General features: G+C 40.7%; 12 protein-coding genes and 1 long non-coding RNA gene across 29 annotated transcripts in view; 6 read left to right on the top strand and 7 right to left on the bottom strand.

The window, feature by feature from the left end:
- The first annotated feature begins 617 nt into the window (after nucleotides 1-617).
- Nucleotides 618-119964, top strand: LOC131976317 (nuclear factor 1 X-type-like). Of its 11 annotated transcripts, XM_059339293.1 has the most exons (14): nucleotides 621-2906; nucleotides 10014-10097; nucleotides 40816-41347; nucleotides 95388-95450; nucleotides 95790-95864; nucleotides 96487-96610; nucleotides 97110-97145; nucleotides 97549-97676; nucleotides 100034-100108; nucleotides 104469-104597; nucleotides 108097-108266; nucleotides 109829-109976; nucleotides 112230-112318; nucleotides 116399-119964. In XM_059339293.1, exons 1-14 carry the CDS (start codon nucleotides 2904-2906, stop codon nucleotides 116411-116413), a joined length of 1671 nt encoding a protein of 556 aa, XP_059195276.1. In that variant the 5' UTR covers nucleotides 621-2903; the 3' UTR covers nucleotides 116414-119964. The 11 variants fall into 11 exon arrangements, with proteins under 11 accessions (XP_059195344.1, XP_059195302.1, XP_059195276.1 ...); XM_059339319.1 differs by lacking the exon at nucleotides 100034-100108 and having other exon boundaries at nucleotides 620-2906; XM_059339343.1 differs by lacking the exon at nucleotides 104469-104597 and having other exon boundaries at nucleotides 622-2906.
- LOC131976373 (uncharacterized) lies at nucleotides 20092-22874 on the bottom strand. Its single transcript, XR_009394789.1, has 2 exons — nucleotides 22368-22874; nucleotides 20092-20428 (listed from the first exon to the last, which is right to left on the bottom strand). It is a non-coding gene; the product is annotated as an uncharacterized LOC131976373 (long non-coding RNA).
- Nucleotides 119965-123703: 3739 nt separating the features above from the next.
- On the bottom strand, nucleotides 123704-125011 carry LOC131976305 (uncharacterized proline-rich protein-like). Of its 2 annotated transcripts, XR_009394786.1 has the most exons (4): nucleotides 124795-125011; nucleotides 124131-124310; nucleotides 123934-124048; nucleotides 123704-123859 (listed from the first exon to the last, which is right to left on the bottom strand). XR_009394786.1 is itself a non-coding variant. In XM_059339277.1 (3 exons), the coding sequence occupies exons 1-3, from the start codon at nucleotides 124795-124797 to the stop codon at nucleotides 123971-123973; spliced, it is 297 nt and encodes a 98-aa protein (XP_059195260.1). In that variant the 5' UTR covers nucleotides 124798-125011; the 3' UTR covers nucleotides 123704-123970. The 2 variants fall into 2 exon arrangements, 1 of the variants encoding a protein (XP_059195260.1); XM_059339277.1 differs by having other exon boundaries at nucleotides 123704-124048; nucleotides 124759-125011.
- A 901-nt stretch (nucleotides 125012-125912) lies between these two features.
- rnf11a (ring finger protein 11a) lies at nucleotides 125913-129462 on the top strand. Of its 2 annotated transcripts, XM_059339255.1 has the most exons (4): nucleotides 125913-126469; nucleotides 126937-127060; nucleotides 128156-128328; nucleotides 129244-129462. In XM_059339255.1, exons 1-4 carry the CDS (start codon nucleotides 126420-126422, stop codon nucleotides 129413-129415), a joined length of 519 nt encoding a protein of 172 aa, XP_059195238.1. In that variant the 5' UTR covers nucleotides 125913-126419; the 3' UTR covers nucleotides 129416-129462. The 2 variants fall into 2 exon arrangements, with proteins under 2 accessions (XP_059195238.1, XP_059195247.1); XM_059339264.1 differs by lacking the exon at nucleotides 126937-127060 and having other exon boundaries at nucleotides 125974-126469.
- A 2459-nt stretch (nucleotides 129463-131921) lies between these two features.
- On the bottom strand, nucleotides 131922-134975 carry LOC131992035 (heme oxygenase-like). The gene is made up of 6 exons (XM_059357419.1): nucleotides 134885-134975; nucleotides 134679-134735; nucleotides 133842-133953; nucleotides 133519-133734; nucleotides 133148-133420; nucleotides 131922-132370 (listed from the first exon to the last, which is right to left on the bottom strand). The coding sequence occupies exons 2-6, from the start codon at nucleotides 134726-134728 to the stop codon at nucleotides 132179-132181; spliced, it is 843 nt and encodes a 280-aa protein (XP_059213402.1). The 5' UTR covers nucleotides 134729-134735; nucleotides 134885-134975; the 3' UTR covers nucleotides 131922-132178.
- A 3522-nt stretch (nucleotides 134976-138497) lies between these two features.
- Nucleotides 138498-141119, top strand: LOC131971128 (HMG box-containing protein 4-like). Of its 2 annotated transcripts, none has more exons than XM_059332446.1 (6): nucleotides 138498-139026; nucleotides 139670-139713; nucleotides 139839-139895; nucleotides 139977-140327; nucleotides 140779-140901; nucleotides 141006-141119. In XM_059332446.1, the coding sequence occupies exons 1-6, from the start codon at nucleotides 139014-139016 to the stop codon at nucleotides 141048-141050; spliced, it is 633 nt and encodes a 210-aa protein (XP_059188429.1). In that variant the 5' UTR covers nucleotides 138498-139013; the 3' UTR covers nucleotides 141051-141119. The 2 variants fall into 2 exon arrangements, with proteins under 2 accessions (XP_059188429.1, XP_059188423.1); XM_059332440.1 differs by having other exon boundaries at nucleotides 139604-139713.
- A 1127-nt stretch (nucleotides 141120-142246) lies between these two features.
- On the top strand, nucleotides 142247-152565 carry LOC131968323 (uncharacterized). Of its 3 annotated transcripts, none has more exons than XM_059329159.1 (8): nucleotides 142247-143573; nucleotides 145120-145454; nucleotides 146108-146218; nucleotides 147011-147133; nucleotides 147966-148326; nucleotides 148445-148504; nucleotides 148668-149113; nucleotides 150263-152565. In XM_059329159.1, the coding sequence occupies exons 2-8, from the start codon at nucleotides 145122-145124 to the stop codon at nucleotides 151856-151858; spliced, it is 3030 nt and encodes a 1009-aa protein (XP_059185142.1). In that variant the 5' UTR covers nucleotides 142247-143573; nucleotides 145120-145121; the 3' UTR covers nucleotides 151859-152565. The 3 variants fall into 3 exon arrangements, with proteins under 3 accessions (XP_059185142.1, XP_059185150.1, XP_059185132.1); XM_059329167.1 differs by lacking the exon at nucleotides 142247-143573 and having other exon boundaries at nucleotides 144571-145454; nucleotides 150263-151087; nucleotides 151502-152565; XM_059329149.1 differs by lacking the exon at nucleotides 142247-143573 and having other exon boundaries at nucleotides 144571-145454.
- A 5212-nt stretch (nucleotides 152566-157777) lies between these two features.
- On the bottom strand, nucleotides 157778-166916 carry lyl1 (LYL1 basic helix-loop-helix family member). 2 transcript variants are annotated; one of them, XM_059338947.1, is made up of 4 exons: nucleotides 166464-166916; nucleotides 163548-165039; nucleotides 160908-161005; nucleotides 157778-160346 (listed from the first exon to the last, which is right to left on the bottom strand). In XM_059338947.1, exons 2-4 carry the CDS (start codon nucleotides 164315-164317, stop codon nucleotides 159775-159777), a joined length of 1440 nt encoding a protein of 479 aa, XP_059194930.1. In that variant the 5' UTR covers nucleotides 164318-165039; nucleotides 166464-166916; the 3' UTR covers nucleotides 157778-159774. The 2 variants fall into 2 exon arrangements, with proteins under 2 accessions (XP_059194930.1, XP_059195009.1); XM_059339026.1 differs by having other exon boundaries at nucleotides 157778-160307.
- Nucleotides 166917-186615: 19699 nt separating this feature from the next.
- Nucleotides 186616-187680, top strand: LOC131971756 (sialidase-3-like). Its single transcript, XM_059333346.1, has 2 exons — nucleotides 186616-186741; nucleotides 186817-187680. The coding sequence occupies exons 1-2, from the start codon at nucleotides 186616-186618 to the stop codon at nucleotides 187678-187680; spliced, it is 990 nt and encodes a 329-aa protein (XP_059189329.1).
- A 5633-nt stretch (nucleotides 187681-193313) lies between these two features.
- LOC131982421 (forkhead box protein D1-like) lies at nucleotides 193314-194503 on the bottom strand. Its single transcript, XM_059347347.1, has one exon. The coding sequence runs from the start codon at nucleotides 194461-194463 to the stop codon at nucleotides 193555-193557; it is 909 nt and encodes a 302-aa protein (XP_059203330.1). The 5' UTR covers nucleotides 194464-194503; the 3' UTR covers nucleotides 193314-193554.
- Nucleotides 194504-196098: 1595 nt separating this feature from the next.
- On the bottom strand, nucleotides 196099-202776 carry zglp1 (zinc finger GATA like protein 1). The gene is made up of 5 exons (XM_059346317.1): nucleotides 202640-202776; nucleotides 199627-201036; nucleotides 199409-199530; nucleotides 198331-198424; nucleotides 196099-197074 (listed from the first exon to the last, which is right to left on the bottom strand). The coding sequence occupies exons 2-5, from the start codon at nucleotides 201021-201023 to the stop codon at nucleotides 196942-196944; spliced, it is 1746 nt and encodes a 581-aa protein (XP_059202300.1). The 5' UTR covers nucleotides 201024-201036; nucleotides 202640-202776; the 3' UTR covers nucleotides 196099-196941.
- A 265-nt stretch (nucleotides 202777-203041) lies between these two features.
- On the bottom strand, nucleotides 203042-206696 carry fdx2 (ferredoxin 2). Its single transcript, XM_059349830.1, has 5 exons — nucleotides 206510-206696; nucleotides 206108-206159; nucleotides 204519-204625; nucleotides 204349-204436; nucleotides 203042-204250 (listed from the first exon to the last, which is right to left on the bottom strand). Exons 1-5 carry the CDS (start codon nucleotides 206694-206696, stop codon nucleotides 204094-204096), a joined length of 591 nt encoding a protein of 196 aa, XP_059205813.1. The 3' UTR covers nucleotides 203042-204093.
- Nucleotides 206697-241808: 35112 nt separating this feature from the next.
- The window catches only part of s1pr5b (sphingosine-1-phosphate receptor 5b), a 4342-nt gene continuing 2357 nt past the window's right edge, over nucleotides 241809-243793 (top strand). Inside the window, exons 1-2 of the mRNA XM_059328866.1 lie at nucleotides 241809-241887; nucleotides 243301-243793. The exon at nucleotides 243301-243793 is cut by the window's right edge and continues 2357 nt beyond it. Of these exons, the coding sequence (XP_059184849.1) occupies nucleotides 243530-243793 (264 nt within the window). The 5' untranslated portion in view covers nucleotides 241809-241887; nucleotides 243301-243529. The remainder of the gene's footprint in view (nucleotides 241888-243300) is intronic.

Here is a 243793-nt window from a genome sequence, read left to right as displayed (position 1 = left end):
CGGCCATATGTGTCACAAAAAGACACATGAGACTCACCTTTGAGCTCATTCACATTTATATTGTCTCGTTTTTTTCATTCATGAAATTAATGTATCAGGAAAGCATTTTATTTTGAAAATAAGATCGAAATGTGGAACAAAATATTTCACTTTATTGCTAGAAAATGGCCTTTGACTTAGAATGAATGTGCAGGTGACAGTCTACAATATTTGTCTTTACATTATAATTACCAGAATCAGCTTCTGATTAAAGGCTCTCTTTTGATCTCCAAACATTAAAACTATAGCTCCAACAAAACCGACAAATGTGATCTGTGCTGTGGAGTAAATGGACCATCAGGGCCTCCGTAAGCTCAAAATCTTACAAAAAGAAAAAAAAGGAAAAACTCAAAAAATCCTCACGTCACCCCACCGCAGATTCACTGTCGTGTTAAATAGAATAATCCAAATTAGGCTGAAACAAAAATTTAAATCCAAATTTCAACGACGAGATGAATAATTGATGTGGCCAAATGTGAGGGGAGGTCAACATTTAATTTTTAATAAGTCGACATGTTGGAGGAATGTCATTCGACGTCTGAGTTTAACAACAGGCGGATAACGACACACGCACGACTGAAAATAAATAAATTTTACACGCACATTCAGCAGGTTCAATACTGTGAGGCCAAGATTATTTATAGTAAGATTTAAAATGTTCATTTAGTTGTCTTGATTTAACCCAATAGTTTATATTTATTTTTTAAAAGCCTGAAATTTAAAATATGAAACAAAAAGAGATGGGTATAAAATGATCTGCCTGCATGTGCAGAGCCAATGCTTTCAACTTGTCTTTATTTTAATTTGGTTTTTATTAACATATTTTCAAAAATTTGTTGTAATGTTTTCTTGGGTTTGGTGCAATCACTTTCATCTGCAGCTAAACATTTTCTGAAAGGCTATTTTCTGTGTGACACTCCCTTTTTGGACACCATGATGTCCTCACAAGTCCTGCTGGCCAAATTCATTTATACCAAAACTAGCTGCGGCTCATTCCAGGACATGAACAGGTCACATAAATAACTTAACTCTCTTAATTTGAAAGTCCACTTTGAACTTCCCTTTGGCTCTTTCCCTAAATAATCAGAGATCATGTCCACGTGTCTTGTCTTTCTGCTGTCTTGGACGGGTCTCTGTCTCCTGGCTGCTGCTGCTGCTGCTGGTGCAGACCTTTATAGTCTGCAACAACTACTTTCATAAGAAAAAGCTAATTTTGAGTTATTTCCCTAAAGTCAGATCTTTTTTGGCTCCCAGTTGGTCTGTAACATCTCAGTCACATTTAATCCTGTTGCTTCACTGCGTTTTTCTGCTGTAAGACGCTAAATCTGTTAGTAAAGTGTTTTATAAAAGCTTTAAAGTTTGCTAAATTCCACCATTGCCATTACACTTACCAGCATTGTGAATATTAAAAGACTACATTTAACATAATCCAGAAATATGGGCGAAAACCTGCCGTCAAAACCGTCCTGAAGCTGAACTTTTGCACTGACAAAGGCTTTTTATATTTGAATGATCAGCTGCATGGAGACAGATCACTGGCACTCTTTCCTTAAATGAACCCACTGAACCCACGTGAACCTTTTTATTGCTTTATCTTCGCTCCAGACTGAAACATTAAAAAAGAAAAAACTACGGAAAGCGAGCAGGGATCAGCTCGGGGTCGTGCCCATGCTGCACAGTGCCACTCTTGAACCCAACAGTACATGCAGGGCGGTAGGTAGGAGCCAGTGCAACCCTTAATCCCCGCCGTTCGTGATTTAGCCCCTGGTCCTCCTAATTCTCCTAAAGCCCCAGCTGCTCCCCTGGCCGCTCCGCTCTCTCCGCGACAGCCTGCACACCGCTCGCTTTATTAATAATTCACCTAATAATTCACCAGCGCGACGCTGCCGGCTGAAGCCCCCACCTCCACTGTAAACAACTGCCCTAATTCCCCGGCTATTATTTGTGTGTGTCTGTAAACAGGCTGCGGAGGTGAGCTATTTAGCGGCTGATATTTTTTGCTCGGGAGGGAAGTGTTGGACTGCCTGTCGTCGCTGCCGGAGCGCACGGAGAGCTTCCATTTTACGCACCGGAGCCGCGCAGCCGAAGCACCGGACCGAACTACGTGTCGCTGTGCAGGCATTCTGCAGCGATCTGAAGAAGCACAAAACGCAAGCTGCTCTTTCATCTCGTCAGCTTTTTGAGGAGGAGGCGGCGAGGGACCAGGGGTGTCCCCCCGTTTGTGTGTGTAACTCCGCGTGTATGCCTGTGTGTGTGTGTTTGTGTGTGTTTGGAACAAGAGAGAGAGGAGAGAGAGAGAGAGATACGAGGGTAAAACAGATCGGACGCGCGGCGCGGGAGACAGCCGCTTTTAGACACGTTTTGGAGACAGAAGCTGAAGGCTGCAACACGGAAAAATAATAGAAAAGAAAACTTACTTTGCATCCTCTCTCCCGTCCATTCTTTTTTTTTTTTTTACCGTGTTACTCGTGTTATTTCGGGTTTGTGTTTTTTTTTAGCGGCTCCCCAATCTGCTGGACAAGTTTGGCCGCTGAAGGACGCACCACCTCGGGACTTTGACGCAGACGCCTCTCTGACTTCTAGCTGCTTGGACATGGGGCGCATCTGAGACGGAGGGCTCGGAGCTGCTGTCCTCTTTTCCTCCTATCTCTTGCAGAGTGGACCCACTTTTGAAAGAGCGTGTTTTTTTCTCTATCTGGGCCTAAGGCCGACTTGTTTAAAGGTCCTTTTTTTGCTTCCGGCAACAGCGAAAGGAGACCAAGTCTTCCTCCCTCAGCCCTCACTCCCTCTCTCACTTTTTTGGAAGCTGAACTTTTAAAGGAAAATGGGGCATTGAGAGGGTTGGCAGATCTCCCCACGCTATAATGGTACGTGCTGTGTAACTCAATAGTTCCCCTCTGTTGGGTCTATAGGGGTAAAGTCTATAGGACTGAACAGAAACCAAACATTTGCTCGTGTTTAACTCAATCCCTGCAGTTTAGTTTCAGCTTTTTAATTTCTTTGTACGAGATCAGCCGAGTGAGATTTGGCTGTGGGAGTGGGGAGGCCATGGATGACGATCCAACGCACCTGTGTGTGTGTGTGTGTGTGTGTGTGTGTCTGTGAGTGTGTGTGTGTGTGTGTGTGTGTGTGTGTGTGTGTGTGTGAGAGAGAGAGAGAGAGAGAGCGCAAATATGTGTGTGTCATATCACCTTGCTTTCCTGCCAATTTTGATAATTATGAAGCATGTAAACTGATTGATTAACCACGTTTAAAAAATATAATAATATGCTGATTATCCCATATTACTTTCACAACCACTACTATGTATTTTAATGCAGTTTTATATATTATACTATACAAATATCTCGTATATTTTGGGGACTTAACTTTCTTGCTCGTTATTTCCCCGAACCTTCCTCAAAGACATAACGACGCTGTAATATTTATCCGTCTTCTGTAATATAAAGCATCTTTTTCCTAATTGGAGCTGATTTCGCCTCTCTGCTGGGTTAACATTGTGCAGGCTGAGTTGTTTGCAGAGGCGTTTGAGTGGCCCAGTAAATACAGATTGACAAAGTGGAGGCTGATCTTCCTGCGAGGCTCAGATCAAACAGAATAAAACACACATGCGACCGCAGACTGCGGAGATCTGAGAGCCCAGCATAGTATGTGAGCGCTATTCATCATTATTATCATTATGATGATGATGATGAAATTGTGGAAGCATCCTATAGATCCATGTGGCGCAGTCTTCCTCCACCTTGCACCCGGGCTGTGTCTTTTCTGTCTGAGGCGCCTGCTGTTTTTGTTTTTGTTTAGTTTTTTTTATCAATGGGCAGCTCATTTGCGTAGTTGATGACACTTTCTAGCGACTACAAGGGGCTGGGGAGGTGAGGGGACACAGACGGTCTTTGTGCGGTAGCTGTATGAATAGGAGCTCCTCCGTGTTTAATGTTGCTCAGAAAATCAAAAGGAACAATCTCTGATCTGATGATCTCACTATATTTTTTAAACCATGCAGCATTTAGACAGATAAATATTATATTTCACAATATGCATTTTTGTTTTGTTCTCTTCATCAGATAATTATTATCCAGCAAAATATTCCTTGACATTAAACAGTCTCTGTCATGTTGCAGTTCAAAGCTTTTGAATTATAATTACCCCAAATTATAATTATAATTGTGACCCACATTATGACTGATCTTCATTACCAACCCAGGAGATTACTGTTATATAATACAACATAGCTTACAGAGTTAAACTGGTGAGCTTTTGGTTTTAACAAAGACATGTTAAAATGTTGAGGGAAGTTTGTGGAAACGCAGATACTTTAGAGAGGAAATCATGTATGCACATTTCAGAATTTAGTCAGATTTTTTCTTAGAAACACAATATTTCTATTATAGCAAAAAATGTGGCTTCTTAAACACACCTAAGAAGCAGTTTAACTGTAATAATTAGTAATACTCTTCCAGCAAATCAGTAGTCCTCCAGCAGGTTTGAGGTTCAATATATTATATATATATATTTTATATATATATAAGAGTATTATAATGTAATGGTTTATGACTGAAACAATATTTAGATAACATTTTTGAAATGGCAATGTCTTTGTCTCGCCAATAAAGACAATACATTTAAAAATAATAAATGCATGCAACAAATTGTCAGCAATTCAGCAAAATATGTTCAAAAGTTGATAAAGATTATACAGATGAATATTTGAAGTTTTTTTAATTAATTGTATTGATTGCACATGGTATAATGACTAACTCGTATATGTTTCTGTTTGTTCAGAAAGTATTATCTAATATTCAGACTGCAGTGGATGTTCAGTTTCATCAACAAAAAGCTAAAGTGACAACCAACTTCACAGGAGAAACTTGAATTGCACATTGTCTGCACACATATCTCCGCATGTTTTAAATATCAGTTACGCAACTTTCTTTTATGGGGTCACCTGCCAAAAATATTTGCAATGATGCAACACCTGTCCATACCTCTACAATAACAGGAGCGGCCCAGAGTGTCACATCATAAAGTCACGTTATGATTTTGTGATGCCAGCTGACTATTATCTGTCTTTATTTCTTAAGGTGCACCAAACATTAGACAATGTCTCATAACTGGCAGTGATATAACAATACTCACTTTGTTTTGATTGTGGGCCTTTAATTTCACAGTTGGTTGCACTGCGGTTGTTGCAGAGAAAAAACCTGCCAACCACAGAACCTGTCAGTCAAATCAAAGCCAAGACTGTTATTGGTGCCAAGCTGGGAGGTGGGCGTGAACCGTACCATGTTATTAAATAAATTTTTAGAGTACCATTTCAGTTGAGTTGGAAGTGGGTGAGACATTTGAAAGGAGCTCAACACGCTGCTTTATTGAGTCATACTGAGTGTGTGTGTGTGTGTGTGTGTGTGTGTGTGTGTGTGTCTGTGTGTGTTTTGTAATGTAACTCTATGCTTCCAGGTCTTTGTGGTAAACTCTGCTGTATTAGAACCATAACCACAAGAAAATCTCCCCACGGATCAGTCCTTGTGTGACACAAAGGGCTGATTGTACCATCCCAAACCTCATTGTTAAATGCACATAGCCGGTGCGGCGAGGCCTAAACTGAGTGTGGTTCGGCCATTAAAGAAGCATGAATAAGGATCCATGTAGGAAAGCGGTTGCCAGTAGCGTTGGGTTACCTTAGTGTACGGCGGTGGCTTATAATGCAAGCGGCGAAATGTTGCAGCCTTGGAAGTTCAGTGTTACAATTGGCATGGTGTTTATCAAAAGGCCAGCCTGTCGAGCAAGATCAGTAGTTGACAGGCGAGGTGCCAGCCCAGGCGAATCAGTGGGTGTGTCACAATGTGCACTCTGTTCAAACTTGTTTCGCCGTAACAGTTTTGGTGAAAGGATATGTTTATTTTACACGGAGTTGAGACAGTTATTGTTAAGGCTGGCATAGTTTCTGTCTATTACTTAGGCATGCAAAAGTTTCGCGTCACCAAGCTGATTTGCATATAAGCAGCTTTGTTTCAAATCACAGGCAGATACATTTAAAGGTGAAATTTCTGGTACAAGTCTTAAGCTGCACCTTCTTAGTCGACTAATCTTTCATTTGGGTCTTAGTCGACTAAGATTATATCAGTCAATAATGAGCAAATCTCTGAAACACAAGCTTTAAGTCTTACATGAATCTTTAACCGATCGATAAGTGTTAGTCGACAGCTCTCCATATGTCGAATGTTTTTATGTTGAGTCTCATGAAATAATTTTATACTGCTGCCTCCTGCAGTCAGGCCTCCTTAACAGAAACTGTTCCCACCGTGCGCCTCACACTTCATCCAGAAACCCGGCGTTTACTATTGTGTAAAACACAACTGCACAATTAAGCCAAATGCAATCTTCAGCACTGCATCTTGGCTGTACTTCTGACCCAGCAAAACCTTCAGGACCCACAAGTGGAGTGAAATAATTAGCCCCACTCTGCTCAGCCATCCATCTATCCTTCTTTTTTTAATGCAGCCCCTCAGTTTCTCATCTTCTTTCTTATTCTCCCCCGTTTTCCCTACCACCCCCCCTGAGATGGCTGTGTGAAAAATCGTATTTTTCCAACATTTCTCCCCGAGGTAGCTTTGGCAGGGACTCACACGGCGGCCATTTCTGCCTTTCATACACCCCTCACACACCGTGGAACAGATCGCCGGTGCGGCCTGGCGTCTTTGAAGTGGTTGCCATCTCACGCAGGTTGGCTGGACTCTCTCCTTCTCTCTCCCCATCCCCTCCCCCCATTTTCATCCTGTGCCTTAAACTTGGCAGTGTTATTTTCAGCCACCAAAATCATGATGATAAGACACAATGGTGGTGATAATAATTATGGTTTTTAAAAGATGCACTGACAGCAGCGATAGTGCTTATGTGGTTGATGATTGTGCAGCAGCCAGAATAAATGCGTTCTGGAAACGAAGAGAGGGCTGCACCAGGTGTGTGAGCAATGTAAGTTTTTTGTGTGTGTAGGTGGTGATTTTGTGTGTAAGCGTGTGTGTGTGTGTGTGTGTGTGTGTGTGTGTGTGTGTGTGTGACTGCAAACGTGAGATGCAGAGAGACAGAAAGACAGAGAGGAGGATCATTGATATGTTGCCATTCATGTGCTTTAAAATGGAGCCATCTGAGAACAAATTCCACCATCAGGGCCTTTCATACACAAAGCTCTGTGGAGGTGTGTGTGTGTGTGTGTGTGTGTGTGTGTGAGTACACGTGTGAGCGTGCGCATGAGTGTGTGAGCAGGTTTCGGAGATCTCACCTCCAAAGAATTTGGCCATATGGTCGTCAACACATATACCCAGAGAGAGAGAGAGAGACAGATAGAGAGCGAGCCAAGGAAATACTGTGTGAGATGGAGAGGGAGAAAGTGAAAGAGAAGTGTCTTCTTTTGTCAGCGCAGGCAGCAAGAAAGGCAGTTTAAAAAAGATCCTATACCCCTACCTTAGATCAGATGGCTCAGACACAAAAAAAAAAATCCTCCATCGCATCCCCTACTCCACATATTTGTGGAGTTGGAAAATCTGTCTCAATTAACACATTTGCATTGGGCGATGATGGACTCCAAATAGGTCACTGACTCAATCTCCCGCCTCCGAATCTTCCCTCTAAAATGTTAATTAAGGAGGGCTTTGAGATTTTTTCGCTCAGGGCTGGCCATATGGGCCGGGCATATGCTCTATATATATAGTACAATATATAATTCATACACTGCTGCAGGAGAGAGTGTTTGGGGGCCTGGAGTTTTTTTGGGGTTTACTACAAAGGGAGTCAGTATGTTCTGGCCTCCCCAGTGGCAGGTACAGAGCTTAGCCTATTCATTAGCTTCATGTTATTCACTGTTGCACAATGGGATTGAGGTTCATCAACACCTGTTTCTTTGGCTGACGACATAAAGAGGGCATTTAAATTCCTCTTTGACGGTTGGTTAATATGAAATGAGAGCAAATTATCTATTGTTGGAGTGCGGCTTGTTTTTTTTTGTGTGTTTTACATTGTTTCAAAGAGCTCCTTGGGTCACGGTAAAAGATGATTCTCTGTATATGAAGGGCGACATCACGTACAAAGATTTTCTGATATAGTCAGTTTGTGTCCTCACATACTCCTAGTTACCAGTTCTCCCAGTGCAATCCTGCCAGACCATTCACCAGCAGAATGAGGCAGTGGCAGCCAATGAAAACCCTTTTTTCCCACCCGCAGCTTTTTGGGTCCGACTCAGCCAATCAGAAGAGGCCTGCTCGTGCACCTGACCTTGTTTCTGGCCAGGCGCAGCCAATCATAGAGGCTCCAGCACACCTGATGCATTGTGGTCTGCCTTGCTGGTGGGCAGGCTTCGCGCTGGTGCGGACCCCACACAGGTGCCGTGGATACGGGCCATTATTCTGAGCGCCGGCCAATCAGATGCATCCTCTCATTATCAGACACATGTGGCCTGGCAGACTTTGAGTGATTGCATTTTATCTTGTGTGTGTGTGTGTGTGTGTGTTGTATGTATATCAGCATGCATGTGTATGTGTGCATTGGAGGAACTCTGCTACCCCATTCCCATAATGCTTTGCAGTCTTATCAGCAGGCCTCTCTCTCACTCCGTTCCTGGCTTCATCCCCTTCTTGAGACTTAACAATGGGCACTGTGTTGCCCCCTTAAGGAGCTGGAGGCCTCGGCTATAAAAAGAGACTAAAAATAAAAAAAACATGTTTATGGACTAATAAAGATGATTAGAAATCGCACAATTGCAGAAAAATGGAAGGTTTGCGAGTGCAGATTATCTGTAATAAAAAGCTGAGGGGAAAGACGGGGGAGAGAGGGAGAAAGAGAGTTAGCTGTACAGACCTCTCATTGCAAAGGATATGAATAGCCTTTGTTTTCACCACAACTCAGGGCTGTGTGGTCTGCCAATGTCTGGCTCTTATTATGGGGTTTGTGTCTGTGTGTCTGCGTAAGTGGCATGCACGTGTGCGTTGGTGTGTGTGCTGCTGTGTGCAAGGCCGAGAGACATGGGCGTAGAAAAAAATGCATACATACTGTACGTGCAGGTGATTATATTTTCAGAAGGGTGAGACTACATGTGTGTGCATTTAAATGCTTCCACACACACATACCAGATACACTGTTTTCTCTCCGCTCCTGTTCAGCTAAATAAATGTGGCATGGGGTCTCGGGCTGGCACAAGCGTGCGTGCACGCTTTTTTATCCGTTAAAGTTGTGAAATGAAATAGGATTTCACAGAACGGCACATCGGCTGTGGGATTTGGGCTCCCTTCGGCTAAGTAGAGTGGGATAGGTTGATCCAATCAACGGCAGAACTGCAAGGAGAGCCCATTTCACAGCTCCGGGCCCTGCCAGAACCCTGCCTGCTTGACTTAGAATACAAATGAAGCTCCCTGAATGCACACTTACACACACATGCATGCATGCACGCTGGTACTTAGAGACAGTCTGGCTGCAGATGTATAGTGCAGGAGTTGTTAGCTCCTTTCTGTGGCGAAATGACACCAACACTGGTTATAAGGCTGTCATTTAATAGTACAGGTACATTTTCAGTTTGTTTCACAAACGGGAAGCACAAAATTCATGTTTGATCCTGGTGATTTCAGGACACGATTGGTCACAAATGTCCTTCTAGATTTGAACGTATTATCGGAATTTTATTTAAATTGCATTTGAGTGTAGCTTAACATGTGTTAAAGAACAACAAATGTCAGATATACAGTCAAATGATTTAAATGTTTTACTATATTGTATCAGAAGTTTTATCCTCTTACTGGAAAAGCATACAAAGCAACAGGTTTCAGCAGCCACTGAATTAGCAAATGCAAGAATTTCTGGTGCCTTAGTGCCAGAAACGCTTGAGATCTGCTTCCTAAGAGAGTTGTGAATATTATGACTAGATCACTGTGCTACTAAAATGATAAAAGTTTAACTAAATAACCATTTGTTTTGTTTTGTTGTTTTAGGCTACTGACACCTACCTGGTAAACGACGATCCTGCTAGAGGCCCAGGGATGCCTGAATGTTTCCTTGTGTCTGATACATATAGGGTAAATAAACACACTCATACACACACACACACACACACATACACACACACACACATGCACGCACACATATACATTCCTATGTTACCAACAGTGGACTATCATTCTACACTGACAAATTGGGGACCTCTGTTTCTGGTCTTTAAAGAAAAAATTCAAAAATAGAAAAGAAGACTCTTACACTTTTTCACACACGCTCACACATGACAAACTCTCTTCATCTGTCCTTGTCATGTTGACGTCCCAAGATTTATTTCCTGGACACACCAACAAGCCCAATCCATTAAAAACAATCTCTCCCTTTCCTTTATAAAGATTTACTGCAGCTGAGAGAAGGAGGGCGTTCATAGTACAAAAGGCTCATCAGAGCAATGTTGTAGAATAACTCTTCGTCAGATGTCAGCATGTGGATGTTAACCATTATATCATCCTCATTCTTTAGATCTTGAATTGAAACTTCGAGAGTTAATGTGTCCAGGAAATATACACACATTTTTGAATGTTGACATTCTGCCCATAGCATGCTCATATAACCACTTCCTGTAAAATCTCCCACATGTCATCGTGGATGTCCTGAACTCATCTGTGCACCGTGCTGACGTGTGGCTGCAGTGCCCTGCAAAAACACTGTGTTTCCTCAAAATGTCAACTTTTCTGTCACATGTATTTTTACAAAGTGTAATTTATGCTTTGCAGTTGTTTGGCTTTGTTGCAGAGTGCAGACACATGTTCCTCGCGAAGAGGACAAAGCCAGTGGCAGAAAACAAAATAAGAAATTTTTGTTTTTTATTGCAGGATACTTTCTGTGTGTGTGACACGTCCTCCATGTGGTCTTTCTCATATATTAGTAAAAGCAGCACACAGCGTTCTTCAGGTTGAGTTTTCAGATATTTGACTGCCTGGAAAACTGCCCCTTTGGCCTGCGTGCTGTAATCTGACATGTTAAATTAACCGCTTAGGTTAAGAAATGATGACATCAGACTGGAAAAATAAATCTGTACGTTTTCTTCCTGTTGAATACAAACGCGGTAGAGATGCAGTAATCCAAACCGGTTGGAGTTAAATGTATATGCAGCACAGTAAACACACAAAAAGCAGCAGGCGTAACACATTGCTCCGCGCGCGCACACACACACACACACACACACACAAACACTCAGATTGCAAACAGATCCAAAGAGTCTCCGGGATCCACACTGTGTATGATATGCTTGTTAGCCATAACGGCCAGTCAGCCATTTCTTTCTGACTGCATATGCCTGTATGCATTTGACTGGCGTGCTCCCTCCCAGAGCACACATAAACAGCTTACTCAAACAATATTTACACTGTACGGCGTAGTAAACGGTACAGTTACACACATTTTCCGTTCACATATTTCCTGCCTTTTGAAAAGCACCCTCAACCACCTGTCTCACACATTTAGCATGCTAATGGCAGTATCAGTATGCTACATCACTTTCAATATTTAATGGCCTAGCCACAGGCGATGGTAAACAGCAAGTATATGGGTAGTGCTGTGTGTCAATGGGAGACCACAACATGCTAACTTTAGACGCGCCATATGGTTTTCTCGTGAGCTTTTTTAATGGTAAACGTAGTCCCAGAAACCACCAGAGACTATATGCGCTCGAGGGGCTTTCGTAGGTGACGGCCGGAGAGGACTGTTTGAAGAAAAAAGAGAGATCGTTTGGAAAGAAAACCTGAGCGTCAGTGTTTTGTAACTCCTGTGGTTGTTTGTTACAGCCAAGTTGCTTGTGTTGAATACTGAGATGGATGTCTCGGCCCTAGACTGCAGCCAGAGACAAAGACGGCCAGTAAAGTCAGACAGACGAAAAGGGGACAGTCTGTGTGATTAAGACGGCAGAAAAGAGAGAGAGGGAACAGCAAAAGATTATAAGATAGAAAAAGAATAAGAAAAAAAAGGTCACTAAAAAGAACCGCTGAGAAATAGAAAAGGGGGTGGACTGAAAGAAAAAGAGGGAAAGCGAGGGAGCACACAAAGGCTTTGGGGTTTGGGCCTGTGCCGTGGTGGGGTGTGGTTTGGAAAGAGGAGAGACTATGGGAAAGGAATAGACTACACCTCAATATGCTTCACTTTCCTCCACTTTTATTTTGTATTTGCTTCTTTTTTCTCAATCTAATTCTCCTTCTAGTTGCTCGTGCCAGCGTATCTCTGACCGCAAGACATTTGCGGCCGTGTGCGTATAAAAGTGTGTATGTGTACATGTGTACATACTGTACATTATATGCATGTGTGTCTGTGGTGTGAGTGTCTAAGTATCCTACATAGGCTGAGGTCTCGTAAAGCTGCACAGCTTCATATCCCCCTGAAAAACTTGGCATTCAGGCACGGGGGTGACTTCAACCCCCCGAAACCGCACCCTTGCACACACACACGTTGTGTAAGACTCGTACAAACACACATACAGAATTGTATTCACACACACACAAACACTCTCACTCGCACACATGCACAAGGCAGGGGCTTATGTATAATTGCAGGCACTCTGCCTGCATATATGAGTTTGATTAGGCTGAGGAGCAGGGAGCGGGCAAGGATAAAGCCAAGCCTGATTAGAAACAGAGTGTATCGCTTCCATACAATGGGAGTCACAATGAAACTGGTTTAAACCACTTTGTCCAAGTTCAGGTATCTTTTGTCTCCATGTGCACTAGAATATGACTTGGACCGGGTTAAAAAGGAGAAAAACAGGAATCCGAGGGTATCACAGCTGAATGGATCGCAATGTTCAGACTATGGACTCATTTAGTTCCTTGAGAATAATCAGTAATGTCTCTCAAATTATTAAGAATATTAGAATTCTTCGTTAATTGTAATTAATGTTGTGTCGTAATACATTTTAGACGAGGAGTCTTACACCCCAAACTGCACAGCGATGACCGTACACAGCCTCGAATCCAGCCGTCACACCTTGTAAAAAAAATGAATTAAACACAAATAATTGTGGCCCACATTTTCAGACACTTTTTTAGTTCATTGCACACTTTTAATTTACAGTAACAAACACTCAACTTAAGAATACAAGGGCCTCTTCCACTTGAAGACACTTGAATTAGTTTACTGTGTGCGAGGAGCTTTGTGTGACCCTCCACAGCTGACAGAATACCACAGCAGAATCTCAGTTGTAAATTTTTTTCCAACTCTTGCTTCTATTTTGGTCACGCTCGGGTTTGCTTCTGCATTTTGTGCAACAGCAAAGGATATGAAAGCTGAAAATGGATAATTTTGAGGAAATCTGCCTCCTCAATCATTCGCGCTTGCTCTGTACTCTGCACTTTTCAAAGACTTGTGTGTGATTTATAATGCAAATTCAAAAAGATGCTTGAGCAGAACAATGTAACAAGACCTGATAAATAGTTAGATAATTAATTATGAATAAAGACAAAGAAATATATTTAAATGTATTTAAGCAATAAGACAAGTTCTTGTTAAGTAAGTAATTTGTCAAAACTTCAGTTTTGATCTATCTATCTATCTATCTATCTATCTATCTATCTATCTATCTGTATGTCTATCTATCTGTATGTCTGTCTGTCTGTCTGTCTATCTCTATAGCTCTTTTCCTAAACATAGATAGATGGATAGATAGATAGATAGATAGATAGATAGATAGATAGATAGATAGATAGATAGATAAATGTAAATAAATTAGATTTTTTAATGAATGATTTGTCATATTAAGAGGAGATAAATTAAAAACACGGCAAAATTCTGATTAAATGTTGATATACAACATGTTGATATGCACATATCAATCATTCCCTCACGAAACAAATGTAAATCCTGTATCAGATACATATATTGCTGCAGACCTGTGCGTCCAGTAGGAAATCTAACCGAAATATTACAGATATTCCATAGGAATTTAATAAAATCCCATAAAACACGCTGAGGTGAGTGAGCTGAGCTCTGAGCAGTACATGTGCGCACTGTGAGCCCTGCACACAGCCCTGTACGCAGGGACACCGTGTCTCATGCGAGTCCTCTCCGCGAAGCTCTGATTCTGTTTTTTTTTTTTTTTTTTTTTTAAACTATCAAATGTCGATGATAATTTTTTAAAATACAGTTTGGGTTTCGCGTCGATCCTAAAGAGACGCGGGGAGAGGGAGAGAGAGAGCGAGAGTGAGAGAGGCAGAGGGAGGGAGAGGGAGGGAGAGAGAGCGAGCAGCAGAAACTTTCCCCTAAAGTTAGTGCGGAGCTTTCACTGTGAGCGAGGCGGGGTTACAGCCTGGACTGAGCCACAGCGGCTTTGCAATGCGGCACCGCAGCGAACCTCCATCCAACTTTATTATCAACAACTCCAATTTTCATCTCTAGACACAACCATGTACTCCCCTTACTGCTTGACACAGGTATGAAAAAAATCGCCGTTTTTCCATGCTCTTCTTCTTCGCTGCTTTATTTTCCGGTATGATGCGCCTGCGGTTTGTTTCAGTGTTGTGTTGTGCTGCTGCTTGTCATTTGTTGCGTTTTAAGGACCTTTTTTCCAGCTCCTGCTCTCTTTTCCCCGATAGTGTTTAACCTCCCTCTCTCTCTCTCTCTCTCTCCCTCTCTCGCGCTCCCTCTCTCCCCCTTTCTTTCAATGGCACTTCTCCAGCGGGGTTTCTTGCGCGTCTCATTGCGCATGGTTTGGAGAGAAAATGGCGCTTCTCCCAAATCTATTTTATATAAAACGGAGGTTGGAAGAAAGGGGAAGAAGGGCTCGGTGCCCTGACAGTTGGCGACTAATTACAGCCACCCTGAGGCAATAATCGGGTCTATCGACAAATATAATAAAGCACGAGTCGACTTTTAATACGGCTCGTTGAGTTGTGGGACACTTTCTTTTTTAATATATACGGCGGAGGGTTTGTGACTTACGGCTGTGACGGAGGGTTGCCGGTCGGCGCTGGGGGCCTTTAGGGTCACCGTGTGCACATCGATAACAGCCCGTCATGTAGTTCAGTCCACTTTAGTAGCTACGGTTTAAAACAAAACTTAGTTTTTTAGGCTTTCTGAAGGCGTCCGGGTGGTGGGCGTGTGTTGTGTGGACAGTCCGAGCTGCTGGATTAACTACAAAATACAGCTGATCTTCCAAAAAAAAATAATAGAGCGACTATATGGCATTTACCGTAATTACGCGGGTATTTAATTAAAGAGAGCAGAGAATGGAGTTTCTCACTTTTCACTGAGAAGGAAATCTCGCTTGTGCGAAATTGTAAAGGCCGTTTGGGGTAATGGGTTACTCAGACGTTGCATGCAGAGAAACAAGTGCTACTTTTTCTTTTACATATCTAATAATATTATAAAATATTTTTTTTATATTTTTAACATCCTTTTTGAATATGCAGCTCGTGTTTTTGTATTTAAATACTAAATGATAGACTCCGTTTTGACCTTTCCGGCCTTATCATCTCCTGTGCGCACTGCTGGCTTTACAGAAATTACTCTAAACTTTTTTTTCTTTTCTTTTTTATCAGCCCAAAGACTGGGATCACCTTTCATATATATTTATCACCATAAATGTTTTTTTCACAGATGAATGCATAGGCTAATGAAAAGAGAGGGCCAGGTCATGCTTTAAGCACTTTTCATAAAAGTGAGATATACTCTGTGCATGTTGCTGATTTCTCACTTTATCACAGTGAGGATCTTTTTTCTTCACGTCTTGAATGCGTCTGTTTAACTCTGTAAATCGTTTTATCCGTCAATGAAACTAACAGCTCACAGCAGCAAAGGTCAAGTCATAAATGACCTTTTCCCTTTTTCTTGCAGCACAGAGCTTTTTGCGCTGTTCATGAGTACATATTTATATTATATTATTATTCAAAGCTTGAGTTGACAGATGCAGGCAGTGAGTGCAGTCAGTGCAGAGTTAACAGAGAGCTGCAGCCGCGCCGAACTGCAGCTTCAGGCCGCCGCTGGGCCATTTTTCACTCCGCCGCCAGGATTATCACATTAAACACCATCTTATAAATCCATTCTATGTTTCACAATTTTAACTTTAAAGTCATTTTAAAGATCAAGTTGAATATGAGCTTTCAATATCAGTGTTTACCAGAAGGCAGTGTGGCTTTTTAGTCTGAGGTCAACAGCTTCCGTCAGTCAGGACTCAAGAAACTTAATGATCAGTGTCATGCATTATAATTTTTACACATTAATTTGCACGGTGAGATGATTTTGCATTAATAGGTCGCAGCTGTTTAGCTCCAGGCCTGCAGGTTAAATGCTGCAGTGTTGCAGGAGGTCATGGCCTGCCGCAAGCCTCCACTTTTCAGACGCTGCTTTGCATCGCTGTGCTGTGGGATAATATAATATTCATATTTTTACTAAATCTATGTGAGATTATATTACACTTTAATGTGTCATGTGCAAAAAAAGAAAAATCTTTTCCGTTCCTTAAACAGATTTGACGAGCTCCGTGGAAAACATGCAGGATGTTATTTCAGGCCTTCCAACCAAACCTCACTATGTTTTTCTCTGATTATATAGAGTTGTTAGAAACAGCAGTGCTTAAATACAAAAATTGCATTTCATCACATCGTTTTTTTTGTAATTACTGCAGCAAAGTCAGAAGTCGGCTGCATCACTGAAAAATACTTGTCCTTTATTTTTCACTTCTGTTCCTTTTTATTTCCTCTTCTGGCGTCAGTGAGGGAGACATTTTCTAATCAATAGTCTATTTGATTTGCTCCGTAAAATAAGTCCAACAGCCCTACTGCATATTTAGTACAGATAATTTTCCAAGCCTGGTGATATGAGGCAGAGGTCCGCATCGAGTTTCCTCTTTCTTTCCATTAATTAAAATTAATTGGCAGCAGATCCTCTCGCACGAGCGCCGCATGGACGCGTGCTGCCCATATGCGCGATACATATTGATCTGCTTAGGCTGCTGTTAGTGCGCCTCCCGGTTCCTGCGGATGGATATCAAGCACTGCTGATTTGTTTGCATTCTCTCATATCTGCTTGCGTTTGTATTTAGAGGATATTAGTGTGAAATGAGTTGAAAAACGTCCTTTAGTAACACCTCTGTGATTCACACCTGTAATCTAAACTTGCTTGAACAGCCGCCTTTAATTTTCTTTAATAGTCTGTTTTAATGATCTGTGGTTTGTTGCTGCAGAAAGGAAAAGGCGGGATTGTTTGTTGTTCCTGTGTGTGTGTGTGTGTGTGTGTGTGGCACACACATGCATGAATTATACTGACGTGCATTTTGTAGTCCACTTGTACCCAAACTGCAAATGTCCATTAAGACTGTGTTCTTCAACCCTTGCCATGTAAATTATTCACAAATCACAAATCACAGAAAACATGCAAAACTGCTGTAAACAATCTACAATGTATTATTAATGCTGATAAAAGCTTTGCTGGAATGGCCTGGTAGGTGACAGACCCGATCAGCCAAAAAGTGGTGCACATGCACTTGCCAAACAGCACCGGGATTTTTTTTTTCCGGGCTAAGTGACATTGTTTCACGTCCATGTGCCGGAAACGTATTTGCATAAAGTTTTAATGCGGTTTGAAGGTCGCGGAGGCGTCGTTAATTAAAACTTTTATGTGCTGCGTTTTTTTTAATCAATTATTTCAGATTCCATTTAAGTCCCGCTTATCCAAATGAGATGTGGGCTGCTAATATACAGCGCGTCTCACAAACACTGCCAAAGAAAAAAAAAGAAGCTTTGCTGCAAACTCCAGAGATGTTTAACACTGTGCGGGAGATTGTTTAACTATTTCCCCGCATAGATCACACACACAGACAAAAAAAAGAAGTTTTATTTGCTTGCTCGATTCTTGCTCATACACGCTTCATGTACAATTATTTGCAGTTCTGAAGAGTTTTTTTTTCTTTTTTTAAAAGATTTGGAGATCAAATGAGTCCTTGAAATTCACTCAGCCGTGCAGATTGGCAAAGCACTTGAAAGCATGCAGTGAAAGCCATATACATACTGTAGCCATGCCATATAGCCATAGCAACAGAAAAAAATGTGGAGATTTTGTAGTCTTTGGTGATGGAGATAAAGGCACTTATCATCTCAACAAAACAGTGTTTGTGAATCAGTGCATATGGAAGAGCGTAAAGTCTGTGTGGCAATATGTGTGTAGCCCACGCAGTTTATGTATTGTCTGAAATATTTTCTTTCTTTAAGTCAAGTTTGGCTTTCACTTATGAGAGTCCATTCATTAAAACTCACCTTCAAGACCTGAGTCCACCTCAGGCTTGTAGCCATCCATGTGTGTGTGTGTGTGTGTGTGTGTGTGTGTACAGTAGGTGTGTGTTTCTTACTCCTGCCCCGTTCTGGGCCGATGGCTCTCCTGCGTCAGCCCTCGCTTCTGGTTTCACTGGGACCGGACGGGGACTGCCGCGGTGCTGGTGTAAGCCGAGGTGGGCCTGCATGATCTGGTAACATACCGAGCCTTGCCGGCATCACTTTGCACCACACACACGTACACACACACACAGACACACTAATCCTGCTCACACAGAGCTAGTTGGTAGGCACAGCACAGGCAGCGGAGAATAGGTTTGCTGTAGTGGACGGTAGGCAGAGTAGAAAGTGGCCTGCCAACTGTGCCAGGACGACAGGCAGGCGGGCAGGCCGGCAGTGGGTTGCAGGCAGAACCCAGGGGTACATTGTGTTCTTTTTACTTATTCATCCTTTTTGCTGGAGGCAGACCAGGTCCACCTTACACTGCTTGGCCCAGAGTGAGAGCTGGTAGGCAGGGACGGAGGGATGGGACGGAGGAAGCAGTGCAGGGAAGTGGGAAATGGCACAACATGTCCATGTCAGTTAAACAGCGTCTGAATTCATTTTGATTACATGGAGAGAAAAAAAATACGTTTGAGGGATGTGTTGATTCTTGAGGTTTCTAAAACACTTAAATCAAGTTCATCTCCAGTTCAGATATTTTTAATCACACATTGCGCTTCATGTTTGTCAAGTTTGCACAAATTAAAATCTTAGTTGGTAGCAATTAAAAAAACTGTTATGGAAGAGCCGGTTTAAGGCCCAGAGCGAAACCCTGAGGTAGCTTGCGGACAGTCCTCCTCTCCTCCTCTGTCTGTCTGTGTGCTTGTGTGTGTGTGTGTGTGTGTGTGTGTGTGTGTGTGTGCGCGCATGTGAATGTGTCTTGGAGGTGAGTTAAATCCAGCACTGTGGTGCTCTGCTCATCCCTTATCTGTGCAGTCTTCCTGACCGCCCAGAGAAAATGGATTTATCATGCTTAACCGAGGCAATTGGCACAATAGGGTAATAGGTGGTTGTCCCCTGGATGGATGGGCATGTGTGTGTGTCCGATATGCGTGTGTCCATGTCTACCCCCCCCTCTGCCTCCTAGTGTGGATTAGGTTTAGGCTGATCTGTGGCCAGTGGAAGCAGGCAGCGCCTATAGCGGTCTTATGTTGGTCTGTGATATAGTTGTGTTTACCGAGCCATACGGCACACACATGTCCACACACACACACACACACACACACACACACACACACACATCTGAAATCAGACTGAACACTCTTGTATGTTATAGGCAGATAGACGTGTGGTGGAGGAGAAGGAATCACTTCAGTGTGCTGATACTCAGAACATCTCTCAGTTTGGCCTTTGCCAACTTTTGTCATGAGAGTAGAAAGCACTCCAAAACTAAATATATGCAATTATCCCACAGAGCCTTTGTTGTTTCACTGTTCACTACGGCATATAATTTTAGTTTTGGCAGCGGGTAAAAATTAGGTGTGATTGACTGATAATTGCACATCATCCCTGTGCACGACTGCTATTCTTTTTTTGCCAGCAAGTGATGAAACGTCTTCTCATGAACGGAGCCATATAATTTCTTACGAAAATCTTGCAGTTTTCAACACATTGTAAACATGCAACGAATGCTGTTTTAAACATCATGATTGATCACACTGATGATGTTGTAAAACTGTTAGGTTTAGGCACCCAAACCACTTGGCTAAGGTTAGGAAAAACAGAACAGAAGGTTACACAAGTCTCCTGGTTTAAAGTCTTGGGTTTATTTATACGTCCCCTCCTGCCTGAGCCATAGTGAACTATGTGGGTTTTCACACTACATTGCTTCATCAGCAGATAAAATTTAGTGTAATAGCAACAATTTCCAGAGAATTACTTTTCGTAGGAATAACTACGAAGCGTTCATGAGTGTTGAGTGGATCAGACAGTGGAAACATGAGGAACCTACAAGGAATTGAGGGCTGAGAAGATACAAGAGCCAAAGCACTGTGTTCTCCGTGCAGCTGCTTGGGACAGACTCCCCTTCACCTTCATCCCGCTCCTCTTCCTCCACCCCCTCCACCTCCTCAATTAGCTCCCTTTAAAAGAGAAGTAACGGTTAGTGAGAGATCTGCATTGTTCGAGGATGAGCCTCAGTTGTTGTTGTTGTTGTTTGTCTCTCCCTCTCTCTCTGTCTTTCTCCGTCCCCCCTCCTCCGTCGCCCGTTGGTGTGTTTTTCGCTCTTTTTGATTTTCTCAGAGGCTTTTTTGTGGGGGTAACCCCACTGAATGGGACAATGCAGCCTAGCGTGAAATTAAAGCTCTTAGTTAGTTTGGAGTTGCTCAAAAGAGGATTTTACACATGCATGCATTCATACACCCTCCCATACGCTATAGATATAGCTAATTAGAGGAAGTACACCCTATGTCGAGCATCAAGGGCCCAATTAAAAGAGTAGGGAAACCTCGGTGTGCAAGATCTAGGCCAAATCAGCTCTGTGAATGCATTTCTTTTCCTTGCGTGTGAACAGTATGTCTGCCTTCTTAATCCACGCGGGAGAATATGGACAAGACTGATATGAGAAACCCAAGTTTCATTAACATATGCATGTCACGTACTCGGTAAGTAAATCAAGAAAACAGTCGGATTGATCATCCTGACAGGCGAGCGTCTGATTCAAAACAGATTGAGCTGCTCTTGCTGACTCTTCCAAGTCTCTTTTTGGAAGTAGTCTCCGATGAAATGTCTGTCATGCATGCACATTAGAGTTTTTGTTGTTCACGTCAAAGGCATTTATTTGTGCAATTTCACAGTAAAACATTGGAGTCTGACGACTGTTTTGCTTTATCAAATATGTTTCCATGCTGTTCGATATTCAGCTTTTCCGAAAAAAAATAGCCGAAGCTGTAACTTACTCCTCACATGTAAAGCTTAAAGGGTACCTCTTGTGCTCATTTCCAGGTTCATACGTGTATTTAGGGTGTCTAGTAGAACATGTTTGCATGCTTTAATGTAAAAAAAAACATATCAGTTTTTTTCATAAAGTCTGTGCGAACATATGTGTATTCACCCTCTCTCTGAAAAGCTCCATTTTATCGCCTGTCTTTTTTAACCCCCCTCCTGAAAAAGCCCGGTCTGCTCTGATTGGTCAGTGTTTACGGGTCTATAGTCCTTTGTACCGTGGAATGACTATAACGGATCCGCAGCACTTCCTGCTGTGAAAAATCTTCAATTAAAGCTTGAAAGGATTGTAACGAATGGGAGATATTAACAACATCTGCACCTAAGATTACAGGTTTCCCTGACGTTAGCATGTAGCTACATGTAGCCGTGTATGTAATGGCAATGCTGCAGTAACGTGACTGGAGCAGATGACCAAATATAGAAATCTGTCTCAAGCTGACGTCAGTTGGAGACGGGAGTAGAAAAAATTGTTGGAAACGGAGCGTTCAGAACGGTCGGAAACCATACATTTCTGCTCACAGGGATTACTTTTACATACATTTACCTCATTGATGACAGTTTGGCCACATTTAATATGAACATCCGACATGCTGACATTATATATATGACAGAGAATAGGGACAAGCATACTAGTTCTGCTTTAACTTATCTTGATATGTTTACGATATCGCTTAAGTATTTGATAATTAGACAGTAGTTGATGGAAATACACAGGGCATACTGTATAGCTCCGACACCCAACCGCATTGAATGATGACCTAAGGTCATTTATTTTTTGCCTGTGCTGTGTGTGTGTGTGTGTGTGTGTGTGTGTGTGTGTGTGTGTGTGTGTGTTTGTTTGTGTGTGTGTGTATGTGTGTGTGTGTGTGGCAGACCATTATAGAGCAACAGCAGTCCACATTGCCTGAATTGTACAAGTGATAGCTGAAATATCCACCAGGCCTAATAAATGTAGCTGATACCTGACACAAAGCACAACAACAAGCTTTACTTACACTCTCTCTCTCTCTCTCTCTCTCCTCTCTCTCTCTCTCTCTCTCTCACACACACATACACACACACACACAAACTTACATGCTTTTGTTTAGCCCTATTTCCTCAGTGTAACTACTGGTCATCGAGGCCTGCAGTCCCAGCAAAGCAGCCAGTGAATCCAGTTAGTCAGTCGGACTTTGTGGAACACAGTGTGCTGCTCTCTGATCCTTTCTCCCCTTTCTCTCTCTCTCTCTCTCTCTCTCTCTCTTTCTCTCTCTGTTGAGAGCACTGGCGGCCCGCCAGTGGTGGAAAAATCTATAAGCCATTGCGTAATATACCATATCTTTACCTTGGTTGAACCCTGTGCAAGATCCACAGCTGTGTGAGTGCACAAACACAGAAATGAGTGTGTTCATGCCTCTGTGGGTGTGTGTGTGCGCGCGTGCGTGGAAGACAGGACAGACAGACAGACGGAGGGACAGAGGGACACAGAGTGGCTTCTTTGTGGCTAGTTTTCAGTGTGCACCCTCATATAAACAGTATAAACAGTATCACACCACTTTGATCAAGTGCTGCTGACAAAATATTTTCCTAAGTAGACAGAGCATGGCGTTCTGATCACTTTGTGGAGTGTTGTGCCAAGAGGAAAGTAAGCTGAGGCCTTATAAAATTTATCTGTTTTCGAGGCGAGTGATGTTAAAAATGGAAATCAAATTAACTTTGTGTTTTGCTTTAATGACATATAAACTCCATGGCAACGCCATCAGGCTTCCAAAGCTGGTGGCGTGTTCACGACTGGAGTTACTTGTTCTCTATGCATATCTTTAGAATGGAAATGAATGTACAATGCCGCGGGCTGAGTCGCTACCAAGCCTTTCATGTTGGACACTCCTCTTCTTGTTCGCGTTTCCACGAGATCCGGTTTCGACATTTTCTGTGTTTGGTGCTGCGTTTGTGCAAGTTTGGGCCTCTCTTTTAGTGTCCGTCTGCACCTGAAACTTCTTCGGGAGCTGTGAGTGTTTAAGGTCCTGAGGGAGGGAGTGTAATGTTTTTTTTGGACGCCCTTAGAGCGGGCCTTAGTTACTGTCTTTAGGGTATTTTGATGCTGTAAATTCACGGGTGTCATCTCTGTCTTACCTCACACAGAGACACAGCGACACACACAAACACTATGTTGAACAGCACTTTGCCCCCCAAAAAGTAGAATACCAAGTTACTCGTAGTGTGTGGATCCCTGTGTGATAATTCAAATGAGATGAAATGCCAAACACTGTCTAATCAGCTCTCATCTTCACTAATATGATGCAGTCAGCCAGTCATATTGGCCTTACACATATCACATGCTTGGACAGATTCGTTTTTGATGCTGGTGATTATTATTAAATGGTCTGTAATGACTACTGATAATCCCCATATGCAGCCAGGCACCCTGGATTCGCTGGGAGGCAGTTGTTTGTTAATGCACCAGTGAAACCTAAAACACATACAGATGTGTGTGGGACAAAACCACAAACTTTGCCATTGTTTTAGTGCATGCTCGTGCTTAATTTTTACCGGCTTGCTGATGGAAATTTCTCAACAAACGTGCAGCTTTTCAGCTCAGAACCCCCCATATTTAATTCATTTAGTTTCCTCCCCCTCAGCTACACAGTGGTACGGGTCAAACTGTGTTACTGTGGTGGTGGTGGTTTGGGCCGTGTGTGTGTGTGTGTGTGTGTGTGTGTGACAGCTGTATGAGGGAGCTAGCTTCGGTAAAAAGTTGGGTGGCAGAGGATACAGCATCATTTTTCACCTCATCTACTGCATATGTATTTGTGTGTGTGCTGTGTGAACGTGTGTGAGGCTGACTGCTGATATGTTTGTGTTTATTGACTCAAAGAGACGGGCCGTGGCTGCGTACACAGCGGTGTACGGGTGGCAGGGGTCCAGGCTTGGGGGAAACGTGTGTGTTTAAAGTACACACAGGCCTAATTATGCTGATTTAAGCATTCTTGCGGTCCTCCCTCTGGCTTGTGGTGAGTTAACTGGCACAGGGGCGTCCAGCGGAGAGAGAGGGAGGAAGGGAGGGAGGGAGAGCGGGGGAAGATAAAGAAGACAGACAGAAAAGGGGGAGCTCAATAAAGAGATTGATTTAAAAAAAATAAGAGAGAAAGAAAAGATGGTAATGGGCTGCAGCGCAGTGAGAGTGACGACGCGGAGAAGCATGTTGTCCCAGACGCTGGTGAAATAGAGGAAAAACACACACCGCCGTCAAACTTCCCGGCAGGTTTTTTCCCTCCTCATTTTGGGGTTAAGCGCGCGCCCGCTCTTCGTATTTATTTTTATATTCAGATGTTATGGATTGCTCCGGGAAAAGGCCGTCCCTTTTCCCAGCAAGAGGAATTAATACTGTTTGAATGTTCTCTCTGGAGTCTAAAAGGAGGGATTTTGCAATGGAGTTTGGGAGGTTTATAAGTGAAAAACCTAACCACTGCTAAATAAACACACTAGGGATGATTAAAAACTGACCCTTGTTTGTTGACTCTCTGCTCCCTGGCCTGTGGGTGTGCACCTGTCCGCTGTCGCTTCATGCGCATGCATCTATGAGGCAGTTACCAGTGTGTGTGTGTGTGTGTGTGTGTGTGTGTGTGTGTGTGCAAAAAGTGGACAAAAGTCACATAAAAAAGCAAAATAGTGTAAACAAAGGCAGCTATACAGGTGAGTTTATCAAACGTCTAAATATGTATACACATGCATGTACTGTTGCTTCACACTGCATGATTTAGTGTGTTTCTGTATGTGCTGTCTGGTAAGAAAGAAAATGGAAAAATAAAAGTATTTACCACACCACGCCATCCTAAAATCACATATTTTTTTGTCTTACTAGTGCTGCTAATTATCTATAATTTATTGAGAAAACAGCATTACAGGACCTGTTCCAAAAGCCACTTTACCAAATAAGCCAGTTTTATGTGGGTTAGTCTAACTCGATTTCAGTTGTTTCTGTTTCTAAGAGTAAATTTAACATAATTCAAGCTCAGTGGCTATGAAATCTTGTGCTGGTAAAGTAGTTGCATTTGCTTTACGGAACCGAATCAACTGAAAATGAGTCACACTAGCATAAATAAGCCTGGATTATGTGGTTAATTTGTTTTATTGAACAGGCCCTGCAGGTAGTAGTGCTGTTTGAGTGAGTTGCTGAGTGTCTGAGACAATACCTCTTTCCAGAAATCCTGACCCTTTTACTCCAGATAATCCGCAGACCTGGTTGTGTGAGCAGGTAGGAACTATGGAAGAAAGAAAATATTTCCAACATGAAACTCAAAACAACAAAGTAGATCATTCAGTAACAAGGTCATGACTTCTGGAATGAGACATTGCTCTTGAGTTTGTATTTTTTTGTCGCTTTTGAGCACCACAAGTGAAATGTCACTTTATAGTTTAGTTTAGTGATAGTTTCATATATTTGATAGAAGGCATCTCTATGGCTCAGACAGTCTACAAGTGACACCAAAACAATCTAGACTGATAAATAGCAACTACAGGTAACAGAAAAAAACATATGTATTTTTTAAATTTTGTGTTGAACTGTCCCTTTAACACTAAAAGGCGCGCACAGGGCAGAGATTGATGAGGTTGGCTGGTGTGTATTCTTTCACGCAGGTGATAAAATCCTGCTGGAGAGGCAGGCGGAGCTGCTCAGTGTCTCTGGGTTCATTCGCTGAACTGTATGAGACGGGATCAACCAACACCAAAGCTCACATGTGCTCCCATCTGAAAATATGCTCTCACTTTCCTTACACCTCATTCCTATCTCTTCCCCCTCTCTGTCTCAAAAACCTCCTACTTTCTTTCTTTCTTTAAAAAAAATGTTTGCTTGTCTTTGCCTGCTTTTTTCTGTCTCACTCTCTCCCCATCGCTCAACTCTCTCTCCTCTCTCTCAATACGTTTTGTACTTCAACCGTCTCTTTCTCCATTTTACCTCATTCTTTCCAGCCCCCTCCGCTACTGCTCTCTTTCGTTCCCTCAGGAAGAGCCACAGTCTTATCTGGGATATGTTGGATTTGGTGAGCTTAAAAGCCACTTTACTAACTCCCTGTCTGCCTCTCCTGAGAACAGCGCACTATCTAAAACAGTTTCACCATTCGCTCGGCTTTGTCCGTTGGAATGCTGCTCATCGGGCAACTTTTGACTCCCTACGGCCTCTTAATGCTAATCCTTTACCTGACCCTCCATCTTCTAGACGTCCACCCTCCTCTCCCCTCTCTCTTTCTCCCTCTACTTCTTCTCTGACAAAAATGCTTGATACACACATATTGGGTTTCTTTGGTGATGTGAAGGAATGCTAATGTATCATAACCATATTACAGTACTTAGAGGAGGCAAATGGTGCCAAGTGCTATCTGGAGAATCAAATCTCTGCACTAGAGCCTTCTCTCCCTTCAGATTGGAAAACGGTGTTTTGATTTTCCTCTCTGGACACGTATAAGGCTGAAAGCCCCTCTAAAATTTGCTGAAACAATGGCGTTGTTGTATTCAATAATGCAATTTCTCCAGGAATTGGAAAGCGAGCCTAAATAAAGATGTGGCCAAATCCTATTTTGCATCAGATTTTTTTTTTTTTTTGGGCAGCCAAAGAGTTTGAATTTTGCTCATAACATTTCCCTATATGTGGCTCTCTGAAACAGGATCCAGAGGAAACTGTCTACTTTGGGCATGTGATTAAATTAATGTTTTGCATATAGTCAGGGTTGGGGAGTAACAGAAGACAAGTAATGGGGTTATAATACAAAATTCAACCGTGTCCTGTTAAAATACACTTTAAATTGATGGTATTCTGAATACATTCACTTTATTACTTTCACCAAGGAGGTTATGTTTCTGGTTCGGTTTGGTTGTTTGTTTGTCAGTAACATTACGAAAAAGCTACCGGCCAGATTTTTCGACTGAAGGTTGGTCCAAGGACGAACCAGATAGATTTTTTTGTGTGAATCTGAATCACGGGGTGGATACACACATTATTTTTTACTTATTGAGACATAGGGCATGGCTGCTTTCTGAGCAAATAAAACAAAAAGAGGGGCATCTTTTTGTTTTATTTGCTCTTACATTCATATGAAGCATTTCATTTCTCATAAACAGATTGGGTTTTTTTAAAGTGCAAAATTTTTTGCGGGCACAGTACGCCTACCACAAAACAATGGCAGTGGAGACTCACAGCCAGGACACTGTCAGGAATGTGTGTCTGGCGTTGAAATATAAGACCCAGACAAATTGAGCTCAACAAGACTCTTTTAAAGTATTCCAAAAGTAATCCAACATATTTAGAATATGTTACTTTATTTGAGTAATTAAGTAACATTTTAGGGCCTACAGATTATCCAGTCAGCTGTAGTGGAATATGTTTTCAAAGTAACCTTCCCAACACTGCATTTGGTGCTGTTACAATTTAACAGTTAAAAAATATATTTTAAGCACTCACATGCTGGAATGATATTTGAAAAATAAATAAATCTGAATTTAAAAGATTGAAGAGTGTGAGCAGCTGATAGATGTAAATCCAGTAGTGACTGTAACAGGAAGTGATCAAACCGGGGGTCAGGCCCTCTCTGTCGTGTGGCGGGCGAACTGGAGTGAGGGATTTGCTCGTTTTATTATTAGGGCCTGTGTGTGTTGTTGATGGAGCGGCTCCATCCATGTTGACTCACAGAGAGACAGCGGTGATGGCTTCACTGAGCAGGGGTGTCAGGCTTGGCTGATGACTCCAACTCCCTAAACAGCACTGCAAAGGCAAACCCTTTGTGTGTGTGTATGAGTCTGTGTTTGTGCATGTGCATTGGAGTGGATGTGTGCGTGCGCAGGCCATACTGCATTTGCATGTGCGTGTGTGTCTACACTGCGTGTGTGTTTCAGTCCTGACAGCCAAGAAGCCTCAGCAGCATCTGACGTGGCAGCTCTCGCTGCTTTCAGTCCAGCTCTCTCCTTCTGGCTCACTTTTCTGTGATACTATCTTTTCATACAATCACATGTTTATAAATGGAGACTGACTGGTATTTCATACCGGACCAGTTTCGCTGAGAGTTGATAAACACTGTACTGTTCGCTGCAAAATAACATGGCATGGGTAGAGTATTTATTGCAGTTGAGAAATGTATTTTTTTTCGGTCATCAGTGAGGCAACAGTAAAAGAAGAAAAAGAAAAAAGAAACCAAAAAAGGCACATTTGTTCACACATGTACAGTAATTCACTTACTTGTTATTCCATTTCTCAGCACAGTTGTGAGTGATTTCTAGGTAACCAAGAGCCAATATAAAATAGTAGTTATAAATACACTTAAAGCTAGTTGTAATTCATTACCATATACATGTGGGCGTATATATAAGCAGTGCAGGCAGTGCGGTTCCCCCGGGGCCCGCAGGGTGAAGGGGAGCTCTATAGAGATCAGGTCCATACGAGTGATGCAGATTGTACACCTGTGTAACTAAGATTACATTAAAAACTGTGCCACTTATAATATATGCCCCTGAAAAGGTGTGTTTTCCTTTTTTCCCCTTTAATTTACAACAAAATTATGCCTATTTAACATAAACTATTACAACTCATAAGACTATTCCGTTAAATGAATAATTTAATAATGTTTATGTACAATATTAAGTCTCTTTTTGATCATTTGATGAGACGAGATGCTATAACGTACCTAGTTTAGGCACAAATAGTTTGTTTGTTTGAATTTTAAAGTACCTGCTGTACTAAAGAAATAATAGTTTCCTCTTATCCGTTTTCTTATTTTCGATGAACGTTAAAAATGTTTTAATCTTTAAGCATCACAGTTATAAATCCAACACTAACCTAATTAGAAGCTTGGATGAGTGATGCAGCACTTTTCAGTCTCTCTCCCATGCCTGTTTGTGATTTGCCTTTTTATCGAGGTGGGTTCCCTCCATTTTATGTCCCCTCTGAGGACATGTACTTATGGCTGTCTGCCTGTGGTGCTGTGGTGCTCCTGAGGTCTGTGCGAGGTGGTAGTTTAGGCTGGGGAAGTCAGCGAGCGTGGTCACAGAGGAGATAACTGCACACACACTCTCCCAGAGGCGCCCGTCTGCACCGTGTGTCTGCCTGTCCTCCCCTCGCTTTGTCGGAGGATACATCTTTAAAAAAGGAAAGCACTGGTTTGAGAGGATAAAAGTTTCAAAATGATTTAGTTGCTGTGTGTGTGCGCACATGTCCTTGTGTGTTTATGTGTGTGCGTGTGTGGTTGTGAGGGCTCTTTGTTTCTCGCCTCGCATGTGTTTGTGTGTGCCCTCTGTTTCTTCCGGCCTGGCATGGCGCTTGCCCTACAGGGAATGCCACTCAAAATGGGCAGAGCGACCTTTAACCCTCACACTGCCAGCTCAGAGTCAGGCGCTGCCATATCAAGAGCCCTGTGTCGCTGTAACCCAAACTCTGTCAGGCATAGCGGAGATTAAGACCCGGCTCTCAGGAAGCCATTTGGAACAGACACCTTTTAACCCTAATGGGATCAGAGTCGCATAGGAAGCCACTTGGAGCAGCCACCCACTCTTAACCCCTAACACTACCAACTCAGCGCAGACAAGGCAGAGTGCACAGGCAAAGGCCCAGCTCATATCATGCCACAGGGAGCGGGCACCGTTTAACCCTCGCAGCGCCAGCTCAGCACAGGCCAAACTCCAGCTCACATGATAAGCAGAATTAAATCCGCAAGCTTCAGTGTTCCTGATAGGGAGCTCACTCATGCAGAAATACGATGCTAATGTAAAAGGGTTGGTTGCCCATCTACAACGTGGCACGCCACAAACATTTGCAGTGTTCTCATTGTGAATGATAAAGTGTGGTGAGCGGGTTAAGATTTTCTTAATTCTTATCAAGATCTCGCTTTTATTTATTTGCAGTTTTGACAAGCCACAGATAACAACTCAATACATTTTAACTTTCTATTTTTACATGGAGTATAAATTACTTTTGTGAAGATTTTACATGATTAAATGGACAGTTCACTCCAAAATCTTTATCTCTAGACTTTTTTTCTTTTTTACCTACAGTGCTATTTATCATTCTACATTAGGGCTGCAACTAACTAATCATTTAATTATTGATTTATTAATTAATCCATTTAGTCTAAAAATTATAAAACAAAATAGTGTAAAATGTCCATCCTAGTTTCTTGAAATCCAAGGAAAGATGTCTTTAAATGTCTTATTTTGTTAGTCCGAAACCAAAAGATCTTCAGTTAATATAATATAAAACAACAGAGAAAAGAAGAAGAAAAGAAAAGAAGAAAATCTTCTTTTCTGCCTTTTAAAAGTGCATAATTACAAAAACTCAACAGCCAAAAGTAATTTGTTAGATTCAACCGCTGTTAAAATTTCCCTACAAATGTCACCTCTATAGGAACTAAGAGGACATCCATGTTTGCAGCTTGACAGCCACAGAGGTATGAGTAGTAGCAGTGTAGGGTTTAAAAGGGTTTCATAAAGCCAAGTGTTGTCTAATCTCATCTCATGGTTATTGATTCTTCAATCAGCAAGATTGGAATCAGCAGCGCTTCACTCACTGCTCATGAATTAGCTTTGTGCTACGATGATAATTTGGAACAACAGATATCCTTCTTTACTTTTCAAAATAAAAAAAAAAATGTCTGCTGTTAAAACATATAAACGTGACTTACCACACATTTAATCTTCTGCAACTCTTCTATTTATTTAGTGTTCAAGCACTCCAGTTACGCCCTGCTTAACAATCAAGGAAGCAATCAATCACACAAAAATAGGCAGTAAATTCACATTGGAGGTATGGATTAACCTGCCAACTTGCTTCTTGAAAACTATACTTTAACACTAAACACTGACAGATGATATAATTGTTATACAAACTGCAGCAGGTACATAAAAAGTAAGATACTTTCCCTTTAAGGGAAGTACCATGGCATGAGTGTGTGAGAGAAGGAGTGAAATAGATAGAAGGAGAAGAAGAAGAAGAAGAAATGAGAGGGTGAAGGGAGTTTCTGCACTTGCCTGTCTGGCAGGGCCCGAGGAATGAGAGCACAAGTTTGAGTGTGGTTGTGTCAAGCTGTGTGTGTGTGTGTGTGTGTGTGTGAGAGAGAGAGAGAGAGAGAGAGGCAGCGAGAGAAGGAGGGGAGAGGGAGTTCCACCGTGAAAGGAGTGAGGGGGAGCGGAGTGAGAGAGATGCAAGGAGATGGATAGCAATCGAGATAGAGAGAGCCCGGGCATTTGGTAGAGGGAAGTGCAACAACAATATGGAGTACAGGAAAGGGAGAAAGTGTTAGAGAGAGAGAGAGAGAGAGAGAGAGAGAGAGAGAGAGAAGGACTGCAGAGTAAGAGGTGAAAGAAATAAAAGCAGGAATGGAGGAGTAGGTGATGGTGGTGGTGGTTGAGGGGGTACAGAATGAATGTGTGAGTTGGGCAAGTTGTGAAGCATTTGCATAAAGGGTGAGGGCACTCTGCCCGGCTTTGGGGAGCGGGTTGGCATCTCGCCTTGCCGACTGGCAGAACGAGGACCATGGAGGAATAAAAGAATGAGGGGAAGCGAAAGAGTGCGAGAGAAAGTCTCTCAATAGTGCATCTCTTGTGTGAGGAGAAGCAGGCCTTGGCTGCTGTCGGAGCAGGGCATGGAAGGGAGGGCATATCGGGTTTCATTATCTGCTTGATTCCTGCTGTATTTGCTAACCATGAGGTTCAAAGCCCTCTCTGCAGCTGTAGGCAGGGCATGGTAGCCAGTGTGTGCCGCTGGCATGTGCCGACTGGAACTGTGTAAGGTGTGTGCAGCGTGCGCTTCGGTGAGAAGTGAGACGGAAAGAGTGAGACAGAAAGTGTGAGACAGACGCTTTCCTTCCTCCCCCTGTATAATTGAAGCAGAAAGCTGCTGCACCCTTCACACACACTCACACACTCCAAGTATCACACTGCCTACTTGACCTTATCAGGAATGGCCGCCCTTGTCGAGGGGGAAACGCTGTACTCTCCGTTTTACGGCTAGGTCCTGTCGGAAAATGCCACACCACCACTGTGTGTGTGTGTGTGTGTGTGTGTGTGTGTGTGACTCCATTTATGTGTGCCATGATGACGCTACAGAATCCTTCTATAATGTAAACACACATATGGTACACACGCAGTAGTCTATATGTATTCACTTAGCATACATGTAATCCTATACGGCCCCATCGAGCTGCGGCCACATGCTGAAGTGGTTTTATTAAATCATTGTTTGCAACATGCCGTGCCAGAATCTCCTAATTTAGTTTGAAATCTATAATTTTGCCCAGTTTTATTTATACCACGATAACATCATGCCCCTAAGAGAAACATTCTTTCTAATTGACGGCACTGTTATCAAGATTAACATTCAGCATTAGAGCCAGTAAATGTATACTGTTTCACACAGCCCCCTTTGCCGTCCTCACAATGCATTTGTAACTTTTTAATTCCGTTCACCAAATCCAAGCCAAATATATTTAGTCGATGATAATTTTTTTAAGTCATCCAAATTGAATTCAGTTCTCCAAATATTTTCAGAATATAAAGTGGGAATATAAATCACTTGTGGGGTTAAAGCTATGTATATAATTAAGTGTGTAAGGTGAAATTTATGCATATGGGCCAGAGTCATCGAAAAAACCACACAAACCTCAAGAAAAATCCTGGCTGAATAAATTTTGGATAGTAAAAAAGGATCATAAAGAGCCCTTGATCTTATCTTCGATGTGCTTACATTTGAGGCTGAAACAGTCTGCCCAGACAAATCCATCGCACAAACGTGAAAGCATATTTGAGTATAATATTACCCAGGTCTGCAGTCATGTCAGAAGCCCCAGCTTGCTATCAGTCCTTGTGTCTCTGGAGCTGTTTAAAGCTCGCTCGCTCTGTCTTTCCCTCTCAGCCTCATGCCACAAATGGCTTCCAGACTTTCACACATAGTAATGCTTCAGTGTGTAAACAGGCGTAATTACAAACGATGCGCAGACACACTTTTAACATCAATCTGTGCCGATGGGAGAAAGAGAGCAGAAAGAGGGAAAGTTTTTTCCTCTTCCAGGGCGTAGATGAATGGATGAAAAGGTTTTGGAGCTGGATGGAAATAGAAGGATTGGCAGTGATGAGGAGTTAAGGAGGAAAATTTTAAAGAAGAATAATGTTGGTCTGTGTGTGAATGCATGTGTGTGGGCTAGGATAAGTGAATGAAAGGGGAAGAAAAAAAGGACACTTATTTTTTTCTGTCTCATGAGAGTTTCAGAGGAAATAGTAGTTTATGTCAACTTGTCCGTAATTATTTTATTTCCCTGAGGGTGTTACTCACCACTAGTCAGGCCTGCGCACCTTACGTTTCTTGCACTCCTGTAGCCTAATAAAATTATGGAAACTTTGCTCGACCCAAAGAAACCTTTTTTTCTCTTCTACTTAATTTTTCTTTTTTTTGACAGAATGGGCAGAAATGGAATTATAACTGTGCTGCATAAAAATAGTTTGACACTCTGTTTCATATAAAGTTCAGAATAATGAGGCAAGATTTGAAAGACAGTATACAAAGCACAAACCGTTCCATAAACTAACCCAAATTACTGAGCCCTCACACACACACACACACACACACACACACGCACGCACACGCTCACACACACACACACACACACACACACACACAAAGGGAAAATAGCTCGGATCTCTCGCAGTCTTTCCTTTACATCACTGCAGTACTTGTCAATATGTGATTTCACACAGCAGATGTCAAAGTTAAATTCCAGTCGTGACACGTTCTGACACGCTGTAACCTTCATCAGCTTTCTGTGTGTGTGTGTGTGTGTGTGTGTGTGTGTGTCTCCTATCCTTATCTCACAGGATCATCATGAACAGAGTTAACAAAAGACTTTATTGTGAAATATGAAATATAATTTCATCAGACAAATCTGTCCTTCAGTTAGTTACTTGTAGCATTTTTTAAATTAATTAAATTTAGCTTTCTCTTTCTAATTAGATTTTATGAAGAAATGTTGCTAAAATTAAATGCTGAAAGAGAAAAGGGCTAATATGTTCTCATGTTCTCTATTCTCCCAGCAAATGTATAAGCAAAAATTAATTCATTAGTAAAACATTATATAAATTGTATAAATGATATTGTAAATTATTACTATTTATTATATATTATATTCATAATCATAATAATATCATAGAAATTGTAATGTATCAATTAAATACAATTTTTGAACATTTATTTACAAGGAAACCACTATTTAAAGAGAATATGACTAAAATGACCTGAATTTACATATTAAAATGCAAAAATGAAATGTTTCAGAATTTGTTTAAAAATGCATTTTAAATTTATAGATTTTAAGGATATAAGTGTTCATTAATTTACTACTGTAATTGTTCATATGTTTTAAAATGTATTCTATAATTTTGTTGATTAAAAAAAAATGTTTTTAAACCAACAATGGAATTGAAATTATTTAGGTCACGTTGGCGGTAAAATTAAAATTATATAATATAGTAGAATATCAATAGGAAATATGAATTGGGTGCTTTTATTAATATAATTCAAAGCAGAAATGTTGTAAGGTCGCTTTATCTATTTATTTGATTTTTAAAAAAACCTATTCTTTTTAATTCTGTTTTCATTAATCACTTCTACTCTATAATTTAAATTGCACGTTGCCTTTTGTTGAAATCACAATTACATAGTAAAAAAAGAAGAAAACAAAATAAGTGACCTCTGTGTTGTTAATATAATACCAAATGCATGAAATCCCCTGTTTGCAGCCCAATGAGAACACATTTTCTGCCTGTTGACTGTCAGCCTGCAGGACGTGGCATCAAATAAACGTATCTCCTGATCTGTTCTATGCAGATGTCAGCCCTTTGGCATTTATTTCTGCATAACTTAGATTAATACGACAAATTAATCTCAGGTAAAAGCTATTAACAAGAGTGTGGGATACAAGCCCGAGTTACGGTTGTTAAAATTAATTGTATGCTAATATAGCCCACAGACAGGAACAGTGTTTTTTAATTTGCACAGATGTGTTAATATGTATCTAAAATGTAAAATCATTAAATAGGCTGCGTTAATACACCTACAGTAACTTGTGTGGTGAAAGCTGCTTAAAACTCTTTTGTGCACTATTTGTTTACTCTGGCGACTGTTTGCCTTCACTTAAGGGATGTACTTTACCCTGTTTTTATTTATTAGCTCTATTGCGACACATCCACCTGCTTTTATTTCTTTTTCGACTTTTTGTATTTATTTTGACCCTTTTTGTTTAACGTAGGCCGCACGAGACTGAGGCAGACTGAGGGCAGACCGGTAGTAACGCTCAAGTTAAGTTTTCTCTCCAAGGGGGAAAATGAACATTAAATATTAATATTTCTGATATTTAGAGCAGTTTTACTGCCTTGAACGGGACGTTTTGTCTTTTTTAACGAACGCAAAAATAGTTACTTACAGACAGCCGGACGGAGGTTAACGACACCGCCCGTTAGGGTTACCAGGCAGAGAAAGACAGCCGTTATTAGCCAAAACTGACGTTACACGATGATTGTTATTTTCCTGCGAACACTGTGGATGAAGCATGTTTCTTTCTTTCCAGGCCAAAATATTATTTATATATATTTTATACAGTTTTACAAATGCAGAGACGCAGGGTGCGGGCCGTTTGAAGCTAAAAGACAGGCCACACAGAGTGGGTTTGGTGTGCCCTCTGTTACACGGATAACTCCCTTTGCCAAAAAGTTAAGAATTTTTTTTTATTTGGGTTTAAATAGTAGCTAAATAAACAAAAGAGTCAGCTTCAACGATGGGGCCTGCTGTGTGATTGGATTTAGTGCCGTTTTACTTATTCACTTTTAGGCCTTTTCAGCCTCAGCAGTGTGTTTTAAACACCCTGGGGATATTCTAACAGCCAGCCTTGCATACATGACAAAATGGTGTAATGGGTTAATTTGCACCAAGCCTTGTTTTTTTAAATCTATGTTTTGTTGTTTAATACCTTCAAAATGAATACAACAATTTCAGTTTTTATGGGTTTCCTTTGTCTTGTGTTTTTGGCACTTGCTGCTGCCCCAAGCTTGGCCTTGTTAATAAAAACCTGAGGTGGTTTTCATTTCTCTCCTGCTCTCTGAGTTGTGCCCTGTCAGGGCAGAAGGGGGAGATTGTCTTGCCCAGCCTGGCGAACAAAGGTCGTCATTTTCTGAAAGACAGAGCATGGCATGCAGAGATAAGATGAGCTCTCGCTCAAATTATTGCAGAGCAGATACCTAAAGAGTCCAGTCGCCAAGGCCCCGAAAAACTGCCACATTTCGTTCTGCCCGGAAGAACTCTGGGCAAACAGGAGAAACCCTCTCTAATGAGCTAAAGGAAATGTGGGATTGAAAATGTCAAAAAAAAAATCAACACATTAAATAGTAAAGTGCCACACAGACTCATTTCTTGGCCAAAATCATAAAAGATCTTGCCTTAACTGCAATTTGTGCAAAGACCTCAATGCCTGTTATGCTGTTTTGTATAATTTTGAATTTGGTCCAGTTTATGATCATAATAGGCCTGGCAATGGATTTAACTTAGTGATTTAAAAGGGATTTTTTTGAAGGATTACATATTTTGTACAAATAGTATTTGCTTAATATTATGGATTAATTTGTAGTCTCATTATAGGTTTATGCCATTTTTTCATCCTCTTTTTGTTATATAAAGAGTTAAAAAGAGTTATGTTACTGAAAAAATGTTGCAGGACTGGAACTACAAAAGCAAACGTGTTGCTAGTTTGTGTGGACAAAGGAGGGGTTTGGATTTCTCTGATAGCAATCTTGGTTATTATCATTTCGCCTGTCAGTAAGGGCATGATGATATTTCAGGAAGTTACTGTAATATTTGGCACATATCACTTCTTTTCTTTGTCTGCAGCCCATTCATCAAAAAGTGTAGATCCCCTCAGTCTTTTCAAATAAGCGACAAACACACCTCCGTCATTATTCTTCAAAAACAAAAACAAACATCCTCTTTAATTCCATCTCATGCGCCTTTTGCCCAAAAAAATGTTCTTGCCTCCGCCATCTTCTCTCATTCCCACATTTTTCATGTGTTCAGTGCGGCTGTGTGAGGCAGGCGTATGTTAGCATGAACAATCGGCACTCGGCCCGGCTCGGCCTGGTCCAGATGGGGTCTGCACCCCCCCAGCAGTAGCGGTGACGAGCCAGCCAGGCAGCCAGCTAGCCAGCTAGCTACCCACCCAGTTAGCCAACCAGTCATTCACCCAGCCAGTCATGTAGCCTCTCAGCCAACCGAACAGCCAGCCTGCCAGCCAGTCAGTGGACCAGCCAGTCATCCAGGCTGCGGCTCCTCTGTCAGACACTGACAGAGGGAGCAGGCCAGGCTAAATCTGATGGTCCTGGGAGCCAACCAGAGGACTCTGGCCTTTGTAGGGCGTTCACACAGACAGCCTGTCCCGTTGCACAGCAGGGGGCTTCAACCCACAATCAAATGGCCGGGCCCTCAACTTTGCCACATGACAAGTTAGCTTTTTGTGGCTGCCCATTGCCGAGATTCCAGTTTTGACAATGTCTGTATAATTCTTACGAGCCCCGTGGATTAATTTGGACAGCGTGAATGAGCAAGTGTGTTCCTTTTTTGTAGTTTGAATGTATAGTATTTAAATAGATTTCTAATGAGAAGAGGGGTCCATACGTATTTCATACGTACATCAGATTATATTGGATTGATCCTTGGTGAAAGCCTTTTGTCTGTCAGATATTTCTCCCATGGTGCACTGGGCACAGCTTGTCCCTCTGAGGTCATGTAGGTCAGCCAATGAGGATGAGACAATGTGCTTGCCAGGGCAGCTATACAACTCCCTCACTTTCTGCTGCTGTTCAATCCCAATCATGTGTCATTGTGGACTTCATAATGCAACACGATGAAAATATGGCCAATTTACCGGCTGCAGCAGGAAACTATAATTTTTTTGGCTATTACAAAGACCAGCATATCTGAATCTGAAAGCATTAGACTAAGCTTTTTTGTGAATTACAGAGACGCAGTATAGCCTTTTTTAGACAGTTTTAATATCCGCTTGCCTTGCCTTGTTAAACAGCTTAACATGTATCGCTACTTACATGAAGCCGTCCACCACAGCATTTTCAGCCGTCATTGTCCACTGAATCCTGTCTCTCACCCACAAATGGGATTGCTCTCTAATTTGGTAACAGAAACTTTTAATGTGTTTCTGTGCCTGTGCTGTTGGGGCTTTAAAGTGGAGTAACAAAAAAAGAGAGGGAAAGAAGGGGCCAGTTTGGATATGAGAGTGCATTTTGAAACAGGAGAGCATGTTTTTGGATGGTATTTTTTGTTAGGGGGGGTAACGGGCATTTTCTTCCCCCTCCTCTCTTTGTTTGTGTGGTAAATCCAGGAGCAGCTGCTGGTCTCAGGGTCTAGTGGGATTTTGGGCCTGTGTTTTCTCATGCCATCCCATGCCAAGGTGGTGTAACGCGAGCAGAGAGAGGGAGAGAGAGGGGTGTTTCTGGGGGGTGGGGGTGAGGGGGTGCAGTTGGAGAGCGAGCTGGTTTGTTGGGATGGCTGTGACCATGCTGGTGACGAAGGCGATGAAGGGGGGTGGGAGGGCGTAGGGGGGCTTTAGAAGGCGGGTGCTGTCTGGATTGGATGCATGTAAAATTAATATCCTCTGGACTTTGCCTTTGCACTAGATTGGAACTTGTCTATTTGGCTAATGACGTGCCTTCTGCCTGCACCACACACAATCCCCGTCTCTCCCCCTCCCTCTCTCTCCCCCTCTCTCTCTCTCTCCATATCTCTCTCCCTCGCTCTCCACTACCAGCCACCAACCATCCACCCCCCCCCTGCCGCTTTGCTTCTCCCTCTGCCATCTCTCTCTTCCCTCCCTTTCAGCGCTGGGAGCGTGCGTATTGGCTGGGCTGTTTGAGACTCGGTGCCAAATAGGTGGGCCCTCTGCATGTTGGCACAGACTCAGTCAATGGTTAGAGAAGGAAAGTGGAGAGGAAGAGAGAGACAGAGTTGGAGAGAAAGAGGGGGAAAAAAGAAGCTGCACTCGGGTTTGCCAGCGGTCGTGCACACTCTTCCAACATTGATTCGGTCCTCTTGTTTTTTTTTTTTTTCTTCTTCTTCTCCTCCGTCCGCACCCCCCTTGTCCAGCTCTCTCTCTCCCTCTCCGTGAGTCTTATGCAGATCCCACAGAATTGAACCAATAGCACGCGCCGCTTTGCCAAGCATTTTTTTGTTGTTGTTTTTTCGTCAAGATAATTTTTTTTCTACATCTTTTTGCAAACAAACAAAGAGGCTTGTTTAAGTTTTTGACAATTTTATCCTTTTTGCTGCAATATCTGTTTTGTTTTGCTCGTGCATGTCCAGCTCTTTTTTTAAATCCTTTTAGACAGAGAGATTGCTGAACTTCTCTACACTCTACTTCTGTTGTGCTCTTGAATAGCACCTCTCCTGCAGCTCCTGCTACAGTACCTCCTGTGTTCCTGTGCTGGTATTACACTGCGCCCCCTTGGCCTGTCTCCTCTTTCTCAGCTTTTTTACCCCCCCGCTGCTTTTATTGGACAGTTTCTCGGCTTCTCTTTTTGCCTAATTTTTTACATCAGTCTTTTGTTTTCTAATATATGCAGCATTACTGCAGCGCCTTTTGATTCAACAATCCAGTTGTTGTCCTCGTGGTGCATTTTAAGTTTCTTTGCAATCGGCGGGTGAATTTATGATGAGAGAGCAAAATGGTAACTACCATGTTATTCTTGTTTTGTTACATATGTTTTATGATGCAGACTGTTGTGGGATAATTTTGAGTGTGGACACAGTTACGTACATATATTTTATTTTTAATTTTAATAATTGGTTGTGAGTTCTCTTAAATTATTTAAGTGTTGTATAGATTATATATTATAGTTTATGTAGTTAGCATTTTGTTTTTAATTTTTTACAGATGTAGATTTAATTTTGTTTTCTAGAGTTAATATTAAATGTTTTTGTTGTAGTTTTGTAATGGGTAAAAGTCTAGCAATATTTTTACTCATAACTTGCATGTTTGTTTTTATGTATTTAATTAAGCATTCATATAAACGTCGACACTAATATTATTTGAAGAAAACCCTCACATTTTCTCTCATCTTTTACCTCTCAGTCTTTCAGTATTGTGTTGTTCAGTGTTTTGTAAAGTGCGTCCTTCAATGTGATGTGTCTGTGTTAGGTGTTAGGTAGAGAGTGTTAAGCATCTTTCTCTCTCTCACTTTCTCTCTCTCTCTCTCTCTCTCTCTCTCACTCTCTCACTCTCTCTCTCTCTCGGCACCTCTCGCTCATTCTCTCCCTCCGCTCACACAGAGCAGGCGCCGCTCCTCCATGCTGCGTGCCGGTGCTAACTGCCTCTCTTCTCTCTTCCCTTCCTCACCCCCGCTCCCTCTCTCCCCATCCTTCTCTCCCCCATTCTCCCCCTCTCTCTCCACTGCCTCCTCCTGCTTCCCCCCCTCCTCCCTCTCCTCCTCCACCCTCCCCCCTTCCTCCTCACTCATTCAGGATGAATTCCACCCCTTCATCGAGGCCCTGCTGCCCCATGTCCGCGCCTTCGCCTACACCTGGTTCAACCTGCAGGCCCGCAAGCGCAAATACTTCAAGAAGCATGAGAAGCGCATGTCCAAGGAGGAAGAACGTGCAGTGAAGGATGAACTGCTGGGGGAGAAGCCAGAGATCAAGCAGAAGTGGGCCTCGCGCCTGCTGGCCAAGCTCCGCAAGGACATCCGGCCCGAGTTCCGTGAGGACTTTGTGCTCACCATCACGGGGAAAAAGCCCCCCTGCTGCGTGCTGTCGAACCCCGACCAGAAGGGCAAGATCCGTCGCATCGACTGCCTGCGCCAGGCTGACAAGGTGTGGCGGCTGGACCTGGTGATGGTCATCCTGTTCAAGGGCAGCCCCCTGGAGAGCACGGACGGGGAGCGGCTGGTCAAGTCACCACAGTGCACCAACCCTGGCCTGTGCGTCCAGCCACACCACATCGGAGTGTCCGTCAAGGAGCTGGACCTCTACCTGGCCTACTTCGTCCACACGCCAGGTATGTGGCCAACTGGATACTAGACACTAGTAATGAGGGATGCCAACACATACACACTCGTCATACGTGCCCGTGTGCATGTGTATATAGATGTACACACATTTGCATAATCACACACATGTACACATGGAGTAACACTTGCTTGTGCAGTACATAATTAAATAGAGAGGCAATGACAAATAAAAATACATAAAGATAAGTGTAAAGATAATTGTAATACATTTCAGAAACACACTAAAAAGGTGTTAAAAATTTAGGAAAACATTAAGATTATAATTAAACTATCCAATATTATAATGTGAAATAGACTCGGATAGTTTTATTTTACAATATTCTTTTAAATTAATAAAGCAAAAAATTTACCAATGAGAAAGAAACTAAATATCCTTTTCTGCTTTTGTTCTCTTAGCAAATGGCAAATAGTTTTGCTTTTTGTCTTTTTCCTTCTTTTTTTCTGTTTATTGGTGTTTGTTTACATGACAACATAGTATCAACAGTAATAAAAAGAATATGTGAGTGTGTGTCAAGGGCATTCAGCCAGCGTCCTCTGGCAAGTACAAGTTCATTTTTTCTGAGCGAGGCATTTGCGGCTTCATATGATCATGTATTTTGAGTTTTTTATAGGAAGGAATTTGCATGCCTGTGTGAGTGTGTGTGCGTGTGTGTGTGTGTGTGTGTTTTAATGAGATGATCACCACTGTCAAATTGTGTGTTTTTGTGCGATGAGTGAGAGTCGCTGTTTATAAGATTGTACTCAGTCTGTCGAAGTGTATGTGCCACGATAAGGCCATTGTAGCCAGGGATCGTCATTTGGCCACATACCAGATTGTGTGTGTGTGTGTGTGTGTGAGAGAGAGAGAGAGAGGGAGAGAGAGAGAGCAGAGCCGCGAGTCTCCTGCTCTCAGGCCGCAGGCTGCTGCCGCCTTCACCGTCTGCCTGAACGCTAGCACCACGCTGGACCTGGCTGCCAAACACACACTCACACACACAAAACGCCAGTGCTCACAGACAGCCAGTACTATTGCAGCCACCTTCACACCCATACACATACATACAAACACAGCTAAATAAAGATACACACATTTGATAAAAAAGAAAAAAGAAAAACAACTCTGTCATCTTTGTAGCGCACTTTCACACGTAGAGCCAAACACGGTTTTAGTCACGATTGCGTACACACACCCACACAGCACGCACACCAGGCCAAGGACTATCATAGATACAGTTTGATACAGCCAAACATTGTTGTATCTCAGCCACCATCATGGATACACACTCTCACACTCGGCCAAACATCGCTGTAGCCTCCAGTGCGCGTACTCTACACACACAGCCAAAAACACTGGCTGTGTTGTAGTTTTTTCCCCACATTGCAAAAAACACTGTCACAGCAACCACACACACACGCACCCATGAAACACTTTTCACAGCCAAATCCTCCGAATACACACTACTTCACCATTTGCTGGCCTCGTATACATACAAACACACGCTCATGACCTAATATTATCTCAGCTGGAATTTTCTGGAAATTTCAAACAGTGACTCAACCAGCTTCACACACACACAGACGCGCATATATATGTATACAGCATATCCCAGTCACTGCCCAAATACACACACTCACTCTCTGCTTAGGCAGAACTCTTATGGTGCCGCTAATGTGAGTGTAGCCAAATGCTATCACAGCCGCCCCTCAGTGTCTCTCTCTCTCTTTCTCCCGTCCCCCTCTCTCTCTCTGACACACACAAAATCTCAGTCCAGGCCAAACACCTCACACGGCCCGAGCCAAACCCTGGCAGCAGCTCCAGCTTGTTGGTCTGTCTGTGGCGGTGATAAACCGTAGGTAGCGGGCAGCCCTGACGTTGACTGAGTAAATCTTTCTACTACTGTTATAGGTTTTTTTTCTGATACATTTTCTTTCAAAATATTTTTAATTAATTAAATGTATTTGCATTTATATCACTTACTTTGTTATTGAACTATAACTGAGACATGCTGCAAATAGAAAATGTTTTTTATAATTACTTTATGTGGATTCAGTTATTCTTGGTCACTCAGTTGTGTTTTGGCATTTAGAACTTTTTTGTGCACAGTTTATTATGAAATGTATAGTACTCTATTTGTCTTGTAAATTATGCTCCCAGACTACACCAAATTATTATCTTTTTAAATTATGCACAGGAAAAAATGTCTGTTAATAAATTATAACCCCTAATCTAGAAATACATTGCTTTACCATTGCATTTTCAGGTTTGAAAGGGAAATTATCCTTAGTTTAATTCCAGATTTAGTGTAAATATAATTTCTGCAATATATATATGTCTCTGTTTTATTACACCTGCCACATTTTCAAACCGTATTGAGAGGGCAAAATATTTCCCCTTTTATGCTGGGTGCAAAAACAAAACACAGTCCACTTAGGAGCTGGAAATATTTTATTTATGGTATTATACTACATATTTACCATATTATGTGACAGGAAGACTTTTTCAAAAATAAAAACTATTGAGTTACGGTCGCTGTAATTGTCTGTGTATGATTAAGGGAGAACTGCATTGAAAAAATATTTAAATATTGTATTTTAATTTTTTATTTACTGTGAAGCTACTGTGATTATCTCATTACTAATTTTTTCTACCTCCTCTGACATCGTTGGCTTTCCACTTCTCAGTTTGTCGCTGTGTGCTTGTTGCTACTGTACTTTGGTTTACAGCAGTACAGTAAAACACATGGCTGCTTGGAGGGGCTGCCCAGTGTGCTGTCCATTCATAATATGGACGTACTGTGTGCTCTCTCTTATCTTATCTGGCCAACACAGTGTGCCTTGGTACTTTTATCTGCCTCCAAAGAGCCCATGCCCAGTTTAAGTCCTGGTTGGCGAGATACTTTGGAGTCTACAGACGGAGAGAGAGGAGCAGAGGGAGAGACAAAGGGCAAACCACTGTCTGCAACCCTGCCATAAGGTCGCTACCGTCAGCACACTTGGCCCTCATTCACCTTTAAGTTGTAAATGTGTATTTATGAGCAAACTGACACAAAGTCCTGCATTTATCAGTTATAGTGATGAGCAGTTACATTTTTTTTCCTCAGTCACACAATGAATGACAAGATGTGCTCATTGTTTGTTTTTGTTTGGTTTGCGTTTTGTCGGTCTTTAGCATCTCTGTCTTTCTCGCTCCTCTTTGATCCCGTGCACACTTTTGTTTTGTCTCCTTAAACATCGCCCTCATTGTGGCTCTCACAGAGGTAAAGCCTCTGCTGATCTCTTTTGTTTATATTGTAGGAGACAGAGAGAGAGAGAGAGGGAGAGAGAGCGCGTTGGAAAGAAGAAGAGGCTGCGATAGTGATTGTTCTGTTTGGCAGCGCCCGAGCCCCGTTGGTGTGGGAAGAAGAGAAAGACGTCTTGTGTTTTGTTTATGACAGAGTGGCAAAAGCTGCCACAGGGAATCTCTGGGCTTGCCGTCAGGCTTTCTCAGGCTGTTCTGCAGCCAGCCAGCCTTTGAGATCCTCTCTGTTACGGAGCATAACACACTGCAGCCGTAACAGAACAAATCGTGCTGCCACAATACACAACCATCTCCCCCTGTTTTTCAGGCACCACAGATAAAGGGCAACAAACCAGACAGAGCAACGTGTCTTTGAACATTGTCACTGAAATGCTGGCAGAGAATAGAGGAGAGGGGCAGAGCGGTTGTTGTGTAGTGCAGTGAGTAGTGCATTATTTTTAGTGTTTTATTAAGAGTGATTGACTGGTATCATAATGGCGATAGTGAGTGACTGGTATTATAATGAAGATAGTGGTGTGGAAGAGCCAAAGGTCTGCCAGAGCACCACATACTGGCAGAGTCCCTTTGATAACCCATGAATGGAGTGTGTGGGATAGGATTAGTTGATGGTTCTAGTTTATATGTAATTCTCACTTCTGTCAGTCTGACTACTGCTTAGGTCGGTCCACTTGTACACCATCTGTACAAGAGAAATCATTTAGCTGCTGAATGTGTTCAGCGGACTATTTTGATTTATAACCTTTGTGCTGTTTTAGCTTAAACTCAGCACATTTCTGATTTATTCAAGGTTGGAAAAATAGAAGATTAAAAAAAGAGAAAAAAACCCATTTGTGAGGTCCAAAGTTAGCTCAGTGCACTTAGTCATTTTTTGGACCTCATTCTTACTGCTTTCCTTTTTTATTTTTTTTTATTTTTTTTACTTTTCTTTCTTTTGTACGCGGTAAGTGTGATCATGAAAAGATGTTTCAAATGTGTTTCCAATCAAAAGTGCAGTACAGGAAATTTGCAGTCACTCCGAGGGAGGTGTGAAATGTGCTCGCCGTGCCATTTCTGCCATGACCGCTCCACACTCTACGCTCTACGGTGCCAGATCCCGCCTCCCTCTCGCTATAGCAATAGTCATGCCTTGGACGGTGCTGTGAGAAAGCCCAGAGAAACCCTAGCGCTGCAGTCAGCCCCCTGGCCAACTCACTGACCACAGGAAGGATTCACAAATAAAAACCCCACATTTGTTCATCACTGAGGAAAACTCCCGGAGTATTCTGGATTTATTGGAGGGGGAAAGAACAGAAATATGGGGGAAAGAAGGAGGGAAGAGTAGGAATAGGAGAGGGAGAATGAAAGAGAGAAAAAGAGAGGCATCCTGACAGTCATGGCTGACATGATGAATAGTTTGCAACGTGTTCAAAGTTGACAGGATACTCTGATGGATTCCACAGGTTCCCACTGCTCCGTGGCTCAGTATTTCTTTTCTTTTTTTCCTGTGAAAATAATCTGTTCTTAATTACTTCCTGGATCTCTTCTCCGGCTCCCATGACATCACAAGGGTTGAGTGGACTGTCCTTGTGTGTAAGTGTTTTTGTTTGTGTCTGTGTGTGTGCACATCTTAGGATGACCCTCAGCCAGCGGTGAAGTAAGCATTGAGTTTTGATTAAATGAAATCTCGACACCGAGGGAGTCAGTCAGGTCTGAGGCTTTTGTATTGTGTGTGGTGGGAACAGGGCCCACAACGGCTAAGAAAAGCTCTCCACATGCAGAGCGGCTTTGGCATCAGTAAATGTTCACTGATGGTGCTCGTTTAGCCGGGCCCGCGTCTCCTTTTGCGCTTCTCTGTCTCTCTGTCTGGCGTCAGGGCCACGTCGAGGTGGCTACATATCAAATCTGAAGGGTTAAGATAGAGGGAGAACCCCGTCACATTAGAGAGACAGAGTGAGAGGGAGTCTTCTCACACTATTCTTGGCTTCTGAAAAAAGTCTGTGTATTTGGATAGCTAATGGTACTGGGCTAGCCAAAGCCCTGTTGTGTGCTCACTCGCTCCAAAACATGCACACACACACAGACGCGAGGCTCTCATTGGGGTGTCACAGACATACATACATCAGTCCAAAACCGCAGGGTCTGCATTTATCTCATGAGACCATGATGACACAAGCAGACTCCAGGGATTTTTTTTTTTTTTTTTAAAACATGAGAAAGGCGAGTCAAAGACAATGTTGTTATGTTTGGTCTCCCATTAAATTGACCAGTAAAAACTGGCATGCTCTCCGATACGGTGCCTTTGTCCTCGGAACTCCTGCTCCCTGCTTTTTTGTTTTTTACATAACAATCATAAGCCTCAGTTTCTTTGGCTGTGTCTGACTCGGGAGAGAGTAAAACCCCTGAAAATTTCTGGTTTACCCGCATCTGTTTCCTTTTGTGTGTGGAGTTTTAGCGTTGGGAGATATGAGGTAAACAGATTATTCCAGTGAAATCGGGAGGCCATCATCGTGGTGGAACAGACAAATGAGGCACTTTGCTGTTTGGCTCTTTCATCGTTTTTTCTCTGATCCTCTCTTTCTTTTTGACTTATTTGAGTTGTCAGATTTTTCCCATTTTTCAGGTGAAGCTCTCCATCTGAAGGCAACACTGTTTTCTTTTTTTTTAAAGAGCAGTAAATAGATGTAGATATTCTCCACTTCGAATACAGTGGTTTTCCGGGATGAGAGACAAATCTTATATCAATGTCAAATTAATTACTGCACATGATATCTTAATTATTAACGCTGCAAACCTTTTTTCCTTTACAGCTACCTTGTATGAGTACTAATTCATATTTACACAGAATGAAGGTTACATTAATCGGTGTCAGATATAAACTTTGCAAATGCTTTTTTTAAATTTATAACTGGGCCCTAATATGATGTGATAAAATGATTTTGTCAAAATATACTATGGTAATCTAAATACATTCCTCTTTATTATTTAAAAAATATATTCATAATGTAATAAATTATTACGTGATCTGTGCAATGCTATTAATATAAATGCTTAGCAATTTCTAATTTTGTCTAAAGGGGAAAAAGGGCGTTTTCACACGCTGCTGAACCCAGTCTAATACCTACTGTTGAGATTTAATTACACATTAAAACACATTAACGATTGTCAAATAAAAATGGGTGTAGGCTAAGCTGAGCACGCAGTGATAAAAACTGCATTCTTTACTTGAGCTGAGTGGGCTTTTTTTACATTTTTTATTTGGAAAAAAAACCTAGAGAGCAAAAAAAAAATGTGGCGAAAGAAGGGGAGAGAAAGGAGAAGAAGAAAAGAAAAGAAAGAGGTTATTGAGAAAAGAGAGAGTCAGAAGCAGCGAGGGGGTGGTATTGTCTGTATTAATACTGTGTCTTCCCAGTGCCGGGTCTCTTTTCAGGCTTTTGTAGCGGCGCCAACCATGAAATGTGTCTGTCCCCAAAAACCATATACCCACTCAGGAGGGTTTCCCGACCTCAGAGAGACAGAGAGGAGGAGGAGGAGGAGAAGGAGCAGTAGAAAGAGTGCAGTGGCCAATGCTCACTGTCAGGCAGGCCAGCCAGAAAAGAGGGAGAGCCAGGGAACATGCCTTATTCACCGGGCTGCACTCACAGCGAGGCCCTGGCATCAGCTACTAAGTCTGGCTAACAACGCTATTCAGCGCCACACAGCCATAGTCATGCTCGAATGAGAGTCACAATACTGCGTTTTAAATCCAAAGCGCCATTACTTTTCTTTTTGTTGTTTTAATTTGGGTTTTTCCCATGGACTTATGTTTTTTTCCTGTAAGAAAATAACTCCTGAGTTTTTGAATAAAAAGTTAGGTCAATAGAAATTTATAAATAAAAGACAATGACCTCTATTTCATTTTATTTTGCACATGTGGGTTGAGGAATAAAAAAACGATTATGTGGGCGAGTTTAACGCTGATGTTCAGAAAGTGAGAGGAGTTGAGAGGAGTTGTGTCGTCGGCCGTTTTTGGCACGATGCTATCTCTGTATGGAAGACGCCAAATTTTCATACACAGTCCCTGCCAACCTCCTCCCTCTGATCCTCGCTTTCTTCTCTTTTCTTTTCTTTCTTTCACTTGTTCCCCTTTTCTTTTATTCCTCTTTAGGGTTCAAATGAATGCCCTCCCCTAGCCTCATTAGCACCCTGGACTCCTGTTTGCTGCAACAGAAAAATGTATAATAACTTGTAAGCACAAACATTTTAGTGCTCAATAGGACCATTATACTTGTTTTTCATGAAAGCAGGCCATCATGGGCTGTGAGCCTTGACTGTGAGATTTTTTTTTAATTCTCTGATGTTTCTTTAATTTCGTATGCAAAGATGTTTTGCCACCAGACATTTGGTTGATATGTCTTCACAAAGACTGACATCTTTAGACTCTACTACTGACTCTCTTTAGTGGTATATCTTTACATTTTACATGTGATCATAGGCAATGTTTTAATTTTTTGGGATAAAATATTTTCAGTAGAAACATTATCATGTGGGCTGTGAGGCTTTAGTGCAATTTAGTTTCTTTTTTGTTTTGCTTAAATATATTGTCTTCACTTTCAGAACAGTTTTTAGTTAAGTTTGGTTATTAAGTTAAGTTATGGCTTATTTTTTCCAGTTAAAACAGTTCACTTCATAGGTAGTTGTTTTTTAAAAACAGATTTTGTATGTTGTTTTTTAGCTGTTCCACAGCAGGCCACTCTTCTTAGAGACAACCTTCATGAGGGGCATCGTTTGGTGTTCGTTACACCGTGAGAAGGAGAGCAGTTTAGAGAAGACAGAAAGTGGGGTGGGGGGCGAATGAGCGAGATAGCTGAGAAGCACAACAGAATGCAGAGAATCAAATTTGGCATGCGTCTGTGTAAGCGAGTAAGCTTCAAATCAGTTTGGACACAGATCTAGGACACTAGACGGAAAGAAGAAAGCAGGATGAAACGGGATAGGGAACGACATGGGATTGAGAGTGGGGGGGGATAGTGTGTATATGTGTATGTGTGTTTAGGGGATGGGGGGTGTAGTTAAGTAGAGGATGAGATGGAGGGGGTTGGTGGGTGAGGTTGAGGGGGTGAGGAGCGTGGGGGGGTGTTTGGTAGAGTGTCCCTCAATGACGACTTGAAAAACAGGCCGGTAAATAAATGGAGTGGCAGTAAACAAGGCTCGGCGCTTCATCAAAAGACTCCATTCATCTGTGAACAGGAGAGTCTCTCTTTTCTCTGAGGAGACAGAGAAAGGAACCCACTGACGCTGACGAGAGGACGGCGCTTGTTTAGATAACAGGATGAGTTTGGAGTGGAATGGCGTTAGTGTGTGTGTGCGCGTCCGTTCATGTTTGTAGGAGTTTGGAGGGGGTGCAGAGCAGGTGGGAGGTGGACACAGTCTTAACGAGTGGGGTAAGGTGGGGGTAGAGATAGTGTGTTTTTGTTTATCACCAGCATGAATTCGGGGAAGGATTGTGTTTTGGGGGGTTAGAATTGTGGGATAGGCCGATGACAGTATGTGTTTGTGTGTGTAGTACAAAGCGGTGTAGGGGGTGGTGTGCTTTTGGCAAGGCTTATGTGCGTGTACGCACAGACGTGCATGTGTGTGAGAGAGTGCATATGTGCATATGTCTCCGTCTGCTCATTATACATGGTTATTTTTTCCAGACCGAGTGCTATGCTCTATTTTGCATGATTTACAGTCTTATGAGCCAAGCAGCAGGTCTTTTTTACGAGAGAGAGAGAGACAGAGAGAGAGAGTTTGGAAGGAGCAGAGTCTTGGGGTCTCAGGGACACCGCGGTGAACCGGCCACAGCAAGGTGCCGTGCATCACTCTCTGCTTCAGCTGTTCATAATTCAGCCTTTCAGCCAAGACAGCCAGGTGTACACTAAGTGCTATAAAGTCCTTTTGTGCATTTCCAACATGCAAACTTTTTAATTAAGACACGATGAATGAATGTAAAGATCAGGGTTAAGTCACCTCCAACTACTTAGTGAATTCTGAAATTACATCTGTAAATGCGGGGCAAAGAACCAAAGACAAAGTGGTGTCTTTCAAAAGCTTTAATACATCTTATGTTTAATTGTGCAACATTGTTAACAATTCTTACTCCTTTTTAACTTAGCCTTTTTTAAGAGCACATCTTGTTTATAGCAATGGCCTTGCGGAGGAAGATATGAGATGTGCATCTTGGAGCTGAGCTTTATACTTTTCAAATTCAACTTCAGAGTAGAAGACATATAAATTCATCTTGTCATTCACGTTGCCAAGAGACTCCTTTGAAAGCCCTTTGTGTAGGTTATCAGCAGCATCCAGTACACACACACTCTCAATTTCTCTGTTGCTGCCTGTCTTTTATGGGTTATCAATGATGTTATTTTAATGTCCTTCCATTGATATTTCCTAATTTAAACAGGCCTTTTTTTTATGTGACTCTTTAAAAACCACAGGGTGATTTTAAGGTTGCCATAGCACTCAGGAACCCCCCTTTTCCTTCCCTCTATCCTCTCTCTTGCCACCCCAAAGTCCCCCTCCTTTGCCCACCGCCTGTTCCCCTCACGTTTATTGGACCCAAATTTGGCTGGCACCATGGCAACCAAGGCTCCTAGGGAACCTTGCCTGGGTAGGATCCAAGGTGCCTCCAGGGTGGCACTGGCTGGCGTTGTCTGCGTCAACGGGCTGTCGTCGCGGCAGGTTTCTACGGCGAGGCCTGCCCTGGCCGCGTTGGGAGTGCTAGCTTGCTAACCTCCGTTAACTAACTACCAGCTAACATGACCTGCCATATCCGGTGACATTAGCCACCGCTTCCACTGCTGCAGGCCTCAGCGACTGCATCACGAGGGAAGCAGGGGAAGCGTTTCACCAGTACGCATATTGATGTGGCATGGCTGGGTGCCCAGTGCTGCCTCCCACATGAGAGAACACAGGAGAGAGAGAGAGAGTGACGAGAGAGGGAGAAAGACGGCATAGAGATGCGTTTTCAATGTATAATATATGAGTGTATATGTTTTTTTGAACAATGCCTTTCTCCTGTGGTGTGTAAATATTCAGCTGAGCACATTTGGCTCTGCATGTCTTGCCAAAACGCATATGATATTTAAATGCATGATTATGATGTGTACAGCACTGTGCATCTGTTGAGGCAATATGGTTTTATGACTGATGCTGAAAACCATCAGTAAAACCGACAATGTGAACGAAAAATGAAATTCATTCATGAGGGGTTATTGTTTTATCGTGTTTTTTCTGCACAATACTTTTTTCCTCCACAAAGTGTGTGTGTGTGTGTGTGTGTGTGTGTGTGTTTGTGTATAAAGCTTCCTGTGTACAAGGGAATGTATGGTCGTCTGCTACAACCTGTTTAATGCAAACAAAGCAAGCAGGTGACGCACTAATGATAATGTTCGTGTGATACAGAATGTATGTTAATGCATGTTTGCATTTAGTTGCACTTTCTCTGGATAACATAGTAATTCTGCAACAATTTGATCACATTATCTCATTGTGTTTACTGGCACTTGGAGGCTGTACATCCACCCTTACTTACACACACACACACACACACACACACACACAAAGCTAAAACCTGGTAGTCCCTAGGTAGGCTGGTTCGGTTGAAATCCATTGCGCTCATCTTTACCTCAGCTTTCTCCAGCTGGGCTTTCCTGCTGTGGCACAGTGAACATGGGAGACTGGAGCTGCAGGGTGCTGCTGACTTAGAGCATCTTCACACTGTGTCTTTCCAATTTACCCTGCCCTGGAAATTGACAATTTGCCAAAAATAGTACAAAAAATTGCCAAAATCAGCACAGGAAGCTGTGCATAGTGTCTATATTTAGGCAGAGCGGAGAGCTTTTGATGATTTTTTAGCGCACAGCTCTTATGCTTGAAACACCAATAGAGAGTTGGCATTACAGTTATAGATAGGTAGCAGACTGCCATGCTGCACCCAGCTTTATTTTCTAATGAAAAGTAAATACAGCCCTCCAAAATGCAGTCTTTCTCCAACCGACAGAGACTCTGATAAAAAGTCTGCTGCTTTCTGTACAATACATTCCAGATTTTAACTGCACAGAGGGTGGGTAGGGCAACACATTGACTCTGCAGGGAAGGAATGGATATCTCATCACCCTGCTTTCTTAAAGTATGAGTCAGTATCCGTAATTGGTCATGGGCCAATCACTGCTACAGTAGGTCCCCACTTGATGAAAGGAGCAGTGTGCAGTTTCCCTGAGCTTGGGTTCAGATTAAGAAGAAAGTTTGCAGAGGGATTTATGAAGCGTTTAGTCCCAACTTTGTATTGTGTCTCCATGATGGTTTGGTCTCATTCATTTTTAACCTCTCCTTTACCTTATTTACCCCTCTTTGTGAGGACAAAGTAAGTGTTTCTTCCTCACTCCTAAGTGAGTTCAGCCTGTGGCAGGGAGACAGTGGATTCGTCATGAGAGGTGTGTAAGGAGATATGGTGTGTGATCCATGACGGTGCTGGCGGCAGTGTGCACGCTCAGCGCTGCCAGCCAGAGTAAAGAGGCCAGAGGTAGAAAGTTGAACAGACTGAGAGAAAAGTTTGAGACTACATGATTTGAGACTACGTAAACAGGAGATGGAGTATTATTAAGTTGCTCCATCGTTGTTTGTTTCTTTCTTTTTTTTCTCTAGTCTCTCGCTGTGTTCCTCCTGACCTGAAATTGGGGGTTAGATTGAGGATAGTGACGGACTAATGAGCCCCCTTTCCTGCAATTACCCTCCTCTCCCATTCTCTCTGTCTCTCTGTTTCCCTCTCCCTCTCAAATTCTCTCTTTAGCTTTGTCTGTTCATCTCGTTCAATTTCTCTCTCTGTCTAATCATTCTGTTTCCCTCTATCCTTTTTTCTGTTTCGCCTTCTTTCACTGTCACCTTCTTAGAAAGTAGTGGTAAATCAAGGTGGCACTTCATCTTTAAAAGCAACATGATGGTCAATTAGAGAAATCTGGTCCTAATTTGTGGTAGATTGCTATCACAGTTCTTGGATGGAAACGCTGCTTGTTAATAAAGAAAAAATGCAGAGCTGTGCTCCTTTCTCTTTGTTCCCTCCTTTGTTTTCATTTGATTGGGGTTTTATTTTGGCCTTCCCTCCACTTGGGTTTAAAATAGTTTTCCTTTTCCCTCATTTCTTCTTTTTTCAATACAATCTGAACACACAGTTTCTCAGAATCAAGAGTACACTTTTTATTACATGTGATGAGGTTTGGAAAGTGTGTTTTCTTTATATTGTAGATGAGTCTATGGGTTTTTGGCAGGTTGGCAGTGAATCCTGGTATATAGGATAATTCTTACTTTCCACTCACTCATTTTGTGGTCTAAACTGCCTCTTAACCACAGGAGGACTTTTGTATATGTGTATTAGCGTTTTTAACTGGAGGTGTGCATGAAAAAGAACATGATTTCTTTTCCTTTCATGGTGCCTGGCTGCTGTTTGTGTTTAGTTTGGTTGCTAGCCTGCTGTGTCTTTCTCCCTACTGCGCGCTGGCAATGAAATGGAGCAGAATTGTCAAGGGTTTGGTTGCCCTTGCTGCTTTTTATTTCTTTGGCACGATATAGATCCATACAGACTGAACACCCCCATTCTTAACCATGACGGTCTCCTCAGGACAACAGAAGCCTTGGAGGCTGTATATATCTTTGTATGTGCATTCAGTAAAGCAAAGTCAAATAAATATGTGTTTTCAGTTGTATTACTTAACCCCTTGACATTCTGCCCCCTTTCTTTAGAGGAGTGGTGGGCAAGGGACCATCTGAAAGTAAAGAAACCATAATATTAATTTAATAGTAATAGTTATTAGTAATCATTTGTTATTTTGTGCTAAATGTAACATTTTTTCTTCTCGAGAATAAATAATAATGGTCACACGTCCCTCCAAAATATCACATTGAGACACCAAGACATTGAGGAACAACCTAGAAAAATCCATGCTGTTATTTAGTATCAAAAACTCAAAAACAAGAATGGATTTTTCATCAGTGGTTTTGCAAGCACTTCTGTAAACTGCTGAGCCCCTTATTCTAAATATATTTTTGGAAAGCCACACATCCTCTGAATGTCCTAGGTCTCTATTTTGTGGTTGCAACACTTAATTAAGCTGTGATTAAGCTATGGGTCACAGCAGGTCACTTTATATAGTGACATCAAATAAAAAATAAAAAAAAACTCCCAACTTTTAGCTATATAAGCACCGGGATTTGAATAACAGCAGAGGGGCTTACTGGTAGGCAAGCAAGCAACCTGTCAAAGTGGCCTTGAACAAGACACTGAATCCCTACAATCTCCAAAGGTGCTACTTTGTAACCAACCCTCACCTCTGACCCCCCCCTGAGCATGGCAACTACAGTAAAGAATTTTTACAGGGGATCAATGAGGTATCACATCACTAGTAACTCCCAGTGTAGCGCCATGCTCTTTGGATGGTAAATGCCTTGCACAGGTGCTAATGGGATGCTACCTCCTAGCCTAGCGCCAACTGCTTCACATCCTATCTCCTAGTCTTGTGCCAAGTCAAAGTCACTCTGGAAGCTAAATCCTTGCCTAGTGCACCGTGCTAATACGTCCCAATCTAGGCTGATCCTTATTAATACAGTGGGTCATGATCAGCCTAAAAACTAACATACAGCTGCCCTCTATGTGGCCTGGTGTTATTGCGGCGTCAGCCCAATGACAGCCTGAGAGAGAGAGAGAAGGATGAGGAAGAAGATGAGCGAGTTGCTGAGTTCTGACTGTATGTGACACATGTGTGGCTGTTGTTGATTAAAAGTTGTTGTTGTAATTGCGGGGCTTAAAATACCAGGTGGCGGATGTGTCCCGCTAATCCCCTATCTAATTTCGAGGTCCAGGGGTGAAGCTCTTAATCCGAAACACACACATACGCTCACTCATAGTCTTGCAAACACACATACACATATGCACATCCATGCACAACCCCACCACAAAGACACATATGCACATACACATGTTCTCAGTCCTCTTTGCTAATTGTACGCACACAAAGTTTTGAAATTCCCAGAAAACTGTTATCACAAATACTTCAAGGCAATGTACTGTATATAACGCATACATATGGCAACACGTGCATCACACATAAACATGTTTGACCTTACCCTGCAGATGCACTTTTATCTGTTTGTTTTTCTTGATGGGCTGAGCATCTGTGTACGGCCTTATGGCCATGTTTATGGAGGATAGATTTAATGCATACCGCTTTATCTCTGCACACACACACACTCACACTCACACACACACACACACACACACACACACACACACACACACACAAACACAAACATGCCCCAAATAATTTTATGTAAGCCAGTATCATTCTTTTCTCTCTTTTGCTTTCTCTTTGGGTCTCTCGTGTGTTTATTTTTATGGCTTTAGAAGTTTACAGGGTTGTTGCTGCACACTCAGGCCATATAAAGATACACTTGAGATAGAGGAAAGTGTCACAGTGATAGGGACATAAGAGGGTTGACTGGCGGCTCCACCCTTTACCTCAGTTCACCCCAGCTCCGCTCCGCTCTACTGTATGTGGGTCAGTCACACAGTGCAGTGGATAGCGACATTATAACATGGGGAGGCCATTGGAGAGGGAGAAGGGGGTGTTACTGTACAATAGTTATCTAACTTTTCTGCTTCTCTTGGAGTTTGGCGTGTGTACTTCGTCTGAAGTACACACGCTCAAGCTCAATCTCAAGCACAGCAATTTCTCAATGTCTTTTATTTAACTTTGACTTATACCTCAGTTGTACGAAATATCTCTTATGTCTTACCAGTGGACCTTACTTTACAATATTGTCTGAAGTTATGTTAATGTACAGCCTTAAAAAAATTTAAGTTAGTAAGAGGTTTGTTTGGGCCTCCAAAAACCTGTTGATGTCTTTCATTTTCTAACGTTGTTTCGCACTACACAGTTCAGAGCGTATCTCTTTCTTTTTCTTTGTCTTTCTCCCAGCCTTCTGCCTCTTAGTGGCAGGTGTGGCGGCCATGTGTTTTAAGTATGTGTAGTAGTTTACAGCCTAAGCTAAGAGGGGGAGGAAGGAGGGAGGCAAGCAGGGAGGGAAGGAGGGAGGGAGGAGGAACCGCCTTGCCCCGGGTGTAGGGTCATCTCAGGTGAAATGTCTCTCTGGGCATGTGGGTGTGGCCTCAAAGAGAAGAGGGAGGAGTCAGAGAAGGAGTCTGTTGACACACAAAAAGATAGAAAGTTTGTTATAGGAGGAGTGATTAGGAAACCAGTCAATAACCAGTCTTTGTACATTCTTATCAAATGCAGTATTAATTCCATCCAACTTGTATGTTCTTGTTTATTCTACTGCTTAAATGAATGAGGATTACAGTGGCAGGAATGAAAGTCTTGAAAATGAGAGAAAGAAGGAAAGAGAGTCTGGGAGACAGGGGAATAACTCCTGGCCTCTGGCTGTACTGTTCGATGTAGAAGCAGTTCCTAATAAAGGAGAAATATGCATCTGAGTGATACATTAAGTGACCGGGATCCTGTTGAAGTGTTGTGAATTCTCAGTGACAGCAGCAAGATGTGTGTACAAACTTGGAGCACTGAGAAAGGTGCCTCATCAGGGGACCTCTGTCAGAAAAAAGGGGAACGTTTAGGAGAAAGTTTTAGAGAGAAGGAAGGAGGGAAAATAAACCGAGGGTGGGGGGGTTGGGAGGTTGACAGATGATTTCCCAAGTTCAGATATGAAACGAGGGCGGAGTAAATCATCGAGAGGAAGGGAGTGAAAGCGAGAGACAGAGAGAGAAGTGGGGAGGTGGCAAGAGAGAGCAAGAAAGAGAGGCTGCAAAGAGAGAGGAGGAACGTAGGAGAAAGAGCGAGAGCTTCTTTGCAGGGCGGGTTTCCTGAGGTCACAGTACTGAATATCACAGAGGAATGTGGAATGCTGAATCGCTGCCAAGGCAAACACACCGGCCGCGCCACCGCCGCCCCCAATGGCTGTCAAGGGCTGCTTTATATACACACAAGACACACAAACACGCCGTCATATATGTGCATGAGCATATATATACAGTACAGTCATATAGGCCGTCCAGTGCACACTGAGATTCGATATACTGCACAGTGCACACACATGCACTTGTAGAAACTTTCATGCTGTCAGCACCTGCAGAAGACGTAATTTTTTGTAACTGTAGCCGACGGCACAGAACTGTGGTGATCAGAGACTCAAGTTTAGGTATCTTTTAACTGCAGTTCTCCACCGCCATGATTACTCGACTGGGATATTCTTGTTCTCAAATGAGCGTTATTCAGAAATGTTTTCATTAGTGTGTGTGTGTGTGTGTGTGTGTGTGTGTGTGTGTGTGTGTGTAGAAGGAACATTATAATGGACCGTGACAGCATAGCTGAAATGCAGGGAGCTGTAAGTTATTACAGCTGTGACACACACACATAGAAAAATACACACACGTATAGACATGCACGTGCGCGGTTACACGCAGAGTGAATGAGTCATTTACTGCAGGTTGGACAAACATGTTAAAACACACTCACACATACACTGATCCTGTGACTCATACGCCATGCACACACATGCTAAACCAGTATTTGATGTTTTGTCAAGGACTTAGGTTATATCCTCCGTCGGCTAAAAATAAATGCAGAGAAGATGTAGAGGAGAGATCACCTTTGAAGAATTCAAGTACAAATGATGAAAAGAGAAAAAGATAAAGTGCTCATCCAAAGGGCCAAGAAACTCTTCCATTTGTCCTCCCTGTTCATACCAAAGTCAAATGAGAAACATTTTGAACATATGCAATTGATTGAATCAAGGAGACACTGCAGAACAGACGGACAGGACAGGTTCAACAGGAAGAAGAACAGGCTGCACCACAGAAGAAGATGCACAGGAAGAGAGGAGACAGGAATGTCTATGTGACCGTTTTAGTGCGCGTGCATATGTGTCCGTGTGATTTACTTGTGTGTGCCTGCTCACAGGTCCCTATAAAAGCTAACAAGACAAATTGCTATGTCTCTATCCGTGGTTGTTTTTCTAGCTGTTGTAAATTTAGAGGCTGTAGTGTGTATCCCACCCATTTTCTTGTGTGTGGTGTGTGTGTGTGGGTATATTTGACTGTGTCTTTTTCTCCTCCTCCGCCACCCTCCCTCTGTCTCGGAGCATGCCAGGGTCAGAGGTCATAACAACTGAGCCACTCCGTCGTTCTTTGATGTGGTTCGCAACACAGATGCATGCACACACGCATGCTCGTGGACACACACACGCAGACACACACCAAGGTCAAGTCTAGACAAACAGCACTCACACTTAAGGCCTTGTGCCTCCGTTTGCTCTCTCTCAAGGCGCTGACAGCCGAGGAGAAAAAAACAAGGCCAGGGTTTTTGCAGTGTTGCTCTCTGTGCTTTGATGTGCTCTCATGTTTGCCACATGCACATTAGCAGGTTTTGACAACAGCCCTTAGGCACAGGAAGGGGTACATCTGTGTGACATGGATGCTCACTGTGTCTGCAAGAAGAACTGGGGTAGTTTACGTGTTGAGAAAGATAAAATACTACATATTCTGATGAGAAATAATCTGAAGCAACTGGCTGTAGACCTGTGGTGGTAAAACCTTGTCTTGGTCCTCACCAGTAACATCAGGTCATGTAGTTTGAGCATTATCTGGACCTGCAAGAAAAGGTAGCATGCTCTAATATCTGAAAGATAATATTTCTAACTTAAAATTTCTTAACAATCAATCTATTTAATCAGGAGAGTGGTCTTATGTGTGGAAAAAGGCTGTCCCATTTCCTGCCAGTAATATAGGCACATTCATTTTTGGGCTACAAGGGGAACCTGTCACTAGAGAGTGTCAGCCAGACTACTGTTAACATTCTTTTTTATCACGTTCATTATTCAAAAATGTAAAATAGTGAGAATCCAATTTGTAAATTGGCAACATTTTGTTCTAAAAGCAGCCTTTTTCTACCAGAATTTATGTTTTGTATTTGAGGCTATCAGTCATTTTCTAAAAGTAGGCAGGTTCTGTGTGGATTTGTGTGCTTTTGTTCACACCACAGGAGTTTAAATGAGCTCATTTAATTTGCGCAAGTGTTTGTATGCACACATATGTATTTGTTTATGCGGTTGCTCACACATGTACAGCCAGCATGCATGTGTGTGTTTTTCATTCTGTCCACACCCTGTCATCTTCCTCCATCCTTCTGTTCTTTCCCTCCCTCGCTTTTAGCTGTGCAGTTGGGAGAGGCAGGCCCGGAGTCAAAAGTGCAAGTGTGCCGCTTGGCTGATGAGTCACAGAGAGGCAGCTTTCCCCCCACTGTTTGTAAATATGTGGTTACCCTAATTGAACGCAGCTCCAGTTCCAAACAACTTTCATTTCTTCTTTTTTGTGTGTTTGTGTGTGTGTGTGTGTGTGTGTGTGTGTGTGTGTGTGTGTGTGTGTGTGTGTGTAAGCATGGCCACAGCTGGAGCAGCCGGAGACACATGGCACTTATGCACACCGCTGTGCAAAAGTCATACATACACACACATAACAGAAGAGCAGTGGTCCACAGGCACACATACACACCTGGCATATAATGGTTAATGTGAAGAGAAGGACTGTAGCATATCTTGATATCTTTCTGCCACTTCATTTTCTCTCTTTCGCAGACACACACACACACACACACACACACACACACAAAGAAACACTCACACAGCGACTTTAACATCTCTCCATAATTACAGGCTGTGAGATCCCAGTCTAAAGGCTGTGGTTTGGCTGGCCCTCCTCTCCCTCCATTAAGACACTAAGCAGCGTGTGTCACTCAGCACTTGGACGGCTCCTCTCCAGAGGTGGCAGCAGGGGGCCTATAAATGTACACTCTCACTCTCTCACACACGTACACACACACTCCTAGAGGTGTGACTGAGGGGTCAGTGAATGTTTTCCTTGAGGGCTCTATCTGGGTGGCACTGAGATTGCTACTGCCAACTACCACAGCTCATCGCATCCATTTTATCTCATCTTTGATACGTTTTACTTCTATAAACTTCACTTGTGTTCAGAAAGCGGTAGACTCTGGGCCTGATAAGTAAAGCTAATGCCGTGCTGCCTTGAACCTGCATTATTTCTAAAAGCCAGCAGGTGGCGACACCACTGGTTGCGAAAAGGAAATCAGTTTGGTCAATAGTAAATTGGCCCTACTTCTCACTTGATTTGTTACCTCAGTAAACATTCTCATAATAAGTCTGTGGTCTCAATTACTAATTTCAAGTATTTTTCAATACAGCATGATATAAATTGTGGCTCTGTTTAGAGTTAAATAGACTATAAAGCAGGGTATACTTTAGGGCTTGGCTACCTTATGATTGACAGGTCACTACTACAGTGCACTGTGTTTTTATCTTAGAACTTTGACCCTTTCACAATGTGTTTTAGTATATCAAAGTTCATTGTTACATTGGTGATAGCAGTTAACCCAGATGGCAACAGCTAGAACGCCTAACTTGAGGCTTTCAAACCATAGTCTAAAAACAATGGGTGATGTCACAGTCACTATGTCCACTATTTTTATACAGTCTGTGCGTATATATGTGTGCCAGTGCAGGAAAATGGCCACAGACACCTCAACTTGGGTACACTCCGAAATGTATATGTAAAAGCTCCACTCTTAGTTAATCAAATATATTTTTGACCAAACAAACAAACCTAAACAGCACTAGGGCATTGAGTCCATGTAATCCGAATTACATTTCCTTACTAAAGATAGAAATTCCTCATTTTTCTTTAGGGAAACCTTTAAAACTTCTGTTGACTTGTAAATGGGACTCAATTTACTAATAGGCAGCACCACATGCAGTTATATGCTATTTTAACCTTTTGACCCCAAACATACCCTCAATTTATGTGCCTATGTTATCACTGCAAACCCAGAAGTACTCTTTTCTAAATTAATCTCCCTCAGCCTCTTATTTTTTTCTATCCTTACCATCCTAACTCAGACTTAGTAATTTCATGTTTAGGTCCTTAAATAGTTTTAATAGAACTAATTAGATTATGTACTCCTTCACAACCCCAGAAGCACCTTGTACAGAATTAGACTTTTTTTTAAACCTACTTTTACTCTTCTACCTGTTTTTTTTTTTCCTGCAGTCCTGTCTTGACTTTATTTAATGATCCATGAGCCTTTCAGTAAACAAACATGAGAAGATTTTCCCCAGATTTAAGCTCATTGACGTCATCCCGTGCAAATCTAGAAGGTGGTCTGCGGTGGCAAATCCTATATAATTTCTTTCACAGCACCTTGATCTTTAAACTTTGGCTTCGGTGGCAGCTGTGCAGAGTGCTTATGGAAATATAGTAGCTTTACCTTTCCTAAAGTGAACTGTGAAATCAAAGCCCTAGTTGTGCTTTCCCTTTTACCCATATTATTTAGTAAGAGTTTTTATAAATTTAAGTTTGATATTTCCTCATTTAAACAGAGCTCTGAGGCTGTGAGAATCACCCTCAATATTTAACAGCAGAACTCACTACACACTACAAATAATACAGTCTCAAAAAGAAACATTTAATCTACAAGTACCATACTCTGGTTGTAATGGATAACATGAAGGCAACTTATCCACATAAACTGTTCATACATGTTTCAATAAGTCTTTTTAGATGTAGTTTTTTGACTTCATGACCCCTCTTGAGTCCAGCACATTAGCCTCAAGTGCTTAGACTGTTACCTGCAGCTCCATCTGTACCTATCATTAAACTCAGACTCCTCCGTACTTAATTCGACTGATTTGATTTACCTCAGTTGACTCATGCCTCAGTCAAACGTTTAGGGTCATGGCACATTTAGCTTGAACAGTGGTCTGATCTCCCTTTGACCCTGCACACTGGGACTTACCAGCGTGTACTTGGCCGAGCCCTATTAGCATTAGACTCTCTGGCCTGGCCTGGTGTTGGTAATGGCTGATTAATCGACTGGTGACAGTATCAGAGCTCCCCTCAGTCCCAAAGCAGCTTAGTCTCTCCGGGGCACAGCCAGAACACCCTGTGATTGTGTGTGTGTGTGTGTGTGTGTGTGTGTGACACATGTGTGGATGTGTTTGTGTATAGTAGACTTCCCCATCCAGAAGTACAAAAAAAAGAATGAATTGTACAGACTGTATGCCACTGATGATTCCATTACATTAACTAGGAAAATGCTGTGCTTTAGTCTGCAATATGATTAGTGGCACAAGATCGAAAAGCAATATGGACAAAAGAGTTAGTGACTGGGGGAAACAGATGCAGCTGTGCAGACTGCAGACACACGTAAATAAGCACTCACACACACACAAAGGCCGCGACAATAAACAGTTTAAATCCACTCGGGGATTACAAATCCACTTATAGTGGGTCAACATGACTATGTCAGCTGCAGATCCGGCACTGATCCTGCTGCCCTTCCACACTTCTTCATGTTGAATATTTGAAATAATATGAAAGTGATGGAGAAGTGGTTAGTTGTAGTGCATGAACCATATGTATATGAGAGCTAGTCACACACACATATTGGCCATAGCGATTATGGACATCCTGCTTTCTGTGTGTGCCGCAATTGCTGAGACCTTGCAGTCTGTTGAGCCTCAAAAACCATAGACTGTATATAAAAATGGATGACATGACAGCCCCCCATAAGTGAAGCCAAGACAACTTGATTGCCCCCTAGTGGCTGGCTGCAGTATAGGTCATAAACCCAACTCTTCCATGTTAGCGAATGAGACATGGGCCAAACAAACGTCAAATAAAAACTTTCAACAGACGATTTTTGTCAGTTGAGGAAGTCCTTATGATGTTTTTCAAAGTGTTTATTTGGTTGTTGTGATCAGTTATTTCATGCTAGAAATAGAGGGTGTACCTTCATGATTGACAGCTGTCGTGATTGCTGAGCGTATGGGCACAACCTCAATACCGCAGCTCCACCGCCCGATCACTACTGCACTGACACCAAAATGACATCGCCACTGAAAGATGGATATTTTGGCATCACTTTTGTAGAGTGGGAAGAGGTGGTGATGTGTTGTCCATTTTTATACAGTCTATGCTTAGAACTGTTTTAAGTTTTTGGGTTGAATGTTCTGAGGGTGAACTTGAACATAAATGGCAGTAGGGATGAACACCAAATGAGAGAGTAGCAGCAAAGAGTAAGGAGCAGAGCTCTTGTGTCTGCCTGTTTTTGTATAAGTGTGGACGAGTAAAGGACTACGTCGTCTGAATGAGTAATGACACATATGATATTGACTTTAATCACATCTGTTTATGTGATTTCATCCCCCTCCATTCCCACTGGACCTCCCCTAGTTCTTGGAATGGGCCGCAGCTTGCTCTGCCAAAAATAATCTCTTGTTTGCTGCTATTTACTTAAATCTGTCAAAGAGGCACTGTTGGAGCCCATGCTGTTATGGTTCTCCCTTTTGCTCTGTGTGTATGTGTGTCTGCAAAGTACACAAGGACATGCCAATGTGTGTAATGTTCTATACTGTTCTCTCAGTTGTGTGTGAGAGTCAGACGTATCCAGGCATCCCTAGCCAGTGGATACACACACTCTCCCTCTCGCTTATACACACACACAACCAGAGCCAGCCAGCTAGAGAGTGTGAGACGCCTCAATATCTCTCAGTGAGTAGAAACCTGGCAGAGGCACCGGGTTCATCTCAACGTCTCTCTGTGTGAGACCAGAGGCCTGTGAATAAAATACACACACATGCACACACATACACAGCACCTCGAAGAAGTGAAGAAGTGTCAGACAGGGGTGTCGGGGGGATTTGTGTGGTTTGGACGTTTGCCTTTGTCAGATGAGCGATGTCATTTTCCCTCCTACTTTATGAAAGACGAGGGAGGGGGGAGAGTGATTGGTCAAAGAGCATGCAAGGTGAAAGGATGCCAGGCAGATGTCAACTCACACCTTCCCTCCCTTTTTCTTCATCTTATATGCTTTCTTCATTCTCTGTCTCTGTCCCTCCTCATCATTTCTCCTAACCTCTCTTTCTATCATCTTTCCTCTTTCACTTTGGGTCTGGAGGCATCACAGACCGCTCCCAGCTGGAACGGGGTCTGAAAGCATCCAGGGATATATCAGTTATTATTAAACCTGCTCTCCGATTGCCAAATACCTCATCACTCATGTGCACGCACACACACACACGCACATATGCACATATACACACACCACCTGGCAACAGTGAAGCAACTCCTTTTCTCACAGAAGATAGACATTAAAAAAGAAGAACAAAAAATACCCTTCTGATTAGAAGTTGAGAGGATTGTCATAAATCTTCCCCTGTGTGATGGCAAAATGGTAAACACATGTCAGAGCTGTCTTCTCACAGTGCAAAGCTTGCGGAGCGTTTTTTTAGAAGTCGTCTTTGTTACAATAATGACTCCACCACACCCAACGCCTGCAATCCTTATCCAAACTATGACATTTACAATCAATCAATCGCAAAGTCATTAAATGCCAATACTCACTGCTCTTTGATGACTGTGTTATAGAACATCCCATATTTAGCCTCCTAGTGTACAAACATTTCAAAAATAGCATCTAAATTAATTTTAGTACAGAAGATTGACGATAAACTACCACTCAGATTTTTATACTGTTGAGTCAAGATTAATAAAACCACAGATGTTCATATATGAAACAATAACTCATATACATAATTTTTAAATGTCTTAATTAATTCCAGATCTGTCTGTCAGAACCAATTATAGACTGTGTTGCCTCTACCTCTCCATCTAACATTCTTGGTCATATCGGCACACACTTAATGAAGTTCGAGACATCGCTGCCGTTTCTTCTGTCTTAAAAAAATAAAAAATCCAGCCATTTTTTTCCCAGACAGGATGAAAAACAACTACGACAGAGCAAGATAATACATCTATCACAGCGGACGTGAAGCGAAGTGAAGTGCACTATTATGTTGTGTTTTCTCGAGTGTTATCAGTGAACTATTATGTTGTGGTGTTCTTCTCCTGTTAATCACTCGAAACCCAGTGGAAGAAGCAGAACATTTTGTCTCGTCATGGTTAGAGTTTTTTCTAATTAATTAGGCCATCGTACTTGGTCAGTTTAATAGCAACGGTTGCAGTTTAATCAAAACAAAACAAGTAAATGTTAAAAATAAAATTTTGTGAGCCTGAAACTGGCCTTTCAATATAGGAAGTGGGGACAATTTTACTACACACAATTAAAAGGGATAAATGGGCCACAACTATGTCCAGCAGGATGAGTTGAACGTATTGAAAATATCAGCTTGAACAACTAAGTAACTAATGTACCTGAAACTTGTCATTAACATTGCAAAAAAAAATACCTGGTTAGGTTAAAGAAATGTTTCAGCTTTAATAAGTTTGTTACGTAACTTAAGTTACATACTTTATTTAAAATATAAAAGTCAGCGTTCAATTTTGGTCTCGCATGGGACACAAATGGTCTCCAGGGTAAATGTCCTTACTTTTACCCAACCATTCACGCTGACCTCCTCCCTACACAAACTTCTTTCCAATGCAGCCTTTGAGACTGCAGTTTTATTGTTTTGGAACATAATTTCTAGGAGACAGGGTGGCAGCAAACAGCCTTACCTTTAACCACAAATCTATGGTGTCAAATCAGAAATGCTCCGTCACATTAATTCGCTGACGGTTGGGTGTCATGATTGCATTAAAAAGAAAAGCAATAGCCTAATTTGCTGAAGGCAGCAAGGCATGCTAAAATATCAGAGTGACAATGCATTGTGCAGGTCTCTCATTGGAGTGCTCACAGACATTTCCTCACTGTGAGTTCAAGTTCTGAGATTCAAGTTGGAACTTTAGCCTGAGCCTGAACCAGAGCTTGAATGGGTCAAGGCCAGTCAGCAACCAACCCCCTCCATTACTTGCAGGTCTCTTTCTCTCTATCTCTGTCTCCCCCCTGTCCCCCTCCCTCAGAATTGGGATTAAGGAGCGGTGGCGGCATCAAAGGCCTGTCACCACAAGAGTTAATGGAGCATCACACGTGTGCATTCACACACACACAGACATGAGAGACAGGTCCTGCAACTTGAGATGGGGGCATTTAGAGATTTGGGATGGGGGTATTAACAGAAAGGAAAGAGAGAATGTTACAGAAAGGGTTATAGGGCAGGGTAAAGAAAGCATGTGTGAAAATTAAATGTTACAGTGCGGTTTTGAATAAGTCCGTGTATGTGAGCATGCATTTGGGAAAAAGCTGGAGCATAGAGAGGTCATGTTTAGAGGTCAAATCCTTCAAAAGTACATGGGGGAAGTTTCTAGTCATAAAAAGCAATGAAGAGAGGCACTTGTTCAACATAAAGCCTAATGTCATGCTTACTTAGACACAACAGAGAGTCTGCGTTCTCACTGGAGAGAAATGTATACTGTTATCAGACATGCACACACTCGCAGCCGGCAGCCATACATTATATACATAACCACACACACAATGACATGTACCTTCCTGAAATATACACACAAACGCGCAAACACACACATACCGACAGAGCTGGGTTAACAGGGTACAGTTCCTGTTGCTTCCCTGATCAAACAATGGCAGCTCTATTACAGGCCTGACAAGCCAGACTGTGCCAAGGGAGAGAGAGAGAGAGATGAAAAAAGAGGGAGAAGGAAAGGGAGCAGACAGAGAGATAGAAGGGGCAGCAGGCTGAAGAAAAGCAGTCAACAAAACAGGCTTGGCAGTAAAAAAAAAAGAGGCTGAGAAGGAGAAAGAGAGAGATCCTCTTACACACAGGACATACTGTAGAGTCCTCCAGGGTTTTGTCTCCATAGAAGTTGCAACACAGAAACTGTATTTCATTACCTGAATCCAAACTGCCACCTGCAAGAAGAACTGAACATGTGCGTGTAATTGCATGTCTGCATTTGCATGTGTTGTGTGCATGAATATGAGAACATGTGGGTTGGTGCTTGCCTGTGCACAAGTCCACATGTCTGTCTATTTGTGTTGGTGCTTCACAGTGTGTGTGCTCCTCTCCACTGTACCGTACATCAGGAAGTGGGCAGTCAGTGTTTTGTCCCCCTCTGTTTGACACTAGCGTGTACATAGCCCCTGTAAGGACACAACCTCTGCTTGGAACAAGCCACCCCTGTGTTTCCCCTCCTCCTTCTCCTCCTCCTTCTCCTTCTGCATATCCTGCCTACCACGTCTCTCCAGGAAACGCTCCTCCTCCCTTCCTTCCTCCCTCCGTCCCTTCTCACCCCCTCCTTCCCCCCTTCACTGCTGTCTGGGCCTTTATCACTCCTCTGCCTCCTTCCTCTTTCTATCTATCTGCTAGGATAAAAGAGTCTGTGAGGGAGTACGTGTGAGGAAGCATGCCCTATGTGCATAATTGTCCTTATGTGTGTGTGTGTGTGTGTGTGTGTGTGTGTGTGTGTGTGTGTGTGTGCACCTATGTATCTTTGTGTGTACATGTGTCTTTGTCTGTGCAAGTGTGTCTTTGTATATGTGATTAAAATTCTGTTGACTCTAGCGAGCTAGCTGTGTGAGGGCTCCTATTGAGTCAGAGCAGGTGGGCTCCTGCTACTACAGTCCTGCTAATCACTCCTTCCTCTGGGTGACTGACTGGGTCAGGCAAAGGGCAGCTGACATACAGACAGCCCACTGTTAATGCTAGATAGAGTGAGGAGAAGTCAATGGATGATGAGACACCTTGTGTACTTGTTATAATGAAAGGCTCTGGTTTGTGAATTCGGTCAGTGGGGCTCTGGATGCCATGTCCTGTTCTGTGAATTTCTTGGTTTTTGCTCACTGAAGAGGAAGTACAGAGGGGCAGTTAAATTATAAAAAAAATGTAAGTAATCATTTTAGGTTCTTTAACCCTTGAGTGAAGCAAAGTAATTGACAGTACTTCGCTTGCTATCCATTTACAATATACTTTACAGTAACCCACATTTACTTACGCAAACAGGCAGACCAATTGCTGCAGAACTGTCAAGCAAGCCAGCGTAACGTTTTGACAGCGACCAGCTTTGTCATTCCCAAATGGAAAATTGTATAATAGAACTATAAGGCCAGAATGCATGTCATTGGCTTCATTTGAAAGGTGACGTGTTCTAGTTTGTCATTGTGCTTGTATAGTATCTGGCTAAAAACACAACCTAGCTCAAAAATGGGTTTTTTTGTGTGTGTCCTCATTTATAAAAAGTCATATTTGAAAGACAATAACTAGGACATCCTTATGCCATAACTATGCAAACCACCACATATCTTCTAACTTTTGTCAACCACACCAAACCACAAAATTCTGGACCTTTTGGGAGCTCAGGATTTATTTTCACTTTGTGGTTTCACTGGTTTCCACGAGTAAACCTCTTCAAGACTATAGAATATGTATAAAAAGAAGGTAGGTAACTATCTACAGTATATTGTTTAAGCTGGTCTCCAGATAGCAGATCATTTAAGAGGTTAACAGTTAAAGCCAAATTCAGTGATCAGATCAGAGGACGGTTCAGCCTCACTGGTAACAGAAGGCAAGAGCTATATGGGTGTAACAGGCAGTTCAGCATTCTCACGCTACTAGTTAGTTACCTCTTTAATCTAAAGTTACGAAAGAGATGACAAAATTATAGGAGTTACAATAACTCACTGCTACCAAGGAACATTAAAGAAGTGTGTTTTCTGATCACAGCCTAGTTATCAAGTTATTTTGTACTTAATTAGTCAGTGTCATTTAGTTTGTCAGTTTGCCAACATGTCTGTTTTTCTGTTTTTTAGACTTAATCAAAGCTCAAGAGCAGCCTCGTAGTAGCAGAGGTCTTGATACAGTCATTTACAGACATTTCCAAGATGGGAATTCTGTGAACAGTATGACTACTGTACTGGCCACGGGTCAGATAAGCTTCTGTCTTGTAGTGATAGCCAGACAGTCAGGCAGCTCATTAACCCTGCTAGTCGGCAGACTGACTACATCAGATAGCTAGTCACTCAGTTGGGAGGTTTTTTTAGGGGATTCTGTGGATTTCTCAGATGTCAAGATAATATTTTAGGCTACTCTGTTTTATTAAGGCTCTGTCACAGTCGGGTTGGTTTATGGTTTATGTCTTTTTAGCTGCTCCCAAAGACAATTAGTGATACTCTTTGTATTAACATGTACTCTAGTAACATGTTTTTTAAGTTTGATTCTTATTAATTATATAACTTTCATTCATTTATTTGTCTAATTTCAATAAATTGTTTTAATTTTTCCATTTGAAAATCTGGGTTATAACAGCAACATTGTCTGATTTATTTGGCCTTTATATTTGACTTGAGGGAATGTGAATAACAGAGACTTAAGACTTTATAAGCTTTATTTTAGGGCAATGAAAGCAGGGATAATTATTCCTAATAGTGTCTTTGTATCCAAATGAATGAATTCAAAGACTTCATGCAACTGCATCTGACACTTAAATATGACACTAACGTCTAAATAAGTTGGCTTCCATAATTGAACAGTAAACTATTAAGAAACATATATCAGAATCATATGTTTACAATATGAACAAAAAATGCTATCATACAAGGAGCAAAAAGCGCCCTGAAACTGCTTGGGGTTCAGAGGGTTAACCTGTTTTTTTCCTGACTACTTCGTGTTCACATAAATGAGACAGATGCAGAGAAGATGAGTCCACCAGACATGACATCAAGGCCCATCCAGCACAGCTGCAGACAGAGAGCCTGAGACGCACCAATGGCCCACAGGCTTTTGATAGAAGAGGGGGAGAATGAGTGAGAAAGGGAGAAAAGCTGCATTTACTTTTGTCCTTGATCAATCAGAGGCCTGAATAAGTGTGTAGGAGTTCTGAACTAAGGCTGCTGAATAAAGTATGTGGTTGTTTAGGAGAAGGAGAGCACTTATGTGGTTTTTGTGGGCAAGTGTGTCTTTGTGTCTCTATCATCATCTATCAACCTTTATCTGTGGAGGTATAAAGTGTGGAATCCTGCTCACTGCTCCCCCGAAAAATTTCATGTCAGTCTTCAAGTACATGAATGCATTTTTGGGCAAACCTACCTGGAAGCGCTTTGAATATTTGAAGATGCTTTAAAAATGTGCTTGATTTGTCTCATTTGGATGCTTGGAAATGTGATTATTAATTAGCCATGAAAAAAAACAAACTCTGGTGTGATTTGTAACACACCCTTAGATAGTGTCATTTTAAATATTGGTCAAGTGGAGGCTTAAGTTAAGATGTATGTGTATGTCTGCAGTATCCAGATATATATTGTGATCTTGGGCTGTTGCCCAGTGCTGCCCATGGTTCAATTCCTGGCCTGCATCCAGTCCAAACTACAGATACACCAATCAGACTGGTTGGAGCATTAACAGTGAAAGGAGATCACCTCTAATCTCTGGTTTAAAAAAAAAAAAAAAGTTACATAAAGTATTGTGAGCCGTGGAGTATTATTTCAGATACCTTGGCTAGTAACCAAGACTTTCTTAAGTCTGGCAGGGATTGCTGCGCTTTTTTTTGTGCATGTCCCCCCGGTGTAGAAAGTACAGAGCGTTCATTGTGTCTTTTTCTGTCTGGGTGAGGAGGGGGAGCATTCGTGTGTGCACAAACCAGAGAGTGCGTACCTTCCCCAAAAACCCTGCCTAAGTATGTTGTAAAGCGGAGATGAAAGTCAGTGTGTTAAATAGAAATCCACCTCCTGTTTCTTTCCTCCTTCCCCTCCCTCTCTCTCTACTTCCCTCCATCCATCTCCTCCTCCTTTTCTCCAGCATTGGTATTTTTTTTTCCTGTTCCCTTTCTCCCCGTCAGGCTTAATGCCTGCTTACAGCTCCATTTAGGCTGCATGCGTGGAAATTGGGTAGGGGATCTTGTGGGTTTTGTGTCCTTGGAGATAACCAGTGTGTGGGAGGTGACAAAGGTAGCGTAAGCCGTTTGAGTGTGTGTGTAAGCGTGTGTGTGTGTGTGTGTGTGTGTGTGTGTGTATGGGAGAGAGTCTGCTTTAAGTGCAGGAATAGATCTCTGACAAACGGGAGTGCGGAGGGGTATGCATCTGTCAGTGTTGTTTGAAAGCCAGAGGAGAGTTAATCTGAGCGAGTCACTCCACCTTGTGTTTGATCAGTTCGGCGTCTCAGCTCCGCCTGCATCTCGCTGCTGTGTTCTGCTTTGAGTCGTCAGTCCACTGTAGTATATGAGCCCCGTGGCTTTCATCACACACTTATCCAAACTGCCGTAAATTGCAATACAGTCTTGCGATAAATTAGGAAAAATCTGGCAGCAATATCACAGAAGTAGAGCTTTTCCCATTGCTCAAGACCATAGACTTTATATAAGGACAATGCATCCCTACTTCCTCCCACTGTACAAAAGTGAAGCCAAAATATTCCAAATATGGGCGCTGCCATCTTGCATCTCTCATTTGGAGCCAGAGTTTGCACAGTAGTGATTGGCAGTTGGAGTTGCAGTATCAAGTTCCTGCCCATACACCACCAAGTCCATCACAAGCCAATTGTAGCTGTCAATCATGATGTTACACCCATGTTTTATAGCATAAAATAACTAATCATAAAAATGAACATTTGAACTACATAAGCTGAAAAATTGGGGAAAATGTGTTTGACATGTACTTAGATTGTTTTTGGTTTGGTCCACAACCCATCCACTGACTGACATGGACGGGGCGGGATTTATGACCTGTAGTGTAGCCAGCTACCACAGGGTGGTCAAGATGTTTTGGCTCCACTTTTGGGGAGCTGTCATGCCGTCCATCTTTGGATACAATCTATGCTCAAGACATTTGAACTGTTCTGCTCTCTGGCAGTTCAGCCAGTTCAGTCTATATATGTTTTTCGAATGATGTAATGTGTATTTATGCTGCTCAGACTCAAATGCTTCAGAATACAATAAAGTACTGGAGTTTGACACCATGCCCTAAATGAATCCCATTGCAGAATTGCTTGTATTGTGTTACTATCGTTCTCTTGGGCAAAATGTCATCATAGTATTTTATGCTGGGTTGGGCATTACAAAGGCATTACACCTAATGTCTCGAACTTTCCTTTGACTCTCTTTCCTTTATCCCCCTTTCACTCCTCTGTGTTTGTCTCCATCCTACAGTGTGAATCTCTTAACCTCTTTGCGCTTTCTATCCCAGTGCTGATCAGCTTGGCCCAGTCATGAGCACCACCATTGCTGTCATCATGGTCCCTATATCCCCACAGGTTCAGTCAGTAATCCTCTCAAAACAATCCGTAATAGCCCTGATTCAACATTAGCTTGTCAATAAGCCCAAATCATGACTATCAGTTATTAAGAAGCTAAAGCAGGAGGATCTGCGGCTGTTAGCCCAACCCAAGAGCTAATAATAAGGCCTTGCTGGGCTTTACGCCCCAGGCTGAGCTGTATGATTTCTGGCTGAGCATTGACCACCAGCCAGCCCGAGCTAAAACAGTCTGACACTGGCTTATTGATCACGCACATTGATTACAGTGTGTAAGGGAGTGAGTACTAATACGCATGAACCCACTGTCGGAGCGAACTCCAGTACAGTTCGTCATGAACTTTTTCATTTCTCATTAACCATACCTCCTTCCTCCTCCTTCTCCTGTCTCTCCTTCTGCTTGCTGTCTCCCATGAGAGAGACAATCAGTGAGGGCGTCAGTAGTTTCGCCACAAAGCCCCCAAGTGCATTACATCACCGCCTCTGTTAACGATGCTGTCTGTCACAAGCCATCAGCATGTTGTTGACTTCATACAGTCCTCTACTCAACTTTATTGTAATATTGGAACCAGTTGTAACCAGTCATAGCAAGCCACAGAAACGACCTGCTGTATCGAGACCTTCTTTTCATTGAGATATATTGGATTTTGATTATTGGCAGGGTTTTTTTCTCTACAATATAAAAAAATGAGCAGTCTCTCATGAGGTAAACATAGTCCCATACAGGACACATCTGCAGAATTGTGTAACAGGATGTGGAATTTAGTAACCTATCTATACAAACCATGGGGCACAAGCATACTGTATTCTCATTCCCTCTGTCTGACAGAATTTCCTCTATAGGCTGGAAGTGAAAGGGTGTGCAGGTTTGATATATACAAAGGATATATATATATATATATATATATATATATATATATACACAAAGAAGAAAGAGTACCGATATCACAAATTATGTGTAATCATACATTTTTGCCTGTATTGTTAGAAGGAATGGAGGGAAATTAGCTTGCATGTGTAGGGAGAGATAGGGAGAGGTTAACTTGTGAAACATAAATAAAGAAAAAGGAGAGGAGAGGAACAGACAAAGCTGAGCAGTGATTGAGAGCAAAAGAGAAGAATTAAGAGAGAGAGAGAGAATGATGGAGAGGGGGGAGGAGGATAATTGCAGGAAAGGGGGATTATTAGTTCGTCACTATCCCCATCCTGGAGGCTCTCAGACCAAGGCCGTGGATAAGTGAAATCATATGGCTGTCTCATCACAGAACAGAGAGGGAGAGTGTTGATGAGTGCAGGCGGTTTCAGTGTAGCAGTAAACATTCATTCAACAGCGCTCATTAAAACAGCCAACTCATTTATGCTATGGTCCATATGGCTCTGTGAGTGTGTGTGTGTCTTTACGTCCCTCTGATGCATATCCTTTATCTGCAGATTTTCCACACTCATTTGTTTTATTATTGAGCTTAAGTGCAATCAAATGGGTATGTAGTGGTGTGTGAAACACTAGCACCATACAGTAATGTGTCCATGAAAATAATTGGTATCATGGTTGAATCATAAAGTTTGCACAGTGGCACAGAGCCAGAAGAAAGATACATCAGTGTGGTAAATGCAAGCTTGCCGGCCTGATCAGGACAGGGAGATTTAAAAACGTGATAAGAAAAGGATCAGTTTTTTTCTGTCTTTAAACCTGCTCCTGACACATGACTTCACACTATGCTGAACTTTTATACTCGCAAAACGTACAAGCCAATCATGTAGCACAGTTAATGTTTTAGTCTGGATTTGAGTGTGGAAAAAATGGAAGTGCAACCAGTGAACAAAAGCCATGAGATTAAAAGGACATTCATTCCTTCATGGAAGGATGACTTTCCTACAAACTTGTCAGTATACGTTTGTTTTCGGTTCCATTTCATTCATTCTCTTTCATCAGGTGTCTCTTTCTGCCAAAGAAGGACCATGTGACTTTTTTAATAGTTTTTAATTTGTTGATATTAATAGAAAATAGTATGTAGTGAGAGTTGAACTGTAGACTTTGTGACAAAACTTTCATAGAATAACAGGTTACATATACAATTAGTTATAATTAATTAAAAATGTATTTTAGAAACTGTTAAACAGCTTTTATTAGGCCCTTATAACAGTGAAAGGTCGGTAGTTTTTCTTTTTACTAGATTTTTCATTTGAGACACAGTATTAAATATCACTATTGCTTATCTGTTTGCCTTATAGTGATAATGTAGAATTGCCATTTGCCATAAGATATTGTACCTAAAAGAGATACGGTATGAAAACCAACAACATACCGAAAATTAAACGACTTGGCCATCTGTTTTATAATTTTTTTGCCACAGTTTTTTGCTGCCATAAAATGTTTAAAATATTTTGTGGTAATATTAGGAAAATAAACCAAACACAACCAATTACTGTATGAGTCTAGCAAATGAGATAAGATGATACAGAAAGTGATTTATCTTAACTTGGTACAAAGCTTCACCCTGGTTTGGTACAGGAGGAACATTCAGTCAAGATAACATTAAAAAATGGAGGAAAAACTAAAAAAAAAAAAAAAAAAACAGACTACAAAATAATAAAAAGGTCAGCCTTGTCTTTGAAGGGTTTTTACTTGGTCTGGACAGATGAATGAAATATATAGCAAATGTTAAATACTGTTTATTTAGCACCTAACCTCCAGCTGTGAGCTCTTGTTAAGTCTTTTCTTTATTGTCTCTGCGATCATCTCCTCTTTACTCACTTTGAAGGTCCTTGGTTGTAAATCGCCAGGAGAGCTGCACAACCAAAGATAACGCTAATGCACATGTAAGCTTAAACCAGTCACTTAGCTGGGATATTTACCATTTTATAGAGAGAGCCTCATCTGAGGGAGACACTTCAAAAACACAAAGAGCTGAATGGAGAAGAGTAATGATGTGTTTGTTAGAGATAGCATAAAGGGTCCCAACCTTTGAGGTGATGCAGAATGTTGTATCTGTGTTCTTTAACTCAACTCCTTCTCAACAAGGCGGGTTGACTGATAAACTGTTTTAATTTAAGGCAATGACCCTGGGGAGTATGTACAAGGGGAGGAATCATTTAACACACCTGAAAGCTGTCCAGTTAAACCAAAGTCTTGTACTGTTAGATAATGTGTGGAGCAGGGTGGTGACTGAGTGCCTTGTGACATTCTATGTTTTCAACAAATGCAATTAAACGATGAATGATCCAACCTAAAATGTTGTCAGTTGTTGTCCAAAAAGTATGACACACACATAAGTGTGCAACGTTCCTTAATTATGTTGAACATGGGCACTTTTGGTTTTTTTAATGGATTTGTTGACAGAAACATAGAATTACGCAAGTCATATCCTTATGAGGGAGTTTTAGGAGTTTCTCCTTGATTGCACCATACCATTTTTTTAAATTTACTTTTGCACCTGGAAAAGGCATCATTCATCACAGAGCACTTTCAGTGAGTTCCAGTAAAACCATAATCCTCATCTTTCCAATTCTAAGAAAGTTTGGAAAAAATGTAAAATGCAAAAAAAAAAAAAAAAAACAGAATGTGTCAAATTCAGAACAAGTGTATTTTTATCAGTCTGGACATTAAATAACTTATCTTTGTAATTGTTTGTAATTTAATTTAGGTAAATTTCCCAAATATACTGCAGGTCCAAATTTTACACAAGGCCACCCTGCTCAAAAGAAAAACTTGTGGCATCAATGTGGCAACTTTTCCACATTAATTGTAATCCCAAAACTTTGAAGGCCTATGGCCATCTCACACCTGCCCACCATCATCAGTCTATCTATCTGTCTGTCTGTCTATCTGTCTGTCTGTCTGTCTGTCTGTCTGTCTCTCTGCCTGGTCTGTCCTCAGCCAACCCTGAACGGCTTTATGTGCGGGTCTGTTGGTTTTGGGAGCTGCTTTACTCAACATCAATCCATGCCGGACAAGCAAAATGCTTTAAAATGACTGAAATCCCCCCAAAGCTGATAGCACAGGGATAGTACAGGCTTATGTGTTCCAGTGGGATCTAGACAGAGTTAGATGGAGAGAGGAGTTGTTCCACTGTAGAATTGAATGGAAATTTTGAGTGGAAGGGGCTAACACAATTAAACACACATTCAACCACCTACTACCACACCAAATTCCATTCTCACACACTTCAAAGTTTCTTTAAATATAATTTCAGTTACTTTTCGAAAACCACATAAACCACTACACATTGGCATAAATTAGATCCACTGCACAGCACTTATTTAAAAAGAAAGTATGTGACTTTAAAGCTGGTTCGTCTGTTAGTCCTGTTATTTCCTTCTTCCAAACCAGTGGTTAAAACATCAGGAGTTGGGTTCTCATTAAAACAATAGTATGCATCACAAATGAATTAGAGAAACTAAGGCCAATTTACCTCCTAAGTCACCATATTACCAGTTGCTGACATCGTCATTCAGTACCAAACCAGTTGATTACCAACAACATTATCTTCACGTCACCTGTTCAACTGACCTTAGCAGTTTAGATTACAGACACTCGACTGTCCCGCAGTTATACAGATGTGATCTAACCACAGACACTTGCCTCACTGTGCTGTTGCAAATGAATATAGGGGAACCACTGGAATGGATATGTGGCGTTATTTTTGGCATTAAATATTTTTTTCTTTGGCCGGGCAACCCGCCAATTATAGGAGAAACACTGCAAAGACTCTCAGAAACATATAATAGAAGCAGGAGAGACACAAGGAGGAAAAAGGACAGGGAAGAGACAGAGAAAGGGGGGTTGTAAGGTATCAAGAAATTAAAGACACATTTCCATTATTTTATTCCATCACACTGAAGCACCAATCTTTCTCTCTCTCTCTCTCTCCCTCTCTCTCTCTCTCTCTCTCTCTCTCTCTCTCTCTCTCTCTCTCTCTCTCTCACTGGTTCCCTCCATCTGTCTCCATGCTCTAACTCCCCTGTATGTTTATTTTCTTCCCTTCCAACTTCCCTCACTCATCCATCCATCTCTCCTTCCTCTCCTCCCTCCCTTTCTCTGTCAGTTAGCTCATGTAAACTTTGCTTTCCCTCATTGTTTTCCAGGGGAAAGTGCCTCTGCTTTTGATTAAGCCCAGAGTCGCGCTTTAATACCATAAACCCCCCTCCCCCTTCCTCCTCAACACACACACACACACACACACACACACACACACACTGTACCAGCATCATACATCATATCTTGCTTTGCTGTTAAGCAGTAGAGTGGTTTGGCTTTTGAGACCAGATACTGATTAACTGCCTATATGTCTCACTCTACAAAGAAACCACTTAAGATGTGTTATATGTTTGTTTGTGTTTGTCCATACTGTTTATATGCACTCTGAGATATAAATGAATACCCAGTTATTAATGTATAAGTATGCATCTACATACAAACACACACAGAGACACATACACACACACAGGTGTTGGTTTGGGAGGTGGACAGCAGCGGCACCTGTCTGCCAGCTGTTTGTTGTCCCTTGGGGGGTTTCAGCCGTCTGACTGACAGGTGAGGAGGCCCGGGGCTGAGAGCCACAACACAGCTGGCCGAGCCCAGATGCCGAGGAGGGACAGAAATACTGTGCGAGTGTGGGTATTTTTTGAGGTTCCCTGCTCCGTTTCGAATAAGTATTGTGAACAGGTGAAATTGACAGGCGCAAGCATGGTCCTCATTTCCTCTGCGCTTTGTTTCTGTCTTTTCTCTTATTTCCCTTTTTGTCATTTTCTAAATACCTCATAAGGCACTGTACTTTGTCATTCATCTTCTTCCTCTTACTCAGACTTCACTTTTCATAATTTCAACTCTTCCCGTATGTCACCCCTTTCTTCTCCCACCATTCTCTCTTCTGCCTCTTCTTTCTCTCTTTCCCTCTCCTTCCCTCCTTCCTCTCACTCCTGCTGTCCTTCCTTCCCTTGTTGCCTCTCTTTCCCCGGTTCCCTCCATCTCCCCTTTTCCACATAAAGCTGTTTTTCATGGAAGCCCATGCAGCCTGGAATAGCATTCCCCCGGGCGCTGCAGGGTGAAACACTAGACTTTTCTGAGCCCCAGCCAAACAGATGCTGGCTCTTGGAGTCCCACCAGAAACAAGCCTTCATGCTTCTCTCTTTTCTCTCTCTCTCTCTCTCTCTCGCTCTCTCTCTCTCTCTCTCTCTCTGTCTCTCTCTCTCTCTCTCTCACTTTCATGCTTTTTGTCTCTTCTCTCCCTTCTCTGTTCCTGGTTCCCGGTCTTTCTTCCTTTTCTCTCATTCTCCTTACACTTTCTCACACTCTCTTCTCTGTCTGACTCTGTCCCCTCCTCTCTGTCAAGGGCAACATCTTAGTGTCCTAATCACTTTGCAGAGTGTCGTCCAAGTAGCCCGGTGTCTGGCCTCGAAAGTCTGCTCAGCCTCTGCTTCATCTAACTTCCTCCATCAAAATCCCTTTGTCAGGTGCCTGTCGCTTTGTGCCTCCACTTTAGAGCAAAAGACATGTGCTTGGAAACGAGGAAAGCAGTTGAAAAATGGGGGGTTTTCTTTCTCTCTCTGTGTCTTACTTTCCTTTTTCTTCTCTCCTTTATCCACCCTGAAGTCTATACTCCTACATTTTCCTTCCTGCTTTCTTGCTGTCTTTCCTTACAATTCTCGACCCACCTCATCCCGACTTTTTTTCTATTTTGGCAGAACTTGCTAGCCTGCCCCCCTCTTTCACCCTCTCCATATAGCTCCTTCCTCTACTTTTTTTCTCTCTGCCTTTCTTGCTTTGCTTGCTCAGTCTTTAAATTCGCTTGAACCCAAGGACCCTGTCTGTTACGTAAATGGGTTAAACACAGACACACATGTGCTCACATACTGTATGTACACACTCATGCCTGCACATACAACCCCTCTTTTCACCACACACACACACACATACACACACACACACACACACACATGCAGTGCTGTATGGCCAAACTTGGCTTTGCAGCTTTTGGCAGGCGTTCAACTCTCTCCCCGTCTCCACTATCGCTCACTAGCTGATGCAGTGTTTACATGAGCTGCCAGTCACAACCAAATCAAAAGCTTTTCCCTCTGAGCTAAGAACAGTTGGGGGCCGAGGAGGTATGCTGTGACTGGGTATGTTAATACCGATTTGACTATAGCCATTTTGGGGCCTGAATGTAGGCATTTGTGTAAGTGCTGTTGCCTTGCATCTACTCGACCTCAGTAAAGCAGCTTTTTTTTAAAGAAGGTCCTCCTCAGATTGGAGCTGCATGGTGACTCTTGACACTTTTTGAAAATACTCTGGGCTGATTGCAGGTACTTGATTTTTACATAATCGCATGATTCAATAGTGCAAAATGGGGATTCTTCAACAGCTTCAGCGATGTAATAACTAATACCTTGTTGATTTGAGTAGCTTATTATTGATTATTTATATCTTAATTATTTAACATCTGCTCTTGACAAAACAGTCATTCATACTCAGAATGAACCTGGTGAACCCCGGGGTACGTAAGCCTGTTATAAGGTTATGTAACATATTATGGTGGCTGCACCAGGCATTACATCACTGGTTAGATTACAGGGGATCAGGTCTGCTCACACACCACCTCTGCCCCAGCACACACACACATTGCATCCCATTGTATAGCTCTGTACAGTGTGGATAAAAGCTCTTATGTCTGTTTAATGGATTCTACTCATTTGGTGAAGAGAATAATAAACAGTGGTATTAATGATTTGTTTATGTTTCTCTTCTTGTGCCCTGTGTCAGAATCCAAAATGAGTATCAGGTGTGTTTGTGGGATGGCTCTACCTGTATGTTTTGGCAGGGTTTGGATGTGGGGTTACACTGAATTTGATTGATTAGGCTAAAGCAAAGCACTATTAATATGGATTAACTTTACAACACAGTCAAATACCATGGTCCAGTGGTCAGTCAGATATTGTGTGTGTATGTCTTTGTGTGTAGCTTAGCTAGGGTCGAGTACAGGGATGATGTGTGGGATGATTGTGGTAAGGAGGTGAATTAGATTTAGAATTAGTGAGGAGATGTTAAGCGGGATGGGCTTACAGGCTAAGCACTGCAAAATGGTGTGGGGATGTGATCCTTATATAATCAATAGATGAATATCTATCTGGGCTCTGCGTGGAAAAACTGAGGTGAAATTTCAACGACAAGAGAAAAAGCGGACAAAAAGAGGGCAGACGCTCGCACACACACAAATGTTCAGTATGTGATGTGTTAGGGACTTGTGCTCAGTGGGTACACACATGCGTTGTCTGTGATCCAACCTCTAAAAAGACTGTAGGCCTCTGTTGTCTGGCTGTAGCCTTGGAGTTGCCTCCAGGTCCTCTGCCCATAGTGAGTCCTCTTTTCTGGGGACACAGAGTGAGGATGGAAAAGGTTTATGAGAAGATGAGTTGTGTGAGAACATGCATGTCCTGATCATAAACACACCCCCCATGTATTCTTAATCTCTCATATCTCTCTCTCTCTCTCTCACACACACACACACGCGCATTGACCCTATGTGGCAGCAATGCTCCTCCCCAATGAGTGCCTATACTACCAGACAGATGGTGGTCCCCTTTACTGTACATCTACATCCTGATTGGTTTATTTGCTTGTCTGTATTGGTGCCATCACTTTTTTTTCCCGACTCCAAGCTGTTCGAAGGTATCCTAGCTGCGAGGGTTACCGCCACCATCGCCATTTGTTGGATTAGCTTGTTGACATTGTCTCTGCATAGTTTTTTACTCTTTCCTATAGAGGGACTTTTTCTTAAGTATGTTAGATTTTTTGGCCATCTGTCTCCTCCTCAAGAAGTATTCCTCTGTTTCAGTCTTTTACTACTCAGCATGTGTGTGAGTGGGATGTTTGTACATTAGACGCAGGTTGAACATGTTCATACATGTGCTTGTCAGCATTTTTTAGATCAAGATCAAGATTAATATTCATTTCACGCTCGCACACACATCATTCATTGAGTGGTTTTGTTCTGTAACTGTTTACCACATTTTTAATGGCATTTATGGGCTCACCTGTGTTTGAGTGATGCATTTAGGAGGAATTTCCTCGTTTAATGTTTTGCTGAGAATCCTCCAACCAGCTGTTAATTCGTGGGCTGCAGGGATTTTAATAATTAACTCTTTATCCGTTCATTGAGAAGAATTTGGCTTTAGAGTAATACTCTAAAATAAAAATAAATCATGGGGGCAACATGTGTAAGTACTCACGACTTTTATTGTTTATTGTTATTTTAGCTTCATCTGTGTGTCAGCTTTCTGTCTGCCTGGCATACTCTGTGTTAGTAGGACAGCTAATTTAATCCACCAGTCCCAATCAATACTCAGTTTTTCAGTTCAGTCCAATTTTATTTATAACAGCCCTAGCAGTGGAGTCCTGAAGACTGGCTGCAACAAGGCACGGAACATAGTGGTTGCATGCTGGTGCAGTTCTGCAGCTGTTCGCAGACGTGGAACGTCGAGTCTGATCTGTTAACACGAATCGGCTATTAGTCAGAAAAGAAAAATCCAAATTATCCTAATCCCTAATGGGCGCTACAGCCCTGTTTTCATTAATTTTCTCTACATCTATGCACACATAACCTTCATCTGTGCTTGTGATCCTCAGCTACATCAAAGATCACAACCAAAGAGACACAAGCACATCCTCACATGGTCACCCATTGGTGATACTGACTACTCGGTTGACCTCAGGCTGGCGGTCGCGCCTGGCTCCAGCTCCCTCACATGACCTCACCCTTTGCCCCTCACCACTCTCTCCATCTGCCCTCATCAGGCCGCACAATGGACAAAGACTGCCTCAAGTGTGTGTGTGCGTGTGTGTATGTAGAAGTGTGTGAACATTACCAAGCGACTTGTCACTTGTCTTTTTTAGCACTCTTTCATCTACATACAGTGTGTGTGTCTGAAGTGTGTGCATCATGAGCAAGACTTGATAAAATGGCAGTTCAGCTCCTGAGACCTGGCACTCAAGGGCACAAGTTCACTATCTCCCCTGCCAACTCCTCTCCTCTCCTCTCCTCTCCCTTGCTTCCTCTCTTCCGCCACCCTCCCACATTCTTCCTACATGGTCTTTAATCCTCAGTCTGCGTAGCAACACTCCAGCGTACACACCAACACACTGGTACAAATGCACACAACAGCTAACACGAATGCATATTGACATGGCACAAAATGAACGAACATCAACCCTTGTCAAACTTAGCTTTCATTGGCTCATACGATCTGACTTCATGGCTGCGATTGGCCCGTGTGTGTCCACACCCCTGTGTACACACACACACACACACACACACACACACACACTCACACATAAGCACATTCAAACACACTGTTTGCTCTACTTCCTGCGTTGAGCTGTCTGGCTGGCATCATCTCCAGCTACAGTGCCAAAGGGTCAAAGGTGACCACCGCTTGGCAGCACTAGCTCCATGTCCTTCCGCTCTTCTGTGGGTATGTGTGTGCGTGTGTTGTCAACGTGACAGCGTGACCTCTTTGATCATGGTTGCTCCCCCGGAGTTTTCCTCCATGTATATATACAATATGATATACACTGCCTTTATATCCTTCACTGTTTTCACTCTACCCATCTACTTGCCAACAGCTCCTTTCCTCCTCTCCTGCTAGCTTCCCTGCTCCTCCTTTTCTTTTGATTCCCCCCCACCCACCTCCCACAGCCCTCTTACTTTCTGCCTCCCACCCTCCCTCTGTCCTCTTGGCACAGATTGACAGGATTGAGTCACTTGGATTGTTCATACTTCCCAGTGAGACACATATTGTGTCAGTGTCCAGCCCACTGAGTGCTGCACTGTATGTGTACAACCCAGAAGGGAGCAACTATGCCCAACACCTACTGTATATAACAGCGTGTGTCACTTCATATACTTTATTAAAATTTCACTGTTGCAATTTTTTAAATGTATGCCTGAATTCTTATTATATTGAAAAGCTTTTTTTTCCAACAGAAGATAATTTAGACTACGACTTTTGTGCATTCCCAACAGAACAATCATTATTTTCAAATGCATTCAAACGGATTTTCTCTTTACTTTCATCATTGCATTTCTCAGGAGCAAAGAACTTAAGAGATCCTCTGTAATTGGGTCTCTTGCTTTCCAGTGCAGCATATTCACCCAGCTGACTTATTGACGTATTGTTATGTTCATAAAGTGGCACATTTGCTCTGAATTTTCATTGAAGTGTTCCTCGGGAGAAAAAGACTTGGCTGCAGGAACAATGTTTGTTATCACTGTTATCTCAGTGGTGCTTTTGGAGGAGTTGGCAACCTTGCTCAGTATCACTTTGTGGGTGTGTGTGCGTGCATGTGTGTCTGTGTTGAGGATGTTTTCTCACTCTTATCGACGTGTCCTTGGCTATGCAAGTGCACCAAGCTTCTATTAGTGTAATTCACTTTCTTTTATGTGTCTTGTAAAAAATGCAAAGAGCTTGGGAGATAAAAGTGAGGAAAAGAAAACCAGTGTAGGAGGTATGTAAAAAGAATTAACACTCAAAACAAATATAATGTAGAATAGGGAAGGATGTGGGCAGAAAGCAGCTGGTCGACTTATTTCAAAAATTTAGATGAATGTTGTGTTGTGACCAGATAGATAAATACGGATAAAGAAATATAATGTATGAAGCAGGATGTGAGAGGAATAGAGAGAAAGACAGTTACAGTGCTTGAACATGGGAGAGGCTTACCTTAAAGCACCCCTCTGCTGGCCAGACAGGAAGTGTGTGTAACAGGCTCAGCACAAAGACCCACAGTGTGTATCTGGGCCAGCAGGAAGAGGGACCGAGGGAGGAGAAATCCAAGTCTCAACACAGGCCTTCCCTCGCTGCCCAGCTCTATATTCAGCTCTGCACTATATACTTTCTCTGCAGCATTTCCAGCTTTCTTTTTCCAAAGCTGCACTCAACTGCTCTGAAGTGTTCTGGTTTACTTTACTCCAGTTCTCTTAACCCAAAGTAAAACAATGCTGTGCAGTTTTTTCTTGGCTCACTTTGTTGACCCCTATACATACTCACAGGCTCCCATGTAATTTCTTTTCACCCTGTTTTCCTTCTGCAAAGTTTTCTCATTCTTTTATTGCTGTTTTCTCCTGCCGCAAATATGCATTCTGTCACAGTGCTATGTATTTTTTTCATTTTCTGACCGTGCTACATTCTCTTGCAAATCTAAATTCCCCTGGCTCACATATCTTTCTGTCCCTGCACTTTCTGCTAGGTTTGCCCCTCTCTAGCTGGCTCTTTGTCTAAAGGCACTCAGCTCCTGATGTTGTAAAGTGTAAGGCATTTTGATTTGAAACACTTTATTTGAGCACGGAAGTGTGCACGCTATGTGTTGGATCTCGCTATCTAAGGGCAAAATGCAGAAGGGATAAGCTCCTACTCACATCTCAATAATATTCACGGCTCCATATTTCACTTTGATTTTATTCACATCACATCTCTCTCCCTTTTCATCTCTTTGTCTCCCTTTCTCTCCGTTTCTGGCCTGCTTCTCTCTCCAGTCTAGAGAGTGAAGTCTGAGCTAGCTGAGAAGCCTGGCCCAAGGCCTTGTTGCTTTATTTGCATTTCACCATGCACTCTATGTGCCAGGAAAATGCCACCTGGTGGTGATAACTCCTACTGCAGCCACCCTATCAGTGTGTGTGTGTGTGTGTGAGTGTGTGAGTGAGTGTGAGTGTGTGTGTGTGTGTGTGTCTCTCTCTCTCTGATGTTTGTATCAAGTGAGAGCCGCGTAGGTAGAGGCGAGAGTAATAGTACCCCCACTGCCCCCCTTCTTCCTCCTTCCTTCTCCCTCCCCAGTGTTCCCCTTCTCTTTCCCTTTCCGGCCTTTGTGCAGCTGTATTTATTTGGGCTGGAGCAGAGCTATGCAGAGACACTGGTCCTTAACACGCTCGGGCCCCCACGCCGGTTGACGCCTTTAAGCTGAGTAGAGATGGAGGTTGACAGGGTAATAATGCTGGTGTCAACACCACTTACAGGACAGTTATATCAGTATCAGCTCAGCGGGGGGACGTTCACACTCTGTTAGGCTGGGTCGTGAACCGTGCTGGGGCCCCCCAGCCTCAGACACACACACACACACACACTCAGTAGGATGGAGCCTCTGCTAATGAAGCAGCTTATAAGTACATGAAAGCAAAATGCTCATTCTGATATACAGTAAACACAAATTTGTACACCGGTAACACAATTATTCCGCATAGGTACACATTTTCCTGACATGTTCTTTTTAATACATTCACATCATTACATGTAAGTGTTGCTTTTTAAGCAAATTCTTTACGTGTTAAAGAGATTTATATATTCAAATTTAATCAACTAAGTCAGGCACACTTCGTATCAGAGCCTTGTTTGTTTTCTCTCCCTGACACGTGTCAGATGGAGGACTGCATTTGTGTGTTTTTGTGTGTTTGCAAGTTTGTGTGTGTGTAAGGCTGTGTGTCTTCTTGTGTCTGTTTAAGTAGGATTTTTGCTCCTTGAGCCCTAGCGGTCCTTCAGGACTTTGAGCGGCTGTCCAAAAGCAAGTCTTGTCAGCATGACTCCAAAGCACAGATTCCCATTTACACTCAACTATCCATATTAATTATGAATCATGAGTTCTGTTGGAGGCCTCTGTTACCGCATTGCATAGCAATGATCACAGCAACCAAATGGGATGCTAACAGGACTAACTGTCTCACAAATGCGACTGTTGCACCCTTATTTAATAAATAAATAACCACATATATAATATAGCATACAGCTTTTTTTTGTTTTGCACAGGGATTCTGAATTATCTGTTGATTTCTCACACACAAGACCTTTGTGTCTAAATTGACTGGAAGCCACCAATAGGAAATAACCAGAACCTGGATAGCTCAGATCAAATTTATATGAAACAGCTGGATAATATAATACATGGATATGCTTGAAATAACTTTTGAACCCAAACCTGACTAAAATGTATATTTTCATCCGAATTCAACACATCACTCTGGTATATTTTAAGCTGTTGGCAGTGATATAGGTAGTCCATACCTTACACTTCCCGCTCTGTCAGACAAAAAATAATTCTCCCATTGCTGTTTTATTCTTCCCTATATCATTATTTATTTTTCTTTCAATATGAGTAACTTAGAAGATGCTGACAATCTCCTAAATACTGGTTAATGGTAACACAATGCATTGTTTCACATGCTTTAGGAAACAAGCCATGGCACATGTGTGGATACTAAGTCTATGACTCCTCTTTTCAGCTCAATGCAGTAAATTGGTAGAGGAGAGCATGAATGAAAATATGTTATGCCATAATAAACTCACTTTTGGGAGAAGCTTGTTAACAAAAAGAAAAAAAGGAAATCAATCTGTTGATGGGAGTTGAAAATAAAATGTATGTATAGTATGGCTCAGCTCAACTTGATTCACCTCACATCTGGTGCCAGGTCTTTTTCTCTATTCGTTTACCCCTGCGGATATTACGCCCTCAGTGTAGGTGGCATTCTCAGCTCATAACCATTGCAACACCAGGTGAAACTGCTACGAAATTATTTTCTATGCAACATTCACAATTATTTCATCAGAATAAAGTCTGCACTTCATCCATTGTACAGCATAGTGTACGTAATGTACGGTGTGGTTTTGTGGGCTGCCATTTTTTCAAATCTGGGTCCGTTAATCTAAAATTGGTGGTTTTGTCAGTGGTTTACAGTATTTTAACTCCACCTTCTAATATCAGCTTAACTCGCTTGGGACACTGGAACAAAGTTGGTGCCATTTGCACAACTTTTTCTAATAGAAACACAAAAAAGAGTGACTAGAGTTGAGGAAAAGCAATGCTGTACTTTGCATTGGAAATGCGGCATAAGTTGGAAGAACCCAGCGACAAATCCAAACTTGTGAAACCAGACCTAATTCATACACACACATAACACTGGATTCACACATCCTGTACTTAAGTTCATCACTCTCATGGGAAGTCATTTTACACCCCTCTGAGTAAGCATCTGGCATACTTTAAATGCCACAAGTGAATGAGTTCACCCTTGATATGCAGAATATATCACATTTCTTTTAACCCCTTGAACAAAGTTCTGATTTGCTTTTATCCACCCATTTTCATTGTATACAGTACTGATGGAATTACATTTGGTGTAATTGGTGTACCTTGGGTTTTCATGATCTCAGTCTTGGAATTTCCCAAAATTAATTTTTATAGGCCACTGGGTAGGCTAATTTAATATAATCCGCTCCGTTTTGGGGATTCTACCTCTGGGCCTACAACCTAATTATTAGCCTAGCTTACATAGTAGCAGCTTGGGAATACTCTGGTGACTCTACAAAGCCAAAATCTTTGGATAAAACATGTCTCAAGAAACAGTTCTGGACCCTCATGCAGGTGGCCCATATAACCCACTGTTGGGTCCCACCCAGTGATGGAGAAGCATTATAGAATACTGTGTGTAGCTCTGTCAAACAGGTCCACAGTAATCTGCATCGATGAAGCCAAGAGGTGATGGTGGGGTGAGGATAAGAGGATGAATGGGGAGAGAAGGGGGAACAACGGGAAGGAGTGAAGGGGATAAAGGAGAAAGGGGGGTAGGTATGGGCATCCAGCCAGCCACATACCCCCCAAAAAATCTCCACTCAGCACCCCACCCTCTCACTATCACCCACTCCACCCATTCCCTGCGAGTTCATGCATACTCGGGAGACCCATAACCCCCTCCTTTTCCCGCTCCCACTTTTCTTTTGCTCTCTTTCCTATCCTCCATGCTCCCAGCCTTGTAATCCCCCTCTCCCTGCTCCTCCCTCCATCCTTCCCCCTCACTTCTCTCCTCTCCTCCTCCCCTTCATCTCTCACTTTCTTTCCATTCCTCCCCTCGTCTCTCAGCATCCCTCTCTCCTGGGTCTTCTTGCCGTGGTGTGGTGCTGTTGGCAGAGCGTGGGCGCAGGCGGCACACAGACGGGAGCACAGATGGGCAGCAAGCTGCGCAGGGCGGCCAGGCACACCTGCTCCACACACACACACACACACAAACACACACATACAGAGCCCTACTCTGCCACCTCGCTACACAGCCTGCCTGCCTGGCACTGTGGCACAGGGACACAAACACAAATACACACAGACACACATGCATACATACATACATACATTCTTGCATACATTCATTTGTACATTCATACGTATGCAAACGTTTGTGCATACACAGATTTGCACATACATGGTTTATGTACTATGCAAACACTGTTTTCTATACACATATTATACCTCATTTCACTGGAGTTTTTCAGTTTCCGTTGACATTTTTATTCTCCTATGGCTCTTTAAGATTTCAAGTTTTTCTTCTAAGTAACTTAAAAGTTTCTGCTTTGAACAGAGTAAACACTAGAAAAGGTCACATTCACACTTCTGGTTCACCACATGGGGATGTGGTTAACACTTTTAAGACAAAAGCATTACTCCACACGTATAAACGTACACTAAACTGTAGCAATAATAAAGACACTAAAACAGAAATATACCCTCATATGACACAGACTTAAATAATTAAAGAATGAAACCAAAAAAATAAAAATAAAAAAATAAATATATATATATATATATATATATATATATATATATATTTATATAAAGAAAAAAAGAAAAAAATAATAAAATAACGTCCAATAAAAGAGCTGAGTGAACATCTGTGTGGGATAGCCGGGGGGATTAGGAGGGTTTGGAACATTTTAAGCGCATTAAGGATTAAAAAAAGGTCAGAATGTTTAGCAACATACCGATAAACCTCTTAAGCGAAACCCAATTGGGAGGCTGTACTGCGTTATCCTGTGTTTTGGGGAGGAGAAGAGAGGAGAGGGGGAGAGTCGAGTTGACATTTGTTCCAACAAGGAGGGAAATCTCTGTGAACCAACAGCCTGTGCACATGCATGTAGTTACACACAGACATTCACGCACATATGGACACGCTGGTTTTATGTGGCTAGAGAGTGCATCAGCTCACTTGTTGGTTTGTATGTTGATGTTAGGAGTGTGCATGATTGTGCTCCACAGACTTACAAATGACCAGCACTGTTTATAAATCTGTCAAACAGTGGTGTGCCACTGCAGAGCCCACTTTTCATTTTTAACCTTGACTTTTACTTTGGTTTTATCCCATGTTTGTAATCAGCATCTCAAACATTTCCACACTTGGAGATGTAGTTTGTGATTTTTTTTTAGTTCTTCTAGTGTAGGGTGCCTGATGCTTTTAGCACATGTTTGAATGTGTCTTAATCTGGGCTTTTTTCACTGCTTTGCTCTGTTCTGCTGGGTGTCTGCACGCCATGAGGAGTGACAGACTGACAACTCTGTCTGACCCTTGTCATGAGTCAGTTAACAGAACAGTAACAGGTCACTGAGCCAAAATCTAATCCACAACTGATGGACGGATGACTGCTTGCTTTCTTGGTGGGATGGATGGTTTAATACAGAGTAACATATCAGTTTGTTTCCTCTCAGCCTAAAGATCAACAGTGCAGCAGGTAACCACAGGGAAAAGAGCAGACCATTGAAGAGAATAAATAGAAGATGATGGGGCTTGAGAATGGTTTATGTTGGTTAGAACCAGGGATGGAGTTGCTCATTGAAGACCGGATAAGAATGTCACTTAAAACAAAAATTATGAGAAGGAGAATGCAGTACACATTGAATTGATACATAGAAAACCACAGAAATATGTGCCGGATGTTAGAGAGATGGTAAGGGATCGTGAGAGGGAGAGAAAGCAACCACAGTTGGGGAGGGGTGCCACACTGTATGTCAAGGCCATGATGACTAGGGTTATGTTGATTGTGGTGAGGGTCATGAGATTTGCCCTGGAGCCTACAGGGAAATTCTGTAATCAGCAACCAATGACAGCAGCCGTCATGAAGCAGCAGCCACAAAGAAGCACTAAAGTTAGAAAGCAGACTCCAACACAAAGCCACCACAGCAAGCCTCGATATATCAACTTACCATGTGCTAAAGGGCTAATGTGTTAGCAAACATTTAGTCATATTTCTTGCTACATGTCAAGTTTAAATCCAGTATCAGCACAGGTTTGGTCTGCCAAATCCTACTAAAATTATTCATCTTACTGGAACTGGATCTTACTCTCTTCAACAGCCACTCATTTACTTTGGCTCTACAATACAGAATGCGATTTAGTTGTGCAAAAGCATGAATTTCAGATTTTTTCCATATTATTTGTTGAAAAAAAGGCCTCCAATTTCCCCCCTTGCTTACAGGATTATGCTCTTTTTTCTAACATTGGTAAGGTCAAGTGAGAAATTGAGCACAAAGCAAAATTGTTAGTTCATGAAATGTGTTTACATCTTAAAATCTGACTTGAATACTATTTTAACCAAGTTAGAAAAGCCAGATTTCTGCTCATGATTGTGGCACCACATTGCCCCAACTGCTACATCAAGATCGACTTATATGCTGAAGTATGCAGAGCCGATCTTGCCAAACCAGCGTCAAGTGGGACTGGGGCTTTCTGTAAAACCAGGTGAAACAGGTTCAGATCAAGTATGCACAGAATTAGACTCAAAGTACAAATGCTTTATAGTACCTTATATTAGTTATTTATATTCACAATTCTCCAATATAGTTGGTTGACCAAATAAAGCATTTCTCTCACAATTTTACACATGCATCTTGTTTGTGTGTGTACATCATCAGGTCAAATTGTGTACACTGTTCTTATCTGTGCATAGTGTTTTTATTTATTTATTTTAAATTCACTAGTGACGGGGGCTGCAGGGTAGGCTAAAAGGTTTGAGGTTAGAGATGGGGTTGCTGGCGGTGGAGGTGGCGGGGCATCGAGGGGGACTGCAGGACTATGATTGGGGTTGCTGAAGGGAGGGCTTTGGGGGGCTGCGGGGGGAAGATAAGGGGCTGGATGTGTGGTTAGGAGGCTGGGGAGGGGGTAGAGGGGGTTGAGGCTGCTGTTGTCGGCTGCAGCTGGCAGAGCGGTGATAACCAGCAACCAGACCTCTTCTGTCTTACCTCCCTCTCCCCCTGTCCTCCTCACTTCTCCAACTAGCTATATGATGCACTGTTGGACTGAACCGTGGAACTGATTTCCAATGAATGATGTAGTGCTGCGTTGTAAGTACAGTGTTAGTTGGCCAAGTAGCCCAAGCCCTGAAAACTAGAGCCAGAACTGTTGAAAGCTCCAGTATCTAGCTAGGTCATCTTATTGTACAGTCTTGAGGAGAGCTTTTCAAGAGTTGAATAAACCCTCCTCTGTCTAGACAGCACAGAACATATTAGCTAAACTTCTCTTACAATATAAAAAAGAAAAAGAATATGCTGTAAACAATCCTTCTGTCTTACATACTATGGGAGCTAATACAGTTGAGCCAGTATTAGCCCCAGGGTGATGTTGAGGACAGCTATCAGTGTCACTGCTACTGCACATATCTGCCTGACAGTCTCTTATCTGCCATGAGCCTCAGCTTTCAGTCCTTGGTCTTTTACACCTCTGCAGCGGCAGAACATGCTGGGGTCATGACAGGCCAACAATACGCCATTTAAGAAACTGTAAGGGCAGGGTTTCCAAGAGCTGGGTTTTTCCAAAATGTGATATGTCTATATTGAAAAAAAGGTTGTTCTCTGTTACTTTGTAGGATATTTGGTATATGATTCCAAAGTATGGGATAATATGGTGTTGCAAAGAAAGGCTGTGAATGAAGATAGCAGTAAGATAGCAGTTCCATGGTGTCAATTACATTGTTCTCCATGATGTCCACTGGGAATTGGAAAAGAAAAAAAATCCTTTGGTTCAAGAAAAAAAATACTGAGTTCAATCCCTTCATATTGCTGAACTTCTTACTTAAAATTCTGCAGGTACCAGAAACAGGACTGAACTGAAAATGAACATAACTGAGCATCTAGTGACACGTTTGTTAAGTCGTTTCATCTTTAAGTTAGTGGTCAAACAATCAACTGGTTATGAATCATAAACATAATCTCTATAAACAGATAGCTGCAAAGTAATCTGTTGGCAATGAGATAATAATTTTGGTTTCGGAAACATTCTGGTTTCCATTTGGAGTCTGTTTGTAGTAAGAAAAGTATTGACCAATCATATTTGAGTGGACTTTGTTGCAAGCAGGTAAACAGTCTGTGTGGAGAGTGAAAGAGTCAGGACGCATTGGCTGAAATGTGATCTTACACCCCTTCGGCTATCGATTTATGCAAAAATAAATAAATAAATAAATAAGTAGCAGACGTCCTCTATCAAATCAAACTCCATTGTTGCAGCTCAAGTTGCTAATCAGACTGTAAAAAATGAGCAGTGGTGGAAAAAGTATTCAGATCCTTTACTTAAGTAAAAGTACTAATATCACACTGTGAAATTACTCCACTAGAAGCAAAAGTCCTGCATTCAAAACTTAAAGTAAACTTAAAAATCTGCTGGCTACACCAGAAGCACAGAAATATTGGCCCTTGACCCCAGAGACTACATCGTTGTTTGACCGATATACAATGGGTTCTGATATTGACATGAATTTTATGCTAAAATGATAAAGTTACATGGCCTTGAACATTAAGAAAGTCTTGAAACAGTAAATGTAGAATTAATAATGGAGTAATAAAAACCTAATAGAAGCAGTCTTTACTCATTTGTGGTAATTGTACCTTGGACCTTCATGTGGGGTCGGAGTTCCTTTGAAGTCTTTTTGGGAGCAAAGTGTACCAGGCGACTTGCACATTAGGCTATCAGATATCCCTCTAGCATACTGTACATACAGTAAGTTGGCTGTAGATTTACCAAGTGCATGTATGGTGTGAGAAATAGTGTTTACAATATTGTAGAGCCCTATGGTGAAATACTACACGACGGCAAAAGTCCTCTGAAGTCAGGTTGTGTTTTTCAACAGCTTTCATTGGCCATCATATATGTTTACTCTTAGTGTGTACCTCAATGTTTGTCCACGTATGAGTGTGTGTTTGAAAGTGTCTGGGTGCGTGCGCGGCCTCATATGTTTGGAGTGAGTGCCGTCAGTTAGCTGGAATGTGGCGCTACCGCCAATGCTAAGATGGCTGCCAAGCTCTAAGATGGCTGCCAGGATTACACCCAGCCAGTGAGAGACAGAGAAGAGCGAGATATTCTGCATGAGAAGAGAGGGGAAAAAGAAGCTCTCTTTCATTTCTGTGCTCTTTCTTTCTTTCATTCTCGCTCTCATCTGTCTCGCCCCTCTCTCTGTGGATAAGCAGTGCTTCGTAGGCAGCGAGACAGGTCTGTTATTGTTTCTGCTCAGTAATCTGTGGCTTAGTGTGGCTGCAAGGCAAGTGCTGCTGGCAGGAGTCTGTGTGCTCTGTTATCACCTACAGCCTGCAGATAAACACCTCCTTTAGCTAGCTTCCTAGCTAGCTATGGCCTAGCTAGGCCTGAACGGATGGCCAATAGAATAGTATCAGGCCCCCACACCACAACGGTCCTGGAAACGTAGCTCAGTCTTATTCGCCAACTTAGACGCGTGGTCAGAAATACAGAGGAAATACATACAGCCACTGAGCCTGTTATAATAAACAAACACGCATACACTTGTGACATCTATTTCACAGCCTGGACAAGAATGCCCCCTCTTTAGACCAACTTTTCTCAGTAGTCATGTTACAAAACCTCTTTTTGCACCCCCCTATTCCAGCCTGCAGCTCCTCGAGGTCTAATTGCGGCCTTTTGTTGCCAGGACTTGGCATGTTTGTGTCTGCACATGTGTGTGCTTTCGTAGACTAGTCATAACAGGTGTGTGTTTGTGCAGATGTGTATGTGTTTGTTTGAGCTACTTTGTTGTCATTTGATCAAAAGAGGAAGAGTGTTACCTCAACAACTCTGGTCAGACTGAAGTGGTCAGCTTTTTCATAGGGTCTGTGTGTTTAAGTATTCATGTGTGCGTCCATGCAAGAATAACAACATTTGTTAGAGTATTAAACAAAAAAATTAAGAAACGGCTTGAGAGAGAGGGTTGTGTGGGTGTGTGTTCATATAGTCTGTGTGTGCTTGTGTGTGTGTGTGTGTGTGTGTGTGTGTGTGTGTGTGTGTGTGTGTGTGTGTGTGTACAAGGTGCTCTGTTTACGCAGACTAAATCCCTACCAGCAAGAAGGTATTAAATAGGATTAGGGCGAGGGATATGATTGCGTGGTTAGATACTAAATGGCGTAGCAGCACACTGTAAATCATTGCACCTTAAGTCAGGAGGGACAAAGTGAGATGGGAGAGAACATTCTTAGATACAAGACTGTCACACAAAAATGTGTGAATTCACACACACACACACACACACACACACACACACACATACTCTCACAAGATGTATACCATATCCCAGCACATACTGCAAGTCCCTCTTATTCCCTCTCACACCTCAAATATCACAGTCTTGGCAGCATGGATACGTATACATAGCGATGATTCACTGAGACATTGTGCACTTACCAGTATGTTTTTTATTTATTTTTTTATTTTTATTTTTTTAAGTATGCAAACCAGATCCTTACCATTTGTCTTTCTCTCCCCCCTCCCTGTCCCTGTTTCTGTGCAGAATCCGGACAATCAGAAAGCTCCAGCCAACAGGGGGACACAGACATCAAACCACCGCCCAATGGTAGGTACACACACACACACACACACACACACACACACACACACACACAGATCCATGTCCAAACACTGTCAAATCAGCATACTAGAATTGATTCCATCATGCTTATCAGTCTTAACATATTCCAATTATGGATCCAATTAGCAAACACACTTGCACAGATGTTGATCCACAAACATAGTTGCAGATGGTCGCCCTCTCAAAGGGATGTGATTTTCAGGGTTTCTTCCAATTTTTTTTTTTTTTGTTTGAAACACAATTCCATGAATTTCTGATGCAGTGGTATTTTTCTCCAAAGCTTTGTCTGTCTGTAAGTCCTGATCCTGATCCTTTTCTGTACAGGGCACCTGAGTTTCCAGGACTGCTTCGTCACCTCAGGGGTGTGGAACGTGGCAGAGTTGGTCAGAGTGTCGCAGAGTAAGTAGTGAAGAAAGAGGAGGAAGCATAGAAACCAAAAAACCTTCCCTTAACACTATGGTGATTGAGCCTATGACCCACTGATGAACGCTGGTAGCTTTGTAGTAGTGTGAACTAGGTTCTGTGGCGATATTATCGGAAAATATCACAAGAAGCATGCAGTAGGTGACCTTCTTCCATCACTCATCAGGTTCGGTCGAGTTAACGCAACAGACACACTAGTATGTGAAACAGCGTATTGTTTTTTCCGGTGTCTGTTAGCGTTAGTATAAAGTTACTATGGTTGAACAAAGAAAGGAGTGATGACTAAAGATGATGAAACTTACAAAACGTGAAAGTGAATGTAACATCCAAAATGATGGTTTATCACCATTTCCACCAGAGAGAACAAAATGGATCTCTTCAAATTGTAATATATAAAGTAAATTTGTTCCCTGATCGACAAAACCACCCCACTTTGAGAATATTCTCTTACTGTGGAAACCCAGTACAATCCAATGTATTCCTCTAAAGTATATGTAACACTTTATTATTTTCCTTTGTTGTGGAACATACATATCAGCCTTATTAATTCTTACATATGCCCCATATTGCCCCTCTTTCTTTCTTTTTTCCCTCTCAGCTCCTGTAGCCACGGCGTCAGGTCCCAACTTCTCACTGGCTGACCTGGACAGCAGTCCCAGCTACTACAACATCAACCCGGTGGCTCTGGGACGACGCTCCCTCACCTCCCCTCCTTCCACCAGGTACACAGTCCCGACTATGATTCCACACAGAAAACAGTAGTGTACGGGTGTTGGAGGTGTATGTTGCTCAGGAAATACCAGTGACCATTATAAGTCCAGCTGTCCGCCATTAGTAGAGTCTCTTGTGGGTGAAGCCACCATGTGGCAGTAGCAGTGCTACCTTGGTTTGTGATTCGCTGTGAAGCCAAGGGCAGACTGGAGGGAAGTGTGAAATCACAGTAATATCTGCCAACGGTATATCGCTTCGTATCGCAAGGATGACTTTACTGGCAAGCAAAGTACCCCATTTCATTGAGGTTTCTTGCTATAAATGGCATTAAGTACTACAGTCCATTCCCAGTCTTGGAATCTGTCCTGAACCTCTTCATATATGTGTGTGTCTCCCTGTTAGCTGCTTTCCTCTTTATGAATGTGTGCTCTTTCTGCTATTTCCTCATTCGTGTCTTTCTTAACTTGTCGCTTTCTCTCTTCTTACTTCTGTCATCTGCTGTCACTTTAGGTCTGAGGTGGAGTTGTACGCAAACCTTCCACGGAGGTAGTTATAAACACCTACAAAGACACAAACTAATGAGACATGCACAGAAAAACACACAGACACACACACATAGAGAGAGAGTCTTACTGTGTGGCTGTCTCTGCTTCCTAACTTTCCTTTCCACTTCCTCCTTTTTCATTTCATAGTTTTAACATTTCTTGTGCCTTGTCTGTTCGGCTCCAAGACTTTGTGATAGTTACATTGTTTTCACTAAAATGCAAAACTTGAATCCTTTTTAAATGTTAAAATGCTTGTTTATATGATTACTATTAAGTGAATATTTTATCATTAATCCACACAATCCCTGCCATTATATATTTAAAAAAAATCATGCCTCCTCTCCCCCTCTCTCTCTGCCTCCCGCCTCTCCTCCACCCTCCAAACATCTTCCTCATGGCCTCAGCTCCACCAAGAGGAAGTCTTTAGATGACAGTGAGCTGGAGAGCCCCACAGATGATGTTTTCTACCCTGGACGCTCGCCTGCTGCCAGCTCCTCCCAGTCCAGTGCGTGGCCTAACGACATGGATGCAGGTACCCCCCTATCGCACCCTAAACCTGTCACCCACTAAGCAAGCATCACAATCCTGCTTTAACCCCACCCGCCACCACCAAAGTCCAAACTGATGCCTTCATCTGACTTTGCCTCTTCTCCACACTCCCTACCTCAATCACCTGCCTCCACACTGGTGATTAACATATATCTGAACATCCCTCAACACCTTCCACTACCCCACCAACCATCTTCCTTAAGGCCCTCTACCTCAATCCGACCATTCTACACCTTAAAGCAGTGATTCCCAACCATGTGTACAGATGGTACATGGAAAAATTAAAAGAAATGATGAATAGTTCAAATAGCTAGTGTTAAATGGGATCAATCCTTGAAGTAATTTGCTAAAAGTAATGGATATATGGTTGAAATATCCAGCTCATGCTACTCAAAGTTAGCCTGGGTATACCCATACTGCCTTGCGCGCTCAATTTCATTTCGAACTATGAAAAGGTCTACCTAGCTGTAGACGACGTTTTAAATATTTTCAGGCAAAAGTTGATTTTAAAAGAAGAACGACGTTTGACTTTACACTCATGTTTCACTATGAAACAGGATGTTTTAGCCTTGCTTCCGACAGGATTTGCCAAGGGTTTGTTGCGGCAGGCAACACTCTCTCACAGACACACACGCACGCACACACACACACACACACACACACACACACACACACTGCCGGTAGACTGTGAGCAGCCAGAGCCAGAACATGCTGCAGAAAAATGTTGCAGAAGCAGAGTTGAGCATTTTAGTCTCAAAGTAGAGATGGGCTAGTCTGGCTATGTAAACATCAATTTCTGTCGCTTTACATATGTCATCTGGAATAAATGATACGATTGGCTAAGAGTTACCTACAGAGACTTATGATAGACATTCGTAGCGCCAAATAAACGGCTCTGGAGGATCGTAAACCATGCCTCCTCTACGGAAAAATGAATTGCTTGTGTCCAGACTAATCTCATTTGTGATTAGTCTGGCAGTAGCCAGGCTAACTCAAAGTGGTAGTAGTCGTACAAATGTAATTGACAAATAGATCGAAACATTGTTTTATTGATTGAAAAAGATATTTCTTTATATTATTAATAGTGTTACATTTAGTTTAAAACTCATTCAAATGAACAAGTTTGGATCATGTGGTGTCAATTAATGGGTACCTGAGTTAATCTAATTGAGCTGTGGGGGTACTTCAGACTAAAAAAGTTGGGAACCACTGCCTGAGAGAAACAGCAACACTTCCAAGACTGCAGCTCCTGAATACCAAAGAGACTAACAGATTCATAATTTTTTGAGAAACAAAACAAAAACAAACACCAGGAGTGCTTTATTTATCTTATACTGAAAGGGGTGATTCAGATTGACCAGGGATTATTGGTCACAGTGTCTAGCAATATAAAGCAAAATCTCTTCAAGTCTAAACATGTAATGCCCTGCCATATATTTAAGCACATAAACCATGTAGACTTGAAATAGAAATGCTTTTCTCAGATTTGTCTCAGTCTGTGACAAGAGCATGTGAATACCTGCCAAAATAAAGGTGACTAAGACAAACAATGAAAGGCCAGGTTTAGGTCTAGTCAGGAAAAAATATAATTGGCAGTAAAATCGTTACACAGTCATCACCTTCGCCATGTGGTGAGGCTATATTACACCAATTGGAATAGTCTCTTCCTTTATTCTTCAGTGAATGGGTTTAAAAGCATCGACGTGTTTTGAATTATAGTCTGGGCCATTTTTCGGTCTCCTTTTTTTTCAACGCCATCAGTATAACCCCAGAAAATTGAATTTATCATGGATAAATGTGCTAAATGCTATCCACCAAATAGCTCCAGACATTAGGAATATAAATGCCAAGATGCATCAAGGATGAAACAACAGCTTATAGCAGCCTGTATTAAGGTTTTATGTCGGTGGTTCCATTGTTTTGGCAGTAACAACTACCTCTGTGATTAGTCTTTGAAATTACTCTCCTCATTCTACCTCCTCAGTAATCTTACCTCATCCCCCCCAACAACCCAATAACTCCAAGAAAAAAAACCACTCTCTTGTCTACTTCCTCACTCCCAAATCTCAAGGCTTCACATATACTCATCCACATCTTAAAGCTATAATCCTGCATAGAGTTTACCTGATGTTGTGTCAATTATCATAGTGTCATTCACTACCTCCATCATACACAAATGCTCACTCTTAACTCTTTCCCTTTCCCTCATTATCTCTCTCTCTCTCTCTCTCTCTCTCTCTGTCTCTCTCTCTCTCTTTTTGTTTCTCTTTTTCTTTCTTTCCCCCTCTCTCTGTCTCTCTACCCTATCTCATTGTTAACAATACCCTTCTCCACTTTCAGTGCAGCACCATTTGGCGAGTGTGCAGGAGAGGAAGATAAAACATGAAAACGATGGCGTGCAGTTTCCTTACCATGGTTAGAACAACATTGATTACACTCATATATTTGCTATTTATCAGCCTTTATGTAGCTAAGTCATTCCTCTGTGTATGTGTCTATATGTATATGTACATACAATGTATGTACATTTGTATATTATATATTTTTACATACTGTGTGTGTGTGTGTGCGTGTGTGTGTGTGTTAATGTGAGTTGTATGATGTATGTGATAGGACAATGGTACTGTACCCAAAATAGGAACTATTTGTGTCATAATTTCAGTAATGTTTAGTTGTTATAAGATTGATTTCATTGCTGCTGATCAAAATTTAATTTGTTCACATTCCCTGTAATGATGTACGGTATCAGGATTGTCAAGCATTATCTCATTCAGGGTTTACTTTCTGTGTGAAACAAGAGGCTACACTTAGCTCACCTAAGATCCCTGGCTTTATCTCTCTGAAGGTATCTCATCTCATGTCGGTCCTCCCAGCGGCACTTTAATTGACAGTTGTCACCAGGCTAACACTGACAACAACAGCAGGCAGATTCACATGCTGTGACCATTCTGTCTGTCTTTCACATGCACATTGACTCATTTATACACCTTAAGACCCCCACGCACGTGCACACATGTAAACTGTTCACACACAGAGGCCCCAACATACATACAGTGACTTACACACTTACAACCTCCCTCATATGCAGACATTCACACATTGAAACACATGCTTATCATGCTCCCCACCCCTGCAGGTGTTCAGGTGCCTGCCTTGCCTCCATCCCTCCGTCATTCCATCCCTCCCTTGCTTCAAATCCCTCATTAAGACGCTTACCGTCTGTGGATCAGAGGTGTAAAACCCTTCCTCCTGTTCCCTAGCTCTCCCCTCAACCCTCCATCCCTGTCTCCCTTCTGTCTAATTGAAAACGTGTACAGCAGGAGGGACCCTGGGGAGGGAGAGGACATGTCAGAGGAGTAGAAGGTGGAGAGAGATGCAGAAAGCCGGCAAGTGGGAGGTGAGAGAGGGAAGAGAGGAGAGAAGAAGACATTGGTGTACTCGAATGGTGATAGCTAATGAGAGAGAAGGGTTATCAGGATGTGAGCTAGAGGAGCCAAAAGCTCTGGTTAGGTTTTGCCCCAGTCTACTCTCACTCGAGCCTCAGCGGCTGCTCTCCTGCTCCCGCTCCACTTAGCTGTAAATGTAATTAAGAGGCTGCTCATCAGAGCCACAACAGAGGCTGCTGCACGCCTTAGCGCACCAGAGCCTCACCTCCCATCTTTCTCCTGCCTCTCACTCTCTCTCTGTTCCTCTCTCTGTATGTGTACCACCCCCTTATTCTCCAAAGTGCACCACACACAGCCGTGTACCTCCTAATGAGTTTGGCAAATCGAGGTGTGGAATAGCATTCAAATCTGGACCCTTTACCCAATTAATTTACAAAGTCCAAGTGAAAAATTAGGAAGCCAAAAGCTTTTGAAATTATCAGCCATTTTTTAATTGATTTTTTTTTTCTTTTTGTGGGTTTGAAAATAGTTTTTTAACAGTAGCTAGTGCAAAACATGATTTACACTCAAGAGAAAAGAAGGCAAAAAGGAGAGATGGAGGTTTGGGAGAGCAAGAGCGGAGCGAGTAGAGAATGTGTGATTTTGGTACGGTGTCGGTGTGTATCCGATTTTCCAAAGGATCCCACCTGCCACAGGCAAAGCTCATCTGGGAATTCCTGTCCAGTTGGGGGGTATGTAAACAAGCAAGCACAAACACACACACGCGCACACACACAAACAAACCAAGGGGCTTCTAAGAAAAACAGAAAGCACACTCACACACAGGTGTGCCTCGCCGTCTGTCCACAGCACCGTCTACTCCCCCAGACTGCCTCCATAACCAACAGAGCACACACACAACCAGCAACACACACACACACACAGATGTATGAAGATGCATTCATACATATGAATCACACAAACTCGGTTACATTCAGAAATACACATGATAGATTTGAGCACACATATCACACAGCCCACACAGACACACACACTTGCACAGCTGAAGCATGGTCCCAGATGGTGTTTCCGTGTGTGTGTAGCCTTGGGATCCGTGAGGATGCTGGAGACATCTGCTCCACAGGGGCTGGAAGAGGGGTGGGGGAGGTTAGTGGAGGCAAACGAAACAACCGTGATTTCGTATTAGTTCCAAACGATTGTGAAATTTTCCTGAGACACCAGAGACCTGTGGTGGTGGGGGCCTTTCTCGATGCTTTGAGTTAAATGTTACAGGCCCGGAGAGAGGTACGGCTGGACGTACATATGTGGTTTAAATCACTCGGGAGAGGAGAATTTCCTGACTTTCCTTCACTTGTTTAAACCTCTATCTCCTATCTTTTCTGTGTGTGTGTGTGTATGCGTTTGTGCGTGTGTGTGCATCTATGTGTGCTTCAGAGGCGCATCTGGTGGCAGGCCTGTTAGTGCAAAGAGACAGAAGGGTCATCATGGGAGTGCTTGATTGGTTGCCAGTGAAATACTAAGGCTTGCCAGAAGAGGAAATAGTGCAGTTGTGGCACATACACACACAAACACACACACACACAAACCAGATCACACCATTGCACCGTCTCTTAAGCACAGAAATACAGCCTTTCACATTCCCTTGGTAATCATGACATAGCTATAGCATCCTATATATACAAATGTCAATCTTCATCTGATCTTCTCTGTGTTTCCTGGCTCTGATTTCTATACTTTAGATTCATTTAAACTTCCAAAATAAAAGCACATAACAACCTCTCTGAAACCATGACTTCTTAATCTAGAAGGTTCTGGTTTGTACACTTTCTTCCAAATCTCAGTCTTTCCCAGCTCTCTCCCCTCCAGTGCATTTCCTTGTTTTAAGTCTCTGCAGACTGCTCTTATTTCCAGTTTGCTCCCACCAGTGTGACAGTGTCATAGCAATCACTGCTAACTATTGATGTCAGAAGTGGGATTGGGGTTGTCTTCATGCTTGGAATCTGTCTGACAGTACAATACGCCCCCAGACTCCCGCTACAGTGGGGGGAGAAAAAAAAAGAAATATATGTCTGCTAAAGACATAAATGGTTCACACATATTCACTCCCACCTGCTTGAGACTTAACTCTTTCACACAGGGAGGGAAGGTTTTACACGCCCCCACACTCCCATAGACTTTCACACGTCTCCAGCTGGAGAACTGAGGAGGAATCGTATTTAATGCCTTGTTTGATGCGGAGGGGGCCACAGAAATAGACTACAAAACTAGAGTCTAAAAAAAGTTTAAAAAGAGAACATTATCACATCACTCACTTGTTAGAAAGATTAGAGGAAAAACTTAACGGAAAAAAGAAATGTGTATTTTGTTTCATCAGTTAAATGTGGCTGTGTTGTAAGGGTCTTTGTTTTTTGTGATTGGACGCGTGCTTGTGCTTTCGAGTGCGCTCAGACGTCGAGTGTGTGAGTGAGTGTGTGCGAGCGAGAGATAATAACCATATTTAACATCTTATGACATTCCAATTTCATACATGTCGTCAGAGCAACGCATTGAAAAACAAGACGCTGCTGCATTTTTCACAGGTTCTGCTTTGCTCTCTCGCTCCCTTGCTCCCTCGCATATTTTCATGTCTCCCACGTTCTTCTCACCTCTCTCTTTCTCTCTCTCTCTCTCCCTCTGTCTCCTCTCTCTGTCCGTCTGCTTGTCTTTCGCACTCAGCAGCTGCCGTGTCCATACTGTACAGTGTGTGCTATTTCTGAATGAAGCCTTCTTCTCGTGCAGCCAGCCTGTGAGCTTCACTGAAGCCAGACCACAACTAGCTGACTGTGGCTGTTTGGTGGCCATACTCATACACAGAGAAAGCCTGGAGTTGGCACCTGACAGAGAGAGAGAAACAGAGAGAAAGAGATGAGACAGAAAAACATACAGTGGCACAGTAGAGGTTATTATAGCTACAGATGTGCTTTGGCTCCAAAACAAAGACCAGATTTCGATTGGCTTTTGCTATTTTTCCCCTTTTTCTTTGAAGACATGCACTTAGGAGATAAAATATTGCTCAGCCCTTATTATATGACTATTAAGCTGGGAGTTGGGAATCCTACAGTATATTTCTGAATGACTTATTGCAGCCTGGAGTCCTCTGATTGACTCATTGAAACTAACGGGAGTGAATGGCCAACAGCCAAAAGGACAGGGAGCAATGCACTGCCATCAACCAATGAGGAAATGAAACAATCTAATTAGAAAATCATGATTGTTCAAGTCCCCTTCAATAAAAATCTTTTTTTAGTGTAGCCAATTAAAGAAGCAACATTTTGTTGATTAAAACCACCTCTCTCTTTTCCTCCCTCTTCCCCCCCACTTTTTTTTGTTGATCCCATTTTTTTTGCCAGGACTGTCCTCGCCTGGTTCACTTAAGAAGCCGGGGAAGTTTGATTTCAACGCCCTGACTTCCCAGACGAGGTCCCCCCGCATGGCGTTCACACACCACCCGCTGCCTGTGCTGGCAGGAGTGAGACCAGGTGAGAGCCCTGCCATGAACCCAACAACCCGATCCCCCTTTTGTAATCTGAAAAAGAGAGAGAAGGAAAGGGAGTGTCAAACGTGATCCTAGATTGCCATATTTACATCCCCAAACTCCTCTGAAAACCAATAAATTCTACCTTCGTGTGCCTGAAAATGACAATCCGAAATGCACTTGCTGAGAAAGCAAAATAAAACTTGAAAATCCTACAGTTGCAACTGCTGAGAAGCAATTTGCCCGCAGAGTTTCACCTGTTCAGTGTTACTGCTATCATCACGGCTTGGCATAAATTTCTCTCTCTCTCTTTCAGCCTCTCTCCATCCATCCATTTTTTTTTACCATCATCTCTGTGCCTTTGTGTTTTAATATTGTCATTGCATGGTACCATTGCTGCATCCATGCCTTTGTGACTGATTTGCCTCACATCTTACTGCTTTGTGCAGCCATTGTAATGTTTCTGTTCAGTTCTTGCATTTAACCTGATAGGGCTGTTTATTCTCATGTAATGAACTTGACTGGGTGTGTTAATTGAACAGATGGAGCTATAAGCACACTATATTACAGCTGCAAAGATAATTGCTAAATAGATTAGTTGTCAGCTATTAAATTATACACTATTTATTTTGACAATTGATTAAATTGGGCTAAGTATGTTCTTAAGAAAAACAATATATATGTACGACTTTCTTTAGTCCTGTGTGAAAATAAACTGAATATCACTGAAATGTGGACAAAACATGACATCATCTTAGGCTTTGGGAAACATTATTCACCATTTACCAATGAATGATTAATCAACAAAATAATCCACAGATGTATCAACAATGAAAATGATTGTTTGTTGTAGCCCTACAATGTGTTGTTTAATTTATATTACAATAAGACCAAAGACTTGCATGTGCAGCACATAAGATCAAAAACCTTGAAAACAGATATTTCTTTATGGTTTAAAAAGCTGCAATATAATGGAAAAAAATATTCACTGTTTGAAATAAAAAAAAATATTTTATTATATATGCAAGAAGAAAACAACAAAAGATCAGTTACATCTAAATTGGATGACTTGCCAGATTTACCATCACAGCTGCATTTTTGTTCTTCAAAGGATGTGTTTTGTATGTTTTTCTTCTTTAGATGTTCATGTATGTATAGTACAAGTACAGATTGGAAAAGGAGTAGTAAGAAGTATCAAGGATTGAAGATGCAGTTGCACAGATGTACAGTAGACTGTAGTGGATAGAATTGTTAATGTATCATCCAGTGTTTCCAAGGTCTTGTTTCATTAGAGGCATTCAAGGCGAGTTGTCCTCATAAGAGCTTTTCGGTCCTAAAGGATAATCAACATGGTTTCTCCATCTCCATTCAGAGAATTCCCAAAGTCTCCAGGATCTCAAGTTTGCCAACAAGTCCCTATAGGCTGGTCTCACTTTTCAAAGGAATAAATATGTCCTCCTCTCTCTATCTCTCCCTCCCATTCCATTTGTCTCTCAAAGGGATGGTTTGGTCCACAGCCAAACCAGACCTACCATGTAAAGGTCATTTGGACTCATTGCCCTCCATGTTGAAACGTATTGAATTTTACTTGCAGAGCTCCCCAGAGTATATTTAGAACATATAGTCCAGGCCGGATCTTGCACCATTAAGCCATGTTGTTTATCTGCACAGAGCAGTCCTAAACCCTCTAGAGAATCCAAAACACCGGATTGAATTTTGCATTTAAATTGATTTCTAAAATTTGCTCTTCTTTTTTTTTCTTGTGTGCGAGTTGAAGAGGTGTGAGGGACTAGCTCAGGTTTCTTTGTTCCCCCAACTAACTTCTCACACTCTCCAAACTGTGTGTGTATAGACTGTTGGCTAAGAGGTTTTCATGTAATAGAGAGGCTGTAATGAGACAGTGTTTAGAGATTGTGTATGGGTGCGTTTGTGCACGTACACACTGATACACATGTGTAAATTTACACTCTTGTGGAGGACTCTCTCTGCTAAAATGGCTGCCATCCAAATGGAATGTCCCTCGGAGGCCTTGGTTCTATAAAGAGACTGGAGGATGATGGGAGGGAGGGAAGGAGAGAGCGATGAAAAGAGAAATGGGGGTAGACAGAGAGGGGGAAGAAGCAGTTAGCAATCATGGCTTGCCTTGGATGGACTGGAGCTGTTAGCTCTTGTTGTATAGGTCTAGTGAGTGCGGCTGTTCAGGGGTGAGGACGGGATGGTTTATGTCCTGTTTTTGGCTCCGGACTGACATGGAGAGCTGCCAGATTGACTGTTGTCTGATTATACTAGTCTGGAGAGTCTGCCATTGTGACAGTGATTACACACACACACACACACACACACACCAATATACTATGTACAAAGACACATTAAAGCTGCAACAGACATAGCAACACATTCATACAGACAGACTACAAAAAATATACAAACTGAGATACAGGAAGAGATGCAATAAAAATCACATGCACACAGAGAAAGATGGGAACACCAATACACAAAAAAACAGAAAGTTTGAACAAACAGGCAGTTACACACTTTGTGAGTAGAGCATACACAAGAGATAGTAGGTGACAGACATAATCACAGATGCTTGTTTGCCAGGCTCCCCTCACCTAGCAGCTTGCCTCTTTAGTTTGGTGTGCCAAATTGCCAAAGCCATAGAATCTCAGCAGACAAGACAGACAGTGGAGCCTAGTGTGTAAAAGTGTGTGTGTGTGTGTGTGTGTGTGTGTGTGTGTGTGGTTGGCTGGCTGGCTGACTAATGTCTCCGGGAGGCGTTTTGTGGTCGGTTGGGAGCGGAGGGGAGATTCTCTCTCAAGCTTCAAACTACTGGGCAGAACCACACAGCAAGGATATGCTGCTGATTGATTACACATCACCGACAAGCAATAAAACAAAAGTGGAAAAACCCAGTGTGTGTGTGTGTGTGTGTGGCTCTGTCATACCCCAGTGGTTTGTGTATGTGTGTGAGAGAGAAATGGAGAGGGAGCAGACGGCAGAAAATACTGTAACACACTCTAGCGTGTATGGGACTGTAAAAGTGTGTGTGTGCAGTGATGCCAGGCGTAGCAGAGGTACAGAGAAATCTAGTGGGCTGATTTATAAAATGAATGGGACCAGATGTTGCCCAATAGCCAGGGATAATGCCAGTCATTTGTAAGCAGAAACAGCTTCAGTCAGTCAACTACAAGAAAATGTCACAGCTATTTTCTCTGTTATGACAATAATAGGCCTAAGCAGCAACCTGGTCTTTGATGCCAGCTGTGTTGGAGCTTAGTTAAAACATATGCATGTCTTATATACCGTCATAGGTGTATGCATGCTAATGTAATGTCACAGTGTGTGGGGTGTTATGTATGCTTAACATCTGTTTTGTGTTTTAGTAGAAAAACAATAGTATGACCTGAGCCTCATTGTATTTTTCTTCCACCTTTGGTCTATCTTCTTTCTATCCTTCCTCCCCTCCTTTCCCATTCCTGTTTCCTATCCCCTTGTCTCTTCAGGGAGTCCCCGTGCCTCAGCCTCAGCCCTGCACTTCCCCTCCTCCTCTATCATCCAGCAGTCCAGCCCGTACTTCACCCACCCCACCATACGCTACCATCACCACCAGGACCCGCTTAAGGAGTTTGTGCAGTTTGTGTGCACCGATGGCACAGGACAGCCCAGCGCACAGGTAAGTGCTTTGTGGGCCCAGCAGAGGGGACAGTGGGACTGTCTGCAGTGCAAAAGATGACACTCATCACAAGTTTATTTTTGTGGAATTTACTGAAGAAGGTGCAGAATGAAATAGTATATATACAGAATGACTGCTTCATAATTTCACATCTTATCTGTTAGATATACAAGTGTAACAAGGTCTTGTGAGACCATCTTTATGAAGTGAAGCAACTTCAGGAAATAGAATGGTTTTAGGGCAAATCCATCAACAGGAGGAGGTGGCCAGATGTGCTTAAGCTAAAGAAACTAAGAAACTAAGCTGCAGAAAATTAAGGGAAAGCTCTTTCAGGCAGACAGGTCATAGGCCAAGTTTGGCCTGAATGAGACTAGTGGTGGATTTACTGTAGAGAACCAAAACTGCAAACTTGGGAGAGACTGGAAGAGGTTGTTGACAGATCTAGATTATCACTATTTGGAGAGTTAGGTATCGGTGGAAGGAAACTGAAGCAGACATTTAAGACTCCGGACGCAATCCACTAGTCATTTAACAATCCCTCACTGACCCGCCGCCATTGTAAGTGATGGATCTTTACTCTAAAAATGCTGTTCTCTCAAGGGGCACATCTTCTCCAGTCTGCATTGCGATTTATAACCATTTCCTCTGCATTATGCATGGCAGACGATCAAGTAATATGTGACTGAGTAACAAAACAATATATTTGACTGCAGAATTTATATGAAAGTTACACATAAACTGCTGAGAATTGAAGAATATGTGTCAGATGAAGCTAGTTGTGGATGAGGAGGAAACTAACTGGGGAACAGAGGGGGGTGTTTCCTGGGACACAGCTGGGCCTTTTTGAGGTGTTGAGGTGCCCCATTGTTTGCCCCAATTACATGACCCCATTCACTCACTCATCTTGAAAGAGAGAGTTTCCAAACATCAAAACACAGGTGCATTGGTCCTACTGACTGCTATTTAATGAGATATCAGAATTACTTCGACACATTTACGAAGGTGCAGAGTGCTGGTAGTACTGTAAACCTCTACTGTAAACTTGGCCTTCTGAGCAACTTTGAAGCCCCATATCAATCCCTTTTTGTGTCGTATTATCCTTTGTTCTCATTACTTCACACACTAAAGATGGAGTCTAATTCTTGAAATCGCACACACAAACACTGTACACACACACACTCGCGCACCCTTTCTCATTGCTGATTTGCCCCTCTTTTTTTACATTGCACTATAATAACTTTCCTAGTAGACAGCTCCATTTTTCTTTTCCTCCTATGTGTTGGAAGTGTTCATCACTTTTCCACGTCTTATTTACCTCCACTATTTTTGGCCAGAGTGTCTGATATGTTTTGTTTGCTTTATTTATAAATTGTGTGAGTTTGGTGATCTCTTTTGTCCCCGTGTGTGAGCACAGTCGTGTGTGTTTTCGTTTGTTATATGACTGTCTTACTCTTACATGAGGCTGCGCGTGTGTGGCTTTATGTTGTGTATGTCTGGCTCCCTGTGCACTGTATATTCTTGGGGTGTATCATGCTCACCCTGTCTGTATGGTCCGTCTGCAGCCTAATGGAGGTGGCCAGAGCAAAATGCCGGGCTCCTTCCTGCTGCCCCCGCCACCCCCAGTGGCGCGCCCCGTGCCCCTCCCCATGCCCGACTCTAAAATCATCAGCACGCCCACTGACGGCGGACTCAGCTCACCCGCATCTCCGTGTAAGTCACTCCCCACTCCTACTCCCCTCCACAAACCCCCATTACTGCCCCAGTCTCCCCACAGACTTCTCACATAGACCAGCCCGAACCAATTTAGACTCCAATATGTTGGTTAGCTCTTAGCAGGCAGCTTATTTGTCCTCTAGTCCAAGCAATACAACATCTAGTTTGTTAGACTACAACAAATGTAGCCATTATAGAAGCCCCAGTATTGATGTGCAGTGCAGTAGTACAACCACTGAAAAAGCACAGGTCTGGGACATCTATTGGCGGCCGCTGCAGGTTTTCACACTTTAGATGACTGTCTGCCCTCAGTAAGGTTGCAGTCTGCTCAATAAAACACTCAGCAGCCCCAGGAGCTTCACTCCTATTTCATCCATCACCTTATGGACTGTACTGTACTGTACTGTACTGTCCTAGTAAGATCCAATTCTGTTGAGGCAGAAGCCACGCCTTTGCCAAACCAGAGATACTCTTTCAAGCTCTTCTGTATCTCTTGCTCTGAAGTTCACTTTTCTTTTCTCTCTTTATGTCTTTGCAAACCTCTCCAGCTTTTCTCTTACCTCAAAATCTCTTTATTCTCTCTTTTTCTTTCTCTCTCTCTCTCTCTCTCTGGTATTCGGTTTCCTGCAAGCACCACAAGGGGCAGTGTAGTCTCTCTCCCTTCTTTTTGATGTGTTTTGTAGTTTGGGGGGAGCAGAGCAGAGCAGGGCCCCTGTGCACGTTGCCTCTGTAGCCGCAAGCCTTTGATCAACGCAGACTTTGCATGTCTGTCTGTGGCAGCGGCAATACAATCTACCCCCTTCTCTCATTTCTTTTTTGCCTTCTTCTTTTCTTTATTTGATATATTCTCATATTCTCCTTTCTTTGTTTCTTTTTTCCCTTTATTTCTCTCTTTTTTCTTTTAAAGGGAACAAAATTAGGGCAGTTGGCGTGGACTCCAAAAAAACATCATGCCCCACTTTACCCACCCAATCCCCTCGCCACTTTCACACAAATCTCACAACAATTAAAAATTGAGAACAACAAAAAACATGGAAATCACAGTATAACAAGAACAACCCAATCTCTAAACATGAATGATAAAATCTAATCAAACCTGTCTAATTAGTGCTATACTGGGGGAGTGGGAGAGAGGAGTGTCATCAGGGAGCGGTGAGGCTTTGGTTGGTTCCACCCAGACAGGTGCAGTGCGAGAGTCGGGCCACGGGAGAGGCACACCAAGAGGGGGCACTGGACGGAGCAACCGGGGCACCTTCTCCTCCTTTTGTTTTGACTTTTTCTCCTCTTCCTGTCCTATCAACCTTTCCTCCCCTCCCCCCTCTTCCAACTCTCTCAGATTAACGTGTCACTTTATTATTTATTTATATGAACATCTATATAAATAAATATCGTACTCTTCGTCTTTTTTCTCATTCCGGTGACTGTTATCACTGTATTTTTATTTTTTTATTTTTTTATTTTTTTACTCCCCTCTAATTTTGTCTCTGATTTTCAAGATATCGTAATTACAGTCATAAAAACACACACACACACACACACACACACACATGCATATGACACACTCTCACTCTCACTCATGCATCAGTTTCCAGCCCTGTCACTGTCACCCCCCACACATCCCCATCCCCTCAACCTCAATCAAGTCATGCACAGCAAAAGTTCTACTCAGCCGCCATGTTGGAGTCCAGTGAGCACAACTGCCCTAAATTTGATCCTGTGGCATCACTGAGTGGTGTCACTTTGTAGGCAAGATGCTCCCCTTAACCTATTAAATGTAAATGGAGCATTGGTGATGAATACAGTTCCTCCATCGGTCACCCTATTATTAAGTCCAGAGCGAATCCTCAGTGGTTTTCTATGATTACAGAGGCTTATTACTGAGGCCAGGGGCTGCTGAGGAGCGTCTGTGACTAACAGCGCAGCCATATTTGGGGGTAATAGCTTCTTCAAGTTAGCGCTAATCATTACAGACTGTACATCCCCTTGTTGACAACAGATTAAACGGTTAAGTGAAGGAAAATTACAGAGACCTACCCACAAAATAAACGATCCATGTGATTAATACGGCATAAGTATCCCTGACCCTTACGGTCTTTTCCCAGTAATTCATTTGACAGTGATTTGTAGTCTTAGCAGATTGATATTATATTAAAACATATAAGTAATAATGATGAGAGCATCAAATTATGAGCTCAGTGTGTATGTGTGTGTGTAAAAAGCATGTACACACTTGTCTCTCTCTGTTTGTAGCATACTCCACGCCAGGCTCCACAGCTCCCAACCGGTTTGTCGGCATCGGAACACGGGACAACTTTCTGAATATCCCCCAGCAGACTCAGGTACCCCGCCAACCTCCCTCATTTAATTAACATCCACCCATCCTCCTTCCTCTCCCCCCTCTTCCTCCCCTGTTTTTATGTCTTTCTCTTCCTTTTTGCTCATCACCCGCTGCAAGCGTGACTGCACAGCGATGTACGTTGATGATGCTTTACAGTGCTGCGTTACTGTCAGCATCTTCGGGTTTAAAGGGACAAGCATGTCATTCAGAGCGAAGGCCGTGATACAGAGGCAGTACTCAGACAATGGCTCTGCATTGGCAACCTGTAACACTCTGTGATTCAGCCTGTGGTGCTGATCAACAGTTTGAATATTTTGCCACTCATCACTTGTCATTCACAACTGTGACCTGCATCATTTAGTCTTCAATCAGGTCCTCACTTTGGCAAAACAATCTCAACTCAAGGTCTGCTCACAAGCTTTTGAATGGAGGTGGATCTGTTGACGCACAACTCAGCAGCTGTTTTCAAGAGGTGTTGACCTTGCATATCAACAGATTTCCATTATAACTGAGTTAACTCACCAGTGATTAAGACAGCAGCCAGGTCTTCATTCAAATTTTAACCGTCTTTCGAGAATGTTGGCAATAGATAATACGAATGAATGCTTGTTTCCACCCATAATCTTTATGTGATTTTTAGGAGTTGGTTAATTTGAAATAAGCAAGTTATCCAGTCAGGACACCATTATACTGTTGTAGACGAAAAGGGAGCAACAGGATGGCTTCAACAAAGGAGCACCAGTCAAACCTCACTGTGAAAAACATCAACAGTCTTATGACTCAATTTCACTGTATTGTTCGGCAAAGACTCTGCTCAACTCACTTTTGGTACCAGGTCCATTTCTCTATTTCATTTTCTGCTGCAGACAGTACCGTCTCACTGTAGGCGGGATTCTTGGCTAATTGCCATAGCAAAGCAGCAGGTAACTGCGATGACATCATTTACAAAGCAAAACTCGTTAAATCTCAAATCGGCAGCCAAACAGAGGGACGTCAGCATTATCATCAGTTTTTTCGGCATTGTGTACGTAATTTACATGGTGGTGTTGCAGGCTGACATTTTTTACTCCATCTTCTAATATCAACTCAGCTCACTTCAATCGAGGTAACTCGCAACTTCTGCTAATGGAAACCAAAAAAGAGAAAGTCAAGTTGAGTGGAACTGTGCAGTGGAAATACAACATTAATAACATAATACTTGCAGTTCAATATTATAATGTACCATGGGAACCATATATGTCCGTTAGGTATTGCCGATCAATTGTTTGCAAACTTGCCCACCTACATTGACACAAAGTGTTGCCCATGTATCAAGGCCTTTAGTTTCAGTATTGGTTTACAGTGTCTGTACCACAGTAGTTTCCCCACAGTGAATGTAAGCAGTGCCAGTTGGTTTCAGCTCCAGCAGTGTTGATTTATCTCTGCTCGGCCCCACAGTGTGTATTAGTGCAGCGTGTGAGGCCAGTAGTGAACTACATTGTGGTTTCAGCTTTGGCTGCGCTCTGCCACTGGGCTGCAGTGTCTTGGGCCTCCTCCATCACCAACACAACTTTTCTCATTAGGGGCTAACCGCACCTGCCTGCAGCCAACTCGGCTCTCCTGTCCTCCCCACACATGGAAACAATCTGCATTCCTCCTCAGCACAGCTCTGCTCGGCTGCTCCACCCCCCCCCCACCAACCACCACCTTCCCCTAATGCATCAGCAGCCCACCCTCCCTCCATCTCTTTCTCTCCCTACTGCTGCTCCCTCTAGTATTTTCGAGATCCCCACCTGCACCACTCTCCCACAGATGTAGACCTGGCACCGAGGGGACATCCAAACACCATCCAAATGTGTGTGAGGGCGTATGCTCGCACAAGCACATACACTTCAACTCCGTGCCAAAACTCTTGCCCCTCATTTTCTCCCCTAAAAAACAACAGGGCTTTTACAACAGCTTACATCTGTTCAGAATGCTTATTATACCCTGCTATTGCTCATCAAATATCATTGAAAAATGTTCACTTTGAACATTTCTGCCAGGTTAACGGCACGCACAGCGAGAACCTGGGCACTGGTATCAACTGCTCCCAGTTAGCCGAGCCTAGTAGGTCAGTAACAACCCCAGCCAGAGTGAGTAACAGAGGTCTCTGCCTATCCTGCTGTTCTCTGGCATATGGAGAGGTTCAGACGATGGCCCTGCCAGCCCGCCTCGCCGCCTTCTCGCCAACTAGCCAAGACAGAGGGAGAGAGTCTTCCCACTGCTGTCGGGACAAGACGCAGAGAAAAGCTGGTCTGAGGAGCTCTCTGGTGGTGAGACGGCAGTCGTGCAGGAAGAGAGAGGAAGATAGCGCATGAAAAAAGTAGGAGTGACTGAGAGAAACGGAGGGAAAAAAGTGAGAGGGAGTTAGTCGAAGCTCGCTGCACTCCACAGTCACGTCCCGGCTGTCTGGTTGCCCACAGCAACCAGACATGATGTCATAGGCAGTTGAACTTGGACTTGAAGGGGGGTTAGAGAGAGGGGGTCACTTTCCAGTGCCAAGGATTACACTGGGAGAGCCAGAGTAAGAGAGGGAGAGGAAAAGAGAAGGGGGTTAAGGGAAGTCGGAGCCAGGAGGAGGAGTTATCTACAAACACCAAAGAATCATGGGTAGGAAGGAGGGAGGATAGACGGAGGTTGGAGGGGGGTTAAAACTCTCTTCGGGTTCGCTAGAATGAGGGAGAGTTTGCTGCTAAAGGTGGGGTGATCCACTGCTCTGCCCGGGTCGAGGCCTGTGGAATGTCAGCGGCAGCCAGAACAGCCCGGCCTGTGCCAAAGCCTCCGCTCTGCCCTCTTATCAAACTGAGAAACCGGATCCCTGGAGTAGCTGCCCTCAATAGCTTTACAGTGTAGCCTGAGACCACTCGGGCCCACAGAGCAGAGACATATTAGAAGGATCGCCTTACATGTAAACTGGTAGCACATGACAGAGCAGTCATAGTCTTGTGTTTGCTCACTGGAAAGCCATTCAGACGGATACAAAAAACCCTTCCTTAATGCTATTTGTAGCTCTGAAATAACACAAGTGTTTTTAATGAGTGAAACGCCCGAGTCAGCCCTCTTAAAAACAGCAAGCGGTGAAGTTGAGGTGGTAACTTTTTCGACACTGTATGTGACAGCTGAGCTCAGCAGGGAAAAGGAGGAGAAGGTGGCCACCTAGTGGATGAAGGAGTTTTTATACAAGTGGTTCCCAGGGCTTGTAAAGCCTGTAAAACAAAGCAGCCGTGACTTGCAACCCCCTTGCTTATGCTTCTGGTTTAACCAGACAGTGCATTTTTTTTATTTAGTTTTAAGAGGTGAAATTATCCAGTAATTTACTAGAAGAAATGTGAAGAAAAAATACATTGTTTTGTTTTCTCTGATAAATCTTGTGACTATTTCTGGAACAAGTGATTAACATCATGCATTAAAGTTCACTGATGCTGTTCTGTGTTCATATTTAACACCTTTTCATACTCTGTGATGTCCCCCCAATGCGTCCTCCTTTATTCATATCAATATGAATTGTGTGTCTGTTGGTCAGGCTCTGTATTTTTTGTTTACTTTTTTTTTTTTACTGCAAGCTAAAACTCAAGACTGATGAGAATCAAAATCCAATTTAAAGGGACTGTTCACCAAATCAAAAAGAAGAAATGAAGAAATGTTATAAATAATGTAACTATATGAACTTGGCTTGTGGTGCCCAAAAAATAGTGAGCCTTTTCATGTAGGAACTATACTAGAAAGGAAATAGTTTCCTTCATGAAACTTCTCACAACAAGGTCTGTGGATTATCTTGAATAAACAGGTCATGATTTCTGTAAAGAAACATTGCTGCTTAGTTTTGAACACCACACGCCAAGTGTCGTCATGTTTCATTATAATAGAGAGAAGGCAGAAATCTCAATGGCCTAAATGTCTAACACTCAAAAACTCACGCCAAAACAATCTAGACTGATAAAAAGAATTACAGATAAGAGGAAACATGTATTTTTGATTTTAGGGGTGAACTGTCCCTTTTAATTTAATTCTGTCAATGATGTTTGAAGACTAATTTCTTCTTTTCTTTTCTCCTCCACAGTCCTGGTTCCTCTGACAAGGCCTCTCTGAATCAAGAGCCTAAATTGTGTCATGTAAATTGGAAATTTGAAAAACAAACACATCACCGCTGATTAAGAACAGACTGCTGACACTAAAAGGTCTTTCCCTCTAGCCAACACTATTCAAAGTACTACTACAGAACTCCAAAAAATATTTAAAAAAATAACCCACACCACCCCACAAGAGGACTCCCAATCCCAACACAATTTGAACAGGAACGTTCTTCCCCCTTTATGCAGGAGGCTTCAATGAGATTGAGTGGACAGACTCAGAATGCAAAGAAGAGGAAGACGAGGAACTGTCTCACCACGAAACGTCAGAAAGGAAACACAATATAGCAACCTGACAAATGACCAATTATACATTTGTTGTTTCTTTTTTTTTCCTTTTTTATTATAATTTTTTTTATTTTGTTGTCTCCACAATGAAACTCCATGCATTGGCTGGGAGATCCAAAAAAGTAGTGGTAAAAGGTGAAGTCGGATGTGCAAGTTGAAAAGATTGACACCTAAATTTGCACGCCTCCATGCCCATGTATTTCCCCATGCACCTTTCCTCCAGGCGCATGGTCCCACTAACCCCCCCACCCCCACCCCCACCACCACCACCACACCTGGAGCTCAACACTGCGCAGGGTCCTGACCGTTAACCGCAGCCACCTACCTGCGTGCCGCCACACTCTGCTGCTTCATCCGCTCAGCCCTGAGCCTCTTTTCATTTCCGATTGGCCAATCATGGTGACACTATCCAATGGTGTGACATATATGCACTAAGTGGCTGGTCTTTGTTTACCTGTCGAAGTATCAGGGCGTCCTGCTGTGGGAGAAGTGATAGCCATGAGGCGAGTGCGAGCGAGTGAACACACGACAGACAGTCATAACACTAACTCTACATGTGCTCTTTCGTCCCCTCACCTATGCACTATTAATTTTAATAAGGGATGAACAGTATTGCACATCGATGGTCAGATGAGCGATTAGCGAAGTGAGTTGAGGCCGGCTGCCGCTGCAGGGACGTGGCTGCGCTAACATTAAGTCTCGGCCCTGAAACACACAGCACACATATGCACAGACACAAACACACAAACGCGCACGCTTGCAGACAGCACATACAGACCATCTTCTCCGGAACGGTCCGTCACACAACCACTCATAATATCATCTTGTTGTTTTTCATAGACCTGGCATTTAATTTACAGTAATGCTCACGCAGCTTCATATTATTAGCTTTCATTTTGTTTGTAGGTGTTTTCTTGCGGATTCTTTTTTTTTTTTCTTTGGTTTTGGTTTTCGTCTCACTTGGATTGTTTTAACCTTCTCTTGCATGTCATTACACTTTTTCTGTAGTTTGCAGTAACACATTAAGTATCAGGCTCAGATTTCAGCGAAACAGTAACAGCAGTTTCTCAAATCTCTCACATATGGACAGCACAGTAACACCAGCACATCACATGCATCCCTTGCATTGCTTCACCCTGTATCCCTTAGTCCCTTCACAGTAAATACAAAATACCTAGGACTCCACACACAGACACAGACACACATATAAAATGCACACTAACACCTCCAACAACCTGACATAAAGTAATAAAGGGAAAAGCCTTTATATTTGGTTCTCCAAACTGCCTTTGTTAATGGTTTTTCATTCACTTAAGATTTGTCTTTTTAATTTGAGATATTTTTTTCTATGTAAATGTTCACATTGAAATTTGCTATTTGGTATTATTTCATCATGACACAATCCAACAAAAACCGACCTCACAAAATAACTGGACTGCCTAGCTGTTGGTTCTGTTTTGCAGGGATAGTAAACAGGGCTGAGACCCTGTTCTCAGCCTCTCTAGTAACATTAGCTCTATGTACTAAAACCGTATATCAAGACTATAACAATATATGAAAGTGCCTCTGTATTCCCTTCATGCAATTAGTAATAAACTTCAGGTTCTCTTCCCACATATAAGCTAAAGCTACAGGGAATGGTAGCGTTGGTGCATGTGGAAACCATTGGCCTAGGACAGATCTTTATAGAGGACTGCAAACTTTTTTTTGTAAAGACAGAGAGAGAGAGAGATCTTATACATATATATTTATGATATATGCTCCTTTTTAACTTTTACTACATGAGCTGGTTGGCAGTCTAGTTATTTTCTGAACTTTCACCTTCTCTCCCCCTCCACAAACCCGTTTTCAGTAACATCACCTCACTGTTACCAGTACGAATCAAACGACACACGCCATCGCCATCTGCAGCGCAGCATTATAATACCTAGATGAACATGTCAAAAATCGACAGTAGGTTTGAAGAAAAAAAAAGTGTTTGTTTTTTGATGGAAAGTATTATTATTGAAAAATATGTGTCGATTGAGCCACGTGCAATGCATTGGGTAGATCATTGTGTTTGTCTGTTAGAGATTTTTAAGAAAGCTAAGAGAAAAGAGAAAAAAAATGTATTTGTTTCAAGTCCGTAAGCTCCGGGACTCTAAACTAGAGGGCAATGAAAAATCCTAGTCTTTGTAAGTTGGGGGTATTTGTTTTTATTTCCTTTGTCTCTTTTTTAATGTTTTACGTGTAATCAGTTGTTTATAAAAATGTGGGAGGGCTGAAGGAAAAAAAAAATTCTACACAACTTGAGAAAGAAAATTCTCTATCATCAGATGAAAACTGGTGCTTTAACACTATAAAGTACATTCAGAACTATTGTAAATGAATGGTGATGAACAAAAATAACAAGACCATTTAGGAAACAGCATTATTCCTCTCTCTATTTTTATTCTTCTTCTATTTGTATTGAGCGAGCGGGGGGAGAGGTTCCTATTCCTTAAGGTTGTGACACAAAAGGCATTTTGGTTCAACCTTTAGAAAAAAAAACAAAAAACAAACCTTATACTGTCAAGAAACACTTCCGATAGCATACCTGTGCACTGCCTGAAACTCACCAGCAGAAAAAAAACAAAACAAACCCTCCCAATTTAACTAATTTTTATCTCATACATTGGCATAAACACACGACAAGTTCCTCCCTGTAACGCCGATGATGCTTCACACCCAGAAATCTTTTATTCCCATGATCATGTTGATACGTTGGATAATATTCAGCAGGATGTGTCGAGACCCACATGCAATGGAATGAGAAATAGACCTTTTGTAAACAGAAAAAGGGGCGAAAAAAAGTAGCTTAAAATCAGGACAAAATATATATATCTGAGGTCTTTATGAAACAGACAGCAAGGTGAGCCTCTCCCCTGTTCCACCCCTCCTCTGTAAATGACTCTTATAGTGCTTGTGCTGTAGTGTATAGTTTCCCAGCAGTTAAAGGTTGTCCCTTAAAAGTGCCTTTTGTTCACAGACTCCATTTTGTAATCCAGATCGCCCCCCCTTTTTTTTTTTCGAAACGGCTCGAGGTAGCGGGTTGGCCCTGAGTGCCACGAGGAGGCAAAAAGGTTGTCACCCAATCAGCACTCGGGGACAGCTCTTTTCCCTTCTGCCTTCGAAATGAATCCCCTCCATTGTACCTCCCTTATATCCTCTCTTCCTTTTCAAAGCCGTACACATATATATATATATATATATATATATACATATACATATATATATATATACATATGTATACATATATGTATGTGTATATATATATATATATATATACATATGTATACATACATGTATGTATATATATATATATATATATATATATATATATATATATATAGTAGTACAAAAGGAAACTGGTGTGAATTAGTTCTTTACTTTTTATTGATAAATGATGACAAAAAAAAACATTTTTTGAAAAGGCAAAAAAACTTGTTCTCGTTCAGCTCTTGCTTTTTTTCTTCCCCTCTGTCTCCACTGTCTGTTTTCTCTTAGACACTGGAGTAGTCTGTAACTGTGTGTCCGTCACTCTCCGTCTCTCTCTCTCTATCTCTCTCTCTCTCTCTCTCTCTCCTGCCCTTTCCGCTGTTGGGAGGGTGAAAAAAAAATATTGCCGAAAAACTTTTGTCTGAGCAGAATGCAGTTAGCTCACATGTTATTCTTGTCTGTATGCTTCACATTGTATTACCATACCCATCTTCTTCAGCTTCTCCATTCAACAGCTAATGTAAGTGAACAAATTACGCTGACGGGCTTTTGGGGGTGTCCTTTGGGTGGGTTAGGAAAGGACGACGGGTTCAGGGGTTTGGGTTGAAGAGGTTTACGGAGGGCTGGATGAACTGTTTTGGGATGTTGAAAAGGGGCTGCTTTGACTCGGACAAGAGTTTGCTCTTTTTGTTTCAGCTATTTATTTTTGGCTTTGTTTTATTCCCCACCTTTTTTGTTTTGTTTTCTTTTTAATTTGGATTTCTTTTAATATTTGCTATCAGGGTATGCTGTCGTTGAGGCTCTCTTCGAGGATGCCTTTGGACTGTAAATGAAAGCTACAAGCACCTTATAACCGGACTTGTCCTGCACGAGGCTGAAAGAGGGGGGTTTGCATTTCCAGGACATATCCACATCCACAATCCAATCTTTTAAAGTGAAGTATTATTATTCACGGTGGGTTTCACTCAGTGACGCCCTCAGCAGTATTAACCATTTACAACCACATAGATAAAAGGCCAGCATGAACCTGATCCCTCAGATTTCTGAGGATTCAGGGAAATCCCTCCATTTTTCTCCTCTGACCACCTCATGCTGGACTGCTCCGTGTCTTTGTTCTGTTGTTATTTTGTTCTTTATCTTCTTAAGCGTGTATGGTTATTGGTGTAATAGGCAGCACCCTAGGTCCCCTGACTCCCAGCTCTTCTACGCCTCTGTCTACGCCCTCAGTGCAGCACCACTTCTTTGTGAGAACACCCCCAGAGCTCTAGGTGAAATGCATGTGTTAATTACAGTTTCTTTTCCATAAGAAGAAAAACACAGTTTGAGAAGAGCAGCACCTGATTGAATAAAAAGGATGTTCTTGACTGTACCATCCAGCTGTGCCTTGTCTTTCTTTCTACAGACTAAATAAGTTTCACTTTTCAAAGTACCTCAAACAAAAATGTCCACACACTTGCAGCCTTTATCATCACATCTAAATTATTTCTATAACTGCAATTACAAAAAATAAAGTTTAAGTAATTCATTTATACCCACAGCGATTTAGGTACACTTGACACTTTTTATTTTCATATTAACTGTTTTAATTATGATTATTTGTAGCTTTGTGTCACTAGATAACGAGAAAACACTTTTTTTAACAACAAAAATAATCTAATGATCAGATTATCCCTGAAGAGCATTAGAAAAAAATTAAATTCACAGTAAGAGGGCTCAGCACCAACTTTTAAAAGGAGAGCAATTGACATTTGTATTTATATAAATGTTTATTTTGAGTAATTAAGACTGCAGTTATGTGTCAGCTTAAAAATTAAAATGTGGCATAAAAAAAGGATTCATAAGTATTATTAATATTACAGTCCTTGAACTTATTGAGGTGAATGTTGTTCAGACTTAACAGTCCAGCTCAAAGATGCAGTGATAGTTTGCCTCCCAAAACGTTCCTTTTTGTTTGTCATTCAGGTTTGTCTAGTTCTTTTTCAGTTAAATCAATCGCCACATTAGTTTGTGATGCTGACGAATTAGTAATTTTTTTCACCCCACAGCCAAACAACTTAATTTGCTTCATCTCTTAAACAGACGCTCATGCACAAGCAAGTAAATGCACCAGCATGTGTGGTGTGCATTAAAATATTACTCTCAAAAGAAATATTTATGCATGTTACACTGTATATTCACACAAGGCACCAAAACCTTCTTAAACATTAATTCAAGGATTTTTCAAGCCCAATTCAAGGACTCAACACAACATAGTCTGAGACAGAGATCAAGGTTTATTGCTCCAACACTGATCATTTTGTTTAACAGGACCAAGCAGGCTTTACAGAAGCTCTTAATTAAAAGAGAGCGGCTGTGAGACACATGCAGCCAGCAGGACGTAGCCTATTTATCTTTGAAAAATATCAAAACAATTCTATACTTGCATAAAACATATAAATAAAGGCACGTTCAACGACCCGTTTCCATTACTGTCCATTTTTTTCCTCAAATTCACACACACTTTCAAGTAATTCATAGACCTGTGAGGACCCTGCATGATAAGAAGACACAAGTTGTGGTAATAGACAAATACCAGTATATCTGTCTTCATGTAACTGATGCAGCATCAGTTTGAATTATTACAACATAGAATTATAGTGAGTGATAAAAACAGGCTTCAGTTTCTGGAACTAAAATGAACATTTAAATAAACAATTAAATTAAATTAGTTTTTGATAATCTTAATTAATTAAAAATCCCAGTCAATGTGACTGTATATTCAATTCAAGTACTCTTAGGTGTAGAGAATAGTGATGCACCAATCTGACTGTGTCAGTCCTGATAACGATACCTTGGCTCTTGGTATCAGCCGATACAGTGTACTGACTCCATACAAGTGTTTAATTAATAAGCTGAATGCCTCACTGTGTGTAAGGCCACATCAGGCTAGACCTTCCTTTTTTAATCACAATTTACTGAAAAGTTATTCATTTTTCATTTAAAATCTAATTTGAATCAGAAACTTGGTAAAAACATCTCCAGAATAAACAGGAATTACAATTAAAGTGTAAACCTGAAATTCTAGTTTGTAATGTATATGGTGTAGAAACATAAAACTGAATTATGATCCAGCTGTTTGAACAGTATCAGCCTGATATATGGGCCAGGTCAGTGCATCCCTATTAGAAAATATAGTGTGAATTAATGAATATTTCTGTGATTTATGATTTGCCCATAATTCCAAAAGAACAGACAGATTAAACGAACTGCATAAAATTAGAGAAGTTCAGATATCCTGACTATAGGGCCTAAGTAAAGGTCAAGATCTAAAAATACTTGATCCTAAAATGTACCATGATTCAACTGGCTAAATGCTGATTCAAACTCCATGTCCCCAGTTTGTAACACTGGCTGTAAATATGTGCAGGGAGACAACATAAAACTGTTGAATCATGAGGAATCTGTCCTTTTTAAAAAAAATCAATAAAGTCCTTTAAATAATAAATAGTGGCAAAGATATAAGATATAAGTGAGTTAAAGGTTCTTTAACTCAAGTTAAAGGTTCTTTAACTCACTGCTTATTTTATTTTACTTTTCTTTGCTGCTAAAATATATATGTTTAAGTCCTTTCAAAGGTATATCAAAGGCACTATAAAGTATATAGATAAAATATGCATGAAAAAACAACAACATTTAAGTATCAATTCTGCTGCAAGTAATGAGGATAATGACGTTGATGATTGAAGGCTGAAAATAACATTTGAATATCTTTGGCCTGAACATAAGGGCAATGCACTAACTTTTTAAGGTTGCTATAGAGCTTCGGATCAATATTGGTTCTCTTCATCCTCCAGCTGAGTCAGTACTTCATCTTGCTGCTCCATCATCTTGAAACAGTAAGCAAAATGAACAGTTATTCTTGTCTGCAATGTGATATGGAAAAAGATGATCTGCTGTGTACCTGCAGTGTTTCCTGTCCTGGAAGGGATTACTCTGCACTACTCCTCTTCTGGTCCTTGTGATGGAGGAGACTGGGGTTCATCTTCAGCTGGGGTCTGTGGTGGAGCTGGTGCAGGCTGGATATTGGGAGATTATACAGTAAGATTTTTCGGGGGCCTCACATCAACATTATCTCCAGACTGTGGATGAGACACTCACTTCTGCATCATGTTGAGCCTCTGGTGGGGGATTTGTATCTTGGACTGGAGGGCTGACTTTAGGAGGCGGTATTGGTATTGCAGCGTGTGAAGGGACTGGTGGAGGACTGATTTTACCAACCGGGTTTCCATCATTGGGAGGAGGAGGAGGAGGAGGTGGTGCAGGAGGATGAGGTGTGTCCTAAATGTGTTAAGACTGACATTAGGGAAAGCCTAGGACACACAAGAAGCACCTCACTCTCTACAATTACAGGTACAAGATGCTGGGTTTTATTTACACAAAATACTAAAAGAGCACCGCAGCATCCACCTGCAGGATCGGAGTCAAAATTTACTTGCACGGTGTTTTCTATGTATGATTAACTGAAATATATTACATTTAAATTAAAGGAATTCAGAATATCATTCCTGGCAACAGATTATAATATGAGATTAAACAGATTAAACATGTTGTTATTTTATCTCTATTATACTTTGGCACCCGGAACCACAACCACGTGACACTTCAAAAATATCATGTGAGCTGTCCCAATTATAATAACAACAGTAAATGTTTCATGTCGCTAAGCGACGCTATTATTACAATGATAATTTAGGCTACATAATAAACATTTCGACGAAACGTTTACCTTGTCGGTATCGCTATGAGTTGTTGTTTTTCTTACCATTTTTAGCCCTCTCTGATGTCAGAATCCAGCACTGGAGGGAGTGGCGCAGCACGGGACACCAAGAGCTCAGAAAATGATCCAGTAACAGCGTTTAAATACTACAAAACAAAACAGCAGCTACGTTGGAAGCAGCCAATGCCGTGTCTCTCATAAAAACAAGCCTTTCTTATATCTATGCTCTGAACCTGCTCTGAACGGCTCTGCAGACAGTGGCATCTTCTTCTTCTTCTTTTGAGTTTTATTGGCGGTTGGCAGACCAACGTACAGGTGCATTACCACCTACTGGACTGGAGTGTGGAGCAGTAGATTGATAGGGAAATAAGGAGAGAAAATAATAATACTGATAAAATAAATAAATAAAGTAATAATAATAATAATAATAATAATAATAAATTAAAGGGAAAGGGGGGAAAACAACTGTAAACAATAGCAATACAATACAATTATAAATAATTAAATACATAACTAAATTATCTCTATAAGTCCTGTTTCCCTCAGGTAATTAAATAGGGGCTTGCTTTCTTTGCATGATTTTTTCCCAAGAAGACTTTCCAGGGTGTTACTGTGTTTCCCATCCTCTACAAGTCTTTTTCTTTCAGCATCGTATGCTACATCTTACATTCTAGATAGTGGTATCTGTAGTTAGTGGTGCTTTCATCGCTTGGGGCTGGCATGTGTTCTGGCCAAGCAACTCAATGACAATGTGAGAGTCAAGTACAGTTGAGGGGCCATACTTTGACTAGTCTGTGTTTCAACAATCAGAGATTTTACAGTCCCCATGTTGGCTGTGTTGTAAATCCTATTTTTATTTTTTTATTTTTTACAACGAAAACATGGAAATCTTTTGCTAAAGAAGCCAACTGGAGCAGTGCCTCTGGCCGAGGGTATGCCTCGGCCTGAGGCCCTGGTGTGTTGATATTAATTGTAGGAAATTCACAGAGCTCAGTTAAAGTAAAGATGTCCTCATCATTATAGAAGTGTCATTAAAATTAATTAAAAAACTGTTAAGTTGATCAACCCTGCTTAAGAAGATAGAGCAGGTCACTGGTACGCTATGGATTTTCTAAAGTATTTTGTATATTATACTATAATGTTTTGTGTAAATACTATGGAAGGATAAAACTACATGGTGTGAACCCACAATCGAGCAGTGAGTTTGACGATTAAATAACAAATAAAAAATCTTTTTAAATGTGAAAATTCTAGACTTTTATTCTGAATGTCCGTGCATGGCGGAAGTTGGATGTTTTTTTTACTTCCTGATGACGATGTTCCGGTTTGTGTTTTTTGTAAACACAACAAGGTAACATACAACCAGACAAACAAAAAACACCTGACTACGACGGTTACAATATTTGCTACCGATCAATTTCACCGGCTACTGTTTAGCTCAGCATTGAGCGTTTATTCCGCTAATAGGCTGACGTCGCTTTTTCCGTCAAGTTTTTCACGGAATGACAACAAACTGCCAGCCATCAGCTAGCAGCTAGCCGAGCTAACGCCAGAACAACTGAGCTCCAGTTGACGCCTGCAGAGTGAGAGCAGTGGACCCTCTCATGGTGGTCTCAGTTCAATGGGGAACTGCCTGTTTTCACAAGGTGCGGATGACCTGTCTCTGCTGAATGAATCCGAGGGGGGGAGTCTGCCCGGAGAGCCTCCGCCGCCCTACCAGGTGAGCTGCCGGGGCTGGCCAAATAAAGAGAAAAACATTCGGAATGGAGCCGCAAACCTTATTTTAAACCTTACAAGAACGATTTAAAAAAGCCTGAAATTGAGTCTAAATTAGCCTACCAACATTACTAATAGGTCATAATGAGCATTTATTAATATGATTTTTGTCAGAATGTAGTGACCCAATTGCAAATGCAGCTTTACACAAAGGAAATATCTCAGGAGATTTGAATCGAAAGATAACCTAGCTAGGGAAACACAAAACTAAACTTGAAGTTAGCAAAATTTAGAGGTTATGCTAGACTTTCGTAAGCTATGATCAACAGCTGACACAAGTGTTTTAAAAAAAAAGTTAATACCGTGTATAAGCTTCACATTTTTACAATGATGACAACAGATTGCTTTAGGCCTACACCAATGATAAATGAAAATTAAAATGTAAAGAAATTAACGTTTCATTTCGTGTAGTTTTTTGTCACAGACACATGGAGCCACTGCAGATGGCCTGAAGAGCCACATGTGGCTCCGGAGCCGCAGGTTGCCTACCCCTCTGTTAACTACACCCCGGGGACTCAGGAGTCACCTCCGTAATGTAGTGTACCACACAGTGATTGTTATACCTATACCTGCTAGCCAGTGGTGGGATGTAACTATTTGCATTTAGCAAAATATTTCAATAAACATTTGAGTAGAGTATTTCAGTTGTATGCAATTTTATTATTCCACTCCATTAAACATCAGAGGTAAATGCTTTAATTGGTACTCTACATTTGTTTGAGAGCTTTAGTTACTTTTCAGATAACAGCTTTTCATATACGTTATATTCAGTAAAAACCCTGTACTTTATCATAAACTGGAGGATCAATTTTCCCTCTATGTGTTGAAAAATGCTCCTTTTTCTAAGAGAAATAAAGTACTGTGAAACCCTCTTGGTTTTATGCAGAAAAGTCGATTTTCTGTGGTTCTCACACAACAGTGACACTACAAACATATCGCAATTTTATAGAATATGATGCATTGCTATAGCTAGATCTCAGCAGTATATAAAGAAGTAAAAAATGTCAACTGTAAACATTACAATGCAACATCCACATTAATGCAGCAGTGAGAAGTAAGTTATATAACATCTGCACAAAGAGTATTTATAATTTTCATACTTTAAGTAATTTTTGCTGATTATACTTGCATACTTTTACCTAAGTAAGGTTTTGAATACAGTCCTTTTACTTGTATTTAAGTATTTTCACTGTGTGGCTTTTACTGAAGTAGAGTACTCCTTTCAACACTGGTGTCACTATAACTGTTAGTTCTCAGCATTGATTTACCCGTTGCAAATATGTCCAATAATGAAATAAGAGAAGCCCGGACGGTCATTCAGGTTTGGACTTTAGAAGCATTCAGAATCTTAGTATCTGTATCCAACAGACAGTATTTTTACTTGGGATGCCTTCATAAAATGTAATTGGTAAATTAGTTATGGTAAAATTAGAATAGCTGGCAGAATCAATCATATTAAAAATATACAGGACAATACCAAGGTCCTTAATAACAGTGCTTTTATTTAATCAATGACTACTTGCAGTATCTGTCAGGCTGTGATTTAGCATCGGCACATCTAAAATCCTCCCTCCAAGAAGACTTGCCTCATGAATGACAAGACGTATTCAGACTGTTCCTTCTTTTCCAGGAGCGCACTCAACCTATGCCAGTGTACCATCCCACCCCAGGGGAGAGTCGTCTGGCTTACCAGCTGACTGAGGAAGAGCAGGTGCGCATTGCCCAGCGAATTGGTCTCATTCACCACCTGCCCAAAGGCATCTTCGACCCGGGCTCTGACTCGTCTGAGAAGAAAGTTAAAGAGTGAGTCTGAAATCTGATTTGTTTTTTGTGTTTTTCATCTTTTGTTGTTTTTTTTCATTAAGCACAGTGGACTTGGTAGATTTTTGTATCATTTTTAAAGAAAGCTGTTGATCTCGATCCTGCCATGTTGGGTGATTAAAATGCTCATCAAAATCACTTTATTCTACGTGTATTTTCTCCAATAAATAAACCTTTTGCACTAACCAGATCCTGTAAAAAACACATTCAATCCTGAGCCCCTCAGTGCAACTGAAGCCACGAATGTCTCTGCTGAGATTAACAGTCATCCGACTAGAAATCAATGAATGAATGATTGTAGGCTGTTTACACAGTGCAAAGAGGAGAGAGATCCAGAGGTTGCAAGAGAGTTTTTTAAATATTGGTTACATTTGTTGGCACTTGGGGGAAAAAAAAAAAAAAAAAAAATATATATATATATATATATATATATATATATATATATATATATATATATATATATATGTATATCCCTTTTAGTAAAATAAATTTACAAATAAATTAAACTTTTTGTTGTTCTCTTTTTTATGCTTTATTGCATTTTATCTGTTATACTGCAAAAAAAAAGACATGTTTGTATTCTCCTTAGTTGTAGCCCTGATTGTGCTGTTTCCATAGAGGTGCAGTGAATATATTTTATATAAATTTGTTGTTAAAAAAAAAAAAAAACAAGGCCACAGAGCGTAAAATATGAAAAGAATGTCTAACATTTTAAATGATAATTTAGATTATTACTCTGTCTTACAATATACGTGGACGTTTTATTGTATTCTGTGCATCGCATTGTGTCTGTTTGCATGTGTTTGAAATCTGTAAAAGTGAATAATCCTGAGCTCATTTTAAAAGCTTCATCTTACCATCTTTATATTATAAACTTAATGTTTTTCTCTCCACCAGGTGTGTGATCTGCATGATGGATTTTGAGTACGGCGACCCCATTCGGTTCTTGCCCTGCCTTCACATCTACCACGTAGATTGCATCGACCCCTGGCTGATGCGCTCCTTCACCTGCCCCTCCTGCATGGAGCCGGTTGATGCAGCCCTGCTGTCCTCTTACGAAACCAACTGAGCAGCCCTGTGACGGATGCTCCTGCCTGAAAGTAACTGCACCTTTTTAGCCGAAACTGTCCTAGCTGTTCAAACAGGTAGCCAAGGTGTTGTGGCATTATGCAGATGTTTGGAGGGTGTTTTAGGATGCAGACAGATGTTGAAAAAGGTGTCCTACAGAACATTGCTTAAGTTATGCACCTATTTGGGCTTTGGAAACTCTTTGCCTTTTACAGTAGGACAACGTGCCAAATTGAGCTAGATGAAGTTTATTGAAAGCTGTACACGTAGCAAAATTACTGCAAAGTAATTTCACTTTTGTATGACTGACAGTCTACTTTAATTTTTATGGTAATTAGATGCATGTCGACAATGTAATTTACTTCCCCTTTTTAGACGTAATGTGCAATATGATATATTAATGGAGAAAATGCAGGAAATTTGTCTTGGTCAAGTGAAGTTATTGTGTTGATTCAACTGAACATGTGGCCTTGAATGTCACAAATACAAAGGCCTCTTCTGATATGCAATCATCAAAACAGAAAAGTTTTTTCTGAACAAAGTTATGCTATGAGGTCCCATGTGAGACCATTCATGTCTACAGCACCATAACAAAGAATGGTGTCATTTTAGATGGAAGATATTTCAAGTTGAGTTTATTTTATTTGACTAGGGTCGTGTTGTCGGTACTGTAGTTTTTCCTTTGAAGCTGCTTTTTATAAATATGGATCTATTTTTGTTTGCCTTCCCACAATGTGGATCCTCTCATTTGCTTTGCCTTGAGTTTGTGTTATTTGTTTTGTTTTAAAAATCCGTCTTTAGTGTGTTCTTTCCATTGTTTACCGTCAGTGACATTTACAAAGACAAGATATGCTGTGCAATCCCCCTTAAAGCACCTTGGGATACGCCTCATCTGGCAGTCTGTAGCTTGTAGGTTTTGTAGATGATTGTGTGTTTTGATATGTGTGTGTGTGTTATTGAGGAGATGTTGGGTAATGATTGGCATGTCAAAGAAATGTTGTGAGTTAACCCCGTCAGTTGTAAACCTTATTGAAGTCCCCTCTCTCCTTTTTTCCCCCCAGTTTGGGTTTTGTTTTGTGTTGAAAGCCTTCTTACAGTAAGTGATGCATTTCCAGAGCTCCTGGTTCTGCTCAAACAAAAATGCTTTGATTTTCTTTTGGTATTAGATGTGTACTCTCTGATACTGACTGCATAATGTATAGCACAAACTAGTAAAATGCTGAAAGAGAAGCTACAGCAGTAGAAAGGAATGTATCTTGAATGTAAAGCATAATTACAGTTTTTAAAGATTTGGACAGTGTACGTGACAATAAGAGGACATTTCTGATTTTCTCAGGCTGCTGTGCCTTTTAAGGTTGAGGTAAGCCAATTCCTGTGAAGTACAATCATTTCTGACATGACTTTTGCTTTTCTTTTAGTTGTCCTCTAGGGCGAAAACAGATACCAGCACTGTTCTGATTTGTGTCACTATGAATTAGGCCAGAAATGAATTCAGAAATTTACTCTGACTGCTGTTAACAATCAGTTTGTGTTTTAATTTATAATGTGTGCCACCAGTGTGCAGATTCTAGGAAAACCATAAAACCACAATAAAGGTGGATACCAAATTTTACACAAGAATGATGTTGTCTCTTTACTATGTGTGAAACCCATAGACTGTGTAGTTAACATAGCCCCTGTGACATCACACATCAGTGTGTGAAATACAGTTTTGAAGCCTTGAAGCTAGCATACTGACCAACACCATCTTGGTTTATTTGAGCCAGACGTGACCATATTTGGAGGCTGTAGCAGCGACTTGTCAATCACAAGATACACATGAAAGCTTGACCTGCTTTATCGTCTATTTTAAACTCTAAATGGGACCATAAAATACTAAAGGAACATCATGCTGTATTCAAGAAGACCTCAAATTACCGAATGAGACCATAAACTTATTATAAAAAAGTTTACTGAGGTAATCAGGCAAAATTGATTTGGGCCCCTGAAAAGTTGTCCAGAAGGAAATGTATATACTCTGCTGAATTAAGTATTTTATGATTTTAAAACTGCTCTGTGTGTGAAATGGTGCAGCATGGTGCCTGACAACTTTAAGCCCAGGTGATAAACCAAGTGAGAAGTAAGGTAATCTTCTCATAGACTTCTATACAATCATACTTATTTTTGCAACCCCTGCTGACCTTTAGAGAGACTGCAGCTTTACAGTACTTCCACATTGGCTTCATTTAAAGCTGAGATGGTGCATTTACCAGCACTTGTGTTAATTATTTTTTGCATTATGGAAAGGGATTTTCCCCCAGTGTTTTAACAGGAACTATTATAAGGGCCAAATGAACAGCAGGCTCGTGGTCGAGTGCCAAACATTAGTCAACCAGCTGTACCCTTAATATCTGCAGTGTCATTCCTATCACAAGAAAATAGCATGCATCAGCAGTGCCAACTAAAGCACAGACAAATACTTCACAAGGTGGAACAAAGAAGAAGGAAGAGGAACTTTCTTTCAACAAAATATTTTATTAAAAAATGTGACTTATTTACAGTATTAAAAACACACATTGCACATTTTAATGTACACTGTCTAACACTACAGCAGTGTTGAAATAGAAGAGTTGATAAATCATGACACTAAACCTTGTGTGGGTTGCAGTTAAATTACAAAAATATACAGTATTTTTTCACTTAAAATGTAAAATTTTACAGTTTTTAATGGTCTTACAGTAACAACAACAGATAATTACATAGTATTTCTTCTTGTGTATCTTCTCTAGAAAATATAGATTCCCATACTGACTGTGGCCAGAGCCACAAAAAGTCCCAGCACCATGCGCAGCAGTGGCGTACTTTTCACGATGACTCCGGGCATCTGAAGTGTGTTTACTGGTTTGGAGTGTGTCGAACACGTGTGAAGGCTGTTTTCATTGACACTCAGCAGCAACTTCTGCAGATCATCAAAGACCTGAAACACAAAGGCAAGAATGTCCATCAGCTGGCTTAATAAACAATTACAAGAGCAAAGGTTAAAGGGATAGTTTGGGTTTTTTGTAGTGTGGTTGTATGAGGTACTTCTCCATAGTCAGTGGTCAGCACACCCCTAGTTTGGAGAAGAGTAGCAGCACAGAAAAAGCCTAAAAAAGATGTCTTCAAAAAACTGTTTAAATGTAGCTATATATAGAATATTCTCACTGTTTTTTTGCTGTCAGACAGCCTTGTTTAAGTTCACACAGGAGGAACTGAAGCCACTCTATAACTGAGTTAATGGTCGACCGCTGACTCTTTTGGTTAGTTTGTGTTATTGTATGACTTTGTTGTTTTAAAGGGTTAGTTTCAAGTCACACAATAACACAAACAAACTTCAAGATCGAGGCAGCGGTAGATCAGTAACTCCTGTGTTGTGCAACCTAAAAATTACTGTTTCTATCAATAGGAGTCTGGTGGCTTTGAAGAAAGCAGAAAATCGCTTCAGTTAGCCCCTATAAACCTAAACAGGGCTGTCTGTCGGTAAAGCAAAGCAGTGAAAATATTCTAAATATACTGTACACTTGAACTAATTTTGATTTGTTTAGATGGATATTTTTTTAAATGGCTTAAAATACATTTTCAGGACTGGTCCTCCTGCCTGTTTCTCTAAACTTTGTCGTGCCAACTGCCGAACACTGACTATGGATAAGTGCTTGATACAACCCCACTTCACTTAACTTCACAGTGATATTTTTTAAGGTTTCTCACTCTGTACCTGGATGTTTAACTCAAACGCTCTGACGGCTTCCTCCAGCACGCCGTTCCTCTCCTCCTCCGTCAGCTCCACGCTGTTCATCCGGCTGCGATACAGCTGTTTGAACAGGTTGGGGCTGGACACACCGGGGAAGGCAAAGAAGGACAGACCCTCGCTGCCCTTTAGGCCCATGGACTTCTGGGCGATGCGACCCAGGACCTGCCCTCCAGACAGATCACCGAGGTACCGAGTGTAAGCGTGGGGCAGCAGGAACTCAGGGTTCTCTTTACCGATCTAAAAAAAAGAAGAAAAACAGGGATGAAGAGTGTTATTTTAGAGTCAACAGTCAAGAAAACAATGCAAAGTCTTTTAAACTATCCAATGAAACACACCTGTCTGAGTCTGTGGCAGTATCTCTTAGTGGCTGCAGGGACGACAATCTTCTCTCTCCAGTCCGGGCCGTAGAAGTATTCCAGATCTTTCTCGATGGCCTCCAGTCTGGCCAGTTCAGCCGGGAAGTAAATGGGAGCAACAGCAGGGTGGTCGGAGTTCCTGTCCAGCTCTTCCTCCAAGGCCTGGTAGACCTCGTACAGCGAGCACAGGAGGAGCTGAAGAAGAGGACCAGGAGAGATGGTGTCAGGCAAAAATCACATAATTGCAAAAAAAGGTATGAATAAAACCGAGATCATCCAATAAACTGTTTAAAATATGCTACCTTGTACTGTGGCAGGGAGACTTTTCCCCTCTGGAAGCTCAGCATCAGTTCTGTGTTTTCTGCCCTGACGTGACTCTCCCTTGTCACCTGTTTGATTTGTTCTGACAGATCCCTGCAGAAAGAAAATATGAAAGAGATAGAGTGTAAATAATGCAAAGAACAAATATGGGATGAAGTACAGAAGATATAGTGTGAGTACAGATGTTATCTATATGGGCTACGTGGAGCTGATAAAAACAAGTTCAAACAAAGTCGGCTCGTAGTGGCCCAGAAAAACTACTTTCTGATGCTGCAGCACCAACACAGATAAGATCATCAGAACCAAGTAGTTGCACCAGTAGTAACATTTTCAATAACATCTTTTCAATATTGTGCTTTTTAGTGCACTGCTATGGTTTGTTAGTTTTAGTTACTTTGCAGACTGAGATTGTCAAACAGTAAAAAACACATCATGAACTTATAAAACATTTATGCATTTATGGTTGCATTATCATATATTACATATTGCATATAAAGCATATTTAGCAGCATATAAAATAGTTCAAATCAGCTCCACCTTGACCGATTGCAAATTTCACATGAATGCATCAGCAATAATAATACAATATATAACAGGAAAACACTTTCCATCATTATGACTGCTTTTAATTTTTGCATTTTGATGATAACATTTAACATACTACAGGAGTTATACTTATAATTTAATATTTTCAGTTTGTTATTTGTATTTTAGAATACAGATGTATGTTACAACACAATAAGCTAGGAGTATTTTAAGGATGAATATTGCAATAGAAAGATTAAAAGATGCAATAAATCACAGCATCTCATTCTCACCTGTCAGTCATCTGCTCTGCTGCTGTCTGAGTCTTCTTCTCTGTTTCCATTGTGCACCTGGAAAAAGTTGAGATGTCAGAAAAGTGTCATCTTCCAACATGATCACCAATATTTTATAGGTTTTCAGGCGGTATAAAATGTCAGCAAGAGGTTATAAAATTGAATGTATGACAAAAACAGTAATATAAATGTTGTGTGTCACTCACCAGTTAGGATGAAGTTGTGTGGGTTTGTAGTTTGGTCTGTGTCCACAGTTTTCTCTCTCTATGTTCCGCACAGTTTGTACTCTGTGTGCTGTTCATGCTTTTCCCTCTTTTATACATCCTCCTCTGACTCCTCCCAGCAGCAGCTGAATGAAAACAGGAACTCAGCGTCATAAAACCACAGCTAAACATGATACAGCAACTTCAGCAAAAAACAGTAGGAGGGACTGAGAGTTAACATGATGCAGCAACTTTGAGGGAAAGTTTAGAGGGAGGGACTTTGGGACTTAGCATGAGTGCTGAAGTTTTCAGTAATGCCCTGGAATACCAGAGGGAGGGAGGGTTGGGTGCTAAACATGACCATGCAGCTTTGAACTTCCAAAGTTGAATCAGACGAGAGGAGGAGCCGACTCTAAACATGACTGTGAGCTTCTGAAGCCAGAGAGAGGAAGTGTTGAAACAAACAATGAGTCATGTTGGAGAGAACAATCACATGTTTGTACCAGGACAATACATCAACAGTTTTCAGTTCAGCAGAAACATGAACAGGTTTAACCACGTAACTAGATCACTGATAAGTTTAAGGTTCACATAAAAAGAAAATATTAAAAAAACAGGAAGCGATACTGAGAAAGTAGTGTTGAGGATTGGAGGCTGCTGAAATTATATCAAAATATATGAAAATAATTTCTGCTTTCTACGCCTTTGTCCAGATTTATTTTTTATTTGTTGTGATTTATGCTACCTGTTGAATGGTTGTTGTTTTGTTTTTTAAATTTTTTTGTTGTTGCAATTATTCCAAATACAGATACATGAATCAGGTTGACAGAAAATATTAAAATAAAATGTAAACATAAAAAAATAAAAAAAGTGATGCATAGAATGCTTAAATGTTTGCAGCAATGCATGTCAGTCAGTTAGTTATTGGTGGAATAGAGGGATTTTTTTTTTTTATGATTTATTCGGTAACATTTTTTTTGCACTCACAATGTCCGTGCCTATTTTGTGAGGCCTTTTCTAATTATCTGTTATCTGTGTCCGTCTCTGTACAGTCAGAAATATGCAAAATGGACAGAGATTACTGTATTTAAAAAGCAGTCATAGTTAGAGTGCAGTAGTTGAGTCCATTGGGAATAAATTACTTTACTTTTCTCATACTTCATACATACATCATACATCATGTTTTTGGAGTTAACATGATTAAAATATCACTGGATGTTGCAGCATTTAGATTTCCATTAACTGAAAATAGGTAGCCAGGTTCAAACCACAAAAATCAGCTTCAGACTAAAAGACCGCAAATAATGAAAGCATTTTATTATCATGTGCACAACAAGAAGCAGTCATTGGCAATGAACATCTAACAATGCAAATCGATCTAACAATGCATATTAAATATGTATTTTAAAAAGAAGAAATAGATGCAAGTAGGGTTTAGTTATAACATATAGGCCTACATATACTACAAAATAAGCTTATATATTTTTGTGTAGGCAGTATTTACAAATGAATAAACTGAATATCACCTAAATGTAAATGCATGATAAATATATACATTTGTACACAGAGGTGTAAACAGTTTGAATTAAACAATAAGTAAAGTATATAATGTGAAAAGTGTAGATTCGTATATATATAAATATAAAATATTTTTGGTCATTTATTTGAGATCAATTCATTTATATGAATATGCAGAAACTAATGTCTACCTACGAATTAACATAAAATAATTTATAGAGGATAATTTTATGTTTAAAAGTGTCACAAATCAGCTGACAAACGTCGTGCCTCTGCTCAAACAGCTGCATGGAGACAATCTAATCAGTCATCTAATAAATCCTCTCGCTGCACTCTAAACATGAGTCAGCAGAAACACGAGGGAAGCGCTAAACGTGAGTCAGCAGCTTTCCCTCCACTCGCTTCAAACCATAGACTCAAACAGAGTTAAGACTGAATCTACGCAACAACAAAAAGTGTGGCCAGGTTTCCATGTTTTTACTCGGGGTTGTTGGCTACATGTTAGCTCGTTGTTCAGTCGACAAAGGTTACGGTACATTAACGTTTTTATTTTAAAAGCCATAACGTCACCGTCAACGATCACTGTAACGACAGACTTTGACCGTATAACTTGGCGACAGTTACAGGCTGTCCTCAGCTCTCAGCCTTATCCGTATGCTTTCATTTGTTGGAGATAAAAAACTGGCTCAGCCAGCTGGAAAGCCTAATATTTATGTTGGAACAGACAGTCCCAGGTTTGCTTTGTATTATTAGTAACAACAAAACAGGTCTCTAATGTGCATAACTCACGGACGGATATTAAGACAAAGGGCCCCGGGCACAGACCCGTGAGAGGTCCCTGATACACCCACAAAGACACACTAAAAGTCTATTAGTAGTCATCTTGCATCTCTTTTTGATTGTTTTGCATCTATTTTGGGGCTCCTTGTGGTCATTTTGTGTCTCTTTATAGTCATTTTGCATCGCTGAAATATTTTTTTTATTCTATGCGACAGTTTTGTGTCTTTTTGCAGGAATTTTGAGTCGTTTGTATTTTTCTGTGTGTTTTTTTGGTATTTTTTTTAATGTCGTTTTGCATACCTTTGGATATAAAAAGAAAAAAAATATTCATCAATGTCTCTACAGTCATTGTGTGGTTGTGTTGTGCCTCTCAGTCTTGTTGCATCTTTTTATGGTGGTGGTGTATCCATTTCTAGTTGTTTTGCATCTCTTCGTGATTTTGGGGGCCTTTTCATCTCCTTGTGGTCATATTGGGCTTGTTTTGTGTCTCTTGATAGTCATTTTCCATGTCTGTGATTCTAATTTTTTCTAAGTGGCTGTTTTGTGCATTTTTGTAGTAAAATGTGAGTCATTTGTAGTTGTTTTGTGTCTCTGTGGTTGTTTTACTCCTATTTTTAATTGCTTTGCACCTTCTTGTAGTAATTTATGGTGCCTTTGTATGTTTTCGTTTTGCACGCCTTTGGATTTTTTTGTATCCATTTTATTCATCAATGTCTCCATAGTCATTTTGTGCTTGCTTTGTGCCTTTCGCAGTGTTTTGCATCTTTTAATGGTGGTGTTGCATCCATCACTAGTCATTCTGCATCTCTTTGGGATTGTTTTGTATAAATGTCATATTTACGACTCCTTCATTTTACATCTATTTGTAATTAATTTATGGTACTTTGTGGTCATCTTTGTCTTTTTAGCCAATTTTGGTCGTTTGAAGGTTGAGGTTCCTATGTGCCTTTAGCTAAATATCCTCATAATATCTACATATCTACAAATGAAACATTTACGAGACCTTTTAGAGGATTTCATGATTTCAGCAATGATTTTCTCTGGGTCAAATGTTCAGTGCATGTTTCTCTGGCTCAGCATGTTGAAATCACCCACATAGGGCTTATAGCTAACAGATGTTATGCCCTTTGTAACCTACCCCTGCAAATTTGCAGGGGTAGGTTACAAATTATTTCTGTATAGTATTTTTACTTTGTTTCACCATTATCATATTACAGTTATTATTCCTACATGGCCATGAATAGATACGTTGCATCACTTTGCATCCGGCAAACTGTGTTTGAAAAAAAGATTATTCGTTTTAAAAATAAGCTGCATCTTTCTTTCTCTTGCTTCCAAAACAAATGCACATGATTATCTTATCTTATGTAAGATCTTTACGACAGGAGGAGGTGCCCATATGCACATAATACATTCTTATATTGTCTCAGCAGGTGTTGCTGAAACATGAATGTGCATGTTGTGTTGCAATGTCATAGGTTTTTCCTTAACTGGAGATATTTGAACTCTGAACTGTTCTGCTTCGTGGTGCTTTGGCAGCGTTCTGTCAGTTTATAGCTGTGGTACACACTGTCCTATTTAAAGTCCGTGTAAAACTGTGACACCACATCTATAATCCAGTCAATAAATTACAGTGTGTGATTGACTGAATATTGATCCCTGAAAGCCTATGTTTCTCTAATGGGTTAAAGCTGAATGATTATGAATAACTGTTGTGCAGTACAGCGTGCATTGTAGAATTTACATTTTTCCGTGCTATGATTATTATTTCCCCATATGTCACTGCTTATTATTCACCTTTTTTCAGGAAGTAGATTACTTTCTCAACAAGAAAATGACCCACTCTGGTAAGGTTTTTTTTATGGTCATTATTTATATTTACCAAGAGTTTTTTCAAAAAATATTTTAACTCTCACAAATCCACCATGGGGCTGGGCAAAATGCAAAAATCGTCTATCCCGAAAAAAGGTCATTTTGCATCTCGATAACGATATATATCACAATATACCATTATGTCTGGTAGTTCAATTAATAGATATGTCTGTATGAAGTATCCATATGGTAAAACCTATTTTTGTATACTCCATGTTATCAAAACCTTTATGGTTCGCTCCAGGTTTACTGCCACATGCAAGGATCAGAACGTAAAACAGCGTCCAAATGACAAATATTGATGTAATGCAATTCAGCCACTTTTGCTTGACCTTACATCACTATAAAAATAATGAGGAAACCTCAAATACAATGGTCATTTGTTTATTGTTCAGACGATGCATGTTATATTTCCCAGCCCTAATCATGGCTGAATTACAATACTTATTACAATGTCCCAGTGGTAAATTGTGCGCAAATTTCATCTTAAAAATGCCGCAACTAATCATATCACTATAGTAAAATCGGACACGATTACATGACATGTTGCAGGTGATAGTGGAACTGAGGCTGAACTTTATAGAGCAGAGTCCTCTGGCTTCCTCTCTGTTTTTCCAGACTGTGTGCCACAAGATAGATGGGGAGAAAGAGGAGATAATGAGGTGAGAGAACAGATCAGATGAAATACAATTAAGTCTGTCTGGTCACATTTTGGGGGGTGTTAACCGTTAAAACTGCCCGTAATGTCCTTTCTAGTTACTCATGACTTGTGTTAACTCTCTCACAGGATATCCAAGACAAGTTGTTGCATTCATGTTGCACAGCAGAGGGCGGCATTGATCAGGTAATCGTCCTATATGTTGTCCAAAGATGATTTCTACTTTCACTTCCACTTATCATTTTTCTACCTTTCTGTTTCTTGCAGACAAGTCCAAGCTCCATGTTGGAGCACTGGGTGTACGCAGATAACCACCACAACATGACAACTATCACTCCTCTTACCACTCAAGGACCCAACAGGCCCTGTCCGTTCATACCTGTCCCTGATGCAGTGACAGTGAGCTCTGTGGTTAATCCCATGGCGTGTAGCCCCGTGACGGACACCTGCAGTCCCATTAGTTCCATGTGCAGTCCCATCAGTTCAGCCTGGGACGCCCTCAGATCCACATCCAGAAGCCCCGGCTGCTCCGAGGGGGATCCTGTCACTGCTGCAGCTCACCTGCATCTGTTGGGGGAGTCCTTGTCCCTGATTGGACACCATCTCCAGGGGACAAATGTGAGTTGATTAAGTGGAGAAGAAACAGAATTTTTTTTTAATTAATTGAAGTGATTATGATATGTGAAGATAAACCCAAGCAAAAGCAAAAAAAATCACATTTATGCTTAAAGAGGAAAATAAGTCAAATAAAGGTTAAAATAAGTAAAATACAGGTTAAAATTAACATATCTTGTATTGTCGTGTAAGGAGGTAAATGTACTTAAACAAAAAATAATACAAATAAAAACCACTAATTGGCACAAACATTTTTAGAAAACTTTAAAGGAGATTAAAGCCCTAGAATTCAAATTTTGACATAAACATGTTTCTCTATTTTTCGCTATATTATTCTATGCAACACTGACTGATTACAGCATCCAGAAGAGCAGGTCTCGTTCAGCCTCAGGAGAACATAAAGCACATTCACCGCATTAATAGATAATGACTGCTTTTCTTTGTGTCTCTCCAGAAAATGGTGAGTATGTTGAGCAGCTTGTCTCTGCTCCTGGACTCTCTGCTGTGTGCTCTGGCTCCTCTAACCTGCCTCACCACACAGATACCAGAGCTGAGGAGCTGCACGCAGCACACACTGGTGAGAGATGCTGCCACATACACACCACATACTTTACACTCTGTTTGTATAATCATACACGAGTGAAAAGGAGGAAAAACATGTTTCTATCATTCTTTTCGAAGGCCTCCACTCTGGATAACATTGCCTATGTAATGCCGGGGTTATGAGTGATGACGACCAAACATCAGACCAAATGTCTTAAAAAATCTATTTTGTTATAAAAGAATATTTGTTTACATTAGAGTCATTTTAATTTAATTAAAAATATATATTTTTCAAGTTATTTTCTTGTATTGGTTGAGCAATTAAAAGACTTTCTTTTCTGTCACTGCACAAGTTTCAATTTTTTTTTTTTTTCACGCCCTTGATCAGGTGCCAAATAGATTTCGTTGTCACTTTCATTTTCTTGGAACTGAAATACAAGTTGGAGAAACTACAAATTTGCACAAGTTCATTATAAGAAATATAACCAAGGCTCCACATTAACGTAGCAAGCAGGCATCAGCTTTTGGAAAAACATTTTTTTTAGTCACCTTATATTTTGAGTCATTAACCCTCCTGTTATGTTGCGGGTCAAATTGACCCATTTCAAAGTTTAAAAATAAAAATATATATATATTTTTTTCATTAAAAATAAAATAATAAAAAATATCAAATAAAAATTTAAAAAAATTAACATTTTAAACCATTGTATTTTATATGTAGGTCTTTCCAATGCACATAAAAAAAAGTTAGCGAAAGTTAGGTAAAGAACAGCATTGCACTAAATATTGATTGAAATGGTTAGTAATGGAGTTATTAATGAAATATAAACAATGTTTATTGGGATTTTTAGTTTCTGACACTTTTGGATAATTAAACATGATTGCCATTCCTGAAAAATGAACATAATGGGAGGGTTAAGACACCAAATTATTTAGTCCAACTTTTCACCCTACAGTCAAACAATTTAATTTGCTTCCCCATTTTCTCAAACAGTTGCCTGTGTATAAGCGAGTAAATGCATCAGCGCACATACAGTTTTCTCTATTGATTCTTATTGTCTGAAACAGCAATGTCTAAATATCAGCAATAATATTTTAAAATGTGACTTGGGGGTGCATGTTTTGCTGTTTGCTGCCTGTATTTTTATTTGGTATAAATGCCAAGACATTTTTGCAAAGTGGTTGCCAATATATGACGAACAGTCATAGAAACCTCTATTTCATATCTAAAGTTTTCAAATTTTGCTCACAGGTTATGGAACATGTGCTTCCAAACCTGCTACAATTCACCACGATCAGTTAACCAGTAACCGTTCGGGGTCCCTTTTTTTGAGAATTGGTGGTTGTGGGCACTGGATATTTAGGGGGAGATAGCAGGTCAACGATAAATGCCGCTTAGAAGTGGTGGACATCATCCGAAAGCTGTGTAATGCCTGAATATTAATTTGAGATACAGCTCAGCACTGTGTTCTGGTCAAAAATATTGAATTATAATGACTTAATGAATTAATTTATTATTTATTGAAACCTATTATGGTGTGTAAAGGGTCATAACATTAGTGATGGCTTTCTGAAGTCCATTTCCATGTTCAACTATGTCCCATATGTTGTTGGAGCAATTTTAGGGTTGATAACATTTGTTACACACATTTGGTGGTCAATAATCAAATTATCTGAAACTTCTGAACATGGGGTGGTCCGTAGCGTAGTGGGTTACACAGGCGTGTATAGAGGCTACAGTCCTCGCTGCGGTGGAGCCGGGTTTGAATCCGGCCTGAGCTCCCTTTGCCGCATGTCCTCCCCTCTGTCAACCCTTTCTCTCTGTCTCTCGCTTTCAATAAAGCATGTAAAATGCCCAAAAAAATAATCTAAAAAAAAAAACTTCTGAACATTAAGTTGTTAACTAATGTCAAGCTAAATATATGCTTAGAGAGTAACTTAAATTTAGGTTTTACATTACTAATTGACCACAGGTAAGCACTTAAGTCATTACTTTAGAATTGTAATTGCAAGTTGACAAAGAGGTCTATTATGTCTGTAATCACCGTAATAATTCAACACCTGTGATCTGAATTCTTTAAAAAAATAGATAATACAAAAATCATATGCTGTAAAGAATTATGCGTGAGGCTTCAAAGGTTTTTTAGACATGTTGAGTGAAACTACAAAGTACAATTTTTTTGAATGCCTGTAAGACGCATAACCCAAGCAGAGTGAAGTTCTTTCTCAAATTACTCCAATTTTGCATCATTAACTTGTCTTGTCTGCCTGTGACATGCCCTCAGTCCTGACGACTGCAGCACTTCAAAAATAATAACTCTAAACCCTGAAGGATCGCTTACTTGACAGTCATCCATAAATTTTGACACTTCATGGGTGTGGTAGATAAAAATAAGGCAGAATGATTCACATGTGCCCTGGGATACACCTCCTCCGCCCCATCATGGAATGCTCAGCAGCCTGGAGACAAAGAAACCTGTTGTGCACGGAAAAATATCCTTATGAGTGTGTTCATGTGTGCATGTGTTTAAAAAAAAAGTGGGAGTGGTGAGACGAGCACCTCCCCGAGACCGCAGATCCTACCTGCTCAGGCAGCTTTTCAGTTGAGGACATGTACTGAGGTTTCCTGGGTGAGAGACGTAACAACACCTGAACAAACGGAGAAGACAACATATGAACGCAGCTTTAAAGTCCTCACACAACTGAGTAAGTATGTTTGTTATTGTTTGAATAATGAGTATGTGTACTACACTAAATACTAAGTAGTTGTCTGAATGTTAATGTGGGAGTTTAGGTAAAGAAGTGTTCTTACAAATGGTTGTTGTTATGGGAGTTTTGAAGTTTTAATTTCACTTTAATACTAAATGTGTACAGTCTTTTTAAGAAACTGCACTATTGTGTGGTGTCATAGTGAACTTGTAGTGTCGAACTGTCCATTCAGTCCCTATTTTTGGCAAGCAGATTGCAGATGCATTTGTAAGCAGATATGCTTTGTGCATATTTGCATATCGGTCCATTTATAAAAGTCCAGGTAGAATGTAGTCGGACAGGATTGGCAAGGTGTGGCATATCATGCACACTCAGAGAAAAAGGATGCAGGCAGCAGAGAAAGACAGGTTTCAGTGAAATGGGAGCTTCATGTACGAGCACAGCTATTATCGATTATCTTAGTTCTTGTTAACTCATGCACAGCAGGTGAGAGTGAATGTAGGAGAGAAACGTGATCCTCAAAGGAAAGTATAGCTTCGTACAGACTGCCGACACATTGGTCCAAATCTAATGTTTTTGCTCATATGTGACTATTATATTTTTTTAAAACAGTGTTTACAACACATATCACATGGGATCTAATCTTTTCAATTCTGAGTTGTGCCACTTTCATATGGCCACCTTAATCAGATACATGTCTGATTTCTGCTATGTGACCTCATTCTGAACGGTCACATCAGGATCTGTGCAGCCTTTACGTCACTCTAGATCAACATTTATCACAATTGTGTGCCAGCGAGAGTCACTCCTCACTTGGTGAGGACACACATGGATGCGATGGAGTTAGTCAGTAAAGGAACAATGAGGTGTTAGACCTAAAAGGAATTTGGGGTGACTCTTCTGTGCAGACAGAACTCGAGGGGTCATATCATAATGGGTCCTTGTTGGAAATTATAGAGAAAGAAACCGCCAAATGTGGCCATAGAAGAACATGGTTGCAGTGTCAGCGAAAGGTGATGAACCTTTAAAACCAAGTTTAATATAGCTACAGTTAAATATGGTATTGATCCCACCACTCTTTGCTCCGGCTCCATAACCAGACACACTTCCCAACAGATATGGTGGCCATTTACTCACAAAAAGCCACAAAAAAAAAGTGCATCCTTATTTTCCTAATCATGTTCTCCTAAATTTTGCTGGCTTCCAGTACACATCATCTCACACTAAAACTGTAAATTCTGTCTTAAGTGTCCTCCATGTTCACTTCGGTACTGAAGCATGCTGAGTGTGACATCTCTATAATTGCTCTTTTGCACATGCAGGTCAATTGAGGACAGCAACAAGTTCATACTGGAGTCTGATTTAGGCTACATTTAAACATTTTGAGAATCATTTACACGTCACAGATGTTTTTTCAGTTTTGTTTGCATGTGGTTTTGTCTTCAAAAAGTCAAACCTTGTATGAACAAACTGATTTGTCTAGCTTCATACTCAATAGAACCAGTTATCTTTGACCCCTTCCTCTTCCTTTCTCTCTTTCCAGCCATGAGTGAACACTTGAGAGGAGGCCACTACGGATCCTCGCCCCAAGAGCTGAGACTGGTTTTGCTGGGAAACATTGGCTGTGGAAAGACGTCTTCAGCAGACACTATCCTGGGTCAGCTGTCCCCCATCTCTCCCAGTTCCTCCAGGAGCTGCCAGCTGCGACAGGGCATCTCTGAGGGCCGGAGTGTTTCCGTGGTGGAGGCACCGAGATGGTACTGGAGCGGCGGCAAGATGGAGGACAGTGTCAGGACGGAGACGGAGAGAGGGATGACGCTGGTGTCACCAGGTCCACATGCTATTCTGCTGCTGGTGCCTGTTGGCCAATTCACAGAGGTTGGTGTCAGTCTTTGCTCTTCAACTTTAGTTTATGCTTTCGGCATTATTTCTCATTAACCATTGATCACTTGTACAGTCATCAATGGCATATTTTTTGCAGTTTTAAAGGTAAAATACATGCAGTACAATAAACAATGTTGGAATACAAGATGCATAATTTTTTACGAGGTGCCATATGGGCCATAATTCATTCTTCCCTCTCACATATACACAAAAAATACCTCTCACATACACAGTTTTACCTCTCACATTCACAATTTTACCTCTCATATACACAATTTTACCTCTTACATACACAGATTTACCTCTCACATACACAAAAAATACCTCTCACATTCACAATTTTACCTCTCACATTCACAAAAAATACCTCTCACATACACAGTTTTACCTCTCACATTCACAATTTTACCTCTCATATACACAATTTTACCTCTTACATACACAGATTTACCTCTCACATACACAAAAAATACCTCTCACATACACAATTTTACCTCTCTCAGGTATTTTTTGTGAGAGGGAAGAATGAGGGAATTATGGCCCATACGGCCACATGTGTATGTGCGTATATAATAAACAACTGTAAGCCAAAGAGTATTAGCCCATATAATACATATTTTCTCTCTTTCTTGTCCTGGCCGTCCCAGATGGAGGGTCGTGTGCCTGCAGAGCTGGAGGAGGCATTTGGTGAGGAGGTGCTGGATCACACTGTGGTCCTGCTGACCTGTGGGGACTACTTGATGGGAAGAACAGCAGAGGTATTAGATTCTCAACTACATATACATTTGAAGTCAACTTCATTGTATTATTATTATTTTTATCTATTTAAAGTAACTACAAGGAACATTAATTTTATGTTGATTTTGGCGCCCCTTGTGGACAAAGCAGTAGTTTCAATCCCTTGTGTCATAAAGATCCTGATCTGGCCAGCACTATTTTTTATCGATCAAATCCTTTATCGATTTGCGGGGCTATGAAAGATTAATCTGTATCATGACAATGGTGAAATTAATTTTAGCCCCCAATGTAAATTCATATATTGTTGTAAAACAGCATCTCAAAATGTATTTCATAAATAAAATGGACAATAAAATGACTTATCTAGGAGGAACAGGGCCAATTCAGGATCAGTGGTTGACTCGTGTCGTGCCAAACTTTTCCTGGGAAAATGTAAACATATGGTCTTCTGGTCTGCGTGTTGTAAATTGTTTTGTCTGATTTATATATATATTATATGTCACTGATGGTCTTGTGTGTGTATGTAGGTCATATAGAGGCATCAGTATTAAATTAAAATTGTTTCAAAATCAGTTTAAAAAAAAAACCTTGTTAGTACATTTAATGTTAAAACAAGTTGACCAGTCTTTGGCACTCTGACAGGACTAAAAGTGATATGTGTAAACTTTCCAGGTAAAGTTTTGTCAACAATTTTTTAATAAAACTTCTTGTGCAGACACCTTTGTAGTATTTTCTCACCATTCACTGAATCCAGTGTGGACCAGTCAGCTCCTGTTTATAGGAGCATTGCAAATCTGAACTGTTTTCTACAGGAATACCTTCAGAAAGAACACCCAGGCCTGAGGCAGATCATTGAGCGCTGTGGGGGGAGGTACCATGTCATCAATAACCGTCAGCGTCAGGACAGGGAGCAGGTCCGCGAGCTGCTGGAGAAGGTGAGCCATCAGCGAAGTTTGCACCCACACTGAATATGGTGCTGATGCTACAATTGAGTCAGTTTGGGTTTATTTCTATACTTAAATACACTTAAAAACAATTTTCAGATAGTGAAATTTTGCTATTGCATACTGCACGTGGTGGAGCTCTTTGTTTCAGCTGTTTTGTCTGTCTGGTTACTGAGCATGTTTTTCCCAGCAACGCCCTGTTTCACACTCTCACAATCACACCCTGCTGTGGTTGGGACAGGTCCTAATAATTAGCCCTATTGCAGTGTAAATATGACTGGCATGGGAAGTGATTTCGCAATAGAGATTAACCCTTCAAGAAGGACACATCTCTGACTTTTTTAATAAGGTGATAAGGAACCTTTAGAGGAAGATAGCAGCTTAACAGAAGATGCCACATATACTTTTTGTATATTATCTGAAAGCTGCGAACCTGGAGATTAATTTGAGGTGGAGCTAAGCACTGCGCGTCAAGTTTTTATGGATGGTGAGCACTTCTATTCCAAGGAAAACCATTCACCCTCTGAATGCTCTGGATCTTTACTTCATGAGGCTGTGATTATCCTAGAGGTCACAGCAGGTCATTTTATACAGGCAGTGTCCCAGTTTGAGCATTAGATATCTTGTCTTTGTAGTTTATTCCACTGTATGTAGGTCTTTGCAAATAATTGCAACTGTTTTTATTTTGTTATTGTCCCAACTTCTTTGGAATTGGGGTTTTACTATGAGCTGTAACTATAGGGATTATAAAATGTGACATTGTAAATGTGAGTTTGAGGGACACTGTTCATAAATACAAATGTTTTATGTATATATTTAACAGGTGAACGATATGGTGGCAAGAAATGGGGTATACTTTATGAAAACAGCCCAAGACAGAGATCTGGAGAAACGAGTGCAAGACAGGAAGCGAGAACTTATGGAAACTTTCCGAGTTCAAAAGGAGGAGAGAAGAGAGGCGCACGTCTCAAACACAGAAACACTGAGGAGTATCGACCAAGAAGACTACAACTACTCCTTGGAGAGGAGGAGGAGAGAAGAGAGGGAGGAGATGGAGAGAAGTTTGAGTCTGCGCCAAAGATCAAACGGGCTTCATTCAACCCCAGCTCCGGAGCAACAGTCGTATTCAGAGCCGCAAGAAGGCGCACAGGTGACGAGGACGCCCAGTTTCAGACTGAATGCAGGTAAATATGTGCAATTTTGTACCTGGTGTGTACCTGGTTGTTTGGCATCGCAATATCATGAAGGACAAATGAATGTGAGCACTAAAGAGGACTCATATTGACTGTTTTTCCTCTGTAGATGGAGCTACACTCTCACAAATGTCAGAAGTTAAATCAACTCCAAAAGTGGTCTCTACTTGTGAGTCACATGACCTCACTGTTTCCTATTACGTCACTTTAAAGTGCACATATATGAGGTTCAATGATTTAAAATAATTGCCATGTTTATTATTTACATATTAAACTCCTAGAAAATCTCCTAAATCTCTCCTAACTCTTAAATTTCCTCTGATTGTTTTCAGTTCACCACAGAATGAACAGCTTTGAAGAGAGATCTCCGGAGGCGTCTCCGACCTCTCCTCATTCGCCCGTCTTCATCTCTTCACCTTCCTCACCCACCTTTGCTGCCTCTCCCACCTCATACCCCTCATCCTCCTCTTCCACCTCATATACTTCAGCTGCCTCTTCCACCTTATACCCATCATCCTCCTCTTCCACCTCATATACTTCAGCTGCCTCTTCCACCTTATACCCATCATCCTCCTCATCTTCTTCATTCCCCTCATCTTCTTCTTCTTCTTCATCCTCCCCGGAGCTTCGTCTGGTGCTGCTTGGGAGATCTGGATCAGGGAAGAGTGCAGTGGGCAACAGCATCCTGGGGCGGGAGGAGTTTGTCTCAAATCCGGACAGCCTCACAGCGATCACTCAGAAATGTGAGAAAAAGAAAGCACTGGTTGATGGAAAACAGGTAATTTACTGAGATGTTGTTTTTCATGTTTTCATTTTCCGGTCTCAGTCATCAAATCCAAATGTTCTGTGTTATAAAACAATAGGCCTTTTGACTTGTCACAGTAGGAAAGGCACAGGAATAAATGATGAAATTAATGATGGCTGGTTCCTGGTAATGTTCACTCTGTCAGCTTTTTTCCCCTTTAAATCTCAGTCTCAGTCACTGTACCTTTTTTTTAATCATTTCTAGTCATCTCATTCTGTAGTAGTTTTGACTAAAAGTACATTTTAGTCTCATCTAAGTTAAAAGAAACCATAACTATTTCAATATAGTTTCAGTCAGGGCTGTAGTGAAGACAAGATCTGGTCCAGTTGGGTTTGTGTCAAGACCAAGTCTAGAGAAAATAGAGTCTGTTTAAGACCATAAAAGGAATTTTCTCCAATGCTAATATAGTAATTAAAGAGTTATGTTGGACAGAAATGTTTTATCGACAAGACTGCTTTAACCTCTAACATCAATCTAAGCTTAAGCATCGTGTTGGTATATTCAGCCAATCAGAAAATGTTTTATACAAGTGATCCTGAGTCAGCAGCCAGTAATAACTGTACAAGTGCAACACTTCAAAAAATAGGTCTTAAGATCACACTCTACTACTGCAGCACTGGTTTTAGTGAATGAAAACCTCAGAAATCATCATCAGATTATATTACACATTTCAGTTAATATAGTGAAGCCTTGTTTCTTTTCTCAAACCCTGTTGTAAAAGTTAATTTAAGTGGGAAAGTTAATAGAACTGAATGTTTTCATTAATCTTATTAGACAGCTTTGATATTTATACACAAAAATGTTATGTCTGTTTTACTTTGCCTTTGTAGAGCAGCTTGTAACCTGTGTTTTAAGAAGAATTCTACAAATTAATTGTTATAATGTTATTCATTCAGGTTTATTGTAGTTTAGTCTTGTCTATTTTGCACTGCATTTTGATAACCTCACAGTTAGTGTTTTATGACGTTGGTGCTGCCTCACCTCAGTCATAAAAAAAGGTGGTTTACAAACGCATATTGCCTAGTTTTCATTAACAAATTAACATGGTTACCGTTTTTGTAATTGTGCATACTTTCTGGCTTTCACTCTCACTGGAACACTTGTGTCTCCTCTCCCCTGCAGGTGGCGCTGGTTGATACTCCAGACTGGTTTAATTCAGAACAAACTCCAGAAGAGGTGCGAGCTCAGATCTCCTCCTGTGTTGCTCTGTCAAGTCCTGGTCCACATGCCTTCCTCTTTTGCGTCCCCTTAGACCAGCCTGCAAAGACCGAGCTTCAGGCTCTCGGGGCCCTCGAGTCCGTCTTTGGCCCCGAGGCGGTCCAGGCACACACTCTGCTCCTCTTTACTTATGCTGATAAACTGAGGGAGAGCGGGAAGGCCGGAAATGACAGCGTGGAGGCCTACATCGCTGGTCAGAGGGGGGATTTGTTAAAGCTGGTGGAGAAATGCGGGGACAGGTTTCATGTGATGGAGAAGATGGGAGGCTGGAGGGGCAGCAAGAATGTGGCGGAGCTGCTGGAGAAGGTGGAGCAGACAGTGAAGGAAGCTGGAGGACAATGTTACTCCCATCCTGCTTTTCAGGAGGCAGAGACCAGAGTGAGGCAGAGACAGGTGGAGATAGCAAAAGCGAGAAGGGGGGAGAAGTTGGAGCAAGACAGATTTGGAGACGTTAGACAGCTCAGCTCTGAAAGGCGGGCACTCTATCCCTACATGGAGCCTGTGGCAGAGGCAGAAGAGGAAGTGAGAGAGGAGGAGATTGAGAAAACAAGGGATGAGGCAGAGATGAGTGTCAGCACCATGAATATCGAGAGTCTTCCTCTTATTACACGTTCCACCATGTCCCCTTCCCTTCTCCGCTCTATTATGGAGAAAATGCAGGCTAATGTGAAGAATTTACCCAAGCTGTTGGCAGACGGATCTGTGTGGGTCGGCGACGGAGCAAAGAAGGTGAAAGCTAGTCCGATGTGGGGGAAGGTCGGCAGCAGCGCACAAAATGTCCAGAAGATGGTGGCTGATAGTGCTGTTTGGGGAAAGGTGGGAGCTGGTGCTGGACACGTGTCCAAGCTGGTAGGAGATAGAGTCCCCAAGTCAGTGCAGGACGGTTCTGCATGGGTGGGATCTGGAGCAAAGGCAGCAGCAGCTAGTCCTATGTGGGGGAAAGTTGGTTCAGGGGCCAAATCAGGGGCCAAACTTGTAGCAGACCGGTCCATGCGTGTCGGAGCTGGGCTTGGAGCTGGGGCAAAGAATTTGGCGCAGAGTCCTATGTGGGGAAAAGTGGGATCTGGGGCCAAAAGTGGAGCTAAACTGGTGGCTGAAAACTCTGCGCGACTTGGAGCTGGAATCGGTGCCGGAGCAAAGAAGGTGGCGCAGAGTCCAGTGTGGGGGAAGGTGGGCTCTGGGGCCAAAGCAGGTGCCAAAAAGGTGGCAGAGAGCCCGGTGTGGGAGAAAATTGGGACTACTGCTAAACAGGTGCCCATGGTGGTCATAGGGGGCGCTTTGCTGGGTCTGGTGCTTGGGGTGGTTTTCGGAGGGGGGTTTCTTGGCGCAGCTGTCGGCGCGGCTGCTGGATCTGTGGCAACTGAGGTGGGCAGACGAAAACTCGGCAACAAAACCACATTAGAAAAGACAGAGGATGCTGCAAAAGATGTGCAGAGATCTGTGAACGACAACATAAACTCTTTAGTGAAACAAGGAGAGAAAGTACTGAAAACTGAATGAACGGCTAAATGGATCATGTATATAAAATGTAAGACAAATGTAAAAACATTTAGTTGTGAATTAATACCATTAGTGTATAATTCATAAACAGTGGCAAATGCTTTTAATTTTTATTTACACAAATTGACTAAGACACTTCTATTCTTGGTTTCCTGTATTTTATAAGAATAGTTAAAGGTTTATTAGTTAAAGGATTATTTTCAAAATACTTGTATTGAATATTTTACAAATGGATTCCTTGAGATGATACCTTTGATGAGATTAATATTTGTGTATTCCAGCAAGAAATTAATGGGTGTGACTATTTTTAAAAGGGTTAATGTCACTTTTCGTAAATGAGGAAATGTTCTAGCAAAGTATAGAATTTTGTCAAAATAAACGTGGCTGAAATGATTATGTTTATGCACATGACGAGTATTTAGCTGCTTATCTTATAAACTGATTGTGTCAAATTCTGTAAGAAAAATAAAAATTACTATTTTGGATGATTTAAAGTTTCATTTCATATCTGTCTCTTAATGTAAGTAGTAAATTCAAGGTGAAATTAGACTTATTATACACTTTAATTAAATAAAAACCCCATAAATGATTCACTATTTCTCTAATGCACACAGACTGTATTTAATGCATTTACTGAACCTCTAAGCTTGTTAAACTTCTGTATTAAAAAGCTTTATTTTTTAATATCAGAAGGCTGAAGCTACTCTGGGACCAGGAACCTTCTAGGTTTAGTCCAACGTGACTGATGGAACAGGGCGTATTGGGTGTACCAAGAGGGGCACCACGCAGGGGTGGAGGCAGGGACATTATCTGTGAGTCCCAGGCTGTTCAGCATCACTCTGCTTGGCTCCTGTTTCAAAAGGAGAGAAAGTTAACACCCCAGCAGTCATAGTTACATTTCCGTGACCTATATCACGCTCATTGCAATATTTAATAAAAAAAGTACTGCAGATCTTAAAAAATAAAAATTTCACCCTTTCCTCTAAACAGGCCAAGAAGGTGAATTCAGGCAGAAGCTGTGACATGACACAATAAGATACCAAAAACAATGATATGGTAACACCCCTAGACACCTTATACCACTCAGTCGAACAAGCTAATAAAACATTGTACTGGGTGGACATGCTGTATATATCGTCGATTTAAGTTTTCATTGTTTTTTTTAGAATGTTTACCTGTACACCGTTTTCAGTTTTCTCTTATTTACATTGTTTGTTTTGAAATGTCATAATGCATATTCTGAGTTGAATTTTCTCACCGTTTCAGAATTTTATGTATCTCACATGCACCTATTAGAATGACTGTTTCATTGTTGTCCTGTTCTCACTCAGTCGTGGTGTGACTAGGTTAACGATCAGTGATACAGTTCTCCTTCGGCCTACAACCAAATTTCTAGTTTGTAGTTGACTACACATATGTTAGTCAAAAGGGGGGAAATGTGAAGGTTCCTGTCATGGTGAGACATGAAGTATGCGCCGACCTACTTCATATTCACGACGCAAGGCCTTGTGGGAACTCAAACTGTGAACTTAACTCTGGTGTGTCTTAAAACTGAAATAGAAATAACAACGAGAGTTTTTAACAAAACGATAACTAACTGAAACTTTGTCAACTTTTTTCATACGTAAACCCTTTTGGTTGAAATGAAACCTATTTCATCTATCTGGTTTTATGACTTAGTAAACTTATTGGGGCTGAGATGGATAAGGCAAAGGAAATAAAGGCAACCTTTATTGTGACCTTATTGAATCTCGCATCCAACAAATACCCCATTAGAAAAAACTAAAACACTTAAACGAATAAAAACTAAACTAAAACTAAGCATTTTTGAAAAAATAAAAACGAATTAAAACTAGCAAACTCACTCTAAAAACTCATAAAAACTAACTGAATTTGAAAACGAAAATTGACAACGAAACTAAAACTAGAACTAATGAAAAATCCTAAACTATTATAACCTTGGTCCTGATGTGATGTATAGGGCAGAAGTTTAGGGCTACATTGCCTCTTGCTGAAGAGCCAATGCTGGATAGTGGAACAACCACAAGTAACAATACGGGACTGAGCGGTGTATTGGAGTACGGATGTGTTAATAAAACCTGGAGAACTGAGTATTGTGTGCTTCTTGTTTGGCCAGTTCACCAATTACAATACAATACAACAATACCAAAACACATGTTTTTCCTTTTCACATTTTCTGAGTTCATTATGCTATTATTCTGTGGGCCGGGCTGGAAGCTCTGGTGGCTGTATGTGATGATAGCTGTCATACATTAAAAAAAGGAGTCTAGAGGTGTGCACAGAGCATATTTATGACAAAAATTGATTACAAAGTTATCTCAAAGACTAAGTGCAAAGAGCTGCAAATGTAGTTTCACAGAAAACATTTTGGCAAGTCACCGTGAGGTGAAGTGCAGATGTATATAATTAAATTAATGCTTCAGTTTCAGGGATTTGGTATTATGCATGCTGACTCACTGTCTTTTTAAATCAGCTGTAATCAATATTTCTATAATTATAAAAATTGCATTAAATGACGAGGCGAAAGGGGTCGCTTGTAGTGATTAACCTTCAGAGAACTATCACTCAAATCTGCAGCTCCCTCAGCTGTACAGCTGTTTATAGAGAGTTTTAAGCTCAATGTTTAGCATGTCCACAGCTTTACTGTGTTGGTACACTCAGCACTCTTATAATGCTGTTTTTGTCTGTGTTTGTGGGGTTGGCCAAAAACTGAACTAAAAAAAGAGAATATTGGACTATTGAACTCAAAATAAATGCTATTACTGCCCTGTAACTGTTGGATGCATTCCCTTCTTTAAGAACTTTTAAAGAGTGCAGATCTTTTCTGAGGCCATGCCCTGTCACAGTCTTAACAAAATATTTTAGGCATTTTTTGATCAAACTGTTCTGGGGACTGCCCAGGAGGAACTGCCCACTGGAGAGCTCCCCCAAACCTTCATGACTTCTTTTTCCTTGGAGTTAGCTTGCAGGCATGAGTAAATTCCCCGTAGAAAAAAAGAAGAAAAAAAAGGAAAAGTTTTGACTTCATTCAGTATCAAGACCGGTCAGTCTGAGCTATAAAACACATGTTCAGCCCTCACTCACTCATATGGTATGTGCTTGTTTTGCTAACTAGCTTGTGCTAATGTCTGTACAGTCAGTTAATTTGCTTTTGTTTGTTAGAATAAACACAGACTGCCCAAACACCCAGCTGTCAAGTTTGTATTAATTAACTTAGGTGAGACCTTCAACTCTGACACACCTTATTAATGCTTTTTCATGGCATTCATCTGGACTTGTCAGAACAGGAAAATCACAGATTTTTTTGTTAATGATTGCTCAGTTGCATCAAGTGTCCTGATAAAGCCATACCGGTGAGCTAGAATGAAAAACCCCAGAAACTAAAGCTCACCTAAATGGACTGCTCTTTTAATGTTATTAACACCTTTGTTTTTCCTGCTGTATGAGGCCAAAATGTCTACTGTGAAAAGTTAACTGGTTTGTCCTCTAATGCATCACACCATGAGGCCTTTGGTAAGAGTGTGCTGCAGTAATATCTCATCTACAAAGCATGTGTTTCTGCAGAAGTAACTGGCTAAAACTTTAATGTGAAATTGCAGCATAATACGTGTGACCCCTGCCTCAGTCTGTAATGCTCTCTGTGGTTTCACAACGAAGCAGGAGGAGATGGGCAGAGCGGGCAGAGGCAGCCGTAGCAGTGTTGTGAAAGCAGCACTTCCTGTTGTGTGGTCCCGAAACCGTGTGTATGCGGGTTCCCAGCATCCTGGTGGCTGTATTTTTCCCCCCTTTCCCTTTCTCCCATGCAGTGGTTGCCACCCCACACGTCCAAAACACCCATCAAACACACACATGCTCACCGCCACCACCCCTCCTTCAGGAAACTCGTTGGCCGTCAATGAGACAGCACTAACTGTAGCCGTTTCCTGGCCACTTGATAGAGCCAAGCATGCACGCACAGAGACACCAGCAGCACCACACAGCTGCACCTTATCCCCCCTGATCTCCTCACTGATGCAACCCCGCTCCCACCAAACTGAACCCCATCTCTCACCACATCCACCCTCACCTCCCTCACCCAACCGCACACCTACAATTGTAACATAAATCTTATTCCACCTGATCGCACACACACAAACACACAGACACACATATGGAATGCACCAACACATCAAAAACATAGAGTCTTGTAATGTAGCTAACCACATTTACTCAATTTCTACACTCCTATTTCAATGTACTTGTACTTTGCATTTCATGCTGCTTTACGGATCTACTCCGCTACATTTTTGGAAGCCAGTATTATACTTTTTAATCCATTACATTTTTGATAACATTAGTAGAGCTGCTACAAACTATTTTGCTAATTGTTCAATAGTTAAAAGGGTTTTACATGTAAAATTGGCAGAAAATGCTGTTTTCAGATTCTCAGATGTGAAGATTTCTTGCTTTTTTCTGTTTTATTTGAAGCCAAAAATCTTTGGACTTTGGTTTAGACAAACACAACATTTAAAGAAACCCTTTTGGAGTTTATGAAACCTTGGATGGGCAATTTTTACATTTTATGGACAAGATGATTGATCAGTTAAAGCAGATAAATCAATAATGAAAATAATCATAAATTGCAGCTCTAAAAATTAGTTTCTACTAACTTTTCAGATTCAGATTAGTAATACAAAATATACAAAATACAAATCAACCAAACATATTATTATTATTATTATTATTAATATTATTATTATTATTATTATTATTATTATTATTATTATTATTATTATTATGATTATGATGATTATGATTATGATTATGATTATTATTATTATTATTATTATTATTATTATTATCATATAGAGCTACTCTACAGTATATACAGTAATTTGAATTGGCTCCATTTTCATTAACTGCAACATGCATCAATAATTAAAATATATGGTTCTGAATTGGGCCAAGTACTTTTACATATGGTACTAAAAGTATACTTTTAAGCTGATATTTTTACTTAACTAAGATTTTTAATGCAGGATTTCTACTCTTACTTTAACCACTTCGTAGGACAACAATTAAAGTATCTTTTTTTCTAGGGCTGGGATTGTGACAACTGCAAACAGTTATATTCATTTTTAAGGAGTTACATCCCTCACTACATTTATATGTTTTTTTTCATTTGGTGTTTGTAGTGTCATTAATCTGTCATTCTGTTGAACAGCACAAACAAACAACATTGTGAGTTTGTCTTTGACTGTTTAGTCTATACTGAATAATGTCTGGCGACAAGTTATTGTGTAAATCCATTAACCTCTATGGTCACGTGACATATCGACATGTTATTGTTTAAAATGAGTTAAGTTTTCATAAACTGAACCAGTGGCGGTTCTACACAGGGGCCTACAGGGGCCACTGCCCCTGTGAAGAAGCCCTTGGCCCCTGCTGTGGCCCCTGTGTCAAATTAATAATAAAATGATCAATTTATCACGATGAATGACGGAACAATTCTTACCTTTTTTCTGTTCAAACAATATCTCATTGTACACAAAAGGAACCCATAATGTGAACATTGTATAATAGCTTAATTGTGCAATAAAAGCTTGTGTATATATACATATAAAAATATAATTCTCACTATACTGCACTTTCAAAATAAAACAAAAGTAATTGTGCACAAAAATGAGAAATGTCATTGTCGTACAAAAATAGTTGTTATTGTTGGTAAGTCTCATTGTTTAAATCAGTGTATTTGTATCTTCCAAATATACTTAAATTAGATTTTTAAATAACCTAAAATAAAGGGTTGTTTGAATGCTTAAATATCATCTTTGGCATTTTTTAATGTGCCCCTCTGATTAAACACTGGCCCCTGCTTGGCCCCCACAGTAAAACTGGTCTAGAACCGCCTCTGAGCTGAACACAACTGCATTGCATTTATAAATCTAACATTCGATGCTTATTGTGATAATCTCCCACTGAGATTTGGGGATAAACAAATGTTCCCTAAACATTTTACAAACACGGCAGAACATTTGGATGTGTTGTGAAACCGTGCTGACAGAGAGCAGTCCAATAAGAGGATGTCAAATAAGGAACAGCAAACTAAAACACACTTTATTTCTGTCTGGTACAAGTGTGTCACAATGTCAGGGCGGGACCATTGGCCCCACTTCTCTCACAATAACATGAAAAACTTCAATTCATGAATGCATAATATGCTTTTCTCTACAGACATCATTCACTCTTAAGTCCCCCTAGTTTTACTTCAGCAGATTATTTGCTGTACTTGGACATTTTGGAGGCCTTATTTAAACTGGAACAAAACAAATTATTTTATTTTAACCTTCTGATTAAAACTTAATATCCTAAACTTCTTGACTTAAAAAGTAGCCACACACTACATCTTAGATACTATGATTTATTAGGACAGTAATCTAATAAATCATTGCATTGGAGCTATAGTGTGCAGCTACTTTTTATTTCTTATGTCTCATGCTTTTTGTCACCTCATCATTACAGGTGTGTGTTTGATCCACATTAACTTTTGACATTTTTGTTATTAACAGGACAATCTTGTTTAATTTCAGGATATTTTGCATAATTCCTACTTAGTATGGACCCGCATTGTTTGACATTGAGGTCTAATGTTTAACAAAGACAAATTGGGACTTTATTTGGATATAAAACATGCTTGAGTCAGTTTGAATGTTCTCTCATCTTGCAGTTCAGTATTACCCTAAAACACAGAACCCACACTCAATGTTTACACATCACTGGAAAATACACAAGCCGTGTTTCCACTCATCTATTTTTATGTTCATTTTGAACTATAAGCAAAATGAAAAAGGTCAAAATTTTATGAAACTTCCTCAATTGCCTGAAAGGTTGTCTGAGTTTGTTTTTGCCTTTGACAAAAATTATTTGATGCTAAATGAGATATGGAAAGGCCTCTGCCAAGTCACGTCTGACGTAGCAGACATTTAAATGACATGACTGATCAGCTGTTTCTGCTGTCCGCGTCTTCCTGGATAATATATTAATTTGTCTTTGTCTCCAGACGGCATCAAACATGGCCAATACAGCCTGAATTAAAATAAGAACGATTAAAACTTGCCCAGTTGAACCATCTCCTAAAGAACTCTCTCCATTTTTCTCTCGTACATGTGTTAGATTGCCGTTTTGCATCTGATTAACAACCTTTATTTGTTCTACAGTAGACATGTTTTGATCAACACATTTCTATGTGCGTTCACATGAGAAAAGCTTGATGGAAACACGAAAATGGATAAAACTTTGACATGAAACAACAATTATAAGTTGCACAATTGAATCCAATTCTAGAAGACTTCTCTCCATTTTCTCTCATTGGTGGCCAAAGATATCCGATTAGCAACCCTTTTTTTCTTTTTTCACTCACGCCATCTTTTCTTCTTCTACTGTTTACTGACGGATTAGCCTACAGCAAAACATTACACTGCCATCTTCTGACGAAAGTACATTCATGCAGCTTTGTTTATTTGCGCTAAACCAATTCATGAAAACATCCCTAATTCGCGTTTTCTTTAATGCAAAATTTAGCTTGAAAATGTACTTTGATTTAATTGAAACACAGCTTCTGTTAACTGGTGGACAGCAGCCGTTGGACCAAACTACACTGTAGCTTAGTTTATTCGCTTCAGTCCAATTTATGGAAACAGGCTTTCATTTTGTAACATTTGAAAAAACTTTGCTTGACAATTGAATGGAAACACGGCGATAGAGACTTAATTAATCTACAAACATTTCTCCAGAAGTCCATCTCCTTCTCATTTCATTACTTGAGAGTTGTGAAGAAACTCACAACGGCTCCGTTATCTGACGATGACCATCTGTCCTGTCCGTCAGTGTGACATTAACACCTCTTTCTCTTGGTGTCACCGCTCATCATTTGTGGCTGCCACCATCCTTATCTGACCTTTGACCTTTCCCAGAATGCCATGGGTCACCAAAGAGGTCTTACCGCCAAAGCCTTCCTCACTGTCTGTGTCGCCGTAGCAACTGGAGGTTGTGGGGGAGTTAGCCAGAGCAATGACTGAGTCCATTGAATCTCTGTTTCTGAGGACTGTGGCGGCACGAGCTGAGGTTGGCGGGGCGGCGTGGGACGGAGGAGGAGTGCCGCACTGAAAAATAGGGTTTTGTTTATTTCCATCCAACCCTGCATCGGCGCCCTCGTCCTCGTCCTCCGCTGAGTCTCTGCCCTTGTCCTGTGCCTGGTCGTTGAGCAGAGTGACCAAGAAGTTGATGTACTTCACAGCCAGACGCAGGATTTCATTCTTGCTGAGCTTCTTGTCGGGCGGGTGTGTGGGGATGAGTTTCCTCAGCTCGGAGAAAGCCCCGTTCACATTCTGCTGCCGCCACCGCTCGCGGCTGTTGGTGAAGACGCGGCGAGCGAGTTTCTGAGGAGGGCCTGTTAGACATACATAATCACTGTCTGAGTGTGCAGGGTCTTAAAAGAAAGGAAGGAAGGAAGAAGAAGGAGAAGCTAATACAGCTGTATATTCATATTGTTGTCAACAAGTCTCATAAAAACATCAAAACCAATGAATGAACCAACAACAATCCTATGTAAGCCACAGCTGATATACTTTAGTCCTTTATGAAAAATAAGGCAAACTTGGCTCCAAACCATATTTTATCGAGTATCGACAGAGCCATAGCAGTCGATATTTCAGAGTTCATAAAAGTTTATTGTTACATTTTGATCGCATATAAAAGTTCTGCGTTTGGGTTGTAAAGAACCTCTTAAGATTTGGATATTCCCTTTTTCTGTGAGTATATTTTGTTTTAATGGTTTTAAGTTATCAAGTTAAACTTAGAAATACAACATGCTAACCAAGCTAGCAACTAGCGTTAGGGTGAGGTTTGTCCGCCTGCCCAAATGCTGTCTCTGAATATTTCTGGCTTCATGAATCAAAGAGGGCGAAGCTAACATCTCAAACATATCGCATGCGGTAATGATGGCTGTAATATTGCTATTGATTCTTTATTTTGTCACCCAGACACTCACAGTCATTGATTTCCACCTCGAAATGTGACGATGGTCTTCTCTTGATCCGGCTGTTGGTGATGACACCGTAGTTTCCTCCTGAGGGACCCAGGTAAGAACTAGAGATAGAAACGTGTAAAAATGTGACTCTTTTAGCTTTTGCAATCAAGTGCAGCTAAATATAGAAAAGAAAACAACAAAAAAAACATACATGCTTACAAACTTTACTTTAAAGCTGGTGGAGGGGATAATAAATTGGTAAATTTATGAGGAAAAAAAATCTAATTTATGTGAAAAAATACTTGAATATACTCTGAGAGAAGTCGTAATTTTGCGACATCCAGGAAATTCCTGTGAAAAAAAAATCAGATTTTTATTTTTGGCCTAAGAATCACATTGCTTAACTTTGCAAGGTTGATTGATGTTTTTTTGCTCAATATCACATTTTTTTTTTCTAAATGTACTAAAGTATTCAATTTTTTTTTCTCTTAGAGTGATGGCTTTATTCTCAGAAATTCAGTATTTTCTAAGAATATTCCCACCCTCCCCCAGCTTTGTATTTATCATTATTATTATTTCTTATTTCTTTTTTGACTCTCATATGCACTTGTCCCTTCCAGCTTCTCTTATCTTTAATAGAATATCTTTGAGACTGGATGGAGAAATCAAGAAGATGGTGGAAACCATTAACTGTGGCGTGATTATATTGGTGCCGTTGATTAAGTGTGCATGCAGAGTTTTAGCCCGGTCTCATTAAGTCTGGTTAGTAGCTGATTCGACTACAGGGGGATGAAATAGATCAATGCTTCCTGCTACAAACAGACCAGAGAGAAGTGAGGAGGGAATCTTATTCCCAGACCTCCATGACAGATGGTGAAACCTTAGATGTAGAAAAAAGTCCTACTTTTTACATGACTGAAGCTCCTTTGTTACAGAAAGAAACTGTGAGGAAAATCCTTTTTGGAGTAGAGAATAGATGAACAGTAGGAGGGCTTTGATAAAGTCTGCAAATAAATCACAAACGTAAGCCAAGAGTTGCAAACAAGCTTAAAGAGTTCTGTTTTGTCGTCTTTTGTCAGCTCGACTAAATTTAGCTGCAATTAAAATTAGATGTGTAGATTTAAAAGTGATATATTTAGGATTTTGGCCCTCAATGCACAAGAAAAAATAAAAAGTCCATGATGCAACTTCAGGAACGAAATGTCCTGATGAATAAATTTAGCGTGAGAAATGTGAGTCCCTCCATAACAGCACACATCCTGCTGTCAATTTTGCATAACGGTGCAACGTAGCCACAATTAATCACAATGGGAAGTCGTGAAATTGCAGCAGTTGAGGTTTCATACGAAACAAAAAATGTTACCAAATAGGCGCAATCATCATCACTAGTAACGTCTCAGGAAATTGTATTTTATTTTATGGTTAAGAGTTCCACATCTGTTAACCTAACGTATTTAACTTTTATTTTATGTATACAGTATGATGTGCCATAGAGGGCTGAAGTTATAATAGTTTTTTGTAATTCAAATTCTCTAACTGGATAAAAAAACAACCTCCAGAATAATTTAACTGACCATAAAAATGATCTTCAACCAAGAAGATTATTTAATACACAATCTGCTCATAACTTTTGGATATTAGATAACTATCAGTGCTAATGCTAAGGTGGGATCAGGACACAAGAGGGCACAAGATAGGGTGAGAGATGATTAACCGGATAAGAAAGATGTTAAAACACAAAATGCATTAATTGTTTTTTACTTTAAGCAGCGTGTGCTTTGTTTTTGAGGAATTGAAAGCTTTGCTTCTTTAAGCCCCAAACATGAAATCTTTTAAAAAGGAAATCACTTTGCTCTAACCCACTCACTCCCAACTCATCTGATTCAGACGATTGGTAAGTGCACCTGGGCGTCAGATCCTGAAACAATGGGCACCCTCTTGCACTTGTATGACACTGAGCTTTCAAGTAATGCCAATGTAAACCTATCCAACACTCAGAGCAAGGAACTTGGTATAAAGACTGCAAAAGTCCGTTTCAGGTGGTAGGAAGGCACATTTGACTCAAGTAATTTGTTCCATGTGTCAAGTAACTCCCAAGTGATTTTGTTTTGAGCAAGTCAAATAAAGTCACAGGTTATGTTGAGTCTTTAGCTGAGAAGTAAAGTCACATCATAATACACAGTTATTTAGCAGATAACAGCCATCTAATGCAGCATTTAAAAAGTCCAAACCTCTTGTGGAAGAGGGATGAGTTAAACAAAGATGGGGCTTTGACCCAGGAGGGGTCTGAAACCTAAAGTCAATATATGGATAATGAATAGGTATTTTAAGCCAAGCTCTGTTCTTTTTCCTAACCTTTACCAAATAGCTTTGCTGCCTGAACTTAACCAAGTCCAGCAGTTTTGGTGCATAAACCTAGCTGTACATTTCCTGTGTATTATGAAAAGCCACTATGCATGTAACGAGTGGAAACTTACACCCCGTTCCTGACATGTCCAAATATGGTGCCAGAGGAAAACATTGAGCGTCCTGTTTTGAACGTGGAGTAACATGTCAGTATTTGGTAGAGTTTGGAATGAATGTGTAGTTGCTCAGCACTGGTGACCTTCTGATCAGGGTCAAAAAGTTGCTAATTGAGAAATCTTATGAGACAAATCTCACCTGGTGAAGAAGGGGTGTGCAGACAGGTACTGCTGAGGCAGCAGGGGTCCTGGTGAGGGGGCTGAAGGTCCCCCAGCAGCTACAGAAGACCCAGCAGCTCCAGGGCTGGTCACAGGCAGGCAGGTCAGCTGGCTGCGGCGGAGCTCCCCGTGGGGCCCGTGAAGGAGGTTGGGAATTGGGTGGAGGGCAGTCAAAGGGGTACTGGGGAGCGGGAGCGGGAGAGGGGGTTTGCTGTGACCGAGGCTGATGACAGGAATGTGTGGAGGAAGAGGAGAGGACAGTAGGGATGAGGAGACAGACACGGTGGAGGTTGGTGGAGGCGGTCGAGGGCACGGGGAGGTCTTGGCTGGCACTGGGAGGAGTGGTGGTGGAGAGGAAAGAGTTGGGGACCCGTTGGTAGAACCAGCAGGGGCTGTGGTGTTCTTTGGTCCTCCTCTCTTCTCCTCCTCCTCCTCCTTGGTCTCCATGGCGATGGGCTCAGGTGCAGCAGTTGTGTCTGCGTGGCGGCTCGTTAAAGCTGCCGTCGTGGCATTAGGGGACAGAATCAAGCCAGCAGAAGGGACATCCGTGTGTCCCTTGTGCCCTGCCTTGTTAGCAGGACGCGGGCTACTGATAGCATCCGAGGATGCTGGAGTCTTGTTCTGAAGGGGACTGTGTTGCTCTATGGAGGCGCAGGATGGGGAGGAGGCTGCAGAGGAGGCGGAGGAGGAGGGGCAAGGGAGGTCGGGGGGTGAGGCAGGTGGGCCGCTGGGGTTTAGCTTCTCCATCATGGTGGTGAAGACTCAGGGGGAATCCCTGCTTCTGCCAAACTCCTGCTCCTCCCAGCTGCCTCGTGTGTGTGCTGTGAGTGTGTCTTTATGTGTGTGAGAGAATAACCAACATGTTAATGTGTAACACCTGCAGCTCGTCCTGTAGAGCCCTTTAAACCTCTCCTAACCAAGTGTATCTTTCTTTTCCTTGCAACTCTTTAGTTCCTCTTCATTTGCTCTGCTTTCATGCAATATTTTCTCTATCTCACAATGTAGATTTTCCTCTCAGCAACCTGAAATCCCTCAGTCGCTGTTATCCATCAATCCAGACAACGTGTGCCTCGGATGGAGCTCCACCGTATTACCCATCATTCCCGCCTCTGCTGGCTGTATCTAGAGTGTGAGTAAACGTGAGCCTGTATTCATTCCCTCACTACAGCGTTACAGAGGGTGCCAGTGAAAGAAATGTTGCAGTCCTTGCAGACTTTAATGGAAGGCTACTTCTGTGGTATCGTCCCTGGGTGCAGCATGGAGCCGAGTCTGATTTTCAGTGAGTTTTCCTCACAGTACATCCTGAACAGCAGATTCTAGGCTGTGAATGAGCCTCCAGTGGCTGTTCTTAATGAGTTGTTCATCTATCCGTCTGTCTGTCTGTCTGGGTTTATTTGGAGGATGTGAGTCAAAATCCTTTTCAGCATTCAAAACGTCCCAGACCCCCAAAGATTGGATTGATATCAAAGAGTCTGATGAACAAAAGAAAAAGACACACAGGACATTTGGTAAATGTAGATATGAAAATGTCCTGAAAGGTCACAACTCGCATATAATCAAGTGGATTCACTTTAGAGCAAATAAAAGTAATAATCACCAACTATTTAAATAGTCCATTATTGCGTAATTAATTTTTCATGCAAAAATGGCAGAAAATGCTGTTTTCAGTCTCTCAAATATGGAGATTTGCTGTTTTTTCCAGTTTTATATCATATTAAACTGAATATGTTTAGATTTGGAATGACAAAACAAAACATTTGAAGACACTACCATGGACTCTGACAAACTGGGGTGGACATTTTTATCTACTTTTTGATGAACCATTAATTGAGAAAAATAATCAGCAGATGAATCCATATTGAAAATAATCACTAGTTGCAGCCCGACTCTTCTTGTTGACTGAGCAAAACGTTTGCTTTTACTCTAAAAGGCATACCACTCTTATGATTTCTCAGGTTTTGCAATTGTAATTGTTCCTGTTTTGTCTTTTCTAGTGGTCATGACTTTATTTTGGACAGTTTCCTCTTTTCACAATGATGTACAGATGACATACGCGTTTTTTTACCGTTTCATTTTGCAGCAGTCTCTTATTTATTGTCATATAAATGTCTTGGTGAGAAAATCCTTACTGCCAAGCTGCACACAAACTTACAGAGGATAATAAAAAAGGTTATAGCTGCTATTTTGCTGATAATGAAGTACAGTTTAAAAAAAAAAAAAAAAAGATAATTCATTTTTCTGTGAAAGCTATGAAGCAAAACTTTAAGACTACTCAAACACTTTTTTGTAGCATAAATGAAATAGAATTAGATTTTTAGTCAGGCCTTCATTGTTTGATGCATGATTACTTGCACATTTCTGGAAGTTGACTAATAATAAACCATTGTGCTAACAATATTTTATCAAAATATTATTTATTCGACAATTTATTTCATTGCATTAGATCATATTGTATTCTAGTATTTTTTTCTTTCTGTTGAATCCATTTATGTTTTGCCTCACATTATCATTTAACCCAAATGCACAATATATTGTATATTTACTGTAACCAGCAGACTTGTTTACAAAATAGATTTAATTAATCTTTCAACAAAATATTTATACAATCAAAAAAATGTTATACAATAAAAAAACTATCATACAAAGCATCAGGCATGATTTTATATTATATTTCTATCTTCATATATTTTCCCCTTAAAAGCTACATGTCACATTGTTAAACATTTTAAACAATTACATTTGACATATGACAGAAACACCAATCTGATGCTATTTAAAAAAAAAGATTATTATTTATACTATATGTAATAATAACTGATATAGGATGCACACCATTCATGCACTACAGGCTGCATAAAAAAATATAAAAAAATCAAACTATTAAATAAATACTCACAGATACATTATGACATCCGGCGTGACTCGTCCGTCTGTCCATCATGCAAAATCCGTTCAAGTGATCTGTGAATGCACATGTTGTATCTCCTCAGTGTTTAACACCCTCCTCCTCCTCTGCCTCCTCCTTCTCCTCCTCCTCGTTCTTCTTCAGGTCGCTCACACTCCACTGCAGCCTGTCAGTGTCTGTCTGTCAATCTCTGAGGTCAGAACGGTCTGACACCACTCAAAGCACTCCTCATAATCATGTGAAGCTCTTAAAAAAATTATAGTTAGATGTATGAAAAAAATAAAAATAAAAGTCCCAAATATTCACAAGAGATGAAATCAGGATAAGGGCGTCCAAACGTTTATATGTTTACTTCGTTGAGAAGTTGTTCCTTTAAATGAAGACACACTCAAAGCATGGAGATGTTGTCTGTCAGCCCCCTGTCCATATGTCACTCTCACCTCACTCTCTATCTCTCTCTTTCACTGTCTGTCCCTTCCTTCTCTCACTCTCTTCGCCAACAAGACACAATGCTCTCGCTAGCTGCCAGTCGGAGAGCTCTGGTATTGGCAAGTGTGAGGTGGGAGAGAGAGAGAGGCAGAGAGAGAGAGAGGGAGAGAGAGGGAACCATGTTGCAAGGAGAGTTTTCCGCTCCCTGCTGGACAAGAGGATGTGCTCGTACAATATGGTGGCTGCTGATAAGAGCCTCAAAAGCTGCCTGTGGCCTGTAGATAAGGAACCTCCACCACCCCTCCTCCCCCTCCACCACCAATACCAACACACACACTCTTTTTCATAACACTCACACACACACACACACACACACACACACACAAGAAGGTTCACGCCTACATGCATGTACGCACGCACACACGCATATCACACTAGACTGGTCAGTCCCAGACTTTGAAGGGCTCTGGACTGTTTCCAAGAAAATATCCGCAACTGCACTTATATCACAATATAATAAACAGACACACAAGCTTCTTCATACGCAGACAAAGCCGAGAGAAGCCCTTGGGGAATCACCTATTATCTATCTTAAAATGTTGGCTATTAATGGTCATTTTTACGTCTTGATTATTGGCTGTGGATCCTTTAAAATGTGTATTTTCACAGCAGCATTATAAAAATACATGTACAGTAGTTAATAGTATTGTATGCAGGATGTGAGATAAATTAAAGTGAGCAGAGATGAAACCTTTTCTTCAGTAGGTAAATAATGTGACCAAAAGGTATATATATATACATAAAAGATTAATAAAATGAGTACAGATTATTATACTAGATAGGTAGATAGGTAGTGTGTGTGTGTGTGTGTGTGTGTGTGGTTATTTGTATGAGAAACACTGGTATGTATCTGTGTTTAGTGATCCTGAAATAGTGTGTGCGGTCAGAAGCAGACTATGGGATGTGTGGAAGAGAAAAGATAAAGACATAGTGTTATATTATATTAACAATAAATTTGTTCTGTGACAGGGATTATTATAGTAGTAATAATCTAATAAAAGTATAAAATGATTAAAAGTATGATCATAATATAGAATTATATAAATATAATATAATTAATCTATTCTGCTATTCGATATTCGAATAATTGTTCCAGTATTTTTTTCAAGAATAAATTCCCAATATTTTTTGGTTTCAGCTTTCAATTGTAAGAATTTTAATGTATCTTATATATGACAGTGAACTAAATATATTTAGGTTTTGGATTCTTGGCTATATAAAACAAACAATGTGATTATGAAATTATAATGGGTATTTTTCCACTATTTTCCAACATTTTTAAAAGCTAAAAAAACAATATAATGATAATTAAAAAACTGCATATTAATGGATAATGAAAATAATCATCAGCTGTGGCCTTATTCTTTCCTCTATTCAAGTTGGACTTTTTCTGTTATGACATCAGAGCACACCTGTGACCAGCTCCAAGTCGTCATCGTGGTAACTTTCCTCTCCAACAGCTCCCAAACTTCCTTCCTAAATCTATCTCTCACCCATTCTCGTCTGTGCTCACCCATTCCCGTACAACCCAAAGTCTCTCTCTCTCTCTCTCTCTCTCTCTCTCTGTCCCTGTGTCTCTCAGGGTCAGCCCCTCTTTTACATTCCCTCAGTCATTTCCTTCTTAGACAGACTGAAACACAAACATTATAAAGACTTTACAGTTTTGTGACCTTCAAGGTCCTGGGAAAGAAAGAAAGCAACTGCTCAACAAATCTGTCATCACCTTCATCATCATCATCATTATTGTTGATTTTTTTCCCTCATCATCATCATCATCATTCTAAACAATAACTGCACTAGGGTGTGAATATACTGAAATAATAAAGGTACAGTGGGGTGCAGACAGTGTCATCTGTCGGCCTGTCACACTGTTGTGCGTCCGGCAGCTGCGGTTCCAGTCGATCGCACTCTGTGTGCCAGAATAACGTCGCAGTGGCACCGCTGGGCCTACACATGCTGCATGAATTTGCCTGTGACATATAAAAAGCTACACGAGGGACAGAGACACATCCTTTGGGATTATTAACTTTTCTGCTGCTTTATATGCTCCTCTGAAATGCAATTGTCACTAAACTGTATTATAATCTCAGTATAATCCTGGTTCTTTAAATGTGTTTGTTTTGTGCTTGTTGCTTTTAGGGGATAATTCAAAGAAAAACTTTAATAATGATTTTCTTTAATGTCTTAGCTTTTTCAGTTTATAATTAATCAAATCTTAGCTAATATATACAGAGATATTAGCACATCCTCAAAGTACAGACAGAATGATTGACTTCCAAACAAAAATGTACAAAAAAAAAGTGAATATAAAAGCACTTAATATGTAAATAGATTGTATCACAGTTTTATGTCTTGGTGAAGATAAAAACAAATCAGTATACGTTTTGGGTTTCCCCCTCTCTCTTACTGTAAAAGCCTGATTTTTCAGACAGTCACAGTTTTCTGAGCAGCTCCTTCAAAGGAGAAAAGACCCAGAAGACAAATTGTTGACTCTCATTTACGGCTCAGTGTGAACACCCAGACTGTAAACGGGGAATAATAATAGAAACAAACGATAACAGACAGCTTCCGCTTTTCCCTTGAGTGAGGAAGAAATCAAGAGAGGATTGTTTTAATCTCAGAGCTGCGCTGTCACGCCCTCCTCCTGGCCACCTTAAAATACCCAGCGTGATAAATGGAGTACCTTTGGGGGAGCCATTGTGCATGAGCGTGTGTGTGTGTGTGTGTGTGTGTGTGTGTACTAGTAGTGGTTAGGGTTAATGTTAGGGTGCATGTGTGCATTAAAGCCAGACTCAGGTTATTTGTTTAAATACCCCTAAGACTTAAAAAAGAAAATAAAAGTAAATTTCAAGGCTCTTTCTCTATGTGTGTGTGTGTGTGTGTGTGTGTGTGTGTAGGTGTGTGTGTGTGTGTGTGTGTGTGTGTGTGTGTGTGCAGCTGCAGAAACATCATTGATCTTCTTGCTGGGCCATTAAGCATGACTGGGTGAGAAGTGGAAAATGAAAAGCTTGTGGTCTAAAGAACAAACCAGCTGCTAAAGGGCAGTCCAGGATCCAAAATGAGTATGACATTAAGTGTCCCATCATTAGAGACATAATGTTACTGTCTGGTGGTGCTACAAGAGGCCACTGTGGTACCTATGAGACATCAGCATCAATAACATCAAAGGTGTTATTTTGTATTTCAAAACATAATGTTGCTTTAAAAATCTTAAAGAGAACTAGAGAATTATGACTTTTTGTTATTTTTCACACCCTAAATGCACTAAAAATCTAATATGAACACACAGTGAGGACACACACATGCCCAAGAAAACACACACACACTCCCCAAAGTGGGCTCCATGGCCATGCTTCCTCCACGTCATGTAAACACTATTGTGTGCCGGGCGATAGGGATCACTGGAACCTAATTGTTTGAGGCAATATTCGCAGTGCATTTCATGGAGAAAGTGACAAACAATGCTGCGAGCGCTGGCCGGGACAGACGCTCTCTCCTCCTCTGCTGCGACAGATGTCGATTCTATTTATTTTTCCTGATTATCCTGGAGACCATCCAGCTAAAGAAAACGACAACAAGAACAGTTATGAGGGAGGTTTAGCAGAAAGATGAGGATGTGTTAAAGCTGCCAGCCTAGAGTCTGATCTTACCCACTTAGAGACGTGATCCACCTCATCAGGACTCAGCAGGTGTTTGATTAGACTAGAGGAGCAAAAGGAGCATATTGCAATAAACACTGTGCAAACAGATTTACTAAATGTTTTGTAAGATATTAAAATAAAAGATCATAGTCTTGTAGATGAAAGTTAATTTATTATTAAAGAAAAAAGTGCCATCTGCTCAAATAAATAAAGGGTTGAGTATTTGTGAGTGTAAAAATGCTCTGAAGAAGCATGGCTAAAAAAGATGAAAATGAAATGTACTAAACATTTTAAAGCTATTGATTATTGAGGAACAATTGGCATTCTTATGCATTATTTAAAATGACAAAACATATATTTTAATAGAGTACTCCACCAATTTAAAATGTTTTTTCATGTTGGATATTATAAGAAAAAGATGGAATTTAATTAAACAGGACCATGAATATCGTTTTTTTTCTTTTTTTAATCGTTTATTAACATGTTTGCACTACCAGTTTTTTTTAGTTTGTAGTTGTTTGTTTGTTTACATGTTTATTTTATACTATTTATATATTTTTTTAATCTTATATTTTTTATTCTATTCTATTTCTATTATTCTATTTTTTATTACCTTAATCTGTCTTTACTCTGTACTTGTGCTGCTGAAACACCTGAAAGCAAAGATAAGTGAGTGACAGAAGTCTTTAAACTCACTTCTCTGTAAATTCACGCAGATGAACCTCCGGAGTCTCAAAAAGTTTTAAGGGCCCAACTGGACGTAGCCTGTTTTAGCAGCCCAAGCTGTGTTTTTGTAATTAATGAAAGTGAAGTGTTTTTGTGTTGCTGATGTTTTTTCGCTCTATGCGACTCGCAAATTGCAGCAATGCCTTGCTCACAGTAAAGCACCCAACTGAGAGGCAGAACTCTACCTGACTCGCATTAAAAAAGGGGTTCATCAACTACATTTGTCTTAGCAGACACTGTGGGGGCTGAACATTCAAATAAAGAAAATATAATGTACTTATGCCTGGTTGGCCTGTCATTGATGGATATTTTCACTTTCTTACTAAATTCATGTTATTTTTAATACCTTTATCGGTGTCAATAGACACCTAAATAATGTGGGAAATCCAGAATGATAACTAGATACTTAACTAGAAAATGCTCTTAGACTTGGGGTGATGGTAAAAAACTGTGAAACTTCTTTGTTAAGATGTTAAATACCAGAATGCATTTATTCCTCTTCACATTTTCTAAAATGTATTAGGCTATCTGGGCTCTGGAAGCTTTGGTGGACCGTATGTGAGCTGAACATCATCCAGGTGAAGCTCCTGGACCAGCTGGTGGTTCTATGTAAGATTTCGCCTCGTTCTGAGGGATTATGTGCCGGCTACACAGATGTCTGTTTCCCAAATATCAGCTTCTCAAACTCAATCAGAGTCAGAGCAAAGTGTCCTCCACCTGTTCCCCTTTCTTTTTTACACTAGGTGAAAGATTATAAGCCACAAATCTGTGAGTTTACTTCACAGGTGACAGGTGATTTGGTGGTTACCTAACAGGAATCGTAAAAGAATTACACAGCAAACCACACTTTGTGTGATCGCGGCCTTACAAAACCTCTTTTCACATGTGCTCTCCGACACCTGTAAACATGCTTTGATGTGTAAAATCAGCGGAGTTTCCCTTTAAATTGAGGAGAAGCGATCATTTGTGAGTCAACTGCATCCACTTCATGTCAAGCAGATCAAACAAATAATCATCACTGCACTGTAACATCAAGGCCCCAACACTGAAGATTTTTTTCCCCCAAGTATTTTTATGTTATCACTGCATAAAGTTCATGGTGATCCTGATTACTGTAACGACACCTCATACGGTGTCAGCCACATGTCGACGGTCACACATTGCTCCGTTCCCAGGATGCACCTGGCCTGGGGCGAGCGGGCGGACGTGGGGGACAGCTGTTTCCTGTGCACACTTCCTGGTTTGGCAGAGCGGGAGGGAGCAGGGTTGGGGTGGGGAGGGTTCAGCAAAGGGGGGTGGGGGTGGGGGGTGCAACAGCACTTTTCCAAACAGGATATATCTGCCACAGCCACAGGTGTGAGGGTACCAACGCTCCCCATCCTCATATTTACATTTCTACAATCGGAATACTGGTTTAAAGGGAGACCTTGGTTGAGAGGTGTAGAGAAGTCGAAGAAAAAACAGAGAAGGATACATAAAGACGTTTAAAGAGGAAAAGGTGAGATAAACAGAGGGAGGAAAGAGAAATTGCTCCTTTATTGTCTCTGAACAGACTCACTCAGCTGGGAGGGAGAGGGCGGCCGGCGGGCTAATCAGAGCATAATGGCTTCAATCAATAGTTTCCTTGATTGCACACATACTGTATGTTCACCATCAACAGTTAAACTGGAGCCTGAAAAGCAGCATGGCAACATGTTTTCACGAGGAACGAAAAATATACAAACCTGTGATGATGACAGCACATTACTATGTTTCTACGACTATAAACAACATAAGAAGCCTAATACTTATATACGATGATGTAAAGGGACAGCAATCATTAGGGCCAGGGAGAAAAAAATGGAGTCTGGGATGGAACTAGAGACGCTACCTTGTGCATTTCATTACTATTTCTGTATCAGATCAGAGTTCAAATAAACAAATATAATATAAACATGAAGTCTAGTCTAGAACTTTTTTGGAACTACTTATTTTTAAAATAATCTAGAACACAGAAAATCTAATCAGGCGTAAAGTGTGAAAGTAAATGCAAGCCTTACTTATACCTCATATAACTAAATACATTAATCGATTAAATCGTTAAAAAGTAATTTTTAAAAAAATATAAAGCTTCAATCTTTTACTTCATCTCCAATTATCAAGAAAATATTAAAACTTTGCTCTCTTTTTGTTCTCTTGATCTCATTTTATTCTCAATTTCCCAATTTCAATTTTATTATTCTTAGCACAACTTTCATCACTTTCCCAATTCACATTTTTACTCATGCAAATTTGTTAGTAATCATGAAATTACAAGGCCAATAGTAAAAATATGCAGTACTGATTGAAGACACTGCATTCGGGTTGCAAAACTAATTCACAGTCATGCTAAATGCTATTAAAGTAAAATATCAGCACTCCTTTTTTTATCATAATATTGCGTCTGGCACTTGTTTGAAGAAATATTCCCCATTTTTAAACAGCATTCATGATTTTTTACATTTAAAATATTGCTAAAATTGCATGTCAGTTGGTGAAGAGTGCATACTTGTGACTTGCAAAACAAACCCTTGACCCCACCTCTGCAAATAATTCACTTCTGTTTGTTTTAATTTGTTTTAAAAAAAAATAATTTTCAGAATAACAATTGATCCTTCAATTGTATGTCATGAGCACAAAGGCGGAAAAAGATGAGTGGGGTGAAAGAAGAAATGACGAGTCGGGAGCCAGCAGCCCAGTAGGTCTCACTGGGAGGACTGGTCTGACTCATCTGACCTTGAAGCCTCAGACTGACCTTTGACCCTGAAGTGTCATCACCTGCGCTGGATTACGTGCAGAACTTTACGAGTGTGCTGCGGCTTTTCAAACAGCCCTCTCGCATCCACTTCCACTTTTGGCATCACAACTACAAATATTTCCATATGTTATGAGCACTGACAATGGCCTGTGTGTGTGTGTGTGTGTGTGTGTGTGTGTGTGTGTGTGTGTGTCTGTCTGTCTGCCTGTCTGCAGTCTGTCTGTGTGTTTCACTGAGTATTTGTGCCAGAGGCTTTTTATTTTAAATTACAAATGTGAGTCTGTGTTTGTAATTGTCTCCGAGGTTACAAACATACGTGCGTGTGCGTGTGTGTGTGTGCGTGCGTGCGTGCGTGCGTGCGTGCGTGCGTGCGTGCGTGCGTGCGTGCGTGTGTGTGTGTGTGTGTGTGCGTGCGTGTGTGTGTGTGTGTCTGGCCCTTGGGTCACCATGACACTGCGCGGAACAACAACGTATTGTGTCTTCCTCTCTCATATTTCTCATCATCAGCACTGCCGCCGTCCAAATTCCACTGGTGTGTTCGCAGCGTGGCGGAGGGACTCGGCCCTGTTGTCAACCTCCATCCTGCAATAATAGGAAACACAGCATCACTTTTCCACTTTCTCCCTCACTTTTCACCGCTAATTCAAAGTATATGAGTTCCTGTTTGGAGCTCCCCTCGCTCTGGACTTGATTATTTGTTTTGGATAAAAGCTGCATGCAGTTCAGCTTTGTTGTTGATAACTTGCTGCTGTTTTTCTGTGTAACCAGCTACCACCAATGAATTAAACTCTGCCGGATCATAAGGAGCAATAATATTTAGCTTTATCTGTCAGTATAAGTGCCACCGACTCATTCTAAAATCTTGGGGGATTTCCTAAATATCTGTATTTTCACTGAAATCAAATATATTTCATCAAAACACCCTGTACATTCACACTGTGTTTTAGAACCATTTTAGCAACAACACGTGTTCTGTGTGTTACCTTTATGGACTATACATTTTTGGTAAAATAATGATTAAATGGTAGGCTTATGATTAAACTATTCAATCCTTATCCAACACATTTTAACAAAAATGTTTTTTAATGAAAATGTTGCAAAAACATGCATTAAAGCAAAGATCACACAGCGTTCATGTCATGCAATGTCAATTTTACCTCATAAAGCATGTGGTGCATGCAACCTTTTTTTTTTTTTTCAACAACAATAAAGGGAAATAACTTTCTGTTTTCAGCCGCAGGATCTGAATAACTGGAATCAGGGCCACACTGCCCTATTTCCACATATAACTTTCATCTCAACTAAAAAATTACACTGACATCTTAATCAAAATGTAAAGCATCTAGTAGCTACAGAGTCTGTCCTGCAACCGCTGGAAAGTCTAGAGTATCCACTTTTGAACCGCCTGTTACAAGTCTGCAGAGTCACTTCTCTTTCTCACTCTAAAGCTCTAAAATGGACAGGTGTTTTGGTAACACTTTACAACAACCAGCTAAGTAATGTTTATAGATGGTTTATAAACCAATTATTAACCATTTACAAAATGCTATACATATTTAATCTTTAAATGTTTTCAACCAGTTTCTTAAGGGTATATGAATAATTTAAAAATCAATAACATACTTCATATGGTGTCAAAAATGTCATAATGAGTGCAACTAAAATTATTAATTAGGGCCCGAGCAGGCAACAACCTGCGAGGTCCCTATTGTATTTCGAATGATTTTTTTTTCTTCTTCCCAAAAAAAAATGTACCTTAAATTTTAATTTTAATTCTTTAATTTTTTAAATTTTAAATATTTTATTTATTTTTAATTTTTAAATTTTTAATTTTTTTTTAATTCTTTAAATTTTTTAATTTTTTAATTTTTTAATTTTTTTTTATTCTTACATTTTTAAAAAAATTAATTTTTTTTATTATCTAAAATTTAAAATTTAAAATTTAAAATTTAAAATTTAAAATTTAAAATTTAAAATTTAAAATTTAAAAAATTAAAAAATTAAAAAAATTAAAAAATTAAAAATTAAATAAAGAAAAAAAAATGTTAAAAAAAAGTTTTAAAAAAAGTAAAGAAGTAAAAAAGACAGTGGTGGAAGAAGTGTTCAGATCCTTTACTTCAGTAAAAGTACTAATACCACACTGTGAAATGACTCCCCTCCGCTCATTCTAACTACCTAATAAACTTTTAAGTGGTTTAATTTATAAAAATGGGTAATCATTGGCCCCTGTAACGCACACACCCTGACGGCAGCGTGCCCTGACACGCGTGTACTGCGAGGGCCCATTCAGTACTGCTTGCAGTCCTAGTTATAATTGAATTGTTTGTTAATGGTAAAGTAACTATAAACTTACATTAATATACCATCTATTTGCCATTTATAAATTATTTGGTTAAATATTAATAAATGATGTATTTACCATTCTAAATGGTTTATATACAGTTTATAAATGATAATTAAACATTAATAAATCGGTTTACCATTTATAAATGATGGTTATTGTAAAGTGTTACTGGTGTTTTTTTTTTTGTTTTTTTTTTTAGTTTAGGCTGAATTACCAACACTTCATTAAATTCAGTAGCAGCATCATAAACTGCAGCATCCAAATGACAGTTAATTCAGCACTTTTCTAAACAAACAAAAACAACAAAAATGTAACATTAACTTTCATTAGAAGTAGGATTTCTTGAAGGGCGGCTGTATTAGTTTTAGCTTATGCATCTATAAATTGGCAACTACATTTTTACATTTATTGTGTCCCATATTGTACTGAATGTCTGCTGTGCACGTTTTGTTATTTGTGTGTGTTTCTGTTGTTTTGCCACTAGATGGTGACGAAGGTTAAGCATTCAACTTTAAACTTCCAAGCTGCTTGTTTGATTCTTTAAAGGGACATTTTATCAACCTTTATTTCTGCCTTTAAGTCATTGTATGACATGTTCATGTTCACCATAAACCTTGTAATTATGTCACTGATATTTAGTAAGAAAATGTCCTGACATACACAACAGAAAAACTTTGTAAATGTATTACCAGATGTACAGTTGAAGTGGTCAATAGTTGTCATGTAATATATGACAGTGTCAATGTGTTGGTGTATTAGCATGTCAATGCACATATCTTATGTAACCACAAAAATTGGTGATTAAGACTCTGATTTTTAATATGTTGCATTTATGTTAAAATGTTAGATGTACAATATGTAACTTTTCCACTTTAAAATGTCTTAAACGCTGTGTTATGTTTCCAACTATTTCTAAAACCCTGAGAAATCTGTAATTTAAACAAGGTAACAATCTTCTTTGTGCCAGCATGTGGTTGTAATAATAAAATAATAATGTAATGATATAACATTTTGAAACATCATACTAGACTATGATATTTTTATGATTTTGAACAACATAGTATACTATGACATTTATTATAAAATTTTAATATACACTGACCTTTGACCCTCTGGGGTCTCCCTTGGTGTATAATGTAAAAAAAAACAAGCTCACATCAATAAATGCTGTGATATTTGTTACAATTAAAAACTGGCAAAAGTTTGATTATCATGTTTATGTGCAATCAAAAACATACTTAGACTTAGTAGTGTTTAGTACACAAAACACTTAGACTGCTCAACTCCATTTGTTTATTATCTTATGTAAGTACAGTTCTCTTTTTATTCAGCCACGATGCCGAATACACACACACACACAAACACACACACACACACACACACACACACACACACACACACACACACACACACACACACACACACACACACACACACACACACACACACACACACACACACACACACACACACACACACACACACACACACACACACACACACACACACACACAGCTCTCTGCTGGTGGGCCGCTGCTGCACCGCTCAGTGTGTGGGTGGTCTGGACCAGGTGGAGGAGAGAGGGATTAACACCAGGCCTGCCTAAAGGGGGAAAAAGTACAGAGGGAGAAAAAACAAGAGATGGAGGAGAGAGACACACATCTGTCTACCAGATGTGTGTCCGAACATACGGAGGTGGTTTATGAAATAGAAAGAAGGGAATGAAAAGGCTTTTGGTCACGAGGCTCAGTGACAACTGGATGCATTGTGACTTAAATAACATTCAGCCTCCCTCTCCTTCCTTCTCAATCCCTCTCTCTACTTTTTCTGTGTGTGTGTGTGTGTGTGTGTGTGTGGTTATAACACAAACACACACACACACACACACACATTCATTCTCTTTCCGTCTCTTCTTCCGTTCCCGGAGGAACTTGTGCAGGCTGCTATTATACAGAATAAGCCAATGATGACCACCTGTCAAAACATGTCCAGTTACTGTATGCGTGTGTTTTAGAAGGGTGTTGATGAAAGGGAATGACACAAGTTGAACAAAAGACTGATTTAAATACAGTTTTTAGTGTTAAACATCATAAAAATAAGTATATATACACTTTTATTTTACATGTATTTAACTTATATTTAACCAGGAATTCCCTTGCGTTTAAATTCTCTTTTCTGAAAGAGGCCAGGTCAACACAGCACACCAGTTACAGTTTAAATGGATATAAACCCAAACAGACAGGAGATACATTCATCAAACACACAAGGAACAGACTGAATGCAGCTCAAATAAGGCAGTAGCATTTCTCAGTTACATGGACTTCTAACAAGGCTTTAAATTATACATTTATCTTTATTTTTTTAAAATCAGTTTGAAGTCTCTCTTTTTCCTACAATTCTAACTTATATTTTATTGCACACTTACCTTATTAGCACAACCTCAGGGGTATGCCACCCACCCTGCTTTTCACTGCACAGATTTTACGACAAATTATCTCTTTGAATTGTTATGAAAACGGAAACACTGACAGCTCCAGAAAAATACTACTAAGTTACCTCATCTTCTTTTTGTCATAAATACTTACGTTAAAATCATGTTCACAATTAAAAGACTAAACAATAAAAAATCATAGTTTGACGTATTTAATGGAGAAAAAAGGAGAAGAAGAAAGGAATGGAATTATTACATTCTATGTTTAATTGTAGTTGCTATACAAATCAATAAATATCATACAGACCTGAATGTCAACAGATGTGTGGTTAAACCTGGAAAAGGAAAAATAATATTACAGTTTGTTAATTTGTGACTTAGATGGTGTTCAGAAACATTTGCTTTTTAAAAATCTGTTTTTCAAGGTCAAAAGGTACCTTTACATTTAAACTTGTAAGCTGTCACTTAAAAACAAAGTCATTTAAGTGTTCAAATCAAATCAATCAATCAAATCAAAATTACTTTATTCATCCCCGAGGGGAAATTCAGTTAGTTCTTGGGGGGAAAATGGAAAATTGAACATTTTGCTATTGCATAACAACTGGGCATGTTCATCTGCTGATGGTTCAGGTGTCTGTAATTAAAACAGCTGCAAAATTTGTTGCATCACAACTTCTTGTGGCATAATCTAAACAGTTTGGAAAAAACTGTGGCCAATTAATGATTATCATGGTTATCATGGTTATCATGCGCATTAGCTTTGTGGCTAGCACGAGTCACTTGGCCTTGTTGTGGTGAGATTGATTGATATTAAAGTATAACTTCAATAAATCAGGTCTCTACTGGGAAACTGCATTGCAAAATGGCAGCTATTAATGAAAAATGTGTTGTGTGGCAGAAAAAACGGCTGCTTTACCATAAAAAGGTATAAATCTGTGATGTTAACAGTTATCCTGTAGGGGCATGTGCAATTATTTAATTGCTACTTTGAGTTATGTTGCAACATGTCTCTGTGGTGCAACCACTTTTATTTTTGTAATGCATGAACATTTACTAGCTATAACCGGACCAAGTCTGGCTGTGCACCAGGATCTAATGTGTTCATCATTGTAATACACACAGTGATATTTTTGTTCATTGAATGCTGAATTACTACTACCAAACAGGTTACAAATTATTAAAATTAAACATTTGATTACAGCTTGCACCCCACTTTTATATACATACCCTATAAATATGTCACATTTCTCTGCCCTCACCTCTGAATATCTGCAGCTTTTTAAAATTAGCCCAGCGCACTAAATGTTACATGACACCTTCACATTGCTTCTTTGAGGTCCAGCTCTGGTCGAGTTCCTATGGATTCACTGTTTCTTCCCTCTGCAGCATGTGTGTATGTGTGTGTGGTTTACAGCTGTTTACATAGCTAACAGTGGGAGAGCCTCGTTCAACCAGCCCTACCTCTGGGATTCAGGCATCTTGAAGGCCTATAAACTCTGGATGAAAGCTGAGGCCAAATTAATAAAGTTTAAGAGGATAAAGATGTGGCTTGTTACACAGCATGGCATTAAAATAGCCCTACTAAAAGACAGAAAACAATCTGTATTTACAAGTTCCTGGCCATAGAACATCATACAAAGTAGACCAGTTTGTGTTTGTGCGTGTCCTGTTTGTATTACATATTTTGCCCTTTCAATACAGAGTCTTTCCTCGATACTACATACTTGACCTCAGAGCTCACACATAATGAGATATTAAGTTAAACCAGCGAGCATGGAAAGGCAAACACTCAGGGAGGCCTCGATCCACGTTCACCGCAGTGTTCTCGCCGGAGTTGCTCGGAACTATTAAAGGCTATTTTTCGTTGATGCTCTGGTTATTGGGTGCTATTAGCTTTTTATCCTGCTTGGCACTGTAATACTTGTTGTTCTTTCAGAGCCGAGCTGTGAAACTTACCTTTCTGCGCACAAGTTATAGAGCAATAAACTCTGGAAAATAAAGTGCCTGGATTCCTCTAAATACTCCATGTTATCTTGTGTAATTACTTGGATGGTGAATATAGAAAAGCTTACCGATATGAGAAGTGTGTGGGCCTGTGAGGAGGTGTTTAGGCCAGTGTGTGGGCATGTGTTTGGTCTATACATATCTATCATAGTGCACAATGTGGTGGGAGCCTTAAGCCTGGACAAAATATCTTCCTGCAATATCACATCCATCATTGTTTGGTCGTGGGAGTGAATGATGTAACTAATAGTATAAAAAGAATTTTTTGGGATTATCTTCCCCTGTTGAGCCAATCAAAGCTTAGTATGTGTGCTTTACAATAAAGATGTCATTTGTTTTGAAAAAGCCAGAAAAAATAAATTCAGGAAAGGATGAGATTGACGCAGTTGAACTGAGTTAAAAGGCATAAACCTTTAAATCAGCTGTCAGTCTGACATCAACATGAACAACTTTAAACCTGCAATAAATTATATTTTTTGGCCACATGGGGGCAGCAGTGGTGAACACACCAGTCGTATGTTAATGTTGGCGAACTTGTTATCGCTTATTTACACATCGTGCAGTTGCAGAACAACATTATCATTTGTTTGGAGTTGTTTCAGTGTTCCCTTATGTGATTTGTACGATTTCTTATACAATTTTAATTCTATCTACTGCTACTCGATGCAGTTACATACAGTAGATGATGTAGGTGAAATAGAAGTTGATGTCGAGAGTGAAGTTTATAAGTACAGAAGTGATGCTGCTTTCTAGTCAAAGTCAGAGGTCTGAATATCCGAGTTGAAATGTCCAACTTTTGGACCTTAAGAGTTCCAGGTGCACAACGCCAGATGTACACACAACAAAAAACAGGACAAAACTGATGTTCGTTTGGCAAGTGTATACACAATTGGACTCTCGGCAGGCCAGCCTTCTTGCATATAAAAGCATAACAGTGAAGGAAAAACTATGCACGATGCAAATGAATGTCAGTTGTAATGGATTTGCAAATCATTGCATTCTGTTTTTATTACAATTTTCACTGTTACAGCTTTTTTAGAATCAGGGTTGCAATGAGGACAGAAGCCAAGGCAAAGGGGGCATACAGAGTATAAAGAACGACAAAGATGAAAGATTATGACTACAGGATCTTTGTGAGGGCAAAAAACAAACCCCCTCCCAAACAGCCTGAACATGAACACAATGATTTGCAACATGCAAGCTTGGATTTGCAACATGAGATCAGTTTCTCCTACTTATTTTTTACCTTATTCACTAATAAAACAAAACAAAACATGACAATAACACCAGGACTTGTGCTGGAGCATACTTGATTCCTTGAGACAGGACTCTTGTGAATTTGTGAAACATGACGCTGCCTCGATTCATGATCTAAGCAGACATTTAACACAAGTCTGTTATTTTCACTGCTTACCACTCAAGGACAAATATTAAACGGTTTCTCACTGTGTGGTCTACCATCGACTTTCCTTCAAAAATTAAAGGTCAGACATTTTATTTATATAAATGCAATGTGAGAGCAGTGCTTGTGTTATTATCTGTTTGCTTTGGAAGACAAATCAGAATTAAAAAAAGGACTAAAGCTCTTTGATCACGTGCTAAAGCGATTTGTTTTTCTTCATCCGTCATTTTCCCTTCATTCCACCGCATGAATTATTGCTGCAGCTTACATTAACAAACACTGAGCGTTTCATTGAAGTGTACAGCCTGACAGACAGGGTCTTTCCTCTCTGCTGCAGTAACAGATGAGCATCAGATTCAAAGCATGTATCAGTGTGAATGGAGCTGTCCATCAGCACACACACACACACACACACACACGAGCCGTCCATCACAAGCAGCCTCAAATGAAACAGACTCCGTCACATCGTTATCCCTCTCCCATTCATCCTTCCTCACTCACAATCCAGGAAAGCTTGTATTTGTATGATCGGAAATCTGCTACAAATCTGGCAACCATATGCCGGGACATATTCAACTTTCATGTCTTTCAACTGGGTCTTTTTTTCCCCCGGCGTTATGAAAGAGTCTGCCTCGCTGCACATGTTCATCTCCCTTGTTTCGTATTCTTTTTGTTTTTGAAGTGAATCCTAGCATTGTGTGGTGGCTGACAGTGCTCCACGTAGCGAGGCCTTGTGCTGTGTGAGTGAACGTTTGGGGGATTATGGTTCAAAGGGGGCTGCGCTGAGCTTGTACAGACGACTCATGGTCTGCATATTCACTTATTCCTGTTACAGGTTGTCAATAACTGGGGAATGTATTGCAGATTGGTTCCATATTGCTGTTCCCTTGTTCTGATATTAGCTGTTTTTTGACCTTTAGTTGGATCACACAATTTACTTTGAAGAGCTCAGAAAACGGATACAGCACAGTCACTTTAAGAGACGTGCAGTTCAAGTGAAACTTTATAACCGGCTTTGTGTCATTCCAGCATGGGCAGAACATGCAGATCAACACCACCCGTCCTCCCAGCCCAGTTGCCAGAAACAAATGTTTGTATTTTGTGGTTTTGCAAACCACAGATATGTTCATCTGCAACATAATTTATGTGTGGCGATGAAGCAATATGTTGAAAGCTGTGTACAGTACCAGTAAAAAGTTTGGACACACCTTCTCTTTCATTGGGTTTTCTTTATTTTTTATTATTTTAAACATTGTAAATTGATAATGAAGACATCAAAATGAAAGAACACATACAGAATATTGTAGTAAAAAGGTGTTAAATGAACCAGAATATGTTTTATATTTTAGATTCTTCACAGTAGCCACCTTTTGTTTTGATGGCAGCTTTACACACTTCTGTTAGTCTCTGAGTCAGATTCATGAGCTGCTCACCTGAAATGGTTTCAACTAACAGATGCGTCAAGAGTTAAATAGTTTTTGTTTACTACATAATTCTTTATGTGTCCCATCATCATTTTGATATCTTTGATATTAATCTACAATGTAGAAACTATAATAAAAATTAAAGAAAAGCCATTGAATGAGAAGGTATGTCCAAACTTTTGACTGGTACTGTAGGTCCACTGTTGGGTGGGCAGGAGTTGAAGTGGTGGCACCAACCAACCCAAGACTTTGAACAGAGAGGCCAGTGTTTGCCGCCTGTTTTAAATTTTGTCTGGAATTAGTGCAATTTAAGCCTAACCCTGTAATTTTACCTAATTTAGCCAAGTAGTTTTGGTGCCAAACCTAACCAAACATTTTTAAAGTGTTTCCAAAGAGTTTAAAATAGTTAATAACAGTGATAATGCCGTCACATGTTTGCAGAGTTCTTTAAACAGAGTTTGCCACCTGTCACAGCCAGAATGGGTTGCAGTGGTAGATAAATTTAGAGATTCAGCATAATCTGTGATTTACCAACATTTATTCAGGTGACTTGGTTGGCCCTCCCATCCATACCAACAGTGCCTGGAGCTACTCACTCTCTACACAGTCATCCAAATGGGAGATGATCAGATAATCACCAGAGATGAGATTGTCTAGAGGCACAGATCTGGGTTCTGAGGTTGAAGAAGGAATATATGGGGTTAAATGGAATGAGATGAGACTTTGTATGATGTGACAGAACAAAATATGTAATGTTGAACAAGACAACATGAGCGAAGAATTCAAGACAGTTCAGGCAGCCAACTCAAGTCTGCGGCCACACTTCCGTGGCCTTCTCTTCCCACTGCGACATATATCCAAATGCATTTAATTATGGAAATATCTATGTAAATTGTCAGTGCTCCGCTGCACCACACTTGCTGCTAAACAAACCCCACCTCCACCCTAGCATCCACCTGTCGGCTCCAAGTCACCGGAGTTAGTATTGTCCCTCCCCTCTCTCTTTCTCTCTCTCACTGCTGTGCTTGGTAGAGCCTGCACTCCACATTTTCTACATTCAGAAACGAATACATCACGCGAGGTGACTGACTTAACAATAATGATGGTGATTGTTATTTTCATGGTGAAGTAATGAGGTTTCATCATGAAAAACTTACCGTACCGGCATGATGCACACTGACAAAAAAGGCAACCAACTAAGAAAACAGAAGTTCACAAGCTTCACGTTTGAGCGAAGGAAGAGCGAACAAAGTTCAAGGGTAGTGAGCTTTTATGAGAGTTGAGTCAGTGTGGTCCTCAGCTGCATGCTCAGATGGGAGGTTTGTCAACACAACACAACAGCAGAAATCCTCCAAGTCATCCCACTCTTCCTAACGTCTCCCAACTGCGGTAGACACATCCAGAGCTGGTTAATTTATAGGGAGGTAGAGGCAGGATGGGTGGAGGAGGAGGAGGAGGAGGAGGAGGAGGAGGAAGGAGATGTGAGTCTTCTACTAAGAAAACAAAGGTTGGCCTTGCTGTCTTACTTCTCCTTCCCGCTACCCACACATCAAGTTAGATCTGGCTGGCGGCTGTCTGGCCCTGAGGACAGCAGCATGGGAGCAGAAATGCACTTGTTCCAATCACATTCAAAACACTTCACAGCTGTTTGTTTTTGCTGATTTAGGTCTTCCACATTTATTTACTGACAAACCAGTTCAAACTAGTCAGTTTGAATTTAATGACAAGGGTTGATGTGTACATATTTGGAAAGTATCTTAAGTACAGATTTGTTTGTTCAAAAAGTATTTAAGAGTTATCAAGCCAGAGCTCATTAATGATCCCTCCAACTCTTGTTTCCCTGGCTTGGGTCTCCAGCACCTGTCAGCTCCACTTTTTTACGAGCCCTAGAGGCAGGAGTGGATACAGAGCAGCAGGGTATAGCGGTTTGAAGGGAGGAGAAGCAGGGAAGTGGGAGGAGGAGAGGAAAAGGGGGATATTTGTGATATTTATGGGCTGTGCAGGGTGGCACATGGTGCAGCATACAGCACAGTGTTGCATGGCACTACTGAAGCAACATGTATGGGACCACCGAAACAGCTTTCAAGGGTTCTTTGCTGAAGTTATCATCTGTCTCAGATACATAATAACAATTATTATTCCTAAAGACTTCAACAAAGCCAGAACTATGACTCCATTTAACACTTTAATTTAAATCAGTGTGTGTGAAGCTGCAATCCAATCGCATAACAAACTGTGGTTATCTTACTGCTGTTTTCTGTACAGAGGTACAACTTTACTCCTCTTTAAAAGGTATATGTAACCTTCACTCATTAAAATCTCTAAATACGTCTAGACCTATGTTATAGGTTTTGCTGAGAAGTGAATTCTGTTATCCAATATGTTTCCAACAATGTTAAAACCCAGGGAAATCTGTAGTTGCCTGAAAAAGTAATCCAATACAGGAACATTGTGAGTCAGACCTTCCAAATTCTAAATGTAAATGGCTGTTATTCTAAGTTGATTCGCAAATTGAATAGATTTTAAAACACACTACTAATCCACCTTGTATTAAGCACCACTATGTTCCTGCTATGAAATGAATACTTGTCTCTCTCTCTCATTTTCTGAAAGAAGGAAAGGGAAGAAGGGAACAAAACCTCAAAGTATTCTTATCAAAGTACTTGTTTGAACATTGAGTTTCGGGCTGTACAATAAAGACTCCTCCCTCATTCAAAGGTTGCACCAGCCAGCCTGATAAAAAACCAGAGGGCAAACTTGAACTCAAATTTACAGCAACCATGGGCAAGACACACTCATGTCAACGTCATGAACTAAAAGAAGTAGAGAAAACCGTCTTTAAAACCAAAAAGGGAGACGTGTACAGGATTCCTGCTCTTACCTACAGCTGAAACAACAAAACCCTCATGGCCTTTGCAGAGAAGCGGAGGACATGGAAAGATAGCAGCTCAGTGGCGCTGGTCATGAAGACAGCAACAGTGAGCACGGATGGAAACACTCATGAGGTAATTATCCCAAGCTGCTGTTATTTTGTTTATTATTTGTGATGATTTTCCTTTTAACCGTATCCAGGCTGTGTATTAATCTTTGTGTAATATATTTTCTAGTGGTCAGAGCTAAAACCAGTAAAGAAGGCACACCTTGATGGACACCGACCTATGAACCCCTGCCCAGTGTATGAGAAGACAAGCCAAACACTTTTCCTGTTTTTCATCTGTGTTGAAGGCAATATCTCAGAGCGGTGGCAGATAAAACATGACTGTAACAAGGCTCGCCTCTGCTATATTACAACTACAGATGATGGCCATAGTTGGAGTGGCGTGACTGATTTGACAAACCCACTGGTAAAGGAGCAATGTTGGGCCACGTTTGCTGTTGGGCCGGGCCATGGTCTTCAAACAGAGGCTGGTAGATTGATTGTCCCCCTTTATGCTTATGATAGCCCTAAGACTAAGCCTAAAGCCGATCCTACTCCACATGCTCGCTCACTATACAGTGATGATAATGGCAAAACATGGCAACTTGGTGAAATGTTACAACATGAGTCACTCGAATGTGAAATGGCCGAGTTTTTTGATGAGAAACAAGAAAGCTCAATCTACTGCAATGCCCGTACTACAGGAGGCAAACGAGAAGAGGCGGTCAGTAGAAATAATGGAAAGGATTTTTCCGAGCTTAGTCCTAGAAAACTTCCTGAAACAGGTAAAGGCTGTCAGGGAAGTGTGGTCTCCTTTCCAGCTCAAGGTAAAGATACTGAGAGCCAAAACAAGTGGCTGCTCTTCAGCCACCCAGAGAGCAAGAGCAAAAGGATCAATTTAGGAGTGTATCTGAATAAATCTCCAGGCAACCCAAAGACATGGAGCAAACTGGGGATCATTAACAAAGGACCCAGTGGTTACTCAGATCTGGTTTACATTGATGACGGTTGGTTTGCATGTCTCATGGAGTGTAGGAAGAGGCGTGAAACTTAACAGATAGCTTGTAAACTTTTCTGCTACAATGAAATCAAACAGGTACTGAAGGGTAAAAATGCATAAAAGCCTTCAAAGTAACATGTTGTGTAATACAACTGCACTGAAATCTTATTAATAACTGCTGCATGTTCAAAGTGTTGGATAATGATTTATAAACCATGATATGATTACCTTAATCATCCATTGAAATGGTTGCCTTTGTTTGGATTATGATTTCAGAAAATGATCTATGACACTGTACTAACATTTTATACTTATACTCAACGTTGTTAAATAAATGTAAAGAATAAAAAAATATTTTTGGCAAATAATTTCTGTTATAAGAGCTTTCTTAAGTCTCTGGTTTTCTTAGGTAAGGAGGAATGTGTTTGACTGAAAAAACAACCAAAAAAATACTTCCTGTTTTCAAATGAAATAGAACAGTGATATACTGTTTGTTAAAACAATAAATTGCTAATGTGGTAAACACTAACTACTTGTGTTTTTTCTGTTAATCTAACTGTAACTGTAGGGAATTGTTTTTAAGACCTCCAATGAAATGAGATGTGCAGTCAACATGTAGAGATGATTTATATGTTTGAACTGTGGTTGTGTCTGGTTGTTATTTGACATTTTACATGTACTGAAATATACGATAACATATTGACGGTTCTTAAACACAATCAGAACATAAAAGTTAGTTTTGTTTTTCCACCTGACTGATGTGATCAAGGCCTGACCCTAACTTGCTTTCCTGGCATTCCTTCCAGTTAAACAATAACCAAACTTTTAGTTCGGCTCCAAGCAGAAATTTAATCTTTTTCTTTTATATTAACCAACATTTAGTTCAACACCTATTATTCTCTCTCTCTCTCTCTTACAGTAAAACATTAACAACACATCACTTATTTGTTAAACATAAAAGAGTTCAGGAAAGTTTCCTGTAACACTATCGTGAAACAGCTGCAATAACCTAAAGTACACTTGTACTGTAACATGTCTCCCTCACTAAACTTATGATCCTTAATTGACTAGTTATTTCCCCCTGAGAACTGTCTCCTGGTTTAGCTCCATAGTTTTAATTGTCTCCACTAACTGTTGGCAAAAACAGTGAAGAAGCTTTTTTTCCCAGAAAATCTATTAATAACAAATGAATAAGATTTCCTAGTAACCATGGAGTAAAAAAATCCCCTTATGGTTTTCTTATCAGTGGAGGGAAAGTGTTGTTGTACTGATTAAAAGAAGAGTGGGAAACGTCTGCTTCCTGTTTTCAATGGATAAACACTTTGGATTTGAGGATCAACTACGACTCAACTGTGATTTTGCTATAGGTGGTTTAAGGTCATTTGAATAACTGTAACTCTCTTCAGGAATATGACAAAATGCACTAAGATGAGACAAGGGCTTTAATATTTGTCCTGCATCATTACCTGAACTTAAGGGCCAAATCAAGTTTTATGACCTGTGGTGGGGGGAGCAGACAAGTTATTATGTACAAATTTATGAATAAAACTCGACATTATTAGACAACTGGTTAACCAGGGATGAATGGGTACTGTTGGTGATGCATGAATGAAGCAGATGATGCTAATCAGCAAATGCTAGCACGACTTCAGTGGTCTGCCTGAACTAATGCTATGCTCTGTTAGAATGTGGGCAAATATTTAAGAAATAAACATCTCAAAATCTAAACAGTGAAACTGAGGATATTGTGGAACATCTAAGCTCTCAACCATAGATATATATGAACAGTGGACGTAGTCATCGTGACATCACCTTCTGGCCTGCAAACTCGCTTTTTGGTCATCAACAATTTTTTTTGCATGTGCCTTTTTTTTTTTGCAGCCGGCTCATAACTAGAATCGATCGGGAGCTGGAATGATGCTACATCATTAGCTAACACTAGTGCTAGCTAGATTTTCTGGCAAGGGGCAAACATTATTGAAAATGAACAGCCGACTCCTCAAAGCAGACCTTGGTATCAGGCGTCCTGGGGGATCTGGGACATCTGGCCTGTTGGCTGTCCCTGTCCCGCCCGTGTGAGGTTACCCAGAAATTAGAAATCAACACAACTGCAGTGCTTTTATTTTGAAGGCGATTAACGTGAATATGCATGTGCACAGAAACACTGAGTTACCTTATTACGTTGTGGAAAACACTTATTTTCTTTTTGCATAAAGTTAATAAACTGCTGTTTTACTGCATAACATACATGCTCTATATAGTTTTTGTGGTTTGAATGTTTGTTGTGTTTAAAATAAATGGAAAAGTGAAATAATGAATGGAGTTTTTACTATTTTTAGTGTTATATTTGACATATTAACATAGTCGTATCATAACATGTATTCCTACCAGTAGCAGCTCAAAACCAGATAATTTACTGCATTTCATATATTGATGAAATTAATATTGAACAGAATTTAGTTCAGAGTTTTGGTCCGGCCCTTTGCAACCTTCACAGTATCTCATGTGGCTCCATGGGAAAACTAATTGCCCACCCCTGCCTTAGAGTGTCTTTTAGTGCAACCAAAAAAAAAGTGAACAAGGTCCTTTTTTCAGGATTTCAGAAATGGCAGAGATCATGGAAGTTCATATTTTGTTGGATATTATTTTTCTTTGCTATATTTTAGTTATATAGAGAGTAGAGTATACTCAGAGTAAAGTAGACAGGGACTGATAGAAGTTAGGAATTGTATCTGTATCATGTCTAAAGAAAAATTTATATTCCCAGTGGCCTCATATTTTACCTGTATCATTATGCATTTGCAGTTCCTGCATTACATTACCTGCTCACTACTTTACTTAATTGTTAGCCTCTGTGGCTTCTAGATGCCGTCAGTGTTACCATTGCCTCGCAGTAGCTTTTTCATGACTTAACTCCAAGCATATCTTGTGAATTAATTCCCATTTTGTAACCACAAGCTCAGGCAGCATATTTAGCTATATCCTACAGCCTCACAGGGCAGCCAGCATAATAATAATAATAATAATGATAATAATAATAATAATAATAATAATAATAATAATAATAATAATAATAATAATAATAATAATAATGATAATAATATGAGCTGAATTTCAATAAAACAGAAAATTTAATGCCCAGGCACCATAGTTGGAGTTGTGGTGATAAAATATTGTAATTTCAGTGAAATGATCCTTTCGGTCATGTTGGAGTTCAGGAGGTACAACGTGGGGAAAGTTGCCAAGTAGGAAAACAACACATATGCCAGGAGGAAGTTGCAGGAAAAAATAAAGAAGTAAAACCAAATATCCCTTCATGAAAGAATGTCAAGCACAAGCAAGTTGTGTTGGTGCTTGTGTTTCACTTCCATGTGTCACTTGTTGACCAGGAAACTGCAGTTTGCACACAAAGACAAATTCTGAAATGTGTTGGATCAGTTTATGGGTGACCGAGGCTGAGCTGATTACGTAATGTCTCAGCTTTCTGCGTTGGCTGCTGTCAGTGTCCGTTTATTTGGAGGCTAAACACAGCTGGAGAAAATTGGACTATTTCTGCAATCGTCTCATTTTATACTTTTGGTGTGGTCTTGCTGCTGCAAAGCCCTGATCATGATCAGACACTTGTGTCCCCAACGTACATCCACACCTCTGAAACAGAGCCCAGGATCTATCAAGGAACTTTTAGTGGTTGTTTGGATGAAATGTTGTCAGTGGAAATACACAAAAAGTATAAGGTCATGGTAAGAATGCAGTTTGTTATTCCCCCTCGACCTCACAGAAATGTAACACTCACTGTTGTACTTGCACTTTTGTACTATGTATCCATTTTTCTTCAGAAAAATATGAAAAGTAAGTTGTCTAAATAATGAGTAAAATGTCAATACATTTAATTAAAATTATAACAATGAAAGAAAAGTTTAATTTTCTTTTCTTTTTAAAATCATTTAGTTTCTTCTTCATGGTGGATTTAGCCTTGTACTTTTGCATTACAAAAAAAGCCTTTTCTTTTCATACAGACATGAGGATGAATTATGAGCTCATGCTGTTATACGTCTCTGTCATCTGTCCAGTCCAGGTGTTGGGGATTGGAGAGGGGTCCCCTCTTTCTTCAAATATACACACATATTTCCTGTCACGGGGCTCATGCTGCAGTCCGACTCACACTCCACTGACTGGCTGTAATAAGCCACACTCCATGGGGAGGGAGTGAGCAAGACTGTGAGTGTGCATGTGCGCTGTAATTGAATAAAACCCAAATATGACCGAGAGTGCCAGGAAAAGCAAACTGCTCCCTGAGGGGTTATTTTTTGAGGAAGGCAGCTGTTTACAGATGAGCCACATCACACTTACACCAACGGCTAAATCCGGGCAGAGATTTCCTTCACACATTCACTCAGTCTTCTTCTGGAGTGGATAAAATGAAACATAGTGCAAATATGATTCCTCTCTGTATTGTAAAATTGGTTGGTGAAGTTGTGCTGATGGCCTGAAATAAATGCCTGAAAAATATGAAGAAACTGCATGGTTGTAAAATTGGATATTCCATGTTAAGTTTTGGGGTTCCCGAGAACGTTACTTTGCATTGACAGCATGAGGACTCTGCAGGAAAGTGTTTAAGCATTCATCACACTGCAGATTTGTTCTAATCTCTCACCAGTGTCAGTATACTGTTTAAATTAGTGTTGCAACTGCCTACACACTCATCCTGTTCCCCATTCTTTAATAATCTCTTACAAACACATGGATATAAACTTCCTCCATAAACTAAGTTATACTTTTTAGTCAGGCAGCTGTGAGGTGGAGGCCCCCGTTCTTCCATAAATAACATGTCGCTTTTAAAAATAAGATGTTTTCGCATGTATAACTAATTGATAAAGTCCACTTAAAAGAATGATAATAAAATATGCATCTCTTAAAAGAGGGGTTCATTCTGCATAAAAACTACTTCAACGTCAGTGTTTCAGCAAGTTTAACATTAACATTGAAAAAAACATGATTATGAATTTTTCCAAAGATCTGAATCTTGCCTCCGAAAAACAGTCACACTTCTACCGTTCACCTTTGCACATAAAACAGACAGCACAGAGTACATCCGATTAGAGTCAGCGTTAAGTTTGAACACGCAGTAATACCTGACGGCAAGATGAACAGATGTGTTTGATATTCATGCTTCTTATTTAGGCTGCAGGAGCTGACGAGGCCTCTTTCGGACATGATGGCGGAAATCACACGCTCAAGCGGACAATCGAGGTGGGGGAGATCAAATGTGCACATGCTCAGATCATTTGCGATCTTTTGTGTTTACATCTGATCGATCTTACACTGCAAAACCAGCGCAGTTACATCTGAAAAAAATCAATTTCTGGAAATAAGGTAGGTGTGGGTCTGTTTGTGCAGATCCGCAGGCCTTTCACATAATTGCACATTTGGGTTGTTAGTGGCTCCAAGTTACTGTTGATCATTTCACATATCGCTATACTATTTATTTAACATATTACTTTTCAATTTTCTTCATTCTGATCTTTAAAAATATAATGGTCTATCGCAAAAAATAATCAGATATTATTGTTGTTGTTGCATAATTCTATGTGTGGAATTATTTCAAGAATAATATAAAATAAATATTTTTTTTATTCTATAAAAGACAAAAATCAAAACTGCTTTAAAAACAATAAGATGGCTTTCTGTCTATTTATTTTTATTTATTTAATTAAAATTGCACAGACTGTAAATTCATATAAAATTTTTTATTGCAAACATCTTTAAGAACTGTACAATATTAGTTATTCAGAAACAAAGAGCTAAATATGATGGCCTGTCTGCAAGCTTACAGGCCATCATTAAAAAATGTGTTTGTAGCCTACATTATGCACCGTGGGTTTATTATTAGGCTGAGAGGAAGAATATTCCTTTCAAGATAGACGTGGATTAAATTAAATTAGACGAAACTTTTATAACCCCAGTGGGGAAATTGGACAGCTGAGAAGGGTAGTTGGGCATCATTCCGTGCAGTGAGACAGGAGACATGTACGAGCAGTCTGGAGCCAGAGACGGGACCGCAGCGCGGCGTGCCTGGTCCAAGTGTTCAAAGGTTAGACACGAGGGGAAACTCTTGGAGAGGAGGGAGGAGAGAGCAGGTATGATGCTGCTTACAGGTGGGATGCTGGGACTGGTGTGGGGACCTAGTCGACTTCTTAAGCCCAGGTCGTGGTACAAATCGGGACCCCGGAGACAAGAACTCATCCTGTGCGCTCCGATGAGAGGTAAGACGGGCACCAGGCTGCACTCCTTCGCCCCGGAGTCCTTAAGCGCTCCCAAATAAAAATGTTGCCTCTTGAAGCGCTTCCTCCTCCGAAGAAAGCTCCCGTTTTCAAACATATCGGCCGACATGGGGTCCAGAGTCCAATAGTTCCCCTTCCCGGGGTTCCCAGGCTCCCGAGGCATTTTGACAAAGCAATCATTTAGAGACAAGTTGTGCCGGATGGAGTTTTGCCACGCAGGGAACTTCTCCCGATAATACGCAAAGCGCTGGCTGATAAAATCACAGATCTCACTGAGGGTGAGTCTCTTCTTCGGGCTCTGGAGGATGGCCATGGTGATGAGAGCGATGTAAGAGTACGGGGGCTTCACCGAGGCGGTTCTCCTGCCTGGACCATCCTGTGGCCGGACCTTAAAGTCTCCCTCCTCCCGCACCTCAGGAGCTAAGGATGAAGCGCTTTGCTCAAAGACTGGATTACTCGAATCACTCACTGAAAAAACAGAGTTTTTCACATCTTCACTGCTGTCCCCCTGTCCCTCCACGTCAATACCCTCCATTAGTTTGCTGTCCAAGGTCATTGTCCGGAGTGTCCGGCGGGACTGTGGCCCTAACAGGCGCTAATCTCGCCTGTCTGGGACAGAACAGGCGCAGACCCCCTCTCTCCTTTCATTCACAAAAAGTTGCGCATCTGACTACATCTACACTTCTCAGCCTCCCACTCTAAACTTTCTCCTCCTCCTCCTCATGAAAGCACTCTGTCTTCATCAAAACAACAGCTGATACAAAACAGGGAGCTCTAAAACCTAAATGTTTGGAAAATATTTTAAAGTATTGAAAAGCCATGATACTGAGATCATTTAATCACAATGATTATCCACTGATCTCAAACATCTCAAAGTCGTTTTTTACCCTCATGGTGGGCACGGTGTTTTCTTTTTGTTTTATTCTGGAACAGTTTCAATCCAAGCTCTAATTTCTTATCTCCAAGGGGATTTTTCTTGCAGCCATGTGAAACAAAGAAAACACACAGGCTTAAACGTTAGATGCAGAAACATATTAAAATAGATTAAAAAAAATTATCTGTTAAACAAGTGCTAAAAGCAACCTAGATTAGTGGACTAGTTGATCAGCCAACTGACAAAAAGACTTCCAACTATTCTGATAATAGATTCATCGTGAAAGTATTTTTTTATGCAAAAATTGCAAAAAAAATGCCTGCTGCTTATGGAATATTAAACTTAATAACTTTTGGATTGACAAGGCAAGACATTTTAAAACATCACCTTGGACGATGAAAAACTGGAGTGGATGTTTTTTACTTTTTTTAAAAAACATTCAATCTACTAAATGATCGCAAATGAGTCAATAATGAAAATGACTGTTCCTGTGGTTGCAGCCCTGAACAAACCATGCAACCCAATCACCCGATGAAATCACCATCATAAATCACCAGTTTTATATGGAAATGAAACACTGATTATCTCATCCTGAACATTTAACAGTTTGACTCCATGAGATAAAATAATTTCTCTCTCTGTTGGACGTGGCCTTTATCACTTACAATCTCTGATTTTTTCTAGAAGAAGGAATGAAAACAGACCAGCTACATAAATACCTCTCTTTACTTCACTGGATGCTTTCCAAATGTTCAGGTCTGTATGTGATTTTTGCATCTATACGTTTTGTTGTATTGCGGTTTAGTGGCTCAAACACTCATTAGGTTTTAGTGTTTACTGTTGGTATTTAAGTGACCACAGCAGGTGAGACTGTTTTGGATAGAAATATGTTTAATGTAAAAATGAAGTAAGCACATTCATTTTATTGAGCTTGCGTCTATCTTTTATGTTCTTGGCTAAAAGCGCGCTCATTTCCTTCGGTGTTGCTCATTGCCGGATGGTTTGGCACATGGTGACAGAGGCAACTCTGGCTGTTTCAAATAAGAGGAAGACGTAATCCCGTTTTGAAATAATAGCTGCACTGTATCAATTCGTGTGAGGCCACCCACTTGGCAAATCAGCCTGTACTGCAGGGTGGGCTGAGGAAACTGTGGGAAGTCTCATTAATGAACAATTTTCCCTGTGCCTCTCCATATAGTTTAACGTGATACGTGCACCCCTCTGAAACTATTCCATTTTATAATCATTGCATTTTTCATAGGGGATTTAAATCATGAGCAGGGGTTGCCTGTATACCTACAAAAAAGAGAAAACAAATTGGATGTTTTACACTGAATTTAATACAGACTCATGCAAAACCCATGCAACACACAAAAATCAATTTTTTTCAAATAGAAAACAGCAACGCCAAGGAAATCAGTGCACCAATTAAACCGCCAACAACCCAAATAAACAACAAAAGAAGAAGAAAAACAACAACAACAATTATAAACAACGACAAAGACAATAAATAACTTGATTTAACATGTGCAACTAAATGTGTATCCACTGAAGTCAGCAGACAGTCTCAGTGTCAAGGTCAAGAGCAGCAAATTGTTTTGCAGTTAATAACAGTGAACACAGCATTGAGCTCAGGTTGCACTTTTTGTTCCTGGACAAAAATAACTTTCTTCTGCAGCCATCTGGCACAACTGACCAGAATACGCATGCAACACTGAAGCTATTTAGATGAAAAAAATGTCAACAATTATGACTCAACTTTCCACCGAATGCATTTTCTTATAGTAGCCCTTCAGGATCCCATTAAAACAATATTAACTGTCTGTGCTTCATCAATAGACCCTTCTTTGTGTGGAGAGGAAAACAAACCCATCAAGTTCTGTCACATATGCTGCATACAGCTTAGCAGGTAGCACAAATAGGATCAGTGCAGTACAATCTGATATAAAGAAAATTTGTCAGACATTCTCCATTTTTAGATTAGTCAAGTAAGATGTAAGACTCTGGTCCTGCTCCCCTGTATCTGAATTCCCATCTGTAGTGAACTATATTGGACTAAAAACTACATGAGCAGAGAGAGTAGTCTTAAACTATTGTTTGCAAGTGTGTGTAGAGCTTTGTCACATGTAGACATAAAAACCTTTTCTCCGTGTTTGTTCCTTAGGTGGTGTGTTTCCGCTGAGCTGAGGTCAGCCTGACAAAGTTTCCACACTTGAGGCAGCAAGAGTTGGAGTTGTCCTCTTTCCTGGGGATGTGCCAGCAGCTGACACAGCGCACTCTGTACTTCTTATACCTTCAAAAGTCAAGACAGAAAACATACAGTGGTGACTAAACTCTTTTGGTATTTATGGATGACATGTATGTTTGAAATGTCCCAGTTTGCCAGTCTAGTATCACTGTAACATGATTCAGCATTGCATCATTCCTCTTTTAAGAAGCAAATTGGTGTTTATTTCTGCAGGCTAAAAGTATGGAAGACATGAAGCAATCAACACATTAAAGCAATAATTCAGATTCCTTAGTAAAAGTATTAATACCACACTGCAGAATTACTACAAGTAAATGTCCTGCATTTAAAACTTACTAAACTAAAAGTATCAGCATCAAAATGTACTTAAAGTATCAAAAGAAAAAGTACTTGTTATCCAGAATGGACCAACTCAGATTGTTTTACATATTTTAAATATATTTTTGTTCTATTATTATTGATGCATGCATATAAGGAGTGTTTTAATTTAGTAAAGATAGGGTTCATTCTAACAATTCAGTATACTATTGTGAGGTTTAATAATAATTTTAAAAAAGGTCTAATCACTTTAAATTTATCATGTTTTTCATGGTAAATCTCGACCCGTTGGCAGCTAAATGTGGCTCAAGACAGTTGTAGAGTAGAAGTATAAGGTTACATAAAATGGAAATACTCAAGTAAAGTACCTCAAATTTGTACCGAAGTACAGTACTTGAGTAAATGTACTTAGTTACATTCCACCACTAAAATTTACCTCACGGAACACAGGAGTTGCTGGTCTACTGCTGCCTCAAACGCTTAGTGTGTTTGTGTTATTGTGTGACTTTAGTGTTTTAAAAGGTTCGTTTGGATTCACCAAAGTCAAATGAGAGCACAGATAATTACTTCAGTCCCCCGCGTAAATTTAAACAGGGAAGTCTAAGTTTTTAAACTGCATACAGTTAAACTGATATTGATCTTTTTAGATGGGCCTTTTGGCCTTTAGGTGACCTAAATGCATTCTGCTGCTGCCCCCCATCCACCGTAGAGCTTTGTTAAGCTTCTGTGCCAGCAATTCCCTTATTTTCTCCAAACTATGGTCGTTCCGACAGCCATTTACTGAAGGCAATACAATGACTATGGGTATGTACCTCATACAATCCCACTTCAATAAAACCAAAACTATCCCTTTAAGACTAAATTCCATCAAATTGAAATGTGGTTTTGGGTTCCCATAGTGCTCTAACATATATGCCTTTGTACGCAGCTTCATGTATGTGTTTTAAAAACATTCAACAGCCAGCTGTGTTAATGTGGGCTACCTTATTCCACAGGCATTACAGAGTGGCGTCCCGTCCTCTGCATCCCTCCACATGGGGGTCTTCCTGGTGCAGCATGATGCACAGACTTTACCCTCTAGTGAAACAGAAAGGAAACACATCTTTAGTTGATGTTTCAGTAATTTTGAACTAAGGTAACTAAAAAAAATCTCTAACACTAAAACTTCCATAACAGTTGGAAAATAAAGGAAAGGTTTGTGAGGGGACCAAAATGTATGCTACTTTTCAGAGATGATGTGTGCAACACTTTTGAGATCATTCTATGAATTAAAAAGATTTGTAAGTGACAACATTTTTGAGTGGTTTCACAAAAGTTGTGGCTGTCTGATCTCTGAATGTTGGAGATACAAACATGTTCTTTTGACCACAGGAGAAGCATATGCACATTTCCAATAGTGAATGATGAACTTGAAATTACTTTCATTTAGATCCTGCTGCCCTGCCTTACAGTATTAACTATACAGTTGCAAGTAAAAATACACATTGAAATATATATTCTGTTTCTTTATGTTAAGGTAATTAAACTTTCTCTAAATACTAATAATCAATTGTGCACTACGTTTTTGGTAATGCTGTCAAGCTGCATGTTTTGATGTGGTGGCGCCCTCTGGTGGAGTAAATTGACATTTCAGGAAAATAATAAACCTACTTCATTTCAACTAAAGAGCAATGCTTGTGATGCCTTCACTTATAGTCTAATGTGTCTGAATATATTACCATCATATAATTTGTTAATGTTTGATGTAAAGACTCTCCCTGAGGTTTTCCTTTTATGTCCCCTAGTTTATTTTTGTGTAGAATTGTTATCTGAATCAAGAGGCTGAAGATAGTGTCATATTTTATACAGATTTTAAATCTTTCTGAGACAAATTTGTTAATTTGGACTCTATACTTTAAATAAAACCATCTTGAAAGAACATGATACATATATATTTCACTAATAAGATTATCAAATTAAAATGAAGGGACTCCACATTGCGGCCAAGGGGAGATCACAATAACAGCAACATATTATGGAGATCAGCCTCACCGAACAGCACAGTGAGTGAGTGTTACTTACTGGAAACATTGGTTGCCAGGTCACTTTCTTCATCTGAGCTGCTAGTTTTAATGGATTTCTGGGATTTCTGGGACGCCCGGGTCCTGAGTCTGGGTTTTCTTACCCTCTTATGGAGCTCCTTGCTGCATCAAACACCAATAATGTGTGTGAATTAAATTTAAAGTTTTCTTCACCATCTTCTATATGCCCATGCAAACATTTAATGAATCTGTCACTACCTGTACTTTGAAGTTATGAGGAGCCGACACTGCTCCCTATTGGCGTCCAGCTCTGTGTCCATCCTGAACGTCACTCCCTGGAAGTCTGGGTCTTGAATATTAGCACTCCGTCTAGGATGAGGTTGTTTTCTGAGAGTCTTGGCTCGCCCCTGCTGCGTCGATGGAGCAGTAATTTCCTCCTTTTGCACTGACCTGGGTTCTGATTTTGATGTTGCAGAAAATGAGGTGTTTTTTGATGGTTTCAGTTGTGTTACTGGAGGGCCTTTTTCCTCTGTGCGAGCAGGTGTACTTTGTGGTTTAGATGCTGTGATTTTGTCATCTTTCTTTGTGAGAGACTGACACGTCTCGTTAGAGCCCAATAAAAGTGAAACTGATTGTGCAGGAGGCAGGACAGAGCTCAAAGGTGGCAATTGGGTGTCACATGGGAGCTCTGTAGTCACAGCAAAGTTTGCATTGTGGTCTAGAGCTAGTGCTGGCTTTGACAAAACTACACATGCATCTTCATTTGAATTTACAGTCAGCTGGGCATTAAGGTATGCATAGGGCTTGTGTGTTTGTGACAAAATATTTCCAGAGAAGGGTACATGCAAAATATCCTCTGCAGAAGAGAAACTATCCTCCTTGACCTCCTGGTTCCACTCAAGTTGTCTGTTACTGAACACTGAAACAGTGTCTGCTTTTTCAGCATTCTGTGACTGAACACAGCAGCCCAGCTCGAAGTCTTTTGCACAGCAATGAGGTTTAAAACGTCTGTCTCCACCGCTGCAGTCCCCTCTCACATCTTCCACAAGACTGACACAGGACGGGATTTCTTGTCTCTCATAGATAAGAAGAGATGGTCTCAAAGTGCATTCAACACTTAGACAATTACCTCCGACTCCCTGATCCATTACATCTGCTGTTGCAGTTGATGATTTGTCTGTTGAATGGTCTAATTGTGTGGTAGATACTGAACTTGAGTCAAGCTCCTCCACATCTTTCTTATGCAGGAGCCTCTCACACTGCAGGTTGATCAGACTGAGTACTTTCCAGGGGCTGTTGCATTTAGGATGTGGCTCAACCAAAGTTGTGTTCTTGCTATTGTGACTTTCCTCCTTTACTTTTTTCATCTGATTATAAGGCGACATACAAGACAAACTGTGCTGGTAGGAACTAGTAGAGATTTGAAACGGATGTCCATCCTCTTCCTCTTTTTTAAGTATAAAATGACCTTGCCTAGAAGTGTCATTAAGCCACGTGGAGGGTGAATTTGTGTCCAGGAAACTGTTGTGGATGGGGGATGCTAGCTTGGAAACTTCTTGAAAAAGGTAGAAGAGTGCTGAGTGGGAGGCATCATGTTCAATTGTGCTCTGGTTTCCCTGGATGAAGGCAGCTTGTGTCCTTGGTCCTGTGCTCATATTGAGGAAGTGTCTGTATCATAAAAACAAACAGCTTTTATCAGTTGTTCAAGACCTGGGGCTCAGCACCCCCTGAATGGGTTGAATACCAAGATATACAATAATAAAATCCTGCTACAAAAAGTTATGTTTATTTTGAGACCTCTCTAAGTATGGCGTTTTCAAAATTGTAAAACACTGTAAAAAGTTTTACCACTTCAGACTACTAAATGCTCATAACTCTCAGAAATGCACCCTGGGAAGGGAGGTGGACAATACATAAGCTACTAAGCTACTAAGGCAGATAAGCTAGGGAGAGTCCACGAAAACCACCTGCACATTACTTCTTCATGACCTGAAGACATGAAATGAAGCCCCTTCGAGCCTTGCCATCAGCTTCCCTCTAAAGTTCTGGCTTGAAGCTCCATACCAGATTTTTTTGAAGATAATGTCAAATATATTTTGTATAAATATATCGAACTAGATATTATCCTCATTTTACCTGTTATGTGTTATATTTGCAATCTGTGTTCATATTTGCAACATGTACATTTCTGTGTGTGAAACATAATTTTCAAGATCAGATTTGTTTTCCTTTGTTTCTTTTGGGTTCAAAATTTTGATCAAATAAGTCAAAGTTAAAAATTAATTATCAGGACAAAGATTTTTAACAGATTTTTTTAACGAACAAAACAGCCCAAGTTTTCAGAGGGTTAACATTTCTGTAGCCGAACTGTGGCCATCAGTGACAGCCATGTTAGGATAATGAAAACATATTTTTTCTTAAAATGTCTATCTAGGCCCACATTATTAACAGTTACAGCCAACATTAGCTAACAGGAATCGGTTAGTGTCATGTTTCTGTTATTTAGAAGCACAACAAGTCGAGTTGTCATTTTCCTTAAAAGCAGACATGACGTGAAGCAGTCTGTATCAAGGAAGAGACGTCTTTCATCACAATGTATCTTATTTAACTCACCGAGAGAACTGTAACAAACTTCGAGCTTTCGGTGCAGTTTAAATGTGTTCTAGAACATAAATGTAGCGCCTGTGTTCTAGAATGTTGTGGATTTTCGCGGTTTTCGGGGAGTTTGACTGTCGCGAGCGCAGAAGCAGGTCGGATGGACAGTGACACAAAATCAATACTGAGAATAACAAAGTATGACTGTCAATCTACATTCCTAAACCCTGATTCTCTCACACTGGCATCAGAGTGAGTATGACCTCTTAGGCCTACATATGTAAAATAGGAGTGTTCGTGGTCATCTTAAGTCGTTGTACATTTTCAGCAATTTATTTATTTAACCCATCAATCCTTTGAGCATTCCTGTAGCATAACGTTTGTTCGCCGATCGGCTAGTTTGTAGATCCACCACAGCTCGAAGCAGACACCCTGTACCTAAATTTAACGATCACGTTGTGATCCATTGACTACGATCTTACAACCGGGCCCATGATCACACTCTAGCATTGAGTTTAGACATCCTTCTCTATTTTTGACCTGTCATGGCCTCTATGGCTAAGCACGTATTTAACATTTGGGCCAGTTACAAACGTGGTCAAAATCAAAATCCAAACAGTTCTATACAATCCACACAGTTAACCTGCGATCATTGTGCAGTATTGTTGATGCTCACCATACAGATCACCAAATCGATCATCAACAAAATGATGAAGTGTGCCAAATTACTGCCAACTCAAACCGCTGGAAGTCGTTCGTGTTTTGGACTAGGCGGAGTTACGCGGGTGTTTTTTGGTTTGCTAGATTACACCTGCTGGGAAATAAAAGTGTCGCCCACAAAGAGTTCCAATTTCACTGGGTAGCTGCTGCAGATAACTTTTTGCGACCACACAAATGCCAGTTTAAGTATTTGCAGAGTGAAAGTTGAGATTTTACCAACAATGACTCGCCTACTAATTATGCAATTAACTAGCTTTTATTATTTAAGGAAACTGGATTTCTGTCCCCTTTGAGGACTTGTAGTGTTAATGTCTCTTGTAGTGTTAATGTCTCTGGGTAATGAGGGCAGTGCTCAGAATTACTTTTTTTAAACCTTTATTGCACAACTTTTATTTGTAATTTCTAATACATGATATACACAGTTGACTTGCATTTGTGCGTAAGGACAGGTACAGTAGACTCAAAATAAAGGGCAGATGTGGTAAACTCATAACATGGTAACATGAAGCCCAACAGCTTCAAAACAGACCTCTTCCAGTCTGCTCTGGATCCTGAACCAGATCAATTAAGCAAGCTTTATCACTGGCACCACAGAGGCAGTGCTTTAAAATGCATTTTGCATCCCAACACTTGACACACATTGCCTGAATATTTTGTAGTGGTAAGTGGATAAAATGTAAGTTTTAACAGTCTAAATTCTGACTTACTGTGATGAGATCCCATGCCTTAGGTTTCAGGCAGCGTTCTTTATTTGAAACACACTTCATTATAATATATGGCTTCTTCTTCTGTGCCTGAAAACATTTTTGAGATTTATGATGAGGTGCTAACTATAATCAGTGGGTACTAATTGATGAGCCATCAACTTCTACAAATTAACTTGGTACATAAAAATTAAATTAAATGCTATGCATACAATATCTGACAAGTGCGACAATGATGGACCAGCAGAAATGATTAAGAACATTATCTTGTAAAACTTGTGCGTATATGAACTGTAACGAGGAATGTTCTATTAAATGACACAAAGATGAACTCTGTTAAAACTCACAGTTTGCGAGATTGAATGGCATCTTGATGCTGGCCTGAGAACACTTCCCTATGAATAAATACATCAGTCATCAGTTAAACATCAGTTTTTTTTGGAAGTAACCATTAATTTGACCTTCAGTGAAATTCATATAGTGTCTGCCTCTGTCTGATGTCATCCGCAGGCATGTACTGTCATTGGTTAACTGTGGAATTTGTCAGCCAGCAAGAAGCCTTAGGAGGAGTTGCTATGGACTTTACTATCCTAGCCTCTTCATGGTCGCCCCCTGATTCAACCAGCACACCTGGTGTCTACCTTGCAGCGCCACCCTCTCTTTTTTCTCCAACTCTCATCTTGTCCTCCTCTTTTTCTTCTTCTTCTCAATGAGGTTTGGGAACATGGCCATCCACATAAAAGTTCCTGGTGACTTTGGGCAAAGTGAACTCTATGCCCTCAAGCTCTGGAGTCAGGATGATCTGGCATCCCAACCGGGAGTTCTCCTGAAGCAAGGCTGCCATGTCCAGCATGTCATCCTCCCTAGAGTGCCAAGATATCGGTCAACATTTTCAGTGATCTCTCCTTCAATTTATCTTACACATTTGTTGAAATTCAGACATCATTTGAAGCAGACCTACCTCTCCACAGGTTCTGGCAGTTTGTCAAAATGTGAAGCGTTCACGTAGACATGACATGTTGAGCAGGCCAGAGATGCCTCACACGCTCCTATGAGAAAGAAATAACAAATATCTTTAACCCATGATTCAATTAATATTTAATAAACAGTTTTAACTGTGTAAATGCTCACCTTCAAGTTCAATTCCATGCTTCTGGGCCAGGTACATGACATTATCTCCCACTTTGGCCTTAACAGGGATCCTCTGGCCAGACCGATCTATATACACCACATTCACCCTTAAAAGTAGTAAGTTAAAAATAGTTTAGCCTTATTAACAAGCATGCATTTGTAATCATATGGGAACATTTTTGAAAAATGTATTACACAATTTTTCTTTCTAATGCTTAAAAAAATAGAAGCAGTTGAAAGAACGTGCTGCATGTGAAGTAAAGTGCTTGAACGTGGCCACCACAGCATACTGACAAAAATGTTTCAGATTACACCAGAAAAAAAATCCATAAAAGAAACATATTACGTGACTGTTTTCTTTGGCTACATACCGGAGTTCTGTCCAACTGAGTGCTGACACTCACCAGTGCTGCCATTTTCTAACTATTGTAGGTACACACAAGGTTGTTTCAAGCAAAACAAAAGAGATTTCTACTCAAACATGCCATGAGAGTAGGAAAACATGTGCAGCTGTGGTCTATAACAGAAAGCTGCTGGCCAGAAGTTTAGAATTCTGTTGTTGCCTCCAAAATCCTATCAATAAATTATCTTTACAGAGCCTGATGGGTTTCATGGGAAGCTATTTTGATATTGTGTGTACATTAATTACTATCAGTATTTTGTCAGGAGTAAATTAATTGCAACTACATAGTTGTTTTAACCTGTTGTTATACAAAGTGCCTCTATCAGGAGCATTCAGAGTAAAGAGTTCAGAGTTCAAAGTGTCCCAGCTGAAGGACACTTTGACATGTAGATAAGGGAGGAGTCAGGGATCAAACAACATGTTCTACAATGATAGATCACCCACCCTACCTCCCCAGCCACATTAACTACAGATGCAAGAATTAACTGAAAATATAGAACTCAAAACTCGAAATGTATACTTTCTGGGGTCTGATGATGATATTTAAAAAATTATCTATTGGGGGGCATCCCGGTGGCTCACACTGGTAGAGTGCATTCGAATCAGGCCTGAGGTCCCTTTGCTGCATATGCCCTCTGTCTCCCCCCTTTCTATCCGTCACTTTCAATAAAGCATGAAAAATGCCCCAAAAAAAGATATATATATTGATGATTATACTATCATGTATATCCAGTGTATCTTAAATCAGTTCATTTGGTTGCCTTTTCCCTATGCTTTAATTGTAACTATTCTTATGTATGCTCTTGCACAGCTATGGTTATCCCTTCCTACATTTGCATTTTAAGTGTTACTTATTTGCCAAAAAAAACCCCAACAACAGAAAAAAGGCACAATAACCAAAGACAAAGATTTTTTTGGTATTATTTGGTAACAGTGTAGTGGAAGTCTGATATGGTGACAGCCCTGGCTCAGTCTATGTTAAGGATGTGGTCCAAAAAAAATGCAAATTTGGCATGACTCAGCAACAAATCTATCTTTCTCTCAAAATAAATGCAGACTGACTGGAGTTGTACTGTTTGGCAGTAGTTGTAGGACAGTTGTTATTAAAACTATAATGTATGCAATGATTAATAACAACTGAGAAGACAATATCAATTCACAGTAGAAGCAAAGCAAGTAAACTTACACATCCTCCGGGTCCTCTGCATTGGAGCTCCCCTCCTCACTGTGGTAAAGACCTTAAAAAAAACAAGCAGGACTGTAAGTGTTTGTGCTGCGATATCAGCTCCACCAGACGGTACCGGATGAGAAGGATTTTTGACTTGTTGCATAAAGTTTCCCAACACCCATCATGGGAATGCTGATGTAAAGTTACACAAGTGTTATTGAGCGGAATTCAACCTCTAACAACTGCCAATATCCTCCGACCACCTGCTAGCCAAACGTTGCGGGCACCAATAACACATTGGACTCGTGTGTGCAAAGAAAAACGTATTATTAGCTATTCAGGCGTATCGTAAACAAATAGTCCGGAGAGTGAAGCAGCCTCTGACTGAGGCTAAATGTGTTAGCAAACTGCACCACTCACCTATACTCGTCTGCAAGTGCCGATTTATGGTGCGAAATCTCTCAAAGGAGCCCCTCCTTTGTAAGTTACCTCCGCTGCTCCCGCAGCTCTTCAGACGGTTGAAGGGACATGTGCTACAGTCCGGTATAACTCGAGAAAGTCTCAAAGTCAGCCCCATGCTCGACCGGACTGCAGCGGAGGCCGCCATGATTGTGTTATGATCACATGACGCAGAGCAGCCAATAGGAAACAGCGCTGAAGACGTGACGTCGCTACTGTGACGTAATGCGCTGACAGTAGAGGGCGCTGCTGCATCACAAACCGCAAATCATCAGCCTCTAAATACATCTGTAATATTATATATAGAGATAATTTTAACATATATGCGAAGTATTTTAAATAATGCTTACTAATGATTAATTCAAACATGTTTTGGCAATAGTGACATTATACATAAGCACACCAATTTGGGCATCATAAAAATAGTTGCATTTCTTTCCCAGTGTCTTGAAATGCATATGCATACATACGTACATACATATAAAAATACACACGCCTATACATATATCTACTACTCACTCCCACATATACAACAAATTGAATAAATTCAAATAAGGTGCAGGAGCATAAGTAAATAATACAGAAATAATAAACAAACAATAAAAACAAGACAGAGAAAAAACAAATGAATTGGTGAAAATAAACTAAAGTATTTAGCAAGACATAAGCTCAAATTTCATTAACCGGGGCTTCTTTGATCTATAATGTTTCAGTGACAAATATTTTGAACTCTCAGCACCATTTATACACCAACGTTACTTTTCTTTTATTAGGATGGAGATTTAATCTCCCTAGAAAAAGTAGCACTCATACCAGAGGTCTTTCATGTCAAAGGTGAAAAGTACGGTGGTCCTACTGAAGTACAATTTTGAGTTGTACATTTTATGTTTCTTGATGCATCTAATCCACTTCATTTCAGTGGTTAATGTCACAGATAACAACTTTAGTTAGTGACCACTTTCTACATACAAAAAGCATGATCACCTCATATGATGTGTTGTTTTAGATGAATCTGCCCAACTTCATATACATTTTTTTGAAATTGTCTGCACTGCAACCAACTAGTCTAAAATGCTGCCTACATGTTTATTCATTTTAACACTAATCCAATAATGTATATACTACAAAGAGTTTGAAATGGGGCACTCAACATAATTAGTACTTATTCTTATCTAATTTTGCCAATTGGCCAGTCATTTAAATAACATTTACACAGGACATGCACCTCCAATAAAGCAAAGGCCCTCGATACTTGTTTCACAGTAGCAAAATGTTTTATGGCCTGATAGCTGTGAATGACAGGGGTACTCGAGACGTTTTTAGTGATAAGTGATATTAGCACACTACATTTGGTGTTTCTGGGTTTTTTTTACACCACTTGCAGTTCTGCCTACAGGTCTGCACATACTTCAGAAAAATCACAACACAGTATTTCATATTTACACAAAGTCCCATTCTGTGTGAAGCTCCATACTCGCTGATACTAAACAACAGTAAAAACATGTCCTGCCATGTTTATGTGCACTGTAGAGGAAGACAAAGCTAGATAAGAAATCTAATGCAGACTGGCAGCAGAAAACTGTTTTGTATGGCTAAGCCCACTGGTGTGTGAAGGTAGAGATGTGATGTTATGACTAGAGGCAGGTGAGGCGCTCAGGCACTCTGTTTTCTCTCTTTCTGTACCTCTCTGTCCTTGACTTGGAGAGAAAGGAAGTTATGTTTAAAAAAAACCCTGAGCTAATAAACATGTAATCCTTTAATGGAGTAGTAAAATTCCCACAGGGGACCATTGTGTTGATACTTGAAATGTGATTTACAGCTTTACTGCACTATAAAATAATGCTATAGTACTATAATTTTTCTTATCTTTCCTTTAGTGTCTCACAATGATATGTGCTTAGGGGGAAAGCCACTCTGAAAGTGGCTTTTAATATATATACTAACCCCCCATCTGGATCTGGCTGCAGAGGTTTTTTCCACGGCCATAAAAAGTAAATAGGGCACTCTCATGTCTCGTTTTTATTTTATAGGGAGTGCAGGGAGTCAACTCACTGGCATATAGATTATTACACTTTATATACTCTAAATCCACATAATGAAACACTATTCCACTATGCTCTGTCACACACACACCTGCACATGATTAGTGTCCAGGGACAGTTTACCTGTGTGTCTATGAAGTCTGTGGATTTAGAGCACTTAGTATATCATTGGGCCCTCTACTCCTGGGGTTCCTGCAGGTGTGTATGTGTGTGCAAGGGTGTGGTGGGTGGAGGTTGTTACACGCTTGACTTGGATATGAAGTGGCCCCTAGCTGTTCCTACAGATCACACTCCCCTCACTCCCTGCAGACTTTGCAGTATAATAACTCATACACCTGCGCATACACACTCATACTTCCTGAAGCCACTTGCACTGAAATCCTTGGGAACTAAGAACAGGGTATTTCTTAAGGCAGGCTTGCACATGCAACACACACACACACACACACACACACACACACACACACACACACACACACACACACACACACACACACACACACACACACACACACACACACACACAGTTAACAAACATTATTCTTATAACATATCACCCAGAGCCCGGCAGTGACAGCACCTGTGGACATTTCATCAGTGATATAGTGATTTATCTGAATCTCCCCGGAGTACACAGTGTGTATAGCTTATGTTTCCAAGGACATACACAGCATGGAAAACCATAACATTTCCCAGCTGTCCTTTGGGTGCCATACAGTCACCCCCACCAGCACTGCCATGATTGTTTTTTACTTATTTAACTTTTCCCATCTTTCCAATTAGGACAGAGTTGAGCCTTGTGTCCAGTACAAGAGATATTTTTAACTTTTCATTTTTTGTTTGTTTTCACTGTGTTAATACATATGACGTTCATTTTGGCAGTGATGTGAATTTTCTTTTTGTTATTATTATTACTGTAAGTTGAACCACAGCTCCATTAATAGGTCTACAAAAAAAAAAATGTGCAGCCAAAAACAGACACTTATATACCCTAAGGAAAAAAATGTCCCCATCAAAACCCATTAAAACCTCAATTTCTGATCCCACAGCCATTACAGCACAAAATAAGACTTTCTATTTTATCAGGCTTTCAATCTGGAGCCCTTGCTTCAAAATTGTAGTTTTTGTTATTTTCTACTGGATTTAACCATTTTCTCATATTGGTTGGGGCAAATACATTACTGGTTTCCATGAGAGTTATTGCTACTGTTTTGTGTAAAAATACAAATGCAACAAAATCAGTGTTTCTGCTAATAGTAGACATATCTTTTATCCCTTTCCAGAAGTTTTAAATGGGTGATGAGGCCAAGAAGTTTGGAGAATTTGATGAATTTGTCTGACATCAAAACATGTTGGAGTTGCAAAGTGTATTAATGTGTGTGAGTCTGATTGAAAATGTTTCCAGCATGCTCACTCACTGTCTGCATGCATATTTGAATGTTGTTTCTGGCTTAACTGTTAGTACATCATCAGTTATGATGATCTATATTAGGCCACCATGTTGAATGACAGCAGCTGTTTCATTTGATTTCACTCGTTTTACTGCCCTACTTTGGGAATAGTCTGCTCAGAGTTAGATGGATGATGGGTGTTTTTTAAAGGAGTGCATGGAGCAACATTGATTTTAAAAACTGATGTGAAGAACAGTGCCAGTAAGCATTTATGGGCCAAACTTTCCTCTTGCCTTGCTGCCCAGCGTAATGAGACTATAGGCTTACTTAAAATGTTAAAACAACATTTGGGTTAGTTTCAGAAACACTGCTAGAAATGTTACAGCTGCCAACCTGCTGAGTTTAACCTTTAAGAGGAAATATCGACAACAGGACATGTCTGAACATCTGTAACCATTCAACCTTATCATATCATTTCATCTTAATGTTAAAAACCGAGTGTGTGTGTTTCTCTGCATGTGCTTACCAGTAGCATTGTGCAAGCCGTGTCATGACTCTCTTCTCTCAGATGACTCACACAAACTTCTGATAGTAACTAATTAGAAACAGGTAAAAAAAGAAAAGTGCCCCTATGTAATTTACTGCTTTTTGCATGTGGGAATGTTTGTTCCTCAACCAGACAAAAGAGAAATTTACCATCAGTGTGAGTAAACACAGCAGTCTGGGAGCTGGCCCTATTACAGCTTATTAGTCAAACTCTTGTGATGTTTGTGTGTCTGGGACACTTTCTCCATTGTGTGTCACACATTTAATGGATGAACATTTTAGGAGCCTCCCCGGGGCTCCAGGTTATGTCGAGTTGTTTGCAATTAACGACCTTTTTCACACACTGTGGTAAAAGCTGCACAGCGGCCGGCAGTGATAGTGTTTGTTTTAGCTCGAGGTCTGAATGTGGTTTAGTGGTTTCAGACTGTGGTCTGAGCGACTCCTGCCTGGCCTGTGATAGACAGCGTTGACCGCTGACTGTTGACCTTTGCCACCAGATAAAGAAAGAGTGCGGAGAGAGGTCAAAGACTTGGGAGGTCATGGAGGTGCAACCAATCATATCAACAAACCCAAACACACCAAGGAAGTCATAGGTCCATTCCAATTGTGCTTTTTTGTTGCTATATTTGGTTAATGGTTTGTACAATGTGGATCAGACTTCAAAACTTACATGAAAAGAAAAATTTGCTGAACGATATACAGCATACATGTTGGGCAGATTTTCTGCTGTTTAAAGGATAAGACAAGTGATAATCTACATTTTTGCTGCTGTTAACTAATCCCATAAAAATACACAAAGTAACACTGCTTTCTGTCTTTTCCTGTTAGTGACACTCCACCCCAAAATCATTTGTTCCTACTGATGACATATCTCTTTTAAAACAGGGAAGAAATATATAGTTATTTTTTAAAGCCAAATAATTAGCCAAAAACAACTGGAAATTATGGGAGAAAACTTCAGCTGTTGGGGACTATTTTTATTATTATGAGAATCTAAGAGATTGTGAGATTGTCTTAAGATACAAAGGGCTGGTGTTACTCTGTACTTCTTATTGTTAAAAATTCACACAAAAAGAAAAAAAAACAATAACGCATAACTCCCCCCATCCATCTTTCGTGGGGGCAGCATGCTAAGAAAAAAATATCCCAGTCTCCCCAGCAACATTTCCAGCTCTTCCTGGGGAACCCCAAGGCGTTCCCTGGCCAGACAAGATATTTAATCCCTTCAGTATGTTCTGGGTCAAGCCTGGGCCTCTTACCAGAAGGATGATCTGAGAAATCCTCTAACGGGAGGCGCCCCGATCACATGCCGGATCCTCCTCATCTGATCCCTTTTGACACAAAGGAGTAGCAGCTCAACTCTGAGCTCCCTCCTGATGTCTGAGGTCCTAACCCTGTCTCTCATGCTGAGCCTGGCCACCCTATGGAGGAAACTCATTTGGCTGCTTATATTAATTTGGTCACTACCTATGGTCACTACCCAAAGCTTGTGACCAGAGTTAATAGTTGGAACATATGTAGATGGACTGCAAAATTGAGCCTATTAACTTTTTGCTCAGCTCCCTTTCTCACAACAATGGTCTTGTGCAATGCCTATACAACTACTGATGCTACACCAAATTTCCTGTCCATCTCAAGCTACATTTTACTGTCATTTGTGAGAAAGACTGTAAGATAATGGTGCAGTAACTCACTCCCAAGCCATCGGAAGCAATCCACCGCAATGCATATGCACATAGCACTCAGCCCCAAAGCCCAACCTGTATTATTGAAAATGTAAATCTTTAAAATGAGTTGCAATTTTTGTTTGATTTTTATTAAAGCCTCAGTAATTTTTTGTGACATCTTAGAACGGTAGCGAGTATTAAGTTACTCAAACAGGAGGACGTGGTGCATGTCTAGTGACTATCTTCAGCAATGGATTGACACACATTTGTTTAGTGAGCATTCATGCAGCGGGTGGTGTATGTGAGCCTCCAACTGTGTGCCTGCTGTCATTTCACCTGAGGACATTCATACTGACTCTGCAACTGTGTAATATTGGCATTCATTTGCATTGCAATCCAGCACTGTGGGAGGAGCCGGTTGTGCTGTGTAACAGAGCACTGGCAATATGTATACAATAAGCGACTGCAGCAGTGAGTGCATTCAAAACAATAATGGCAGAAGAATTGCCTGTCATGCTGTTTTTTCGCAGTAGAGATTCTACAGACTCAAGCAAAGTTGTTCTGCATATTGCTGAACATGATTCGATTACTGTCGGACTGAAGTGAGAGGCGTTTCTGATGATATGGTCTATTTCTTTTCTTATTACCTGAATGTTGAGGATCACTTGGTCCCTCCATTACACCTCTGGCGCTTTTTAGATTGAAGGCGAAACATCACAGAGGCATAAATAAAAAATCTGAAAAGGGGCTTGTATAACATTTGTAAAATATAGACCATATTACCAGAATCACTATGTAGTGGCACTGACTCTTCAGTTGTTTAGAGTGTCCATCATTATTTGAGCTCAGCAAACTGACCTGTCAATCTCAGAGTGGTTACCAGGGAAAAGTCTGCATTCCAGAGTCTTAAAACATCATACTGTGATCCAATCACAGGCCTGCAACAGAATGAGTGATAGGCTCCGGAAAAGGAGAGCAGCTCCAGGCATCACTCTCTCTGTGTGGCGACAGCACGTAAAGATCACTTTTACTGGGACCAAGAGTGAGTGTGTGAGTGTGTGAGTGTGTGTGTGTGTGTGTGTGTGTGTGTAAATGCACGTTGGTCCAAATGGAAATGATTTGTTTCCTGCCTGCTTGTGTGTCTGTTCTGTGTGTTGTTACTGAATTATGGCTGAAACAGCAGACTGTAATTGACCCTCCATGATCCAGACCTGGCCTCTGTGAAACATTTAGTCCAAAGCAGAGTAGAATGTCTCCCCTGGGACTGAGAGGTGTTAACTCCATGACAACTGGACTCTGTTTCTCTCCACATGATCCAAGGTCAGCTTTTCATTGCAGCTATAAATTGTCTTTATTTCAACCCTATATTTCAAAATGAATGATTGGTCTTTGGAAAATGTCACATCTGTTTGCTTTTACATTTCAGAGGTCATTTTAATTTAATTAAAAACAAAATTAAGTATGGGCACACACTGGGGGTGTACACATCCCAATAAGTCCTTTCTAAAGCAGGTTCTAGTTCAGCACATTTCTCAAAATGTCAGCTCGCACTGTATTCAAGACCAGAAGGTAGTCGAGCCCACACTCTCAGCTAAACTAACACAAACAGGATGCAGTTCTTGTTTATCTATTTGTCTTAAGGGAACATCTATTTTTCTCTAAGTTTCTGTTTGGTCTTGTGGATCCATTCATGGATGGATTACTGAACAGGCCAACCAGGCCCCCTGGTCTTTACCTGCAAAATGTCACACAAAGAGACATGTACAGACACAAAATGACTCCAAAGAGACACAAAGTGACTCAAAAGAGACAAACAAGACTAGGAAGAGGTCAAAAATATTGAAAAAAGAGATAAAATGATGACAAAGACACACAAAGTTAATACAAAAAGACGCAAAACAACCAACAAGTGACAAAAAAAACACACACTGATGGCAAAGAGATAAAAAATACTATAAAGAGATATAAAACAGACAAAAAAGACTTCTCTCTGAATTACTTTTCACTAAGAGACACAAAACTAAGAAAAGTTGAATCCCGACTACAAAGCCATACAAAACACCACACAATCTATGTGTCTTGCTCCTGTGTAGGAGAGCTGTTGGGCCTTTTAAATGTCTGCTTTTATCTTTAAACACTAATATTTTTTTCATTTTTTTATCACATGCTACAAAGGCAGACAAGGTTAACAAAGGATTAAGAAGAGCAGTGAACTGGAGGAATGTATACTCACTTTAATCTCTTTCTACTTTTAGTAGAATTAGGTGCTTTAATTGATGCTAAACTCTGCATCACAACAAAGATGAAACTTAGACCAAAATCATTCCATGTATGGCAGCAGGGAGTGAGACTTTCTGATTATAATTTCAATTACTTAGCTACATTTGAAGTCTTATCTTCTTCATGCCTCTGTAACTCCAAGGAAAAGCGTCATTCTGGTATCAGACACGTCGTGACTCAGTGCATCATTTGTGCTTTTCCTAGCTCACTTCACTTCTGTTCCATCCAGCACGTTCTCCCCTTCCCACTCCTATCTCTCAAATGAACCCCCATCCCTCATCTACTTCGTGACCAAAACAAAACACAAGCACAACTTCTTGTGTGTGTGCCTACAGACTAGCCAGTCTAAACAGTGTTATCAGTGCTGCTTGCAGACTGAAATGGCCCAAAACAGCATGAGAAACCAAACCAATTCTGTGTGTGGTTCAAATATTGGTTTACTGTTGCATAACTAAACGGCAGCCAGCATAAAACATTAAAACTTCTCTTTTGTCTCTACAAATAAAATACTTTTACAAAACATATTTAAAGGGGACCTATCAGGCTTATATCAGGTTCATAAGCATTTTTTTTTCTTTTACAGGAACAAGTTTACATGCTTTAATCATTGCAGCCAGTTAACTGTAATGTATTGCAGCAGCACTTTCTACCGTGGAAAATCACCAATAATAGCTTCAAAACCAAGAATGACACAATAAAAAACGTTTCAGCAGGAATGTGATCTTAAATAGGGGAGAAATTCCCAGTGTAGGAACCTGAATGCAGTTTTTTGTTGTTAACAGAATAAATTAAGTTCATAAGAAATAATAATTATATTTACAATATTTATATGTTTTGATATTTACAATATATGTGGATAGATATATTTTTGTTTTGTGAAGACTGTATCACTCTTGCGAGTGTTTGGTAACGGTAAATTTGGTAGGTAACGTGATTTGTGGTCAGTCGGTCAGGACAAGCGCGGAGTGGAGCCCGTTTTTTGACCTCTCTCTCTCCTCTATCTCTCTCCGCTACTTTCTCATTTCCTGTATAGGACGCATTTTGTATTTCATTTTATAATTTGTATTTTTCCTGCATTTTTCTGAGTAAACATTCAAGTTTACCAGCTGGTCTCTGTGGATTTATTGGATGTGGATACGGGGAAGAGTGGTACGAGCGTCAAACTGAGGCTTCACCTACACTCAGTATCTGATTTTAGCATGTTGATTTGTTGATTTGGATCCCAATTAGTCACTACGGATGTAGCAAGTACTTTTCCTAGAGTCCACACAAGTAAAGAAGAAGATTACTTTATTAATCCCACAATGGGGAAATTCTACCTCTGCATTTAACCCATCCTTTTTTACACACAAGTGAAGTCATCATGCAAGGAGCAGTGGGCAGCACATTACTGCGCCTGTTTACTGCACAAGTAATCATTATAAAATATGATTTTAAAAAGTAAATATGTAAATCAACATCCAAGTCAAAGGAGAGCAAAAAAACTAAAGACAAACAAGTAATTTTAACATCTTACAATATACCATAATACATTTGACAGAAAATAAGGAAAAAGATTAATAGGTCCCCTCTTTAAAATGCACTGTGTCGACCTAATATCAATAGTTCAATCTGGTAACCTAAAATGGTTTATTTTGTTATGATGTGGTTTGCATGCCCTATATGTGGCATGTTTTTCTTAGCATGTGAATGTGCATGTGTGTGTGTGTGTCTGTGTGTCTGTGTGTCTGTGTCTGTGGTTTGCACATGTTGTAGCGGTCTCCTGCCTGGGTGCTGTTATCATCAGGATTTATCGTTGCACAGCACAGATGATACGGGACAACTCAGAATGTGGTGAAATCCAGTTTCTAATGTGTCTCTGTCCACAATACACACATGATTGTTTCACACTGGTACACACTAACACACAGGGCGGCTGTGGCTCATTTGGGAGAGTTGGTTGGCCCCCAACCGAAGGGTTGGTGGTTCGATCCCTGACCATCGCAGCCTACATGTCGAAGTATCGCAAGATACTGAACCCCAAATTGCTCCCGATGTGCTGTGTTCATCGGTGTGTGAATGAATTCCCAATGGTGGCAGGTGGCACCGTTTAGGGTAGCCTCTGCCACCTGTATGAATGTGTGCGAATGGGTGAATGATCGCAGTCTGTAGTGTAAAGCGCTTTGAGTGGTCGCAAAGCGACTAGGAAATCGCTATATAAGTGCAGGTCCATTTACCATTTACATGTAGTCCTCAAAAAACTGGTTTAAAGTCAAGAATAATACACACACACACACATTAACAGATTACTTATTATTAAGTAATTAATTAAGTAACAGTTTTCAAAAAAACTGATCCAAAATGAAAGGGCAGGTATGTTCCTGTTGACATTTTAAAATGTAACTTCAATGCCAAGGGGACTACTGATTAAATTTCAGCTCCGTTTAATACAGAGGCAGAACAAAACCTGCTCAAATGAATCCATACTATACCATGAATGCCACTAGAGTTTAGTGAGAAAACAGGACTTGTAATTTGGGTGAACCTACCCTTTCAGAGGTTATGTGAAATCTCAGGTTAAATCCTTACTGACGCCCTAGTGCAGGGAAATTCCTGTATATGAGCGTCTCACATGTGTTCACATGCAGGTCATCTTTGGCTCTGAATTAGTTTCTCTTATCTGGATTTTCATTGTCTAAATGTGGTGACTTAGTTTTAAATACTGTGCTTTAAAGTGTAAAAGACAATAAAAGCACCTCCTGTGAGCCGATCTGTTTTGCAATGGTTTAAATCCGGAAATGTGTGAAGTTCTGCAAACAAACAACTCCTTAGTGAATTTGTTTAGCACTCTTAAATTTAAATCTGTACTGACAGAGCTTGAACGAGCTGCGGGAGGAGGATTTTGTGTTCTGCTCCTCCGATTTAATCTCGGCCTCGGCTCTGATGTTGGTGTTTGTACCGAAAGCTCGTGAGACATGTGAGAAGATTATAGAGCTGTAAGAGAGCTGTGATGGTTTAAGATTTAAGCAACGCTTAAGCAAACTTAAACAAAGCCTTCATTCTTTTTTTCTTTTCTTTTTTTTTTTTTTACATCTCAGAGGTTTGTGCAGCAGGCTGGAGGAGGATTATGACTGGACAGATTTATGAGTGGATGGATCGGAGAGCGTGCAAGAGAAGAAGAGAAAGGGCAAGGAAAAGTCAGGAAAAGTCATCTAGTTAAAATTGGCACCAAACTCTCATTACACTGTGCTTTCAGACTAGAAAAGTTTTAAAAAAATATATATATATTATATTACATGAGGTATGACCCAAAGAACAGCCAAGGCTTTAATACATTTAAGATGATAATTTGTTGGGTAAATGAACATTACACTGGCTATTATTTTGAAAGGAATGTGCCTGCTGTGTGGAAATGATTAACGGTCTGTATGATTTTCATTATAGAAATTAAGGACACACAAACATCTGCCTTCCAGGTTTGCAAAACGGATTTCTTCACTTTATCTCCTACCAGCGGCCATGTTGCACCCCTTCCCCTGTCCTTCCCCACACCCACACACACACACACACACACACACCCACTTACAGCAGGACAGGGAGGCAATGATAAAGACTTGGCAGGTGGCAGTTGAACAGTCTGGTGTGGTTGTTCCTGGAAAAAAGGGGCAGCTGTGAGCGTTGTCGCCTCAGTTGTGATGGTGTATCTGCACTGGGCATCACAGCAGCTCCTGTCACCACGCTGTGTGAGTTATTACTCTGGGGTTTCCTCCTGACAAGGTCACAGACGCGCACATAAAGCATGCAGACACAGTTTCTGTCAAACTGATGATGTATAAATAAACTGTAAATGCACGCAACCAGGAGGGTTTTTGAGTCATGTGTGCTTTTTTAATCACTATATAGTGGTGTGGATTCACACAGATGTACAGTAGAGCTGTCTTTAGAATCCCCCTCGTAAAAGAGTAGAGCCAGACACAGGTGACGTGTTGTGAACAGGTGTGTCAGACAGTGTGTGTCTATCACTGCAGCACAAAGCCAGTGCACAATGCAGGTTTAGTCATACGCATTCCAAGACATGAAGACTCACACCCACGCAACACACATCTAAACAAGAAGTCAGACGCAGACAGACATGAAATAAGCATACAAACTCCTTCCACACATACACACACAAACACAGGGTCTTTAATTATCCTAATACACTTACCTCATCCTTTCTCTCAAGGCTATAAGGCAGCACCTGGTCACATTACTTCATAAAGACTAAAATAAATCTGCACATAAATAAGCAGACTGACTCTTAGTCAAGTAATGTCAATTTATTTATAGATCACATTGAGAGAAACTGCTCAGATACAGAGAAATAGGGGGGAAAATACAATGAATAAAGACAGTTATGATGAAAATAATAGATAAATAAGTCAATAGAAATAGAAATAGAAAGACAAACATGCAGATGGGATTCAGCAAATGAAAAAGAAGGAGACAGTGTGATGACTGTGTCTTTACTGGAAGTTCAGCCACAGAGAGTGTCTGCCAAATCTATGGTCGCACAGTCATTTGACCAAAATCCATTTAGTAATCCAGTTTTTAATTAAAGTTGCTGCAAAAGATGGGAGTTTCTCAGAGTCCGGGCTGTGGGGAAGAAAGGGGATCAGGGTATGTTACACATTCCACTGACATGGAAGATATACAATTTAGACAAGTTTAATAGTTACCCAGCAGTGTGTGGAAATTCCCTTCATGGAAAGAATTCATTACAAATCACTCTTTCACTTTTCCTCAAGGCATTTCCTCTGCTAAGGTACTTGGGTTTCTAGTTAGCTGCAGGTTAATGGAGCCCATAATGTGCTAAAAGGTTATCAGACACAAGCATCAGACATAATTTAGTCATTTGTTCCTATTTTTTATATTTGACAGACTTTTTTTTTACTCGCTCACATCTCTTATCACTCAGTTTACTCTTTTATTTTTTAAAAGGTGAGTAGTGAATGGTGCAGGGTTATCTTGTGACTAGCCTGGACTGTGTGACTGGCTAGCTCAACTAAAATCACTAGTAGCTAAACAGACAGAGGACCAACATTTAGACAGCTGAAGCTTCATCACAATCAGCATAAGCATCAGAAATACTTTTTTGAGTTTGGGCTATCTCCCTTTTAGAAAAGAGTAGACTTGACTTCAACTGTATGCAAATGAGCCCGCGCAGCACGAATCAGCCGGCTCACGATGTGTGAACCACTGGCAGTGTGTACAGAGTGGTTAAAGGAGAGACGTCTGGTCCGACAGCATGCCGTCTTGGATCATATTTCCTGCTTGTTGGCACTTCGCCACCTTAAACTCACCCTCCTGACCTCTCCTGGGCTGCTAATGCCAAATGTCAGTGGCACACAGAGGCGGCGTGCTGTCAGTCTAACTCATCCAGCACAGCATGCAGACACACAAGCAGATGTTTTTTTGAAAGCTGCATTTTTCATGAAGCTTTTTCGCTGATGTAAGTTTTTCCCCACCCGTCACAGAAAATGAATAGTTTGGTTTGGGTTGCCTCTACCCAAGGGGGTCAGCTTTGCCATCTGCGTACAATATGAAGACATGCTTGACGAGGAGCCGCAATACCAGGCATGCAAGCATGAGCAGCAAGCAGATTAAAAACCCGACGTGTCCTTTGAGCAGGTTCATTCTGTGAGTTTGTACAATAAAAAGTCCATGTGTGAGAAGGAGTTGAAATTCTTCTGAATACGCTTCTTAATGATTCATATGAAACCGCAGAACAGGAGGATATGCCAGTTACACAGCCTACACTCCCTCATGACTCTATGACTCCCACCCTGCCAATAATTACTCTTGTTCTCTTCCCAACTCCCACTTCCACCATGTGTTTCATGTTGCTGTGTTAAAAGGCCTTCAGTGGAAAGCCCCATGTAAGGAGCAGGACTCACCATAAACAGCTAATGTTCAAACACCAGTATCTCATTCTGTTTTGTTCTTTCTTCTTTTCCTCACTTGATGAATGGAGTGATGTAATTTGCCCATCTCCCACAGTCCCGTCTTTAGTCTTGTTTAAAGCAGATACCATCTACAGCTCCACGAGCCTGAGAACATCATCCATCACTGTTATCAACAAAGGCTCATTCAGACCTCCTTCATCGACATCTACAGGGGTCCATCTGTCCTCCCACACTCCCACACTGGTCATAAAATGTGTGTGTTTGTCCCCTCCACCTTCATCTACCCCTGCAGGTTTCCATTAGCTGATGTATCTCATGTTGAAGTTAAACACACAGATACTTGGAAACAGGGAAGAATTTTCTGGACCATTTCATGAAATCTAGTTGGACAATAAAAGGAAATGGAGAATTTATAATATAAATGTGTTATTGTTCTGGCGAGTGTCCGTGTGAATGATCAGTTCAGCGGGTTCTGTCTGTGTGAGGTAAATCACTCTGTTCCTGAGTAAATCCCGCCGGGCCGCACCCACAAACCACACTCTCCTCTGGCTGGCTAGCACTCTTACCGGGGTACAGGCCTGTTGGAGTCCATACATCTTGGCTTCCTGTGTTTTCTCTCAAACTAACCTTCCCTCATTGTTTCTCTCTAACATGTGCTTTGGCAAAGCCCCCCCCTCCTCCGTTAAAAGCGTGAACGCCCAGTCCTGAGAAAGGGAGTGAAGGAAGGAAGGAGAAGAGACGAGGGAGCGGGGGGAGCAGTAGAAGGAGAAAAATTGAGAGCAGGAGAAAGAGAAAGAGTGGGCCTCAATTTTCGTGACGCCTAGCACTCGCCAACCCCAAACCCACAAAGAATGAGATTGGAGGAGAAGGGGAGGACGGGATGGAGAGGAGGCGGGAGGGAGGAGAGGGGCTTATGAAAACGGCCGTGGATGAAGGCGATCTTTAATAAGGAGAGAGCCTTGGGTTTCTGTGGTGGCTGGTAATGGCTCCAGTTGTCTAGGAGGAGGATTGAACAACACAGTTTGTTTATGCATATAGAAGAGTTGGTAACTTTACGGCTCGCTCTGTTAGCATCTATGATGTCGGCATTGGTTGGCTTGCTGGTCTTTTCATTTTTTCTTCAGTTTTTAACAGTAAGCAATGCAGCACTGAGCAGAATCAGAGAGATCTGAACTTGTGGTTCCTAAATTGCCAGCAACATTTCACAGTCTGTGCTCTGTTTAAAAGGGCAATCAAAGGCCTGGTCTACCCAGAGAGTGGAATAGCAAAGTCATGATGACACAGTGACTACTTACAGAGTTGCTGAACTTAAGTAGCTAGCTGCTAATGTTGACCCCACACTAGAGGATAATAAAGCAGATTTTGGGTCAGATTCACCCCTCTTGATGACTAAAGAAAGTTTCATGATTCAACGCTGGTTTGAACAGATTATCCAGCCAATATTTTAGCCACAGGCTAAATAAGCAAACTCGAAGAAAGTAGAAGATGTTACCTTTAAAATGAAGCCACATAAATGCATTTTGGTCTTCTGTTATTCACTTTGGCTCAATGTTTTCTTTGGTCTAATCCCAACATATCCCCTAAACCTACCTGGACAGGTGGGTTTTAAGAAGTTAACTGTCAAACTGATCAACTTTTGTTTTCCAAACTCTTAATTCTGACTGTGATGCATTCTTTTTTACATATTTGTTTTACACAGCGTACCAACTTCTATGGAATAATGTTGCTAACTCTGCTGCAGACTCTTGTCTCATGTCCAGTCATGCCTCTTTTGTGGAGAAGTTTATTCTCAGGCAGAGGAAACAAAAGATAGTTTACTGTTTTTTGGACTTTGCGGCTCTCTGTTATATCAAAGGTCAGGTCAGGTCAAGAGTGGTTAACAGCACTAATTTGCTTGTCAAAGTTGATCCAAGTTAAACAATGTAAATATTTATGAACAAATCAATATAATTATGTCAATTCAACTGTACTCAATGTGCCACAAAATGTAGCCATTTTAAATTCTGGTGTGACTGGGCCTTTAAGTTAAACTGAAGCTCATTTGAGTTGGCCAAACTAAAAGCTTTATCCTGGCAGTCATGTGTAGGTCTTATTGTGTTTTGTCATAGCAACAAACCTACATACAGCTAGCAGGAGGTAATCCTTCCAGACGGATCAGCAAGGAAACACAAAGAGGGAATTAAAAGTTCTGTAACTTTATACCCATTTGATTTGAATCACTCACACTGCTTAAGAAGCTTTGGCTGAATGTTCATCATTTTTAACACGAGTTGCTCTTGAGAAATATCACTTTAACAGCAGGAATGATTACAGAAACCATTATCCCTTTTATATTTGGCATTAGAGCATTGAATTTAGCATCAAAACTTTCTGTATCACCAGAATAAATTAGAGAGTGTATAATAACCTCTCACGTCAAAAGTGACACTTTGTCTCCACTACTTTCCCATCAACAGTGTGTATAGACGACTGTAAACTTTTCAAACTGGCCTCTTAGACATAAATGTCAAAGCATGGGGGTCTGTGGTCCAAAGTGGGTCATGCTGTCAAAAGAAACAGCCACAATTCAATGTGATTTACAGAGTTTTCCAGCTAAGATCTGTTATTTTGCCAGCGATAAGACTTCAGCAGGAGGAACTTAACCTCACTGTGACCATAGCCTCAAAAACAGCAAGAATGTAGGGAATGTCTCTCTCCCTCTCTCTCTCTCTCACTCTCTCTCTCTCTCTCTCTCTCTCTCTCTCTCTCTCTCTCTCTCTCTCTCATGTGTCTCCGAAGGGTTCATTAGCAGAAGATGTGACATCACCTTCAGAGCGTGTAGTCGCTTGTCTGTCGACCAGCATGTTATGTACTTGTCATTAATCCCTAACATTAAAGTGGCACCAAACAGATTTGGATTACTTAGAGTGCTGTTAGTATAAACCAAGGATCCTGTGACACAATTACAGTGTCAGTCCCTTGTTTAATGTCAGTCACAGTCAAAGGTCATTAATGACCGGTGTCACTCCCCCACACACTCTTTGTCTGCAGAATGTGCTTACTCCTGCAGAATAAGTGAAACACTTTGAGGGAGTTGAAGTTGGGAACGTCATCCGTCTGAATCAGTTGCAGTCTGCAGTGTGTTATTGAACACTGCTGGATGTAAGCTTATACAAAGAAGAGCCTTTTGTTGTTTTTTGCTGCTAACTTGGCGTTTGCTCCAGATATTTAAGCTTATGGTGCTTTACTTTGTTTACATATGTCTGAGAAACCACTGCAGCATGTTTCTCTAAGCAGATAAAAGGTGCTGAGGCACTTAGTGAGACTGTGAGATGAAAAGATGATCATCTGCTCTTCCTTTGTCTCAATTCTTGTTTACACGCAGCACACTGGATTCAGCTCTTCATTAATTTGGATGTGTTTTACAGTGAAAGAGCAGATGTGAGCCACATAAGCGTCGTTAAACACACAAGCCACCCCGATGATTGCATCATTAAAACACTCCCCAGACGCCAATTTCTTTCAATTACCTACTACTTAAGCTGTGATGTGGCGAACGTCCTCTCTCGATTCGAGATCTGCTTAAAATTTGAGATTTATAGTCGAGTTGACTGCTTAAGGAGCAGTTAGCTGCAGAGATCAGAGCCACATAAACCATGACCACAAGAGAACACAACCAGTGTTAACGAAGCACAGATGAGAAGATGGGCTCATAAAAAAACCCACATTTTCCTGACACAGAAGAAAACTCAGAATTGTCACTCTGTAGAAAACGGGTCAGTGTCCAAAGGTTGGCTTGGACTTTAACTTGTGGTATTGTGTTACCTCAGTGTTTGTGAAACACTTCAACAATTCAAGTCTCCCTCCACTCGAACAATGTGCTTTTCTATTTATGTCCCCTAAAATGACCTTTACTATACTGACTTGTATCTGTGCAAAGTTACTCACTCAAAAGCTGTTTTTGCATTCCTCCACTGAAGGGGGAGAAGTCTGAGCACTTCCCTCAAATCTGGTATTGAAACATACACCAGACAGGCTAGAAACTTGAATACTGGGATTTTACTCATAATAATAATAATAATAATCCATTTTATTTATAAGCGCCTTTCAAAACACCCAAGGTCACTTTACAAAAAAGAATAAAATAATTTAAAAACAGTGGCAACAAAATAAAACATCAAACAGTATTGGGATATTTTATCATATGCTATTGGTACTGCCCTTCTCCTAAAGTAAATGATCTGAGGACGCCTTTCAACGGAGGTTTTACTTCCCCTTTTTCCATGTGAGATGGGTATGAGGACATAAATGACAGTTAATAACCCAAATTACAGCTCATAATGGCCAATGCAGAACCCTGTTAAACCAGTTTTGGTTAAAAAAAAAATATGGATCAAAGGACTGTTAGTATTTGCATGTTCAGCTCTTTGCTTAAATTAGGTAAGGAATGGCAATGTTATGAATTTTTTCTCCCTTTCTGGCATTTTTTCATTAATTTCTGTGAATTATTAAAACTCTGCTCGTTCAATCAACTACACAATTTTTTGCATTAATCCAAAAAAAATAAATTGGGACCAAGCTTAACAACAAAACTATATCAAAACATTCATTTGTAATGTGAAGGAAATTTGGTGTTTCCTGCATGGTGGGACATGAAGTAGGCGGCGACCTACTTGATATTCAAGACATAGGGCCTTGTGGGAACTGACTCTGTGAATTTAACTCTGATGACACCATGATTGAGGGGAACACGGAGATCAGTGGGGTCTGTCCTGATGTGATGTATAGGGCAGAAAGATAGGACCACATTGAGACTTGCTGAAGAATATATGCTGGGAAATACAACAGATATAAGTCGAGCGGTATATGGGACTTTGTTGTACTGTGAAAGAGCCATTCAGGATTGTGCGATGTATGGAATACGAATGTGCTAATAAAACTTGCTGAACAGAGTATTGAGTGCTTTGTGTTTGGCCAGCTCACTCATTAACTTAGTGCAGTTGTCAAAACTGCCACGACAGTAAACTCTCACACAAATGACACCATGTATCTGCCTGGCAGTGATGTGCATGATTTGTTGTTGAAACACATGAGCTAAATTTTGCTGAATCACTTGTATGGTCTTTTCAAAGCTGCTTTTTATCAGCAGAGCAGTGACTGTTTAACCGTGCTGCTCTCCTCCCTCTCAGTCAGAGACATTTCTATTGCACCACCTGTCTCTTATTTTGATGAGCTGTCATCAGCCCCGAGGCCGAGCTAACCAGCATGAGTAATGACTTCAAAGGTGATGCAGAAGCAAAACAGACAATGCAGGTGAAATACAGGAGCCAACAGTTATAAATCAACCCTATTAACAGAGCAGAGTGTCGATACTGGCCAGTTCTGCAAAATCACAACATGTGTTCATGTCATAAAGTTCACACTTTCTACCATATTTGTTTTTCTGGAAACTATCATATGGTTAAAGTTAAGGGAAAACTGTGGTTATGGCAAATAAAATATGTACATGGTCTGGGTTTTGTTAAGTTTAGGCGATGAAAACATCAGTTATAGTTAGGAAATATTATGGTTACAGTTAATAAAAAAGGCAAACATTAATCACAGTTCTTTGACTGAAGACAAACTCCAGTCTCATGTATGAATATAACACACTCCTACTTTCCACCATAATACATGAAGAACACTGTTTCCTGCACTTAACGCTGCCACCAAAAGCAAGTCCTGAGGTTTTATAAGATGGTACAGTACTGAGGGACTGAAATGAGGGCTGGCCTGAGCTGCTTCAAAAGTATTACTTTACTCAATTGTATATCAGTTTCTCACCCTGTGCTACCTTGAATTGTGGAGAAGAAAATAAATGAAGAAATGATTTTCCCCCATGCCTCCCAAATGTGGAATACCAGAAAAAAATATTGATAAATATTACTAAATTCCGGCCATGTTTAACAAAAGCAATATATATATATATATATATATATATATAAAAACTAAACTTGAAACTCACCCAGTACGTGTACACTATGACATTAGTCTCATTTGTGCAGCCATATGCTCAATACTTCCAAAACACATGCAGTTCTTACTAAAACCTTATTATTAAATACATTTTCTACTACAAATTTACTTCAAATCAAGAATTTTCCCTGTTTTTCTGGATTCTTCATTCACAATGCGGGCATGCAAGAAAAGCTACGTTTTCTGCAATAATTCAAGGTAGCACAGGGTGACTAATTGATTTGCAAATAATCATTTTGGGATCAAAGTGTTCCTTTAAAGGTACCCAGGATATCCAACAGCATGGATGTAAACCATTGCCTTAACTGAATGAATTCAGGATTTGACTGGAGACAGTGTGAAGACACGAAGATGTGTGATGACACCTTAATCCAAACAAGATCACATAAATGCCTGAGCAATCCTCTTAATCTTGGCTGGATAATCAGTGAGCCTGCGTTTAACATTTGGAGAGAAGAAATCCTGAGTCATGAGGGAAAAGTTTTGAAAGCTTGATTCTACTCAAAGTGCCTAAGGAGAGCAGTGACGATACTAACTTTCCCTTGAGAACACAGCTGTCTGACTTGGACAAAGTTTACCGGCAGCAGAATCTGTAACAGTAATTTGCATGCTGCTAATCAGAAGCCAAATCTGTGCACAAACAATGGAAATTTTGACATTTGATGAAATCACTGCAGGACATGGCTGTGAGAAAAGAACACACAAAAACTACCAGGCAAATATCCACTTAAAAAAAATCTCAAGCAGGAAAATCACATTGATAGAAGAGTGTGCCTTGATCAACTCGGAGCTGTTTACATTCTTCCCCCACAAACGTGACTCAATCACAACCACAGAGTCCTCCATTTCCCAGAACCAAAATATAATAACACAATCATTAAGGTGTTATCGTTTGGACAGCTCATAGGACATGATTACTCATGAGGATTTGGCAGAGAAAGGCTGTCTGATTAAACGCAAAGCTGGTAAAAAATAGACATCCTTTTAGGGAATGTAAAATCACAAGGGGACTATTCTCATCCTTCTCTTGTGACAGAAAACACATCTCCTCATCTCCCCTCTTGTATCCTGTGAGGCTTTCTCCACTGCCACGGAGAACATCTGGAGCCAGTCACTCCACGGCTGGCTCGTGAGAGCGGCTCCTAATGGAACATGTGAATGTGTTATAGGATCCGGCTTGAACAGCTGCTATTAGCTCAATTACACATTTGGCTGGAGAGGGGCAACGTGCTAACTCTTCACGCATTCTGGTTTAATTGTGTAAATTGATGTTAATGTGGCCCTAAAGAGCCAGAGCAGAGGGTCGCAGAGGAAAACAAGTGGTCACATGTAAAAAACAAAAACTCTGATGCTGATACCTGAGACTCAGATGAGGGGTTTGACAGCGGTGGGTGGGGCACTGGCGAGGGAATGAGGTAAATGCAAAGAATGAAAACAAGCTCTCAAGAATCACCATTAAGAGCATGAGGTCAAAGTTGATGGATACTGTTGCTGAACTTTGTTTCCTGTGAATGTTTTGTTTTTGGAGACCATGACTCTACCTGTCTCTCTCTATCCTGGGGCAGGAAAACATATGCAAATGCTCTTAAGTGGGCCAAAGGTATCACAGAAAACCCTCTCACCCTCCAATTTCCTGCAGAAAGCTTTGAGGTCACTCAGGCTGAAGTTTGTATCTTTATAAACCAGTTAAGAGCCATCGGAAAAATCACATCTGCAATTAGGGAGCGCTTGACCGCGAACCAAAATAAACAAGAGGTCCCAATTGGAAAAATATACAAACATGGCCTGGAGATGTAATCTCATTTGTTCACTTAATCACTCTTCCATGTCCTGCTGGCATGACATGTACGGCCAGACAGAGTAGTGGCAACAAAAGGAACCAATAGCCTGAGAATAAATGTGTTTTGAGCCTGTGTTTGATTCTTGCCATCAATTTTTGTATTGAAACTGAGTGAGACAAATGTGGTGATAGCATTTGGTGACTGTGTCAGCTTGTTTTGTTTTGTGTAGCGTAGAAACCCAAATAGAGTTGTCCAGAAATGGGCATGAAATTGTCAGCTGTCCTGGGCGATAGCCTGGAGGGAGATTTGGTCACCATCTGTATTCTGTTTCCATTGGACTCATCCAAATATGACCAACCAACACAACTCTGCACAGAGCTGGACGGAGGGGTATTAATCATGGGATTCTTTTCCCCCTCTTATTCAGAATGATTGTGACAGACAATCACTGCATATCCTTTTATGTGTTGTCATTTTTGCCAGTGTCTGCATGCAGTCTGAAAAGATTTTGACCCATTTTCCAGTTCCTATTCCTGCTGATGCCAACGCTGCCCACCTAAATTCCTGAGACATTTGTGTCTGCAAAAGACATTGACAAAAGAGAAAGAGATTCTGCATGGCAATGTCGTACAGTGAAGAGAAAGACAGAGAGGAAAGGCAGAGAGGTTTGCTTGAAAGGAACTAGTTCATCTGATGTGGCATCTGACCATGTCTGAGTGAAGAAGTGTTTATGGCTGCTCCAAGCGGTCACAATCAAAGCAGGCTGAAAAGCCCAACAGATCTTTCAACCCATACCACCAATGTGAGTTGTTTGTTCCTTCCCTCTAATATGACCCACATGAGCGTTTTATAAATCGGCGCCTCTACCGGTGGCAGAAAATCAACATGTCCTAATGCCTACAATGGTTGCCATTTTAAACATGCAGTTAACATTTATGCACCAAAACTACTTGGCTTAGGAAAAAAATATACGATTGTACACGATTTTCAGAAGATTAGAAGATTGAAAACAACTATTTACTATGTAAATATATAGTGGAGTAATTGCGTTCTAACCAGATAATGAAGTCACACTTTTTTAAAAGCTGAAACCCCTGTAAAATGACTTCTTTTACTGTCAGAATTTGATCCACTCAGTCTTATAACATTGGCAAAGCCTAGAAGTGCTGTTTGATTCAAACATTTCATTCCCATTCAAGTAAGCAGAGCACTAAACCAGAAGTATGTTGGCTTTATGCCTGAGTAACTTTAGGAGTGAAGAGACCCCCCAGGGCCCGAAGAGCTGCCTCCTGGGTGAAAGTCCTGTCTATGTTTGAGCCGTCCATCAACCTCCATGTCCTCCATAGGTAGACAATTGTTGTTCTTAACAATAAACGTAAATGTGGGCCGTGTTTAACGACTGTACAAAGACCTATGGGTTCATTTTTGGGGGGAGGACAGTCTTGATAGCCTGCTGACAGTAATTGCACTCTTTCTGGCAGTCTCTCTCAAAGACGCTCATTATGTTGCACTAATTTGAACATATACAAAGTAACAGATGTAGTTGTATGGAAAATGTAAAAAAAAAAAAAAAAAAAGCTCAGTGATAAAAATGCCTAAAATCTCTCAAAACACATAATCTGAAAATCTAACACTGGGCAAATGAAAGAAAAGGCAAGAGTGATATGAAGGGTGAAACAAACTGGAGGATGGTGAGAGAAGGACTCGAGAGTGGACCTGAGATGTGGAGGAGAGGGAGAGGCGAGTCGAGGAAACTCAGAGAGTACTGTAAGTGGGAGCGAGGTCTGGGTGAGAACGGAAGTGCAGAATAGTGGAGTGTACAGTAAACAAACAACCCCCCAGTCCTGCAGGGGAAGTCCAGCATGTCCAGCTGGGTTCATACACTGACACTACCACATACTGAATTTCGTCACACAGATGCATCCCAGTCCATTCCCATCCTCCTCTTCTAAATCACTCTTACATACTGTGCCCTGCTGCAGAACATAAATACAGACCACCAGATTTATAGGCGACTTGCTGTGAGTGACTGTACACTGTGTCTTCTGGAAAGTAATCAAACACACATGTTAAAAGATGCTGGTGCAGCACGTTGGTGACCAGTCACTTCTGTGTTCCAAGGGCTTTTATGTTTTCCTGTTCAAACATAAGCACAGATGTCCAGGAACATGCATTTCATCAGCCCTATATAGGGAGTAAAATCCAGGAGAAAGGATGATCAGAGAGCGAGGAAGGTTTATGTTATAGAAGAAGAAAAGACACTAGATGACAGTGTGAGGAATTATGGAGGATCTTTTGCTCTCTAGTCTAAACAAGCTTCTTAGAAGAGTGCCATTTCTCTTGAGGCACTGGCATATTCCTGGCTATTCACAGAGAGAGGCACTCTCGGCCCTTTTCCATGTTTTCATTAAAGCTGTTTTATGTGTGAGGCAGCAGAAAAGTAATGCGCAACTGGATCATGTTTGAATCTGTATCATCATTTTTGTTGGTGTTGTCCTTTTTATCTCTGTCCAGCTTTCTCTTCCTCCTTTCTTCAAAGTTTTTGTTTTCTCTAGCCCTTTTCAGACATGCACTCCAACCTTGAACTTATCTAGACATTTCACAGAGGCAAAAGTGTCATTTATATTGGGGACGCCAGGGACATGTCACTACTTTTTTTATTTGCAGAATTTGTCCCATTACTTTTTAAAAGCATCATTCAAAATGTTCTGAAAAGACACAACAAACATGTTAACAAACCAATTGGACTGCTTTGAGAAAATGTCACTTTTACTTTAAAAAAAACATACAATGCAATGCAACTATAGAAGAAAAACAATGCACATTGTTCAAAAACCCTGCATGCATCGATCAGTTGCAGCTGTGGATGTGATGCATGTGGATGACTGTGGATTGTGCAGTTCACATTTTTGTGTTTAAAGTTTTTTTGTATAGTTCACTGTAAAAACTTACACAATGCCCAGTATGATGCTTCACATTTTCCAGACCCGCCTAAATGATCTACAATCACTCTGTGCTCTGATCTCATACCGATCACCTCATTACATTGCCTAAAATTGCATCTGTTTAAAACAGCTTAAGAAACATTTTTTCATCTCAGCCGTTATTTCCCCAACACTTTTCAACACAAGGAGGAGCTGTATGTGATGAAGATGATATCTGAATCTTTTGGACCAGACATTAAATTGACTTAAAACTGCCAGCTTTAAGCAAGTCTGTGTCCAAATGAGCCCAATTGTGAATAGAGCGGTTCACATTGATCCACAAAACCAGAAGAATACAAACGCCCTCTCTGAGGGAGAAGAAGAGGTGTCATTTACACAAAAAGACCTACAAAAATGTCAAACTGGAGAGAAAACAAGATTCAGGAACTTCTGAAGGGCCAAAATCCTCAAATAAATTCAAGGAATGACTCGGTTGTTTAACTTATAAACTTTGAAAAAAAATTCTGATGGCTCTTTCCTCTTCCTTCTTCCACTCTTCGATCCCACTAAATTGCTTCTGGCATCCTACCTTTTAGGGGGTGGGGGAGGTCCCAGATGCATATTCCCAGTGGGAATGTCAGACGCACATCAGGAAGCTTGTGAAATCCATCCTCCATTCTCCAGCCTCTCCACCACATGTAAAAATACCTCTGCCTCTATCAATCCCTCATAATCCTTACATTAAACATGGAAGACCTTGCAAAGCACAGTGTCTACACTGTTAGTGAACAGTAAAACGGTTTATAGCAACTAGCAAAGAGACTAGCTGCCCTCTCACCAAACCTCAACAGTTATAGGGTGGCCATTAGGGAGCCCATAGGGACTCATTTAGGACTAGTCCACTGCCCAGTCACTCGTAAAATTGTGCTTCCGTAAACAAAGAGTCCCTATCAGTCACTGGGAAAACTAAAATACCCTCCCTCCTGAAAAGCACCCAAACAAAACACCAAAATAAGACTCACAGTGACCCGCTGATCTCTGAAGTCCCACGGTGCTGATTGGTACTGACACACAACTATGTATAGACATAACGCTAACTGTGGGACTCCAACTGTGTTATTCCCAACATTTCTCTCGATATGCCCTGAACTAGTTTTAAAATTAGATAACAACAGGTTTTCCAGAGCTAATAGTTGCATACACAGAAGTCAATTACGTTGATTGGAATATTTAGAGGGAAAATGGAACATTCTTGGCCTATTTGATATCTTTGGAAACTTTGGCATCCTGATTAAATTTTACAAGTTCTGTGGGTTAGAGCAAAGCTGACGTTAGAGCTGCCAAAGAGCTTGTGGGACTGACAAGTAATCACCTCGGTGCGAGGAAATTTGGTTTAAGCAAGTGAGCGCCGGGGACCGCTGCTTGATTTGAAACCCCTCTGCTGAGTCGACTCGACAACTTTGATTGCAACTGCACATTGCAGACCGACGAACAACTGTACGATTTGGATTTGTCTGGACATAAACCGCAACCTGATCCTTTAAGTGGTTTTGTGTCGCAATCAAATGAAAACTGTTTAATCAGAATGTCTTATTGAGACACAGTGGAAACATGAGAAACTGACTGAAGGATGCTTGACGAGGAACTTTATTTCTCTGGAGATTTCTTGTGTCCCCTCTGGCGGTAAGCTGGGTCTATTTCTGATCTGCTAAACCGTGAGGGCAAAGAGAGGGGTTACTGAAGAAATGAGAAGTCAAACATAAAGAATTTACTCCACTCCCCAGTGGGCGTGTACATGCCTATACATGTAAGTATGTCACCCAGTGTGATTATTCTGCTCCTGCAATCCCTCAAGGTGGAAGTGGAGAAACCCTGCAGTTCACATTTACAATACCTTTCAAACCAAATTAAAATTTCCTTCGCTCTTCTTTCTCTTTTTACCATAGCAAATTAGCTGTAGAGGCCAGCTGGTCTGTGTCTGCACGATCTGCTGATGTACTCATGATACCCCATTTACTGAAACCTGCTCTGAACTTACACATTGAAACAGGACCCAGCTGCTGCTGTGCTTGTGACCTGACATCTAATTGCTTGCAATGGAACAAGCAGCTTGGAAATGTGGTTTCAGGAGGAGGGGAGGTGGTGGTGGAGGGGCAAAGAGACGAGTGACTGACACATAGACGTGGAGGCTCAAAAAACCCAAGGAAGACATTAAGTTTCTGCATTTGAATTTGTCCGAACCGCACGTAATTGGTTGCAGAGCTTGAATGACATCAGAGCGTTGACTTTCACTAATGGGCTCGCTGAAATATCCTGAGTGTTGTTCAAAACTAAGAAGGCTATCAGAGATCATACATGAAGCTTTACACTCAATACAGTCCAACCTTTTACAGTCTAAATATGAAAGAGGATTGAGCATTATGAATTGTTTGAATGAAATTCTTTATCGTACCCTCACCGTTTATCTTGTCATCTCAGGCATCCCTTGGCAAGGCAGCGGTGTAAGATGTGACAGATATTACAGGCGCAGCAAGAGGTAAGAAATATGTGCTGCTGGTTTGATAAAACATTCTATTATAAGAGTGAACAAGCCAGCTTGAATCGGGGAGCAGCCAAAATGATTTATGGATAACAACACATATTACAGGGCAGAATGCCAGATGTGTTAACAACACACTTCAGATCTTGGACATGTTTAGTTTGTTGCTGAATCCTGCAGCTTTTGTTCTGGCAAGTATGTGATGCAGCAATGCTTTGAATTAACTTTTTATATGTGTTCAGTCAAAGATTTACACTTTACAAGATGTGCTGAACAGGAGTAGGATTGTGTTAACAGGAGGGAACAACAGGGAATCAATCAGCAACTGTTTTTCCATTCTATTCTAAAAGGCCAACATTAATTGTTTCATGCTGACCTCACAAGACACCTAAAGAAGTGTTTTAACTGCTTTTCTTTTTAATGAGTGGTTTCACATTTTGGGAAATTGTTTTTTGACAATAGTTAGATGAGGATATTGATTCTACTCTCAGGAGATTGTTCTCAATCACTGTTCATACTTTCATCTATAAAAATGAATGCACTATAATTCACAGATAACACACATACTCATGAGCCAGGAGGTGTAGATTATTGCGACCAATATTGATGTTTGTTGTGCCGACCTTTAGTGGCCGTAAAAAGAGGCATTTATGTGACTAAAAAGAGCAAGAAAGTCCACAAAGGGAGGATCTCTGGGTGTTGAACAAAAGTCAGCATTGTCATTGTAAGTTATGATGCAACTTAACTTCGAAGTTTCACCTTCATTTATATTTAATTATGTATGGAAATAGTTATTTAAACCCAGACCATGACCTTTTCTGAAAATTAATCAAATAGTTTTGTTGCCTAAACCTAACCATGTAGTTCAATTTCACAACGTTAATAATGTTTTTTAAACAGCAATTATTTCAGAACGGTCATACTTCGTAAGACATCATACAAGGATACATGATGCTCTCAGTGCACTAACATAGATGGAGCCAATAGACATTAGCTGATTTTAGCTTAGCTTAGCATATGCTGAAAAGGAGGAAAACAGTTTGCTTGGGTCTGTCCAAAGTTGAAAAATACACCTACCAACACCTCTAAAGCTGCGAAAACTTTAAAAAGACAAGTTGAGTTTTTATAAGGACTTACATGCTGTATTCTTTTTCTTTACAACCAGTGGCCAGGTGCAGTAAAACCTCTGATTTCTGTCTTAATACTAAATGGATCTAACCACCTCCTGGTTCTAGCCCCATACTTATTGCACAGATATGATCATCTGTTTTAACTGGCACCAGCTAACCTTGCTCTAACCCTTTTATATGCATGACAACATTGAGCAGACTGAACCAAATCCTTCTTTTGAACCACTGATGCCACCAGCAGCACTTTGGTTTGGTTTGAAGGAGACGTGAGGGGCTAATTGTTCAGCTTAGGTCAGCAATATCTTAAGTGGTAAGAATAGTGGGGTGGGGTTGACTGGGGTGGGGGGTTCAGAAATCATTTCGAATCACTTGCAGTCACGCTAACCTTACAGTCTGGTTGACTGAGCTGGTGCCCATTTCGCCTTTCTCTTTATAAAACACCTTCTGAATGGAAAAACGAGCGCATTAGCGAGTAAGAAAGTGAGCAGAGGTCAAACATGAAAAGTGAGAAGGGAGACTAAAAAGAGAAAGGAATAGTAGAAAAAAAAGGTTTCAGGCCCGAGCTTGTCTCGTGCCCTTCTCCTCTCACCATATCAGCGTCTTGGCTGCACGCTTTTACAAATTATCCTGGGATGCAGAAAGGGGCCAAAACTTCGAGATCTGGCATTCATTTACATTCTTACTGGTTTGTGCTTCTCCTGCTCTCTTTTTTTTCTTCAAGAACAGAGAGCAAGATGGAATTTCAAGAGGCCAAAAAGAAACAGAGCAGGAATCTTTCAAGCAACAAAATCCCTGAGTGAGCGTCCCACAGGGATCTGTATGGCTGCCGTGTGGTTGTAATGTCTTTGTCCGCCCATCTTCTCTGATTACCATCATGTCTCCAGAGAGGTCCATGAGGGTAAAATCTGTGTGCGTTCATGTGTGTTTGCAAAAAAATGTGTATGAGTGTGTTTCTGGCACAAGTTCATCAACCAAGGTGCAGGGCGAAGGGGGAAAAAAGTCACAAGAACTCAAGAAACACTTAGTATTAAACTTTATTGTCAGACCAAAGCGGTTCAGCTTGAGGCCTTCATCAGGGTGTTTGTAAAGTCTAGAAGGCAATGGTACTGCAATTATTATATAAAGTTGTGGAAGAAGCAACAAATTTTTAATACAAATGTATCTAACAAGATTTTTTTTTTGTGAAATCTTTTTGGTGATGGATAGAATTATGGATTCATGTTGGTTAAAGTTAAAACACAACCAGCTGTTTGAAGTTAATAGGGTGAACGTGTAAGCCAGCAGACGCAGAGCAACTTTATCATTTATTTTTTGTTTTTTAATCCAAATGTAAGTTTAATAGTTACTTTCCTTTTCTACTGTGTCTTTGTGCAGTGGGTTTATTTTACTGAAAATAGGTGCTGGAAACAACACTAATGAGCAGCAAGACTGAACTTAAACAGTAAAATTGCATCCCATAAATCAGCTGAAAGGCACAAAAGCTCTCAAATACGCAGAGGAAAATGTAGTGAATTGTCTGTGGGTCAGACACTTTTCAAATTAAATGCTGTAATTTTTTACATTAATAATAACATAGAATCCGTTAACATAAAAAATGGATCAGTGCAGCTTTATGGTAAGATATATTTCGATTGTTTTTACCAACATTTAGAGAAAGTTACTTCCCCAAGTGGGTCATGTTTTTGGCTTGTTGGAGCAGATCAAAATCAAAGTGCAGTGAATCATTTTTCACTCATTGACAAGATACGACATTTGTGCTGCATTCATGTTGTGTCGCAACTATCAGAAAATGAATTCCCAAATGAGAAAATTCACATTAACATGCATATTGCGAGAGACGGCATGTCTTGGTGAAGGCCTGCCCTCTCTTAGTGCCCCTCTAGTTTTCCATATGTTTAAGTAATCTACCTGATGAACTTAACACATTTTGTACATATCATAAAATTATTTATTTTAATTTTCAATCTTGTAAAGATTTTTTTTCTTTTTTAAGAGACTACTCATGTATCTTCTGTATTTAAAAAGGGTCAGGAACGATGGACAAACCCCCATAAATGCTAATTTATCATGTCTTCTATATGAAGTTTACCTATATGAAGATTACCTGCGTAAGAAATGTATGTCTGGGCTAAGGTTCAGCATATTGATGAAGTAAAATATTTGGTTATAGGTGAAGCAGTAACATCAAAGCCACTTAATTTGCCTTCATCTCAAAAGAGAGAGTGTGTATGCCTGATGAAAGTGTGAGCGTATGCAAAGTCTCCAACTGACAAACCCTCACACAGATGCACAAACACCCTCGGGGCCGAAGCCTCGGTTTTTAGTTGTATGTTAATTCTGGCATCGCAAAAATGAACACATCATCCCAAGGGTTGAGTGAGGCGGTTACAGGCCTGCAGAGCCGAGAGGGGTGTCAGTATCAAACCAAAAAAAGTTCTCAATCTGGATCTCATTAGGCCTGTAGCCTGCCAGTGCTGGAGTGAACACATCCAGACTGCAGCCACGCTCGCCCAACAAAGCTTCAGCACTGAGATGCAGGCGAGCCAGGAGAAATAGACCGGATCACCAGTAGACTGCTCGGTGACCTGAATCACCCCTACGGAAACCACTGCATGAAAACTGCTGATGTGTTCTGATCTTTGCCATCTGCATGTTGTGAAAAAACACACACAGAAAACAGATGTAAATACAGAATCGTTGCTGTCTCTCTGTCCAAGGTGTTATCTGTTTTTATCACTATAATTGGAGCAACAGGGGGTCATTTCCTGCCAAAAAGAAGTGTAATTGTGATGAGTCATTGCTCTCCGCTTCAACTCCTAGCAACCACTCAACTGTCGTCAGAAGGAGACCAGATCGCCTGTACCCCTCTCCCACAATCCCCTCCCTCCCTTGACTTTTCCTCTGAACTCATTCCTCAACTCATCCCTCCTTCTGAAGCCACCATGCCCTGTGAGCACTTCAAAAGGAACACAAATCCTCATAAATCGCCCTTGAGTGGCCCCCAAACCGCGGCAAGTCGGCTGGAAAATCCAAACAAACAATGCACTGATGAGTGGGCTGGACTGTCTTAGGTCATGCATTGCAACCCTGCAAGCCCATCCAGTGATCGCATACTGGAAAGTAAACATCATGCTTCAGTGTGGTTATATGGAAATGTGGAGAGGGGAGGATAAAGTTAAAGAGGAGGAGAGAGTCAATCTGCTGCTGCTGCTTCTGCAGAAAAATAGGAGGTACAATTGCAAGCAGTGAGGAATGTTTTCTTATCGTCGCAGAGCAGGTCTGGCAAGTCTGATTTTGGGGACTTATCAGTGGATTAGGACTGAGGACCGAGTGGTGATGGATCACAGGAGAGGCAGCGGTGCGATAGCCTTCGTAAGACCCCAGCCTGAAGTGTTTAGGTGATGAGGAAGAGGCGTAGAGAGAACTTGGCAGGCAAAGACCACTTAGATGATGTTTTGAAGCCCAATATGCCAAACTCATATCTTCGCCTCTTAGGTAATCAAAACCCTTACTCTTGTAAAGCCTGACAGGCAAAAGTTGAAGCTGTAAAAATAATGTCTGAGATATTTTAAAGTTTTAATATTTTATTGCAGGTCAGGTTCATGTCCAGGCCGAAAATCAACTTAAAAAAAGTGGAAAAAGAATTACGCCATAAGAGTGCTCGAACTGTAGGTGGTCCTGAGTTTCTTATCCTTTTGACAAACGTGTCTCTCCTCACAAGCTGAAAAATATCAAGGCTGTGAAAATATTAACACTACAGCTGAAACTCGTAGCTGCCAGCGCTGCCAGCTTAGAGTAGTCATCACTTCAGCGAGAAGAATCGAGTCAGCGGGAGGCTGTGGTCGACCAAAAATAAACCCCTTGTGCACCACAAACAGGTCCTCTCGGTCACATAACTGGTCCATCAAGGTCAACATCACATCCACACCCAAAGAGGAGCCGGCTCAGCTGAAAGTCAGCATCACAGCCGTGTGTGTGGCCAAAAACATACACGAGAGAGGGAAATCCATGTGGAGTGTGTTTCCAGTGTTGCTGCACAGAAAGTGGAGCAGAAGACAGAAAATTTGAGTGCGGGATGAAAAAAATCAGGAAATGTCTGACAAAGAGACATGAAACAGTAACAGGAAAACAGTAACACACGAATGATCAATAAGAAGAGATAAAAGAGGGCAGCTTTTTCCTTCCTGTGCAGAGTTGTGTGAATCCTGTTCTGTTAGACTACTCATCCTCAGTGTCAGACCCCTGTTTCTGTCTGAGGCTTTGATCTGCAGTCACCCCGACAGGATATTACTCTTTAATGATCCCCTGATAGTGCTCCCCTCCTACTCACAGCGGTGCAGACAGCAGGGAGTGTGGGTGAAACATGTAACATTTATACACACACACACACACACACACACACACACACACACACACACACACGTACACACTTAAAACACTCATTTAAAGCAGCAGACAAAGTTCACCCACCAACTTCAAGTCCTTTACGAGCCTCTCAAACACACACACATGCACGCAATGACACAAATATGGAGTTGTCCATTGTCCAGAATGATTTTTACTGCTGTTTTCCATTGCTGGAAAGCAACTAAGTACATTTACTGAAGTGCATAAGAACAATTTTACCTTTACTTTTTTTTTATAAATACTGTACTTTATACTCCACTACATTTATTTGACGACTTTAGTCATGAGTTACTTTGCAGATTTTATTCATCTGATAAATTGTTATATATTATTATAAGTCAAGCAACCCAGCAGGATACAGTATAAAAAATCAAGAGTGTTGCAGGGATGACATTTTTTTTTATTATTGCAAAAAATAAGCTCTGTGCCAAACAAAACTTTATGATACTTACATGTTTTGTTCTGCAAGATATTCTTCACAAATACACAAAAAATGTTTATGATTTTTGAAGTGTAAATGCAATCACCAGAAGTAAAAATCTAACCTAAATACATGGAAGACTCTGTAAATATGTAGGCCTCATTCTAGGCTAACAAACTTCTTAGTTTCAGGTGAGAAAACATAAATATGAATATAATATTTCACCCAAAATACTTAAATGTTCATGCTTTTTCTTGTAAGAGAGTGTTGCTACACTCTTGTGCTACTTCTACTTTACCACTGCTGTTTCCAGTTGATGTGTGTAAGTATGTCAGCAGCTACACTTAACTGACACTATCAGGAGCCAGGAAAGCAGCCACTTGACCCTGTCAGAGACAAAAGCAAAACCTGGATGAAGACCATGTGGGAGAGAAAGGGTCAGAGTGAAATTTAGAAAGGGTGTGGTGAGAGAGAAAGACAGAAAAACAATTGCAGATTGTCCACTATGAGACTCAGACGTACACAAAGGAGGATTTTTCAGCTGAACCAGGTAATCACACAGTAAACAGGTTTGGTTGAAGGAAAGCTCTGTTTAAACAGTCGGACGCAGCAACCGGATAAAGAGCAGGATTTCCAACTGTCAAAACAGTTAATAAGAAAATCAAATAGGTGTTACAGCAAATGTAAAGTCACGGCTGTCTCAGACGTGTTCAGGGTGGAAGTTTGTGTGTTTCTGCACAACCACTGGCTTTGATACATACAATATTCCAATAAAAGTTTTATTTAAGGCTTGTGCAGAGTCTCTCTCACTTTGTTTTGTCCTGATAAAGCCTCTGCACGCCCTGAAGGGGAGCTTTCACAGGTGAGCTATTGAAGCATGTCAAAGCAAGTCGCAATCTCAGTGCTCTGGGAATTCATTGCTACACAAACCATGTGAATCTGATTCGCTCCACTCCCCCAGCCTGCATAAGTAGGGGGTTGTAGAATAGATAATCGTGGGAGCAATAAATCTGAACTCTGAGGAACTCAAGAAAAACAAGCGTACAGTGTTTGCATTTCAGTTGGCTCAGTTTGGGGAATTGTTTCTGAGCAAAACTGGTTCTTCCAGCGTCAAAGCAGCTTTTATTTCACTTTTATTTCTTGAGAAACATCTGAAAATGAACGGCACTTCCAGAAAATAATATTTTATGTATTGTTCTCAGTGCAAATTATGATTGTTTTTGCAGTCTTGGAAGTGTTTCCTGCTCACAAGCTGATTTACAATTAGCAACACGTGTCTTGTTGTAGCTGACACACTACTGTTTATTGCATGTATCACATGTTACTATTTTAGGGAAGTTCTGAGGCTGGGCCTTTGTAGGCAAAGTATACTTTTCTCTTGCTGTCATCAGGTTATCAGGTTAAGTGTGGGATCTTTATGATGATATCAGGCAGATTCTGTCTATACATATCACCCATTTATGTTAACCTGTAGACCAATGACATCATGTATACTTTGTAATGGGAAAAAGTGTCACAGCTGCAACTGTTTTGGCTCTGTTATCAGCACTGATTACACTGATGACGTAATGCTCGCTCTGAGACTGCAACTGATGATTATTTTCATTGTTGATTCATTTGGCAATTTTTTTCTTGATTAATTTGTTAATTGCTTGATCTATAAACTATCCGCAAATGTTGAAAAATGTTGATTAGTGTTGCCTGATAGCTCAAGATAAAGTGTTTTGCCCAAAGTGTTTTGCCCAAAACTCAAAGATCTTCACTTTACTGTCATAGAGGAGTAAATAAAGCAGGAAAAAAAATCACATTTAAGAAGCTTGAATCAGATATTTTGATTTCCACTTATTTTCTTAAAAAATTGTATCAAACCAATTGATCAACCAATTAATCAATGTAATAGTTAATTATTTAATCAGTTAATTGATTAATATTTGCAGCTCTAGCTCACTCCAGCACCTCCTAATCTGTCAATCATTAACAACATCTTTTTTTGTGAGGAGCCAGTAGATATATCTGTATGTGTGTGCACACAAATGTGTGTTAATGTATGTGAGAAAAAGACAGAGAGAGAGAGAGAGAGAGAGAGAGAGAGAGAGAGAGAGAGGAACAGAGAGAGAATGTGAGGGGGAGAGAGAGAGTTTGGGTTTAGACCAACCCCCTTAGCTGTTGCATGTTTGAACTTACTTCACTCCCTCTGCCTTGTCAGTTTCACTGTGAGTCTGTCGTGTTTGGATTCTCCTCAGTGGAAAGCAGATGAAGTGAAGGATAAGGGCAACGCTTCATCATTTCCAAGGTAATTTCTTTGTGATTCTTTCTTATATGTGGTGTAATATGTGATTAATGGTGTTATTATTGGCAAATGTCAGGTAGTTTTCATTTGGTTGCCTTTGTGTCATGTTTATAAGAATATACTGTTAGGGTAAACAGCATTATTATTGCCTTTAAAGGATTTTTTGTGATTTGATTTAACATGAACATTTTACTGAAAGGTTTGAATTAATTAATTTATTAAATGTATTCATATTTACACCATTAACACCTGAGTAAACAAAAAGCTGCTGAAACTTATAGGAGACTGGGTTATAAGCAATATATGTGGGGGGAAAAGTCACAAAAAAAGAAAGTTTTTTGTTTTAATGTTTTTTTAAATAATTCAAAAAGAAAATTCCTGTCATTATTCCAAACACAATTGCTGATTCTTGTGAAAATATTGTACATATTCTCTCCGTCACATCTCTTCATGTGTAACTGACACATGACACAGGTATTCATTCATGATCTCATTCATGTGTTTATCTATCGCGTTGATTTAATCCATCCCATCGAGGGACTCGAGGCTCAGCTGTTTGCTCCAACATGGACAAGTAATATTAATTTCCCAAATTCTTGGCCACAGATTGAATCAGTTAAAGTCTCCAGACCGTTTGTTAAATGTTAACATATGACTGAAGAAGTGAGAAAAACATTCCCTCACGCGACAGAGACTCAGAGGAATGCAACCCTAATCACCACTGATTGTTTTCAACATTAACAACTAAAATAAAATAACCACAAACTTCAGAGTATTTATGATTATAGTTGTCATAAAAAAACATAGCAAATGTCATAAACTTTGGGCATGCTTTTTAAGTGTATTTGCATGTGTGTGAGACTTCAAACGCACCTCATCTATACTGTGAAAGTGGTATGGTGATTCGGGGGGGTGGGGGGTTAGCGGCTGCATGTGTGCCAAATTAAGTGCACATGTTGTGATGTTTCTTGTCTAATAGCCTTACAGTGACTGACATGCACTCTAAACATGATTGGGAAAACTAAATGTTTGTTTGACATTAGTATCACATTCATGAGGTCATGAGTGCAGTTTAAGTTACATATCATCACAATTTATGCCCAAATGTCACAGGAAAGGTTGCATTCAATTTATCACGCAACCATGTGGTTGTATACGTGTATATGTCAGGACGAGACACAAACAGTTTCAGTATTCACACCATCAGCCCACGCTTTACTTTTATGTGGAATTTGAATCATTGTGTTTTTGTGGGGGTCTTAAATGTCTTTGTGACATGACTTAATGTTCCAAAATGTTTGATTCTTCACTTCCTTACCCTGAGTGGGATGTTATCAAGTTAATCCTTAAGGATTATGGTTTCAGCTATCATCCTCTCTTTCCATCATTTTCATGCTTTTCCATGTCTTTCTGCAGCGTCTGGACCCTCTAACAGGACAAGCAGAGCTCAAGAGCACCGTCTTCTGGCAGAAAAGAAAACAACTGGGGATTCTGGTGGATTACTTTGTATCAACTTCAACAATTTTTTGTGTATCTTTTTTGTACTTGGACAAAGTCTTCACAGCTCCTACCGACAAATGCATGTTGACAAAATGACTTCATAGGCACTGACCTCAGGCAGAGTAGAAGAAAAGCAGCATAAAGGATGGAGGCTTCAAGTTCTGCTCATGCAGGGACTCCCCGCTCTACAGCCATACTCCCCCCCTCCCCTACTCACTCCTCTCCCGGCTGCTTGCAGTTCTTCTGGGAGTACCAGGACATTTCTGTCCTCGTGGCGCATTACAACTACACCGGCAAGCTGCAGAAAGACCGCTACCGTGAAGGACTCAAACCTGAGGGTATTGCGTTTCTGGTTGTGTGTCTTCTCATCGTCCTGGAGAACGCTGTGGTTCTCATTGCCATTTGGAGG

This window comes from Centropristis striata, chromosome 1 (genome assembly GCF_030273125.1).
Source record: "Centropristis striata isolate RG_2023a ecotype Rhode Island chromosome 1, C.striata_1.0, whole genome shotgun sequence".
Lineage (NCBI taxonomy): Eukaryota > Metazoa > Chordata > Actinopteri > Perciformes > Serranidae > Centropristis > Centropristis striata.
This window is presented reverse-complemented; position numbering and strand designations above follow the sequence as displayed.

Excerpts from the sequence above, each read along its gene's own strand:
- LOC131982421 (XM_059347347.1), bottom strand. The coding sequence starts at position 194,463 with ATGACCTTGGACAGCAAACTAATGGAGGGTATTGACGTGGAGGGACAG.
- LOC131992035 (XM_059357419.1), bottom strand. The coding sequence starts at position 134,728 with ATGGAAACAGAGAAGAAGACTCAGACAGCAGCAGAGCAGATGACTGAC. Across the intron at positions 133,735-133,841 it reads TCTCCCTGCCACAGTACAAG|CTCCTCCTGTGCTCGCTGTA; the intron begins GTAGCATATTTT and ends CCTCTTCTTCAG. Across the intron at positions 132,371-133,147 it reads CGTTTGAGTTAAACATCCAG|GTCTTTGATGATCTGCAGAA; the intron begins GTACAGAGTGAG and ends TTTGTGTTTCAG.
- LOC131968323 (XM_059329149.1), top strand. The coding sequence starts at position 145,005 with ATGTGGTTTTGTCTTCAAAAAGTCAAACCTTGTATGAACAAACTGATT. Across the intron at positions 145,455-146,107 it reads CTGTTGGCCAATTCACAGAG|ATGGAGGGTCGTGTGCCTGC; the intron begins GTTGGTGTCAGT and ends TGGCCGTCCCAG. Across the intron at positions 148,327-148,444 it reads CAGTTTCAGACTGAATGCAG|ATGGAGCTACACTCTCACAA; the intron begins GTAAATATGTGC and ends TTTCCTCTGTAG.
- LOC131971128 (XM_059332440.1), top strand. Across the intron at positions 139,714-139,838 it reads GAGAAAGAGGAGATAATGAG|GATATCCAAGACAAGTTGTT; the intron begins GTGAGAGAACAG and ends ACTCTCTCACAG. Across the intron at positions 140,328-140,778 it reads ACCATCTCCAGGGGACAAAT|AAAATGGTGAGTATGTTGAG; the intron begins GTGAGTTGATTA and ends GTGTCTCTCCAG.
- lyl1 (XM_059338947.1), bottom strand. The coding sequence starts at position 164,317 with ATGATGGAGAAGCTAAACCCCAGCGGCCCACCTGCCTCACCCCCCGAC. Across the intron at positions 161,006-163,547 it reads GCACACCCCTTCTTCACCAG|TTCTTACCTGGGTCCCTCAG; the intron begins GTGAGATTTGTC and ends TTCTATCTCTAG. Across the intron at positions 160,347-160,907 it reads CGAGGTGGAAATCAATGACT|ACCCTGCACACTCAGACAGT; the intron begins GTGAGTGTCTGG and ends CTTTCTTTTAAG.
- LOC131976305 (XM_059339277.1), bottom strand. The coding sequence starts at position 124,797 with ATGGTAAGAAAAACAACAACTCATAGCGATACCGACAAG. Across the intron at positions 124,311-124,758 it reads CTCATAGCGATACCGACAAG|GACACACCTCATCCTCCTGC; the intron begins GTAAACGTTTCG and ends TAACACATTTAG. Across the intron at positions 124,049-124,130 it reads AGGCTCAACATGATGCAGAA|CCTGCACCAGCTCCACCACA; the intron begins GTGAGTGTCTCA and ends CCCAATATCCAG.
- fdx2 (XM_059349830.1), bottom strand. The coding sequence starts at position 206,696 with ATGGCGGCCTCCGCTGCAGTCCGGTCGAGCATGGGGCTGACTTTGAGA. Across the intron at positions 206,160-206,509 it reads GCACTTGCAGACGAGTATAG|GTCTTTACCACAGTGAGGAG; the intron begins GTGAGTGGTGCA and ends GTTTTTTTTAAG. Across the intron at positions 204,437-204,518 it reads GCATGGAATTGAACTTGAAG|GAGCGTGTGAGGCATCTCTG; the intron begins GTGAGCATTTAC and ends TCTTTCTCATAG.
- LOC131976317 (XM_059339293.1), top strand. Across the intron at positions 96,611-97,109 it reads ACCTCCCCTCCTTCCACCAG|GTCTGAGGTGGAGTTGTACG; the intron begins GTACACAGTCCC and ends CTGTCACTTTAG. Across the intron at positions 104,598-108,096 it reads GCTGGCAGGAGTGAGACCAG|GGAGTCCCCGTGCCTCAGCC; the intron begins GTGAGAGCCCTG and ends TTGTCTCTTCAG.
- rnf11a (XM_059339255.1), top strand. The coding sequence starts at position 126,420 with ATGAATCCGAGGGGGGGAGTCTGCCCGGAGAGCCTCCGCCGCCCTACC. Across the intron at positions 127,061-128,155 it reads TCAGGAGTCACCTCCGTAAT|GAGCGCACTCAACCTATGCC; the intron begins GTAGTGTACCAC and ends CTTCTTTTCCAG. Across the intron at positions 128,329-129,243 it reads TCTGAGAAGAAAGTTAAAGA|GTGTGTGATCTGCATGATGG; the intron begins GTGAGTCTGAAA and ends TCTCTCCACCAG.
- zglp1 (XM_059346317.1), bottom strand. The coding sequence starts at position 201,023 with ATGAGCACAGGACCAAGGACACAAGCTGCCTTCATCCAGGGAAACCAG. Across the intron at positions 199,531-199,626 it reads CTCATAACTTCAAAGTACAG|CAAGGAGCTCCATAAGAGGG; the intron begins GTAGTGACAGAT and ends TGTTTGATGCAG. Across the intron at positions 198,425-199,408 it reads CCTGGCAACCAATGTTTCCA|AGGGTAAAGTCTGTGCATCA; the intron begins GTAAGTAACACT and ends CTGTTTCACTAG.
- LOC131971756 (XM_059333346.1), top strand. The coding sequence starts at position 186,616 with ATGGCCTTTGCAGAGAAGCGGAGGACATGGAAAGATAGCAGCTCAGTG. Across the intron at positions 186,742-186,816 it reads TCCCAAGCTGCTGTTATTTT|TGGTCAGAGCTAAAACCAGT; the intron begins GTTTATTATTTG and ends TATATTTTCTAG.